We start from the raw sequence: 288,358 nt of genomic DNA on the forward strand, positions 1-288,358 counted from the left end.
CTACTCTAGCCCTCAGCTGCGGTGCAGGATACTATATTGTAAACACCAGTGTTGAAGCAAGATTCAACTGTGAATTCACTCAGCTTCTGAACAGGGAATTGTGGAGTGGGGAGGGAGAGGGAGGGAGGGAGGGAGGGAGGGAGAGAGAGAGAGAGAGAGAGAGAGAGAGAGAGAGAGCACACGATCAGGTATCAAAATGTCTGGGGCTAAGTGAACCTTCAAATTCGTTTCACAATGTGAGGATGAAGACAAGAAGAATCTCTTGTTTGATGATGCCTGAATCTAAATATAGTTCTTCCTACCCACCCACCTTATTTCTTTCTTTATTTTTTAGTTATTTAATGCCAGTATAATCAGTGAGCAACTCAATCACACAGAGCTGTGTGATGGGGATGGCAGCTGCCACTCCTGCCATGCTCAGGGGCATGCAACAGAACTCCAGGGAGGGGCCAGATGAATATTAATTATTGCCATCATGAAGCTAACAGCAAAGTTACGTCCTATAAATTTGCATTCCTGATGATGAATAGGCCAGCCTATTCAGACAGGTAAGAATGCCGGCACGTGTTTTAATTTGGTTTTTAGCATGTTGCTTATTTAATTATTAATTTAATTATTTCTGAATGTTTAAATAGTTGTTTTTAACTAATAATGCCATTGTTTGTTTTTAAAAAAGCAAAACAACCAAGTGATGTATAAATTTTGTGAAATGAATAAATTGATAAATTAACGAGGGACTGCCAATTGAGATGGAGCAGTTTAAATATTAAATGGGCCTTATTATCTTTTTAAGGAATTTTTGAATGCTGGGGGTTGCATAACCCTGCCTGGCTTAACTTTTGGAAGAGGCACCCAAACAGAATGAGAAGGAAGCCTTTTTTACAGATTGTATTCTTCAGCAGCTGCTCTAAACTGTGAAGCTTAATTCAGTAGTACCGTTCCCAGTATAGTTTGCTATATATAATGCTGCATTAATTGATGCCTAACCCAAAAAGAGACAAATAAGAGCGACACATAAATCCTGCCACAAGAAGCTTGAATTCTGTGATAGCCAGATGCCATCAGTTGCTTATTTTTTCCCCTCTTACCACAAAGACCTGGGTGGGGGCAAATTACAGTCTAAAATTTCAGTATGCAAATTAATCATTGCTTCCAACCTTGCAGAGATGGATGCCTGGTCCTGTTGGGTGACAAAGGCAGAGTGAGAAAGACTCTTTAGTTTTACTTGATTTTGTCCTCTCTATGAACAAGTGCACAGAATCTCATGCTAGTAGGTGGAAGCTCATAAGCCAGAAGAAACATCAGTGCAGGCTGGTCCGTTAGGATGAATGGGGCCGAGCACCACCAACCTCAGTGTGCTTCCAGCCTGCATCCCTGCTTACTTACAGCTCAGCAGGGAGGGAGGTGGGGACAGAAAGAGAATTAGTAATCTGGGCCTGACATGAGCTCTAGCTCCACCTACTGTTGGCCTCCCTGCCTTCCATCCTACCAGTCTCAATGGGCATTGGCCACCACTGAAAAACAAGGTAAGAGCAGAGTACAGTGATGGCAAAGCTGTTTACTTTGTCTCTCAGTGGCTTCATGGTTCAGAACCTGGACTAAGAAAAAAAGAATGTCAAGGGAGTTCTGCGCTTGCAAGGAATCAACTGTTCAGTTTGGCAGCTTGATCCCAGAAGCTGCAGGTAGCGCAGAATGCGACAGCAAGATTGTTGACAGGAGTGAGACCTTGCTAACAGACAGCACTTGTGTTCAGAAACCTGTTCCAGTTGCCAATTTGCTAAGGGGGCCTAGTTTAAGGTGTTACTATTAGTATATAGAGCCCTGAACAACGTGGGACCAGTTTACCTGCCATATCGTTTTACCACATGTATATCCTAATTTAGTCCCAATACTTATAATATGGATTTTCCTGGACCAGGCTCAACCTTCTGCTGAGAGAGAAATCTGTCCTCTCTGCCTCCCTCAGATGTTATAATGAACAGGGGAACAAAATATTCCACGCAACCTTTCCTGTTCTTGTCACATGTATGAGCAAGTCAAACCTTTAAATGCAGCCTTTGAATTCTGATTCAAAACTCTGCCTATCTGATCAGTCTTTAAGAGGAAGCTGTTCAACACCTCTGCCCAAATCAGAGCCCCTAGGACCTAGCAACTACGTTAACTAATCAACACAAAATAAAAGCTTAACAAATACATCTCTTCACTATGCAGATATATTCTTTGAAAATAAATGCTAACATATATTCTTCTAGAATAATATAGGTGAGAGAGAGAAGAAATGAAGCTAACCCTTTTAATAGATGCTTCATATCAAAGCCACTATACTAATACAGTACAACAATAACCAATCACAGGGAATGCTTAGCTTATTATGATGTTGTTGTATAAGGTATCATCCCTAAAGTGCACCCGGTTGTCTGCTAGACACATAATGCACAGGGCTAACCTTTGAACACTGTAGTGGTAACTTCCCAACCCCACTGCCCCAACCATTCTATGGAAATTGTTTTCTATTATTACCTATTTATCTCTAAAACGGCTAACAATCCCAAACAGCTTACAAACACAACCAACACCATACCTGACTGGCCCACCACCTTATTTCCCCCACATTTTCTATCCTGATGTCACAGAGGAGGGTCTGCAATTCTATCTACCACCAATTCCATGGTGATTGCTCCACTACTCTTTGGCAAGGGTGAGAAGAGGAGCCCCAACCTCCTCTGCAGCTGAGATTTGGGGAGGGGAGAGCCCTTTGTCTGCAACCCCAAGCTGAAGGGGAAGTATTGAGACGGATGTTTGAGCAATGATTGGAACAGAAGTTACGAGCATCAGAGCCAAGACAAGACTGAGATTTCCCTCTGGTTTCAGAATGGAAAGATGGAGGCACTTGGCAGTGATTCTCAACCAAGAAAAACTGACTTTGGAAAGGTGGATACATTATGCAAAGCAAGCTATTTTACCATTTTGACCTTTCATTTTTGTTTGTTTCTGTTTACCATGCCAAGGGCCAAACAGTGGTGCCACATGCAAACAGCACTTTGTCACAACTTGGGAGCAGTGTTTAAGAAGGAACTGGCCATAAATTCAACTTCAGTTACTCTTCATGTGCAGTGCTTTCTAATTTAAGTTTACCCTGAAGTAAGTCCTGCTATAATCAGTGGGACTGGCTTTCAGAAAAGTGCAGATAGAATTGTAGCTCAAGCCCCAAGCACTAAACCATTAAAAAGCATAACAATAAACACAGTTGGGGTGTTTTTTTAAAAAAGAAACAGTTAAAACAATGAAATCACAGGTTGTATTCAGGGGAATGGTTGCCTAAACAGGTGTTTTAGTGGATCAGAGTTCACTTTGTCACATGCATGATATGATCACTTACATGTTCTTATCCCTTAGTACAGACAGAATAAAGTGGTTGTTGTCTAACATGGTGCACTTACTAGGTTTTGCAATGCCTTATATTTAGTAAAACTGCCTATATCATTAATACCACACAATGACTCTGAATACTGGGAATCACAGGAGGGCAGAGTGCTATTGCCCTCAAGTCCTGCTTTTGGGCTTCCAATAAGCATCTGATTGACCAGTGTGAGATCAGAATGCTGTACCAGATGGGCCATTGGTCTGATCCAGCAGGCTCTTCTTATGTTCTTATAATGACTTATATTCACTCGATTGGCTCTGGTATTGACTGGCAGTCTGCACAGTGAAATACACCCACTGCTATGTTTTAGCCCTACTTTGTAACCAGCAACAACAACATGTTTTAGTTCTCTCTGTACCTTCTTAAGTGACTTCCCATGCATGGGATGAAGTGACCTTTGACACCTGAAAGCTGACATCATGATAAGTTAAAGTGCCACAGAACTCTGTTGCTTTTGTCACAATAGACTAACATGGCTACTTCTCTGGAACTTGCCTCTAAAATGTTAAGCCATAGAGGAAACTTTACAAGTTTGTAAAAGCACATTCCTCTAACCCATGACACCACACGGCAGTACTCTACACAGAAAGAAGGCTTCCCACTCATACCCAGGAGCATAGAAAGTGCATCTGCTTAAATAAGCTTAAAACTTTGTCTCTTGTGTTTGACTGCTCCCTCGATCTGCATGTTATTCTCTGAGACCATAGCTTAAGCTGCAATAGACCACACTGACAACTGAACCAGGAGTGAGTTGTGGTTGTTGTTTTAGCTTTTCCAGGACGTTCAAAGCCTAAAATACCATTTCTCACACCTGGAGGAAAAAAATGGTCAGCTGCTGGTCTACCACCACCAAATGCTTTTTTTCAAAAGACAAAAGTCACTAATGCACACTTGCCCACAAAGAGGCCACCTTAAAAAAATTTCAACAGTGCAACATGGCATGAAAGCAAAGCTCACTGAACATGAGCTGCTGGCAGCAGCTGGAATTTACCCGCAGGGGCACCTGGTCACACACACACACACCTGGCTGTGGAAAGGTGGCAAAAAGAACTTGGGGGAATCCTCCCCAAGGCAGCACTCTGCCCCTTCTCAATCTGACCATTCATTCTCGTCCAGCTCCGAGTCATCATCTGATTCACTGTACTCGACGGCGATTCTGCGGGAGAGGATTGTCGCCACGTCGTTGCCCACTGGCTCTTTCTTTGCCTCTTGCTCCCATTGTTCTTGGACCTTCCGGAGTTGAATCCCTGCATTTGCAAAGGAAGAAATACTTTGGAGGACTGGCTTCTGAGCAGGCGTGTTGCTGGGACCTGACTTCACACTGAGACTCCAAGCCATAAAAGACAATCCCTGTTCCCTTCCCAAGCCCCAACTGGGGTCCCAGCAGCTACACTGAGCTTAGAAACAGATCTGTAGAGCTGGAAGGCACCCAAAGGGTTAGTAAATCCAACACTCTGAAATGCAGGAATCGATCACCTCGAGAAGCCCAGCACAACAGCAGGGGCGATCCCCACCAATCTCTAGTTCCAAATTTGGAGCTGGGGCTTGTTTTGCTGTTATGAAGCTCGAGTGGCCATTATCCACCCATTTTTCCTTGCTAAAGGCGGAGGAAAATCTGGGGCTTGTCTTGGCACCTGGTGCCAAAGGGCCTGATTACCTAGACATCCACCTCTAGCTTCCATTTCCAGCTTGGAGCTACAGAGGTTGGACTGAGATTTCCCCTGCAGTTGCACTGAACCCTCTACAGCTCAGCACAAACAATAGGCAATGCTTCCTCCCCAACTGTAGAGGGAAATGGAACACCACTTCTCCTCCTAGCCATGGAAAGGTGGGAGTAGATGGAATTGTGGGACAGTGATCAATTTGTACAGGCCTGGCCAAAACAGGCCTTCCCAGTCACTATTTGTTTGATACGAATTAATTCTGCATTCGTTAAGGGGCAGCTAACCTTTTGGGGCCATTGGACACCTTTGGAATTCTGAAAATGTGGTGTGGGCACCAGCCACAAAAATAGCTGCCATAGAGCATGGCATAAAAGAAAATGACTACCACAAATAAAACAGCAGAAAAAGAGGCATGACCACAAAATGGAGTGGGCTTGGATGCCCCGCTGCTCCCATTAAGGGGATAAAATACATCTACATCAGTCATCATACATCATGCTCACTCACAAAGACAAGCACTCCTGTTTAAGGAGAACGAGAGGTCAAGCCAATGCAAACAGGAACTGTGGCGGAAGAGCAGCCAGCCTCTCACAAATGGTGGATTTGGATGAGATATTTACTGAGACCTTTCATGGGTGCCATGGAAGGTACTATTGGAAGCACTGATGCCTGTACATGCTGTTTGGATGAGCATTGTTTAATGGCTTCCAATCACTTTATTTTTACCCTTTAGAATTTCAAAAGCAAACAAACAAATAAATAAAAAAATGTGGCCTCTTTGCGGGAGGGAATATTGCTAGACAGAAAAAGCCGGTGCTCACCTCTACGAATTGCAGCAAGCAGGTCGCTCCTGGCATCACTCATTGGTATCAGCGGGAACTGAGGCTTCCGTGGTTCAACCGTCATGGCTGGGGGAGAGGCCAAGTGAGCTGGTGAGGTGGTAATCGTTGGGGGTCCAGGGGGAGGGGGCGGAGGTGCAACGGGGGGCCCCATTGGGCCAGTCTGAGGGGGAGAAGCAGAGTAGGGACAAGGTGGGGCCGGTGGAGGGGAAGGTGCGTAAGAGGAGTGAGCAGCAGTGGCAGCTGCATTGGACGCCATGGTGGGAGGGGCAGAGATAGGGCTGTCAAAGGCAGTTTGAGCGGAGGGTATCACTGGGGGAGGGGGAGGGGGAGCAGGTGGCACAAAGTACTCGGCCATTGGCACTTGCTGGGGGCTGAAACGAGAAAGGAAAGAGACAATTTGAAACAGACTCTGGCCCAATCAAACATGGCACACATACAAAAAATCTACAAGTTAAACTTAATATATAGGTTGGCATCAGACAAATGCTAGATACGTGGATCGAGTAAAGTGAATTACAGACACATCTTTTGGAATTTCTTTCAGATACAAACATTTTGAAAATCTGTTTCAAAAGCCTAATGTTTCTAATATTGCTCACAGTTAGACCTGAAAATATTTCTAATTTGTTATCTGGAAGGTGTTATCTATGGAAATGATCGAAAAATAGTGATCAACCTTATAACTGCTAAGATTATGATAGCTAAAAATGGAGGGGGGAGGTTGTATCTCCTAATATATGTTAAGGGCTTTTTGGGGGGGACACACACCCTGGTCTATAGTAACAGTTGATTGAGTTAACTAATTATAAAATAATACACATAAATCAACCTAATAGGTTTTGGAAGAATTTGTGTTTTTTCGTAATGTTTAGGAACAGCAAATTTAATGATACTGCTCAACCTTTTGTTGTTTTCAACCTGCTGTAATTGTTTGATTATTTCTTTATGGATATTTTATTGCATCTATAATAAAATGGAAACAAAAACAGATGAGCAGCTCAAGTCACAGAATTAGGCTATTTTAAGTTTAGCCCTTCTTAACTGCTGCGCAACTTTGGAGCTAGAGCTATGGTTAAAGACAGCTCCTCCCTCGAAGTAAGCAAACTAGAGCAGATACAGTCCCACATACATGGGAATTTTCACAGTACTCAGACATGGCAGGCACCCAGATACAGAATGGCAACCAGTACTAGTGCAAGAAAGTCCAGTTGCTAACAAACTCCTGTGCTGAGCTTGCCCAACTCATGACCCACCAAGATGTGCAAAAACCTTTTGTTATCCTAGGCAAGCAGTTAAGCAGTAAAGACTGAGGGACCATAGTAAACTAGACTAAAACCTCTAATTTTTGGAGAAGGGGTAAAAAAGAAGTGCTACTGCCAGGGTTTCAGGCAGGGGTCTCTTCTAGTCCCCTCAAAAATGCCAGGGAATGAACCAGGGACCTTCTGCATGCTAAGCAGATGCTGCACCACTAAGCTATGGCCCTTTCCCAATTAATGTAATAATTAGGTTGCATAAAACCATTTCATGTTGGTTATCATTACCCACTATACCTTCTAACAGGAGTATCTAAGGAGATTTTAAAAAATAAAAAATGACACACACACATCAGAAAAGTCCTGCTGAATCAGTCCAAAGGCCCATTTAGTCCACCATATTGATCTCACAGATCTCACAGCAAGCAGGATCTGCGTGCAACAGCACCCTCCCCCACCTGTGATTCCTCACAACTAGCATTCAGATGAGCTTCCCAAATGTACTCACTACTCCGTGTGCACAAATCTCATGCTCAGATTGCATACATGTTTAATACTAATTGTGTCTGTTTGGACAACAATCTGCATGGTGAAAAACTGACTGGCAAGTTCAATAAAATCCCTTTCCAGACAAAAATCTCATAGGAAAAGCAACTGTTCTCTTGCTGTCTGCTGTCCATAGTCCTGAAAAAGACAGTCCGTTGTTTGCACACATAGGGCTCATTCACAGTTAACTTTCCTCCACATTTTCCAGGCACGGACTGCACTTTAAAGCTCCATATCTGAGCACTCCCTGCTTCCCTGCCCCCGGAGATTTCCTGCAAAAACCCACTCTTTACCAGTGAATCAGAGCAAATAGCAATCCACGGAAAACCTGAATTGTTGCACTTCAGCTTTAAAGAACAGGTTTTTGCAGGGGAAAGTCCCGAGAGGAAAAGGACACTTGGACATGGAGCTTTGAAGCAAGGACCTGTTGCTATAAAGTGCTGGGCAAAAGCTAAGTATGGATAAGCCCTTTGTCTAGAAGTGCTATTTCACATTTTACAGATCATCCAACTATAGTTGTCGGCCTATTGCATTTCTATATTTTCTATGCAGCCCCCTTGGTCTCTTTTCAAGCCTGGCTTTTGAAGCTCATTACATATCAGCCCTTAGCCATTGATCCTACAAGGACTTGCACATGGTTTGATTTTTCCAGTGGGGATGCCTCTTCTTCCAAAGGAGGAAAAAAATAATTTGCAAGAATTTACATGCCAACTTACTTAACAATGAGGGAGTAAATTCTGCCCATGGGCCTCCATGCAAAAGGGGGTCAAGAGCAGCATGGGAATGGCAGAATTTGGGTCTTAAGCTCAATTTTCAGCATTCATTTACCGAGTAATGACAAAGACTAGGAACAACTGGGACAGAACTTAATCAAGGGAAAAGGAGCTAGGTGAGTAAAGGATGCAGGGAAATGATAGGGGATTCTTGCTGAGCCTAACGGAGCGAAGTCAGCTTGCCCTTGTGGCCACCAGAGAAAGCCAGCAGCATTCAGTGCTGTTTCAGATGCCAGCACTTTCCCAGGCTGGGCGAAATGGATGCTGGCTGGCATTTACATGAAGGGATGAACAGTGATGAATATACAATCAAGTTCTCTCTTGGGAGTCCTGGTAGGATTTAGATTGTCACTCACATTACTGTACCAATGAGCAGCCTCTGTGCAACCATATTGTTGCCAGCTGGTTTTACAGAATGCAAGCCTGCCCTACCATGGGGAAAACCCATATGATCTTCCAACAAATGTAGTTAAAGAGGAATATTTATATTTTCCTCATGTTTCCCAGGATTGTCGAATACTGCTGTATTCCTTGTAATCATCTAATCTCTGGACCAGCTGCTTTCCAATGTGGAAACCAAAGGGTGGAAACTTGAGCTTGGCCATACCAAAAATAAAAAATAAATCAATGGCAAAGAAAGGGGTTGGGGTCAAGTTTCCCAGCTCCTTGGCTATCCATGGATCTGACTGCATTCTGCTTCTCAACACCTTTCCTACACAAGTTTCCTGCACTATCAATACCCTGGTAGCTTTAGAAAGTGCCAAACTCTCTTTCTGAAAGCAGAAAGCCACACCTAACAGGGGAAGGAAAGCAGGCAGGAATCCATACCCATAATCCTTGACTATCTGAGGCCTCGGTCCATTTAGCATAGTCTCTGACGGCTGCGGTACATGGGGCTGTTGGACCCGGTTGAGACTGTTCTGCCGGCTTCCTGCTGCTGAGGGCCTGTAGACATGTTCCTGGGCCTGGTTAGCCACCAGGATGACCTCTTTGTTGTCTGCTGACAGGTGTGAGGCTGGAGCTAATATCTGCTGGGCAGGATGGTTAGGGCTGGCCGGGTATGAGTGATCAGCTGCATCTGACGCATAAGATCTGTCACACACAAAAACACCAAAAGGTTGTACTCCTGAATGGGGTGGGTGGATGGAAGGAGCCAAACTGAAGGGAAAATTAAGATGACATCTATCAGCTGCTGGGATCAAGGCATGGTGTGTGTGTGTGTGTGTGTGTGTGTGTGTGTGCACGCACACACACACATTTACACATGCACACACACGCACACGCACATAACTCTAAAAGGAACACACACATGCAGCAAGGATGGAGCAGGCATGGATTAGGAAGTTAGCACCACAGTTTAAGAGATTAGCCTTCTATAGGGGTTTAAGTACTCCTAACTTGTGCTCCAAACAGCACACTGACTTCTTATCTCAGCATCATGTGAATGCAGCAGCAAAGCCCATGCAATGATTTAGCAGCCCCAGAGCAACAAACATTGGGTTTTTTTTTATTTGGGGCAGGGGGAGAGTTTGTCAAAAGGCCTCATTTCCCTGAACCTCCAGCTAGTCAGATCAGAACCCTTGCTGTTGTGAGCAATAAAAGCATCCAGAAAAATAATAATAAGTCAAACAATAATCAAGCCCAAAAACAGCAAAAGAAAGAAAAAAGATCGAGCGAAGCGTGTAATACATAAAACCTGCCTATTATCTGGGGACAGTGATCCTTCCGATGAGGCCATGTGATATGGGGATGGTGAGAACCTGTTATCGGGCCGGAATTCCTTATCGTATGCCATCATGTTCCATTCCAGCCGCCGGTTGCGAGCCTTTCGCACTTTCTTCACTTCCCTGGTGGAGTCTTCAACCAGCCGCTGCTCCTGCAGAGAAACAGAGTAAAGTATCTGCTGTGTCAACCACCTTTCTGCTACTGATGTGAATTGTAAGGCTTGGCTGGCCTCCACAATGGAACAGAATCCCCAAGGGGTAAAAACAGAATACACCACCTTCAGGCTGCAGAGTCTGAGGGTTTCTTTTTAATGTGTGTGTGTGTGTGTGTGTGTGTGTGTGTGCGTGTGTGTGCACACGTGTGTGCATATTTGAGTTTCCCATATGTAAATAATTCCTTACAAGAAAAAAACAAACCCCAGCACAACGAAAGGTGAGAATGCTTTCAGCTCAACACACTCCTTATTTACTGAGATCTGTGCTTTGTTTGTTTTTTCATAATGCAGGTGATTCAAAAATGTGGTCACGCACATGTATTCTGAGGTTGTCTAGGTTATTCTATAACAGTGGGGTCACTGCCCCCTTGATTCTGTACACTCATGCCCAGTGCCCCCTACCCTACCCTACAAAAAGCATTATTCACCATCCACTAAGAAAGATAATAACACAATAAAATTCAAAGCAGTAACAATGAATTGCATATTTAATCAAAACCCAATTAAAACTTTTTGTAATCAACCATTTATTTAGCATTTAATCTCCGGTGGGGTGTGAGAATTCTCCTCTTTCAATCATCTCTAGACAGGCAGATTATCTGCTTACGTGCTCTATAGAGACTACCTGAATCCCAACTCCTATATATTCCCCCTTCACAAAAATGTACCTTCTGCCTGCGTTTCTCTTTCCTCTTGTCCTCTGTTGCCTGCAGCATCTTCTCTTTCCACAAGTTGAAGAAATATGAAGGGTCCGTGTAAAACTTCAAACCGTCTTTCTTGTCATCTCTAGAAAGAGCAAGTGGGGGGGTTGAGGGGGGAGGGAGAGGTAGAGAGAGAGAACTATTTTAATTTTTATTTCATAAAATTTATACACCACTTGATTAAAAAAAAAAAACCTCAGAGAATACCGTATTTTTCACTCTATAAGACGCACTTTTCCACTCCTAAAAAGTAAGGGGAAATGTGTGTGCGTCCTATGGAGCGAATGCAGGCTGCGCAGCTTTCACTGAAGCCAGGAGAGCAAGGGCGCACCGATCCCTCTTGCTCTCCTGGCTTCGCTCCGCTGGAGAGGCGCTGTGCAGCTTTCCCTCTCTGTGCAGCACCCTTTCAGCGAAGTGGCAGGAGAAATGGAAGGGGCTCCGTTTCTTCTGCCGCTTCGCTGGAGAGGCGCTGAGCAAAGAGGGAGAGAATTTTTTTTTTCTTGTTCTCCGCCTCTAAAACTAGGTGCGTCTTATGGTCGGGTGCGTCTGATAGAGCGAAAAATACGGTAAATTATCAGTAAGGAAAACATTCACATTGCTATGAAGGAACACCTAAATTGCATAAGCTAACCATCATGGGACAATTTCTTTTAAACTTATTAGACTCCCCAAATGGGTACAGACTTAGTAACAGAGACTCTTTTGCCAAATGCCCTACCTGTAAGGAGTAAGGATGTTGAGCGGTGGGGGCTTATCGCACCGCTGGTACATCTCCATCACAGGGTTTGGGATGGAATTGCGAGACACCACCTGTTGGTTCTGAATGGTGGAGCTCTTGAAAGCTTTCCGCATGTTGATATCCTGCAGCGAGACTGGAAATGCAAGGCAGAAACGTGAAAAGGATGAAACTCAACCCTGCGCACCCGCAATCCCAACACACAATGCGGGTTTTGTTTCCTACAAGTCACGCACTGGTTCTTTGGTGCGATGATTCCCATGCTTATCCTACCATCTCAAGGCAGGTAACGCTTTACACTATACTGCAATTCGTTATAACCAGAATTTTAAATATTTAAATACGGGGGGGGGGGGGGGAGAGAGCGAGCGAGCGCAAGATTAAAGACAGAATCCCACCACCTACTGAAACCTAAAACTCCTGCCTGCCAGATCATAATCTCCCCCATCTCTCAAGAGCTAGGTTTGACAGATAACACAAACACTTTAAAAAATAAAAATAAAAACGCTGTAATTCACTATGACAAATATTATTTGTAATATAAATACAGGGGGAAAACAGTTTAAATACAGAAAAAGCAAGTTAAATATTAATACAATTAAAAGTAATTAACAATGGGTAATCAATATAACCAGTTAATGAACTAACAATCCTATGCAATCTACTCAAAAGGAAGTCTCACTGAGTTCAGTCAGAGACTTACTTCCAGGTAAGTGTGCATACAGTTGAGACTTAAAGATCGTAACCCTAAGATTTAGACAGCTGTTATCTCACATTTACTTACTTATAAGCGGCATCGAGAGTGGAACCATGAAAACTGCAGTGACGATCTCTGCTTTGAGAATTCTTGCAGGTTTTAAGATGTGCTATAAGTATGAGCATACTTTCTACAAAGACCCTGTTACTTCAGGGGTGGGGAACCTTGTGGGCCTCCAGATGTAGCTGGACTTTATCCCCTGACCATTGGCCACATTGCCTGGCGCAATGGAAATTGGGAGTCCAAAAACACCTGGAGGGCCAGAGGTTCCCCACCCCTGATTTACCTCTCAGGATAAATGAGCCCGATGCAAGAAAAAAAAGCTCAGCACCTTCTTGCTGGCTTGGAGAGCAGACCAGGGCAGGGGCTGGAAAGGTGCAAACCAGCCCGCGCCGTCTTCTGTAGGTCTGCTCCCAAGGTGGAAAGTGCGGCAGCGCTTGCTTTTATAGCAAAACAGGACCTTGGCCAACACCCACACCCCAGCTGTATCCAATCAGCCAATGTACCTGCCCTGGGACCTTGGGCAAAAGGGCAGGTGATAAATTGCTATAGCAACCACAACACCCCCCAGGATATTCTATGCCTTCTGCATCACCTACGCTTTCCAAGAAGCAGCAGTTATCCAGCTCCACTACTGAGGGGTGGTAGAACACAAGCAATTACTTCATCAGATTTCTGAAAAAGATTAAGGTTGCTAGGAAAGCAGGGGGCCAGTATGATTTGTGGGGGGGATGGCAATTTTCTGATTAACGGAAATGACAGATGGGGAGATTAGACAGCTGTTCATGTGGCTAAACTGAAGGTTCCTGTTTTCAATTTTTCAACAAGATTGATTTTTAAAAAAACAACAACTGGCAAGAACTTTCCGGGCCTATCATCAAAGTACAGTCATACCTTGGGTTACAGACACTTTGGGTTTCGCGATTTCAGGTTGTGCACCAAACATGGAAGTACTGGAACAGGTTACTTCTGGGTTTCGGCACTTGCACATGCGCAGAAGCGCCGAATTGCAACCCATGTGTGCAGACGCAGCGCTGTGGGTTGCGAACGCTGTGGGTTGTGAATGTGCTTCCTGCATGGATCACCTTCGCAACCCGAGCATCCACTGTACAAGGAAGGGGCAGACCTACAGAGGAAGAAGCAGGGAGAGGATGGATTGCATTGCACATTCCTTGCTCTGCCTGAACTTCTCTCCCAGCCAGCAAGAGTGTGCCGATGTTTTCTGCCTGCCTCATTTTGCTTGTTCTGTGAGATATCTGCTAGTAGGTAACAGTGTTGTGCTGATTACAGGTTGGGGCATTGGAGTCTGATTGATCAGCCAGGGAAAGGCTGAAGGTGGGAGTTGTGTGTGTCAGGCAGCTAGCATAGAAAAGAACTGTGTTAAAGCAAATACTAGAACTATTATCTATTGTTGAGTAAGTGAAACAGCATTATACTCAAGAAATCTAACATCTGCCTTTATTGGTGCATCTGAGCTCACACCTCTTACACTCTTCTGAAAAGGTTAAGTGTGGGTGGCAAATATGGATCTAAAACAGGGAGCAGAGAGGCTGTGTCCCTCCTTATGTTGTTGGACTACAGCTCCCATCATCCCCCCAGCCAGCATGGCCAGATATCAGGGGGGGTGGGAGTTGGAATCCAACAACATCTGGTGGATTACATGTTAGACCACTGTATCCTCCTGTGTCCCTCAGGGCTCAATTCATAGAATCATAGAATCATAGAATCATAGAATCATAGAATCATAGAGTTGGAAGAGACCACAAGAGCCATCGAGTCCAACCCCCTGCCAAGCAGGAAACACCATCAGAGCACTCCTGACATATGGTTGTCAAGCGTCTGCTTAAAGACCTCCAAAGAAGGAGACTCCACCACACTCCTTGGCAGCAAATTCCACTGTCGAACAGCTCTTACTGTCAGGAAGTTCTTCCTAATGTTTAGGTGGAATCTTCTATGCCCCATGTTGTTTAATATCTATATGGAACCACTGAATGGAGTCATCTGGAGTTTTGGCATGCACTGTTGGCAGTATGCTAATGACAGACAGCTCTGTTTCTCCTTTACAGTGGTACCTCGGGTTAAAAACTTAATTCATTCTGGAGGTCTGTTCTTAACCTGAAACTGTTCTTAACCTGAAGCACCACTTTAGCTAATGGGGCCTCCTGCTGCTTCCGCACCGCTGGAGCACGATTTCTGTTCTCATCCTAAAGCAAAGTTCTTAATCTGAGGTACTATTTCTGGGTTAGCGGAGTCTGTAACCTGAAGCGTCTGTAACCCGAGATATCACTGTACATCTGCAGGTGAGGCAGTGGATGTGCAGGACCACTGTTTTGCCTCGGTAATGGACTGGATGAGAGCCAACAAACTGAAGCGCAATCAGAGGCACTGTTAGTGAGTGGTTCCCCAGAACAGTTAGGTGGAAGATTACCTGCTCTTGAGAGGGTTACAGTCCCTCTTATGCAGCAGGTACGTGGCTTGGGTGTGCCCCTGGATCCATTCTGTTGCTTAAGGCCCAGGTGGCCTCGGTGGTGTGGAATGCCTTCTGTCAGCTTTGGCTGTTGGCTCAGCTGTGCCCCTATCTGGACAGGGATAGCCTGATTTCTGTGGCCTCCTCTGGAAACCTCTAGATTGGATTACTGCAATGTGATATACGTGGGGCTGCCTCTGAAGACAGTTCAGAAACTTCAGCTGGTGCAAAATGCAATGGCCAGATTGCGCACCAGAACATGCTGGTTTGAGCATATATCACTATTCCTGGTACAACTGCACTGGCTGCCGATTAGTTTCCGGGCCCAATTCAAAGTGCTGGTGTTGACCTATAACATGGCTCAGGAGCTCAATACTATAAGGCTCACCTCTCCCCATACAAAGTGACCCGACCCTGTGCTTGTCATCTAAGGCCCTTCTATATATCCCTCATTCCAGAGAAGTTCAGAGGGCGACAACAAGAGAACGGGACCTTTCTGTAGTGGCTCCCTGATTGTGGAATGCTCTCCCCAGAGAGACTTGTCTGATGCCATCAATACATGTATTTAGGCTCCAGGCAAAAACATTCCTCTTTACCCAGGCCTATGGCTATTAAATAAGCTATGGCTTGTGAAAATGTGAGGGAGAGGACTGCTATTAGGATGACTATATTATTATTGGGCTGCCTGTCAGTATGTTTTTAATTAAGTTTTTGATTATGTTTTTATCATTTATGTTCTGTAATGTGTTTTTAATGTTGTACACTGCCCTGGGATCTTTTGACAAAGGGCAGTATATAAATTGAATTAATAATGATCAACTGCACATTTATTCAAAATCCAGTTAAAAGTATTTCAATTAATTCAACAAAACTGATGAACTTGATCTATTGATATCAGCTTTTCAAAATCTGATAGTCAAGTACAGTTCCAGTGGCCCTCACACAGGTTACCCCCCCCGCCCCCTGCCCCGGGATGGTACTGCCTATTTTGAGAGCCACTGAATTCTAATATCAGCAAAGAAGGCTAGGGTATAACTCTGCTCTCACCAACTAACCATAGTATTTGGGGGGACATGGGGGGTTGTGTACCTTAGGAGCAGTCACTGATGGGAGTCACCACCTGCAGCTTGAAGTAAAGGTAAAGGGACCCCTGACCGTTGCGGACGACTCTGGGGTTGCGGCGCTCATCTCGCTCTATAGGCCAAGGGAGCCGGCATACAGCTTCCTGGTCATATGGCCAGCATGACTAAGCTGCTTCTGGAAAACCAGAGCAGTGCACAGAAAAACCGTTTACCTTCCCACCAGAGCAGTGCCTATTTATCTACTTGCACTTTGACATGCTCTCAAACTGCTATGTTGGCAGGAGCAGGGACCAAGCAACAGGAGCTCACCCCGTCGTGGGGATTCGAACCGCTGACCTTTTGATCGGCAAGCCCTAGGCTCTGAAGCTTGAAGTAGCACAACCCAAAATGCAGTGAGAAAGACACCAAAGGTTAAGGTTGTTTTGAGGAAAGTTTTCCAGCTGCTGATGGAAAAACAAGTGGGCTTATCCTGTCCTTCAGAGCTCATCTTTCACTCCCCCAGCGGATTAGCAGAGAAAACTAAGTGCTAAAGCTAATCCTGCAAGAGCAAGAATCCTTCCTCACCACCTGTTGAGAACATAAAGAGGTAAAAAAAAAAAAAAAATCAAGGCCAGCAGAAATGAACAACAAAAGTAAATGGTAAGGGCCACCAACTGATCTGTAAGTGGTCAGGTGGTCTGATTTAGTTCAGCGACAATAATGTTTGGGTGTAGGGGACACCCTCCCCAAACCGTAGAAATTAATAAATGGTAGGATTTTGATTATTTGGAGTATTGAAGTGAAGATTGGAAGCCAGTGGAAAAGTACAGGCTAAGTTTCCTTCCAAGTCAGGGCCTCACCTGGGATACAGGCATTAGTATGACAAAAAGTGTTGATGGCCCATCAAAGAGGAATCCTTGGCCCTAGGCAGACAGAGGTTGCCATGGTGATGGGGTATGTGTGTGAGGTGACAGGAAAATAGTCTTTTTAGAAAAGTGTGCTGGGAAAAAGGAGGGAGAAAAAAGAGAGCTATATCTTGGGCAGGCTGGCTGAAGGCGGGCTGGGAGAAATGCCTTGGACTCCAGTGCTGCACTGATGTGGGGGACAATCCCCTCTTGAAATGGCCATGCTGCAAGATCTGGAATCTCTCCATGCAGACTGAAGGTGTAAGTATGTGTATAAATCACATTTCTTAAAGTTATGACAGTCTCGACCGTGCCTTGTGGGGCTGGCACCCAACTTTTGTAACAATAATGTATTTCTCCCTCATGCACAGGAAAGCCTTGCTTCTGTCCATGCCCTGCTAACCTCTATGTTTGATCAATGTAGGCAATGTGTTAAATATGGGGCTGCCTCTGAAACTGCAGTTTGGAAACTGCAGTTAGTGCAAACTTCTGTTGCAAGACTGCTAACTGGGATTCTGCAGAAGGAAAATATATTGTTAGTGCTGAGATATCTGCACTGGCTCTCAGTCCATTTCTGGGACACGGGTGGTGCTGCGGTCTAAAACACTGAGCCTCTTTGGTTGCTGATCGGAAGGTTGGCGGTTTGAATCCCCGCAATGGGGCGAGCTCCCGTTGCTCTGTCCCAGCTCCTGTTAACCTAGCAGTTTGAAAGCATGCCAGTGCAAGTACCGTGTTTTTCGCCCTATAGGACGCAATTTTTCCCCTCCAAAAATGAAGGGGAAATGTGTGTGCGTCCTATGGGGTGAATGCAGGCTTTCGCTGAAGCCTGGAGAGCGAGAGGGGTCGGTGCGCACTGACCCCTCTCCGTCTCCAGGCTTCAGGAAGCTATCCGCAAGCCTTGGGAGCCCGCGGGAGTTCCCACTGGGCTCCCTAGGCTTGCGGAGAGCTGCCTGCATCCCTGCGGATAGCAGCCTGTTCTGCCTGTTTTTTTCCCCTTTATTTCCCCCCCAAACAAACTAGGTGCGCCCTATGGGCTGGTGTGCCCTATGGAGCAAAAAATACGGTGGATAAATAGGTACCACTGCGGTAGGAAGGTAAACGGCGTCTCCGTGCGCTCTGGCACTTGTCATGGTCCTTCGTACACCAGTAGCGGTTTAGTCATGCTGGCCACATGACCTGGAAAACTGTCTGTGGACAAACGCCGGCTCCCTTGGCCTGAAGGTGAGATGAGTGCCACAACCCCATAGTTGCCTTTGACTGGACTTAACCGTCCAGGGATCCTTTACCTTTTACCTTACCATTTTTGGGTCCAATTCAAAGTGTTGCTTACATTTAAAGTTATTCACAGTTTGGGTTCAGGGTACCTGTTATATCATCTTTCCCTATACTAAAAAAACTCACCCCCACCACCCCACTATAATAATTTTAGCATTTAAAAAAACACACATATTGTTTGATGAATTGGGGACACTTTAATTTCCCAAAATACCTACATGTGATAGGTGTTACCTTTTAAAATACATTTCCCTTATCTTACAGGTAGGAGGGAATGCCTATTCAGTGATGGTGCGCATGGCATCTCAAAACAAAAGAAAACATGCTGGTGGGGGGCATTTTTATTATGATGCAAATTTATTTATGGTTCAGTTATAAGTCATATAAATAATGGGCCAATATTTCTTTAAGTGGGTCCATAGAGAAAAGACAAAGCTATGTTTGTTTGTTTTTGTTATTTGTTATATTTTATTGGTTGCTTTTTTACCAAGGTAATTCAAAGTGACTTATGATGTATAACAGGCATGTCCAACAGGTAGATCACTGGACGTCTGCGGTAGATCACTGGTAGATCATTGGCTACCCCCAAAGAAACTGAACAACTGTGGCTCCCCTAAGAAAAGCTCAACATTTTGCCTCCTCCCTGAAAAAACTCAACAACTTTGACCCGAACCTCCCAAAAATGGGCCTTCCTCCTTCCTAAAAAAAAAACTCAACAACTTTGACCGGAAGCCCAAAAAAGGGGGTAGATCACTGCTAGTTTTTAACTCTGTGAGTAAATCGCAGTCTCTTGGGAGTTGGCCACCCCAGATATCCCACTTTATCACTACCCTAAGGAGTCTGGGACGCGGGTGGCTCTGTGGGGTAAACCACAGAGCCTAGAACTTGCTGATCAGAAGATCGGCGGTTCAAATCCCCACAACGGGGTGAGCTCCTGTTGCTCGGTCCCTGCTCCTGCCAACCTAGCAGTTTGAAAGCACCTCAAAGTGGAAGTAGATAAATAGGTACCGCTCTGGCGGGAAGGTAAACGGCGTTTCTGTGCGCTGCTCTGGTTCACCAGAAGCGGCTTAGTCATGCTGGTCACATGACCCGGAAGCTGTACGCCAGCTCCCTCGGCCAGTAAAGCGAGATGAGTGCCGCAATCCCAGAGTCGGTCACAACTGGACGTAATGGTCAGGGGTCCCTTTACCTTTACTTAAGGAGTCTCAAAGCGGCTAACAATCTCCTTTCCCTTCCTCCCCACAACAAACACTCTGTGAGGTGAAGCCAAGAGACTTCAGAGAAGTGTGACTAGCCCAAGGTCACCCAGCAGCTGCATGTGGAGGAGCGGGGAATCGAACTGGGTTCACCAGATTACAAGTCCACCACTCTTAACCACTATACCACAAACGCATACACTAAAGCTAGCATAAAATGGAAAGACAAAGAAAAATCTAAAAGGCCATTGTGTTTTAAAAGGCAGAATTAAAACATCTCACTCACAGGACACAGATAACTAAGGCCCATATAATCATGGAATTGTAAAGTTTGAAGGTGCCCTGAGGGTCATCTAGTCCAACTCCCTGCAATGTGGAATCTCTACTAAATCATCCATGACAGATGGCCATCCAACCTCTGCTTAAAAACCTCCAAGGTTTTTAAGTCCACTGCCTCCCGAGGGCGTCTGCTCCACTGTCGAGCAACTCTTACTATCAGAAAGTTCTTGATGTTTAGTTGGAATCTCATTTCTTGTAACTTGAATCCTTAGGTTCAGGTCCTAGCCTCCAGAGCAGAGAAAACAAGCTTGCTCCATCTTCCATGTGACAGCCCTTTAGATATTTGAAGATGGCTATCACATCTCCTCTTTTCCAGGCTAAACATACCCAACACCCTCAACCATTCCTCATGAGACTTGGTTTCCAGACCCATTATCATTTTGGTTGCCCTCCTTTGCACAGTTCCAGCTTGTCAGTACGGTATTCTTTTTAAAGTGTGGCACTCAGAACTGTACACAGTATTCCAGGTGTGGTCTGACCAAGGCAGAATAGAGCTGGACTATTACTTCCCTTGATCTGGACACTAGACTTCTGTTGATGCAGCCTAGAATACCATTAGCTTTTTTTGCTGCTGCATCACACTGTTAACTCATGTTAAGCTTGTGGCCTACTAAGACCCTGAGATCCTTTTCACATGTACTACTGGCAAGCCAGGTGTCCCCCCATCTTATATTTGTGCAGCTGCTTCTATCTGTCTAAGTGCAGAACCTTACATTTGTTCCTCTTGAAATTCCTTTTTTAAACGTTTTGGCCCAGTTCTGCAATCTGTTAAGATGACATTGAATCCTGATTCTTTCTTCTGTGGCATTAGCTACCCCTCCCATTTTGGTGCTATCTGCAAATTTGATGAGCATCCAAAAGGTCTGGCAGAAAAGAAATGATTTTGCCTGGTGCCTGAACATTGACAGATGATTGACAGATGCTGGGTAAATGCATGCTAATCACTACATGGGACTATCTCATTGATAACTTTAAGCTGCTTTGGAAACCTGGCCTATGATGAAGATGATGATAGTAACTAATGTGAAAAACACCTCATTATCATTGCCTTTTCAGAACGCTTACTGGAAGAAGAAAGCAACCAAGGAAGTAATGGAGATCCTTCCAGGCTGCACACCTTTGTGCATTTACTTGGGAATAAGTCCCCCTGAAATTCTTGGGAGGCATTTCTGAGGAAAAATTATTGGTCAGCTGAGAATATAGCTTCTCAACAAATATGCAATTCTTTTCAGAGACTGAAAATTCAGTGGTGAAACCAGAGGCTTGTTCTTTTCAACATGAGATACTGAAAGACTGACATTTCCCAAGGTCCAGGTTTGTGACTTTGTTAACCCAAACTGCTTGCATTCAACAGGACCGTACATTGTGCTTTAGATAAAAGGTCCCTACTGCAAAATAAGAGGGGGGGAGGGGGAGTGCTTTGTTGTTGTTCAGTCGTTTAGTTGTGTCCGACTCTTCGTGACCCCATGGACCAGAGCACGCCAGGCACTCCTGTCTTCCACTGCCTCCTGCAGTTTGGTCAGACTCATGTTGGTAGCTTCAAAAACACTGTCCAACCATCTCGTCCTTGGTCGTCCCCTTCTCCTTGTGCCCTCAATCTTTCCCAACATCAGGGTCTTTTCTAGGGAGTCTTTTCTTCTCATGAGGGGGCCAAAGTATTGGAGCCTCAGCTTCACGATCTGTCCTTCCAGTGGGCACTCAGGGCTGATTTCCTTAAGAATGGATGGATTTGATCTTCTTGCAGTCCATGGGACTCTCAAGAGTCTCTTCCAGCACCATAATTCAAAAGCATCAATTCTTTGGCGATCAGCCTTCTAGTGCTAGAATCCATAAATCAAGGATGGATAACCTGAGATTGAAAGCCTAAATGTTGCTTTTTGCCTAAATTGAAATCTGTGACAAAGGGGTTAGTTTAATCTCTGGTTTGCTAGTAAAGGTGAATTACTGTGTCATGAAATTGTGCATGGCTAAAATGTATGCCACCAACATGAAAAGTTTGGAAAGCTCTGGGTTAGGGGTTTATTAGGCAGGACAAACCAGTTTAATTTCCTTAGGGAAATGAAGAGATCCTAGAAAAAGGCTAGAGGCATTTTACAGGCAGGGTAAAACAGATATCCATTCTAGGAGAAATTAGGTTTATTAAAAACAGTGTTAGAAAGTTAAAAGAAAGTTATAATTACATCTTTAAAAGAAGTTTTGACTGAAACAAAGTACTGTGCCTTTACTAGTGAAACCACTAAGCTTTATCCCACAGAGTGCTTGTTACTAAAATTCCAATTTTGCTTCCACTGTGCCTCATCTTTAATTTATTCCCAGTGCAAGAAATAAGGGGGCACAGGATCCCTACAATGAGTCCTTGTTGCTGAATTATAGTAAATGCTACCATGCACATAGAATCTCTGAATTAATAGTTGTTTTTGACAGAGTCTCTAAGTTTAAATCACCCAGACCCAATCATGTTACCTTGCTCCCATTTTTACTGAGGGAGTTTGACACACCACCCACGTTTGGCTCTAACCCTATCCACCTTGGCATGCAGCCCCTAACAAATTACTCTCCCAAATGACTGAAGGACTCTCCAACCCTGCCATAAATCATCCTTTTCATAATGTATGGTTCAAAAAGCCCTAATATTCTAAGAAAACAGATTGTTTACTAGAATTTCCTTTTCCCGGGAGTGTTTTGCCTGTTCCACGGCAGGGTTTTGTTGTACTGAGTCACAAAGGGAAGCTTGAAAATGGCAATACTTAATTAGTGCTTAAGGAAGCAAAACATCTAAATGCAGTTCTGTTCTCCTTGACCAGATAAACAAAACCAAAGGTTAATGTGACCCAAGTGGTTGCTACTAACGCTGCTTACCTTCTTCCACAGTGGAGTCCAGTTGGGTGACCTTGATCACCAGAAGATCAACTCGCTCTTGCAGAGAATTCATCCGCATGTAGAAACTATTGGCTTCATTAAAAAGCTCCCCGAATATGTCTTCAGCATGTCTGCCTGAAATACCATGAAACAAAAGAGGTGACCTGTTCCAGGCAAAATAGATTGAGGACCCTTTCAGGTAGTCAAAGGAAAGCAAATTTGTTTACGAACCAGAAGGCAGAAGTAATAGCAACAAAACAAGTGAAGGAGTTTTTTCTACAACACAGCATACCGTTCTTTTAATTTCCTGGAAATGCTTTTATTCCATTTTCCAGTTTAACAGCACAAGAAGCCCCATACAATAAACACAACACAAAGGTTAGCCTGCCCTAACTGGACATGTGTTGCCAGAGGCTGTGTGTCAGAATCAGTCTCTAATACAGATGTTACAAAGGAATACCGCATTTCTACGAAATCATTTTCCGTTGTATATCAGCAAATAGTTCAGAGATGGTAGCACAGCCTTCTCCAACCTGGTGCCTTCCAAAAGTTTGACTTCAACTCCCATCAGCCCCAGCCAGCTGCTGGTAGTCCAAAACATGTGGAGGGCGCCAGGTTGGCAAAGTGTGTGGCAACATATAGTAATTATTTCAAATAACCATTAATAGATTTATTCACCTACATACATTTGACTAATCCTCTTTCTACGGCTATGCTGGTGACCACCATCGTATCTTGTGACTGCAAATTCTAAAAATATTAATTATGTGCTATGCAAATAAATACATCTTCCAGTCTGCCTTGAACCTTCCGCCAACAAGCTTAACTGGGTGACCCATGATCCCAGCATTATGAGAGAGGAAGAAAAATGCATCTGTCTACTTCCTCCATGCCAGGGGTCACCAACATGGTGTGCATGAGCACCAGTGTGCCTACTATGTACCTCCTATGGTGCTTGCAAAAGTTCTAAGTAAATATTCCCTTAAAAATCCAAAATGCATGATAGACTGTTGCTCTTCCTGCTCAGTTCTTGTCTGCAGTGGCTCAGCCTTTCCTACATTGAATATGCTGCATTAGACGTGCTCACATTTCATTAGATACAAAGATTGGACACCCATCCTCTAATGAACAAACAAGAGTGCAAAAGACATCCTCCTTGTTAGCAAGCGCAGCAGTGGCTCCTGCATGTGCCCTTTCTTCCATGGATTTTGTGATTGGGCCAGTGGCACTCACCCAGAATTCCAAATGTGCCCACAAGCCCCAAAAAGTTGCTATATGCCATCATAACTTTTATAATCCTCAATTATGCTTCTTTTGCATATATTTTGAAAATAAACTAACCCCCCAATATATTATAACTTTCACTTGCAGAAAGATGCTCCAGCCCCCTTTTCTGTACCTTCTACAGCTTGACAAAATCTAATGCAAGAGAAATCTGAAATGAGCGAACAAATGCATTCTTAGACTGGAACTACACATTACTTTAAACAAGGGGTTGCAAAAGGAAACAGCAATGGTAAGTTTCATTCCACCATAACATCTTAGATCACTTATAGTGCTTTGACCAGGCCAGTGCAGAGCTTGTCTGAGGTCCAGGGTGGGAGTTTTGTCCATAAGATGGACCACTGCAGTGCAACCGCCTCATCTGATCTGATGCTACACACTAATTTGCATTAACACAGATTCAGATTTTACTATTGAAGTCTTGAAGTGCATATGGACAGGCATGGCCGTTTCACCCATTAAGCTCCAGTTCGGCTGGGAAGGATGGGGGCATTTTTGGATGACTGTGTAAGTCTGGCAGGCCCCTGGCAGGGCCTTCTGGCCAACTTAGCCCTCCAAGGCCTGCAGCAAGTGTACCCAGCTTCCTTCTCCCCGCTTTGGCCTGTCCTTGACGTTATGGGATTGTGTATTTCTGTTCCTATCGCCACCGGCTGTTATCGCTTGCTGTTTTTCAGCCTTGGGTTCTGAATATGCACCTGGATATTTTGTCCCTTTTGTTTGCTTCCTGTGTTTGGTGCGTCCCCCCACCTTTTCTGAAGGCTGCAATTATTATAGTGAGGGGATTTTTTTCAGCTGGAACTCACTGGAGCTCAGTTCCGGCTCTTCTCGGGTGGACACCATTGCCATTATAAGAGAACAAGGGAGGCATTCGTAGTGAATTCCAGCACCTCTTTTTCTAGAAAAATAGCAATGATTATAGTACAGTACATGAAGCTCATTTGTGCGGGGGTTGCGTTCCGGGTCATTGCATGTGCCAACAGTCACACGTAAGCCTGTTCCACCCCAATTCTGGGACTGAAAGCCACACATGTATTGGCAGTTGCACGTCAATAGGACACATGTAAAATGGTCGCCACCTGTACCAACTTTGTGCCACAATTGGGGGCAAGGAAAGCAACACACTGGCATGTCTTTCCATATGCATGCATTTACAAACATGTGCCAAATCCACTCTTATTCCCCTTGGTGGTGTCTTCTCAGAGCCTGTAATTTTATAATGCTGCATTGCGAATGGTGTATAATTGTGTGTGTGTGTGTATAAAACCCTGGTAAATGTGGGATAACTAGTCTCATATAACCAACATTCTTGAGTCTAATTAATGCATGAAGGGGTTCAGACCATAGAAAAAGCTGTCCTGACAGGTTCAGGTTTTCTTTTTCTTTTCTTTTCTTTTTTGCAGCGAGAAGCTGGGAAACAGGGACATCTGGTAACCTTATCCTAGAATCCTCCCTCCTCCTTCCCAAAGCCTAGTTAGTGCTTTCCCAGCTCAACTCCTTCCCAAAGCCCAGTGACCTCCTAAAGCTCAACCACTTTGGGAAAAGCACCATTTGACAAGGCAGTGTGCAGTCTGCAGATTCCTTGTCAAAGTACTATTGCAGCCCTCTTGTATGAAGGTTGGACCTCCCTGAACTACATAATCAAGACTTTGTTCCCCTCCAGTCTACCTGAGAAGCACAAGGTGTGAAGAGGCTACACTCTAACAAGCCTCTATTGAGCACCTATACCAATAATTTAGCAACATTCACCACTTTGCAACTAAGCCAAGTTTTACTGCCTGTGCAACTTTTCTGACTGATGCATAGAAAAATGAACCTCTGAAATGATCTCTGAAAAGTTTGCACCGTATGTTCTGGCATATAATACGACTTTTTAACCCAGCAAAATCTTCTCAAAAGTCAGGGGTCATCTTATATGCTGGGTATGGTTGTGGGGGGTCGCCTGAGTGAAGCGGCGGGGGGCTTCAACTATTTAAACGGCCACAGCGCATTTTTCCCTTGCCTTCCCTTGCCGTTTTGCCTTGCTCCTTCTAGCTGCCTTCATGGCGCAAGCCCCTGGCTCCTTTGTTTCACCCTCGGCTGCTACAGTGTGTGTGTGAAGGGGCGGCAGGAGAGCAGGCAGGAAGAGGAGGCTGCTTATCTCTCCCTGCGTGTCTCTCTGCTGAGCATCTATCTCGTCAAGCAGGGATTTTTTATTTTATTTTTTAAGTCTCTAGATGGAGCCACTCAATGCAGCAGAGCGCACATTTTTATTAAGCATATAGCTCTCTCCTCTCCTCTGAGACAGCTGATCCCAACCACCCGCCCTTTGATGCCGCCTGGCAGGTTGCTCGGATCGCCTGTCTGAAGCCCTGCTGGGGTTGCTGCTGCCGCCGCCCTCTCAGCCTCCTCACGCCGGGTCCAGTGTCTGCGATCCGGGCTGGCTTCACCGCCGCTGGTGCCGGACCTTGTGGAGCGCCCATGCTGCTGCTGCAGAAGCTGCCGGGCTGGCAGCCATCAGCGTTGGTTTGTGGCTGCCGCAGAGGTTCCTACTATTAAATTGCTCTGTCTTTACAAGTGTTTACATGGATTAGAGTTCCCCACTTTGCCTCATAAGCATGTGTTGAAAGGGTGGGAACTGCAGTCTTAAATCCACTTATCTGGGGAGTAAGTAAGCCCCATTAAACTTGGAGGGATGTGTGTAAAGCATATTGTGCTGTAAAGCATATTGTGCTGTAAAGCATATTGGCTGTAAAGTATATAACTTGGAAGAACTTCAGATATGACTTTAACAGGTAATGTGCTGCTGACCTGTGTTGTGTCTGTTGGTCCGCTAATGCCATCATCTTTGAAGTGGGGACACACATGGTTTTTCAACCATGAAGATGTATGCTGAAGCTCTGATCCTTGAAGCTCTGTGCAGTGTGTTTCTGTGATGTATATGATTTAAAACATGTTGAAGACTACAGGTTCTAGAGAGTGTGTGCAGCATGGGGTTGTAATGCATAGCTGTTAAAATTGTGAAGTAGCTTGCAAAAGGCATGTTGAGTGATAAGTAAGCATCTGCATCATATCTTGAGTATTGTGCTTTTCTAATCATCAGCATCATCCCCTTCCTTAGGTTATGCCTTTCACCCCATTGCCTCTTTAGGGTTCTGTTAACTGCCCATTAATACTCCTTTTGTCCACTCACCTTTTCCATGTTCCCAATCCTTCCTTGCATTTAGCATTTTTTGACTGCCTTATTCCTCTCACACACTACCCTTCATTCCCCCCCCCTCATGTTTCCACTTAACCACTCTTTCTCTTTTTCTGACTTACCTTCCATTTTTGCTCTTAATGGCTTTTTCAATTACTCTTTCATGCCTTCTCAATTTGTCTCTTCTTAATGCTCCCTTTTAGCTGCTCCTATGCATGTTTACTCACAAGTAAGCCCCACCACTCTGGGATTTTCTCCCTGTAACCCTGCATAAGAGTGTAGCCTTGCAGTACCAACCCTTATGCATGCTTATTTAGAAATAAGTGCCACAATATTTAATAAAGCTTACATCCCAGTAAGTGTGTTTATCCTTCCTTTCAGCTTTAGAGTGAGTTAGGAAAAGTTTAATCCACTTGCACTGTTTTATGTTTACATGTTTGATGACAAACAGCCTTATGTTTATAAGTGACATGCTAAGTACCTGCATGTCATAAGCATTTGAATTAAAATTACCATATTGAAGTAAAGTCTGATTTTTTTTAAAATTTTTATTTAGTGTGCATTGGAAGAGGGGTAGTCTTATATGGCGAGTATATCCCAAACTCTATATTTTATCTGGAAAAGTCTTATACACCGGAAAATACGGTAAGTACAAATTTTAACTTACCTAATGTTAGGTCTTCTCCTATGCTGGGGGAAGAAGGAAGTCTTGGAACTCACAAGGGTATATTTTAAGGTATGCAGGCTAAAATTTGGCATTACTTTGCTGCATATTTTGTGACTTTAAATCTCTGCTGGGGTGCTCTCACCAAAGAGTACTTCCCCAAACCTGAATCTTGGCATCCAAGGAATTTTCCTTTCTGTATATATATTATACCTTTTTCCCCTTACTGAAAAGGTCTCGGGAACCTAACAATTAGAGCAACTCTTTTTGTTGATTTTATTGTTTACAAAGGCCTACCGACATCAGAGTTATGTGACTTGTGCAAGGCTGGCCAACATTTATTATTATAATAATAATAATTCCATGTGATTTCCAAATATCAAATACATTAGGATGCCATATACCTTTAGAACCTGAAGTATTTTTAACTGGCTATTTGGAAATTATATTGGAGATTATCCTGGAAAATGATCTAGAAGTAGTAAGTAATCCTAAAAAATTCCTACAGAATTTGAATGGATTGGAAACATCTGATTCCTTGCAACTTTGATCAAGTTCAGCTACTTTATGTGTAAATTAGCTCAGTAAGTTATTTGGGGAAATGGGTGGTTTAAAAAAATGTTTTGGAATAATAAGTTTAATGATAATGTTCAACCATATGCTGTCTTTTATTTATTTCAATGTTATTACCGAATTTTTCGCTCCACAAGACGCACTTTTTTCTTCCTTAAAAGTAAGCGGAAATGTCTGTGCGTCTTATGGAGTGAATGTGTGGTCCCTGTAGCCGAATTGCCCAGGGGCAAAAAGCAGAGGAAAGGGGGTGTTGAAACAAAGCCGCTGAGCAGCTGATCAAGCAATAGGGGAGGAAGATAAGGGACTCTAGCGATAAAGGAAGCTGCCTGGGGGGGGGGGGGAGGTAAAGATGGCAAACTTGCAAGGAGAGGAGACAGGAAGACTAAATCAATGAAGAGAGAAAATAGAAGAAAAAAGAGGAGCAAAAAACTGCTCCACCTAAGGAAAAGACACTAAGGTAAACAAGAGGAAAAGGAGTGTTGAAAGGAAGAAGCTGATGGGTGGAATTGGGAGAGAGATAAGGGATGCGATAAAGGAGACTGCCTGGGAGGGGGGACATAAAAGCCAAAGGATCCTCAGGATTTTTGCATTGGGTCACCCCAAATTCACCAGCAGATTACATAGCATGTTGACGGGTACAGCCTGCACCAAAGAAACCACGCACCCACTGTGGTGTGGGGCCACAATGGTGCAAAAACGTGGTTCCAAAGCACGGATCCACATGGATCCTCGGAATTTTTGCATTGGGTCACCGCAAATTCACCATCAGATCACATTGCATGTCCAGGGCTGCAGCCTGCACCCAAAAAACCACGCACTCACTGTTGTGTGGGTCCGCCATGGCGGAAAAACATGGTTACAATGTACAGATCCACATGGATCCTAAGGAGTTTTGCATTGGGTCACCCCAAATTCACCATCAGATTACATAGCATGTTCATGGGTACAACCCGCACCAAAAAAACCACGCAGCCACTGTTGTGTGGGGCCGCAATGGGGCAAAATCGTGTTTAAAAAGCACGGATCCACATGGATCCTCGGGATTTTTGCATTGGGTCACCTCAAATTCACCATCAGATTACATAGCATGTCTAGGGCTACAGCCTGCACCAAAAAAACCACGCACCCACTGTTGTGTGGGGCTGCAATGGGGCAAAAACGTGGTTACAAAGCACGGATCCACATGGATCCTCGGGATTTTTGCATTGGGTCACCTCAAATTCACCATCAGATTACATAGCATGTTCACGGGTACAGCCTGCACCAAAGAAACCACGCACCCACTGTTGTGTGGGGCTGCAATGGGGCAAAAAGGTGGTTACAAAGCACGGAGCCACATGGATCCTCGGGATTTTTGCATTGGATCACCTCAAATTCACCATCAGATCACATAGCATTTCCAAAGCAACAGCCTGCACCAAAAAAACCACGCACCCACTGTGGTGTGGGGCCGCCATGGCGGAAAAACAATGTTACAAAGCACGGATAAACATGGATCCTCAGGATTTTTGCATTGGGTAACCCCAAATTCACCATCAGATTACATAGCATATTCACGGGTACAGCCTGCACCAAAGAAACTACGTACCCACTGTTGTGTGGGTCCGCCATGGCGGAAAAACGTGGTTACAAAGCACGGATCCACATGGATCCCCAGCATTTTTGATCTGGGTAACCCCAAATTCACCATCAGATCAAGTAGCATGTTGACGGCTACAGCCTGCATAAAAAAACACACGCACTCACTGTTGTGTGGGGCCGTCATGGCGCAAAAACATGGTTACAAAGCACAGGTCTACATGGATCCTCAGGATTTTTGCATTGGTTCACCTCAAATACACCATCAGATTACATAGCATGTCCAGGGCTGCAGCCTGCACCAAAAAAACCACGCACCCACTGTTGTGTGGGGCCGCAATGGGGCAAAATCGTGTTTACAAAGCACGGATCCACATGGATCCTCGGGATTTTTGCATTGGGTCACCCCAGATTCACCATCAGATTACATAGCATGTTCACGGGTACAGCCTGCACCAAAGAAACCACTCACCCACTGTTGTGTGGGGCCGCAATAGGGCAAAATCTGTTTACAAAGCATGGATCCACATGGGTCCTTGGGATTTTTGCATTGGGTCACCTCAAATTCACCATCGGATTACATAGCATGTCTAGGGCTACAGCCTGCACCAAATAAACCACGTACCCACTGTTGTGTGTGGCCTCAATGGCGCAAAAAGGTGGTTACAAAGCACGGATCCACATGGATGCTCGGGATTTTTGCATTGGGTCACCCCAAATTCACCATCAGACCACATTGCGTATCCAGGGCTACAGCTTGTACCAAAAAAACCACGCACCCACTGTTGTGTGGGGCCACAATGGCGCAAAAACGTGGTTACAAAGCACGGATCCACATGGATCCTCGGGATGTTTGCACTGGGTCACCCAAATCCACCATCAGATCACAAAGCATGTTCATGGGTACAGCCTGCACCAAATAAACCACGCACCCATTGTTGTTTGGGGCCGCCATGGCGGAAAAACGTGGTTACAAAGCACAGATCTACATGGATCTTCAGGATCTTTGCATTGGGTCACCCCAAATTCATGATCAGATTACAAAGCATGTCTAGGACTACAGCCTGCATCAAAAAAACCACTCACCCTCTGTTGTATGGGGCCCCAATGGTGCAAAAACATGGTTACAAAGCACGGATGAACATGGATCCTCGGGATTTTTGCATTGGGTCACCCCAAATTCACCATCAGATCACATTGCATGTTCAGGGCAATTGCTTGTACCAAAAAAACCACGCACCCACTGTTGTGTGGGGCCTCAATGGTGCAAAAATTTGGTTACAAAGCACGGATAAACATGGATCCTCAGTATTTTTGCATTGGGTCACCTCAAATACACCATCAGATCATATTGCATGTCCAGGGCTACAGCCTGCACCAAAAAACCACGCACCCACTGTTGTTTGGGGCCGCCATGGCGGAAAAACGTGGTTACAAAGCACAGATCCACATGGATCCTAAGGATTTTTGCATTGGGTCACCTCAAATACACCATCAGATTACATAGCATGTCCAGGGCTGCAGCCTGCACCAAAAAAACCACGCACCCACTGTTGTGTGGGGCCGCAATGGGGCAAAATCGTGCTTACAGAGCACGGATCCACATGGATCCTCGGGATTTTTGCATTGGGTCACCCCAGATTCACCATCAGATTACATAGCATGTTCACGGGTACAGCCTGCACCAAAGAAACCACTCACCCACTGTTGTGTGGGGCCGCAATAGGGCAAAATCTGTTTACAAAGCATGGATCCACATGGGTCCTTGGGATTTTTGCATTGGGCCACCTCAAATTCACCATCGGATTACATAGCATGTCTAGGGCTACAGCCTGCACCAAATAAACCACGTACCCACTGTTGTGTGTGGCCTCAATGGCGCAAAAAGGTGGTTACAAAGCACGGATCCACATGGATCCTCGGGATTTTTGCATTGGGTCACCCCAAATTCACCATCAGATAACATTGCGTATCCAGGGCTACAGCTTGTACCAAAAAAACCACGCACCCACTGTTGTGTGGGGCCACAATGGCGCAAAAACGTGGTTACAAAGCACGGATCCACATGGATCCTCGGGATGTTTGCATTGGGTCACCCAAATCCACCATCAGATCACAAAGCATGTTCATGGGTACAGCCTGCACCAAATAAACCACGCACCCATTGTTGTTTGGGGCCGCCATGGCGGAAAAACGTGGTTACAAAGCACAGATCTACATGGATCTTCAGGATTTTTGCATTGGGTCACCCCAAAGTCATGATCAGATTACAAAGCATGTCTAGGACTACAGCCTGCATCAAAAAAACCACGCACCCACTGTTGTGTGGGGCCACAATGGCGCAAAAACGTGGTTACAAAGCACGGACCCACATGGATCCTCGGGATGTTTGCATTGGGTCACCCAAATCCACCATCAGATCACAAAGCATGTCCAGGGCTACAGCCTGCACCAGAAAAACCACGCAGCCACTGTTGTGTGGGGCCGCCATGGCGCAAAAACATGGTTACAATGCACAGATCCACATGGATCCTAAGGATTTTTGCATTGGGTCACCTCAAATACACCATCAGATCATATTGCATGTCCAGGGCTACAGCCTGCACCAAAAAACCACGCACCCACTGTTGTTTGGGGCCGCCATGGCGGAAAAACGTGGTTACAAAGCACAGATCCACATGGATCCTAAGGATTTTTGCATTGGGTCACCTCAAATACACCATCAGATCACATTGCATGTCCAGGGCTACAGCCTGCACCAAAAAAACCATGCACCCATTGTTGTGTGAGGCCGCAATGGCGCAAAAACGTGGTTACAAAGCACGGATCCACATGGATCCTCGGGATTTTTGCATTGGGTCACCTCAAATTCACCGTCAGATCACATTGCATGTCTAGGGCTACAGCCTGCACAAAAAAAACCACACACCCACTGTTGTGTGGTGCCGCCATGGCGCAAAAACGTGGTTACAAAGCACGGAGCCACATGGATCCTCGGGATTCTTGCATTGGATCACCTCAAATTCACCATCAGATCACATAGCATTTCCAAAGCAACAGCCTGCACCAAAAAAACCACGCACCCACTGTGGTGTGGGGCCGCCATGGCGGAAAAACGAGGTTACAAAGCACGGATAAACAGGGATCCTCAGGATTTTTGCATTGGGTAACCCCAAATTCACCATCAGATCAAGTAGCATGTTGACGGCTACAGCCTGCATAAAAAAACACACGCACTCACTGTTGTGTGGGGCCGTCATGGTGCAAAAAGATGGTTACAAAGCACAGGTCTACATGGATCCTCAGGATTTTTGCATTGGTTCACCTCAAATACACCATCAGATTACATAGCATGTCCAGGGCTGCAGCCTGCACCAAAAAAACCACGTACCCACTGTTGTGTGTGGCCTCAATGGCACAAAAAGGTGGTTACAAAGCACGGATCCACATGGATCCTCAGGATTTTTGCATTGGGTCACCCCAAATTCACCATCAGATCACATTGCGTATCCAGGGCTACAGCTTGTACCAAAAAAACCACGCACCCACTGTTGTGTGGGGCCGCAATGGGGCAAAATTGTGTTTACAAAGCACGGATCCACATGGATCCTCGGGATTTTTGCATTGGGTCACCCCAGATTCACCATCAGATTACATAGCATGTTCACGGGTACAGCCTGCACCAAAGAAACCACTCACCCACTGTTGTGTGGGGCCGCAATAGGGCAAAATCTGTTTACAAAGCATGGATCCACATGGGTCCTTGGGATTTTTGCATTGGGTCACCTCAAATTCACCATCAGATTACATAGCATGTCTAGGGCTACAGCCTGCACCAAATAAACCACGTACCCACTGTTGTGTGTGGCCTCAATGGCGCAAAAAGGTGGTTACAAAGCACGGATCCACATGGATCCTCAGGATTTTTGCATTGGGTCACCCCAAATTCACCATCAGATCACATTGCGTATCCAGGGCTACAGCTTGTACCAAAAAAACCACGCACCCACTGTTGTGTGGGGCCACAATGGCGCAAAAACGTGGTTACAAAGCATGGATCCACATGGATCCTCGGGATGTTTGCATTGGGTCACCCAAATCCACCATCAGATCACAAAGCATGTTCATGGGTACAGCCTGCACCAAATAAACCACGCACCCATTGTTGTTTGGGGCCGCCATGGCGGAAAAACGTGGTTACAAAGCAAAGATCCACATGGATCCTAAGGAGTTATGCATTGGGTCATCCAAAATTCACCATCAGATCATATAGCATGTCCATGGCTACAGCCTGCACCAAAAAACCCATGCACCCACTGTTGTGTGGGGCCGCAATGGCGTAAAAACGTGGTTACAAAGCACGGTTCCACATGGATCCTCGGGATTTTTGCATTGGGTCACCGTAAATTCACCATCAGATCACATCGCATGTCCAGGGCTACAGCCTGCACCAAAAAAACCACGCACCCACTGTTGTGCAGGGCCACCATGGCAAAAAAAAATGGTTACAAAGCACAGTTCTACATGATTCTTCAGGATTTTTGCATTGGGTCACCCCAAATTCATGATCAGATTACAAAGCATACCTAGGACTACATCCTGCATGAAAAAAACCACTCACCCTCTGTTGTATGGGGCCTCAATGGTGCAAAAACATGGTTACAAAGCACGGATCCACATGGATCCTCGGGATTTTTGCATTGGGTCACCCCAGATTCACCATCAGATTACATAGCATGTTCACGGGTACAGCCTGCACCAAAGAAACCACTCACCCACTGTTGTGTGGGGCCGCAATAGGGCAAAATCTGTTTACAAAGCATGGATCCACATGGGTCCTTGGGATTTTTGCATTGGGTCACCTCAAATTCACCATCAGATTACATAGCATGTCTAGGGCTACAGCCTGCACCAAATAAACCACACACCCATTGTTGTGTGAGGCCGCAACGGCACAAAAACGTGGTTACAAAGCACGGATCCACATGGATCCTCGGGATTTTTGCATTGGGTCACCTCAAATTCACCGTCAGATCACATTGCATGTCTAGGGCTACAGCCTGCACAAAAAACACCACGCACCCACTGTTGTGTGGTGCCGCCATGGCGCAAAAACGTGGTTACAAAGCACGGATCCACATGGATCCTTGGGATTTTTGCATTGGGTCACCCCAAATTCACCATCAGATCACATTGCATGTCCAGGGCTACAGCCTGCACCAAAAAAACCATGCACCCACTGTTGTTTGGGGCCGCCATTGCGCTAAAACGTGGTTACAAACCACAGATCCACATGGATCCTAAGGAGTTTTGCATTGGGTCATCCAAAATTCACCATCAGATCACATAGCATGTTGATGGGTACAGCCTGCACCAAAAAAACCACGCACCCACTGTTGTGTGGGGCCGCAATAGGGCAAAATCTGTTTACAAAGCACGGATCCACATGGATCCTTGGGATGTTTGCATTGGGTCACCCCAAATTCACCATCAGATCACATTGCATGTCCAGGGCTACAGCCTGCACCAAAAAAACCACGCACCCACTGTTCTGTGTGGCCTCAATGGCGCAAAAACGTGGTTACAAAGCACGGATCCACATGGATCCTCGGGATTTTTGCATTGGGTCACCCCAAATTCACCATCAGATCACATTGCATGTTCAGGGCAATAGCTTGTACCAAAAAAACCACGCACCCACTGTTGTGTGGGGCCACAATGGCGCAAAAATGTAGTTACAAAGCACGGATCCACATGGATCCTCGGGATTTTTGCATTGGGTCACCCCAAATTCACCATCAATCACATAGCATGTTCATGGGTACAGCCTGCACCAAAAAACCCACGCACCCACTGTTCTGTGTGGCCTCAATGGCGCAAAAACGTGGTTACAAACCACGGATCCACATGGATCCCTAGCATTTTTGCATTGGGTCACCCCAAATTCACCATCAGATCTCATAGCATGTTCATGGGTACAACCTGCACCAAAAAAACCACGCACCCATTGTTGTGTGAGGCCGCAATGGCGCATAAACGTGGTTACAAAGCACGGGTCCACATGGATCCTCGGGATTTTTGCATTGGGTCACCCCAAATTCACCATCAGATCACATAGCATGTTCATGGGTACAGCCTGCAATAAAAAAAACCACGCACCCACTGTTGTTTGGGGCCGCCATGGCGGAAAAACGTGATTACAAAGCACAGATCCACATGGATCCTCGGGATTTTTGCATTGGGTCACCCCAAATTCACCATCACATTGCATGTCCAGGGCTACAGCCTGCACCAAAAAAACCACGTACCCACTGTTCTGTGTGGCCTCAATGGCGCAAAAACGTGGTTACAAAGCACGGATCCACATGGATCCTCGGGATTTTTGCATTGCGTCACCCCAAATTCACCATCAGATCACATAGCATGTTCATGGGTACAACCTGCACCAAAAAAACCACGCACCCACTGTTGTGTGGGGCCGCAATGGGGCAAAATCTGTTTACAAAGCACGGATCCACATGGATCCTTGGGATTTTTGCATTGGGTCACCTCAAATTCACCATCAGATTACATAGCATGTCTAAGGCTACAGCCTGCACCAAATAAACCACGTACCCACTGTTCTGTGTGGGGTCAATGGCGCAAAAACATGGTTACAAAGCACGGATCCACATGGATCCTCGGGATTTTTGCATTGGGCCACCCCAAATTCACCATCAGATCACATTGCATGTCCAGGGCTACAGCCAGCACCAAAAAAACCACGCACCCACTGTTGTGTGGGACCATAATGGCGCAAAAACGTGGTTACATACCACGGATCCACATGGATCCCCAGCATTTTTGCATTGGGTCACCCCAAATTAACCATCAGATCACATAGCATTTCCAGGGCAACAGCCTGCACGAAAAAAACCACGCACCCACTGTTGTGTCTGGTCTCAATGGCGCAAAATCGTGGTCACAAAGCACGGATCCACAATGATCCTCCGGACTTTTGATTTGGGTCACCCGAAATTCACCATCAGATCACGTAGCAGGTTAAGGGCTACAGCCTGCATCAAAAAAACCACGCACTCACTGTTGTGTGGGGCCGCCATGGCGCAAAAACATGGTTACAAAGCACAGATCTACATGGATCCTCAGGATTTTTGCATAGGGTCACCCCATATTCACCATCAGATCACATAGCATGTTCATGGGTACAGCCTGCACCAAAAAACCCACACACCCACTGTTGTGTGGGGCCGCCATGGCGCAAAAACGTGGTCACAAAGCACGGATCCACATGGATCCTTAGGATTTTTGCATTGGGTCACCTCAAATACACCATCAGATCACATTGCATGTTCATGGGTACAACCTGCACCAAAAAAACCACACACCCATTGTTGTGTGAGGCCGCAATGGCGCATAAACGTGGTTACAAAGCACAGATCCACATGGATCACCGGGATTTTTGCATTGGGCTAACCCAAACTTATCGTCAAATCACATGTCTGTGGCCACAGCATTAACTACAAAAATCATACATCTACTGTTTCATTCAGAATATTTTTCTTCTTGTTTTCCTCCTCTAAAAACTAGGTGTTTCTTATGGTCAGGTTCTTCTTATGGAGCGAAAAATACGGCGGTTTCCATTATTTTATTTATTTTTATTTTACTTTCATGTTAATAGGTAGAAGTGTTATCTTTTTATTAATGCCTTAGTAAACAATTTATAATTTAAAAAAGAAAAAGAAAGAAAGAAAGATGGCATATAGAGCTATAAAAGGAAATGGGAAATAGATTCACTCTTCCAACTTCCTTCAGCTCTGCGGACCCACCTGGCCTAGGCCTGGCAGGAGAATTTACTCTATGGTCTGAACCCCTTCATGCATTAATTACACTTAAGGATGCTGGTTATATGAGACTGGTTACCCCACTTTTCCAAAGGAGCAGAGGTAACCACCCTCAGCACCATGGCTGCAAGTGGAGCAGCCCAGAGGCTTTGAGGGCACCAGGGGAAGACCTCAAGGGCGCCATTACAATATAAAAGTAATTGTGCCCATTACTGCCACATTGGTGACACTTGCTTTTGCAAGTCCTTTTTTGCCTACTAACATTTACTCAAGCCTTTAGAGAACCATGTGAATCACCATACAACATACTGAGAAACAAAATTGAATAGCCAAAAATATGACTGGAAAAGATGACAAATCCAGTGTAAACACCCTCTGAACCAACTCCACCAGCACAAACTGCCACATGCAGTCTCACTTTGATTTAGTTTTGCTTCAGATCCCTTTGATGGGCCAAACAGAGGGTTTTTCAGAGACAGATGTCTCTCCGGAAAATTACAATGCTAGTCTTGTTCCACAAGACAGCAACACAGGGGCATGCTTTGTCAGTCACATGTGCTTGCCTGAGGAAGCGACTCCAAATAACACACAGTATTGAAAAAAGAATAAAAGAAGCTGCAAAACAGGAGGTAATTGTCACCCTTTGTGGATCTAGCCCGGCTAGCAGTTTGGACAGGCATTATGCAGGCCTGTTATTGGATGCTCACTCAATCAAAGCATAAGAAAATGGTCTTTCTTGTAGTTTACAAGCCTTGTGGAGTAGCCATGCTTTTTTATTCAGACTTGCACTAGGTCAAAACAACTAACAGTTTTGCGCAAACATTTTCAGCAGTGCCATAAAATCTCCCTTACTTTATCAAAATTTTATTTCCAGTACACCTTGTGAAAAGGTTAGGAACAGAAGAAGAGCTGGCTGCTAAATCAGTCCAAAGGCCTATCTAGGCCACATCCACACCATACATTAAAGAACTATGATACCACTTTACATTAATGGCTTCCTTCAAAGAATCCTGGGAGCTGTAGTTTGTTGAGGATGCTGAGAATCGTTAGGAGGCCCCTATTCCCATCAGTGATCTACAATTCACAGAGTTTCCAAGATGGATTGTTAAACCACTCTGCAAATTATAGTTCTGAGGGAATAAGGATCTCCTAGCAACCCTCAGCACCCTTTACAGCTCTTAGAATTCTTTTGGAGAAGCCACGACTGTTTAAAGTGGTATGAAAGTGTTTTAAATGTATGGTGTGCATGTGGCCTTACTCTAGTACTGTCTCTTCCACAGTGGCCAAAGATATGTCTTTTGGGTGGCCCACAAGTTGACCTCCTCACCTGAGGACATGGACACGATGCTTGCCGCAGTTTGGCTCACAACATGCTCATCTTGGCTTACTCATGCTTGCTATGTGTGTATATATATGTGTGTGTGTGTGTGTGTGTGTGTGTGTTATTCCTGCTTGGTTAATGCATCTTTGCAAAAGGAGATAATACCCAATGTCTTGAAGAAAGAGGCAGTGTGGCAGCTCCTAAAAAAAGCCCTTTCTAGATTGTGAGGTATTTGACAACTACTGCCTTGGAGGAAAGATGCATGAGAAAGATGTATGAGAGGGTGGTGGTGGATGGCTTTTGCTGGGAGAGGAATGGGGAGTGTAAGAAAGCCTGTTGCTCTTGGTCTTAGCAACTTTAGATCCCTTTGCCATGGTATCCTCCTGGACCACACCATGAGTTGGGAGTTGGTGGCACAGTCTTGTAGTGGTTCCACTGCTACTTATGGGATTGAGCTCAGAGAATTGTGTTGGGGAATTGTGTGTCCAAATCACTGAGACTCTTGGGCTGTGAATCTGTGCAACAGGGTGAGCTCCCGTTGCTCTGTCCCAGCTTCTTCCGACCTAGCAGTTCGAAAGCACGCCAGAGCGGGTAGATAAATGGTTACCGCTGCAGCAGTAAGGTAAATGGTGTTTCTGTGCGCTCTGGTTTCTGTCACAGTGTTCCGATGTGCTGGAAGCAGTTTAGTCATCCTGGCCACATGACCCGGAAGGCTGTCTGTGGACAAATGTCGGCTCCCTTGGCCTGAAAGCAAGATGAGCGCCGCGACCCGATAGTCGCCTTTGACTGGACTTAACCTTCCAGGGGTCCTTTACCTTTACCCCCTGCTACTTATGGGATTGAGTTCAGAGAATTGTCTTGGGGAATTGTGTGTCTACTCCCTGGAAGTGTTGCTGTGGGATGCTGCAAATGGCTATTTTGTCCCATTCCCACACTGCACACCCAACCCGGTACTGTTTAATATCTATATAAAGCCACTAAGAACTATCACTAGAAGATTTGGGACATGGGCTACATTCACACTATATATTTGAAGCACTATGAAATCACTTTGAACTGTCATGGTTTCTCCCCAATAATTCTTGGAGCTATAGTTTGTTAGGAACTGCCCCTGCTGCCCCCAATATTCCCCTCCCACAGCCTGATTGTAAAACCACTCTGGAACTTGTAGCTCTGGGAGGCGAATATAGAGTCTCCTAACAACTCTCAGCACCTACAACCTCTAAGATTATTTGAAGAAAAGCCATGACTGTTTAAAGTGGTAACATGGTGTTTTAAATGTATGGTGTGAATGTGGTCATGGTGCCATCGGTATACAGTACTGCGAAACTGAGTTCTATTTCACTGTGACATCTGAATCAAGAGACACTGTGACTGTTTTGAACCAGTGCCTGAGCGCCAACAGACTGGATCCTGATAAGATGGAGACTGTGGGTGAGTGGTTCCCAGGTCTGGATGTTGGGGAGTTTATCAATTCTGGTAAACAGGTATGTGTTTTGGGGGTGATGCTGTTCCTCTTACTTCTCACTGTTACCAGCTGCTTGCTTGCCAGGCAGAAAGCAGGTGAGCAATCAAATCAAGCCATCTACAGCTCTTCATTCTCACCACCACTGTCTGGGCCACAGCAAGAAGTAGGAAAACAAGCTAGCAAGTTGCCATAGTGAATAGAAGGAGCAGCTTTAGGTGCTCCTACCAGTGGTCCTCTTTTTATGGTGTGAACCCTCAAGAAGTTGCCTTGATCATGTGGAACTTTGAGTCTAGCCCTGCCTCTCTCACTGTTATTTCTCATAACTGGTAATTAAGCTAGTGTGTCCTAGTGGTTAGAGTGTCAGACAAGGGTCTGGGAGACCAGAGTTCAAATCCCCAGATCACTGGTGAATGTGGCCCACTAGTTGCCTTTCAGACTAACCTACCTCACAGGGGTGTTGTGAGGATAAAATGGGGAGAGGGGACCATATACATCGTCTTGAACCCATTGGAGGAAAGGTGGGATAGAAATTTAATGATGTATAAAATAATTTAGAGGCATATACTGCCTTTGAGGCTGAAGTTTCTACAGAGTCTTTGTGCCTAGCAGCCATTGGCAGGCTAATCTCCCATGAATCTGTCTAGCCCCCTTTTAAAAGTCCATGTTTACTTATTGATGTGCATTGCCCTTCCTTGCTATCAATCTCAGCTAACTTCACTTGCCCTCAGCACTTGCCCATAGCCAGACTGACTGCCCTACATTGTGCTTCGCACCCCATCCACTGTGTGACATCCAAGTGGACACCAAATAATTCATGTGTGGTTTTCCCTGTGCCTCTTTTTATTTTTGTTTTAGATTAAGTTCCCAGTTTTATGTTTTTAGTTATGTTCTTATATTTCTACGGATAAGAACAATTTTAAAAAGATGTGTAAAATAAATAACAACACCACCACCTACCTACCAGCAGAGGCAGCTAAAAACAGAGAAAGCTAAAAACAGAGGAGAGGGGTCAGATAGATCATTTGGCACTGATCATTTGGCAGGTAGATTATTTGGCACTGAAATTATAACAGTGCTGGCGCCTGTCAGGCAGGGGTGAGAACATGTGATTCCATTGTTAAAACATCTACACTGGCTGCCCATCTACTACTGAGCCAAGTTCATGGTCCTTGCATTAACTGATAAAGCCCAGAACAACTTGGGTCCTGACTCCTGGGTACCTCAGGGAGCGCCTGAACCCTTTTTGCCCCAGCTCTGTCACTGAGATCATCTTCAGGAGTGTCCTTGGTCATTCCCCAGGTTGGTGAGTCTCTTCTGACAACAGCAAGAAACTGAGCCTTGAGTGTCATTGGCCCAGTCCTGTCGAATACTCAGCCACTGGAGATTCAGCAGGCGCCTCCTGTGCCAACCTTTAAATGCCTGCTGAAAGCTCTTCTATTCCGTCAGGCTTAAGCAGGCAATAAAACGAATAAACTTTTTTCATTCCATTGACCACATTCCCCTATAGGCAAGCTTCTGAGGGCCACAGAGGCAAAAGTGGGCAGAGAAACAGGTGAGAGGCTACATTGTCAGATACTTCTATGCATGCATGCACACACATGCACACACACACACACACCCTCCATCCAGGCAAGCAAGAAGCATTATCACAGTTCAAGAAGACACAAAAAAACAGAACTGGTGAGAGGTGCAGCCTCATAAATATACATGGCCTGGGTAGAGTCCCAGGGGCCAGTAAGATACATCTGGAGGGCCAAACAAGATTCTCCACCCCTACTATACTATCATTCAAGAAACAGGATGCTGCCACAGAGATGGTTCTATTCAGCACCACTGAACCTAGCTTGGTATTGTTGACACTGACTGGCAGCATCTCTCCAGGGTGATGACTGTTCAGCTGGCATAAACCCAATATAAGTTTGTCATGCGGACACATCATCAGATTTTTAAAATGGAAAAACTCCCATGATCCCTGATCAGTGGAAATGCTGGCTGGGGCTGATGGGACTGGAGTCCAACAACATCTAGAGGGCTGCAATTTTCTCATTCCCAAGTTAAAGAAATTTGCATGTTTTAGTTCTGTCCCACTGTTCTGTCCCACTTGGGGTTTTTGCAGAACCCCAAGATCCACTAACCAGAGTGGTGCAAAAGACTCAAAATTAAAGGATTCTCACACCAGCATTTGTAATGAGTATCAGAACAAAATGAGACTCACAGTCCTTCCATGTAAAACACCACTCATGATACCTTGGTCATGGTATGTTTTTAGTTAAAATAATGCCTGCTTGGAGCACACCATTAGTTAAAAGGTATTCAGAATGACACTTTGTATAAGATAAGGAAGCTTATGCTTATTAAAGGAAGCACAATTTTTATAGGAAAGAGTTATGTAGACCTAACTGACTAGTTGGAGAAACAAAGAAGTCATGCTTGCCCCTTAGTTCTCAGGAGGTAGATCCAAGATGACCTTGTGCCTCGAGATCCAGAGTAAGTGTGCTGAGGAGGAGGAGGTTGTAAACAGAATGCAACCTAAGACATATCAGTCTAAACCTCAAAGGATAGAGAGAAGCCAGCATAGAGGTTAAAGATACAGGGATAGTCTGGGAATCTAGAGTTCCCTTACTCTGTTTAAACCCCATGCAAGCCCTTTTCTGCCAGCTGAACGACACTCAAACTTCTCTAAGATGCAAAACTCATCAGAAACTTACTGAGGCTCCCCAGCTGCTTAATGATGGCGGCTAAAGTGCTGTTGGTCACACATTCCAGCTCACTGGTAACCCCATCTGGAAGGGCTCCGCGGCAGAGGTGACGAGGTTCTATGTTTCTCTTCACCAACGGCATCTTGGAAGGGAATCGTCAGGGCTTCGCCTTGGATAAAGGGTAGAAGAGATTACAGAGACCAATTCAGTTTTCTTGTAAGAATTTTTGTGTCAATGGACATTACACTTCACAAAGTTTTCATAAACAAAATGAAAAAAAACACCATCAGGGTCTCTCCCAGAGGAGGTGACATTCTGAAACTGGTGTTGAGGAGGAGAACAGAAGGAAAGTAAGCCAAGGCAAGGCAAAGAAGGGACAAGAACAGAGAAGCCCAGGAAGTTGCCTTACACCAAATTCTATGATTCCATGATTGAATAAAGTTTTCACTCTTGGGGGCCCTAAATAGCAACTTGCCCCTCTCCAATGATAAAGCAGCAACAACCCACAGTAAAATTTGCAGAACAAAATATATAAACAAAGAGGGATTCTTTTTATTTTATCTATATTATTTATTAAATTTCTACACCACCCTTTATCCAAAGATTACAGGGTGGTTTATAATATAAAAACAAAAAAGTATATAGCATAATAACAAATGAAAACCATACCCCCAAAAGCACTAGCATCAGCATTCCACTCTCTGTGACAACATTTATTTAGCCACAAACACTATGAGGGTGTGTGTGGGGTTTTTTTGGGGGGGGGGGGAGATGCCTAGATGATGTTCCAAAAAAGCTGCTACAAAGTTTCCTGAACGCTTTGTATGCAGGAATTCACTTCTGCTTACCTCCTAGGCCTGTTTCTGCGTCGCCACAGAAGAAATACTTATACAGTGGTACCTCTAGTTAAGAACTTAATTCGTTCCGGAGGTCTGTTCTTAACCTGAGGTACTACTTTAGCTAATGGGGCCTCCCGCTGCTGCTGCACCACGGTCGTGCGATTTCTGTTCTCATCCTGAGGTAAAGTTCTTAACCCAAGGTACTATTTCTGGATTAGCGGAGTCTGTAACCTGAAGCGTCTGTAACCTGAAGTGTCTGTAACCTGAGGTACCACTGTATTACTGAGGAAGAAGTAAACTGAGCATAAACAGCACATTCTGTGTGTACACACAAAAGAATGAATATATGTTATGAATTTACAAAGCAGGTGGGTATAACTCACCTAACAGAACCACCTGGGATATTCAGAACATACAGAGTTATGGGGAAAGGTGAATGACCTGAGCTCTTCAGAGTTGCCATGGCACACATTTATTGAGGTGGCAGAATTTAATTTTTCTTGGCTGACAACTCAAGAGTGCCTGGATTCAGAGTTCTGTTTTATTTTTAGCACACACCACCCCTATTAGACTCACAACAAGAATTTAGTGTGTGCTTTGAGTGGACACAGCTGCATTTTGCTGGATTTGCCTTGATATGCTCATTGTGGCTTTCCCTAGGTACAAAGGAATTGATGCACACTTTTCATTTTGTGAATTGTGCTTCAAAAGGATCTGTTTAGTACATTTGGTGTGCATTCCTTCATCCGGAATGTGTGCTGAATCCCAAAATCTTTGCCACTTTTCTGCTCATTTTGAAGTGAACTATTGTCCATCACTAAACAAGAACCCAGCTGCTTAAACGGATGATGAGTGGCATATAAATTGCACTGTCAATTCTGCAATAGCCTGTGGGCAATGAATGCACTGCATTAGCTGCTATCATCATTACACACATTGGCAAGGAATCTGAGGAACTGCTGAAGAATCAAGTGACATTTAATTTCCTGATGGGCTCAACAAGACACTAGGGACCCTTGTGTTAAACAAGTTTTAATGAACTTATTTCCCAGGCTTCCCCCTGCCTTTATTTTTTTTACCCACAATTCCGTTCCATTTCTCTATTAATCTTTAAAACAAAAAAACAAAAAAAAACAAAAACCCCTCAAAATACTGTTAAACACTACACTTAGGAGTTCCAGACACTTACCCAGATTCTGTTTCCTTGCAATGAAGGTCAGCTGAGACTGTGTTGTCTTTAGGATATATGGGGTTGTTGTTTTTTACACCTATATACAACCTGAGCATAGAATGGAGGGGCTCACAGAATTAACACCCTAACAGATCCTGCTTCTCTGTTAGTTAAAGCTTTGGGTCCAGCACAGAGCAAGCAGGTCCCTGTGTTTCCAGCCTGCTATCAGCTGAGCTCACTCGCACTACTTTGGCTATTGCTCTCCTACCTAGCAGCTAGGTGGGTGGGGTGGAGGAAAGGTCCACCTGTTAGCCTGGAGGGCACCATCATCCAGTTGTAGCTCTTGCAACCTAGCCCATCATTTTGAGATGCTGATGAGGACCCTTAAGTGGCCTGCAAAGGCCACTGCCTTACAGTGGTACCTCGGGTTACAGATGCTTCAGGTTACAGACTCCGCTAACCCAGAGATAGTACCTCAGGTTAAGAACTTTGCTTCAGGATGAGAACAGAAATCGCATGGTGGTGGCGCAACGGCAGTGGGAGGCCCCATTAGCTAAAGTGGTACCTCAGGTTAAGAAGAGTTTCAGGTTAAGAATGGACCTCTGGAACGAATTACCATATTTTTTGCACCATAACACTCACTTTTTTCCTCCTAGAAAGTAAGGGGAAATGTCTGTGCATGTTATGGAGTGAATGCCTACGGATGGCGGGGTATCTGCTGCAGTCGTGAGCAGAGGATCCATGGTTCCCCTTCCTTCCCTCCTCCGTGGCTCGCTTTGAAACAGCAAAGTGGGAGAAGAGCCCCTGCAGAGGTGCAAAAACATGCTTACAAAGCATGGATCCACATGGATCCTCAGGATTTTTGCATTGGGCTACCCCAAACTCACCGTCAGATCACTTGTCTGTGGCCACAGCATGAACCACAAAAATCATACATCCATTCTTTTGTTTAGAATATTTTTTTCTTGTTTTCCTCCTCTAAAAACTATGTGCGTGTTATGGCCGGGTGCGTGTTATAGAGCGAAAAATACGGTAAGTTCTTAACCCGAGGTACCACTGTACAAAGAAAACTGAGTAGTCCAGCAACCCCCCTCTTTTAAATTCTAAACCCCACGGGATACATGACCCCAGTAATTGGAAGTGACTCAGGACATCATGCAGGCTGACATCCCGCATCTACAATACCTATTAAAATGTGTGTTCTCTCCCCCAATATCTATCTAAATCTGTATTTCTCTTTCCCCCCAAAAAATAAAAAGGAAAGTTGGAAGCTGCCTTAGCTTCCAAGTCAGAGCACTAGTCCATCTAGCTCAGTATTCTATACACTGGCTGACAGTAGCTCCCCATGCTCAGAGTAAGGCCATCAGAGTAAGGCCAGGAACGTCTCCATCCAACAGGAAATCTCCCGTTTCTGCGGCTGCTATGGTGGTGGGCAGGCCCTATCCTGCAAAGCCACCCTCTGCTTAAGGTAAGTGGTATTCCAGGCCTACCTGGAGATGCCACTGGGTATTGAGCCTGAGACCTTCTACATGCAAAGTAAATGCTTGACTAGGGAGCTATGGCACAATCATCTGTCAGGAACTTAAAAAGTTGTCTTGTTCTATGTTAGACCAGTGGTCCTTCCAGCTCAGTACTGCCTACACCAGCGCTTTCCAAACTTTTCAAGTTGGTGACACACTTTTTATACATGCATCATTTCACGACGCAGTAATTCAGTATTACTAGCAAACCAGAGGTTAAACTAACCCCTCTCCAGCTCCAGGAGGATTGTGGGGAGTGTTCGTGAGACACACCTACATGCTGCAGCTGACACACTAACACAGTGGTTTTCAACCAGTATGCTGTGGCACCCTGGGGTACCTTGAATGATGGTCAAGGGTGCCATGGGCAACACTGGCCTCTGTCCCTCTTTCCTTCCCTCCCTCCTGTGATGCCCTATTGCATCTCTGTCTCCCAAAGGCTTGCACAGCTGTTTGTTGCAGCAGCCCTGGCTACAAGCTCCCCAGGCAAATGGTGAATCCCAGGTCCCCCTGGGGCAGTTTGAGGAGGCACTTCTCTTTGGGGCAAGGGAGGCAGCTCAGAGATCAGGGGCAGCAGCTGCAGCTGCCCAGATGACTCCCAAGGAGAGGAGAGGAAGATTAGGGAACACTCCACAAGGGAGGGTGTTTGAAAAGGGGTGAGGGGCTGCCAGCTCTGCAGGCAAGGGAGCCCCACAGGGGTGCTGCAGAAAGAATGCAGTTGGTCAAAGGAGCTGTGGACTCAAAAAGGTTGAGGACCTCTGCACTAACATGTCACAACACACAGTTTGGAAAACTCTGGCCTACACTGATTAGCAGTGGCTCTCCAGAGTTTCAGGGAGGCGTCTTTCGTCATTCTACTTGAAGATGACGGCAACTGAGTGATCAGGGGCTATATACCAAAGCTTTCTTATTAGAGATCAAACATGTCTAATTACTGGAGGACAAACTTTTCTAGATCTCTTATCAAGCCTATTTCCATGACCTGGCCATTCCTGCACCCATTTATTTTGAATTTCTGATGGGATGCTGCTCAGATAGTATGGAAAGGATAGGGGGGGGGTAAGGGAGAGCCTGAGAAAGCATTTCACAAGCTACTTGAATTAGTGGCATGATTAAGGGAACTGGAACAGAAGAGCTACTGACTCCACCTGCCAATTAAATGCCAGCATTCTGTTATGAAATGAACTTGCAAACACTGGTCTAGAAAAGAATGAATGCAAGGAAGGAATTTGGTTTAGCAAAACGATGGCCAAGAGGAAAAGGCAGCACTGGGTCTTCATCCAATACCCAGTGAACTTGGAAGAAATAGTACAAGTGCCTTGGGACAAGGCCACTGGGGAAGAATGGAGTTGTTGCAGCAGTTCCTATTCAGTGTGCCACCTCCCCATTAACCATCTCAAGCAATAATATTGAAAGATCATCACGGCTGAAGGCAGAGCTAACCAGGTCCCATTCATCCACTTGCTCATAATTTAACAGCTTTGCCAAAAATATATGGTGGGGCCTCCCACTATAAATTAGGGCAATTTAGAACTGGGTTGGGGAAATTTCACATAGTTTTGCAATTCTAGTCCAGTCTATCTTCCCATCACTTGAACTTTCTTTTAATGTAAATTGATATTTATTTATTTTATTTTTTGTTATGATAAAATTTTAAAAACAGAATAGTGCATATATTTCTTATACATCCTACATTGTGAAGTTTTGTCAATGTATTTTTAAAACTTTTTTTAAAAAAATAGTATTATTTTGTAACAATAATTTTTATTATTTTCAATTACAATCCAATAATAGCCTCATTATAACAGTACCAATTTATAATACAATTATCAATACCAATCATTCAAATAACAAATTATATAATTTAGATAAAGTGGCCCCCGCGTGCTCGATTTGATGGCTTGCTTATTTGCTTTATTTCTGCGTTCCAAAATCTTATTAATTTCCATTACATTCCAGGCATAATAATAATAATCCCTTATACAACAACTGCAATATTAATAACTTCTATTTGTGTTGACACTTTAATGATTTACAAAACTACAAGTGAGGAACTCAAACTATATCCTTGTTCTTCCTGTGAGTGGCAATTATTCTGTCCGTGGTGTTTCTTCCTGTCCTTGTAAGATGTTATGTCTTTCTTTCTCCCGGTTGTTGATGTCATCCATCATGCCTTGGGAAGAGCTATCCCATTGTTGTTCTAGAAATTTCTCTATCGCTCTGTCCCACTTTGTTGTTTTGCAACTTTAACAACAGCTGCAAAAGTCACTCTGTTCCAATAAATAACCTATTTTCACCATTTCCCCTCTCAGTCTGGGAAGAGGAGCGGTCTGTTGAACTGCAGATGACTTAATAAAGAACCTTCTCAGTTCCTTGGCAGTTCACAGACTCCTTTCATTCTTCCTTCCAACTGAAGATATACGAGCAATTATACTTCCAATTAAATTAAATCCTCTTAGCATTATTCAGTTCACTCCATAAATAATAAAAGATAGGGAAAAGTCAGCTCTAAGTTTCAATTGTATACCTTTTGAAAAATAGAGCTACCCTCCCCTTTTCCCCTTTTTACACACATAGTTCTGTTTGATGCTATATTCCATATTTATAATCAAATTTCTTCCATCCTTGCTTGTACAAATATAATTTGAACATTCAGAGGAGGGTTGCCGTATCATAAGTGTAGAGAATAAAACTTTAAATAAAGAAACTGTAGGCTCCCCCCTCCATCTTTTGCACCGAATGAAGTCTTGAGTTCAAACCCTAAAGTCGTTGCAGTTGGTTTTGTTCCGCAGTTTGTTATCTCATCTTTTCTAGCATGCGCCTGTACTTTAGTCCAATTAAACTCTATTTACCAGGAGAACCTCTGCTTCTTAATGGCGGTGTTGGAGGGTTTTTAGCATGCAAAGTGCTTTTGCACTCAGCACCTCCCTGCCCCCCACATTCCATGTAGGAGCGAGAGCCAAGATGAACTGCAAGTGAAGCCCGTTCTCCCTGTCCCTGGGGGGAACTTGCAAGGATAATTACCCTCAATCATCCTTGTTTTTCCTTCACCAACGATCTTCCACTGTCGTGGGGAATACCTCCATTAAGGCAGAGTGGAACCAGAAGCCAATATTAGTATTATTTTAAGAATCATCACATGTACATTCTAGGGGGGGAAGTAGCCCATACCTAGCAAAACCAACAAAATTTCCCTAGAGGATGCTTCAAAGACATATTATCAAAAGCTATTAGTATATAAAGTCCTTAACATCTTGGGGTCAGTTTAGCTTTGAGATTGCCTGACCCTATATATGTCCACTCAACTGCTTTGATTGCTGGCACTGGCACTGTTATGGGTGCCACATAATACCTGTTCCACATTTGTAAGAAAATGCTCTTTTAGTGTTGCAGCACCTACACTTTGGAACTTCCTGCCTACTGACAACTGGCAAGGCACCTTCACTGTACTCTTTTAGGTACCTGCCTAAGAAATTCTTGTTTCGACAAGCCTACCTAGCTGTTTAGAAAGTTGATGCAAGTTTTTATGTTATATAATCTATTGTTACATTTAACTTTTTGAAAGTCTTAAATTATTGTTAATTTTTCTTATTGATATTTTTTGTTGCATCTTTTTTGTTAACTGCTTTGAGGGTGGTTTTTTTTTTTACAATCAAGTGAAGTATCAATTTTATGAAATAAATAAAATAAATATTCCTGTACATACAACTGTATTACAACTGTATACAGCGGTAAACCTAACCCTCTCTCTCTCTCTCTCTCTCTCTCTCTCTCTCTCTCTCCCTCCCTCCCTCCCTCCCTCCCTCTCTCTTCTTTCTTTCTTTCCTTTTTGCAGCTCTCTTCATGCAGAGAATATTCTTTAGACTTTGGGATGATAGAGAAACAGTGAAGGAGCAAAGAGCCAGTATAACAGGATTAAATGAACATGACTCTACAGCTAGAACAAATTGTGATTATTAAGGCTCCATTAGCCTCTGCATCACCTAAAACCACTAAATATTTTAACAATTGAATCACTGATAAATCTTTTAACAAGAGAAGGACTACCAATTTTCTTCTACTCTCTGCTTTACCAAGGACCTGTGAGTACTGGTTAGCAGTAGGAACAGAGTCAGAGTAACTGCTGACTTTCATATTCTTTCAAGGGAGAACAGCTCCTGGCTCTTGTTCCCAATACACTTTACTGCTGCCTTCATCAGCATGGTGGCTTCCAGATGCTCTGGACTACAACTCCCATCAGTCCCAACCAGCACAGCCAGTGGTGAGGGATTATGAAAGTTGTAGGGTAAAATATCTGGCAGGCACCAGGTTGGTGAAGGCTGCGTTATTGAAACAAAAGATATTTGCACACCAGGCAGAGTCTCTTCTATCTTGTTCCAAACTGCAGATTAACCAGAGTTTACACCATTCTCCATGTCATTCTCCCCGCAGAGGTCTACTTTGGGGAGTGTCACCGGTTTGCTTGCACTGGGCACCGAGCCATGAGGATGCTGCAAGGGATGCAGCAACAATGATGAACACGGTCTCTCAGCCTAACCTCTATCATAGGTTTATTGTTTGTTTGTTTGTTTGTGTGTGTGTGTATCCATTATTAAAAAAAGGTAAGGTAAAGGACCCCTGGATGGCTAAGTCCAGTCAAAGATGACTATGGGGTTGCAGCACTCATCTTGCTTCAGGCCAAGGGAGCCAGTGTTTGTCCACAGACAGCTTTCCGGGTCATGTGGCCAGCAAGACTAAACGGCTCGCCCCGTCGAACTGCCGACCTTCCGATTGGCAAGCCTAAGAGGCTCAGTGGTTTAGACCACAGTGCCAGCCACATTTACCTTTATATATCCATTATATAACAACCATTACAAAAAGAAAAATAAACAAAACAAAATTCCAGCTTACCCCACTCCCCTCTCCAGGACAAATTAATCTACAGTGGTACCTCGGGTTACAGACGCTTCAGGTTACAGATGCTTCAGGTTACAAACTCTGCTAACCAGGAAGTGGTTGCTCCAGGTTAAGAACTTTGCCCCAGGATAAGAACGGAAATTGCGCGACAGCGGCACAGCGGCAACAGGAATCCCCATTAGCGAAAGCGCACCTCAGGTTAAGAACCGTTTCAGGTTAAGAACGGACCTCTGGAACGAATTAAGTTCTTAACCCGAGGTACCACTGTATTTAAGTTTGCCAAAGTCTAGTCTGTGGTTTCAGTTGTTGTTATTCCACACAGTTAACAGTAAATTACTTTATAAAAGGACGCCATATTTCCACACAACCTTCTACATCATTTGTATTATTCAATGCTTGTCATCTCTTTGTTAATTTTTCTGATACAGCAATAAACCATGCATTCTGTTTCCAGCAAGCAATAAACAGATGTTCCATCCAATCTTTTCCAATTCTATGCCAGGCATGCTGCTACTAAAAGAAAAGCAATTAGTTCTTTATAAGAAAGGTAAAAAGTGTCCTTCTTTAAAAATGGTTAACAGTCCCAAACTTGGGGTACATTCTACCTGTTAACTTGTGTAACAGCTAATGTAAGTAAATACCCTCTGCCAGAAGGGTTTTATATGCTCACACGTCCACCACATGTGATATGTTGTACCTCTACTATTGCACCCTCTTCAGCACAGTGGTGAGATTGTTTTATTAATATAGCTATAGTGTAATGGTGTCAAATGCCATTGGTGTAATAATTTAAATGTATTTTCTCATATATGAGTTGATACTGATATTAGTGGTTTTTTAGCCCACAAATTATTCCAATCTACCTCGGCAATCTCTTATCTCTAAATCAGATTCCCATTGCTGTTTTACAGAATTACATCCTCCAATTGTTAACTCATTTAATATTTAATAGAGTATGGATTTTTTAAAAAAATGTATATTCATTTGCATGTAAAATCAAATTTTCAAATGATGTTAAAGGTCGTGTGGCTTGCGTTTTAACTTCAGAATTTGATATAAAATACACTACTTGATTAGCATAAAGCCAATTTATACTCTGCACTCCAAATTGTCTCATTATTTGTTCAGGTGATATAGTTGAACCATTTTCAAATAAATCAGTTGGCCTATAAAGATCTTTCTCTCTCCATTTCTGAATAACATGCTATTTTCCTGTCATATAAAAAGTAGATGCAGTACAAAAGGTAACAATGGTGAGATTGAAGGAGCTAATTTAGATGCCTACATGTTCCATTCTTTCAGATCTGCCTGTGCAAATGGATTTACTATGGGATCAAAACTGTTTTTCTTATGTATTAAAAATTGTAAACTTGGTGCTCTATATAACTCTTTCAAAAACAATTTGCAGCCATGTTTTATTATTTGTGTCAACACATTATTCCAAAACGTTTTGAATATGAGTAGCATTGCAATATTTTTTGTAAATAAAGTAAAGCAACACACACGCACATCCTCTGAGACTGCTGGTAAATCACAGCTAATCATAATCTGGGTCTTTTACCCTGGTGTACAAAGTTTACTATCTTTTGCTATTTTTACAATATCTCAATCGAAATACAAATGGGTATAGTCTGAAACAAAAACAAAAACTTTGGTAGAACCATCATTTTCACCAACAACACTCTTCCCATCCATGATAATGTCAGCCTGGACCAGTTTTTGAAATCTGTCTTAATATTTCTTATTAATGTCAGAAAATTAGCTTTATAAAGTTTCTTCCAGATTTTTGTTATATTAATTCCAAGATATTTCATTTATTGTGGGCAGATCTTAAAACCTATCTTCTCTCTTAGTTCATCTTGTAAATCAATTGGCACATTCAAACACAACAATTCTGATTTGGTTTTATTAATTGTCAATCCAGTCACTCTACCAAATGCTTTTATTTCCCCAATGGCCTCCGTCAATGACACCTCTGGATCAGAGACAATCAGGCAATATCATCAGCAAATAAATTGAGCAGATAGGATTGACCATTACATCTAATGTCATTGATTTTATTACTATTTTGAAGAGTGTTTGCAAGTGGTTCTATTGCTAACATGACAAGTAGCAGTGATAGAGGGCAGTTTGCTTAGAACCTCTATGTACATCTAATGTGGAAGAGTCCTGTCCATTAGCCCAAACAACTGCCTTGCTATTAGTATATAAATGTTGAAATGCGAACATAAAACTATCATCAAAGTTAATTTTAGAGAAGAATAGATACAAATAACTTCAACATATTTTATCAAAGGTTTTATGAACATCTAACGAAGCAATCACACGTGGATTCCTTGACAGTTTCCAATAATATACTGTGTTTGACATCTTCTGTACAGGATCTGATATATGTCTATGCTTAACAAAACCTGCTTGGTTTGTATGGATTATACTAGGTAATATATTTGCCAATCTGTTAGCTAAAATACCAGTAAATATTTTAGTATCCTGCCCAATGTGTGAAATGATTCTGGAGTCTCTGAATCTTTACCTGGTTTCAGTATTACCACTATTCCAGACACTTTCTGGTATTTTGGGACCATCGCTCCTGTTACACAATTGTAAGGATAAAATTTGGGAGAGGGAAAACTGTGCATGCCACCTTTAGCTCCTTAGAAGAAAGGTGGAATATAAATGTAATTATTATTAATAATAGAGGATGGGATACCAGTGTGTCATCTAAGACATGCCTATGCATTGTCTAGACCAGCCTTCCCCCATCTTGAGCCCCCAGATGCTTTGTATACTGCTCCTATCAGGTCCAGCAAACACATGGATGGTGACACCTGTGTTTGCTATGAACCCAGCCTCTGGAAATCACAGCCTGAAGAGTTAAAACCATGAAAGTCCAAAACTCTGAAAAGGAAAAATGAGCAGATCCTGAAAGACACACTAAACATGCGGTTTTATTACACAAAATGGTGTTTTAGGGGAATGCAGAACAACTAAACATTCCGCAGGGACTGAACGTTCTCACTGTAAGTTGTATAATTAAGGCAGCCAGGACAATTAAGCATCTCCAGAAGCAATTAAGTAATTCAGTCTCACAATTAATTAAATAAATGCATGAAATCACTGATGGGTTTACTTAATCATGTGTGCAAAAGCATTTTGTTATTAAACTTGGATGGCTTCAGTAGAGGACTGGACAAATTCATGGCCACTAAGACTATCAACGGCTACTAGCCATGATGGCTATGCTCTAGCTTATGAATACCAGCAGATGGACATAAGACATATGAAGGAACCTTCTAGATCAGATCAAAGGACCATCTAGGTTGTGTCCACACTAGGGCATTCATGCATATGTGGGCCACTGTTTCTGTGTATTTGTAGTGGTGGCTAAATCATTTGGGCAAATGGGGCGCTGTCCCCAACCTAAGTTTGCCTTCAGCCAGCCTCCACCTGCCTGCCTTCTTACTTGCAAACTGTCCAAGGAGTAGCACTGGCTGTCAGTCTTCTACCCCTTTGTCTTGTCCTTGCAGAAATCAGTAGGTAGGAGATTGGGAGGCAAAGCTGCAGCTAGTTGGCTCTACCTTTCAATGGCTGTAGCTCCACCTACTGTTGGGCTCTGTGCCTTTCACCCTGCCAGTCCCAATGTTCACCAGCCACCACTGTGCATTTGTGCATCTCTGTCTACACATAAACACTTTCAGTCATATGCATGAGTGTTTCCTATACACACCTATGGGTAGTGCTTGGTGTTATATATTTGCAATGTGTGGTGTTGGTTAGTACTTACTGCCCATTACTACCTCCATAAATGCTGAAAACTGGAGATCAGTTGTGGGCATGTGGGATCTTCTGTATACAATGCACTATAACTGAGCTAGGTTCCCTTCCTCGATAAATCTGACAAACATGACCTAGAGCAGAAGCCCTTGCTTCCAAGTAGTATATGTTGACTTGTTTGGTATCCCTGTATCCAACCACTCCCACAAGCCCTCCATTGTGCCTATGATTCAGAGTAGGTGACTATGCATAAGGCATCCAATGGTTCCTTATGCAGGAGAGAAAACAAGTTGGAAAGACAATGAGTAGAGCAGAACATAAAAAATTGTGTCAGGACAAAATGGTATTCTTGTTCAAGACTTTGGCTACTGCATGAGAGAAAGGGGAGGAAGAGAGAGAAATTCCATTCAGTACATTCCATCATGAGAGCGCAATGAAACAGCTTAGCTAAATTATACTCTCTCGTCTTTTAGCCTAGAGACTAGCAGAGCCTAGGAAAAGCAGCTGAGCAAGGCTATGGAACTACTATGGTTCACATAGAAGCAAAAATGTTTCTGAAAATAGTAAATGTCCTATGGGTGCACTGTTAGAGCTCAGTCATAGAGCACATGATTTGCTTCAACAGCTCCATTTAAAGGGACCTGGGGAACTTAAGAAGTTTCTGGAGAATCAGGAGAATGACCAATGTGGTGTAACATCTTGTCACACAGTGGCCATCCAGATGCCTGTAGGAAACCTGTAAACAGGACCCAATCACAAGAGCCATCTCCTGTTGTGTGCTTTCCAGCAACTGGTATTCAGAAGCATTATTGCCTCCAACTGTGGAGGCAGAGCAAAGACATCATCGCTAGTGACCATCAGTAGCCCTCTCCTCCACAAATCTGTTTAACTGTCTTTTAAGGCTATCCAAGCAAGTGGTCATCACTGCCCCCTGTGGGAGCTACTGCCATAGTTTATCTCTGTGCTATGTGAAGTAGTCCTTTGTTTTACAAATAGTACTAAGCAAGAAAGACCATTGGCCTGAGTTGTCATCAGTTAATGTTGGCTGGTCTTTTTAGTATTTGCATTGTAAGCTGAGCCTGAAAGGATACATGCCTCAGATCTGTGCATGCACACACACAAACATTCTTGATGCCTTGGCATGAATTTGCCACTGATTTACTGAGATGGGGATAGTGCTGTAGTGCAGCACAGGAAGGCAGTAGGAGTGGCCACAGTCCACGACAGAGCCTGCCCTTGTTTGTCCCCTGCTTCTGTCTAGGACAGGAATGACAAGCCAGTGGTCTATCATAGGAACACAGGAAACTGCCTTATACTCAGACTATTACATATATTCAAGTTACATATGTTCACCCTGCATATTTCTGCTGTTTCTAATAACCAAACCTACAGCCTGCATAAACCTGCTTCACTTCAATGATGAAACAAAGTTGGGAAATGCATGCATGCGAATAAAAATAAATACATATTTTTTCCGAGGAGAAAGCTGCTGCAGCATTGTACTTTCCACTTGTGTGGCAATAAATTTTAACTGGCTGAAAACTAAAATGGCTATTGGAATGGCTCTAATTTATTGCCGGCTGTCATGGCAGCTGAGAATCTGGGTGGTACAAAAGACTGAGGAATTCCAGTGCCTCTTTCGTCTTGCACAACGAGCCCACTCAAGGAGCACACACTTGCAGATTTTAAGTGACTGGTGCACTTCACTGTTCAACCAGCTTCCAAACACTGGAAGGTTCTTATTAAGCAGACATTCATTTTTATAGGATTAGACAAATTCATGGTACATCAAGGCTATCAACCACAATGGCTATGCTGTACCTCCACTGCAGGAAGCAGTATGTCTCTGAATACCAGTATCTGTTCTGTTGCCTGTTCACAATCTCCTATCCTTTACTTAGCTGGCCTCTGGAACATCCAAAGGTTCAGGCCATTGAAATGATTGCCCCTGAGCACTCTCTCCCACTTCGTAGAGCCCATTTGGCTCCCTGGTATACTCCAGAGATTAGGGTGAGGAAACAAGCTGGGAACACAATCGAACACTAGTCAAGCCTACCTACTGGCAGTGAAGACAGCAAAGAAGGCATACTTTGCTGCCTCCATTGCATCCTTATTGTGCCGTCCACAGAGCTTCTCCAGGTAGTGTTGGGCCTCTTACAGTCTTACAAAACTTCAAGACATGTTTGGGGATGGATTGGTAAAAAGCATACAGAAAAATCAAAGAATAAATGAGGCATTATCCCTATGTTTCAATATATGCAGATGAAACAAATTTATTAATAGAAATTTGGGGACTATTCAAGAGACCACTGATTTTGTGGAACTGATATCAGGTAATAATAGATCGTAAAGAAATTGGAGCCAAATAGATTTCTTATTGTTTATTTATTTAGCAGAAATTGTATGCTGCTTGATTGTAGTGAAGCCTCTAAGTGGTTTACAAGAAATATTAAAGGGTGTTGCATCATGAGTAGGAGTCCATAGCTCACTCTTTCTAAACACTTGGGATGCAGGCCAGGTCAGTCTCTGCAATTCTCCCATAAAGGCAGAGCATCCCCACTTAGTGCGGAGGGGGAGATGTCTCTTGTCTAGCAGCATATGGTCACTTCCTCCAGTGGCATTTTTCTGTTTCCAAAAATGCATCCGTCAAACCTCTTTGGAATCTCAGCTCTGTCAGATCCACTGACCTCCCCAAGCTGTTTCTGTTCTGGGAGATGAATCTGTTTGCTCAGTCCAACTCAATGCACATGTTAAGTCTGAAGGGTGGGGGGAGAGAGAAAGAGAAAGAGCGAGAGCAAACATGCCTGGCACTGGCATCAGAGCATGCTCCTTTTTGAGATACACTTTCCCCAACACAATACAATGATTCTGAAGAAGTGTGAATGCACACGAAAGCTTATACCCAGAACGAAATTAGTTGGTCTCTAAGGTACTACTGGACAATTTTTAATTTTATTTATTTATTTCACAATACAATGAGCTCCTGCATTTCCATGGGCTGTTAAATGCCTAGAATGACTCCAACCAAGACCTGCATGCTTTTAAAATTGAAGTTGAAATTCTGCAGCAGATATGCATAACCTCTGGTCCTCTGGAAATTGCTGAACCACAACTTCCATCAGCCCCAGCAAGCATGACCAATGGCCAGGGATAATGGGAGCAGCATTTGGAGAGCCAAAGGTTCCCCATACTTTTTTTTTTTCATGATGCCATTTCAACTCACATTCTGTTTCTTTATTTTGTAACTCCCCCCCCCCCCAGCGCTTAAATCTTCCCCTACCACATGTTTTGAATTAATCCCTGTTCTAATAATTCTTGACCATTGGCCATGCTGGCTGGGAATGTGTAGTCCAAAACACCTGGACACCACGTTGGGGAAGGTTTGTGTAAACTTTAAATGCCAAGCAAGACTTCTCAGGAGGATTTAAAGAAAGAGGAAGACTTGATTCCTTTACAGTTTAATATATTTCCTCATCACCAGATCCCATTTTTTATTGAGCCCCCAACAGATACTCCTGGGCATTTCAAAATAATATGGTGGAGGACGCTAGCATAGCTTTTCAGGTTCCAACATGTCTCCATACCCAGGAAGTCTACTGGTTCCTCCGGAGAAGGGATTGTTAAGTCTGTCAGTTTTACTTTCTCTCTACAGAGGTACCTCAGGTTAAGAACTTAATTCATTCCGGAGGTCCGTTCTTAACCTGAAACTGTTCTTAACCTGAAGCACCACTTTAACTAATGGGGCCTCCTGCTGCTGCCGCGCCGCCAGAGCACAATTTCTCTTCTCATCCTGAAGGGTTCTTAACCCTTCTTAACCCGAGGTACTATTTCTGGGTTAGTGGAGTCTGTAACCTGAAGCGTCTGTAACCCGAGATACCATTGTAGTTACCATTTTCCCAATTATAAGTTCAGTTCTCCACAATTCCGCTTCAGTTTGCGGTTGTTGTTTTTAAGTCCTTGTGAAAATTAATCTGCATTTTAGGGCGAATGTATGCTAATATAAGGGACGCGGGTGGCAAGGTGGGTTAAACTACAGAGCCTAGGACTTGCCGTTCAAAAGGTTGGTGGTTTGAATCCCCGCAATGGGGTGAGCTCCCGTTGCTCGGTCCCTGCTTCTGCCAACCTAGCAGTTCGAAAGCACGTCAAAGTGCAAGTAGATAAATAGGTACCGCTCCGGCGGGAAGGTAAACAGTGTTTCCGTGCGCTGCTCTGGTTCACCAGAAGTGGCTTAGTCATGCTGGCCACATGACCCGGAAGCTATACGCCAGCTCCCTCGGCCAATAAAGCGAGATGAGCGCCACAACACCAGAGTCGGTTACGACTGGACCTAATGGTCAGGGGTCCCTTTATGCTAATATACACATTTTTACAAAATTATTTCACCATGTAATTTTCTCTAAATGGTTCAAAATTTACCCTAGTACAGTATATGCATCGGTACACATAACTTGGCTGGAGAACTGCATTGCAAAAGTCAGAGAAGTGTGAATTTGGTGCAAATTTTAATCTGTTTTTTAGTCTATTGTTATTTTGATATTCTGAAAGTTTTAAACTATTGTGGTTAATTTTTCTTATTGCTAATATTATTGCTTTATCTTTTCTGTAAAAAACTTTGAGGAGGTTGTTTTACAATCAAGCAGTGCATGTTTTATTAAATAAATTAATAAATATTATTATTTTTAGGGTTTTTTTTTAAAAAAAATCACATTTTACATAGGCCTCAAGGTGATTTGCAAACATATCATAAAAACAACTGAATTAGTTTTAAAAACAATACAAGTTGAACACCTAAAAGATATTTCACCCAGCAGGAAAAACTTGTTGAAACAAACATGCTTTCAATTGCTTCGAGAAAGTACAGATTGTGGGTGCCTGTCATATCTTAGAATCATAGCACTGTAGAGTTGGAAGGGATTACACAGGTCATCTAGCTCAACCTAACTGTCAGGGGTCCTTTACCTTTTTTAAGGTGACTACATGCATTCAGTTCACCATCTCTCTCCTTCTTTAAGACATATGCAGCCTAGCACTTGGGTGTCAAGGACCCCCAAGACACCCCTGAGTAAAAACACAGTTCACACATCATTTTTGTTTTGGTTTTTGGCATAATTTTGGCCACAACTTTATTGAATTACAGTAGGTGAGTGGTTGCTTAGGCATTGGTTAGCGACTATCTGTTCCCACTTGGAGGTAGGAACAGAACTGACAACCACACCCGTGCAGAAGTCAGTAAGTGCAAACAATTTTGGGGAGAGAATAAAGCTGGGTGCCAGGCTCTCACCTCTCCCCAAATGCTCGCTGGGGCTCTTGCGTGGCCCTAGCCCTTTGTCAGGGATACGGACAAAAGCATGGTGAGGCCCTTGATTCCTTTAACGGAATACCCTTGCAGAAGCAGCAGCATTCGAGGGGCCAACCACATCCCCTCCACCAAACAAAAAATAAACCAATGCCTAACCACAACCTTACAAGTTGTGATGATTTGCTCTGCAGTAGGCAAACCCAAATGGCCGCAGCCAATCAGCCAAATGGTAAAATTCCTACCAGGCCCCTGCTCCAAAGCAGACGACCCCATTACAGGCATAGCAAGGTCAGCGCAAACAAACCCTAATTAAAGGGAGGATGGTCCCATCACCTCCTGGCAAATAGAAGGGGAAGAAATGGAGGCAAGTGAGAGATTTTACTTTCTTGGGCTCCATGATCACTGCAGATGGTGTCAGCAGCCACGAAATTAAGAGACGCCTGCTTCTTGGGAGAAAAGCAATGACAAACCTAGACAGCATCTTAAAAAGCAGAGACATCACCTTGCCAACAAAGGTCCGTATAGTTAAAGCTATGGTTTTCCCAGTAGTGATGTATGGAAGTGAGAGCTGGATTGTAAAGAAGGCTGATTGCCGAAGAATTGATGCTTTTGAATTATGGTGCTGGAGGAGACTCTTGAGAGTCCCATGGACTGCAAGAAGATCAAACCTATCCATTCTTAAGGAAATCAGTCCTGAGTGGTCACTAGAAGGCCAGATCGTGAAGCTGAGGCTCCAGTACTTTGGTCACCTCATGAGAAGAAAAGACTCCCTGGAAAAGACCCCAATGTTGGGAAAGATGGAGGGCACAAGGAGAAGGGGACGACAGAGGACGAGATGGATAGACAGTGTTCTCGAAGCTACAAACATGAGTCTGACCAAACTGCGGGAGGCAGTGGAAGACAGGAGTGCATGGGGTCACAAAGAGTCGGACACGACTAAACGACTAAACAACAACAACAAGGGCAGGTAATCCGATGTGCTCAGCGAAAAGAGGAAGCGCAACGCTGCACACAGGGACCTATATAGCACCCCCATCAATCAAATAAAATTGCAACCATCAATCTTCCCCAGCAACACTGGGGGTGCCCAGTCAAATTCATGGCCATCCAAACTAACCCGCCCAGCAACAGGGGATGTCATGGTTGCTCCCACCGCAACACGTGCTCTCTATGAAGGAGAACCCGCTTTGTAAGATACTCCCCCGGGGCCTAATTTGATCAGTAGAACAGGTATGTCCAACCAGTAGATCATGATCTACCGGTAGATCCCTGGCTGATCCTGGTAGATTGCGGGACCCTTATTGATCATGGTTTACCGAAAATTAACAAATAAAAGCTGAAGAACTCTGGGCAATCCTACCCCAAAAAAGCTCAACAACTCAAAAGCTCTGGGCTCAACAACTGTGGGCAATCCTCCGCAAAAAAAGTTCAATAACTGGGGAATCCACCCACCCCATCCACGCTCCTCCTCCCTCCAATGAGAATAGGTAGATCACTGCCAGGTTTTTAAAACTGGGAGTAGATCACAGTCTTTTGGGAGTTGGACGTGCCTACAGTAGAGTGTGTGGTATGTGGTGGGCGGGGCTTGTGTGTTTTTCTCTGGAATCAGCCCCTCCCTTCAGTCTGTGTTCCGTTAAGAATGTCAGTTAAGAGGGACCAACTGCCTCTTCTTGCTTCTTGCCTCAGACTTGCCTCATATTGTGTTTAACCTCTCTCATCATGCTGTTTTGTTACAGTTTCCTTTAATGTTAAAGCTTAGTTTATATTTACATAAGCCACTTATTTTCCTCAAAGAAAAAGAAACTGCTGAGGAAAGGCATGGAATATCCTAAACTTGGGTGAATGAGGGGATATTTCCAGTCTGACAGGAGGATTGATTTTGTTAATCATCCCCCACCTCCACAACAATTGGGTTATGGGTCCAGTCTGGCAGAGAGAGAGAATAATAATAATATGGCCATGTATATAAAAGCTACAAAAGCCCTAGAGCCTCCTGTGCCTGTCCTCACTTCAAGTAAACTATCTTTTATGGACATAAAATCTGCATCAGCAGAAGAGGCAGAAAAAGTAAAGTGGGAAAAGCAGGACAGAAAGGCAAGGACAGAAATTTCAATTTATGTGAGTGACAGTGACTTACACCACATAAGAAATGTTAAGACTGCCAAAGAGTTGTGGCAAGGTCTGAAAGAGTTGTATGAGAGAAACTCTCTGAATGAGAGACTGTATTTATCAAGAAAGCTGTTTAATTTAAAATAGAAAGAAAATGGAGATTTAGTAAAGCATCTAAGTCAAGTGACAGAGTTCATTTAGATATTATAGGCAAGAAATTTGAAGAAGTGATTTTAATTCTGTCAAGTTTGCCTGAAAGTTACAGTTTCTGATACATGCAGGAGACTAAAGATAAACTTGATATGAAATATGTTGTATCAAGACTTAAAGAGGAGACTGCTAGGAGAGCTGAAAAGGCAGCAGAGTGTGAAACGTAAGTATTTACTGATACGTATATATTTAAAAATAAGGCTGCTTTTCAAGGTGCAGACAAAAGAGACAAATCTATATGCTTTTTGTGTGGGAAATAGAACATTTTGCAAGGAATTGTACACAACAAAGTGTTACTAATAAAGAAAAGTTCCAGGGTAGTGACAGAAAGCAAACCAAAAATGCTTTTACAGTTCATCAGAACTATCGAGCAATCTCAAGTTATAGGAAAATTGATACTATTAACAGTAACTCTTCTGGTTGGTTAATTGATTTGGGAGCTTCATTGCACATAACATGTGATGCTATTTTTTTCAGAGAGTTAAATGAAAACTCATCAGAGACAGTTACAGTTGCAAATGGCCACAAAATTTCTGTGCAAGGAAAAGGAACAGGTTCGCTCAAATGTGTTCAGGCAGAAAAACAGTTTGCAATGAAGTGAGAGGTGTAGTTTACTTGCCAGAATTAACAGTTTGCTGAGTGTGTCAACCCTGACCAAACGTGGTTTTAATGTAAATTTTAATCACAACAGATGTGTAATTACCAAAGATGGACTTTTATACACACAAGGTTTAGAAAATAATGGAGTCTTTGTGCTAGATACAGGTCAAGAAGAATATGGTCAAGAAGAATTCAAGTGCAACCTGTGGCACATAAGGTTTGGGCATAGACTTCAGGATTATTGCAGACCTGCCAAAGAAAGGTTTGGTGAGAGGAATGGAAATTAAACCTTGTAAAGTTGACCTGAACAGTGAAATATGTGAAAGTTGTTTGTTGGGGAACAAGACCTTCTATCCCCAAGCAAAACCAGAAAAGTTCAACAGAACCTTTGCAACTTATTTATACTGATATATGTGGTCCAATTCAACTGATCTCATGGGAAAAGTAAGTATGTATTAATGTTTATTGACGATTATTCGCAAAACTGTACAACTTATCTTTTAAAGGAAAAATCAGAAACTGCAGAGAAATTGAAGATGTTTATTGCAAGTGTTGAAAACCAATTTGGGAGAAAGCCATGAGCAATACTTTCAAACAATGGTGGTGAGGGCATGTCATACCACATCAAATCTTATCTAGATCAAAGTGGTATTAAACATTTGCACATTACCCCATTTACTCCAGAACAAAATGCTGCGGAGGAGAGAAAGAATTGCTCTCTGATGGAGCTGGTCAGATATATGTTTACGGAGTCTAATTTATCATTGAATATTGGGATGAGGCAGTGATGACAGCAACATATTTGCAGAACAGACTGCCAACAAAAGCTACAAATAAAACAGCATTTGAACTTTGATTTGGAAGAGTACCGAACATCAGTCATATTAGAGTCTTTGGATCTAAAGTTTTTGCATATGTGCCAGCACAAAGACATACTAAACTTATCACCAGGACTGAGTTAGGAATATTTGTTGGCTTTGAGAAGGGCACAAAAGTTACAGAATTCTTAATCCAAAGGCAAGAGAAGTGAAAGTGAGAAGCATAGTATATTTCAGAGAAGGAGAGCAATCTTGTGAACGTGTTCCTAATCTGAACAATTTTAAAGAGAAACAGAAGAGAAGATAATAGACGAGCCAGAAGAAATAAGCAAGTGTTTTGTAAGATATTTCAAAAAATTATACAAGGTAGATACAGAAGAAGAAAAGGACATAGCACAAGCTTGGAAGACAGAAGAAATACCAACGAAAGAACAATGGCAAGGGAAACTTATGGAATATGCAGAACTGGCAAAATTAACAGATAAATTACATGAAAAGGATAACAAAGACTTTAAAAGAGAATGGGAACCATTTACAGCATATATGAAGAAGCAACATAAAGAATTGGACTCACTGGCAGGGTTTGAATAAACAAACACAATTGTATATAACAAAAAGTAAGATTATATGTATGGGGGGGAATTGGGAAACAACACTCAGGGTGAGTAATATGGAAATAAAACAAAATAGGAATATGAGGGAAGTCCAGGGGAGGGGGGAAATAAGGAAAATTGTTAGAGAAATCTTGTTAGAAGATGAATACATGGAAAAACCAATAAAAATATTTTTTTTAAAAACAGAAGAAGATCAGGACATAATAAAATATCTCCAGGGAAAGGAAATCCCAAAGGTGGTAAATGACAAAATTGGACAATTCAAATCACCTATATCTATGATGGAACTACACCAAGCTATCTCAAAGGCCAATATTGGAAAATCCCCGGGACCAGATAGTCTGCCAGCAATGCATTATAAAAGACTAGAAGAGGTGTTAGCCTTACCTCTGAAGATACTTATGAACAAGATCTTGGAAGATGGAAGAATACCAGCGACTTGGCAAGCAGCTAACATAGTGTTGATACCTAAGCAAGGAACAACTCAAGAATCTGTTAACAACTATTGACCAATCTCATTGCTTAATAATGATTATAAACTTTATGCAGGAATTCTGGCCAATAGATTAAAAAAAGTACTCAAAGATATTATTAATGAAGATCAGGCCAGATTCTTGCCATATAGACAAATGAAAAATAATATGAGAATATTGATTAATATAATTGAATATCTAGACTTAAACCCAGGAAAGAAAGCAGCCTTTATGCTAGTGGATGCAGGGAAGGTGTTCAACAATGTTTCCTGGAAGTTCTTTAATAGCAATGGGAGACCATTTTACTAGAGGAATAAGGGCAATCTATGAAAAACAGAAAGCCAATCCGATAATTAATAGTGAAATGATGTCTTTCCAAATAGAAAAAGGGACCAGGCAGAGTTGTCCACTTTCCGCCTTACTGTTTATTATAGTCCTAGAAATACTTACACTGGATATAAGAAAAGATCAAGGAATTCAAGGAATAACATTGGGGGGGGGGGAATCCTTTAAACTTAGAAAAAATGATGGAATTTGGTAAGGTCTCAGGGTTCAAACAACCTGCTGCCAGGTTGATGATAGCAAAAAATTGGAAAGGGGGCAATGTCCCCTCAGTAGAGGATTGGTTTAACAAATTATGTGAATTCATAGAGTTGGCTAAAATGACAGCAGCCATTAAACTTCAGTCGAATCAAGAACTTAAGAAGGAATGGAACTGTTTAGAAGAATATTTGACAAGACATCGTTTCAAAACAAATTTATTGATATGCATGGATTAAGTTCATAAAGGAGTGGAAAAATTATTGTAAGATTGTTCTGGGGCCAAGGGTAACTAATATATATAACACAATGACAAGTTCAAGATATATCAATGGTTGTCATGCTGTGGTGGAGGGAAGTCACAATAACAGAATGATATAGATACAGAATGGAAAATGGGAGTTTTATTAATGTAACAATTTACACTGTATATTCTGTATACAGTGGTACCTTGGGTTACATACACTTCAGGTTACATACGCTTCAGGTTACAGAGTCCACTAACCCAGAAATAGTACCTGAGGCCTAATTTGATCAGTAGAATGTTTGGTATGTAGCTTGTGTGTTTTGCTCTGGAATCAGCCCCTCCCTTCAGTCTGTACAGTGGTACCTCAGATTAAGTACTTAATTCGTTCCGGAGGTCCGTACTTAACCTGAAAGTGTTCTTAACCTGAAGCACCACTTTAGCTAATGGGCTTCCTGCTGCTGCCACGCCACCAGAGCCTGATTTCTGTTCTCATCCTGAACTATTTCTGGGTTAGCGGAGTCTGTAACCTGAAACGTATGTAACCTAAGGTACCAGTGTATTCTGTTAAGAATGTCAGTTAAGAGCAGGGGTCGGCAATGTGCGGTCCATGGGCCGGATCCAGCTCACGAAGACAGTTTTACTGGCCCAGGAGCCGCCCCCGAAACAAATCGCCCGCTTGGCGAGTCCCCCACGTGCTGCGCTAAACCGGCGTGGCCTGGGGACTCACCGAGCAGCGCCAGAAATTGTGTCTGCACACGCACAGATACCAGAAATCACTTCTGCACATGCCCAGATGCCAAAAATCGCTTCTGCGCAGGCACGATTTTCGGTGTCTGGGCATGCGCAGAAGCGATTTCCGGCGCCACAGACATGCACAGATGCGATTTCCAGTGTCATGCTGCGCTGGTCTGGCCCATGGACGATCTCCACGGGAGTGATCTGGCCCATGGCCGGTAAGCCTTGCCAACCCCTGGCTAAGAGGGAGCAACTGCCTCTTCTTGCTTCTTGTCTCAGACTTGCCTCAAGTGGTTGTACTATATTTAGTTTCTCTCATTATGCTACAATGGTACCTCAGGTTACAGACACTTCAGGTTACAGATGCTTCAGGTTACAGACTCCGCTAACCCAGAAATAGTACCTCGGGTTAAGAACTTTACCTCAGGATGAGAACAGAAATCACGTGGCAGCGGCACAGCAGCAGCAGGAGGCCCCATTAACTAAAGTGGTACCTCAGGTTAAGAACGGACCTCCGGAACGAATTAAGTTCTTAACCCGAGGTACCACTGTATTTTGTTAGTTTCCTTTACAGTATTATTAAAGCTTAGTTTAGATTTACATGAACCACTTATTTTTCTCAGTGAAAGAGAAACTCTGCTGAAGAATGGTGGAATATCCTAAACTTGGGTGAGTGAGGGCATATTCCCAGTTAGCCAGAAGAATTGAATTTGTTAACCATCCCCACCTCCACAACAGGACCAGCATCATCACAAACACATTTTATGTCTGCTTCTTTTCAAGGGGAGTGCCAAGCACACAAACTGAGGCTTTTCCTGCTCCTCTTTCACCAAAATCAACAAAGTACATTGTTTTGGATGAGCCACCAGGGATGTCAGAAACCTCCTCAAACCTCCCCAAAGGCAAGCTGATGGGGTCATTTAAGATCAGATTTCTACTTGCATTTGGGGTGCTGCGAAGCCACAGCAATGGGGAAACGCACTGAGACAGCAAAGGGATTACATTATTCCTGCATGAGTGCAGTGATGAGCTAATGGAAGCAGCACATTCAGAATGATTACATCTGGCCGAGCGCCAAGGGGCAGAGGCAGGCAGGGAAAGTCCCTTGCATGAGTAAATGGCTAGTAATTTAAGGCTGGCTCTGTATTGTTGCACCTATTTGGGGAGGGGCAGCTTATCAGGCAAGATCTACAATAAATAATGCAATCACAACAATATAAAAGAGGAAAGGAGAAGAGTGCAAAATGATAGAATCTCCTAAAATTATGAATTGTTTAGAGCAGCCTTTACCAACCTGATGGCCCCTGGTTATCTGGACTGCCACTCCCACCAGTTCTAGCCAGCACTGTCATGGTAGCCAAGACTCATGGGAGTTGTAGTCCAAAACAGCTGGAAGGCACCAGTTTGGTGAGGCCTACTTTAGAGCACAGGTAGGGCACCTGCAGTGCTTCTCTTCATTTTGTGCAACTCCTGAAGTTGCCTCATTTCTCCATCCTTTCTTCTTATTTCTTATGTAAACTTCTTATGTAAAAGTGCATAGATTCTTTATACAGCATACTGTACATCATTTCATCTCACTAGATGAGGGCATAGGTGGCAAATACCCAACCCTTACAGATAGCTCCCCTTTCTGGGCTCACAGACCAGCACCCCAATTCTGCAGATAAGGATAACATCAAAGCAAACCAATTAACATATATCGAAACAAATGAGCTCATTGCTGCAACCAATACCAATTAATTGTTGGGTTATCTTGAATATTTATTTATTTATACCCTGCCCATCTGACTAGGTTTCCCCAGCCACTCTGGACACCTCCCAACAGAATATTAAAAACACGATAAAGCATCAAACATTAAAAACTTCCCTAAACAGGGCTGTCTTCAGATGTCTTCCAGAAGTCAGATAGTTGTTTCCTTGACATCTGATGGGAGGGCATTCCACAGGGTGGGTGCCACTACCAAGAAGGCCCTCTGTCTCGTTCACTGTAACCTCACTTTTCGCAGTGAGGGAACTGCCAGAAGGCCCTCAGACCTGGACCTCAGTGTCTGGGCTGAACAATGGGGTTGGAGATGCTCCTTCAGGTATACTGGGCCGAGGTCATTTAGGGCTTTAAAGGTCAGCACCAACACTTTGAATTGTGATGTTAGCAAAGCTTCTGGAACAGCTCACCTTTGGTTCAACACTTTGGTTCAACACAGAAGCAATTCTCCCCACTTGTGATTCCCAGCAACTGGCATATTATCTCCAACACTGGAAGGAGAACATAGCCATCATGGCTGGTAGCCATTGAGAGCCTTGTCCTCATGCATTTGTCTAATCCTCTTTTAAAGCCACTCAAGTTGGTGGCCTTCACTACCACCTTGTTCCATAGTTTAACAAGATTTAAGGCATTCAGTGTCACAAGGTATTATGGCCACCAGCTTACGTTCGTATGACATCCAGGTTCAGAGGCAGCGTACAGGGAAGGGCTATTATTGTGTGGCATCTGGCAGGCCACAGCTGGAAATTGGATGCTGGACTTTATGGACTCTGTATGCACCCAGCAAAGCAATACTCCATCTTCTGGTATTTATAAATGTAGAGGGCTGTCCGGACCAGTAAGTTTGATTAAGATAGCTCCTTCTGATCATAAATTTGGGGCACCAAGTCTTAAACCCACCTGTGAGCCCAACCAGGAGCACAAAGTGAGGTTCTGGGGTCACACTTGTACACCATCAACTAAAATAATGTCAAATTAGCAATGCTTGCCTACTTGGGGTCTTAGTAAAGACAGCAGACCAGAAAGGGAAACAGTCTGCAGCCTGATGGTAGAAAGACGCATCAAGGCCTTTACTATCAAAGACTGACCACAAACATATTTTTGTGCCTTAGCTGAAGAGCAGGATTAGACCAGCTGAGCAGCAGGGACTTGAACAAATTCAGCAGCAGGACCCACAATTATCCTTAACTCGGCTTGGTGCTGCTTCCCAGGGGATGAAAGAGGCCAGAAAATTGGCTGCCAGCCCCAGGGCCTAGAAAACACTACTTGTGGCACTGGCTCCATCCCCATAATCTCATGAAACAACTATGCTATTATGCACAGTATGTTTGCTGTAGCCCTGCTCAGCAGAAGCTCAGCCCAACAGGCAGGATGGGAGGGGCTGCCATTGGTTGAATTCCTGCAGGGGGATCACAGAGTCCTCAACCCCTCTCCCCAACACACACCCCACCCACAGGGTCAGTCCAAATCATCCAGCCAGTGATCTGCACTCTGCAGCCTTTCTGAGTGCCCAGGTTTCCTGACAGCCCTCTGACATCCTCAAAAAGGCTTTTCTTTAAGTGCAGGCATTAGGGGTGCTGCCTACCCTGCTCCTTCATTTTTTTAAAAGAGAAAAAGGACAAACTAAGCATCCCACTCCTCTTCCTCATTACAAACCTGAAGCTCTAAAGAATAGTAGTAAAGTTATAGTAAGCACTGAAGTGGAGAGTCCAAAAGTTGCTGGTGTCAAGGCATTGACACAACCATCTATTACAGAATGCAACAGGTACAGTCTGTCCTGTAAGGACTTTGTTCATGTGCTCTATGAATGGCTACCAGCCCACCACAAAAGTCTTTATCTCTTTTTGCCCTCTAGGCATGGAAAAAATTTGTCAGATTTTGATAAAGTGCTATCTCCCAAATCACGTTATACCATGTTTGTACGATTCAAAATATTTGCTTCTTTCTAGTTTCTGGCCATCATTGTTCTTGCTGTCCTTAATAAGTGACCAATTACATGTTTATTCAACAATCCTTGGTTGTCTCCGTTGAGTACACCTAACAATGCTACATACATTTTTCAAAAGTGGAATTGTTACAGGAATCAGTGCAACGAGATCTTTTCTAAAAGATAAAAGGAAGAATGAGTGCACTGAATTCAGGTGCTCAGTAATCACACATAAAAAACACAGTCTTCCTACACTTCCATTAAAATAAGGGAAGACACAGATTCACAGAATTGTAGACTTGGGAGGGTCCCCAAGGTGAATTTAGTCCAATCCCTGCTAAATAATCCCTGACAGATGGCCATCCAACCTTTGTTTAAAAACATCCAATGAAGAATGTTCACCACATTCTGAGGCAGCCCATTCCACTGTTGACCATTGGAAAGTTCTTCCTAGTGTTTACAGTGGTACCTTGGTTTAAGAACAGCTTAGTTTATGAACAACTAGGATTAAGAATGCTTCAAAACCGGAAGTATGTGTTTTGGTTTGTGAACTTTGCCTTGGAAGCAAAACACATTCCGCTTCCTGTTGAGTCCCCCGCTGCTATGGGAAAGCACACCTTGGTTTAAGAACACTTTGGTTTAAGAATGGACTTCTGGGAAGGATTAAGTTCGTAAACCAAGGTACCACTTTATTTGGAATCTCCTTTCTTGTCATTTGAATCCATTGGTTTTGGGTCCATCCCTCTGGACCAGCAGAGAACAAGCTTATTCCATCTTCTATATGACAGCCCTTCAGATATGTGAAGATGGCTATCATATCTCCTCTCAGTCTTTTCTTCTTCAGGGTAAATATGCCCAGCTCCAACTCATGAGCTAATTTATCCTATGGGGTTTTTGGAGATCAGGAAGCACAGCAGCTAGAGAGGCTGCAAAGAGCTGGAGAAATGTGTGACAGGAAGACATACACACTGCCCACCTGCCATTGCTGCCTCACAGTGATAAACTCCATCTTGCACCCTTTAAAAGCATAAAGAAACTATAAAGCACCTTGAAAAAGAAGCAGAGAAATTGAATCCCCTTTCACAGATGAAGAAAACTTTTTTAAAATCTGGGTTTCTCAAAATTTTGGCACAGTAAGAGCTGATACACTGCTTTACCTTTCCATCAGTTGTGTGGTTTACCTGAAAATAGTCTCTTCGTCTCTTTCCATACAGGTGAATGGAGCATGAGTAACCATTCATTTGTACTGATTAGGGAGAATGATCTTCAATGGGAGAAAACTGAAGCAGGGAGGAGGGCACTGTTTCTGTCCTGCCCCAGACCCTTTGTGAGGACAAAACCACAGTTTTGCAAACTACATGCAACAGTCACATGGAAGATCCTTGCCTGGTGCTTACTGCATATTTGCTTATACTTTGAGGTTGCAATCCTATATACCTGGGAGTAAGTTCTGTTGGACTTAACTGGGGGTCACTTCTGTGTAGCCATGTATGGGAGTTACACTGCAAACAGGAGGTTAGGGTCTCTGAATTAGAGCATGAGGTTGGGAAAGAGGTACTCACCAATTTCTAAAAGCCCATATTCAGGGTCTAAGTACCTACCCTTCAGCTTCCACCACCATCCCGCCCTACAATTTAATAAAAAACAAATATCCCAGCCTTAAAAAAAATTAAAAACCTATTTTTGGGCTTTTCAAATTGCTGTTAGATCCTCAAAGGGAAAAAATACAGGGGCATTTCCTCCTATAGGATTAACTGCTATACGTTTAAAGCTCTCTTACACCAAAGAATCCTGAGAACTGTATTTTGTTAAAGGGAGGGTAATAGTGAGAAGGTCTCTATTACCCTCACTATTTCCAAAGCAGTTTAACAGTCAGTCCTGTTTCCCATGGACAAGGGTGCAGGCTCCTAGGGGCTGTGGCACTTTGGAACCCACCCACCCCCGCCAATCTTTTTTTTGAGGAGGCTAGGCCCCCTCAACGTTCAGAGGGCTCCGCGTGCAATGTCTTGACATCATGCAATGTCATGCGTGTGACATTCTAACGTCAGAACGTCACAGTGTGCCCTCTCAGTCCTCTGGAGAAGGCGGAACCTCTGCCCATGAAAACTTGGAATCATAGCTCTGTGTGGGGAATAGGGATCTCCTAACAACTCACAGCACCATAAACAAACTACACTTCCCATGCTTCTTTGGGGAAAGGAATGATTATTTAAAGTGGTACAACAAAAAAAAATTTTTTCCTTCCAGTAGCACCTTAAAGACCAACTAAGTTAGTTCTTGGTATGAGCTTTCGTGTGCATGCACACTTCTTCAGATACACTTCAGAAGTGTGCATGCACACGAAAGCTCATACCAAGAACTAACTTAGTTGGTCTTTAAGGTGCTACTGGAAGGAAAAAAAAATTTTTTGTTTTGACTATGGCAGACCAACACGGCTACCCATCTGTAACTTAAAGTGGTACAGTACTGCTTTAAATATATAACACAGATTAGGCCTTAAATTGATAAAAAGAAGAAAAAGGCGGGAGAAACAGTATCCTGTTTTCCACAGGAGGCAGTGATGACCACTAACCCCAGTGGCTTTAAAAGAGGATTAGAAAAATTCATGAAGGATAAGGCTATTAGTGGCTATTAGACTTGATGACTATGCTCTGTCTCCACAGTTGGAGGCAATAATGCTTCTGAATACCAGTTGCTACAAACCACAGGAGAGGAGAGGGCTCTTGTGCCCAAATCCTGCTTGTGGGTTTCCCACAGGCATCTGGTTGGCCACCGTGAGAACAGGATGCTGGAGCAGATGGGCCACTGGCCTGATCCAGAAAGCTCTTCTTATGCTTTTCCCAGCTGCACCACCTCAGTCAAATCTAGAGCTCCCTGTGACAGCCTTAAAATACAGACAAAAATATTGTGATATCTGGTCATGGATCCCGCATGTCAAGTTTAAGCCAGGTGCAAGGGCGGGGGAGAATTGCTTTCTCCCAAAGCCAACTAAAGAAGAGAAAACTTGTGTCTTCCATTAAAAGTTTTTATCATATCACTTTTGCTCACTGTATGTTAATGCATATTATCACAAGTACAAGTACAAAAAATTCAAGAAAATGTAAAAGACTGGGGAAGGGGAAGCAAAACTAATTTTCACCTGGAGCAGCAAACTAGCCCATGATAGCCTGCAGTGGTGTAGCATAGGGGGAGCCAGCGGGGGCATGGCCCTGGGCGCACAATTCTGAGGGGACACAACCAGGTGCCCCCACACAGGTGCCAGCTTCCACAGGGATCCCCATCCTGCCCTGGTGAAGGTGGAAGAGCAGCTCAGGCCCATGGTGAGTGGGTGTGAATGGAGGGATGTAGACAAGGGGCCACCCCACCCCAGCCCAGCAGTCTTCTCTACGAGCGTTAGGGGAAGGATTCACTTGCCAAGGGCTGTATTGGCTAGCGGGGCTCCCCCCTGCATGGGCAGGCTATCCAATGCGGCCCACTTGGCTCTGTTGGGGGGGGGGCACTGCGTCATCGTCAGCAGCTTGCCCACCCCTGGTGCTAGCAACCCATGCTACGCCACTGCTGGCTTGCAGGTGCAGAGATGGGCAACAGCCTCAGTATACATTGACACCTGAGACAGGCCTCAAGCTGACTAGAAGACTGTGTTCATGTGCTAAGTTCTCCAATGGGCTGCCCAAGCTAAGTCTTCCCAGCTTCTCAAGATACAGTATACAATATATTTAAATCACCAAGGGACGTAGGATGCCAGGGTAGGAAGGAGCAATAATTTATAGGAGTGAAGACATCCAGTCCAGGTACTGGAATTTGAAGTCAGTTGCTTTCAAATTGCTAAATCAGTTGGAGAATTCCCAGGCAACTCGTCCACAGAATCATGTGTCTAATATTCTCATTCTTTCTTATTATGAACCTCAATGTTATCAGCCATTATTATTATTATTATTATTATTATTATTATTATTATTATTATTATTATTATACTTTCTCCCCCAATGGCATACCCACACAAACCACAGCATCAGACAGCCAGCAAGAAGCAAATCCAAGTCACAGAACTGCAGTCACAAGAATGCCCCCGAGTGCTCAAGCCCAGCTGTATGGCAAGCTCACAGCCACTGGCTAATCGGCTTCTAAAACCTGAGATGCCAGGACTCAAGGCGGTCAAGAAGCCGTAATCTCTGACCTGGAAATTCCATTTGCTCATCCAAGAGATGCATGGAATGCTGACCTTGGTTACGCAGCTGCAGTGAGGCAAAGCACTCTGCACATGCTTCAAGGTACTCTCTCATGTCCTGCAAGCGGAGCTCCCATACAAACCAGTTTTTAGCCTTCGAGGCCTCCCTCCCAACACCCTCACGTGCCCTTCCGTTGTGGAAATTGCCCGAAAGGGAATGCAGTAAGACAACATCGGTGGTTTTCCAAAGTACCCACCCAATATATGCTGAAGCAGGTGCCATAGAATGATGTGCAAAAAGCGATGTCCTTCTCCAGAGAGCTCCCTGAGCTACCCTGTCTTTATGGATCCCTAGATGTAAGGGTCCCGCCCCGCCCCCATATCCTTCGCTCTCCACTTTGGAACATCTACCCCCACCCCACCTCTCTCTAGTTAAGGCTGACAGCTGAATCTATCCCTCTCTCCCCCACGCCCCGCTCTCGCGCGCTCTCTGCCCGCCCCCCTTCTCTGCTAATAATGGCACGCATGCCCTCCTGCCCACATTCTAGCAACCGGGAATGTGCCAAGCGCCGCAGCATGCAGCAGGCAGCAGCCAGCCAGCCACCCACTCGCCTTGCCCTGCCACTTCCCTCGCGCAATGCAATGGAGCCCCCTCCAGCCTCCCCACCACCACGCGCCCCCTCCCCTCCTCTTTCCCGGAAAAAAGAGTGAGCGCGGGGAGGGAGCACTTGCTGCTAGCCCACAAATCCAGGGTGCCCAAAGGCGCTCTCACTCTCGCTGTCTCCCTCCTCGCCTGCCAAGCCCTGGATCCGGGGGTGGGGAGGGAGCCAAAAAGGATAGCATCAGCCGGCCAACCCGCCCTTCCAGCGCATCGCCATGCAAAGTCAGAGCCCTTCACATTTTGCATCACCCTGCAGCGAAACGGAGGGAGGAGGGAGAAAGGGGGGGAGAGAATTCTTTTCAAAAATGCAAAGCAAGAAATCGCATTTCCACATTGTCACCTGCTGGGATGCTGGAAGCGACGGTGATGGGCTCAGCGCCTGCAGCTGCCGCTGCAGCTCCTGTCTCCGCCTGTCATGCTACTTGAGGAGGCTGCAGAACCGAGGATGCACCCGCAGCTTCTGCTCTGACTATCGCAGAGGCTCCTACTGCCTCTCTCGGTGCGTGCAGGAGAGCGCACGCGCGGCGGAGGCTCGGTGCGCGAGCGCTTCCCTGCGAGCTTTGGGCTCCGCAGTACGAGCACAGCGCATGCGCCTCCATCACCACCACCACAACCAGCAGCAGCTTCTCTAGCTGTGGGGAGAAGAAGACAACCCCTCCCCCAATACCCATCGCATCCATCCGTGGGGAGGCTGTCATCAGTGCTGGAGTTGGCAGAGCATTTGCTCTGCACGCAGAAAGCGCCAGGCTCAGTCCCCACCTGCCCAGGTATGGCGGGGAATGAAACCCTGGAAAGAAGCTGCCAATCGGTGCTGGCAATACTAGCTATATCAGTTACTGTATTCCCAAAGTGGGTGGAACTGCCCTTTGGGATGGAATTACCTAGGTGTGGCAATGAAAGGCAAGAGGGTGGGGGGTGCTGGAGCTGTAAATGACTACTGTTTCAAGTTGCCTGAGTGCCACCTTGAAAAAAAGGGGGCAGATAAGCCCCACCCTGCATAATCAGCCACATGATGAGACACACATACAGCATTTGAATGGCAATGCTCACCCCCTAGGAGTTGGCTTCTATGGTGCCTGCTGTGACTAGAGGCTGGTGCAGGAGAGACATGTTTTGTTGCAGCTGGGGTAGATGAAGGCATCCAGTTGTGCTGCTGTAGATGCACCATGGCATTTCTTCTCTCAGCACTCCTCCTAGCAGTCATTCCTCCTCTGATCACTGCTGTGGATGCATGACCTGACTGTCTGTCTCCAGGCCCTGCAGTCGCCTGCAAGGGATTCCCACAGTAGGGTTGATGTTGCCAACCTTCATGTCACATTTGCAGACATCTTTGTAATGTAGAGTTGGTCTGCCAATGGGCCTGGGGTCTGAAGCCAGTTCCCCACAGAGCATGTCCTTGGGGATCCTGCCATCTTCCATTCTGTGGACATGATCAAATCAGTGTAGATGTTGCTGTGCGAACATGCTGGGAATTTGGGCTTGGGAGAGCACATCTTTGTTTGAGGCTCTGTCTTGAGATGTGATGCCCAAAATCTTCATAACACAGTGCATGTGGAAGATGCTGAGGCATTGCTCCTGGCTGGTGTAAGTTGCCCACGACTCACTTCCATAAAGCAGTGTGCTCAACATGTGCTCAAGACTCAAAGCAGTGTGCTCAGTGTGCTCAAGACTTCATCTTGGTATTGGTCATTAGCATCACATTCTCCCATCCCCTTTCGGAAAGGCAAGCCATTGCTGGAATTGCTTTGCCAATACGCTTGTCCAGCTCAGAATCAACTGGATCAAGTTAATCATAAATAGTTATAATTGGACTTTGAACAGATGTGCAGTTAATTGTTACTGTTTTGAATTTTATTGCGTTATTATTTTCCTTAGCAGATTGTCCAAACCACTATTGCTAAAAGGCAAGGGGGTGGCAGGACATGTAAATAACTATCAGACTTCAAAAAGCTGGTATCACTGGATCACGTTTGTCAGGGAACTGCCATCGGAACTGGAGGAGGAGGCGAGGCTCCACAGCGATGCTGGAGAGGGGCCAAGCAGGGAGAGAGGCAGGTCTCTGGTTGGGGAAGAAAATCAGCGCAACACCAGGGATAGAGGGGGGCCGATGGGGGAAGCAGAGAGCAGGCTCCGGGACTCTTCACTGGACACCAGCGGGGAGAGCACAGGTCCTCTGCTACCCACGCCCTCCTTGCGCAGAAGACTTCCGCGCAGGGAGAGTAGGAGGAGACTGGGCGTCAAACAACTTTTATGTTGGAAAAGGTTTAAGAAACGCCCACTGACAGATTCTGCCAGCGACTGAACAGCCACGGAGTGGATGGCTGTCCAGCGAGAAATGGTTTAACCAGCCAACCTAGCCCAGAGCAGCGGCAACTTACGCACAAGCAACCCCTAAAGCCATTACAACGTTCATCAATCTTGTTGAATTAAATTAAACAGTTTAAACTGGACATTTAATAAATGTGCAACTTGACTGTAACTGCTTCTGTTCTCATCCTGAAGCAAAGGGGTAGCCTACCCAGATATGTAGAATGTTGTAATGTGTTTTAACGTGTGCTTTTAGCTTGTTAGTTTAATTACTTTTGGAATGTTTCAAATAGCTGCTTTTTTAAAGCTGTTTTGGGGTTAATTTTATTGCTTTGTTCTTTTTGCAAACTGCTTTGAGATATTTTTTACAATCAAGTGGTATATAAAATTTTGCAGAGAATAAATAATAAAAATATTTCAATGTCTCTTTCACTCCTGACTGGCAGCTCAGTCCAGCTTTTTTATTTATTTATTTGCTTTTTTATTTAAAGGAGAGGTGACAAAACCTCTGTGCACTTTTTTAAAAAAATCTACAGAGATTTGCATCCATTGCTGTCTGAGTGGACTTTGGCTGCATGCACACCATACATTTAAAGCACTTGGCTTATCTCAAAGAATCCTGCAAACTGTTGCTTACACCCCAAACAGCTACAATTCCCAGCACCAAACTTTTTTTTTTTGCAGGGGGGAATAACATGCTTTAAATGTGTTTTAAACGTAGCCTTCCATTTATTCCTCTCCATCCCCCTGCAGTTCCCAAGTGCCCCTAAACTCTGTTCTGAAGGGTCCCACAACCCTCTGGAGCAGATTTTGAGGGTTCATGGGTGGGAACTGCATAGAGGAGAGGAAGGTCAAGTCCTGTTGTGCAAGTGGAAGTCTTTTCTGTTTGTGCAACAGCAGCATTAGATACGGCCCATAGTTGTTGTAAAATACTAGGTGGAATGTAGAGATCTCAAGAAGAGATGGAACCAAACATTGCTGGCCTTAGCCATGATGGTTGTGCTCTGCCTCCGTGGCTGGAGGAAGCAATGTTTCTGAATACCTGTTGCTGGAAACCTCAGGGTGCTCTTTCTATTGGCTCCTGCTTGTGGATTTCCCACAGGCTTCTGGTTGGCCACTGAGAGGACAGGATGCTGAATTGGATGGGTCACTGGCCTGATCCAGCAGGCTCTTCTTATGTTCTTATGGCAGAAAGAGTGGGGAGGCCCTGCAGTCTTCTGATGGAAAGGCTCCTGTGGATGGAAGCTGACAGGGCAACCTGATGGAGCTGGTGTTTGCTCCAGTCCTACAACTTGACAACCTTTTAGGTAAAAACCAGCCATCTTTGCCATCCCACACACTCCCCAGAAACCTCACTTTCATCTTCCCATTTCCTTTATTTTTAACATCGAGAACATTTGTATGTTTGAAGAGAAGAAAATATTCATCATTATCAGCGGGGCAGGGGAAGAAGCGACAAATGTGTTGGCTTACACCTGCTATAAATTCCTAGAACAGACAGGGGGGGTATTTTTATTCATCAATCCATTTTTTCCTTATCTGGAGCAAGCGAGGCTCCCTCCTGCCAAACAGACAGTTAAGAGGGCTAATGCTCCAAAGGGGTCAAACAGGTGGGTGCAAATTCCCAAACTGTGTGGCTGTCAGGACCCAGTGAGCATCAAGTCAAGCAGCACGACCCATCCAAGACAGCAGCCAGTCAGTTTCAGTGGTGGTTGGAGTCCACTTGAACAGGTAGGGCAAAAGGTGGGGAGCGCAACAGTAGGTGGAGCCAAAGTCAATAACAGGTGGGGCCAACAAAGTCTAGTTTTGCCCCCATCCTCCTCCCTGATGAGTTCTACACACCCACGCTCCAGACTGCCTGTAAGAAGTGCAGGTGGGGGCTACCTGGAAGCAGACTGAGGTTGGAGGAGCAATGGCCCTTAAGTCCTAATGGACCAGCCTCCCCTGGGCAGGTTACAGAGCAGGCAGAAAAAGATCTAGTTCAATGCTTCCCAAAGTGGACACTTCCCCCAACATTCTGTGGGAGTGGCCTTACTTAGCTGGGTGCAAAGAGGCAAAGGGCAGCAGGGCATGCTGGAAGTATAAATAACTATCAGACTTCGAAAAGTCCACCAGTTTTGTTGAATTAATTAAATAGTTTTGATTGGATTTTGAATAACTGTGCAATTAATTGTTACTATTTTGAATTTTTTTTTGTGCCATTCTCTTCCTTAGTGGGTCATGGAAACTGCTGTATTTTGAATAATGCTTTATATAGGGCAGGGCAGGGGGCTCTGGGGATGAATTTATGGAACCAAGGGAGGCAGTGGCCCCCAGATGGTGGTGGTGCAGTGTAATATATTTTGTTCCCTTTTTAATATAAATAAGGGATGGGGAACTTTTTCCCAGCCTGAGAGCCGTGTTCCCTTCTGGGGGGGACACATCCCAACAGTGTGCAGGACCAGAAGCAAAAATGGGCAGAGAAATTAATGAACATTTTGCCTTTGTATAGTAAGCTAGTTTCTACTCACATATACCTCTGTATCCTGTACCCAGGTAAGCAAGAGGCCATATCAGAATTCAAGGCACTCTTATGATCAAGCATTAAAATACAAAATGAAAATCTATTAATATATAATTCAGCCAGTAAAAAAAAGATCCAAATTCCAGAGCCATATCAATAGCAACAGGATCAATAAAACACATCAAGTAAAAGCCATTCAGCACAGCTGGGCTTCCAAAGCCTTTTCAAGTCATTCAGCTGCAGGGGCCAAGAGCACATCCCTTGGAAGAGAGTCATGTAATGTGGAGCCCTATCATCAAGTGATTTTAATTGTTGGGTGGTGATCTCAATATGTGCCCCGTCAGTTTCCCTTGTTAAGGACTGGGGAACCCGCAGCTCTCCAGAAGCTGCCAGATTATTTTATTTTCTTCAAAATACTTATATACTACTTTAAAAACAAAATGCTTCCCAATGTAGATTACAAAATTGTACACAAATGAACCAATGCACAGTTTTAACAGCACGTCAGAAACAGACATTTCATTGCATTTGAACCATTTCAAAATATTACTAAAGCCAGAATAAACTAACATGGCTGTACCAAAAAATAATAATTCCCAAGCATTTCGCCTGCTTACTGGGGCTAATGGGAGATAGGGTTTGACAACATATGGAAGACTACAGGTTCCCCATGCCTGAAAAGGATATTTTTTTTCCATGGGACAGTTCACACAGTTGACTGAGAATCAAGAGTCAAGTAATCAGAGCAGTACAGGGAAGCAGTGTGGTGTAGTGATTAGAGTGTTGGACTAGGACAGGGGTAGGCAACCTAAGGCCTGGGGGCCAGTTGCGGCCCAATCGCCTTCTAAATCCAGCCCACGGGTGGTCCGGAAATCAGCGTGTTTTTACATGAGTAGAATGTGTGCTTTATTTAAAATGCATCTCTGGGTTATTTGTGGGGCATAGGAGTTCGTTCATTTTTTTTTTTTCCAAAACATAGTCTGACCCACCACATGGTCTGAGGGATAGTGGACCGGCCCACAGCTGAAAAAGGTTGCTGACCCCTGCACTAGGACTTGGCAGACCAGGGTTTAAATCCCTACTCGGCCCTGAAGCTCACTTGAGTTGGTGACTTTGGGCTGCTGGCAGACAGTATTTCTGCTTAACCTACCTCACAGGGTTGTTGTGAGGATAAAATGAGATGGAGGAGAAAACTGCACACACTGCCTTGAATGCCTTTGAGGAAAGGTGGGATGTAAACATATCGACAAATAAATACATATGAATGTGTGACACTCAGAAGTCTTAAGAATGAAAGTTCAGCAGCAGGGGAGGAAATTTATCCATCCATCCATTTATTTATCTGTTTACAAGGCATGTTTCTCACCAGCTTTTATCTCCCCATCTGCAAAAATATCAGAAGCCTCATGTAAAAGCCCAAAGCCCTTTCTGTGCTCTTGAAAAATTAATCCAGGACAACCTTGCACTGCAGGCCTTTCCATTCCCAAAACTAGAACCAACCTTTACATTATTTATTGGCCTGAGGAAGTGCTATTGCAAAACATGCTGTCACCAAGCACTCAGTGCCGCTTTCTGCCTTACTTGACTCTTCAGTCGCCACTCAGATCATCGCAGTAAAGTGGGTCACCCTCAGAGAAGCAGCTGAGATGAGAAAATACCCATGCACCCCCCCTTAAGAAAAGGAACCTTCGCAACGGGGACAGTTTTGTGATATTTGAGAGCTTGCCTTTGAGACAGACCTGAACCCTCCAGAATAAAGAGATACTGTACTTAGAAAAACACTGTGATGACTTCCTGTCCAGGACAGCTTCACGACACTCACTGTTTTGCCTGCAATATCAGGTGGGGCAGAGATAGACTTTGGGGATATGAGCGAGGACAAAATTTGGCAACCCTTCCAATATAGGTTAATAATAACCAATAAATATAGGTGGTTATTGATATTATTAGCCCCCTTGGCTCGGCATCCTGTGCAGGGGAACTGCCTGTACTGCCCTAAATCCGGTGTTGGGTGGGGGGATTCAGCCACCACCACTGGAGGGGTGATCCAATAGCATGTTGCAGCGTGATTATTGACCAGAGTGAGACCCTACCAGCATACAACACCTCTGCTCAGATATCTGCACTGTGTTGTTGTGGCTAGACTGTGGGACTAAGACCTGCGAGACCAGGGTGTAAATCCTCACTCGGTCTTGAATCTCCCTGGGTATCCTTGGACCAGTCATTGCTTCTCAGCCTTACCTTGTAGGGCTCTTGTAAAGATTAAATGAGATGGGGAATGTTATGTATTGAAGTTCTCACCAAGGGGGGTGGTATTGTGTATATAGTTTTCACTCAGGTCCACGTCAGTTAAATTAGGCGGCAAACCCTGGGCTGTTGTTGTTACAATGTCGACAGCCAGCTGCCTATAAAAGCAGGGCAGCTGAGCTGTGTTCAGTTCAGTTCAGTTCCAGCTTTCTTATAAAGAACTACTTGGAGAAATCTCTGTGTCATCTGCTTTGTCAACCCACTACTAAATACTGGCAATGAAGTTGGGATTGGATGGACATCAGAGCACAGCCAGATTCGGACACTCACTGAGTGGAATCCTTGAACTGAAACACTGCACAAAATCACTGAACAGAACCCAATTCAGAGCTGACGGTATTGGCTAGAGCACTGTGTTCCATCCATCGCCCACCACGTCAGCATCAGAACCATGGCTTCACTTGTGCCTCTACTGCCATTTGCCCCAGCCTCTGAATCATGGGACTCATACTGTACCTAGCTCAGTTCGTTTGCTACCTCCAAGCAAACGAGCTGATGGAAGGGTCAGAGGAGCGTAAGTGGGGCCTATTCCTCAGCCTTTGTGGGCCCGAGTTGTTAGAGACGGCCCCAGTTTTGGTTGTGCCAATAGCAGTCCAAGCAGCACCGTGGGACAAGCTACAGGAGAAGCTTAAAAACCACTATGCCCCAATGCCGTCCAAAATTGCTGTCCGCCATGCGTTCTACTACCGGGACCAGGCAGAGGGGAAGTCGATCAACAGCTACATCGCCGCCCTCCGACAGACTGCACTGCACTGTGAGTTCCGAGACTTAGACGATGCCCTGATGGATTGACTGGTCTGCGGGGTTCGGAACAACCGTCTGCAACAGCGTCTCCTTGCCAAACTAGACCTCACACTGCAGAAGACCATGGAGGAGGCTGTGGTCTCAGAAGCTGCCGAACTCTTCGCCCAGGAGATTCGCAAGGACAGCAGCCCGCATCCTGCTAAGAAGCCAATCCCAGTGCACCACAAGGAGGCCAGCAGTAACGAGGCGTCCCCCAGTGAAGACGATGACATGCACCAGACGAAGCGAGAGCACGGGAAGTTCAAACAGGTACAAGGACAAATCAGAATGTGTTGGGTGTGAAGGCAATCATTCCCTTTTTTTTAATAAATTTTTATTGATTTTCCAACATGAATTAAAACACTTTACAACTAACAATACATAGACAAAGAAACATATAAACACATATAATTTCATAACCTTTTTTTCTTAAGCCTTATTTCAACGACTTCCCCATACCTCCCTTTTCTGCATCCCTGTTTTAAACTTTTTCAGCAACCCCTAATTTCAATTACTTATATTTCAATTTCTTTAATCCTTTTTCTCTTACCCAATCATTTATCGCTGCAATTCTGTTTTACGTTACCCATGACATTTTAGCACTCATTGATTTTACAACAATCCTTAAGATAAACTTTAAATTTCTTCCATTCTTCTTCCACCGTCTCTTTTCCTTGGTCACAGATTCTGCCAGTCATCTCAGCCAGTCCCATATAGTCTGTCACCTTCGTCTGCCACTCTTCCAGCGTGGGTAGTTCTTGTGTCTTCCAATACTTTGCTAAAAGAACTCTTGCTGCTGTTGTAGCATACATAAAGAACGTCCTATCTTTCCTTGACACCAATTGGCCTACCATGCCCAGGAGAAAGGCCTCTGGTTTCTTATGAAAGGTACTTGAGGACCTTCTTAATTTCATGAAGGCAATCATTCCCGTATCAAGTGTCAATTCAGAGATGCCATCTGTCAGCAATGCTTGCTAAGGTCTGCCGATCTGCTCCGTCCAACCCGCCCCCTTCACTGTCTCACAAGTCCAAGTCTTCACCCTGGTCCACCAACAGAAGCTGTTTTGCCCTCACCAACTGCTGCTGCTCGTCTGGATTCACGACTGGCCAAACCAACTTACCTATGCGTCACAAGCTACATGTCACCGTGCTCATTGGAGGAGCTCCGTGTGACATGGAGATTGACACCGGGTCTGCCTTGTCTGTCATATCCTGGAGCACCATCAAAAGACTCACGCCCAAGCTGTCCAAGAGGCAACTCGACCCACACCACATACATATACAGGCACGCCCATCTCCTTTAGCCTTGATCAAGCTAAAGCCACACCGGGTTCCGTTCGTTCTCAAAGCTAAGGTGGACGAACAACTTGACAAGCTGATTGCGCAAGGCATTTTGGAGCCAATTGACCATGCCAAGTGGGAAACCCCCATTGTCATGCCTGTGAAGCCGGACAGGTCAGTGAGAATATGCGCAGACTATAAGTGCACGATCAACAAGGTGCTTCAGCAGCACGCTTATCCGGTTCCTGTCGTCTACCAACTGTTGCATTCCCTGGGTGACGGCAAGGTCTTCGTTAAACTGGACCTTGCCCAAGCCTATCAACAACTGCCTGTCGACGACGCCTCTGCTGAAGCTCAGATGATTGTCACCCACTGAGGGCCATTCCGGTGCCGCCGGCTGCAGTTGGGGGTGAGTGTGGCTCCTGGCATCTTTCAAAGCCTCATGGAGCGTCTCCTGCAGGGGCTTCCGGGTGTGGTGCCGTATTTTTATGACGTGTTGGTATCCACAGACTCAAATCAGCAGCTGTTCGAGTGCATCTGCGCTGTGCTGACCAGGTTCCAGGAGGCCAGGCTCAAAGTGAAAAAAGAAAGTGCCAGATCGCCGTTCCGTAGGTGGAGTTCCTGGGCTACCTTATCGATGCCTCCGGTCTTCACCCGACTGAATCCAAGATCTGGGCCATTCAGCAGGCCCCGATTCCAAAAAGCAAGGCAGAGTTGCAGGCGTTCCTGGGACTGCTGAACTTCTATAACACGTTCCTGCCCCACAAAGCAACGCTAGCCAAGCCTCTACACTGCCTCCTCAGCATGAAGGTACCGTGGTCCTGGGGTCATCGGGAAACTACGGCCTTCAACGCAATCAAAGCCTTCCTTTCATTGGACGGTGTGCTGGCACAGTACAGTGAAGCCAGGCCGCTGGTCCTCGCCTGCGACACCTCGCCCTTTGGCATCGGCGCCGTCCTCAGTCACTGGTTTCCAGATGGTAGGGAAGCACCGCTCGCCTACTTCTCCCGGACGCTGTCTCTAGCTGAACGGAATTATAGCCAGCTTGACAAGGAGGCACTGGCACTTGTGGCTGGAGTAAAGAGGTTCCTCTGTGGGAGAACCTTTGACCTCATCACTGACCACAAGCCGCTCCTGGGCCTTCTTGTCAGTGATCGACCAACTCCACTGGTCCTCTCGCCACGCATGCTGTGATGGACTGTCTTTCTGGCAGCTTATAGCTATCAGCTCGTCCATTGCCCTAGAAAATTGATGGGCCACGCTGATGCTCTCAGTCGTTGCCCTCTTCCAGCGCTTGTGGAGGACCCGGCTCCTGCTTCATCACTCCTCCTAATTGAGGACCTCCCAGCAGCACCAGTATCGGCCACCAGTGTAGCCTCCGCATCTACCCAGGACCACACCACCAACCGTGTACTCAACTGGGTGTGGAGGGGGTGGCCAGAAGGGTCTTTCATACCAGAGTTCCAGCCGTTTGCAACCAGGCAGCACAAGCTCTCGGCTCACCTCGGCTGCCTACTGTGGGGAGACTGAGTCGTGATTTCCCAGAGACTCCGCCAACGTGTCCTCAGGGCTCTGCACATCGGCCACCCGGGGATCGTCAAAATGAAGGCATTGGCTTGGTGTTACGTCTGGTGGCCTAACATGGACGGTGCCATCACTTCTTGGGTTGACTCCTGTCAAGCATGCCAAGAGTCGAGACCTGCACCGTCGGCACCTGGGAGATGCCCAAAGCACCCTGGTCAAGGGTGCACATTGATCTTGCCGGCCGCTTTCACGGCCGGACCTTTATGGTAGTGGTGGACGCCTATTCCAAATGGCTGGAGGTGGCCCTGATGCCCTCCACCACTACTGAAGCCGTCATCCGGGTGCTGTGGGGCCTGTTTGCAACTCATGGGTGTCCTGATGTCCTCATCTTGGACAACGTACCTCTTGGGGCTGGGCATCCGCCATGCCCTAATGGCACCATTTCACCCGGCCAGCAACGGGCAGGCAGAGAGAATGGTGGCTCAGCAAAAGAGGCACTGGTCTCCTGGAACAGAGAGACTGGCATGAGTGGGTCACTGAATATTTGCTTGTGCAGCACATCACCCCTCATGTAGCCACAGGGTGGAGCCCAGCCAAACTGCTTATGGGCCACCTCCTTAAGTCTCCACTTGACCGGCTGCACCCGGACTTTGGTGTGGCCGAGCCCCCAGGCTGTACTAACACGCCAAGGTCCTTTATTCTGGGGAATCAGGTTTTTGCCCAGAACTTTGTGGGGGACATTCCTTGGGTGCCGGCCACGGTAGTGGGAGTCACGGGGCCCTGTTCGTACCAGGTGGCACTCAATGACGGACACTTTTGGCGCCGGCACATAGACCAGCTAAGGCACAGGGTTGGGGATTTGGACACCACCACTATGTCCCCAACTGTGGCCCCAGCTCCAGAGCGGTCACTAATGGAAGGTGAGGTTCCACTTACATCTTCCTTACAACCTGTGGGCATGGAGCCGAGCCAAGCCATTTCAGTGCATCTGCCCAGCTCTCCAGAGACTCAGACAACTGCCGTGCCTGACCGTCCACTGAGTCCACTTATGGTTGTTCCTTCAACAGCAGCGGAGCCAGGGAACTCGGCCTCAATGCCACATTTGGTCACACCACAATCGCAGCCAGAATCGGTACTGGCCCTTGGCGGTCTGGCAGGGTTTCCAAGCGCCCAGCTTATTTAAAAGACTATGTTCACCGGACAAACTGCACATGTAACACTGTATGGTGAATAGGGTCAATTAATATATGATGGTGAGTCTTACGGACAATATAGTTGATAGTGAAACAGTTATGCCTGCGAATTTGTAAAATTGGAATCAATATACTTATGTGCCTTACTGAATGAATAAGGTTATTGCTGTATGTAATGGAGCCACTATGATTGTAATTAATGCCTTATCTCGGTGGGGAGGGGTGTTATGTATTCTCACCCTGGCCACCAGGGGGGTATAGTGTATATACCATAGTCTTCACTCAGGTCCACGTCAGTTAAATTAGGCGGGAAACCCTGGGCTGTTGTTGTTACAATGTTGACAGCCGGCTGCCTATAAAAGCAGGCTGGCTGAGCTGTATTCAGTTCAGTCCACCACGCTGGCCATTTGGAGACACTGGCCACAGGTCTGAGTGAGTCAGGGAATACGAATGGGACATTACTGGATTCCAAGGCTCATCATCTTGGAGGGCCATAGGTTCCCTGCCTGGACATGAAGACCAAAAGGAATCACTGCAGAACTCAAATACACCAAGAAACTTCTTTTCCTATGAGTGGAATATTCCAACCCCCCCTCCCCCATTTTTATTTTATACAACTAAAGGCCTTTACAATGGACGACAGAGAATAAAAGGAAAACTTTCATCCAAAATCATACAATGTAACCTGTAGCAGTTTACAACATAAAAAGAAATTTACAACATTAAATTTTCAGATTGGAGTGCATTCTTAACTACTCAGGCAATTCAAATCCGTCTGTCACCTGGGGCTTGAATCAAGATCACAGTTTATAGGGTTTTTTTATCACACGGCATGTGTTAATGAGCTTACCAGTGCCACAGTGTTGGTGTTCTCACCTATGCTGCCTCATTAATTGGTCAATGTAACTGTTTTACTTTCAGATAATTGTCACCTTCTGTTCTTTATGCATTTCATTTCCCTCTGGTGATTTCATTGCCCCACACCTCACCATGTGTGTACATGCTTTCCAAATCGGTATCGTGCTTCATGTATCTGAGGAGAGTAGGTTGTGGTTCCCAATTAGCTTACAGCATTAAATTTGTTAGTCTTCACCTTGCAACAGGAATCTTCCTTGTTTTTGCTACAGCAAACTGACACAGTTGCTAATCTCTTCTTCCAACCCCAGCTCTATGTGGGGTTACCTTTGAAGGTGACATGGAAGCTACAGCCAGTATGTTTCCGAGCCACAATTAAAAGTGTTGGTACTAACTTTTAAAGACCTAAAAGGCCTCGGCTCAATATACATGAAGGAGCATCTCCACCCGCATTGTTCAGCCTGAACCCTAATCAAATCACAGCCTTGCAAAGTGACTTGGAACTGGTGTTGCTCCAGCAGTGGGGGTGATGAGGGCTTGGCTGGCGTGCTGCAGGCTCCTTTCACCCTCCGAGCCCCATGCCCTGCCCCCTATGGAAAATGGCATGCACATGTGTGCCATGGGTGCCATTAAAGTATCTTCTGTTGCTGAATGGTATCTACACTCACTGGCAGTGGCTCTCCAGGGGTTCTTGCCAGCCCTACCCAAAGATGCCAGGGACTGAACCAGGGACCTGCCTCATACCAAGCATGTGGTCTACCACTGATCTACGGCACTTACTCCCAGGCTGCAAATCTATGCACGCTTACCTGGCAGTAAGTCCCATTGCACTGAACCTGTTTACAAGTATTGGACCTCTTTATTCAGCTTCCAATAATACAGGTTGAAGTTCCTTTGGGTGAACAAGCTTTCTATGTACACTGTAGGTTTTTTAAAATTTAAAATTTAAACATAAATAATTGAACTTTTAATATTTAAATCTATATAAGAAGATTAGTTGCTTCACAGAAAAAGATTCACCTCAGAAGTGTTACAACCAGTGGTGGAGCTTCATGTTCCGGCACCGGGGGGCGGAGAGCAGGCGAGAGCGGGGCTGGCGCATGTCCCGGGGGCGTGGCGCATGGCCCACAGAGGTGGGGTGTGCGTTCTGGGGGTGGGGCACACCGCCTGTAGGGGCATGGTGCCCAGCGCGAGTGGGGGGGAGCCGCAATGGCACCCCACTGGGATCATGCTGCCGGGGGTGGTGCGCTCCCCCTGCACTCCTATTCCTCTGCCAGTGGTTACAACTACAGTTCCTTATGTGTCACAATGAGTTAAACAAAGAATTTGATTCTGGCCAGATGATGTTCTGATCAGGTGAGTGAGTTATTTCTCCCCCCCCAAAAAAAAACCACCCCCACCATTTCTAGGTGATGTGTTTTCTTAAGTCAGCAATTTCTAAACTCTAGGCCAGAGCACACTTGCATGCAGCAGGAGAACTGTCAGCAATAAATTCTCCCATGAACCCAAAGTCTTTGTTGTAGTCCACCTTTTCTCCATGGTCCTCACAGTAGTGCACATGGCTCAGCCTTCCCTAACCTGGTGACCCCACAGACAGTTTGGACTATGGGTCTCATCAGCAACGGCCAGTGCAGCCATTTTAGTTCAAAACATCTGGAGGGCACCAGGTTTGAGAAGTATGCCCTAGTTAATCTTTACAACAACCTTGTGGTCTAGGGTGGAGTATGAGAGGCAGGCAGAAGGAGATTGGCTGGCCCAAAGCCATCCAGTGCCCTTCATGGCTAAGTGGAGATTCTATCCAGGGTCTGCATGACTTTAGTCTGTTTCACCACATTAGCCCACCTATGCAGTCAGTGCAGAGATTGATTCCCAGGGCTTTGGATTGTGGGTTGGTATCTGTGGAAGGCTCCGCGCAATTATCAGAAGTTTCTGTGTACACACTGTACCTTTAAAGCACACTCAAAACCCATTCTTTCAAAGGATTCTCAACACTGTTGAGAGTTTCTGGGAATTGTAACTCCAAGAGGAGCAAACTACAGTGCTCAGATTTTTTTTTAGGAAAATAATGTGCTTCATGTCATGATGCAGGAAGGTGGTAGCAATCCTTTCATGTGCCACTAGGTGTCAGGGCTACAGCATAATAAGAAACCGGAGATGGAAATGTAATTTCCCCCCTACTGAAAGCTGACAGTGGTTTGATTCTGATTCCACATTACGCTGCATAGATGCATTAAAATAACTCTCGTGTCCCATTTGAAAAACCCATCTGCTGCAGTGTGTGTGGCAAAATGTCAGAGCTGGTGGTATCAACTTTACCCTACACTTGTGCTGCAAGAAGAGTGGGGTTCCTCCCACGGACGGAGGAAGGGGGTGCGGTGGGGGCGGACTGACCCGGGTGTCTTCGCTGAGGAGGGTGACATTTGGCAGTCGCGGGCGGGTGGCGCACCGAATGTCCGCCATCGGAGGCTTGCTCTGCCCCCACCTGCAGGGCAGGTGCGCCGCTCTGTGCACCCAAGTGGCTATCCCATGCCTGGGAAGGCACCCTCCATGCCCCGCCCCCCTTGGGAGCACGCCCGCCCTGGGCAGCATGGGCATATGATCTGCCACTGGTTCCTCCTAGTCTCCCCTCCACCTTTCCTCCTGTTCCCCACTTATCTAGCAATTTGTGAAAACTCCTATCAACTTTCTGAGCATGATTAATTTTTGACCCCTAAGTCTTCTTCTACATGTCACTGTTACCATTTTTGGATTCTCAGGGTAGCAGTTATACAGTGGTACCTCAGATTACATATGCTTCAGGTTACAGACTCCACTAACCCAGAAATATTACCTCAGGTTAAGAACTTTGCTTCAGGATGAGAACAGAAATCGCGCAGTGGTGGCATGGCAGCAGCAGGAGGCCCTATTAGCTAAAGTGGTGCTTCAGGTTAAGAACAGTTTCAGGTTAAGAACAGACCTCCAGAATGAATTAAGTTCTTAACCTGAGGTACCACTGTATTACAATTCCCACAGTAGCTTAACACTTTATCCCTCTTTACAGGGAACTCTAAGAACTGTAGCACTGTGAGTAAAATAGGGGTCTCCTGACAACTCTTGGCACCTTTAAGAAACTATTTATCTTAGCCTTCAAGATCTAGCATGTCTGTGTCCTCTAATGTAATCCATTCTTTAAGCCAGACCAGCCCTGCAGCCGTATGATAAAGTTCTAAGTCGGGGAGTGAGAAGCCTCCACTCTCCTTCTTATCAATTAACAATTGATGTTTAATTCGTGGTTTTTCCCCACCACGATAATCGATACGGGTGGCATGCCTATTTGATATATGATAAAGTGAGGGTTCATAAGGGTTTCTTGAATCATGTATAAGATTTGGGAGAAACATAAAAGGTTGTTAGAGCGAAAGATACACTTGTGGACCTCTCCTGCAGAAGCCATAGCAGTCAAAGAAAGGAAAATGAAAAAGGAATGGCCCACCTATCGAGTACTGCTAGAATTTGTGGAAGATAAGCCAATGCTGAAAAAATATGATGAAATTAAAAGCCACTTGACAGATTGGCTCCAATATTTTCAAGTAAACCAAAGATTGAGTTTTGACAAGAGAGATGGTCTGGCAAAAGGAACATCTAAGTTTGAAAAAGAGCTAACTCATTATAAAGGAAAACATATCTCAGGAATATACAAGTGAAAGAAGAGCAAGTTAAAGTTGTAATGGTGAGGTGGGCACAAGCTCTTGGATATAATATCTATCTGGAACAATGGGAAAGATTATGGAGGAAGGACATAAAATTCATGGTGAGCCATAATCTTAGGGAGATCGTAATGAAAATGCTTTATAGATGGCACCACACTCCAGCAAAACTTGCTAAAATGCATAAAGGTAGATCACCAACTTACTGGAGATGCAAAAAAGAGACAGGGACATACTTACACATGTGGTGTAATTGCACAGTCATCCGTGTATTTTGGGATAAATTATATAATGAATTCAAAAAGCTATTTAGATTTACATTCAGAAAAAGACCAGAAGCCTTCCTCCTAGGAATAATGTCAGCGGAAATTAGAAAAGATATAAGACCATTGTTTATGTATGGAACAACAGCAGCCAGAATATTAGTGGAAAGAAAGTGGAAAAATGAAACAACACCCACGATAATAGAATGGCAGACTCTTGTGATTGAATACCTTGAACTGGCAAAGATAACGGGGAAAGTAAGAAGGCTCTCAGACCAGAAAGTAGTATACAAAGAATGGAAAATATTCAAAGATTACCTAAAAACATATTGTTCAAATAACAATCTCTTTGCGGAACTAAACTGATCCTTGTAAAATAAAAGGTTGTTGTTGTTGTTGTTTAGTCGTGTCCGACTCTTCGTGAGCCCACGGACCAGAGCACGCCAGGCACCCCTGTTTTCCACTGGCTCCCGCAGTTTGGTCAAACTCATGTTCGTAGCTTCGAGAACACTATCCAACCATCTCGTCCTCTGTCGTCCCCTTCTCCTTCTGCCCTCCATCTTTCCCAACATCAGGGTCTTTTCCAGGGAGTCTTCTCTTCTCATGAGGTGGCCAAAGTATTGGAGCCTCAGCTTCACGATCTGTCCTTCCAGTGAGCACACAGGGCTGATTTCCTTAAGAATGGATAGGTTTGATCTTCTTGCAGCCCATGGGACTCTCAAGAGTCTCCTTCAGCACCATAATTCAAAAGCATCAATTCTTCGACGATCAGCCTTCTTTATGGTCCAGCTCTCACTTCCATACATCACCACTGGGAAAACCATAGCTTTAACTATACGGACCTTTGTCGGCAAGGTGATGTCTCTGCTCTTTAAGATGCTGTCTAGGTTTGTCATCGCTCTTCTCCCAGGAAGCAGGCGTCTTTTAATTTTGTGACTGCTGTCACCATCTGCAATGATCATGGAGCCCAAGAAAGTAAAATCTCTCACTGCCTCCATTTCTTCCCCTTCTATTTGCCAGGAGGTGATGGGACCAAGTGGCCATGATCTTAGTTTTTTTGATGTTGAGCTTCAAACCATATTTTGCGCTCTCCTCTTTCACCCTCATTAAAAGGTTTTTTAATTCCTTCTCACTTTCTGCCATCAAGGTTGTGTCATCTGCATATCTGAGGTTGTTGATATTTCTTCTGGCAATCTTAATTCTGGCTAGGGATTCATCCAGCCCAGCCTTTCGCATGATGAATTCTGCATATAAGTTAAATAAGCAGGGAGACAATATACAGCCTTGTCGTACTCCTTTCCCAATTTTGAACCAATCAGTTGTTCCATATCCAGTTCTAACTGTAGCTTCTTGTCCCACATAGAGATTTCTCAGGAGACAGATGAGGTGATCAGGCACTCCCATTTCTTTAAGAACTTGCCATAGTTTTCTGTGGTCGACACAGTCAAAGGCTTTTCCATAGTCAATGAAGCAGAAGTAGATGTCTTTCTGGAACTCTCTAGCTTCCTCCATAATCCAGCACATGTTTGCAATTTGATCACTGGTTCCTCTGCCTCTTCTAAATCCGTCTTGCACTTCTGGGAGTTCTCGGTCCACATACTGCTTGAGCCTACATTGTAGAATTTTAAGCATAACCTTGCTAGCGTGTGAAATGAGTGCAATTGTGCAGTAGTTGGAGCATTCTTTGGCACTGCCCTTCTTTGGGATTGGGATGTAGACTGATCTTCTCCAATCCTCTGGCCACTGCTGAGTTTTCCAAACTTGCTGGCATATTGTAAATGTTAATTTACAAGAGTAAAAGGTAAAGGTACCCCTGACCGTTAGGTCCAGTTGCGGACGACTCTGGGGGTGCGCGCTCATCTCGCTCTGTAGGCCAAGGGAGCCAGCATTTGTCTGCAGACAGCTTCCGGGTCATGCGGCCAGCATGACTAAGCCGCTTCTGGCAAACCGGAGCAGCGCACGGAAACTCCGTTTACCTTCCCGCCGAAGCGGTACCTATTTCTCTGTTTGCATTTGACGTGCTTTTGAACTGCTAGGTGGGCAGGAGCTGAGACCGAACAACAGACGCTCACCCTGTCACAGGGATTCGAACTGCTGATCTTCTGGTTGGCAAGCGGCTCTGTGGTTTAGACCACAGCGCCAACGAAAACAAATCAGGGTAATAGAAGGCTGTGTGTTAAACGTAAATAACAATACAAGTACAATGAGAAGAATTGGAAGTCCTTTCTTTAGAAATTCACTGAATGATTGTATAATAATACAATTTTTTTGTATGTTTTCTTTCGTTGTTCCTTTTTCTTTTTTTGTCTTAATCTTTTCTTTTTTATCTCAATGTATCTATATACCGTATATAGGGACGCAGGTGACGCTGTGGGTTAAACCACAGAGCCTAGGACTTGCTGATCAGAAGGTCGGCAGTTCGAATCCCCGCAACGGGGTGAGCTCCCATTGTTCGGTCCCTGCTCCTGCCAACCCAGCAGTTCGAAAGCACAAAGTGCAAGTAGATAAATAGGTACTGCTCCGGCGGAAAGGTAAATGGCGTTTCCATGTGCTGCTCTGGTTTGCCAGAAGCGGCTTAGTCATGCTGGCCACATGACCCGGAAGCTGTATGCCGGCTCCCTCAGCCAATAAAGCGAGATGAGCGCTGCAACCCCAGAGTCGGCCACGACTGGACTTAATGGTCAGGGTTCCCTTTACCTTATGTATATATATATTGGTCACCCAGTCAGTTTCATGGCCAAGTGGGGATTTGAACCCTGGTCTCCCAGGTCCTACTCCATGGGTAAGCAAACTAAGGCCTGGGGGCCGGATTTGGCCCAATCACCTTCTAAATCTGGCCCACGGACAGTCCGGGAATCAGCATGTTTTTACATGAGTAGAATGTGTCTTTTTATTTAAAATGCATCTTTGGGTTATTTGTGGGGCATAGGAATTTGTTCATTTTTCTTCTTCAAAATATAGTCCGGCCCCCCACAAGGTCTGAGGGACAGTGGACTGGCCCCTTGCTGAAAAAGTTTGCTGACCCCTGTCCTAGTCCAGCACGCTAACCACTTCACCACACTGACTTACATTGTTATGAAGGTTGCACACCACCCCCAATTTCTGCCAAGCAGTAGCAAGATTCCAGGGGGTTCCAGGTGCTCACATAATTGTTTTTCCATTGGGTAAATCAAGCCAACAATAACCTGGTTTATTGACACATATTTACACCTGGCTTCGGCAATGGAGAGGTTGCAGAACATTGCACCCCAAGAATGTCTCTCATTACCCTCCTCATATAATCAGCAAGCTTAGGTCCAGAGCATCAGTCAGTCCTGGGTCCCATTCCCTTGGTGCAGCCTCTTCCAGCCAGTGCCAAGGGGGTCCCGCCTGCTTCCTCCTTCTTGTTCCCAGAACACCTTTAGATTTCAAAAAGGACCATTTTTCCTGTGACATCCCCCCTCACTTTGGCAACATGCTAATTCTCTCGTCTCTGTCCACTCCTCAAAGGAATGCTTGGGAGGGTAGTAATTTTGCATTCCCAATGGCCCTTACTGGATCACTCCTTGGTTCCCCATTGCTCCCTAATAGATATGCAATTACCTATTCCTGAGAAATTCCCAGGAATTTCTTGTCCAACACAGTTTTGCAGTTTGCATTTTCCCTTCATATCCCAAGTATTATCTGCATGCTACTGTTTATTTATGCCCACCATTCACAAACAGACTCTGGTACCCTAGTGATGACATTTTCTTCCATCCCTATCCAAAACTCAGGCTGTCGTTTCAGTACCAGCCCAGGGCTCGTCCTGGCTGCCTCCCTACAAGACTGTGGATGGTGTGTGTTCCTTTGTGGCTTGTTTTTAAATCAATAAATGGAATTGCCAGAGTATCAGAAGAGGCATTTCATAACTTAATAAAAACCCAGTAGCACCACACTAGAATGGGCTGCCTTTGAGGGCTGATAAAAATTTACACAATAACCTACTGTCTTTGTGGGGATGCTTTTGGTGGATACAAACCTGGTAAACCTTGGTTTTTTATTTATCTTTAAATCTGGCATTTGGCTTGGGCATGGGGAGGGACATTTATGATCTGGGGCTAGAGGGCCATAGAACCATGGAATTGTAGAGTTGGAAGGGACCCAAAGGGTTACCGAGTCCAATCCCTTGCAATGGATCAGGTCCAGTGGTGAGAGCCAAAGGGTAGAAACAAGGGGATTTGTTATTGTTCTGGTCAGCAACTCTACGTAGCTAGGCGTTGCAGTCTCAACTCAATGGAAAACAGCCCAAAATATTACACTGGATACTTGGTACAGCTCACTCTGGAATATAGCTAGAGTGGATAAAATCACATATCATATGAAATTTTGACAAGGACTAGGACCTCCAGACATTTCTTTTTTATTATTATGTGTCATTCCTTTATGACATATAGAGTGGAACCATCATTTTCAAGGCAACCCTCTTCACAGTCTTGGCAAATCTGGAACTATGCTTGATGATCTAATAATGTTGATTGTCTTTAATTTGGCTTTGTTGTTTTAACTCATGTGTAACTACTCATCCTGCCTATTTTATAGATTTATTTTTCATCTTTTTATTTTTGTCTGTTGTTCTAATTGTTCTCTGTTTTATATACATTATAAAATGAAATAATTTTTTAAAAACCACAAAAGACGGATCTCTTTTTTTTATGACTACCAATTACTGCAGTGCAGAAATGTCACATCTCCTTTTCATTCCCCTTTGCCTTTTTGTAATCAACAGAGTCTTCTTTGCTTGTCTTTGTCCAGCCAGCCAGAACAGCTGAATCCTCAAAGGGAGAAAGCATTTTTCTACGACACAAAGGAAAATATGCAACCACATTCAAGCATATAAATTTCTCTGCTGGAAGCCATTTGCAAACACAATCTATTTCCAAATGCTGACAACTCATACCAATATGACCAACATCTCAATTTGTATTATTTCAAGAAAGCAGATGTGTGTGGCTGGGAACAAGCTCCAGGAACAATCAGCAGAAATCAGTGCTATGTTAAAGATGAATTAACTTTTTTCTTAAAAAAAAAATTCTTTTAGAATTTGTATTCCTTTAACTACAGTATGCCATGATGTTCAGCTTCCTGTGATGTTTGTATGATGATCATGACATTTTGATTTGTTTTGCCCACTTGGCTCTGCAAAATTAGATGTATTTCCAAACCAAACAAACTTTTCAGCTGACGTTACCTTTGACGAAAGCAGATGCAATGAACATAAGAGGAAGAACACCTTTCTCCAGAGGTGAAACACAAAATATTTGCATTGTGACACAATAGCCTTTGAGAGACATCAATGCATTGTTCCGAAGTCAGAGTTACACAAGGCAAGTTAGAGGAATGAAGCAGGTATTAGCAACCTGTTTATTTGGACCAAAGATCCAAATATATTTCATTTGTTGCCTCACCCCACAAATCCCTATAATTTAAAAGTCAACGAGGTTATGAGTTTGGGGCTAACCTTGCTGACACTGATTTGTTCTATCACAATAGCTTTGCTTTGAAGCAGCGGCATAGCATGGGGGTGCACAGGGGCAGTTGCCCTGGCCACAAAATTGTTAGGGGGTGCAAAATTTCAACACCTGGTGCTGCCTCAATACAGTTGTGTGCTTCTGGCACTGGGCTCTGTTGAAAATGGTTTCTCAATGTGAACCAGGAAGTGACCTCTCCAGACAAAGGAGTGTCTCTTCTTTTCTTATCTCTGCAGCTGCAATCTCCAGGGTGACGTGGACGCCATTGGGCGTTTCAATGTGCATGTGTACTCCACCCATTTCTGTCCCTCCCACCCACCCCTCCATGTGACCCCCAGGCACTGGCAACCCACGCTACGCCACTGCTTTAAAGTGCTACCTGAAGGGAATCTAGGACTTGACAGAATAACTTAATTTCAGTGACTATGAGGTTTGTTTATTTGTTTGTTTTACTAAATAGGCAATCAAGTTGCAGGACTGAAAGTCTGAGTGCTGAGCTCCACAGGTGATGTATGTTTTGCACTGGATGAGATGGTGGCAGAACTGCAATCAAACCTCCCAATTTAAAATGGATTAATTAAAAGCAACCTTGGCAGGGGTGAATGAGCCTGCTGCTCCCTACTCTACCACTGCCAATGGTTGTTATGAGGATAAAATGAGGAAGGGTAGAACCCTAGAACATAATGTTATAATAAATTGATTAAGCAAACAAACAAGCATGGAACAGCTCCCAAAGGTAGTGTCAGTTCTCACAAACAGCACTTCTATGTGAGAGTATTGCCAATAACTGCTGTGAGGGTGGGAACCAGCCCAGGCTCTTGGAAAGACAAGCAAGACAGAGCGAGTGTGAGGTGGTGGTTCTGCCTATTGTACCTCTCATGACCTCTTCTTTCAATCTGGACAGCAACAGCCCACATGCTAGGAAGCACACTGAGGCAGGCAAGCTTCAGTTTTGGAACTGGCTATGGGTTAGTACAGTGACTCCCAACCCTTTTCAGGCCAATGCCCCATTGGTTCCATAAGCTCATTCCCAGTGCCCCCTACCCTACCCTACCCTGCCCTGCCCTGCCCTATAAAAAGCATTAATCAGAGTAGTGCAGCAGTTCCTCTTAGAGCGGGCTTCTTCAAGTTGGAAGATAGCTGAAAAATTCAGGACAGGTAAAAGGAAGTTACATAGTTAAATTATGTAATTACTTTCCACAGGGGCAGTGATGGCCACCAACTTAACATAAGAACATAAGAACAACGCATCTAGTCCAGCATCCTGTTCTCACAGTGGCCAGCCAAGATGCCTGTGACCTGAGCGGGACCTGAGCACAAGAGACTTTGCATTCCCGTTGTTTACAACAACTGGCATCTGGAAGCATTTCTGCCTCCAACTGTGGAACTAGAGCATAGCCTTCATGGCTGGTAGGCATTGGTAGGACTCTCCTCCATGAATTTGTTTTTTCAAGCTATTTAGGTTGGTGGTCATCATTGCCTCCTGTGGCAACGAGTGCTGTGGCAGTTGTGCTGCATGAAGTGCTCTCTTTTCTCTGTCCATGCTCCCAGCCTTCAGTTTCATTGGATGTCCATGAGATCTAGTGATATGAGAGAGGGTGGTGGCCCTTTTCTGAACCTTTTCCAAGTCTAAAAAGGTAAAGGACCCCTGACAGTTAAGTCCAGTTGCGAACGACTCTGGGGTTGCGGCGCTCATCTCACTTTACTGGCCAAGTGAGCTGACGTTTGTCTGCAGACAGTTTTTTTTCAGGATCATGTGGCCATCATGACTAAGCTGCTTCTGGTGGAACCAGAGCAGTGCACGGAAACACCATTTACCTTCCCGCCGGAATGGTACCTATTTATCCACTTGCACTTTGATGTGCTTTTGAACTGCTAGGTTGGCAGGAGCAGGGACCGAACAGCAGGAGCTCACCCTGTCGCAGGGATTTGAACTGCCAACCTTCTGACTGGCAAGCCCTAGGCCCAGTGGTTTAGACCACAGCACCACCCACTGTCTACAATATCCATTTTGAGGTGAGTCAACCAGAACCGTAGACAATACTCAAAATATGGTTGCACTATAGATTTGTATAACAACATTATGATATTGGTCATTTTCTTTTCAATTCCTTTCCTAATGATCCCTAAGCATGGAGTTTGCCTTTTCACAGTCACTGCACACTGGGTTGACATCTTCATCAAGCTATCTACTATGACCCCATGAGGGTGTACGCCCCATGAGGGTGTACATAAAATTATTATTATCATTGCATCAACATGCATCACTTTACACTTGTTTACAGTGATTGGCATTTGCCTCTTTACTGCCAATTCACCCAGTTTGGAGAGGTCATTCTGGAGCTCACTGCAATCTCTTTTCATTTAACAACCCTGAACAATTCAGTGTCATCAGCAAACCTGGCCACTTCACTGCTCACTTCTGACTCAAGATCGTATATGAATAAGCTTAAAAGGACCGGTCCCAATATGAATCCACTGTATACATCAGGGTCGTCCCTGATCGATCCTGGACGATTGCATGATCCTGATAGATCGCCTCCCCAACCCCCCAAAGGTCAACAACATTGGGTCTTCCTCCCCCAAAAAAGCTCAACTACCTTGGTCAATACAATGGGTAGATCACTGCCAGTTTTTATTTAGTGGGAGTAGATCACAGTCTCTTGGAAGATGGACATGCCTGACATTTACCTATTTGCTTGTTGAGACGCTGAAAGAATTCCAATAGGTTTGTGAGACAGGCCTTTCCCTTGAAGAAGCCATACTGACTCTACTTCAGTAGTCTTGTTCTTCTGTGTGCTTGGTTATTTTATCTTTAACAATACTTTCCAGAAGGTTTCCGGGGACAGACATTAAGCTAACCAGCCTATAATTTCCAGGATCGCTCCTAGATCCCTGTTTTAAAAACTGGCGTTACATTGGTTACTTTCTAGTCCTCAGGTATGGAGGCTGATCTGACGGACATGGTACATACTTTCGTTAGAAGAGTGGCAAATTCACATTTGAGTTCATTGAGAGCTTTCGGGTAGATGGCATCTGGACCTGACGGTTTGTCAGTTTTTATTTTGTCTGTTAGGCTTAGAATGTCATCTCTTGTCACTGCTACCTGTCTTAGTTCTTCAGACTCAACTCCTGCAAATGTTAGTTCAGATAGATTTTTAAAGAGGATTGGACAAATTCATGAAGGGTATAAGATTATAAATGGCTACTAACCATGATAGCTATGCTTGGCCTCCGTGGCTGGAGGCAGCAATGCTTCTGAATACCAGTTGCTGGAAACTACAAGAGGGCAGAGTGCTCTTGTCCCCAGGACATGCTTGCCAGTTTCCGATGGGCATCTGGTTGACCACTGTGAGAACAGAAAGCTGGCCTAGATGGGCCACTGGCCTGATCCAGCAGGCTCTTCTTATGTTCTTGTATGTTTTTAGCATTTTGTATTTTTTCTGTGTTGTTTTAATCTGTGTAAGCCATCTTGAGTCCTGGTCTGGGGATAAGATGGGATATAAATAAATATTACTACTACTACTACTACTACTACTACTACTATTACTAATTACATTCCTGTTGAGATACAACAGGCGCTCACTGTCTGCACTTCTTGGAAACATTTGAAGACATTTTTTTTTCCTACAGTGAGGTCTAGCCCACCCATGAGAGCAGGTTAGGTGACCGCTTCAGTCAAAAGGATGCATAGGGGCATCAGATCTGGCCTCCAAGAACAGTGTTACCTGCTGCTGCTGCTGCTGCTGCTGCTGCACTCCCCCACCCCCGCCGCCCTTGTTCCTGAGGTAGGTCTTCATTCACCCTTTCGTCCCTGGTGGGTGGGGAGGCCCTGTTCTGTGGTTTGCCTCAGGTGCAAAAATGTCTTTGACCAGCCCTGCCAACAGGCTTCCCCAGCTGGATAAATGGGTCTTTACCACAAGTGTCCATTTGTTTGGTTCCTAGTTTTGCTTTGTGTGCGTTTAATCAGTTTATAATTTTTGGGGTGTGTAAATCAGATGGTAGTTAGAAGGCAATTAATAGAATGATGGTAAAAAAGAACAATATACCCTCCAGCATTCCTCAGATGAAAACAGGGACATTTCTCACTCCCTCTGCAACTGACCCCCCCCCCATTTTTTGTCCCTCCACCTGGCAGAGCATTTCCTATCAGAAAATTGGGGGGGGGGGGAGCCGCCACCACTACAGCAAAGGGACACAGCACACTTGATCCCGATTTTATTTTATTCTCTGAGAGATTTGCAAAAAGAAAAACACACACCAATAAATAAATTTTAGAAAGGGGAAAAATTAGACACAAATGTTCAAAGCATTTAAAAAACAAACAAAAAACCACAAAACCAAGAAACTTTGTGCTCCGCTCCTGCCTTTCTTCCTGCTTGGGGGGCTCTGCCCACTGCCTGTGCCTCAGGGGCTGCACGTCATGCAGGGCCTAGGCAGTGGCAGCCTCTCTTCCGCCTTGCCCATTCTCCAGCAGCTGCTATGAGCTGCCCAAGGAAGGTCAGCATTGGTGGCCACGGAAAGGCAACAGAATGCTTTCTTGCAGCTGCAGCAGCCTCCACCACCATCCCTCAGAACAAGCGGCGGGTCATTCTCCTCTCTGAGCTCAGTAGCAGCAGCACTGGCAGAGGAAATAGGGACATTCCAGCATCAAATCGAAAGCCAGGACGGCTTTGTAATTCTGGGATTGTTCCTGGAAAATCAGGACACATAGAGGGTATGCAATAATCCATTCCCACTATATAAAGCTCCCAGATTTTAATGTAGGACTGCCTTTGAATAATGCTGAAAAGTACCATGTAGTGGCCACTAAAATATAGCTATGAGAATTTTAACCAGAGCAGGTCAGGTGGTGCATATACTGTAACGCCAGTGCATTATTATTCACTGGCTTTCTGTTGGCTTTCAGGCCCAATTCAGTGTTGTTTGGTGTTTGATACCTTAAATCCGGATAAGGAATCCTTTTCAGCCTGGGGGCCAGATTTTCTGGTGGAAGACCTCTGAGAGAGCACGTACCAATGATGGGTGTGGCCAGAGTCAAAAGTGGCCATAGCAACAGATGTGACACCTAGCCTGGGGCCACAGGTTGTATTCTAGCCATGCAAAAGTCAGAGGATTCTACACATACACGCAAACACACTATAGATATCTCTCGCCATCCAGACAAGCAAGAGGCATTATCACAGTGCAGTGATGCCTGGCAAAAGCGCTCAGGGGTGTGTGTATGGGGAAAGGACTAATAAGGGACACAGCTTAGGGAAAGTCCTGAGGGCCAGGTAGATGTTTGTCATCCTGCCCACCAGTTCAGGGTTTGAATGGAGGGACTTGCTCCATGTCCTGTTGATAGCAGAGGCCCCCAGGCTGTGAACCCACTGCTATAGGAGGTATGTCCATCTTCCTGGTGGCATTTAAATGCTGGGTAAAAATGGGTATTTTTCCATTGCATTTTTTGGGGTAGATGTTTGTATTTCAGTTTGTAAACATAACCTGTGAATCCTGTGTTGGGGAAAGCGGTGGGCAAAGGGGGAAAGAGTTACGTACTTCCACAACCCCTCCACTTCAAATACCTTCCTCTCCACAATGCTTTGCATTTAATATTAGACCCCACCCCTTGCTTTTTATTACACATGCCTGTGCTTGCATGCAATGCTTTCTTCAACCCTGGGACAATGGTTCTTTGGCCAGACTGTGCAACCTTTGTATTTGCTAAATAAATGATAGGTTCATCTAGCAAGCAATAGCTAAGTCCAGCCCTACAAATGTGTGTAATCACAAAGCTCTGGAGGTGGAGCAATAGAAGAGCTTGCAGCTTTGGGCGTGGGGTGGGTTCCCTTTCTTGGTAGTGTTTGTGTTGGTTTAATTCCAGGCAGAGTGTTTTAGGAAAACAGCATGGATGTCACATTTCCAAGTCAGATGAATTTAAGAGCAGGAAAGAAAGAAAGAAAGAAAGAAAGAAAGAAAGAAAGAAAGAAAGAAAGAAAGAAAGAAAGAAAGAGTTCTTCTGGATCAGACACAAGTCAAGGCCTTTCATGTCCAGCATTGTGGCCAACCAGATGCCTGTGGGGGGAACCCACAAGTCAGACTTGAGGGTAACAGATTTCCCAGCAACTGGAATTCAGAGATCTACCTGGAGGTAGCATACAGCCACCAAAATTGGTAAAGGTAAAGGTACCCCTGACCATTAGGTTCAGTCGCAGATGACTCTGGGGTTGCATCGCTCATCTCTCTCTATAGGCCGAGGGAGCCAGCGTTTGTCCGCAGACAGCTTCCAGGTCATGTGGCCAGCATAACTAAGCCGCTTCTGGCGAACCAGAGCAGTGCATGGAACTGCCAACCTTCTGATCGGCAAGCCCAAGGCTCTGTGGTTTAGACCACAGCGCCACCCGCATCCCTACCAACACTGGTAGTCATGGATAAACTTATCCCGCATGAATAATCCCGTTTTATGTCATGATGTCTTGTGGGAGGGCATTCCATAGTAACTATGTGCTACATGAAGACATCCTTCCTTTTCTTTGTACTGAATCTTCCTCCATTTCCATTCAGAGGGAGAAAAATGTCTATCCATTTCCCACATGCAATGCAAAACTGGCAGGGAGAGGCAGAGAACCCAGCAGAGCCAATGATGGGTGGAGCCAACTAATTCCAGCCCACCTCCCCACCCACCTCTGCTTACTTCTAGAAGAGACAATATTAAACGGGGGATGCTGACAGTGTCTCCCCTACCTCAACCGGACTGGTTTTAAGAAGGCAGGCAGGTGGCGAGTGACTGAGTGTAGACTCAGGTTTATTTGTAATTTATTCCATAAAATTTGTACACCGCTTGTTTGTAAAAAAGAGAGAGAAAAGCAACATCCCTTAAAGAGGTTTACAAAAAAGATAAAACAATAAAATTATCAGTAATAAAAAAATAACAACAATTAAAGACTTTTGAAAAGTTAAAACAATAGGCTAAAAGCAGATTCAAACCATCTCTAACACCTGGGCAGGCTTGCCTAAGCAATGTTTTTAGCAGGTGCAGAAAAGAGCACAGTGAAGACACCTGCCTGACGTCAATAGGCAGGGAGTTCCAGGGTGTAGGTGCTGCTACACTAAAAGATTTGAGTTCTTACCAATGCAGAATGGGTATTATGTGGCATCTGTAATAGTTCCAAGTCCATCAATCAAAGCAGTCAAGTGGACATATATGGGGTTGGCAAAGCAGCCCTTCATTTGCCTGGATGGATTCAGTCTCTACCGAATCCTCTGCCATGTCTTTCTTATTCATTTCCTTCCCAATCTATATATAAAAAAAGACCAGGAGTTGTAACCTTTCCTTGGGGAGTTTGCTCCAGTCCATTGATAATTCTGGTTGCCTTTTGCTGATGTTCATCAGCTCTACCATATTCTTTTTGAGATATGCATATCAGAGCCATGTATGGTGTTTCAAGTTTGAGTGCTTTGCTGAATCAAAGAAAGGGTCGAAGAAAGGGTCATTTTAATAGTGGCATGAAGTTTAATCCTAGTTTAAATTAAGCACAGATTATTCTGACCTAAGGGTAGCTGAATCCAGCCTGTAAAACTATGTGGTCTATTTCTTCTTCTTGATTTTCATATATTCTCATATATTGTGTTTCTAACACTGTTTTGCTTGTAAGTCTCCCAGGGAATATTTATTGAAGGGAAGATATATACAGTACAGTGATACCTCAGTTTACGAATTTACGGTAATCCGTTCCGAAAGTCCGTTCTTAAACCAAAACTGTTCTTAAACTGAGCTACGCTTTCCCTAATAAAGCCTCCCGCCACCGGTGCCCTTCCACCATTCGGATGTCATAGTGCTGGTTAGGCCTTCTTGTAAACCATAGCAGAAAGGTCAGTTTTGAGTACCTCTCTCTGTGTGTGAGTGAAGAGGTGGAGAATGTTTCAGGCACACAGACGCACTCACACTCAAATCTATCTCTTCTAGGTGAGGTTGGCAGTGAAATGGTTGTTGTGCTTCCATTTTATTTTACCTTTTGCTAAGCTCTCTAGGAGTGCTCTTTGCTTTTTCCTTGGGGGGGGGGTACTACTCCCTGATCCCAAGGGGAGGGGCTGCATGGCCCCTTGGCTTCCTGGAGGGAAGTGAAAGCTGCTTCCAATGGGCTGTCAGGACTTTGGGGTTTTGCAGGGGAAGCAGCAAAAAACAACAAAGGTTCACAGCAGAAATCAAGGGGAGGGGAGCTATTTTCTTCCTGGCATGGTAAGAGGTCTTGCATTTATAGCTCCCCAACCCCTTCCTTAAACCACCAGAGTTCACTGCTGAGACACTTGGCACAGCCATCCCGATTTCCCCTGACCCACTGGGTGGGTGCCCATCCTCTCCCAGTCACAGCACCACCAGCCAGCCTTCTTGGCTCCCACTCCTCAGGGTCTGAGTCTGGCAGACACTTGAGAGTCAAGGAGGCAGCATTCAGATCGCTCTGCCTCCTTATCCAAATGTCATCTGCTGCTGGTGGGAGAGGGGAAAAGGACTCGGGTTGCTGCCCTCACATACAGGGCAGGGAGGTCTGGAGCAGCAGCTGCTGCCCCATGGGATTTCAATCCTTATGGATCTTCTGAAGGCAGACATGTGTGTGTTGCCTGGGCGGAAATGCTGCAGCCATCTCACAAGAGCAACCAGTAACAAAATAAAAGCAGTAAAAATATAACAACAATTTATTATGATGGATCAAAATGAGAGAGCTTCACATAGTCTTCTGTGGAAGTAAATGCGCGTGGGCACATTGCTTGCGAAACACCCCCCCATCTCAAACGCATCAACCTGTTTACTGATGGGGGGGGGGGAGTAGGAAGGAAAGAAGGTAGTAGGAAGGAGCCATTTTGCTGAATCTTTCTCCCCTTACTCTTTTACTGAGCCCACCCAATAGCAGACTTTTTTTTTCTAAAGAAAAGATAAAATAAGCTACCCAGCTCTTGAAAATGTCCCACCTTCTTTGAAATTTATTTTGTTGTATGAGGAGGACCCAATATGTGCCAAGCAGATGCCTGGGCGGAGGTAGTGGGGAATCCTCGCTTGCTCCAAGCCTGCTGGCTTAATGTAGACTGGGTACGTTTATTTGCAAGGCCCGTTGTATTCAATGGGTTTTACTCCCAGGTAAGTAAGTGCTAGTGACCAGCGGGGGGTGAAGCCGAACAGCGCGATCCTCTCCATACCTGCTCAAAAGTAAGCCCTGCTGTGCTCAGTGGGGCTTACTCCCCGGTGTGTCATTGCTGAAGAGTGGCGGCGGCTTGGGGGGCGGGGAATCATGCATCCGCGCAGGCAGGACAGGAATTGCTTTTCTCACCTTCACTTTTGGGGACTTACACTCTTTCCATTCCTCCAAACGTGTCTGATCACGCGCTCAAGACCAGTTTTCTACTACTACGACACTGAGTAGTGGTGGCGAAACATTTTTTTACACGCGCAAGCATTTTTCACCGTACAATAAAGTGACCTATATTTTAGACGCCATTTCACCCATTTAGCAACCTAACCCACTGCTGCCATGGGGGGGGGGCGTGGATTATCCCTGATTCTCCCAATCTCGGGGTTAATCTGTCGCCTCCCGTAGTCGGCCAAGCCTCGGTGAACACACCACGCCGCAACCTTGCGGGCAGGGGGAAACGGGACACCTAGACAAGTGAGGGGGGGCGATTCCAGAGCCCCTGAATCGCCTGCCTTCCCCCAGCCGAGACGCGGCCGCTCGAATTTTTCCTCCTAAATCCATGACTTCAGAGGAGCTGCAAGTGCGCGCAGTTGTTGTTTCTCCTGGTGGGCGAGGGCTGCCATTACTCTCCCCCTCGGTTTCCTTGGGAGGAAAACAAAGGCCCCCAACACCCCCCACCCCTCGGCTGCAGGTGCTGCACTCCTATGTCCTTCGTATTCAGAGGCAAGGCCCACCAATACATTCTGGGGGATTGACAGCTGGGCTAAACCCGGATTGCAACCGCCAGAGCGGTACCTTTGCAGAGCGGGTGGGGGGCAACCCCATCGCTCGCATCCTCCGCGGCCTCCTTCCTTTTGCACAAACAGCCTACCACCCTCCGGTAGGACGGAGACGTGACACCCCAGAGGCAGCTTCCGGTGGAGAATCGGGGCCGTGCAAGGCGGCGGCGGCGGCGGCAGCGGCGGGGACAGCAGTTCCGGACGCGCTGCCTCCCCGCCCGCCCGCCGCGAGCGTCTCCAAGCAGAGCCGCGCGTGTTTTGATCCAGGCGGGAGGCAGCTAGGCAAGGCGGAGGGGCGTGGCGAGGCTTGTCTGGGCTGGACGCGGAGGGGGAGGGTCCCTCTCGCTGCGGCAGCAGGAGGAGGAGGCGGCGGCGGCGGCGGCGGCGGGATGACCACGGGGGAAGCTAGAGGAGGAGACCGAGGAGGAGAGGCAGGCAGCGGAGCAGGAGGAGGCGTGAGGGACCGGCTTGCAAGCGAGCTACAGCGTTAGCAGCCAAAGCACCAGCACCAGCTCCTCCTCCTCTTGCTGATCCGAGGAGCTCGACCGGCGGGCGCGATGGCACTGCGGAGTCAGGAGCAAGCGCTGTCAGAGAAGGGGGCCCTGGAAGACGAAGGGGAGGAGGGCGAAGGAGGGGAAGCCGCGGCTGGCGGCGCTGTGGTGGCCAGAGGGGGCCCTCCGGGGGCCGCGGCGCAGGGCTTCACGCCCCCCGAAGGAGGCTTCGGCTGGGTGGTGGTCCTGGCTGCCACCTGGTGCAACGGCTCCATCTTCGGTATCCACAACTCCTTCGGGATGCTCTACGTCTTGCTGCAGGACGACGGGGCCGCCGAAGACCCCTCGCTGAAGTTTAAGACAGGTGAGCGTCGGTAAGGGGCGGCTGCAAGGGTTAGGGGAGACCCCTGCGCGGCTGGAGGGAACGAACAACGCTGACACTCCGGCCTGCTGGATTTAGGGGAGCCTAGGTAGGCGGGCCAGAAGTAGATGGTAGTAAAAAGGTGTGGGGGTTTTGGAGGGGGTGGGAGGTAGGATGCTTCCTTCAAAAGTTCCGCTGGGGAGCTTGATCGGCGGGCCACCCTCTCAACATCCCTGTTTAGGGTTGCGGTGTGGAGTCCATCGCCTCAGTGCCGGTCATAGCTGTCAACTTTTCCCTTTTTTAAAGGGAAATTCCCTTATTCCGAATAGGATTCCTCGCAAGAAAAGGGGAAAGTTGACAGCTATGGTGCCGGTTTCCTGCCACCGCTCCCCGCTGTTTGAAAACTTCCCACAGTTGCAAAAGCTACTCTGAATCCCCCAAGCAATGATAACAAAAACAACAGCGAAACGTGTACAGCGCCGAGCGTGCTGCCGGCGCCTGATAGTAAATAATAGCGGCAGTGTATACATTCACCCACGAGGAGGAGATGTGCGATTTTGGTCTCTCTGAGCATCAGAGCAGCTTGGAAGTCTTAGAGCCTCCCGGTTCATTAGCAGCAGCCTATTAAGATCAGGAACACACACACGCACACACATTTTGATCCTATTTTGAACATTAAAAAACCTCCCTCTCCCCTCCTCTTTAGTGTGCAGGCCAATTAACCCTGTTGCTTGCAAGTAGTGTATTTTTCGGAATCATAGTAATAATTCTCTAGTCTTGCTACCTAGCTGCAAATCATATTTGTATGCTGTATCTGGAGATGGTACTTTACACACCTCCCTAGGTAAGCTTGGAAGCCAAACTATAGGGAGAAAATGTGGCGACTGTGTAATGCTAGAATGACTCTAGGAGTCCTGGAAGCTCAGCCTGGCACTCACCCCATCTCAGTCTCATTGTACATCTTGTATTGAGAACATTTTAGGTACATTACGTAGACCAGCGTGTGCCAACAGGGTGGCAGGCAATAGCCCAGTGGCGTAGCGTGGGTTGTCAGCACCCGGGGCAAGGCAAGTAATTTGCGCCCCCTAACCTGTGGATTTGCGCCCCCTAACCCATGGATTTGCGCCCCCTAACCCTACCCCCCAGATGTTGCGCCCGGTGCGGCCGGCCCCCCTGCACCCCCCACGCTACGCCACTGCAATAGCCTGCACAGCTGCAAGGTTCCAAAATGTGATGGGAGCTTAGCCATACTGGTCAGGACTGATGGGAATTGTAGTCCAACATTTCAGGGGTGAACCAGGTTGACGAAGGCTGGAATATACTGTTCCTTCCTGGAGAACCTATAATCTCTCTTGGTTGACATGTCAAATGAGAAGTGGGGTGGTGGAAGAATCTGCTGGTAATGGAAGTCCAGGTAAGATGAGGGCCTAGAGCTTGGGATAGTGGTGGAGTCAGTGAACCTGTGGCCCTCCCAGTGTTTTTGAGTATAATTCTCATCACTGCTTACTATTGGCCATGCTGTTGAGGGATAGAGTTCAGCAACATCTGGAATTCCATAGGTTTCCTACCCTGCTTTAAGAGGATCATGTTATACCAGTGATGAATTGTAGGTTCCAGTTACCGTGAATATGGAAGACTAGAAATTATGCACAATGGCTTTGGATCATTGTTGTGTTTTAGTTTTGTTTTGGTTGTGGCGGTGCTGTCAACAGTTTTATTGTTTAGCTCCATCAAAACAGTTCTAAACTTACAATGCTGAAGTTGTTCACCATTTAACATATCTGGTTACATTTGTGCCCTCCAGATGTTGGGGCTTGAACTTCCGTTCGCTCCAGACAGCATTTCCTGAAGAGCACCAAGTTGCCAAAGGCTACAACAGATGTATCTGAGTGTAGGAAACTTTGAAACCGTCATGTTGAAACTACCCCATAAATCCGGATGGTGAAAGACTTTGGAATGGAAGCAAACTGAATTTGTTTAGGGTGTTCCTATACTGGCTCTTGATTCTTGGACAGGAGTTCCGATTTCTTGTAATGTTTCACTTGTAGTTTTGGTGGGTTTTGTGTGTGTAATGGAATTAGCAGCAGGGTGGTTGATAGCTCCACCGCCCCCGCCGCTTAATAGGGAAACATTTAGTTTAACACTGATGTATGTAAACAAAGAACTCTTGTGAACAAGGCCGGGTCAAGCAATATTGCCGCTCCAGGGGAAACTTAATTTTGCTGCCCTAGGCCTGCACTGTGTCGTTTTGAGGCTGGGAGAATTTACCATACTTCTGGAAAGGCTTTTAAAAATGCAGCCCTTTCCCCTGTGAATGGGGAAGGGACAGGGATGACAACTTGGAAAATTTATCCTTGGGACGCACCTATTCCCTTTCTCTTATCTTAGTTGTCTCAAATTTCTCAGACATGTGAGTGTAGCCACCCATGTCCCCTCTAAAGCATTTTGAATGTGGCTCCTCCTGAATGCCAGCTCTCCATAGAAGGCTGTCTCTGCATATGAATTTTTAAATGTATACACACACAGCTTTTGCATCAAAATGGCTATTTTCAGAATTCTGTTTCTACTTGGAAGGGGAAAGTCTGCAAGGGCTGAGGGACTGTGCGGTGCCAGTTGCTCCCAGGATGAGTTCTCCCTAGTGAAATCCTGTTGGGGATCACGTGCAACTGAACCATTTCTTGCAAGGTGCCTCATGCATATGTTATTAATTATGTAACTGGCAGCAATTGCTTATGCAAAAATGCAGCAGTTCCAGGGTTTTCCCATCCCTGACAGGGAATTCTCAGACATTTTTGGCTTGCTCCTTTCAGAGGTTTCAATCTTGAGAAATTCCCTCTTGCTTGATTTTCCACTAATGTACCTTGTGGTGCAGACGAGTCTCAACTTACGCTGGGGTTATGTTTGAGGGATAGCGCGTAAAGCCAACATTGTGCATAATCAAAACACATCAGGTTCAATGGCAGATGAGATTCCCAAAGTCTTTTTCTCCTGAATGTGCCCCCCCTTTAATTTTTAAAAATTATTTTGCCAAGCATGTAAAGCTGAATGTGCACAAGTTAAATGTGTGTAATTTTCAAGTTAACTCTGCTATTTTTGTGCAGAAGGAATTGCTACTAATTCATTTGCTGACATACACACTTAATATTAGTTACCTTATAATGGCCTTGGAAAAGAGGGAGAAAGCCAGTACTTCCAGTTTAAACAAGCTCCTTTACCTGGTCATATGGAGATGATTTTAACTCTCCACAGGTGACATAGTCCCCCCCCCCCCATTACTTGAATGCATTCTGTTCAGAAACTTCCTGCTAAGTTTATGGTTCTGTAGAAGGCCAGGCCCCTGCTACCCAATAGACACCAGTGAGTCTCATGTGATCTTTCAGTGGGTTTTGTGAACAGATACACTGGGGAATCCCAGTCCAGATGAATTTGAGTATCTTATAGGACTCACCATTTCATCAGTGTAAATTTCATTATTTTTAGCTTTTTCTTTTTTCAACAAAAGTGCAGTAGCAGGGTATTACCATTTACCAGGGTATACAGGAAACAAAAGCAATTAATAATAATAATAATAATAATAATAATAATAATAATAATGTTTTAAAAAAGTAAAGGACCCCTGGATGGTTAAGTCCAATCAAAGGTGACTGTGGGGTTGTGGCGCTCATCGTGCTTTTCAGGCCGAGTGCGCTGGCGTTTGTCCACAGACAGCTTTCTGGGTCATGTGGCCAGCATGACTAAGCCACTTCTGGCGCAACTGAACACTGTGACAGAAATCAGAGCGCACGGAAATACTGTTTACCTTCTTGCCGCAATTGTACCTATATATCTACTTGTGCTGGTATGCTTTTGAACTGCTAGGTTGGCAGAACCTGGGACAGAGCAATGGGAGCTCACCCCATTGTGTATATTCAAATTGCCAACCTTCTGATCAGCAAGCCCAAGAGGTTCGGTGACACACCAATACAAATCAAGGCATCCATATTTCCCAAGCTGCTCTGGATGGTGAATGCTAAACATGTAAGTCCAAAGCATAGGAAATATAATCCCACCAAATGACCTAGGGGCGTTCTGGATCCTGCACCCTCCTGAAATCATGCACTTTGTGTGCAATTTTTCGGTAATAGCCCAAATCCAGAAGTTCTTACACTGCAAAGACAAATACAGGTTTTTTAAAAAAGTTTTTCTGTTGCTGCGCTGTTGAAATCATAGCTACAGCTAACATCTATGTCAAAAGCTCTTTTTATTTTATGCATTTAAAGGAGCTGTCCACTTGTAAAAGATTGTAGGGCTGCTGGAAGTGGTAACGGTGTGGAGATGGTTCACATTTTGATTCTGGGCTGCTTCACATGTTGAAAGGCAGCAAATGCATGTTTCTCCTGGAAGTCTTGCTCCACCCAGCCGAAACCCAAATCTTGTTTCCAGATTGTTCAATTTTTGTTTCTCTAATATGAAATGCTTTTAGATATTGATTACTTTTTGGAGAGTGGGGCATGAGAGAACTGGTTGCAATAGGAATATACTGTAATTTTTGCAAGAGTCAAAAGTTCCTTTGGAAGATAGTTTTCCCCACCCCCCAAGCAACAGTCTTCTGTCTTTTCAGACATCATTTTAGTCCAAACTTGCATTTGATTATCCACTTATAATTGTTTATTGTATGCTGGTCATGCTGTACAGTATTGTGACTTGATTAGCTTGGGCTGCAACCACGGATGTTGCAAGTTACTTAATGATTCAGGGACATAGGCCCTTAGGTACAAATTTGCATATGCTGACCTGCATGTATGGAGAAGAATTTAGAATACAAGCCAACTAATTTCCAGTCCGAAACACCCCTACCTGGCCACAGTGATCCATGCGACGGTCATCTCCAGGCTTGACTACTGTAATTTGCTCTAGGCGGGGCTGCCCTTGAAGCTGTCCCAGAAACTCCAGCGGGTACAGAATGCTGCAGCGAGGCTCCTCACGGGGTCTCTGCCATGGGAGCATATTCACCCAGTGCTTTTCAAGCTGCACTGGCTCCCGGTGGAGTACAGGGTCAGATTTAAGGTGCTGCTTTTGACCTTTAAAGCCCTTCACGGCCTAGGACCCTTGTACCTACGGGACCGCCTCTCCCGGTATGCCCCACGGAGAGCCTCAAGCTGCACTGCTTTTCAAGCTGCACTGGCTCCCGGTGGAGTACAGGGTCAGATTTAAGGTGCTGCTTTTGACCTTTAAAGCCCTTCACGGCCTAGGACCCTTGTACCTACGGGACCGCCTCTCCCGGTATGCCCCACGGAGAGCCTCAAGGTCCATAAATAGCAACACCCTAGTGGTCCCGGGCCCTAAGGAAGTTAGATTGGCTTCAACCAGAGCCAGGGCCTTTTCAACTCTGGCTCCAGCCTGGTGGAACGCTCTGCCTCATGAGACCAGGGCCCTGCAGGATCTGATTTCTTTCCGCAGGGCCTGTAAGACAGAGTTGTTCCGCCTTGCCTTTGGCTTGGAGCCAATTTGATTCCCTCCCTCCCTCCCTTTCTTTTTTCTTTTCCTTCTTCTCCTGCGATGAGGCTACATTTTAATATTTTAATGTTCCATTATTTTAATGTTGTATTTTATTTTTGTTTTTAAGTTGTAATCATTCATCATGTTTTTATTATTGCTTGTAAGCCGCTCTGAGCCCGGCCTTGGCTGGGGAGGGCAGGGTATAAATAAAAAATTATTATTATTATTATTATTAATAATTTTTTCAGCTAATTTGTACCTTGAGCCAGAGCATCAGCTCCTGTTCAATTGATTTACTCTAGTTAATTTCCCAATAGATCCTGCTCCTTATCAGTTCCCTTCTCCTCAGTTATAAGTATGTAAGTAAAAGTTAACAGTTCAGTTACTAAACATCATGTAAAATTCATAAATATTTAAATCAAGTTCCTGCTGTAAACATTTGTAATAGCAATAAGAAGTTCAAAGAATTACAGCTCTCTCAGGTCGGCACGCAAGGCCATTAATATGGTGATATTGCAGGGTACCTAGACTTAACCATAGCCCACAAAACCCTTCATGTCAACTCTGCCCTCTCATCATCACAGACTAAAACAGAGGTAGATGAAAGAGGCAGCCTTTTACACTACCCTGACTAATATAGCCCAGCCTATAAAGTGCCTTCACAGGGTACCAATGGTGCATTTTGAGATAGTGGATGAGCTGCTCCTGGCTCCTGGGGAAACGTAGGTCTATGATTCATGTGTTTGCAAATGCATTTGACACATTTCTGCTTTACATTCTTTGATGTACAGTCCCATTGTAGTTGTACAACTAAAATGTAATGAGTAAAGTGGACCAGTGCACCAGGGTTCACCTACCCAAACTGCTTTTACTCCACGTTCAGCAGGGTAAAGGTTATAGGGAATAACGGGAAATTCAGGTCAGATACTGTTGTTCCAAATAAACTTGAACAGAAGTTAATGAGCTTTGCCATTAACTGTCTTTTGGTTCGTTGACTTTTTTTTACAAGAAGGCTGAACTCAATGCTGAAAGATGCAACGCAGGTTCTGGCAAAAAGATGTAGTCCTGTCGGCTTGCCTCTTAATTCTCCTCAAGTGAAAATGGAATTGTTTTTGTTTCAGCCCATCAGGCACCACCAGCAAAGTAACAGTATTGTGTTGTGCTCTCCCTGACAATAAACCTTCAAAGTCAGCTGTGGTTATTCCCATTTTGCACATTGGGTATGGGAGAGACTGAGACTAGGAACAATTAACTTGCTCAAAACTGTGCAGTGCATTTGTAGCAGAGCAAATGCAGGCATATTGGATCCCAGCCACTGCTGCATTTTAATAAAATGAAAATCTGAGTCCACAAACCATTGAGATACTTCTTCAGTATTCATTATCTGTGATGCAGTATTCTTATGTGTGTGAGGCTGAATCCTAAGGATTGCTTTGGCTTGACCATGTGACTGAAAATACTGAATTTAACACAATGGGAGGCAGTGGAAGGGAGAGGGAAGGGAGATGGAGAGAAACAGGAAGAATATGTGATCATTTTAGTTATGCACACTTGGGCTTCATTGCTGCGCAGGATGGCTGTGTTGGCTGGGGCTGATGGGAGTTGTAGTCCAAAATAGCTGGAAGACACCACACTGGGGAAGGCTGCACTAAGGTTCTCAGGGCAAGACCTAAACTTTCTCCCAGCAGTGGTCCTGAGTGCACCTCTGTTCAACCTGGTTAGCAGGCAGCAATACAAGTCATTCCTGCACTTACCTTGATCCCCAGTGCACACACTTACAGTGGTGCCCCGCAAGACGAATGCCTCGCAAGACGGAAAACTCGCTAGACGAAAGGGTTTTCCGTTTTTTGAGCTGCTTCGCAAGACGAATTTCCCTATGGGCTTGCTTCGCAAGACGAAAACGTCTTGCAAGTTTGTTTCCTTTTTCTTAACACCGTTAATACAGTTGCGACTTGACTTCGAGGAGCAACTCATAGAACGCAGTGTACATAGTAGCCTTTTTTGAGGTTTTTAAAGACTTTGGTGATTTTTGAAGCTTTTCCAAAACTTCTTTTGCAGCCATTTGGTAAGTTAAGCTTTTAAAACTTTTTTGGGGGGTTTTGGATTTTGGGTTGGGGTGTTTGGAATTCAAGGACTTGGTGTTGGGGAGGGGTTTGCAAGACTCTGGAAGCTTGTGTGTTTTTTTCTGCATTTTTATGATTTTCTGTGACCATTGGGCCACTCTACTGTTTTTTAAAAAAATTTCTGGGTTTGAATTTTGAAATGCTCTTTACAGTATGTGTGACTTTAAAGAGCACTTAATAAACTCTTGTTGTACCAAATTTGGCTTTGTTTGGACTTTTTTTGACCATAGGAACGCATTAATTGATTTTCAATACATTCCTATGGGATTTCGTGCTTCGCAAGACGAAAAATTCGCTAGACGAAAAAATTCACGGAACGAATTAATTTTGTCTTGCGAGGCACCACTGTACATACATATTATATAGCTGCCTGCCAACTGCTGCAAGTACCTGGCAGGCAGCAAAATAGAGTAGTAAATGGGAGGATCTGGGGACTGGATTATAAGTCAGAAGCAAGAAAAGTTCACAAAATAGGAGGAGTAAATAGCTCTTAAGGACCCCAGGGATTGAAACTCATTTACCAATCACAGCTCTGACCTCACCCATTGGCTTAAAACACTGGCAGGCGAGTTCAGTTCCCATAAAATGACCCCCCTTGCTAGATATTCCATAGGCTCAAGGAGATGGACAGGCCTCTGCTTGAGAGCTTAGTAATGAAGTGGACAAGGTAAAGGGGAGGGGGCAGAGGCCGGCTGTCCTGTCCATGTTTACTTTGCTGGAACGTGGCAGAGCTAGGAATGCAAGTTGGACCCAGGGACTACTTGAATCAGCAGCTAGTATGCCTTCAGTGAAGAAATAGCTTCCTAGGGAGGTCATGTGGTTAGAAAGTTCCAAAATGACTACAGTTTTTTTGTAATTGTGTCATTGAATGAAAACATATTTCAAATGGCTTGTTTGCTTGCTTGTTAGTTTAAAGCAGACCTTTTTATTCTAGCTTTTGAGGGATTTTGTATGCATTTGTTCTTTTTTTGGTTTTGGGGGGGGGGGTAGAAACTATTTTTACCTATTTGAATTTTCACTTTAGAGGTTCACTTTGATAAGAATCCTGCAATTCCTGTCTTGCAAGGCCTCTCTTGCTTAGCCAGTCTCCCACCATTCCTTCCAGCCCCAAAGCTTCATAGACTTCCGTCACTCAGGAAGGTCCTCCCCCCTCAAACCTTCTGTTCTAGTGTGGAACATAATTCACATGCCTGAGCCACCTGGGTAGATTCTTCTTCTTATTATTTTACACATTGGTTTCAAACAAAGTTGTATTTAGTTGTGTGCATTAGTTTTCTGCTTCTGCCAGCTTGTTACTTAGCTGACCTGGTCTGAAATGGGAGTCCTGTTTGGAGGATCGTGCCTTGAGGCTAAGGACTGTTCTCCCCTTTGTCCTAAGCCTTTGTTTGAGCTGTACGTCTTTCGACCGCAGGTGGAGGCTTGCACGTTCGAATGCCTCTCTGTACAAAATAATCCTCTGCTCCCCCCCCCCAAGTTTTGGGGACAGGACTACAGTGGTAGCTCGGGTTAAGAACTTAATTTGTTCCGGAGGTCTGTTCTTAACCTGAAACTGTTCTTAACCTGACGTACCACTCTAGCTAATGGGGCCTCCCGCTGCTGCCGTGCTGCTGCTGCGCGATTTCTGTTCTCATCCTGAAGCAAAGTTCTTAACTCGAGGTACTATTTCTGCATTAGCGGAGTCTGTAACCTGAAGTGTCTGTAACCCGAGGTACCACTGTACTCTAGATCCTTACATGTAGTTTACCTTTGCAGCGTGATTTTTTAAAAATATGACCCAGCAATCTGTTGCATGGGCCTCCCCCGGCAGCCTAAAGTGGTATAGCAAAATGCATGTTGACTACCTTAGGGAAAACAAAGCCTAAAGTCTGGTCTGTTCCATCCTGTGGCCACAGCATTCTGCAAACTTAAAAAAAAATTGCTGGAAAATTTCCATTTTTGTATGCATTTTTGTACATTTTCTGAGCTGAGAACTGTGCAAAATTCAGAGAAGTATAAGAAACAAAGAGATAACAGTGCTCTGTTCTATGCATGGGAAGTACAGACTGGGCCAGTTTGCTTTAAAATGTGGACCTTGAGTATCCTTAAGTAGTACTGGGAGGCTTGGTTCAAATCCTCACTCAGCCATGATGCTTGTTGAGTGTGTCTGTCTTTCAGGAAAGCCGGCCTTGCAGGGTTCTAGATTCGTGCTGGTCTGACGCAGTAGAAATATTTAAAAAAAATATCCAGTAGCACCTTAAGGACCAACTAAGTTTGTTCTTGGTATGAGCTTTCGTGTGCATGCACACTTCCACCTTGCAGGGTGCTTATGCTGATAAAAGGGATGGGAGAGAACTTTGCATGCCTCCTTAAGTGCTTTGGTTTGACATGAATGAAGCAAACCTTGTGTGGCAATATATTTCTCATTTTCCAACTGCCCATTCTTATTTGGTCAAAACAGAACCATATACCCACAAGAAGTAGGTACTGGGAGGCTTGGAGAGTCCCCACAGTTTGCAAAAGTACAACAAAATGAAATCCCAGTCAGAATTGAGCATGCCCAGTAGCTACATAATTCTTGCTGAGGATTGGAAGGGAGTAGAAACGGGATTGAGGGAATGGAATGGAATACCCTGGAATAAGGCATGACTGACTGAGCACTGTACACTGCAGCATTTTATTGCAGCTTCCACGTCTTAATAACATATGTTCTTGAAAGCTGCTTATCCCCCCGGTCTTTACAGGAAAGACATATCCTAACATTGTATTTTTATGGGACCACCTCATTGTGATATTGAAGAGTTGAAAAGGCATATCACTGGGCATGTTAGTGCCTATACTTCCAGTAAACGTTGTATTTTACTTTGAGAATATGCCACAGGCTAAGCATGGGTCAGAAATTTACTACAAGTTCCTTCTCTGGCACTGACTCACTTTATGGCCTTAATCAAGACACTCTGTGTGAGATACCCTTGAGTTTTCCTTGTTCTTTTGGTGTGTTGAGTGTTGCACCTTCAGGCTGAAGTCTGCCTATCTCAGTGGATTGAGTGGCTGGACACTTGGGCCATTCTCTTATGGTCTACGTGCAGCACAGTTTTATGGACACAGTGTATGCCTGTAAAAATAGGACTTATGCTAAAGAACATCAACAGATGCAAGGTGTGGACCCAACCCAAACAATAACAGCACACAGGGCTTTGATTATCCGTGTTTCAGCCACCTCTTGCAATGTCACGTTCTCCAGGTTTTGATCTTATACAAGACAAGGTCCCTTTAGATCAAATTTAGGACTAGGCTATCAAAACAACACCGGCAGTTCGTTTGTTTACATATACTGAACAATATACTCCTTTTAAGTGAAGTAGTGAAGAAGACAAGCAAGTACTGCTGTGACTCCAAACACACCCTTTAGTTGGATTGCTGTCTCTTCCCATCTCTTCAGCTTAGAGAGCTGCCTTGTGTTTGAGTCAGATCATTGGTCCATCAAGCCCAGTATTATCTACACTGACTGGCAGTGCCTCTCCAGAGTTTCAGACAGCCCTACCTGAAGATGCCATGTGGAATTGAGCCTCACGCAGAGCAGATGCCCCGTCACTGAACTGCAGCCCTTCCCTGCAAAACCAGCTGTGCTGTTTTGGAGTACCGTTTTTGCTCCAGAGAAGTGTTCAGAAAATAAATAAATAACTAGCAGCAAAAACTATTGGTGACATCTAGCAAATTCTGATGAGAACACACACAAAACAACCACACATTGCCAGGGAGATGTTGGCCTGAATTCTTGGGTTCTGACTCATGTTGGAACTATAGCTCTACCTCCAAAAGTCCTTAACCTCCAAGGACTCTGTGCTGCTCATGCAAGGAGGTTTTTTTTACTGTTTCTTCAATGCATTCCCATCAAAATGCTGACCTGTATTATTTTCCCCTTTCACAATTTTTGTGGGCAATCCATTAAGTTAAAACACACACACAAACACACACTGGAAATGGCAAACATGGATGAAACCCTGAGAAGAACAATGTTGCGTGCATGCTGCAGAAACAAACAAACAAACAAACAAACAAACAAACAAACAAACAAACAAGCCCTTGCATGCATGAGTAGCATAGAGTCCACAACAAACTCTCTTTGTGAAGTTATCCTAAGACTCCAGGCCAGCGCATCAGTGCTAGCAAAGTCCACCCCCACCAGCTGGGACTTGTATTTTTTTTAAAAAAATAATATTTATTACTTTTCCAACAGTTTAAACACTACAAAACAAAATGAACAATACAATTAAACTAACAAAACAAAATAAAAACAATTTAAAACACACCAAACAATTTCAATATCTTATCTTTCACTCACTTATTTCAGCGACCTCCTCACACCTCCCTTTTTGTATTCCACTTCTGTTAATTGTTTCAGCAATTCCTTTCCATCTTCCTCTGTTTTCTATCCTATAATTATCTTAACATATTCTAACCTTATTTTTTCCTTTAATACTCTAATAATCTATTTATACTTAGTTCCTTATAGCATTTCTACTAAAGCCATATAACTTCATTTCCACCTTTTTCTAACATTCATTAATTTTACAGTATTTCTGTAAATAGTCTTTAAACTTTTTCCAGTCTTCCTCCACCGACTCTTCTCCCTGGTCTCGGATTCTGCCAGTCATTTCCACCAGTTCCATATAGTCCATCAGCTTCATATGCCCAGCTGGGACTTGTAAAAGTGCCATAAGGTTCTCTTCTCTTTGCTCTACCTCTCCTGTAGTTTTATGCCACTTTTTCGTGTCTTGGTATCTAGATAACATTGTACTTTGGGGGAGGGGGGAGAGGTGTCCAGGTGGCATTCTCTAGCTTTCTGCTAAAGCTCCTCCCCTTTTTTCAAAAAAAGACAGCACCATGAAGATGGAGTGGGGTGCATGCTCACCACTTGTGAAATCGGATAAACTGAAGCAACTGCTCAACATTGCCACTTGTTAATCCTGATCCTGTATGGGATTATAACTTTTTCAAGGAGCTGCGGATGTCTTATTATACTCATGCTGCCTCTATTCTTCTCACATGCCAGGGCTGAAGTTCACAGTGGGTCTGGGAAATGATGTGCAGTTAACCTGTGCATTAATGCCCCCCCCCAGCTCAGGGGCCAGAAGAGGGATTTGCAAGGAGACCTGGTGGAACAGAAAGAGGATCTTCTCAGCAGTAGCAAGTCGGAGCTGGTAATGGGATAGTCCTTGGCTGCTGTAAAGGCTTTCCTGTCAATAAGGTGCATCAATAAATGCACCTTAAGAGGCTGTCTTCTCTTCCTGCTCCTTGGCCAGCTTCGCCTTTCTCCCAGGTCTAAGCCAGGTCAGCAAGATGCTTTTCAGATTCTGCCTTCACTAGCTTTGTGAAAACATGTAGCTGAATTATTCCCATTTTGCAGACCTGCACCTGGGAGGGAACACCTTATTCAAGGCCGCAGAATGAGGAAAGGTAGGGCTGAACACTTAAGTGCTCAGAGTGCTTATCCAGGGATGTTTTTGGAGGCCAATCTGTTTTCCCAACAGTGGGCTGCAAAAGTGCTGTGCCATGCAGCAAATCTCATGCAATTCTGATGCAGCCAGTGATGGGGTGCCTAAGCAGATCTGGCAGTGCACTTTAGAACAAAGTTGTCATTAGGCAATTAAGCACCGTGGACTCTTTGTTAGAAGCATACTGTCTGCCTCTCATAGCAGTGTGGAAAACAACTTCCCTCTAGGATATGTTGGCAGAGATTTTTATTACAGCGTCAAGTATAGGGATGCCTCTTTGGAATCAAAGGTGCACATCCAACATTATATTTAATTTCCTATAAGCTTGGAGAAAGTATCAGGCACAGAGCAAAAGTGCACAGGATATTGGAGTTGCTAAATGTGTAGGACACTTGCCAGTGCACTTCGTTAAGTTCAACCCTGTCTTGGCTGGCATAGCATAGAAGATGACCTCAGAGGCCTTTTCTGGACTACATTATCCCTTTTTTAAAAAAAAAGAGAGAAAGAAAGAGAGAAAGAGAAAGAAAAGAAAGCTGAATGAAGAAAGGTGAATGCATGTATGGGCACCTACATTTAGATGAAAGAAATTGTACCTACAAACCTTCCTGTGCATTCCTTCTCATTTTCCTCCTGCCTAACATTAATTTGCTTGGAAAGAACCCTGGGAGAAGGGAGCACATCCCTTTGTGGAGTGGGTGCATCAGTTTTTCAAATAAGTATATGCTCCCTTTTTAAAACAACATTTCCCCCCTTTCTGTGTGCAATTTATTTGCACACACAGACACTAATAATAATAAAAGAAATTTCACACACACAAAAATGGGTTGCGTGTTTCATCCACCCTCTCCTTCTTCAGTTTCCCCCAGTTACCTGAGGGAGGGAGGCAGCAGCCATATACCACTTCAGGCCATTGGCCCAGCTAGCTCACTATTGTCTACATTAGCATTCATCTGCCTTGGGTCCCCAGATATTCTTGGACTACGACCCCCATCATCCTTTACAATTGGCAATGCTGGCAGGGAGTGGTGGTCTTTGTAATCCTAGCAACAACTAGAGGACCCAAAACTGGGGAAGGTTGCCTTTTGCAGGCAGCAGCTCTCCAGTTATTTCAGACAAGGAATCTTTCCCAGCCCTACTCTGTCACCAAGCTACAGACATCCCTGAGCACAGTATTCAGAGCACCAGGGCAGCAGCAACAGAACTACCTTCGCCACCAGACAATTGCGCTATAGAAGAGGCCCAGACTTCAGCTAGGCACCCTTCTCAGTAGAGTCCTTAACCTTGAATGACTTGTAAGCGTACCGCTAGCCTGAAAGCTGCTGGTGACAGATGGAGAATGGAAATTCTTGTAGAAACAGAGACATTATGAGACATTCTGCTGGGAGGGAATGGCTTTCCAGAGGCAGGCCGAAACCCAGCCTGGGGACTTTTCTGTGTGAGGTCCTGCTGGCTTAGAGAGGAAACCCTAATGACACAGTGTGCTTGGGACAGCAGCCATTTTGAAGCCCAGCTGAGTAAAGCCGGCTGTATCCCGCCACAGACTGACCACAGTTCCTCCTTCGGATGGCTTGCTGCGAAGTGCTGTGGAAATGGGTGTGCCCTAAGCTCCCCTTCATCAACTTGGTATCTCCCAGATGCTGTTGGACTACAACTTGCATTAGCTGCTAGTCTTTTCAGGTGGGTAAAGACTGTTCCAAGCAAAAGGGAGATAACTTACTAATATCTTAAATGACTTGCACTGCATTCATGCACCACCACTTCGGCCTGAATCATAATTTTCCTCTAACCCAGCCTTTTTGTCAACCCATTGGAGGTATCACACTCATTTTTCTCTGGGAGGGTGGTGGAACAAAGTATGGCAATTGGTAGCAGTTGAGAATCTTGCAGAGCATAACACACGGCTATGGGTATGTCAACACTTCCACTTGTCCTGCAACTCCCACCCCGCAATCCGGATAAAGCGCTGCTTGCCACTGAATCAGAAAAAAAATCAGTCCTCAGAAACCGATTGATGTTTGTTCTGATTGAGCAGTAAACAGTGGGATTTTTCATGGAAACTGGCAGGACAAGTGGAAAACCTCTTGGACCTATGCTTTCTAGGCACGGGGCAAGCAGAAGTGCGGATGATCCCTTTAGGGGAATCAAATCTTAAGTCATTTGTTTCATTTACTTGGTTTCCGTTTACTGAATTTGTCATGTGTCATCCCCTCTCCTGTCCTGATTCTCGCCTTCCCCAGTGGTCTGGTGTTATTCCCCAAAGACATCTGGCCCTTGGCTTGAGTTTGTCATTTATATGACATCTAAGTCATTACCTGATCACTGGAGGGATATTATTTCTTTTGCTGTATAATTTTTTTATTAGCGTTTTCAAACATTTTCACAATAATCTTAATATCAAATAATTGCATTGTTTCATAGTTGACTTCCCACCCCATCTCCACAGTGCTTTTACTCAAATCTTTTTGACTGCATTATATCATTATTTATTACAAGTTTCTCTGTTACAGTTATTTTATCATTTTTATTCCACTGCCTTTATCTTGAATCCTGCTCACTATTTCATTTGACTATAGCATTTTTTTAAAATAGTCCGTGAAAAGCCTCCATTCTTCTATCAGGGATATTGTTTTTTTACCTTTCGACTGTGTGGTACCTTTTTGCTCCTTTCCCTCCCCTGATTCTCTTTCTTTTTTCACCGTGACTGCCAAAATATACCAGGGTTGGGTTTGTTGATGATTTGTGGTTTATGTCGTGTGTTGCGTTAAAAATTCTCAATAAAAACTAAATTACCGACAACAACAACTGGAGATATCAGGGTTTGAACCTGGGGTGTCTTGTTTCTGCTGGATCACTATGTTGCCATTCCTTCTGAAGCAGGTGTAGAAGGGCTTGATTTGTATGTGAAGGGGGGGGTGCAGAAATAGGGTTCAGGGTACTGCTACCTCTTCAGTGCTGGGCTGGTAGAAAACAGCAAAAAATGAAACAAAAATAAAAACTAATCCTATAAATTGCAAGCTTTCTAGTGATGCAAACATACTTGAGGACTCATTTTATGCACACTTAAGAACTGTGACCCTGGGAAGACCTGAAAGTTATGTAATCAAGGCAGCGGGGTGGGTGGGTGAAATTTGAGAAAAGCAATGCAGGAGTTGGGAGTGCTGTGCCAACTCTTCCTTTCTTTGTTCCTCTAGCTGTCTCCATTAATGTGCATTTGCCATAAATCACCCAGAGGGTGTGTTCATTGCCCGGAGAATCTTCTGCTTAAGACAGGCTTTCTAACCACGTTCTGAACTTTAAATGCCAAGGGGTGTTTGAATTCTTCAAACACCATCTACTTGGCGGAGTTTCCTGCCTTTGCTCTCCTCACCCCCCCCACTTCCCAAACCCACCCAGCCCTGCCTTCCTTTGAAACTGAAAAGAAAATAAGAGAAGTGAGAGAGAAAATGAGAGAAAATCGTATTGTAGCTCTGGGCGAAAAAGGAAGGGAGCAAACGGGGATAAACGAGCAGTTAGCAGCTATTAAACAGCTGTGTTAAAGTGGCATGGAAAAAAGAGCATTTTTATTGCAGACTGGTCCACTAGGATGAATGGCTGTAGGAAGAGTGAAGGTCAAGGAAAAGCTGTAGCTCAGTAGGTAGAGCATCAGTCTTGCGTGTAGAAGACCCCAGGTTCAATTCCCAGTGGCATCTCCACGTAGGGCAGGGAGCAGCTCCCTGTCTAAAATCCTGGAGAGCTGCTGCCAGTCAGTGTAGACAGTACTGAGATAGATGAACCAATGGTCTGACTCAGTAGGAGACAACTTATTATGTTTCTAATGGGGCACAGCTCAGCCAATCTCGGTCTGCCCCATAGCAAGCCTCCACCTGTCCTGTCTTCTTTCTTATATCCTGTCCAGGAGGTGGCATAGGCTGCCACCTTCCTCTTTAGCTCAACATTTCCCTCAGCAAGGAGGAAGAAGATGGGAACAAAGCAAGAACCTGTTGGATCTGGCTTTGACTGTTCCGGGACTCCTGTCCCACTAGTTCTAATGGGCCCCAGACACCACTGGTCAGTAACCTCCCAGCTAATACCCCTTTCTGCAAGGCTAGACAGTTGGTCATTAGGGTCAGATCACACACTGATCCACATTCCTTGTCTTGGAGGAGGGCTTCAGCTCTGATCCACATGGAATAGGGTCCCAGATTCAATCCTGTCTGGCATCTCCAGGCAGGACTGGGCAAGGTCCCCCACCCCCCGGTCAATCTGCTGCCAAACAGAGTAGGCAGTTCTGAGCTAGATGGAGCAATGGGCTGACTCAAGATTAGGCCTGTCATCGTGGTGTTGAGTTCTAGCTTAGCTGCAAATCCATTTACTCCCCGAGCCTTCAAATCCTGCCCACTTAAAAATCAATGTGGGATTTGGCACAGGTTTCTTTGATTGTAGGATTACACACCTGAGCTGCAAAAACTATGCCTGGGTGCAAGCATTGATGGGGAACTTAAGAACCAGTGAGATCTTCTCAGAGCCAGAGACCTGCTTCTTGACCTCCCAAGCAACCCAGTTCTTTTCTCCATAGGAGTGACTGGCATCCATTGCCCTATATGGGAGACAAGGAGGTACTGAAGCAGGGCGGTCCAACTTTTCATACCAAGTGGGCTGCAAGAGTATTTCAATATGGAACCCATGGGCCACACACTGCTTTGTTGCATGGGGATGGAGGTAGGGAAGGGGAAGTGGGCCCAAAATTTGAGACCTCTCCCACAGTCCTTGCACTGTGAGGCACTGGCAGGGCCCTTAAAGCCTTCCTACCTCCTTCCTAAAGCTGGGGTAGTGCTAACTAGACTTTGGGAAGGATGTGGGAGGACTCTAGCATCCTGTCAGAGCCTTAGGCCTTCTTCCCAAAGCCCAGAGCCTCATTTACCCTTGGCCTTCGGAAGGCGGCATGAGGGCTGTGGTGGTGGGGGCATCAAATGTTGCCAAGGTCCTTCAAAAAAGGCCTTGAGGGCCACATCCTTGGGCCACGTGTTGGACCACCCTGTGCTGAAGATTTTCTTAAGGTGGAGACCAAACCTACTTCTTGCCCTAATTGATCATGGACGTTAAGAAAATAACCTTAGATTTGGATAGCCACTTCCTGGGTTCTGTTGCTTGGTCACGCTACAGTGGCAGACCGTAAACAGCTTTAATAAAGTGAATCTTTATATTCATTAAAGATAAGTACAAGAGCCACTTTAAAACTCAACTTTAAAAGCAGTTTAAACTCCTTCAGAATTGTTCTTACTTTCTGTGTTTATACAGCAAAACTCCCTAGTGAGCAAAAGCCTGGCAAAGGATTATCTCGATCTGCCTTATTAGTTTTGGCATGAGGGTTTTTTTTTAAGGGGGGGGGGGGTTGTCCCGTACTTTAAAGTTCCTATAAAATGTTTTAACCATTTCCCTCAAATACTGAAAATTGCAAAGAAAATATCTATATATTAGGGGTGGTCTAAAGGAAGATCAGGATATATAAGTAGGTTTCTGGGTCATTTGTGGTGGATTGGCAAAGATTTCCATCCCCTGATTGTTAAGCAAGAGCTTAGAAAAAGCAAAAAAGGTGTGTTTCTGAAGTTAATGGACCTTGAGGAGAAACCAGAAGTGTTGCAAGATTCAGGACAGAGAAAAGTAAGTCCTTCATGCAGTGAATAGTTAAACTATGTGATGGCCACCAACTTGGATGGCTTTATAAGAAGATAAGATAAATATATGAAGGACAGGGCTATCGATGGCTGCTAGCCTCAATGATTGTGCTCTGCCTCCACAGTTGGAGGCAGCAGTGCCTCTGAAGACCAGTTGCTGGAAACTACTGGAGAGACGAGTTCTCTTGTGGTCAAATCTTGCTTGTGGGCTTTCCATTGGGGCATTTCGTTGGCCACTGTGAGAACAGGATGCTGGACTAGATGGGCCATTGGTGTCATCCAGCTGGCTCCTTTATATTCTTTTGTAGAAAGGGATCGTGAGTTCAGTTCCAGTGTTGAGAACAGAGTCCTGGGTCCCACCACAAAGCTATTATTTCACATCAGCCTGCCTTTCTGAGCCACCGTTTTGCAGCTGGCTCTGGACCAAGGTAGATCCCCCAAATCTGAAGTCTGTTCACCTCCACTATACATCTTCCATCGGCTTTGTGTGCCATGTTTTAAGCATGCATTTCCATGTCACTTTCCAAACTGCAAAGAGCCAATTTTAGCTTAGTTTTCTTAGTTTATTTGTTGCACTGTAAATCTGAAGTTCTGAGATGTGCTTGAATCTCTCCTGCAAAATTCTGAAAGTTGGGAGGCCCCCTGAGTCTAAAAGGCTGACCTCATAGCTATACTACCAGCCATTTTTTAAATAGTTCTTTTGAGTTTTTGTTTCCCTCTCCCTCCTTTGCATAACTTGTCTGCTGAAGGATGCTGAAGCATTCCCCAGGTTTGTGGATTTTGGAGTTAATTTTTATTTACCTGGCTGCCATTGCTTTTTATGTGCCTTGAAATATAATACTTAAATAGCAAGAAAACCTGTTGGTAGAAAGCTTCAGTATTACTGAGGCATGTTCTCAGCAGGATTTAAAGACTAATGCAGGGCAGTGAGGGCACATGGATTTGTATTAAGTACAGTGGGGGACATGTTTGTGTGTGTGTGTGTGTGTGTGTGTGTTTGTAAGATTTGTAGGTGCTTGGATGAGAATGTGAATGTTTTATATGAATTTTTAATAACGTAATGTATTCATGTTTTTAAATGAAAGTTGGAGAACTTTGTAATAAGCAACAAAAAACCCCACAAAACATTAAAAACAGCACAGTGCAGCACACAAGGAACAGCATGCTCCCAAATGGAGGCCACAACTTTGGGATTGTTATGATTATTTACTGAATTTACATACCGCCCTATACCCGGAGGCCTCTGGGCGGTTCACAGAATTTAGAGAGTATGCAAAGGTTATCAGGTGCAGGGAGAGAGAGAGAGAGAGAGAGAGAGAGAGAGAGAGAAGGGTAGATAAGAGGGATCATGGGTATAGAGATGCTTGAAGGTGTTGCAAAGTGATGAAGACTTTAGCTTTGAATCAAGATGCTCCTAGTTTGAATCTTTCATTTGCCATTCAGCCTTAGGCAAATGACTCTCACCGCCTCTATAGTGTTGTTGTTAATATAAGGAAGGAGGTAATATATGTGAAGTACTTAGAAAGTTTGAAACAGAAATACAAATTTTTCAGTGTTACTATCAATGTTTACATGAAATAAAAGTGAAATTGCTTAGAAGTTGGGAACGTTTGTATGAAGTCATTCTCTTCTATCACCTCCCAACCATGCAATTCCCCCCCCCCCCTCTTTATGTTGTAAATTGTTCCTTATCAATTGGCTCTTATTACACAAGCAATTAGCTTAATAGCACTCTCAGAATTCTCATTTGAGACCTGCAGCTCCTTGAACATCTTAATTTAATCAGCAAGCAGCCAAGCCTTGTTAAGATGACACATGGCCAGGAATTGTAGCAAAAGGACAAGAATGGGCTATCTGACAGAACAGGCCTTGTGGTCCAGAATAAATAATTAGAAAATAATGATCCCTGAACATGGAGAGGCCCTGGATGAAGAGGGCTACTGGTTTGGACTTAAGGGAGGAAACCCTGCCCTAGGCTGTGCCTCATAGAGGCATAAATAAAGTAAGGCCCATTAGTTATGTAAGAACATAAAAACAATCCTGATGGGCCAGGCCCATCTAGTTCAGTTTCGTGTTCTCAGAATGGCCAATAACTAGGGGGAAGTGTGCCTTAGCTATCAGAAGTTCGAGAGCAGCTAGTTCTCTTCAGGGGCTCAGAGCTGACATGATGAGGGAGCAAATAGGTCTGTGCTCTCTGGATCCACCCCATCCGGCCTCACAAGAGGTGGGCAGGTCCAAAGCGGGGCTCCTGCTTTGTGCAGAAAAGCTTCTCATGTGATGAATACAGTAGTACCTTGGGTTAAGAACTTAATTCCTTCCGGAGGTCCATTCTTAACCTGAAACTGTTCTTAACCTGAAGCACCACTTTAGCTAATGGGGCCTACTGCTGCGCCGCCACTGCACGATTTTTGTTCTCATCCTGAAGCAAAGTTCTTAACCCAAGGTAATATTTCTGGGTTAGTGGAGTCTGTAACCTGAAGCATATTTAACCTGAAGCGTATGTAACCTGAGGTACCACTGTAATCCCATGTGCTCAGGGATCTGAATGACTGAAAGGTGGAGAGCCCTCACACACACAGGCTGTGAATGCCTGAAGAGGGCTACTGTTGCCTTCACCAAACACAAATTGCTGCTTGTGTGGATCTCCTGATTTGCATCGTTTTCCGCCACACAGCTGGTGGGGGGGAGGAGAGGAGGGAACCTGTGGCCTCCCAGAGGTTGCCTGCTGTGGTGTTTGGGGTTGTCTGGAGTTGGATCCCAGCCACATCTGGAGGGCCATAGCACCCCCCAACCCACCCCATGGTATAGCGATGCTAGCTTTCGAAGTAATCAGACAAACTGGGGTGTGTTGCATGAGTCACACCATTATTTGCGGGGGGGGGGGGGGTGTCTGCACACACCCAGTCTCCACTGGTCTCTGGGCAGAAGAAGCAGATATCTTGTGGATTGAGCCTCAGATTAAGCACAGAAGGCCTCCATTCATCTTTCTGTGCTGCTTGGGGTGTGTTGCAAGCAGGCTATTTGAGGGCTGGAGTCTCGATAGGCCTGTAGTGAGAGGCCTCATCTAAGCTTTCTGTTGCAACTTGCAGTCTGCAGAGCATTGAAAATGGGGCTTTATGGCCCAACTGTCAGTTAGAACCCGAGCAATATTCCGGAGCTAAGAAGGAGCTAATCCTAACAGGAAATACCTGTCGGTAGCCTGTATATCTTGCAGAAATTTGGGCACCGGGTGCAGACGCCACTGCCACTTCCCTCCCCGCCCCCGGCCCCCCAGCTGCCTCTAAAATTAGCGACCTGGGAAGCTTTCCCACCCTCCCCTTCACTTGTACAGCGAGCCTGTTATTCGGTATTGCTTGGCAGAGAGCCAGAGGTCAATGACTAGAATAACAGGGGATTTGTTTGTATCTGGCCTCCTGGTGTCAAAGTTGCAGAACGTATAATGTTATGCTATAAATAATATCGAAACCCATGGCTAGCAAACAGTTCAATCTTGTTGTTCTGAAGAGCCTCCCAGACTTGAGAAGTCTGCTTTTAAGTTGTAAGAGGCCTTTCTCTCTTGTCTCCCTGCCACCCCCATTCCCTTTTTGGAGCAGCGGCCTTAAGAGCAAGGCAGACTCCCCCGAGGCCATTTCTTCCCCTTGCACCATTATTCATTCATTTATTTATTGTATTTATATCCCACCTGTTCCTCCAAAGGAACTCAAGATGATGTACATGGTTCTACTGCTCCTATTTTGAACACCACAACAGCCCTGCGAGGTAGGTTAGGCTGGGAAAGGCAGTGGCTGGCCCAAGGCCACACTTGGTGAGCTTCATGGCTGAGTGGGGATTTGAACCCTGGTCTCATAGAATTAGAATTGTAGAGTTGGAAGGGACTCTGAGGGTCATCTAGTCCAATCCCCTGAAGTGTAGGCCCTGATTTGACACTCTAACCCCTACACCATGCTAGCTCCTACACATAGCAGTAACTGCTTGCTTTTTCCTTAAATACTTTTTGCATGAAAAGGAAAATGAACTTATGATATCTGGGTTTGAGGGCTGAAGATAAAATTGGTTTAACAGGAAGCAGATTTGTTGGGTGTTATCTTGGAGTGGGCTACTAACATGAGTTTGACCAAACTGCGGGAGGCAGTGGAAGACAGGAGTGCCTGGCGTGCTCTGACCCATGGGGTCACGAAGAGTCGGACACAACTATACGACTAAACAACAACAACATCTTGGAGTGAATGTGTTGAATAGATTTGGTTTAGGGTTTTTTTTGCATTTGGCTAACAGATGAAGAATGAGAAGTTCTCTTTTCCCCTTCTTTTTATTTTCTCTTAATCTTTTTTCTGTGTTTTTATTTATATTGTAGATTCGTGTTTACGTCTTGATAAAGATACCTGATAGTAATATTTGTATTCTTGTCCAAATTTCATATCTCTCTCTCTCTCTCTCTCTCTCTCTCTCTCTCTCTCTCTCTCTCTCTCACACACACACACACACACAAAAACTTGCATTTTACCCTGGTCTTTGCTCCCTATCCACAAAAAGCCCACACTAGGATATGGCTTCTGGGTTTAGGCCCACCCACTACCAGAATGTTCTGTTCAACCATTGGTTGATATCACCCTCTTGGCTGCATCCCTCACTGGCTCATTTATCTACACATGATGGAGCTAGGTCTGCAGCAAGGACTTTAAACCCCCAAGGGTTGCATTCCCTTCTGACCTATCATCTGGATGCCACATTCCTGTGGTGGCCAAGACCAGAGGCAAAAACTGGCAGGAGCACTGAATGTGAATACTACCGTTGTACAGTACCCTCACACACCCCATCTCTCTCCTTCATCCAGGCAAGCAAGAGGCATTGTTGAATGACAAATTTAAAGCCAGGCAGAGACATACATGGAGGTTGAGAAGCAGGGGCAGTGAGGGGTGTGGTCGGGGAGAGTCTCAGGGGCCAGATAGGGAGGCCTGAGGTTCCCTGCCCCAGGTCTAAAGTGAAAAGTCTACATGCATATAGCATGCTTCTTACTTTTGACCTTCCCATGCAATGGGTAGGTGAGGATGGCCCAGCTGGGGTGACCTTGGTCTTCCCCTCACATGATTGTTTGGATCCAACCCAATGTATTCATTCATTATTTCTGGCCACCAAAAGCCAGGTTTCATTTAAAACAAAAAGAGAAAAACAAAAGACTTTCTGTGCTTCCCAAGGATTCCTCTCTGTGCGCTTTTTGGGGAGCCCTGACTTGTTACCTGGATACGTACATGCTTGTACTATGTTCAACATCTGGCTGCTGTAGGCGTTTGAGAAATCTTAAATCTGATGGTTGTGTGTGGATTTTTGTAACAGATTTTAGTCTACTGTGCTGCTGCTAAGGAGCTGCGTGCCCATATTCCTGGCATTAGTCAGAGCTGTGAGCAATGGGAGTAATAATGCCTTGCTTGTGCAATTTCCAGAGAGTAGCTGTGTTAGTCTGCTACGGCAAAATCAACTAAGAGTCTTGTGGCCCCTTAAAGAGTAACACATTTTATAGTGGCGTGACCTCTCATAATCTAGAGTCTGCTTCATCATGCATCAGATGTTGTCATTTGATTGCCATAAAACTCTTCCACTAATTTAGTTTGTGCAGTGTAACCACATGTGATGTAATCAGATGGAAACACCAAAACTACTGACAGATTTAACAAGACCCATAAACAGGACATAAGCAATATAATTGATAGAAACAACCATACAATATATTAAAAGGACCAAAGGTAAGGTTCGTAGCTCTATGGGTACACCATCTGCTTTACCTGCAGAAGATCCCAGGCTCAACCCCTGGTAGCTCCAGGTAGGGCCAGGAATGTCTCTTGCCTGAAATCCAGGAAAGTCACTGCCAGCTTCCTGTAGGGGTATGTGATGGACAGCAGAGCCAGATCAGAGTCTGGTGATGTAACACCTCAGAATTCCACCAGAGTTCTGGAGCCTCTCACAGATTGGCTACCAAGACAGACAGATGGGGTGTGGAGTGGGGGGGTGGGAGCCAGCACTTTGGGAGGGAGAATAAAAAGAGCAGTTTTTGAGAAAGTTTTCAGATATAGGGTTTAGTTTGAGAGATAGGGTTTGATCTGAGATGGGAGATAGGGATTAGGATAGGGTTTGTCTGAGACCGTTGGTTCAGATCTGAGCTTGACATCCGCCCTAAGGAGAATTATCTATAGCAAGAGCAGGGGTAGGCAACCTAAGGCCCAGGTGCCAGATGTGGCCCAATTGCCTTCTCAATCCAGCCCGCGGACGGTCTGGGAATCAGCGTGTTTTTACATGAGTAGAATGTGTCCTTTTATTTAAAATGCATCTCTGGGTTATTTGTGGGGCCTGCCTGGTGTTTTTACAGGAGTAGAATGTGTGCTTTTATTTAAAATGCATCTCTGGGTTATTTGTGGGATGTAGGAATACGTTCATTCCCCCCACCCAAATATAGTCCGGCCCACCACATGGTCTGAGGGACGGTGGACCGGCCCATGGTCTAAAAAGGTTGCTGACCCCTGAGCTAGAGGAAGGAGACTTGTAGCTTAGAGAGTCAGGACCGCTTAGATAGTAAGACCATGCTGATTGTCTTGGGAGAGTATGCAATCAGGAGTTAAGTGGAGGGCTGAGTCTGAAGCTGTTTGTAATATAGACTATCTGGGTCTCATTCCAATCAGGGGAGAAGACTTCTTCTGATCTAGGTAAAGAAGACTGCCAAACCAGTAACAAGAGGAGTTGTGATCCTCAGGGTCTGTTATACTATTTGGAAATACCCCTGGAGTAGGATTGTTAAGGGGCTGGGTAACTGACAAAAAGGGCCCCTCACACATGAACCAAAGTATTAAGCTGTGAAGGAAGTTGTGCTGTGTCAAAAGTATTTAACTGTAACACCTGTCATAACTAAGTAAAGGAACAAGAGGGAAGTAACAGAAACTGAGTTAAACATTTTACCACCTAGAAACCTGAACACCTACCTGAAGTGTAACAACTCATTTTTAGCAACTGAAGTTTAAGAGAAGCTGTGCATTTACTACTTTGTTTTAACTCCTGCAACATCTTTAGATTTAGTGTAATTAATAAGTTAATTGTTTCCTGAAGGAACACAACTCCTGACCCACCTTTGTTTTATCAACTTTGTTTTGTAAATAAAACCTTTCTTATTCTTATTCTTACTTCTGACTAAGACTCCAAATCACTTAAGTCTCCCCTCCCACAAGAACCCAAAAAGATTACCTGTGGTAATTTAAAATTTTGATTAATTGGTGTACTGTGTGGTAGGTTTAAGTTAGAGGTGGGATCTGCTACATTTAATTGGAGTTAGTGATAGGTTCGTTACAGGGTGTCACTTCCCTTCCTCCTGGCAGTTTTCATTTCCTGAGTTTCAGTTAGATGGGTCAAAAGAGAGAGGAGGTAGTGGTGGTAGCTGATTTTGCATATTTGGTAATTCTGCTACATGCTTTCATATTTCAAATATCTTGCAGCTGCCTGGTATAACAGGGTCTTTCTCTGTACTATCAGCAAGCAGATGCATCAGCCCTAGAAGCTCAGATTGGACTAGCACATGTGCAGGGAGGAAAGAACCCCCTGGTGGGGGTATCCATATCAGCAACTGTGTGCAGTGCACACATGTGCGTGAAATGCCCCATGGGTCTCTGTCAATGAAACCTGGCCCATTCACGGCCAGGGGTGTGAACAGAACCTCCCACCCCTGTCCTAGATACTTTAGTTTCACATTCACTTCCACAGGTTAAAAATAAGCATGCACTTATTTTGGGAGAAGAGCTATAGTGCAGTGGCAGAGCTTGTGTTTTGCATGCAGAAGGTTCCAGGTTCAATCCCCAGCATCTCCAGATAGGGCTCTTTGTCTGAAAAGCCGAGGAGTTGTTGCCTCATATGCACATTCATTTGCATTCCCATGGCTGTGCTGGGTGAGGGGAGAAGTTTAAATCTCTCAGCCCAGGTGTGCAGTGGGGGCAGTTCTTGCATCATGACACTGAGCGGAGGAGAGGGAGAGATTTGGAGTTGACAGTAAAGCAAGGGACGTAAGTGAGAGGGGGCCCAGCCTCAGTCAAGGTCATGTCCCAATTTCCCTCATTTCGGTGTTGGAGAGTATGGCCACCCAAAACACCTTGACAGGCATCAGGTTGAGGAAAACTGATCTAAATAATACAGATGTACCACTGGCAAGGCAGATGGCATTGTTTTGTTTTCATCTGAAGTGTGTATTTGGCCTCTGCCTGCTTTGGTACTGGAGCGAATATTCTTTAGTGAAGAAGGTAGACATATGGGAAGCTGTCTTATATAAGTCAGCTGCTTGGTTCATCTAGTTTGTTATTGTCCACACTGCTCCCCAGCAGCTCCCCAGTATTTCAGGAAGGAGACTTTCACAGCCCTACTCAGAGGTGCCTGGATTTGAACTTGGGACCTTCAGCATACAAACAGGTGCTCTGCCACTGAGCCACAGCCAATCTTTCTCCCACTATCTCTTGGGCTGGAATGTGTGAATAGTCCCCTTGCTTCTCCTGAAGAATCCATGTCAGAAGGTGGGTTTTGCTCCAGACGAAGATGCTGGTTTTGCTTGCAGAATTCCCATGTCCTCCACTGTGGAGTAACATGCTCCATCTACATTTTTGGCTCTGTCACGACACGCTTTCTTGGTGGCAGGGGGGTTATTTGCTGTAATAGCAATAGCTGTAATAGCTCAATTTTGACTTTTTTTTTCATCATGGGAGCCAAAGTCAGTTAATCAGCCTTGCACTCCATCCTGCTCTGCATCTCACAAACCTGCTTGTACCTCTGGGCCATTGTTAAACCTTGCTTGCTCAATGAGAGCCGGTGTCTTGGACTCCTGCCACTCTCCCCACCCCACCTCACCCAAGTAGGGAAAGCGGAAGAGAATCCTGTTCGTTACCTGCTTAACACAGACAGCTTTGCAAAAAACCATTGCAAAAGTCTGCCTGTGCTACAGGCAGTGTGTGAAAGGAGACGAATGGCGTAGCTGGGTCGTTTAATGGCCTATGTAGGTGTTGTTCTTTAGAACTCTTTCACCAGCTTTGAACAATAGTTTCTGTTTGCAGGGAATGAACTCTGGTTGACTTGCCTTTCTTAGGATAAACTTGCAAAGGAAAGTGACCTATATAATACAAACAAGGGGCCTGGTGGCCTGATAGAGTTGCTATCCTATTCTGCACCCCTTTTTTTAGCAGAAGGTAGACCAGGATATCATAGTAGAGCTCAGGGTCATTTGCAGGAGATCAGCAAGTGCCTTTGACTCAGCTGCTCTCTTTCCTAAATTAGGCTACACTACCTACCAGAAAGCTTCAGTGGGGAGGGGAGAACGACACCACACATGAGCTTATGATATGAGCCTGCTGGTTCAGGCTAGTGGCCCATCTAATTTAGCATTCTAGTGGCCCAGCAAATGTCTGTGAGAAACCAGCAAGCAGGATTCAAGCACAAGAGCAGTCTCTCCCTCCCACCCTGCCCTGCCCATGGATTCCAACTACTGGTATTCAGAGGCATTTCTGCCAATCTCGCAGGCAGAGCATAGACTTCATTATGGCTAGCAGCTGTTGATAGCCTTATACTCCATGAATTCCATCCATGGGCTGACCATGTGCTTGGGGGAACACTGGTCCTTAAGTGCCCCCTGCACCACCAATGCCACTGTTTTGTATTTATTTATTTATAATCCACATTTCCCTCCAAGGAACTCAAGGTGGTGTACATGATTCTTCCCCCTCCTCATTTAATCCTCACAACAGGCCTGTGAGGTAGGTTAGGTTGAGAGGCGGTGGCTGGCCTTGGGGCACCCCATGAGCCTCATTGTTTATATTTACTGAGGGATCTGCCCGCTGCTGTTTCAGAGTACAGTGCAAAGATCCCACAAAAGGCGCTGCAAATGGTGTTCCACGAGAGATAAATTAACTGAGTCACTGAATCCTCCTGTGAACCCAGAGTCCCTGGCATTGATAGGGCAGCAGTATGCTCTCTCACCCCCCCCGTCCCCCTCCACACCCTTCCAGAACTGTTTTTGGGATGCTTTCCAGAATGGCCCTGGGACTTGAGTGCTGATTCTGTGGGAAAACCCCACACAATTGGCCCCACCTTTGGGCTTACATCATTTGCATGTAGCACATCCCATAAAAGTGATTCCAGCATACCTGAGTAATGCATGTAGTTAGGAAAATTAAGCCGTCCCTTTGATATAATGTGTGAGATTTGTGATAGGGTTTTTTATTTTTAAAAGCTTTATAGCAACCACTGGATTTTGTGGTGAGGGTAATCAGCAGTGGGAGAACGCTTATTTAACTTCGGCTTCCTGTTTTCTGCCCTTATCAACCCCCCCACCCCTCTACAACTGCCTGCTAAGTTTTTTGTTTTGTTTTTACTTTAATTTGGGGATAACTCAGATATACATCCAAATGAGCACACCAAGGAAAGTTTAAGGCAGCTTTATTTGGTGGAACAGAACAATGGCTGTTGGAGAGCCTTCCAACATGGATTCCATAGGCCCATAAATTACATAGGCTTTTATAGAGGCATTGTCTCTTCTCAGCTATACACATGCATAGAAATGAAGTCATGTTCACAGATGGAAAGCATGCTTGCATTATCCAAGCTTATGCCTGATTCAGCAAGAAGTACAGGGTGCCTCTTTTTCTATTACACTAGTTCAAGGCTGAGTGTTTCTTACTCAAACATATTTGACACATTATTAATACAGTCTGCGTAAGCATATTCTCCTTAATGCGTTCTAGGGAAGGTGACTCAGTGGATTCCTATTACAGGGACCACTCAGGTGTACATCCAAAAGTTTTGTGAATGTGCTTTGAGTTTTCTCTCTAATGGTATGGTTTGCTTGTAACCTAAACTGTGGTCTGGTTTGCTTATAACCTAAACTCTTATCTTATTAAACCATGGTTTGTTTGATCACCCAAACCTTGTCCAGAAACTTAATTATAGTTTGTTTACTGCAACCCACAACCTCAAACTATGGTTTGCTGTTGGCTTACGCACTTGGTTTGTTTTAACCATGACATGGTGCTACACGCAAACACAGCATCCTTCATTACTTGTCTTTGTCTGTTATCCCAGACACTTGCCAAACTACAAAAGTGTGAGTCAGGAGCAGCTGCAAAACAAGCCAAGATTGGAAGAAAGAAACCATGGTTCCTTTGGTGATATGTGGTACAGCTTGTGGTTAATTCATGGTTTACTTAACCAGCCATGGTTTAGCATTACATGCAAACCAGGTCAGTTTGCCTGTGCCTGTAGCACACCAGCGCTATAGCAACAGGCTCTGCCCAACTGCTCTGATGCCCCCTCTGCCTTCTCCCATTGGGGAATAAAATGACTCACTTCCAGTTCCTTAATATGGGAGGAGGTTGCACCACTTGACTGTGGGGCACTTGCTCCTGCAGTGGCATTTGAGGGAGCAGGGAGGCATGTTCCCTCCATGTTAGGGGAGGCTGAAGCTTGCAAAAACTGGGTTTGCTCAGCTAACCTAGCACTACTGGTGGGAGGAAGAATGCCTTTCAGCTGTTTTTTTCTTTCTCAAAGCAAGCAGTAGAAGGAAGTGGCATCTAGAGCAGCCAGCCAGTGTCTGTAGCAGGATTTATAGCATTATTGACATGACTTGGCCAACCTGGCGCCCTCTGGAAGTTTTGGAATACAACTCCCATCAGCCCCAACCAGTTTTAACAATATTCCCACATCACTTTCAGAATCTTATGGTTGTGCTGACTGGGACTGATGGGAGGTGTCGTCCAAAAAATCTGTAGGGCACCAGGTTGGTGAGGCTGCTGTAGGCAAACACATGAGACCTCCAAGTGACATGCACAGCTCTTTTGGATGTACGATTGTCTTGACTCAGGTGGGAGGAATCAACTGCAATGTTTAAGTGTGTTTGTGTGCGGCATTGGGGCCAAACTGGGTGTCCAGCCTTTGGTTCCTTATTCCTGCCATGACACTGTAATTGGCAATGGATAAGGGTTGGATCACTGCAATGTGTTCTGTGCACTGCATCTTATGCAGAACGTGGTGGCTAGGTTGCTTGTGGGGGCAAACTGCCACCAGCATATAATCCTTTATTGTGGGATTTGCACTGGCTGACAATTTGCTACTGGCCCAAGTTCAATATGTGTTGGTACCAACATATAAGTCCTTATACAGCTTGGGACCAGGTTACTTGAAAGGCAGCCTTATCCTTTATACACCCAGGAAATATGTATGGTTTAAGGGAGAGTCGCTCTTGCAAGTTCCAAAGCCTACTTGGCAGTAACTCAGAGCAGGGCTTTTAGTGAGGCTTCCCCTGTTCTGTGGAATAGCATCTATGTCAAAATATGACAGGCACCCACTATCTGAACTTTCTGGAAACAATTGAAGACATTTTTGTTCCAACAGGTTTTCTCAGCAGGATAAATGAGTCTATACTTGTTAGGGTTTCAGTCTTGTTTTTAAATACATTTGTTGTTTTTGTGTTTTTAAAACCGTTCTTCATTATTTTACATGTAATGTATTTTACATGCCTTGAGAAAATTAAATTAAATTGTAATAATAATAATAATAACAATAATCTGGAGACTTTTTAATGCATTCCCTACAACGTACTGGGTGTGCAGGAATGCAAACAAGCTCTCTTTCTCAAGCGTTGTGCAACACAAGCAATCGAACTCCCACCACTTATTTATTTGGCACACGCTGGAGAAGGATCAGCAACAGTCGCAATGTTCCTGACGGCTGTTTTAGCAAAAGTATATCTTAATTTCCAAAGCCTTGTATAAACAATGGGTGCTGTTATCACCCAGTGGGAGCGAAAGGGAGTGGGAAGAGATTGATGTGGGGAGAAAACATGCCATTATAGTGGGTATGCAGGGAGCGTAATAGAGAACGGAGGAGAAGTGGCTGCTATGTAAACAGAAGCAGGTGCTTTAAGATGGAGTGGTCTTATTCCAGAACCAGAATGTCTCCGTCTTCCTCTTCATGTTGGCCTTAAGAAAACAAAAGTCTGGACTTTGAAATAAAATGAATCAGAGCATAGAAGGAAAGGGAATTTGAGCTAGGCTATCAGTGCCGAATGCTGAAAAACAGTAAGAACATAAGAAGAGTGTGCTGGATCAGGCCAATGGCCCTTGTTGTCCAGCATCCTGAGTGGGCAACCAGATGAGGCATGCACAATTCAAGTGCAAGAGCACTCTTCCCTTGTGCCAGGGGTGCCCACTTGAATAAAATATTGGGGGTCGGGCAGGTAAGCCCTGCCACACTTAATCACATGATGCGGTGAAACCCACACCATTTGAATGGTGATGCCCATCAACTTTGGGGTGCCCAACCCCCTCAAATATTGGCTCCTATGCCTGTTGCAGTTCCCAGATGTATTATTGCCTTTGGACATGGAGGTAGCACATAACCATTGCGGCTAGTAGCCATCAGTAGCCCTCTCCTCCATGGATTTTTCTAATCCGCTTGTGAAGCTATCTAGGTTAGTGGCCATCACTGCCTCCTGGGGCAGCAAGTTCCTCAGTGCAGTGATGTGCTTTATAAAGAAGTCATTCTGTCAGGGAACTGCCATCGGAACTAGAGGAGGAGGCGAGGCTCCACAGCGATGCTGGAGAGGGGCCAAGCAGAGAGAGAGGCAGGTCTCCGGCTGGGGAAGAAAATCAGCGCAACACCAGGGATAGAGGGGGGTCGATGGGGGAAGCAGAGAGGAGGCTCCAGGACTCTTCGCAGGAGACCAGCGAGGAGAGCACAGGTCCTCCGCTGCCCACACCCACCCTGCGCAGAAGACTTCTGCGCAGGGAAAGTAGGCGGCGACTTGGCGTCAAAGAACTTCTTTGCTGGAAGAGGTTCAAGAAACGGCCACTGACGGATTCTGCTAGCGACTGAACAGTCACGGAGTGGATGGCTGTCCAGACAGAAACGGTTTAACCAGGCAACCTAGCCCAGAGCGGCAGTAACTTACGCACGAGCAACCCCTAAAGCCATCACACATTCCTTTTATCCTCCCCAAATCTTCATTGGATGTCCATGGGTTCCAGTGTTATGAGAGAGGGAGAAAAACTTTTCTCTTTCTGTTTTCTTCATGGCATGCACACTTTTCTAAATTTCTGTTATTACTCACCTTTTCTGTAGACTAAAACGTTGGTAGAAATCTCTCTCTCCCCGCAACCCCCCACCCCATGCACTGAGACTGGAAGACCATTAACCTCCCCTCGCCAAAAACCCCACATGTTTCCTTGCCTTCTCTTTCACTTTGAACCTGAAATGATATTTCCCAGATGCCGGGGATGTGCAGATTGCCTTCCTGCTGGGTCCTCCTGGGCCTCTCAGGAAGCACCTGGCTAGTTGTTCTTGAAAAGAAGGCAGTGCGGCTAGTTGACCCTTTGGGCTGATGCAACAGGGGATGGCCTGCCTGCCTGCCGGTGCTTTCCTGTTGCTGCCTCTGAGGGTCCTCTCATCCTTTCTGTGGATATTTTAAGCAAGAGCATAATTTGGTTAGAAAGTCTTGGGTCATGCTGTGTTAGTAAGGACCCTAAAACGAGTTGCTAATTAGCCTGAACAGTGTCAGTTCCCTTTATAGCAGTAATGCCTGCCAGGAGACATCTTAGAACCTTGTGGGAGGCTGCGATAGCTTCAAGGAAGGTTATCTAATAATTCTGGAGATGTGTGTTTTATTTTGGGGTGGGGTGGGGTGGCGGGGAGATGCCAGGGCTCAAGACTTGGGTTAGCTTTGCTTTGGTTGGCAGAAGCACCTCGGAGGAATAGAAAGGGGAAGCATGGGCAATAGCTTAAAAATATGTTTGCATGTACCCATATCTGTATTTACAATGGGTCCATGTAATCTGTTGCTGCATGTACCTCAATCTTCAAGTGGTAAGAGATTCAAAGGGTTCTAGCACTTATCCAGGGTTCAGTTTCCTTGGAATGAAGACCAGTGGATATATATAAATGGTTTTACAGGCAAGAAACATTTTGTTCTTGCCCAACAGATGTGCAACTGCCGACACGCAGGTTCTTTTGGACACTAGAAGAAGGTAGAACATGGTGGAATCGAGGTGGGACGGGGGCATAATGAGGCAGCAAGGGCTTATGCATGCTCCGCTGACTGCGTGGGGGAGCCAGGAACAGAACCCCCGCAGAAAATGATTGCCACCTGTATATACAACCAGAGCATAAGATTGGGGCAGGGGCTTACAGCATTAACACCCCAGTATATTTTGTCTTCCCCTTATGTTTTCAGGGAAACTCCAAGTCACAGTTTTGGGGTTCAGCCCAGAGTGTGGCAAGCCTCTGTGCCTGTAGAATAATAATAATCCTTTAATCTTTTAAACTGGGGGTGGGGTACAGTGTATTGATTTTGTTAGTCACTATGGAATGCATTTTCCCATTTTTATATTGTAAACTGCCCATGATTTTCGGGCATTGATGGCTGCAGCATTTCAGTGTCCTGGGGCACTTCTCCCCAATGAACCCCCATTATAACCCTGATTGCCTGCATTTTCCATGCAGCATTTATTTTGTTCAATTATGGAATGGCGGCAGCAACCGGCAATCTCTGTAGCATTGCAGAACACCTATTCTTCTCGATTCTGTGTGCTTTCATTCACACCTAAGCCTAGCATGGAACTGATAGCAGCAGGGGCAATGCAGGGAGTGAGGGTCAACAGACCTCTCAGACAGCAAGTCACACTGGACTTTTGAAAGATAAACAGCCCACACCAGCGCTTGGTCCTCCATCGCTTTGTAGCTCAGTGGCAGAGCATCTATCTGCTTTGCATTTCAGAAGGTCTCAGGTTCAATCCCCAGCTCCTCCAATTAGGGATGAGAATAGATACCCCACCTGACACCCTACCAGTCAGTGTAGACAGTATTAAGCTTGGTAGGCTAGTGAAGTGACTCAATTTTAGGCAGCTTTCCATGTTTCTAATTAAATCAGAATCAAGAGGCCTGGACTCTTACTTCCATTTTGAAAGAAAGCTGCTTAGTAAGAGCATCTGCTTTGCATGCAGAAGATCCTAGGTCCAATGTCCAGCAGGGTAGGGACATTGAAGAGACTTCTGCCTGAAACCCTGGAGAGCTGCTGCCAGTCTGTGTAGACAGTACTCAGCTAGATGAACTGATGGTATGACTTAGAATAAGGCAACTGCCCCTTTGTGTTTGCATTCTTTTGTAGTTCTAAGTGCTGTGTTCTTAACTTTGCACGAGCGACCTTGAGAGGCTAGCAAAAATCATTTTGAAATATTTATATAGAAGAGCCCTTTAATATGCTCTCCAGCAGCTTTATTTATTTATTCTTTCATTACTCTTTTACCTCACCCTTCTCAAGGGAGCTCAGGGTGGCCTATGCAGTCTTTTTACCCTCTCGTTTATTTTTATCCTTGCAACAACCCTGTGAGGATGCATTGGCTGAGAGTTAGTGACTAGCCCAAGGCCACCCATGCGGTTAGCTGTATGGCTGAGTGGAGACTTGAACCTGGCTCTCGCTAATCATTGCCTGATGCACTGTAACCACTGCACAAGCACTGACTTTGCAACTATAAATCTTTCAGGAGTCACAGAAGCAAAGCAGGAAGCTTCTCCCTTGCAGCTGACCAAAGAAGTCTCATAACCTCACTTTTGGACCTTTTAGTGTAGAGGAAAGGTGAGTAATAGACAACATGATAGAAGTTTATAAAATCATGCACAACATAGAAAAAGTGGATAGAGAAAAGTTTTCCTCCCTCTCTCATAACAATAGAACCTATGCAGCTGCAAAGAAGCCGAACACTGGAAGATTCTGTACAGGTTGAAGAAACTTCTTCCATGCAGCCATGGGTGTAGCTAGGATCTTTGTTAGGGGAGGGGGCCAGGCCTTTTGTTGGCAGAATCTTAGTTTGCTATGTATTTTTATTGATTTGCAGGGGCAGCTGCCCCCTCTGCCCCCCCCCCCGCAATGCTCATGCATGCAGCCCATAGTTAAACTGTGGAACTCATTCTCACAGCAGGCAGTAATGACCACCAACTGTAGATGGCTTTAAAAGAGGATTGGGCAGATTCATGGAACAGAGGCCAATGAATGGCATGGTAGCTATACTGTACTTCTACAACTGGAGGCAGAAAAGCTTCTGAATCCCAGTTGCTGGTAAGCACAAGAGGGGAGAGTGTTCTTGTGATCGAACCCTGTTTGGAGATCTCCTGCAGGCATCTGGCTGGCCACTGTGAGAGCAGGATGCTGGACTAGGTGGTTCATTGGCCTGATCCAGCAGGCTCCTCTTATGTTCTTAAAGGAGCAGCATCTGGCTCCTCGTGCCCCCTTCAACACAGCTTATAAATTTGTTCCTTTATTTGCCCATTGTCTCTTGAGAAGTCTGCCCTTCCCTTTCTTCCCAGACAACAGTCCTGTTTTTGTACATGAGTGCACATGAATTATGTCTGGTGGAGTGTCCCTGGGTCTTCAGAAGGAAGTGCCAGCACCCTGTAGTTGCATCACCTGTGCAAAGGTTTCCAGTGTTTGTTCTGACCCAGGCAACATCACTTCTGGCCTGGAGGTAGCAGAGGCCTCATCAGTGCTCACTTGGTCCTTTTCATCCACTGTGTGTACAAGGAAAATGAGACCAGGCTGGCTTTTGAGTGGGGACGAGGGCAGCTAGAGCCAGGGAACATTCAGGTAGCACGTGCCACATGCAGGGATATCCCAAGTGGCTTAGGCATGATGTTTCTAGCAATTCTGTTAACAAAATTCCTCGCACAGATCTGTGTTTTTCTGGACAGTGCTCTGGGATCCCATGACACTTGTTTTTTTGCTTGGCATTGTGGGGGAGAAGGCGATTCATTGGTCATTGATATCATTCCAGTCCTGAAACACATGACTGGGTGCCATAATAGTTAAACACAACCACCATGTTCAGAAGTTGTATACCCCAGAGTATTGTTATTATTAATTTCCCACCCTCAACATCTGGAGGGCCAGTGTTTTCCCACGCCTCATTTAGGCTGCCTTGTGGGGCAGATTTCCATTGGTGTAGTAAAAGATGGCCTGAAGGAATTCATTCAGTGTGGATTCCAATGCGAACCAAGATGGTCTGCACCACCTGGGCTAATGATATTAACTGGATTTTTATCTTCAGAATTTTTGTGATGCAGTGCTTAGCTGAAAAAAAACATTCCGCAGTGCATTAAAAAGAGTGTATTTTAGCATAAATGGTGTTTAGAAATAAGTACCGTAGAACAGACTATGTTAAGTATATACTTTCAGAGAAAATAATTCGATGGAGTGTTTTAAGATGACATTTAAACATGAATTTTTGTGCAGGATAATGGGGAAGCTGGGAGGAACTAGTTGAATCCAACACTAATCCAACTCAGAGCAGACCCATTGAAATTAATGGATCTCAGTTAGTCATGATTATTAACTTTAGTGGGTCCACTGCTGGATAATGGACCTATAAATGGACATCTGCAAAAGTGGCTTGGAGAAAAAATGGACAGATCCATCCAGATGAAACATTCCTGGCAGAGAGCTAATGCGGCATAATGTTTAGGGTGTTGAGCTAGGACCTGGGAGACCAGGGCTCAAACTCCTACTTGGCCGTGAAGCTCATTGGCTGCCCTTGGGGCAGTCTTTCGCTCTCAACCTAACCTACCTCACAGGGTTGTTGTGAGTGTGAAATGGGGAGAAAGAAAGCTGTGTATGCCACTTGGAGCTCCTTGGAGGAAAGGAGTAGAATAAATGTAAATAATAATACCTATATTTAGGTATAATAATACCTATATTTCCCTATATTTTGTTGCTGCTGATGGTCTGTGATTACTCTGATGAAAATGCTCTGAACAGTTACAATAGCAGGGAAAACGAGTGATGGTGTGATAAATAGACTTTGCTTTTTAAGGAAAGAAGGATCTGTATACAAAAAAATAAAATAAAATAACCTCAGAACAAATTGGTAGCAATGCTTCTTTAAAATGACAAGCAAGATTTCCTCTTTCTGTAGTCAAAAGAAATGATTGCTTGCTGCATGGGTGGTAGAGACAGAGAAGGCTATAGCAATGCATGGTTCTTTGCAAACACTGCTTTTCTTTTGTCTGAGATCCACAGTATACTTATTGAGTTAAAGAAAAGAAATTTGGCTGGTGACAAGAGACCACAGCAGGAGGAGAGATGCCCCCTCTTCACTGACTTCCCCCTAATAATTTCTCTTGCTCAGTGGTGCTGACTGAGGTTGGTTGCTTTCCTTCTTTACTGTGTTTTTGATTATGTACAACATAAGCTGGACACAAATTTTATATACAAAGCACACTGTACATCCACCTGCTATTGTGTTCTTTTCATAAACAGCATTTCAGAAAAGCTGTTTGCTCATTCACGGCATGGAACCACTGGGCCTGTGTTGGTCCCTTGAATTTCCTGTCTCTGTCAGCTTCGTGGCTGTGGCCAGTGCCAGCCTGAATGAGCTCTCTCTCCTACACTTTGCTACACATTCAGTCTTCTTTTTTAAAAGGCTGCAAACATTTTTTTAAAAAATAATCACAATGCTGCTCTAGGGTCTGGGAAGGGGAGGAGACAACACAGGACCTAGCCAAGTGGCACTGCCCCAGACAAGGTTGCTCCACTTTTTGCTGAACCACACTGCAAACTTGTGGAACCATGTTTGAGAGCTTGCCCTGAGAAAAGGCTATGCTTAAGAACATAAGAAGAGACCTGGAATAGGCCAGTGACCCCACCTAGCCCAGCATCCTGTTCTTGCAATGGCCCACCTGTGGGAGGCCTGCAAGTTGCATTCCAGCGCAAAAGCACTCTCCCCTCCTGTGGTTTCCAGCAATTGGTATTCAGAAACACAACTGTGGAGGCAGAGCATAGCCACTAGTAGCCCTCAATAGTCCTATCCTCCATTAATTTGTCCAATCCTCTTTTAAAGACATTCCGGTTGGTGGCCATCGCTGCCTCCTATGGGAGTGAGTTTCATAGTTTAACTATGTGCTTTGGGAAGAAGTCCTGTCTTTTACGTGTCTTGAATCTGTTATCAGTTGTCAAACCAGCATTTCAGTACCAGAAGGCGCTTTCTTCTCAGGACAAAGAACTCCGCCGTTTGCATCAATCAAGGCCGAGTCAGCATATTTGCCTGTGCTATGAGTGTTGTCTTTGGAAGATGATAGCTCAGTGATGATGTTGACCCAGTGCACAGCAGCTGTGAAAAATGCAGGCACTGGGCTGGTCCTTTTTTTCCAAGGAACTGATGTTCCCAAGGTCAAAAACAAGCAAGGGTAAAGTGATGCAAATTGGGGCAAAAATAAATAAGTGTATTTCTAGCTTTTGTTGTAGAACTGGGAAAGGTTCAGAAAAGGACGACAAAAATGATCAAGGGGTTGGAGCAACTCCTGTTAAGAAGAAAGCATGCATTTGGGGCTTTTTAGTTTGGGAGACGTCGATGTGAATAAGGGAGGGCAGGAACAATAGTGGTGAGTAAAGTTTTGCATGGTGAGAAGTCCCCACCCTCCAATAATACTGGGGCCACCAAATGCAGCTGAATGTTGGAACAACAGACATAATTAGGCAGTTCACACACTCTATGGAATTTCCTACCTGAAGAGGTCATGATGACCACCAGCTTGGATAGCTTTAAAAGAGGGGTTAGACAGATTCAAGGAGGATGAGGCTGTCAGTGACTGCCCGTCATGATGTTCTCACTCCCCAGTCGGAAGCAGGATGCCTCTAAATGCCAGTTGCTGGGATTCACAAGTGGGGAGAGTGCCCTTGTGCTTTAGGGCTCCCCACAGACCATTGTGGTGGGCCATTGTGAGATAAGGATGCTGGACTATATCTCCTATAAAACTGCTAGCAAATTTGCAAAGCTAAGGAGGGCCCGGTATGGTTTCAAATTGGATGGGGGACCACGAGTTGAGATTCCTGCATTGCAGGGGGTTAGAGTAGATGACCCTTGGGGTCCCTTCCAACTCTACAGTTCTATGATTCTATGACTAGATGGGTCACAGACCTGATCCAGCACAGTTCTTCTGATGTTATTACATTCTGATCTCTTTGCTCTTTCTATTTACCTTTTCCTTACCCAGAGAAATTGGGGAAGCAAATTCCTGTTAACATTTGCTGCACAAAGCACAGCTATTTTTGAGAAAAAAATAGCCTTAAAACTGCTTATGCATGGAATCTGATGACTGGGCAAGGTTCCTTACAGTTGCTTGAGTAGTATAAAAAGGCATTTGTCTAATATGTGGAGACCACCTTTATTTCCCGCCTTTTGACCCTAAGACCTGATAGTAACACAAATTTTCATCTGAGTTTGTGGGGAAATACAGTATTGCCCTCATCTACAAAGTTTGTTACGTTTTATTGTATGTAAGTAATAAAGGTAAAGGTAAAGGGATCCTTGACTATTTGGTCCAGTCGTGGCCGACTCTGGGGTTGCGGTGCTCATCTCGCTTTATTGGCCAAGGGAGCCACCATACAGCTTCCGGGTAATGTGGCCAGCATGACTAAGCCGCTTCTGGCGAACCAGAGCAGCGCCTGGAAACGCCGTTTACCTTCCCGCCAGAGCGGTACCTATTTATCTGCTTGCACTTTGATGTGCTTTCGAACTGCTAGGTTGGCAGGAGCAGGGACCGAGCAACGGGAGCTCACCTCGTCACGGGGATTCGAACCGCCGACTTTCTGATCGGCAAGTCCTAGGCTCTGTGGTTTAACCCACAGCGCCACCCGCGTCCCTATGTAAGTAATAATATGGGTTAAAAATGTACATATCTATTTTCTTTTATCACTGAATCTGTGAAAATAAATTAGTGGGGAAAAGAATGTTTTTTAGATTCATTTGTGAAAAAGAAGCAAGCTGTTGAAACTTTTGGCATAGCCAGTAAAGTTGCTGAATTTGCATGCCACATTGATTTTTATGGGCGAAAGTGTCAGATCTTCTGAAGTTGTGAATGCTAACAATCTTGCTTTACTTTTATCAGGAACAAATAAGTCTCTGGGTCTTTCCACCCCTTCTTGCCTATATTTACTACTTTAAAATCTTCAGCTCTCGCTCTCTCTTAATCATTAGCATCATACCCAATCAGCTTTAGCACACCAAGCAGATTAGACACAGTACATTCTCTTCTCTACCCTCCCCTCCATTAATATTCAGGAATTTTTGGCTGCAGCCAACGATTATGAGGGGCCTATGGTTGTTTGTGTTGGGTGACTTTCTTTGTTCTACTATTGGGTCCTCCATTGGAGTGCATGGGAGGGGGGAGCTGGCAAGTGTGAGACTGTGAGGAAATTCGCTTACTGTTAAATCATTCTTTCTAAACCTTCTCTAAGCAAATGTTTCCACCAGGGACAAAAGGGGTCATTCTCCCTAAACGACGGCTGGTGTTTGCTAAAACGGGTGAGTGAGCAGATGCATTCTCTAAACTGGCCATCCATATTCTCACTGTCCACAAACCTGGCAGAGCTCCCGGGTTCTGTTTCATGTCCTTGCACACCCCGTTTCTCTCAGAAGTGAAATTCCTCCTGTCAAGCACCTGGAATGAAATGAGGCTGAAAGGAAAGGTGAAGTCTGCGTGGAGCTGAGCCAAAAGGAAAGTACAAATCCTTAAAGCAGGGGACACCCCATTTTTATGTCAAGTAATGATGGAGGGAGGTTGGTAACTTCCCTTTCCCCATTTTGCATCTTTTCCTCTGATCACAATGCTGGGATTGGGCAAAGGGCAGAAGAAGCTAAAAAGGACCAGTAGTTTTTCTTCTTGGCCAGCAGAGGCCATGCCCAAGGCAATTTTCAGTTTTATGAGACCCAAGTCGGCCGAAATATTTTCAGCTTAGGGTCTAAGGCAGCCAGACATACAAAATAAGAGCTAGTGAACCTGCTAAGTAACAGCCCCTTTGCAGGCAAGGGAGGGATAAAGGCAGAGGTGGCTCTTCGTGTTTAACAAGAGCAGGTCTCCAGGCTGGCCCAGACTACCAAACCACGCTGATCCAGAAGTTTTTATAATACGTGTTAAGGTCCATTGCTAGACCCACTATGACCTGAAAGAAAATTCCTTCCACCTCTAAGCGATTCTTATTTGGCTGAGTTGGATTGTGTGGGCTAGATTCATCTAGCCCAGTGGTTCCCAAACTTTTCTGGGCCACTGCTGTCTTGGTTCCATAAACTCATCCACAGTGGCCCTACCGTATAAAAACCATTATTCAGAACAGTGGTTTGCACAACCAACTAAGTAAGATAACAACACAAAAAAGTCTTACCAGTAACAGTTACTTGCACATTTATTCAAAACCCAATTAAAACTATTTTGTTTAATTAATTCAATGAAACTGATGAACTTGATCTAGCGTTGCCAGCTTTTCAAAGCCTGGTGATTATTTTGCAAGAGTCTTAGATATGGCATTTAGTAGTGACTTCACTTTTCTGTAAATTGTTAGTATTAGTGATACCAGTTTATCAAAGTTTGGTTTAAAGTCCCTTAGCAGGTGCCTTAAATTACTACATCCAACATCCCCCTGTTGACCCATGCCTCTTAGCACCCGCACCTAGGGTAATCCTACCATGCCCTTTGGGAACCACTATGCTAGCAGAAGCCTGTGCATGAACTTCCACAGTGCAGTGGGGCTTTCCCCCTTCTCTGCCCACTTTGTGCCCCTGACCCCTCAAAGTAGTTGGGCGAGGGGGCTAGAGAACCTCCAGAACGGTGCACAGGAGGAGAGAGAGAGGAAATATTTCCATTAGACAAGCAGAATGACTTGTACTGGTGGAGCCATCTCCATAGCACTACACTTAATCGCTCTCTGACACATAGGCTGAATCCCCACTTTGAGATCGCCAGTTCATGCCCAGCTGCTGGCTCATGTCCTTATGGTAATAAGAATCAGATCCAATTCATACACATAGACCAGTAGCATGGGAAGCCGCTTGAAATGCAACAAACCAGAGCACCAGATGTTCCATGCATCAGACTGTGACGCCATTGTGGGAACTCTTCCTCATCTCATCAGATTTGCAGTGCTATAGTGAAAGTCACTCTAGGACCATAGAAGATAGACTCCATCCAGCTGAGTTTCAAGGAACAACCGCTGCTAGCAGCTGTGTGTGTTTGGTCTCAAATCCACTAGGAGATTGTTTATTTATGACAATATATATCAGTTTCCCCATGGTGCACCAGGAGCCATTTATGCATGGGAAACCTCAGCGACTGTCCCTTGGGAGTGTGGCTCAGATGAGCTTGCTTTGGGCTGCATTCACATGGCAGTTTATTCAGTTTCACCAGCATTTCCCGTCAATTTGTGCTTGTTTCCATGTTTTGTGATCCTAGAAAAAAAATCCATTTGCAGCCCCCATAACCTGGAAAATCATTGGGTTAAAGTGACACAGAGGATTACCGTATTTTTTGCACCATAACACTCACTTTTTTCCTCTTAGAAAGTAAGGGGAAATGTCTATGCGTGTTATGGAGGGAATTCCTACGGGTGGCGGGGGGGGGATCTGCTGCAGTCGTGAGCAGAGGATCCATGGTTCCCCTTCTTTCCCTCCTCCGTGGCTCGCTTTGAAACAGCAAAGCGGGAGAAGAGCCGCTGAGTGGGGAGGAGAGAGGGACAGAGAGCCTGCTTCTTTAAAGGAGCAAAGCGGGAGAGGAGAGGAGCCGCTTACACGAGTGTAAGTGGCTCCTGTCCGGTTGGTTCCTTTAAAGCAAGCAGGCTCTCTGTCCCTCTCTCCTCCCCACTCAGCTCGCTAAATAGCAGCAAAGTAGCAGCAAAGTTTTTCAGCTCGCTAAGCCAAGCCGGGGATGAGCGGGGAGGAGGGAGAAAAGCAGAGCCTGCTTGCTTTAAAGGAGCAAAGCGGGAGAGGAGAGGAGCCTTCTTCCCCTTATACCCCTCTTCTTCATTATTAGCAGCATCCTTCTCCACCCACCCCACGCATGCTCCTTGTCCCTTGAGTGCTTTTCCTTCCCTCCCCACTTAAAACGTGGTTACAAAGCACAGATCCACATGGATCCTCAGGATTTTTGCACTGGGTCACCCCAAATTCACCATCAGATCACATAGCACGTCCATGGCTACATCTTGCACCAAAAAAATCACGCACCCACTGTTGCCTGGGGCCGCAGTGGTGCAAAAACGTGGTTACAAAGCATGGATCCACATGGATCCTCAGGATTTTTGCATTGGGCTACTCCAAACTCACTGTCAGATCACATGTCTGTGGCCACAGCATGAACCACAAAAATCATACATCCACTGTTTCGTTTAGAATATTTCTTTCCTTGTTTTCCTCCTCTAAAAACTACGTGCGTGTTATGGTCGGGTGCGTGTTATAGAGCGAAAACTCTGACACAGAGTTTTAAAGGGCAGACCTGTGCCTACAAAGCGCAGGGCAAAGGAAAATGTGGATGAGCCTTGACTGCCAGTGGCTCTCCAGGGTTTCATGCAAGGAATCTCTCCCAGCCTTACTGAAGAGGCCACTGTGGATTGAACTTGAAACCTACATGCAAAGCAGATGATCCACCAGTGAGTTGCAGCCCTTCTCCTAAATGTGCAGAAAGGGTAGGGGAGTAACAACATTGTCCAGTGGTGTCTATTCTAAATCTTAGTTGAATACCATCCAATATGTTTATAGTACCTTGGTTCTTGAACACCTTGTGACTCAAACGTTTTGGCTCCCAAACGCTGCAAACCCAGAAGTAAGTGTTCTGGTTTGCGAACTTTTTTTGGAAGCTGAACGTCCGACCTGGCTTCCGATTGAATGAAGGAAGCTCCTGCAACCAATCAGAAGCAGTGCCTTGGTTTTCGAACATTTTTGGAAGTTGAATGGACTTCTGAGAACAGATTATGTTCGAGAACCAAGGTACGACTGTACTTGAGAATGGGGAAGAGTTACTAGGAAGCAGCAAATGTATTTGTACACCTCCCTCCCCCCTTCTCTCCCCCGCCCCCGCCAGCTGGTCCTCTGCTACTGAGTTGTTGGGCCACACCGACTCTCAAAACAATTTCACAATTTGGGCTTCTAGAAGCAAAGGAGTGTCCCTTAGTTGTCAGATACATTTGCACATCTTATAGGGTTGGCAATTTCTGCAGTGGAGAAGAATACTCTGTGGTGATTGGGAATAGAGAAATCCTCACCTCTATGATGTTACGCAACAGTCAGTCTGCTGAAATATTGATGTGACTGATTAGCAGCCAAGCTGGCCTCAGATACCAAGCCAGTCACTGGTATGTGTGCCTAGCTTGCTATTAAGGCTCCTGGTGATTGTTTACGTTCATTTCCGTAAGGTAATGGGAGGTAAAGAGAGTTCAGCTACAAAATTCCAGGTATGATGCTGCAATATGATCTTGAAAGATTCTGACCCTCTAGCCACAGTGTCCCTGAACCACCCTGCAGTGGTCAAATCAACCAACGTGATTTCACTTGCCGGTTGCCTGGTGAGCCATTGTTGTGAATGAGCCTCTTATTTTGTGTGTGTGAATATTTAGCTATTTTTCCTGAAGGGGAAATACTGTGAAAAGGGAACTATGGATTAGGGATGGAGAATGAATTCTGTTCAGTTTTCATTTAAAGGTGAACCTAATTCACCTTTTCCAAAACAATGCATGAATCAAAAATTAAGTTTCATGAGAACCTTTATTTAAAAAATGCAGACTGATCAGGGAGTTTGGAGAAATAAATTTAAGATGCAAAAAACTGAGAGGAAATGAAATAGGCAGATTTGTCCCTCCCTGCTATGGATGGAGGAGTAACGTAAGCTCCCCTGTCCCCAACATCTCTAGAACACACTTGCCTGGTAGTAAGCCCCATTGAACACTGGAACTTACTTTTGAGTAAACATGCCTAGGATTACACAGTACATTGGCAACATTTTGAGACGTGAGGATTTTGCCCAACATCTGATCTCTCTTTGTGTGCTGTCACATTGATAAACCCAATTGCACAAGTGTCTTCACTGATAAGCAATCTCTGGCAATTGAAACCTATTAGGTAAGGCATTTCTCATTAACAGGGAGTGTTCTCTATTGTTATAAGGAGATGCAAACTTTCAGTAGACTCCAGGTATATTTCCCAAGTAGGAAGCAAGCCAGCAAAGAGCTAGATGATGTTGGAGGCTTATGGGCTGCTGCTGAAGACAGCATTTGTGGTTTTATTATGGGCAACAGCACAACCAGACCAGAGGGCTCAGTGGATATGCTACCAGTAACTTCCATTGGAAGGGTTGAAACAAGGAATGGAGACTAAACACATAGGCCTCCACCCCCTGAAATGCCCATAACATTTGTGTTTTAGCAGCCATAAGTAGGCATACGTCCATGCCAGGGAGAAATCTGTCCATGCCAGGGAGGTTGCATCCTCAATAACTTGCCCGGTGGAGAACTTCTATGGTGTGAAGAGGAAGAAGTGACCTTACCAGTGAGTCCCATGAAGGCAGATGCTTCAGGCATTAGACATAGAGGATCATTAGGGATGAGGAAATCCGTGAATTTCAGTTTCTCTGAGCTTTTCCTTTTTCTGGTCTTAGGTTCTGTTCTCCACATTTCCACATTTGTATGTGGAACATCTTTTTAAGTCCTTTCAAAAAATGGTCAGCATTTTTAGTATATGTTCACCATGTTTCTGTGTGCAATTTTACCCAATGTAGCAATTTTTGCAAGAAAGTTTCCCTACCGAAATGAATTTTTTGGCATCCTGCTTTTTTTGCTGGGGATGGGGTGGAGGTTTACACATTTCCAATGGGAGCACTGCACCATGAAATTCTGAGAAGGACAAATTTCAAAGGGTGGCTGCAGGTGATGGTTTATGCATTGTTTCAGGAAATGCGAATTAAGTTTGCATTAAGATGCAAATCAAACTGAACTTTCCCCTTAGCCCTTTGGGCATCATTCAGGCAGCACCGTGGGAGACTGAAAAAACTGATCCGTGGCAGATATGGGGAATACTTTTCCTCAGTTCCCTTTTCCTCAATTCCAACACCTCTGGACAACATCCCAGCGGTGGCGTGCCTGTAGAGAGCATGGCATCATGTGCAATGCACTTCCATTTGTCCTACTGCTTTCCCCCTGGGAAAACCTGCCGTTTAGCACTGAATGGCAATCAGGCGTTCCATGGATTTCCGTTTGTTCCAATTTGTCACTAAAGAGTGGCTTTTCCTGGAGAAAGCAGCAGGGCAAAGGCAATTTGTCACTAAAGTGTGGCTTTTCCAGGAGAAAGCGGCAGGGCAAAGACAAAACCACTCGAACCATAGGACAAGCAGAAAACTATTTGGACTTATGCTTGCTAGGCACAGGACGAGTGGAACACAGGGGACACATGTCAAGGGGTTTTTCACACACAAACAGCAGTCATCTCTCTATCCTGGCATGCAAGAGGCATTTTCAAAAAGTGAAAGACACATCCTAGCCAGGCAAGAGGCCCTGATCTGCACCTCAGCAGTTCCTAAGCATTTCAATCAGTGTTATGAAGGAGAAATTCACAGTGGATTGTGCTCCATGTTAACCAACAGGTAGGGATTTTGTTTGATTCTACTTCCGGGACACCAAAATATACGAGGCCGGGATTGTAATTGCCAGAACGCTACAACTGCAATGTCCTTTTAATATTGTAGATTATATTGGGTTCTCCTGTATTTTCCAAGTGAGTTGTTGCACTCCCCCCCCCCTCTTATCAGAACCAGTCTTTCAAGGAGGAGCCCAGTGTCTTCACATTTTCACTAATGCATTTAAATTTTACGAGGCTGCCTTCTGAAGCTGTGTGCAATGCAGGAGAAGTCTAAAAACTATTTATTAATTAAAACCCTGGGTTAAAATATGGAGCTGCTCCTTTCAAATAAACAAGTGCCCAAGCTGATGTTAGAGCAGTGGCTCCCACGGTGGGCAGTGCCTCCCCCTGGGGGGCAGTGGCATTACTGAGGGGCATGCAAAGAGGCAAGGGGGCAGGAGGAGGAGGAATGCTAGAGGTATAAATGACTATCAGACCTTGAAAAGCTGGTATCTCTGGATCAGGTTCACCAGTTGTTGTTGTTTAATTAGTTAATTAAACTATGCAGTTTTTATTGGATTTTGAGTAGATGTGTCGTTAACTATTACTGCTTTGAATTTTATTGTGTTATTATCTTCCTTAGTGTGTGGTGCAAACCACTATTCTGAATAATGCTTTTTATAGGCTAGGCTGGAGAGACACTGGAGGTGTCTTGATGGAACCAAGTAGGCAACAGCTGAAAAAAGTTTAGGAACCACTGGCGTAGAGTAATATTGCATTAATATAAAAATGTTTGTTGTTTTGTTTTAAATTTGCTCTGCATATTTTTCAAATCCATAGCTTGGAGTTTTAAAGAGGTTGATTCTTATCTATCCCGGCATGCTGCTTAATTTATTTTTTCAGGCACTGATTCTGCCCCCTGTGTGGGGGGAGGAATTGTCTCTCTGATGCATCTCCTCTCTTCCTCAGGGCTTGACATGCAGAATCTCCCTAATTTATCAGGCAACCCAGGAAGACTTATAGTAGCATTATTCTCTCTTTTACAGACTGAGACTCAGGTTAATTCTTTTGGATCCAATTTTTTCACAGATCCCTTGGAAGTGTGTGTGTGTGTGTGTCTGCGCGTGCACGCACACTTTCTACCTCTTGGGACAAGTGGGGTATTTTATCTAGGGGGGAAAGGGGAAAGAAGTGAGCAGAGGGGGTGGTGCCCACAACACACTCCCATAAATGTGGCAAGCTAGCTAGAATCTCAACTACCTAACAATGGGAATGTCTAAGAGACTTACAGATTTCTTTGTGGTGCAAAAACATATGGGGCTTGATTTTAGCAGAGAAGATCATGTCCAAGCTGTGAGTCTTGAAGGGTGGAAAACCCAGAATGTTTCCATGTGGTCTGGTGGGACTTCTTTTTAATATACCCTCTGACTCAGATATACGAAACACTTTGTCGTTTCTCCTCCCCCCCTCCCCTATGTTGGGAAATGTGGCTGTCTCGAAAAACTTGATATACTGTAATGAATGCTTTGCAATCTGGTGATGCCGTGGACCAGCTCTGCTCTTTTTCTCCTACTTTTGATGTTCTTTTTCACTGATTTCTTGGTTTCCCCCTACTTTTTGATAAACTTGACGTTGCAGTAAAACAAAACCAGAATGTGGCCACAGTCTGTAAAACGTTGGCAACCCCTAGTCTTGTCCAATGGTCTCCTTTCTTCCTAGCACTGGGCCCTAACGAGCTCAAGTTCATCCAAGAGCTCCAGCAGTGACGATGTGAACCACGCTGTTGGGTTGGGATGCCAAGCAGAGTCAATTGATACCCCTGGCAGTTTAGGTAGGGCTGCCATATGTCAGGGGGAATTTCCGAAAAGGTGGCGCTTCTTTGTCATGGATCTTAGGCAAAAGAAGCTCAACAACTTTCGGGTTTTCCTTTAAAAAACCTCAACAACTTTCAGGGTGTTCTGGCAACCATTGTTAAGGGACATTGTGGCGTAGTGGTTAGCATGTCGGACTAGGACCTGGGAGACCAGAGTTCAAATTCCCTCTTGGCCATGAAGCCCACTAAGTGAGCTTGGGGGCTAGTCACTCACTCTTAGCCTAACCTACTTCACAGGGTTGTTGTGAGGATAAAATGCAGAAAGGGAGGACCTTGAGCACCTTGGAGGAAAGGTGGGATATGAAACAAACAAACAAAAAACAAAGTTAAGAAGTAGGTCATGCCTAGAAACAGGAAGTCACTTTCTCACATTCTTTTTGGCATTTTAAATGTACTGATTTTGTGTCTGAGCACCGTGATGTGTTGCTGCAGCACCTGCTCTTTACCAAATACATTTTCACTTATTGGAAGACAAGCTCCGAAATGCTATTTTCAAGGTTGCTGCTTCTGTCTGTTCTCTCTCTCTGTGTGTGTGTGTGGTCTGGCCCAAGACATTTTGGCGTCTGATATGAATGACAAATTGATGCCCTTCTCCCCACCAGGGAACAATGGATAGATGAAGATCTATATAAGAAACAAAGAGGAAATAAAGATCCACATTGCAATCTGCTGCCCCTGTGGATCCTGCCACCTGAGGCGGTTGCCTCACCTTGCCTCATGGGTGGGCCGCCCTGGTTTGGGGGTTTTTTGTTTCTTTTAAAGTGTTTTTGTTACTCTCCCTTTGAATTTCTTTTGTGTGTGTGCACACACACGCGTCATCCCTGCAGCTGCACAAACCGACTCTCTGGCAGACACGGCACAGCTGGGAGGCATTTGGTGACATTGGTGGTGATGACTCAGGATTCAGCTCCGGCCCACTCCCCACTGTGGCACCTCACACATGTCTCTGTCTCTCGCCCCCACTCTCCTCATCATTGCCTTTGTGTTTTCTTTGCTCTCCATCCCACATTGCTCAGCTCCCAAGAATGCAGTCATTAAACACTCTTAACCTGTGGGTTCATTCCCCCTGTCACCCCCGCTCCAACCCCCTAGTGTGTCAGACTAGGACCCAGTGACCTTGGGCCAGTCACTGCCTAACACACTTGACAGGGTGGTTGTGGGGATTAATTGAGGAGGGGGAGAACCATGTATATACTACCTTGAGCTGCTTGGAGGAAAAGGTGGGTTATAAATGCAAGGAATAAATAATATGGGGAGGGTAATTCTTCTTTGTATACAAGATTCCTATATTTGATAAGGCTACCTGTTGGGTCACTGCAGGAACCGTTGTTCTGCACTTGCCACCTTCTTACCAGGTACTCTTTCAGAGCCATGGATCTCATAGCAGAGGGAATAGGCTCCTCTGATCATTCCATCTACTTTTCTAGTTTATTGTCAGTCTTAACATAATAAATATGAGTGTTTTACACTGTTAAAAGCACAATTCAAAGAGCCATTTGGCTGAACTCAAGAGCCTCCAATGAGAGTCACTCTTTTGTGGTCAATTTTTTTCATGTGACTTCCATGTTGCCTGGCTCCTTGTATTGCACATCTGTTTATGCTATAAGGCCAACTGTGTTAGTAGCAGCCTTGCTTTCCTGGGAAGTCAGCATCTTAGTAAGTCACTGGGTGTCCTTGGATGTCCTTGGGCGAATAGCCGACTTGCTGTTTCTACAAGGAGAAGGTCATGACTTAAGTCATTGCTCCACAGGAAATCCCACTTTACAAGCTTTCTCTACTTCTCACATGTACAGGTGTTTGTTTGAAAGAGTGTACGCTTGTTGATTCGTATAGTTCAACTATTGTGTACACAAACTACCCATGTTTTACATTATTTGTAATAAGATTTTATTAAAGCCTTTTCATAATAAAATAATATAAAAGAAACTAATCTAAATAAAAACAAAAACTTTAAAAAATAATATTTTATTAAAACTTTTTCATGATACAGTAAGATAGAAGAAACTAATATAAATAAAAACTAAAATACACATGTTGAACATTACATGTGGGTAACTACAAATTGTTGCATACACACATTGTACAGTGGTTGAATGTAATGTGTGAACATGCCTATTCAGACTAAAGGATTGCTTTTAGATTCTCAAAAGACCATGCTGCTTTCAAGAATAGCCATAGAGCTCCTCAGATGTTGTCAGACTACAATTCCCATTGTCTCTGACCACAAGCCACAACTCTGTGGCAAACAGGAGTTGTCCAAAATACCTGAAGGGCACTGTGGTGGCTTCCTTTGGTCATTGTCTGGGGTCTGGAAATGTACCTTAGTGGTCAAAGTTCTCTGGAGACTGGGCTACGTAGTCCAGTCAGCCTCTTCTGGCAAATTTATGTCCCCAGTTCTGGAGCAAATGGTCTTGGATATAGCCTTACTTAACGAATATATAACATGTTACATCTATGAGATGTCACTTTCAAATGTAGAGTATCTCTGTTTCTTAAAACTTGTGTGCATAATTTTCATAATTAACTATATTAATCAATTAAATCTGCATCTTTTTGAATACAACTAAGCAACGTATCTTGCATATGATACAGTGGGCCCCATCTAAGGAACGCAGGAATCTCAGTCTACACTGTTGGCAGAAACTCAGCAGGGTTTCAAACATGAGCCTTTCCCTCTCCCACCTGGATATGCCATTGGGGATTGAACCTGGGACCTTCTGCATGCAAAGCAGATGCACTACCAATGCCCTTCTGCATTTCAGAATAGATGCCCTAGATTGAATTGGTCATTTTTTGGTTTTGAAAAGTTAATTAATCTAACTGATTAAACTTTGTTGTTGTTGCTGCTGCTGCTGTAATAGTAGTATCTGTAGTAGTATTACCAACCTAACTGGTAAATACTGAAGCATAAACCATGAAAGTCTTTGTATTGAACTGTTTGCCCAGGTCACTCACTCAGCGTCTGGTGGAACACGTCAGAAATGCGTGTCATGTCTACCGTCCCTCTGGAATTGAGTGCTTTGAAAAATCAATCGGCTGGCACTCTGGGAGGGGTGTGTGTATACACACATGCTTGTATGAGAAGCAACTGCACACCAACAGCTTCGGTGACTTAGCAGTGCAGAATGTGCATGCAAAGCATTAGTGGAGCGCCCAGCCTGTCGCTCAGCTTGCTCTACTGCTCCACAAGCAGTGCTAGGCAACCAAAACCAGTGACCCACTTTTGTCTGAGGCCTGCTTCTGATGCTACAGTGCACTGTTGTTTTTCTGCTCCTCAGCTGAGAGAGAAGAGCAGCATTTGATCTGCTATGTAAACATGGCGTAGATGGCAGTTGCTACCAACGCAAGGTGTGTGTGTGTGTGTGTGTGTGTGTGTGTGTGGTGTTGTTGTTTGCTGAGCTAGATAACAGCTGTCTGATCTGCAACATCTAGGATTTCCCCTCTCAATCCTAACCTCACAAGCAATCGTACAACTGTACAAAGTTCCAGTCTCCCCCCTCCATCTCTAGCTTAAAAAAAAATAAATTACAATTTTTGTAGAAAACAAAAAGTGGCACAGGAGGAGGTCCATCACTTCCAGACCATAACAATAAAGTAGGGGGAGCACAGTTCTGTACCCATGCATAGCAAAGAGCATAGCATTCTGGATTCAGGACTGCAGACTCTCCGCACCACCATGTGCAAACTGACCCCGTGGAGGAAGTTTACCTGAGCCTGCTGGCCACATTTTCTTAGAATCATAGAGTTTGAAGGAACCTCTGAGGATCATCAACCCCCTGCAATGCAGGAATATGCAGCTGTCCCATATGGGGATCGAACCTGCAAATTTAGCATTCTCAGCACCACACTCTAACCAACTGAGCTATCCATCCTGGAGGACCACAAGTCCTTGTCAATCTGTTTTTCTTTTAATTTACACAGTGTGTGTGTTGCTGCCTACCTGCCATTCCTCTTATGTCATGTGACATCAGGTGATTTAACTTTGAATGAAGAGCGGTTGGAAGCGATGGAGTTCAAGCCACAGCTGTAAAGAACCCTTGCCAGAAGCAGGGATTGCAGTGGCCCAGTTTTAGGAAGGGACAGTTTCAGAAACGTTTGAGAGACATTGCTTTTTAAGATTATAATAGACTTCTCCTAGCCTGCTTGAGCTGATTTTATTTCATTTTTCTATCATAGAGTTTGGAGGGACTTCAGAGGTCATCTTCGCTGTTGCACCACCTCCACTCTCAGAGACAGTAAATGCCTGTCAGTATCATTTTCTGAGAATCGCAAGTGGGGAGAGTGCTGTTGTGCCCAGACCCTGTGTGCAGGCTTCCTTTAGGCACCTGGTACATGAGAACAGCATGCTGGACTACATGGGCCACAGGCCTGATTCAGCAAGGCTCTTATTGTGTTCACAACAGCCACTAGGTCGAATAGCACCTCCAAACTGCAAACCTAGTCCTTCGGGGTGAGGGCTGTTCCACCCAGAACAGGTTGCATGATTAAAATATTAATAATGCTGTTAACTCATATAAATATACTGGCACAACAGATTAATAATACTCCAGTCAAATGCCTGCTCCAATAAAGAAAATAAAGTCTAAGGGCAGATCCACTCCACAAATTTAAAGCACATCCAAAACACATTTGAAATATATGACCTCCTCCAAAGAATCCTGGGAACCTTAGTTTCTTAAGTGTGTTGGGGATTGTAGTTCTGTGAGGGGAAACTACAGTTCCCAGGATTCTCTGGAGGAAGCTGTGTGCTTTAATTGTGTGTTGAATGTGCTTTAAATGTACACCTGCATTTAACCAGGCAACAAACAGTCAAAAGAGCAAGAATCAATCTCTGGGATACCACAGTTTGGGAAACACCAAACTTCTCTGCAGCCACAGAAAAGGCTCTGTCTCACATCCTAAACAGTCATGCCTGGTACATATATAAAGCCCTCCCCTGCCTTGTTCTATACACCAACAATGACTACTGTGCAGAAGGTAATAGAAAAGTCATGATCTCTTCCAAAGCCATGTCAATGTAGTCCAAGATGAAAATGCAACCCCTCTGCCCCTCTGTCTCTGGGCAGATATTGCAGCCAACACAGTTAATGCTGAGGTCTTTCTTTCTCAGTTGCTCCTTCCCTGCCCTGCAAACTCAGATCCTTCTGAGGTAAGTTAAGGACAGAGTCAGTCATCAGTTTTGCAAATGACTCTTGCCTTGTCTTACTCTGGTGTAATGTCACCACGTTTCCCCCGAAGAAAACAAATATTTAACTCTAATCCATGAACAGCAATGGGATAAAATGGAGCTTAGTCATTAAGGGTCAAGCTGCCCTGCATGCATATAAAATTTCAGCACAGCTGTGTTGACTCAGAGATTTTCATTAACGCTTTTGTCATTAACATACCTCTTCACTTATTGATGATCCTGGTGGAGTTGGAAGGCCCTTGCTAATGCCAACAGGGGAAGTGCCCTCAGTTCATAGCCGGTAGTTCTCCAGTATCTTGGGCAAAAGATTTTCCGAAACCTGTTACATGGGATCCTCTCAACTGGAGATACCTGGGATTGAACCTGTCACCTGCATTTTTTTAAAAAAATATTGTAGCATTTATATCCCACTTTTCTTCCAAGGACCTTGAGGTGGTATGCATTGTCCTTTTTTCCTCCCTCTATATAATCCTCACAACAACCCTGTGAGGTAGGTAAGATTGAGAGTTGGTGACTTGCCCAAGATTACTCAGTGAGACTCATGGCCAAATGGGGATTCAAACCCTGGTCTCCTAGGATCTAGCATGACACACTGACAACTACACAACACTGGCTGTCTCAAGTACTTGATGTCCATGGCACAGAGCTATGGTCCCTCTCCAGTGTCTCCCAAATACAGAGGGAAAGGGTGGTGCATGCAGAAGCTCCCAGGTTCAATCCCAGCATCTCAGGTAGGGCTTGGAGAGAAGCCAGCTAGAAACCCTGGAGAGCAGCTTCCAGTCCATGTAGACAACATTGAGCTGGCTGGATGAATGGTGTGACTCTACATAATGCTGCATCCTAAGGAGCTGCCAAGCATCCCCCTTGCCTCTTCAAAAAGCTGCTCCTGAAGGTCAAGAGACCCTCTGCTATGGCTTTCAAAATATGAAGGGTGGGGAAAACTGTTGTCACCATGGCATGGCACAGCACTGCACTTACCTCATCTTTAACTAGGGATGGGGAGGAAAATCAAATCAGACTTCACCATGTAAAGGCGAACCTACCTAATTCGCACCTTCTGAAACTCCTGCTGTACAGGACCTTCCTAATTGCTTGAATTGAGAGCTGAAAAGGCACAAGTACCAGAGCGAAAACCAAACTGCTTCAACCTTAACTCTGTTTATGCCTTCAAAGTCCACAAGCAGGGACTTTGCTGACCCAAATCAGCCAACCTCTCCAGTTGCAAATTGGGCTGAAATTTTCCTTAGTGTTTACAAAGAGGTCCTTGTAGGAGGACCAACCGTGTCTGCTCAGCCTGTGTTCATCGGAGTCTAATGTTTATCCAGGCTGGCATGTTTTATTTAAAACAAAATGTTTTTGAGCAAAGCTCAGAACGGAAACAACTTTTAAGAGGGTGGTGTACACACACAAAGGTCTCCTGGACACCACATTTTGTTATTATGGGAATGTTCTCTCCCCCACTGTCACTGGGCGGACTGTGCAGACTCTTTGTGAAGGCTATGAATGTGGGGCTCATTTAGTATTCCCCCCCCCCAGTAAATAGTTTCCACAACAGTTATTTCCATGCACACTGTATCTTAGTGTGCCTTGTTAAACCTTCTGAACTTCTAATCCTAGCTCTAGCAACTGAGCTTTCTTCCTTGGCCTTCCCTACGCTTAACCTATTTCTCTTTGAAATTCCTTTCTGCGGTGATGTTCAGCCATCTGCTCTGCATTAGCACCTTGTGTCTTTGCCCTCTGAGTAGGAAATATTTGCTAGGCACTCATTAGGCTCTGCGGGGAGCGGAAGCTACAGAATGGGTAAACAGCTCAAGACTCAACCAGATGGCCCTCTCTGTGGGCTGCAACAGGGCTCCTCGACCCTTTTGTCCAAGTGATTCGACAATGTGGCAATATGTCACCCAGGAGACATTGACATCCAGTGACTGACAATAGCTGCTGCGCAGCTAGTTTTCCATGCCTTACAATGGGGCTGTCTCTCCATAGAGGTGGGGCCAGCCAAATGTTCACAATATCTCACAATATGTCAGGGAGTGAAAATGCACCCTAACTTTCTTGACTGAGAGTTTCCCAGCCTTAAGCGTTTTGCTTTTACATTGCGAGCTACTTTACATTTGTGAAGAAAGCAGCAAATATAATCAATAATAACTGGATATAACATGGATTGAACCCAGAACCTTCTGTTTGTGCTCTACTGCCAACCTTTTCTCCTCTCTCCATTCTTTAGCCAAGTTAGGTAAAGGTAAAGGGACCCCTGACAATTAAGTCCAGTTGCAAACGACTCTGGGGTTGCGGCGCTCATCTCGCTTTAAAGGCTGAGGGAGCCGGCATTGGTCCGCTTCCGCAGACATTTTTTCCAGGTCATGTGGCCAGCATGACTAAGCTGCTTCTGGCAAAACTAGAGCAGTGCACGGAAATGCCATTTACCTTCCTGTCAGTGTGGTACCTATTTATCTACTTGCACTTTGTGCTTTCGAACTGCTAGGTGGGCAGGAGCTGGGACCGAACAACAGGAGCTCACCCCATCGCGGGGATTCGAACCGCCGACCATTCGATCGGCAAGCCCAAGCGGCACAGTGGTTTAACCCACAGTGCCAAGTTAGCTGCCTCTAAATACATAAAGGGTCTTGTAATCGTCATTCTCTCTATTTAAAATAAATACCTCAGGCTGTGCCAGGATTGGGAGAGGTGGCTTTATTTTTGATATCTAGCTTTTCCTCCAAAAATGGAACCCGCTGTTACTTAAATAATTATTGTTATTATGCTTTCTAAGAGCATAAGCTTCACATCTTGCATATTGCAGAGCCAGTTATTTCTGGGGTCCTTAATCAAAGCCGATATTACAAATATAGATGTTTGTTTTGTTATCTCCAATATGTTTTGCCCTTTCGTCTCCTTTAGTAGCTTACTTTTTAAAAGAAGGTATGTTATAACAAGAATAAGTTTTCAATGATACTTTGAGAATCTTGGTTATGTTAGTTGAAAAAAACATTAGGATCAAATTTTGGTAAATTTGAGTTTACGTTAAAATAGATAGTGGTGTAAGTAACCTTATTGGACTCTATGGTTCACAGACTTCCTTAAATCTGAATTGTTATAACAAGTTGACTCCTGAACTGGCAGAGCCCAACACAATGTGTGAACTACAAAAATCAGAAGCCAATGTATTTAGTTGTCCCTGAAGAGACGGCAAATTTCAATTCCTCCAAAGTTCTGAAGGCATTAGACATGGTTCTCCATCCCCTTGAATTTTAATCCTCATAACAACCCTTTGAAATAGCTTAGGCTGAGAGATGGTAAGTGACCCAAGATCACCCTTGCCACCTGTGCCACAATATTGAACACCTGCATATCTGAGCTCCCTCAGAAAAGAAGACACCTGCTTGCAAAGCTGTCTTCATCCTCTTGTGTAGGTTGTAGAGCTGAAGGCTCTTCTTTGCTTGCTCTGCACATTTTATCCTGAACATATAGTGTTATGTACTGAGTTGAATAGGATCCAAACTGCAGCAGTCTGATTGGTCCTAGAACAATAGGATTCAGAATGCAGCAGTCAGATTGGTCCTAGAACAATGCAGCAATATGATTGGTTGGCAGGAACCACCCAATCATGCTCCAGATAGAAGTGAATCCACAACCTGATTGGCTTACAGTAGAATTCCGGAATTAGCCAATCATGTGCAGCCCATTGTGTAAATAATGTATATAAAGCAGATACCTTGAGGGGACATTCATTCATTCCTCCTCACCACTATGAGCTGAATAAAGAGCATGAAATCACTTTGCGACTCTGAGTATATTTCACTGGCGACGAAGGTGGGATCCCGCTGAGCTGACTGCCACACACAGCACCGCAGCACCGCCACCTGCCGCACCGCTGCCTCGCACCGTGTATCCAGGCTTCAGCTCCGGGACACAAGGAACTCAGAATGGCAACCGACAGCAGCTTCTCGCCGTTCAACCCAGCATCTGGAGACTGGGAAGCGTATGCCTCCCGTTTCACCTTCCTCCTAGAAGCCAAAGGGGTCACCGATGAAGAAGACGCCAAGAAGAGGGCGATATTCTTCAGCGTCTGCGGAGAGGAGACGTTTGAAATCGCCCGGGCTCTCCTTGCACCCGAAGACGTCGCTACTGTTCCATACAAAACAATAATGGAACAGCTGAAGGGGCACTTTTCGCCACAGCCCTCTGTGGTGGCTCGTCGAAATGCCTTCTATGCAAAGCGGCAAGCCCCTGGGGAAACCATAACTGGGTTTGTGACCTCTCTCCGCCAAGCTGCCCGGTTCTGCAACTTCTCAGAGCTGGAGAACATGCTTCGTGACCGCCTCGTCGGTGGCCTGAAGGATGAGAAGCTGCAACGACGCCTCTACGCTAAGAAGGACCTAACGTTCCAGGTCGCTCTGGAGGAGGCCCTGGCAACGGAAGCTGCCGAGAGGTCGACGCAAGAGGCACGGCCGAGCCAGCCGTCCCAACCGAGGGTCCACCACGAAGACCTCACCGACGACTCAGGATCCAACAGGGAGGAGGTGCACCGAGTACAGCAGCGCACTCAAGCAGCCCACATACCACAGCTGCCTCGACGAGAAGCAGGGAACTGCGCAAGCTGTGGAGACAGTCACGAGAGGAGGACCTGCCGTTTCCGCAACGCAGAGTGCAGGCAGTGCAGAAAATTGGGACACATCGCCCGGGTGTGTCGAGCTCGGCCCACCCGACGCCAGGCATCAGATGACCAATCCAAGAGCCCCAGGTCCCGGGGCCCAACACACCAAGGCAACTCGACGGAGCTCACGGACTTCCAGGTATACCAGTTGCCCCACCCCAACGTAGAGAAAATTTATGTAGAGGTACAGATAGAGGGGGCCCATGCCGCATGGAGCTTGACACGGGTTCAACTCTATCCATAATCTCGGCAAGGACCTTAAGGAAACTGTGTCCTACTGGGGGTCCCAAACTCAGGCCGGCCCCATTCACCCTCCGGGACTTCCAGAAACGTAAGGTCCCCACAATGGGGGTGGGGACCTTCAGGGTGCAATACCGAGGGCGGACGCGGCAACTGGACTTGCTTGTGGTCAAGGGCCCCTACATTAGCTTACTGGGATTGGCATGGTTTGGACCACTGGGGCTAGCCGTCACCGGGGTGAACCACACGAGCTTACAAGTGGACGTGGACGCCATATGCAAGGAATTTCCGGGGGTTTTTGATGGGAAATTGGGACAGTATACGGGCCCCCCCATTGCTCTACAGCTTGACCCCGCAGTACGACCAGTCAGGCTCAAGGCCCGCCGGGTCCCGTTCGCCCTGAAACCCCGTATAGACGAGGAATTGGACCGACTCGTGGAGCAAGGCGTGCTGGAGCCGGTGCCTAATGCCCCCTGGGAAACCCCAATCGTCACACCCGTCAAGCCGAATGGTTCGGTCCGCATCTGCGCAGACTACAAATGTACCATAAACAAGGCCCTCACGGCCCATGCATACCCAGTGCCAGTGGTCAGCCATGTCCTTGCCACCCTGGCTGGGTCGAAAATTTTTGGCAAGCTGGACTTGGCCCAAGCATATCAACAACTGCCAGTAGATGAGGCCACAGCAGAGGCACAGACGATTGTGACGCACAGAGGAGCGTTCAGGGTAAAGCGGCTGCAATTCGGTGTCAGCGTGGCACCAGGCATATTCCAGAATCTAATGGACTCTCTCCTTAAAGGGATTCCTGGCGTCACCCCCTTCTTCGATGATGTGTTGATTGCCGGGCCCACACCAGAGGAGTTTGAGGACCGCCTCCGCACCGTTCTGCACCGTTTCCAGACGGCGGGTCTCAAGGTGAAGCGGGAAAAATGTCTACTAGGAGTGCCTCAGGTGGACTTTCTGGGAATTTATGGTGGACGCAGAAGGGGTCCACCCGACTGGGGACAAGGTACGGGCCATTTGTGATGCCCCAGCGCCCAAGAACAAGACTGAACTTCAGGCCTTCTTGGGACTATTGAACTTTTACCATTCCTTCCTTCCCCACAAGGCGGCGGTAGCGGAGCCCCTACACAGACTCCTGGACAAGCGGGCCCCTTGGGTGTGGGGCCAGCGCCAGGAGGCCGCATTCCAGGCAGTCAAGGACTTGCTTGTCTCAAACTCGGTCTTGGCACACTTCGACGAGAGGCTGCCGGTGGTGCTAGCATGCGACGCCTCACCCTATGGCATTGGCGCTGTCCTGGGACACCAACTCCCGGATGGAAGAGAGGTACCGGTGGCATACTTTTCCCAGACACTCAACGCAACCGAGCGGAACTACTCGCAAATCGACAAGGAGGGTCTGGCAATCGTGAAGGGAGTAAAAAAATTCCATGATTTCTTGTACGGGCGGCCCTTCACCGTGGTGACTGACCACAAGCCCTTGCTTGGCTTGTTTGCCTCCGAAAAGCAGACCCCCCAAGTGCTGTCTCCTCGTGTCCTCAGGTGGTCAATTTTCCTTGCCAGCTACCAGTATGCACTGATTCACCGCCCTGGGAAGGCGATGGGCCATGCGGACGCCCTCAGCAGGCTACCACTACCGGAAACAGGCCCCGACCCAGCACCTGCACAAGAGGTTATGAGCCTGGAGCTGCTTCCCAACCGCCCCATTCAGGCACAAGAAGTTGCACACCATTCCAAGAAAGATAGGGTCATCTCCCGCGTCCTGGACTGGGTGTGGAGGGGATGGCCCAGCAGCAGCCTCGGGCCAGAATTCGCCGGCTACACAACCCGCAAACATGAACTGTCGGCCCACAAGGGGTGCCTGTTATGGGGAAGCAGGGTCGTTGTTCCCCAGCCCCTCCGCAAAAGGGTCCTCACAGCCCTACACGAGACACACCCAGGGGTAGTAAGAATGAAGGCCCTTGCCAGGAGTTATGTGTGGTGGCCGGGGATCGACGGAGAGATAGAGGCCTGGGTCAAACACTGCCAGGCCTGCCAAGAATCCCGCCCAGATCCCCCAAGGGCCCCAGTCCAGTCCTGGGAGTCCGCCCGAGCACCATGGTCACGCCTGCATGTGGACTTCGCTGGCCCCTTTCAGGGGAAAACATTCTTCATAGTGGTGGACTCCTACACCAAATGGCTGGAAGTCGCACTGGTACCGTCCACTTCTACGTCCGCAGCCATCCGGGTACTACGCAGGCTGTTTGCAACCCACGGGCTCCCTGACACTCTCGTCTCAGACAACGGGACTGCATTTACGTCAGGAGAATTCCAAACCTTCACAGCGCAGAACGCCATCCGCCACATCCGTTCGGCGCCATTCCACCCTGCCACCAATGGCCAAGCAGAACGCATGGTGCGGACCACCAAGGACACCCTTCGCCGCATGACGCAAGGGGATTGGGAGTACCGCCTTGCCACATTCCTCCTAGCACAACACAGCACCCCCAGCTCAACGACTGGCCGGAGCCCCGCTGAACTACTAATGGGTCGGCGCCTTGCAATCAGATTGGACCGCCTTCACCCCGATAGAGCTCAGGATGAGGTAGTGGTGGGGGAAGGCAGGAACCCCCGGACCTTCGAGGCCCAGGACCCAGTGTACGCAAAGAATTTTGGGGCAGGCCCAGCATGGGTACCCGCCACAGTCACCAGGGTCACTGGTCCCGTGTCGTACGAGGTGCTAACGGATGGGGGGCAATGCTGGCGCCGCCACTGCGACCAGATACGGCGACGATTCCCGGGAGAAAACCAGGAGGAGGAAAGGTCAGAGGAGTCCCAAGGGAACAGAGGGGCAGTGAGGCCCATAGAGCAGGAGGGGCCAGCAGGAGAGGCAGAATCAGTAAATACAGAGAGGACCCGCGAAGCCAAAAGGACACCGGAACCAGAACCACGACTGAGCGAGCCGGTTGCACCAGACCAGACAGGCCCATCACAGCCAGCATCCTGGGAACATGAGCCAGAACCTGAACCCCGGACCAGGGAACACCCCAGGCCGCAACGCACACGTAGGCCACCGGCGTACCTCGAGGACTATGAATGCGACCTCCCGGGCAGGACTGGAACTTAGAGGGGAGGGGTGTTATGTACTGAGTTGAATAGGATCCAAACTGCAGCAGTCTGATTGGTCCTAGAACAATAGGATTCAGAATGCAGCAGTCAGATTGGTCCTAGAACAATGCAGCAATATGATTGGTTGGCAGGAACCACCCAATCATGCTCCAGATAGAAGTGAATCCACAACCTGATTGGCTTACAGTAGAATTCCGGAATTAGCCAATCATGTGCAGCCCATTGTGTAAATAATGTATATAAAGCAGATACCTTGAGGGGACATTCATTCATTCCTCCTCACCACTATGAGCTGAATAAAGAGCATGAAATCACTTTGCGACTCTGAGTATATTTCATATAGGGTAACTCTTCCTGTGGACTCTGGGTAGAAACCTTTGCAGACAGGAAGCTGTCTTATAACCAGAGCTGGCCCAATACATTTTTGCTTTTGAGGTGAAGGACAATATGGTGCCTCCTGCCCATGCTGTGTGCAGAAACCAACTGGACTTATAGTTGAATCTTACTTATTCCAACATTGGTAATGGGATGGCATGCTCCATGGCAGCATGCTCATTAAGGTTGGCCAGGAGAGACCGTGAAGGATACACAGCTCTGTCCTCCAGCAGGCCAGGGCAGCAGCAAGGAGACTGGCCAGGGCAGCAGCAAGGAGGTTGCCAACACTGCCTTCAGTATCCAGTGGAAGTGGTTGCCTCACTGTGTCTAATGATGGAGCCAGTCCTACATATAAGACCATTGGCACATCCATCTCATTGTTGTCTACACAGTGACTCACCAAGATATCAAAGATGGGGTCTTTCAAAGCCATATCTGGTGGTGCAGTAGGTTGAACCCAGTATCTTTTGCATTAAAAACCCAGGCTTGACAATTACGGTAAATTACCCAAGTCAGCATGGCTTCTCCTTATACTCATTCCCTCCCTAGTCCTATTACTCACCACCCTCCATGCACGCACGCACGCACACGCACAGTTATGAGATTTGCACGCCATAGCAGTGAAATAACAGGACTAGGCAACAGGTCAAGGGAAGGAAGAGTTGGGAGAAACTGGCTTGTCTCACAGTACCTTAGGAGATTTACAGTTCCAGTTGTGGGGAAGGGCTTTGCAGTGGCGTAGCGTGGGGGTGCAGGGGGGGCCAGCCGCACCGGGCGCAACATCTGGGGGTTAGGGTTAGGGGGCGCAAATCCACGGGTTAGGGGGTGCAAATCCACAGGTTAGGGGGCGCAAATTACTTGCCTTGCCCCGGGTGCTGACAACCCACGCTACGCCACTGGGGCTTTGGCTCTGTGGCAGAGCACCCCAGTTCAATCCCCAGCATCTCCAGGCAAGGCTGGGAGAGCTCCTTCACTCTGAAGTCCTGGAGAGTCACTGCCAAGAAGTGTACACAATTGTGAGCTGGTTGGACCAACGGTCTGACTTTGTTTAAGGCAGCTTCCTAGGTTCCTAAATGGTGTGCACCCTAGAAGCAAGAATTACTACACATTACTAAGTATTCTCTGATCCTCTATGAAGCGCAAAACTGGGGCAGTGATTTCCCAGGTGGGGACCATGCATTCTGGTGCTGTGCCTGAGAAAGAGGAAGCACTGGAGCACATTAGAGGTAGAGCTGTGTAAGTCGAGCTTCAGATCTAACAGTTAGGGTGAAGTGGCCAGATACTTTGCTGCAAGTTTCTGTGCTTTGCAAGTTGATCTTTTCAGATAGTGCAGAGCCGGGATTTTTGTTAGGGGGGCAGGGCTTTTGTTGGGCGGGGGGCGGAGGGCAAGACCATCATGATTGGTAAGTTAGTTAAGTATTTCTATTGTTTTACTTGATCTGGGGAAGGGGCAGCTGCCCCTCCCTGCCCCTCCTTGGCTATGCCCAAGGCCTGGCAGATGCTCAGCGGCAGAGCTTTGCGGGCAGAAAAGCCTGCATTCAATCATTGACACCTTCGGTTAAAAATATTTCAGGGAGCTTGGCTAGGAAAGGCCTATCTCCTGAGGAGCGATTACCAATTAGATAGAATGGGCCCAGCAGAACCAATGGCCTAACAACATAAGCCATGTGCTTATGTTAAAAGTGTGAGCAGTTGGTCCATGGAGTGCACATTGCACAGCCCCTTGTTGATAAGAAACTGCCTCAGGTTTACTGTTAGGTCCCTCCCCATTCAAGAGCAGAGAGAAGATCTTAGCCAGTCAGTTAGCCTAGTACAGTCTGCCCTGACTGCCAGTGGCTCACGAAGGCAGACTTCCCCAAGCTGGTGTTCTGAACTCTCAACTCCCTTCAGCTGGTGCTGATGGGAGCTGGGAGTCCATAGCACCTGGAGGGCACCAGGTTGTGGAAAGCTGCCCCAGGGTCTTAAGTGGGGGGTCTTTTCCAGCCAGCTGAATCCTGGAGGTGAGCCAAAGTTTCTTTCTCTCCCACAGCCTCTTCAAGCCTGCCCTCCCCATCAGCCTTTTGTGGCTGGCGCTCCCAGACTCTTCTCAATGCTCTCCTTAATGGACATTTTCCTGTTGGTGTTCTTATCTGGTGTCGGCAGCCCATCCCCTCTTGCCTCCCAGCCCTGGCCCTGCATGGTTCTCAGGGCCTTCCCAGCCTTGTACCCCCGAACGGCTCCAGCTTTTGGCCAGCTTTTCATCCAAGCTCTTGATATTTAACGTCCTGCCTTAATGAGGGGAAGGTGTCCTGTGGGCTTCTATCCTGCTGAAGACAATATGTAAGTGGAATCCCCCTGAGAGGTGCAAGCCCGGAGAGAGTTTTGGAAGTCCAAAACAGGAAGAGTTCTGTTTGGGATTCAAAGTTGACGCTTTGCAGCAGCGGATGTTTGGAGAGAGGCGGATGTCGGCCCCTTGGGGCGGCCCCTGCTGGCCTCAGCAAAGAGTTCCAGAGCAATTCCAAAAGGAATAATAAACCCTTGAGGTTGTTGCCTGTGGGCCCCGGTGTCTTCAGAGAGCCAGCCAGCTGTCAGGGCTGCAGAAGGAACCAAGAAAAAGCAAACAGGTTTTGGAAAAGCAAGTCCCGCTTTGAAAACTTGGTTGCCAAAGAAATGTGGTGGCATCCGGTGCAAGAGGTGGAGTGATCTGCAAGCGGAACACCATGCAAAAATAATGTGTGGGCCTGGTCGGGTGCAAGGCAATGGAAATTGCATTCAGGAAGGTCCTTCCCAAACTGTTGTGCACCTCTCTCCCCACTGCTTTTGCAGGCTTGACCAGGCAGCAGAACTAGGTGCACCAAGATTCTGACTTGGGGTACTTAGGATGCACCCTTATACCGAGTCACATTTAACTCAGTACTGTTTGCACCCACTTATAGCAGCTCTCCAGGGTTTAGGCACTAGACCAGGTGTCCCTAAACTACAGCCCCTGGGCTGGATCTGGCCCACCAGGCTTTAAATCCAGCCCGCCAGCTGAAACGCCTTGCTGGGTTTATCTCAGCATGCAGGGACTGACTGAGCTAATCCCCGTGCACAGTGGCGTAAGCAGGGGCAGGGGGCAGCGCACCCCGGGTGCCATCCCTGAAGAGGGCACTGCAGGAGGCGCGCCCAGCCACCGCGCCCAGTGGATTGCGCTGCCACTGCGACGCATGGTGTGCCCTGCCCCCTGGATGCAGGCATGGCCGCTGCTCTGGCCATACAGCTAACTCCACGACTGGCGGGAGGAGCCATGAGAAGGTAGCCAGATGCGCCCCCTCAGCTCTGGAGCATGTGTGCCGGGTGGAGCGAGGCATGTGGGAATTCTCCTCCTCAGTTTAGCCACAGTCAAAGAAGGCGGGAAGGCGAGTGGCTGAGGAGAGATGGTGCCACTGGGACGAAAGGCTGAGGCAGGAGGAGGTGACGGGAGCGGTGGGAAAGCAAATGCTGAGCGCCCTCCGGCAACGGAGTAGGTGCTTCTGCCCCTCGCAGTCCTTCAGCATTCTAGGCTCACTTCTCAGTCTTCATTATATGTCCTCCCCTTGGGACTTCCCGCACCTGCTAGAGTATTTTTGTAGTTTTGCAAACTTTGGTGCCAAATAACCTTCCCCTTAGTCATGAATGGTGTCACTCTGGATACATGAGGACCCACCTTCGGAGAAGGGGGCGCACTCTGTTGGCACAGGTCTCTCTCTTCCGTGATCACCCTGCAGCCCCTTGAATGCACTGCTTATAAAGCCGGCAAGTTCTGGGGAAGTGTTTGCATTATCCCAGTCTTCTCCAACTGGATGTCTTTCATAGGGTTGGGGACTACGATGCCCCGGGGGCCAATGGGGGCTGTAGTCCAAAACTTACACAGGGGCACCAGGTGGGTGAAAACCGCTGATCATTCTGCCAGACAAGGGCTCCTTAATATTCTCTCCCATTGCCCCACCACCACGCACCTGCTGCCACTCGAGACAGGAGTCTTGCTGATTCTGCTTCTCAACTGCCCAGTAAAATGTACATCACCCCCTTTACCTGCCTGCCTGCCTTCCCTCCTCTTGAACCCTCAAAAGGTTGTTTTAACTATCCTATGCTGGTTACAGAACTAGTAGTTTTATGTGGCTTGGGATTTTCTGAGGGGCATTTGGGGGGGGTGCTGATGGGTTTTTTTGGACTTTGTTATTTCTGGATATAGGAGTTGTCCTAACAATTGGCGAAGGGTCACAACTCTTACTTGGCAAGCAGAGAGTTCCAGGTTCGATTTGGGGTTGGAGGACAGGTGTGCAAGCTGGGGTGGTGGTGGATAGGGGTTAGGGAGACACACGGGCAAGTTGGGTCATAAGGATGGGACTTAAGGAGACACGGGTGTGGGCTAGGTCATGGGGATCTGGGTTAAGGAAGCATTCATAGGCTGGGTCGTGGGGAAGGGTGTTAGGGAGATGTGTATAAGCTAAGGTTACCAGATTTTTTCCAAAGAATCTGGGGACACTTTTTATTAAAAAAGAGAGGAAAAAAACCTATTTAAAAAAATTATTTAAGAAAATAAAGAAGTAATAACTTCTCTTCTGTGGTATCCTCTGTTGCTCGGCCTTCCTCTGGGCCTCAGCCTGCTCTTGGAACGCTAGCTGCCATGGAGTAGGCTTGGGTTGGGCCTGGGCTTGGCCACATGTCCATGCCCTCCTGGTGCTCTCGTACCTCTCCTCCTCAGCGGCAGCAGCACAGCAAGGTCAGGGCTCTCTTTTTTTCTCCTTCCTCTTTCTCTGTCTCCCTTCTCCTTCTTCTCTCCTCCTTCTCACTGCATCAGCTCCGGGGTTTTTACTGGCCCCGGAGCGCCACTGGGCAGTTGGCCGGGTGGCCAGACACTCTCATTCCCAGCTAGATTTTGGTCACACAGGAGGGGGGTGTCAGCGGTTCCCCCAGTTGATGTGCCAGGCATCCCTGGTTCCCCCTCGGCAGCGGCAGTCTCAGCAGCCTGGAGCCAGCCTCGTAGTGCAGTTGGCTCTGGCTGGCTTCAGGAGCTGCCCACTGCCGTGATGCACATTTTGCCTCTCCAGAATTCCCCATATGATGTGTCTTGTGCCATTGAACCAATCACGCAACATTCATTCCCTACTAATAAATCTACAACACTTAAAATATAAATCCAGGGACATTACATGAAATCCAGGGACATTCCGGGGACAGATTTTGTCCGGGGACAGATTTGTAAATCCGGGGGCTGTACCCGGGAAACGGGGACATCTGGTAACCATAGTATAAGCTGGGTTGTGGGGATGGGTGTGTGCAGGCAGACACGTTTATAGGCTGGGTTGTAGGGACAAGCATTAGCCAGATTGACCATCTCATTAGCCAAAAGCAGGTCCATACTTCCCATTGAAATACCTATAAGTTTATGTTTATTAAAATCGTTCTTCATTTTAAATATTGTATTGTTTTTCCTGTTTTTTGTGCACTACAAATAAAATATGTGCAGTGTGCATAGGAATTCATTCATATTTTTAAAAAATTATAGTTCAGCCCCCAACAGTGTCTGAGGGACAGTGAACCGGCCCCTTGTTTAAAAAGTTTGGGGACCCCCACACTAGACAGTCCTACTTAGTGATTCCAGTGACTGAGCCCTGTCCCCAACAGACAAGGCTCAACAGCAGTTTCTTGTAGATTCAGTGCTGCTGAAGCCCTGCACTTCTTTGTGCACTGCCCACATGACGAAATTCCTCATCAAAATGTACCCCACATTAATTTCTCCTTTAATACAGATTTACCATTTCTGTGGGGAATCTAGATAACTGAAAACTAAAAAGCACCATGGAAATCTGAATTAATTTGGGAGCAATAAGGATGGTGTTTTGATGAGGATGACATCATGTGTGGACACTGCAAAAAACTTAAACATGTGCATGCATGACTGTAATGATTCTGGGTCCACAGGCTGACTATAGTTATGAGGAATGGCTCCTCATTACCCTCAAATGCCTGATGACTGCTCCCAGTGGCTTCATGTAGATATTAAATGACACGAAATAGTGTCAGGAAGCCAAATAGTACTCTGCCAGTCCTTCTCTCTGGACTCCATCCTATGGAGTCTCTGGACTCCACTGTAATACCTGCAGTTCCCATTCCACTGAGTTGATCCAGGAAGATACTATGGTCAATGTTATCAGAAAGCTCAGAGCGATCAAGAAGCAGGAGCAAGGTCACACTCCCCATGTCCTGCTCCCCAAAAAGCTCATCCATCAGGCAGACCAAGGCAGACTCAGTCCTGTGGCCAGGTCTGACCCCAGATTGGAATGGATGTAAATATACTCATGTCTCCCAAGAATCCTTGCAGCTGCCTCGCCACAACTCTCTCCACCATCTTCCCCAAGAGGCAGGTATTTGTGACTGGTCAATAGTTGTTCCAGTAGGTGTTCCATTTAGGAGTGGTGACGCCACCTCCTCTTTCAAGGCAGCCTGGACCAGACCCTCTTCTGCTAGATTGAATATGCCAGGAGGGCACATCAACCTCTTCTGCTAGATTGAATATGCCAGGAGGGCACAACGGCTGACTGCGTAAGCTGAGACTGATCCTACAACATACTGCCAACTCTGGCATTGTAATGATAAGCTTGTAATGCAGCTAAGCATGTTTACCAAGAAGAAGCAGTGTGATGTAGTGGAGTCAGCGCTAGGGAGATCTGTGTTCAAATCCCATATCAGTTGTGAAGGTCGCTGGGATCCTTGGATTAGTTACTTTCTCCAATCCTCTTTTAATAAATAATACCTTGTGCTGAAATCAATGGGAGGTGTTGCTAGATAAATATTCCAAGAAATTTCACCATCTTTCTATCACTGCATGGGCTCAGATGGTTCTGAAAGTCTGTCATCTGTTTATTTTGAAAAGTTACAGACAGTTTTCCCTTGAACAAGAGGAGCTGGTTAATTAACACTTCAGAACCCTATTTTTTAAGTTTAAAAGACTGAAAAACCTGGTTTGACCACTGATGGGTAAGTGTGAGGCTGCAAAGTGCCAGTCCAGAGCCACCTTTTAGAGGCCTGTTTTGGAGTAGGTTCAGACCATCAGACCAGCTGTTGGCGCCAGTCTGCTCCATGTTGAACTCCTACTTCAGTAGTGAACCCCTCTGTTAAGGTCCTAGGATCAGAGAGCAGAAACCTTGAACTTTAGTGAATGGTAACTGTTGACTGTACCCATGTCCAATAGACCCACGTCCAGCTCAGCAAAGTTTGTACAGTGATAGCCAGTTAATCATATCCTAAAGACAAGGAAGTCCATTCAGATCACTGCTTTTTCAAGTCTAGAACTTGGAAGAAGCTGGAGTCCTGAGAGCATTTTGCTGACTCAAGCTGTTTTGCAGTAGCAGGGCAATCTGTAAAGTTAATTATTAGGTGCCCATTTGACTTGGAGCCCTGTCCAATTTTGGCAAGGACTGCTGTTCTAAGAAGAGTATGTGCTGTTGATCCAGCTTGATGGACCTTGAATGTAGAAATATTCTTTTAAAGACATTAAGTTATCAACTGTGTGATGGGCACGAACAGATCTGCCTATGTTTCTGCTGTTATCAGTTTTGCAGGCATTAATTTATAACCTTGTTCTGTCCTTTTCCCATATTAATCAGGGGATGGGGATTTATTCAGCTGAAAACTGTATTTAAATACATATTTATGTATAAAATATGTGTTTTATCTCAAGGTATGCATCTCTAGATGGATTTTATACTGTAATACACATTTTAAAACATATTTTATTTTGAGCAAAGAATCGTATCACAACACCCAGAGGTGTGAAACCCAGAGGATAATTATGTTCCAAACCACACCTTAGTTCAGGAGGTGAGTTTGCATAGGAATTCACAGAAATTGAGTTCCTCAAACATCCTTAGATCTGTCAATTTTTTCCTTAAAGAATTAATTCCATTGATTTAACAGGACTGGTCTCATCGGTGGCTCAGGAGGCAGGGGTTTAGCACATGAGGGGCACCATTTCAGGAAGAAGTGTTATCTTTCTCATATGCATATGCACACTTATGTAGCATTGTATGAACCACACATAGAACATGTCAAACCATCACAGGATTATTTTCCAGTTGGTTTCTGCTGATTCTAGGATATATTCAGCTGAGGTATATTTGGTGTTGATTTATTATCCCCTTTTATTTGTTGTATTTATTATTGCATTTCTATCCCACCTTTCCTCCAAGGACCTCTCAGTGACATCATGATTCTTGCCCTTGCCATTTTATCTTCTCATTCACCTTGTGGTGTAGATTAGGTTGAGAGACAGTGGGTGTCCCAAGGTCATCTACCCACTGAGTTTCATGGCTAAGTGGGAGGATTTTATCTCTGATCTTCCGAGCCCTAATCTGGCACTCTAAGCACTACACAACACTGGCCTGTTTAATGATACATCATTTTATGGATTTGTAGTGATTATTAACTGAACTGTCAGTTAATATTTCATATTGTTGCTGTTGTTTTTTATTTTGGATGGTGCGGGCTCTTTTGCACTTCCTTTCGGAGGGAAAAGTGGGGTAGAAATAAAATGAATGGATGATCCTTGAGGAGCACATATAGTTCTGTCCAGGTCACTTGTTCTCAGGTTCCTGTTGCAAACAATCAAATAGGCCTATATATTAGAGGTACGTGGGTGGCGCTGTGGTTTAAACCACTGAGCCTCTTGGGCTTGCTGATCGGAAGGTTGGTGGTTCAAATTTGCATGATGGTGGTGAACTCCCATTGCTCTGTCCCAACTCCTGCCAACCTAGCAATTCGAAAGCACACCAGTGAAAGTAGATAAATAGGTACCGCTGCAGCAGGAAGGTAACAGCATTTTCATGCGCTCTAGCTTCTGTCACGGTTTTCCATTGCACCAGAAGCAGTTTAGTCATGCTGGCCACATGACCCGGAAAGCTGTCTGTGGGAAAACAACGGCTCCCTCAGCCTGAAGTGAGATGAGTGCCACAACACCATAGTCGCCTTTGATTGGATTTAACCATCCAGGGGTCCTTTACCTTTACCTTTACTTTATGCCATAGGTGCAAATAAGAACATAAGAAGTGCCTCTTGGATGAAGCCCATCTGGTTCAGCATCCTGTTCTGACAATGGCCAGTCAGATGCCTGTGGGAAATCTGCAAACAGAACTCAGGCATAACAGCCCTCTCCTCTCTTGTGGTTACTTCACTACCAATCACATGTGTTTTGTTCCGCTACACTGGGAGAGGGAGCAAATTCCATAGTCCAGGGGTCAGCAAACTTTTTCAGCAGGAGGCCGGTCCACTGTCCCTCACACCTTGTGGTAGGCCAGACTATATTTGGGGGGGGGGGGGGAGAAAGAAAAAAGAATGAATTCCTATGCCCCACAGATGCATTTTAAAATGCAGTGATGCATTTTAAATAAAAGGACACATTCTACTCTGTAAAAACATGCTGATTCCCGGACCATCCGCAGGCAGGATTTAGATGGTGATTGAGCCGGATCTGGCCCCTGGGCCTTAGTTTGCTTACCCATGCCATAGTCTAACCACATCTTCTGTGAAATACATACTTTCTTTCTCTGTCCTGAATCTTCAAGATGGTGTGAACATTCCCCCCCCCCCAGCTTCAGGGAAGCGCTGGTGCCTTTGTGACATTAGCCAAGTTTACTTTACTCAACTAACTTTTTATCATTGGCTGGATCTGTTTGAAGCCATTAAGCAAACTCATCTAACAGAATTTCTAACATGCTGTTCAAAGCTTGTTGCTAATACGGTCTTCCTGTTACTTCCTTGTCCTGGGAGATGTTGGAAGCATCCCTTAAGATCTTGCCAAAGAACCAAAACAACTACGTAGTCCTCCCAGTTTCCTACCATGTAGTATTTCATTCATTTCCCTCTCTTTTGGTATTTTCTAAAAGAGTTACAGAGCAATTAGAATCAACAGGCAGCAAGATAATTACCGTAAATGCAGGATTTGATTATTTAGTGGGGTATGTACGTAATTAGTAAAGCGAGACCACTCTGGAAATTCACTTGCCCCAGGTTGTGCAGATGTACCATGTTCTTCCCTGGATTGAACTCAGGGGCCACCAGTTCTGTGCTGGGCAAAGCACTGGTTGGCTGGAACTCAGCGATGTCAAAACTCACCTCCCCAAATAGTTATTCCACATAACTGTTGGGGATAGGGGCAAGAAGAGTAATCAATCAGTCTCAGTGGGCCCAGTGGTTCAGTGGGTAGGGGTTCTTTCCTATTAACACCAAGGCTGTGGCTTCAGTGCCCATGGGAGTACCTTCCTTAAGGATGGCCCACTGGCCAAAAGCAAAGCGCAAGTCATCTGAAATTAAAAATCCAGTTAATTTCAATGGTTTCAAATCAATTGGAATTCAAGTGGGCCATGCCCTAGGCTTTAAACAATCCATAGACCAGTGTTCCCCAACCTAATGCCCTCCAAGTATTTTTGACTACAGCTCCTATCAACCCTGACCATTGACCATGCTTGCTGATGAACTGCGTCCCAAAACTTCTCAAGGGACCAGACTGGGGAAGGCTGCCATAGACTGTACCTACCCCATGTTCAAAAGCAAAGTTCTGTTCCTCAGATGAGTTATGGTCATGGGAATGGTGAGTCGGCCAACTAATAATTGGCTATCCATGGAAGGAACATAGCAATTCTTCCTCAATTAAAGGAAGAAAGTTGCAGTTCTGTGCTAGGTAGAACCAACCACCAGCAAAGTGTTTGAAAATTTCTTTCCCCCTTTTTTTAAGAGCAGGGACAGGAGATGATCCATTGAAATCTTACTTACGCAACTGCTGAGTCTCCAGGGATATTGGCAGAGACATCTGTCAGGAAGACATAGTTCAAAGGGATGAGCATAGAACAGGCAGCTCTTTCTATATACATAGTAACAACAAAGGCTACCTAGGTGTGCAAAGCAAAATATTTGATCAACTGAAGGTCTGACTACAAGGGAGATGCAAAACTGATATCCAGAAGGACAGTTGCATTAGTCCACTGCAGCAAAAGTCAACATAGAGTCTTGCAACACCTCAAAGACTAACAAATTTATTACATCATAAGCTTTTTGTGGAGTGGGATCCTCTTCATCAAATGCTGGGTTCTAATTCATTAAAGTTTGGAAAGTTTGTGCCACAATAAATGTAGTAGGCTGCAATCTGGACCATGTTGACTCAGAAGTAAGTCCTACTGAAAGCACTGGGTTTATTCCCAGGTAAATGGAATTGGATTACAGCCTTAGAATATATATTTGATTTGAATTAATTTTATAATGAAATGATTTTAGAATGTTGTATTATTTTATTGTTGTTAGCTGCCCTGAGCCCGGCTTCGGCTGGGGAGGGTGGGATATAAATAAAATTTATTATTATTATTAATTTATTATAGTTTATAAAGTGCAACTGAACTCCTCGGTTGTTGCTTTTTGCTGCATTTAAATACAAAAAATCTCTGAAAAACAAAGTCTGAGAAATGCAACTGTATTGTTCACCCTAAGCTATTGTATCCAGGTGATGTTGTTCCATACACAATAAGCTGCATTGACATATTCCCTGTGCTGAGAATGAAAGTCATGTTAGCCAAACCCTCGATGTGTGTGGCAGCTTTGATCTGTCGCTCTGCAATTCCAGTGGCTCAAAAGTTCGTACCCTGTGTGGGCCTGCCATGTCTCTCCAAGCCTCAAACTTATCTCCACAACGACCAGATTTTAACTTGGTCAGCCAGCAGTTTTTACCAGAAACCATAATTCAGGTCAGCTTCATACCTAATTTGAGCTCTCTTAGGAAAACATGGTTTCAGACAGATTTGTCTCTTGGGATGGTGGAAATGAAATTCAGGGATTGTTGACCTCACACATTTGCAACTCGCCAGAAAACTCTCGCCAAGAAAACTGCCTGACTTGGCAGGCTGCAGTGAGGGAGGAAAGGGCAATTCTTTCTTCCAGAAGCAACCTATCAAAATGCTTGACATTTGCAGGAGCAACCCCTGGGGTATAGGAAAAGGTGCTTTTTGCACACCCCTGGTGACGGGATGTTGAATTTATGTGTGGGCAACTGAACTGAGCGTCTTCAAGATATGCTTTGGAAATGTGAATTCCCAATGTACCAAGGGACATAGCCACAGGATGGAGGACAGCTTGGAGTCCACCATCACTAAGGCTAAAGAGCCCGAGTGATGCGGTGCTTAGAGTTCTAGAATGGTGGACGTTGTCTTCCATGGAGGGCCATAGCTTCCCTACACCTGGATTACTAGTGTTGAACTAGGACCGGGGAGACCTTGAGGAGGGGTTCAGACTTGGGACTTTCTGCATGCAAAGCATCTGATCTGCCATAGAGCTGTGGCCTTTCCCTATTCAAAGGAAGCAGCCTTATACTAAATCAGGCCACTGGTCCATCTAGCTCAGTATTTACACTGATGGGCAGTGGCTCTCCAGGGTCCTAGGCAGAGGAGTGCCCAAGCCCTATCTGGAGATCCCAGTAACTGAGCCTGGGACCCTCTGCATTCAAACCATATGTTCAATCAATGAGCTCTGGACTTCCCCTGGATCCCTAAGGTATAGGGCCAGTCCTCCCTGACCACACGCATCACCCTTGCCAGTCTAGTCTGACATCCTTCAAACCACAGTGCCTTACCCAACACAGTGCAACCCTTATATAGGCACAGTGCCTTATACAGGCACACACAACAGTGCAGTGAAAACCTTAGTTTATGCCTGCCAATCTCTGCAGCTGGAAGGAGCATCTATGTGCTCCTGTTGCTCGCACATAGGGCAAAAAAGGTGGGTGCAATATTTTAAAGCAGCAGCGCCGGTTTGGGCGAACTCACAATTTTGGGTGCAAGCACACAATCCTCCTTTACATGGAGAATAGGTCTACCAATGGCCACTAGCCAGGATGGCTATGCTCTGCCTCCACAGTTGGGCACAGTCATGCTTCTGAGTACTAGTTGCTGGAAACCACAGGAGGGGAGGATGCTCTTGTACCTGAGTCCTGCTTGCAGGTTTCTCACATGCATCTGGTTGGTCACTGTGAGAACAGGATGCTGGACTAGATGGACCACTGGCCTGATCTAGCTGGGCTTTTCTTAAGTTAGCCTTTTCTCAGGGCAAGCTCTCAAACACAGTTCAACAAGTTTGCAGTGTGGTTCAGCTCAGATTGTGGAGCAACCTCGTCTGGGGCAAAGCCACTTGGCTAGGTCCTGTGCTGTCTCCCCCCCTCCCATTCCCTGGAGTAGCATTGTGACTATTTTTTAAAAAATATGTTTTCAGCTTTTTACTGAGCGTATAGGCAGACATGTGCCCCAAGTCAGACTTGCACCACAGGTGAAGAATCTGCTGAACTTCCAGAAAACACCCAGTCACTGTTCTCTAAGCAGATCCCTGCCTAGATAAGATAAGATGACTGGGATGAAAGCTTAGCATAAGGTTATTTTGCCTGGCAAATCCCCAAGTGAGAGATAGAAAGGGGGGGGGTTGCATCCTCTGAAGATCAAAATTCAGCACATCATGTTTCCCTCTCTTTGCATTTGAAGTCCATGGGCCAGAGAGGCAGTCAGGATGCTTGATAAGCAAAAGTGGTGTTGAGATGCTGTGAAATAGTTTGGCTATTCTTGGTTCCTGCCCCCTCCCAGTGGACAGCTTGATGATGGCAATAAAAGTCTTTAGTGAATAACAACAACCCTCTTTTATTGGTCTTTACATTCCTTCTTAATCTGCTGTAATACGCCTAAGAATGGAACATTGAGTGTGGTTTGCTAGACCTGCTTGGACTCTGGTTGGCTTATGACAGGGGTGCCCCCTCCCTTCTACAAAGTTATATATGAAAATTGAAATCAAAAGCCCAGTGAATGCTCTGTAGCCAACCTGTTTTCTAAACAAATTAGAATTAGTTTCTAGAAACCAGTAATTCCCCCTATAGAATGTGGGACCCACAACAAAACAATGGCTGTGTCCTCACCTTCCTAAGATGAGTGTTTCTGTTCAGAGCTGTATGTATACAGTACAGGGTTTTATGGGGTGTTAGGAGAGGATTAATACCTCTGTCGGAGGACACATCATGTTCCTTCAGGGGTAGTTTGTCCATCTTGGGTCCCCACCCTGCACTCAGCTCTCACCTGTGGCTGCTAGAAGCTGTCAGCAGGCGACAGCGGCCACACCCGGAAACAGCTTCAACTGGCCAGCTAAACCAGGTGAAGGTAGCCAATGGATCTCAAACCCTCAGTGATTTAGGGACTTCCCCTGCATGTGAAGACAGGTTCCTGCAGATTGAGCAGACAAGACCAATAGTGGGTCCACTGTTGAAGAAGTTGGTTTCTGCACATACTGTAGAGGGAAGTGATGGGCAAATGAAACTCATCAACCTGGGGAGGTAGCTCATCTAGGAAAAGGGAAACTGGTCCTAAACCTCTTCTGCCTTGCAGGATATTTTTGGGATAAGAAGAGGCTAAGGAGTAAACCCTACGCAAATCCAGTGTGGAGGCCTTGTACGCCTCCTTGTGGCAACTCCTGCAGGCACATTGGTGCCTAACATATTGCTCTGCTTTTCTTTGGACCACATCAGTGAGGCCGAGAGGGGGTTCTTGTTGCCTTGGCAGCCCAGGACCTCCACACACTGCCCAGGCTTGCGCCCCAGGGAGGTCACTGGTGCTGCTAATGCAGTGGTTTGACTTCACTTCCAGAGGTGCACTCTGATGTCTCTCGAGATAGATGGATGCAAATAAATGTTCAGGATTCCAGCTAGCTAGTTACCCCTGCTCAGGGCATTCCATCTCCAGTCTCCCAATTTTCTTTCCCAAACAAACACAAAACATTCCACGGCTCTGGGAAAAGCTGTTTTCACTGGGCTACTCCTGAAACATCTGGAGAACACCATATTGGCTACCCTGTCTCACTCAAAGCCTTACTTGGTAATGCTGATGATTGAACGCATGTGCAAAACATGTGCTCTACTCATCTTCTCAAATTACTTGCAGAATTACACGTACTCAGAGGAGGCTTCCCCTTGCAACCCTGCTTGAATCACTGCTCTGGTTTTGTCTCCTTCTAATCAGGAGACATCCTTAGAACAGTTACATGGGTCCTGAAATGTAAGAATGAAGTAAGGCTTTCAATGTATACCTTTCGCAGGTGTTAAAGAGAAGGCTGCCTCTGGTTCAGAAGAAAAGCTTCCAGAAGCTTGGTGATGGCACAGGGGAAGTGTTCTAGTCAGTGGTTCCCAAATTTCTTGGGAATGTTTTCCCCCTTAGTTCCATAAACTCATCCCCAGTGGCCCCTACCTTGTATTATTCAAAACAGTGATTTGCTTGACCCCCTACAGAAGATAATAGCCCAATGAAATTCAAAACAGTAACAATTAATTGCACATTTATTTAAAATCTGATTAAAACTATTTAGTTTAATTAATTTATCCACCTCTCCCTTGCCTCTTAGTGCCCCTCTAGATAATCCTGCTGAAGGTGGAATCTCTCCCATTGGGAACCCCTTCTCTAGTTCTTCCTCACTGACATCAGTTGTAATACCCTAAGCAGCTCACAGTTGTTTCATCCTATTTCTGCATCCATCTGATGGAATTGCAAGATGGGAAGTGGTTGGGGAAATTCGTACAATGGATGAGGCCTGCGACAGGATGTCGTGCACTTGCCTGCTGATCCTCCAGTGAGCATGCTCCCTTCTCTGTCCTTAGGGGAAAACCACTAATCCAAGAAACAGATGCCTTCCCACTATTTCTCTAGAGGTCAATTTATGATGAATGAAAAGACTTATTGCAATAAACACAGAGGGCAGTTTTTAATGGTGGTGTTTTTGTAGCAGTGTTGAGCAAAAATGCCCAAGGAGATTTGAGGTTTTGCCTTAAAACAATTCCTTCCTTTTCCTTTTTTGTTCCTGTTCCTGGAAAAACAAGTCAGTAAAAAATTAATTATCCATTGTATAGATGGTTTGTCTCACTTAACAGGGCTGCATTTGCAAATATCCAGCCTTAATATCTATAGCTGCTGGATACAGTTATCTCAGCAAGCAACTAGACTGGCTTGTGCCTTCATCTAGGGCAGCAGATTTGGGGAAACTTTGGGCCCTTGCATGCTGCTGAATGACATCTCCCATCTTCCTTGGCCATTGACCTTGTTTGGTGGGGTTGATGGGAATTGTAGTTCCGTAACCTCTGGACAGTCAAAGGTTCCTCCCACCTTATCCAGGGGCATGGTCTGAAGACATCTGCTGCAGGAATCTTGCAGAATATAAGGAGGTTTGGGTCCGGTCAGTGCCCAGATAAAAGACCTCCTAGAAACTATGCATACCACCCTGAATACTTTTCTGAAAGAAAAGTATGATGATGCTACTACTAATAATAATCAATTTACAATGCTATATATAATTATGAAAGAGTGGGAATAATTTGTTAATGAAAAGGTAGGTGTTTCATGTATAAACATGAGATGGTGAAATTCTATAGGTAAGGACTTCCTTTTATGTATCCTGGATCTCAGTAATAAAGGACTTAAGAGAAGCCTCCTGGATCAGGCCATTGGCCCATCCATCTAGTCCATCATCCTGTTCTCACAGTGACCAACCAGATGCCCGTGAGAAGCCTGCAAACTGGACCCGGGCACAAGAGCCCTCTCCCCTCCCATGGTTTCCAGCAACTAGTATTCAGAAGCATTTCTGCCTCCAAACTGAGGCATCCCCTTCACACTGAGGAAGAAGGGGTGAGGGAAGATCTACTTCAGGAACAAGGAGGGAAGAAAGATTGACGGGAACTGCTGCCCATGTGGACACTGCTGCCTGAGGTGGTTGCCTCACCTTGCTTCGTGGATGGGCCAGCTAGCCCTGGCAAGTAGCCATCAATAGTTCATGAATGCACCCAGTCCTCTTTTAAAGGTTGGTGGCCATCATTGCCTCCTGTCGGAGTGAGTTCTGCAGTTTAGCTATGCACTGCCTGAAGGAGGACTTCCTTTTATGTAGCCTGGATCTTCCAACATTCAGCTTCATTGACTGTCCATGAGCTCTAGCATTATGAGAGAGAGAAACTGTTCTATATCTGCTTACTCCGTGCCATGCATAATTTTATAATCTTCCATCATGCCACCTCTGACTCGTCTTTTCCCTAAATTAGAAAGTACCTCATTCTTCAGCCAAAAAGTCTCTCAAAGTGACATATGTGCAATCAAGTAAAACAAGACAGTTCTGCCTGCAGGCTTATAGTCTAAAAGCATGACATGCAAGGGGGAAGGGGCAGAGAGGGAAGGGAAGGGAAAGCAAATTCAGGTACCAGTTCTTAGATAGTATTATTATACTGACCAGCTGGCACAGAAGCTCACCAAATGCCAACTGTGCCATGTTAAAAGGACCAAACACTTAATCTTGTCATGCTTTGTTCAAAGCATCACAGTTTGCATAGCAACAAATGACTTCTTCTGTGGTGGCTGATCATATGGAAAAACTTCAGTCCCTGTGTGACATGGATTTAACATGGTTATCAGTAAGCATCATTTCTTCTCTGCATTATTCTGAGTATCCTTGCCAAAGTACACATTCGTCACCGAACAACAAATCTGGGCAGAAGACATGGCCTGGTAAATACTGCTATCAGTATTGTAAAGTTGAATGGAGTTTCCCTCCCAATTTTCATCAGTTTCAGCCAGCAAATACAACTTCTACAAATTGGAGGCCATAGACCAGTGGTCTTCAGCAGGTGGGTTGGGATCCATTACCCGGTCACAGACTGATTTTAACAGCAACACTACCACCATACAAATACACAAAATTAAGCAATAGGTTCTGAAATGCTTGTTTGGGTTAAAAGTTAAAGGCCTGAAGAAGCTGAAGACTACTGTTCCAGAACAGCCACCCCATTCTGGTGCCCTACAGTTGTTTTATACTATAACTTCCATCAGCCCCAGCCTGAAACATCTGAAGATCACCAGATTAGGAACAGCTCTTCTACAGCCTTTTTCCCCCTTTAAGGGAAGGGGGAGAAAGCAAAACTTTCTGAACTCCAGGTCAATGGGTTTTGTGTGCATGCTTTTTTGGATCTTCTCCCATGTGACCAAATTTCAGTCCAACTCTTCATGTGTAAATCCTTCTTAATTGCATTCTGAATCTGGTCCATTAAACTTAATATCTCAAGAAGCTTTTGTGTCAGTGTTTCTTGGACTAAATTCCCCCTTAACAACCACATCACAGGATGAATTTCAAACCATACAGAGACCATATAACATTTTACTGCTGCAGTTTCAATAGGCAGGAACATTTTTTGGAAGTATCCAATTTAATAAGTCGGCTCCAGCTTGCTTTTTCCAGCCTCACCCCCACCTACCCCACAACTGCACCTTTTCATATATATCTATTATTTGCAGTATTTTGGAAGTGAGCCACGTAATCCTATTAGAAGTACTTGATTACACTGTGTGCCCTGTTTGTATCCAAAAGAGCCACTTGCAGTAAAGGTTTGCCTCCCGTCTGCTCTTTCTCCGGTTGTATTTTATCCAGCCCAAACAGGAGCCCAGTTGGAGTGAAGTCGATCCCAAGGACCCCCTGCTGTGTCTCAATTATTGTCCTTTTTTAAAGCTTTCAATTTATTACAGGAAAGCCTTTGGCTAAATTGGTTTGGGGAGGGAAAATATAATTAATTTGAAAGATAATCTGCTCTCACAATGGAAGGTTTCTTTGTACTGAGTGTCTGGGAAAAGGTTGGGTTGAAGAAAGGACTCTGGACATCTTAGCTTCCTTCTTAATTGGGCACTTGCTGTTCTCTGAATATCTTGAGGCGTGTTGAGGACTGGCTGTACTGGGAGACCAAGTCATTTGCTGAATTCATGCAGTACAAACGGAAACTCATAACTACAGAACAACAAGACCATCCAGAGGCTGCATGGACAGACCCCTTTTTCAATTGATTTAATAGTACTTTTTTGTTTCAGATGTTAGGTGTGTTGATCTAGTTCAGCCTCTGCCAACCTGTGACCTTCCAGATGTTTTTGGATTCCTCCTCCTGTTAGTCCCAGCCCCAGCCTGGGAGTTGTAGTGCAGCAGCACCTAGAGGGCACCATGATGGAGAGGGTGAGCTACTAGGCAAGGCAGCATATCCAAAGGTAGCACCCCATCAGCCAAGTGATGAAAGTAGAAACCTGTTTCTTTGGACACCTGGAGAAAATATCTCACACAGGAGGCATAATATAGGTTTTAAGGGGAACAAGAAATGCAACATGCAGGCTTTAAAACTGAATTTTACAGGTAGTTCTGGTAGAAAGAAACAGCAACAGAGAGGTGGAGAAGGGAAATTTCATAGAATCATAGAAGGATCCTGAGGGTCATCTGTTGGCATTGTGTAGCAGCTATTGCATGAGCAGCTAAAAGAGATCAGAGCTGAGATGGATAAGATAGTGAATGAAAATAGACCAGAGAAAGATGAGATGGAAAATGAGGTTAAAGAAAACACAGAACTTTTGGAGAATATTATTGATAAAGGACTGCCAGAACAGGGAGAGCAAAATGTTAAATTTGGTGGCAATTGATGATAAAATTGTGAGGATCTTCACACAGGTGCTCTTGTGTGAATAAAGGTGAAGGGTTTATTGTTTCTCAACATGGAGGAATGGTTGTTGAAGTTATCGGAGGTAAAGTTCTTGTGCTGGACTGGAGGGTAATTCTTGTTGATGTAAATTGATAATAACAATTGAGGAACCCATATTTTGTGTGGAAAGGAAAATGAATGGACTTGAGATGTTTGGGTCTGAAGGTTGGAATACTTTGAATAATCTTTTTATATGTATCTGACAAACAGAGAATCAGAAGCCCTTTTTCTTTTTGCTTTTTCTGTTTTTTCTCTCCCCTCCCCCCCCCCCCCGTTTTCATTCTTTTATTACCTTTATCTTTCTTCTCTTTCTTTTGTTCCCCTTGCTGTGTGTGTCCTCTACTCTGGGTCATTGAAAGGATTGTATGCACATGAAGGTGATGGTTGGTTGGTGAAGGACCCTGTGTGAGAGGCAGGGAAGGGAACATCTCCCAGAGTGGGAGGCTGGGAAAAGAAAGGGAAGCTCCCAGGTGAGAGCTAGGAGGGTCATAGGATTATAGAATCATAGAATTGTAGAGCTGGAAGGGACCCTGAGGATCATCGGGTCCAACCTTCTGCAAGGCAGGAATATGTAACTGTCCCATACGGGGATCGAACCTGCAACCTTGGCATTATCAGCATCACACTCTAACCAGTTGGGTCCACCCCCTTCTGTGTGAGACAAGGATTAAGATCTACCTTTCAGAGAGGGCTTTGAATTTTCTTCACTCTTTTTCTTCTTCTTTTTTTAGATTAATATGTTTTTTATTGCATTGTATGATAGAAAAGTTTTCCCCAAAAATTATTTGGAAAAAAAGAATTTTGTTTCTTGTCATTTGAATCTATTGGCCTTTGGAACTCTCCTGACATCACACCTGTCACTGGTCCTTCTTCACACCTTGATTGTTTTTGCATGGCTGAAATGTGTTCTTTAACTCTGTTAATATTGATTTATTTCATAAAATTTATTTGCAGCTTGATTGTAAAAAAAATAAACAGCTCAAAAAACTCAAAGCGATTTATGAAAAGAACAAAACAATATTTTTTCCCATAAAAGCAGTCAAAAACAGCTATTTAAGACATAAAAAAAATTAAAATCAATGATAAGCTAAAACATGAGTGCTGCCACATTAAAATATTGAGTTCTTACAAATACGGAATGGTTAATATGTGGCACTTAGACTAGGGCCAGTTTTATGAGTCAAAGTGGTCAACTGGGCATATATGGGATAAGGCATCTCAGGGAAGCTGGTCCCAAGTTGTGAAGGGCTTTGTATACTTTTAGTTAACGTTTTGAACTTGGCCAGGCAGAAAATTGGCAACCAGCACAAGTCTCTGAGCACAGGTGTTATATGCTGGCAAGGTCTCACTCCTGTCAGCAATCGTGCTGCAGCATTCCGCACTAGCCGCAGCTTCTAGGTCCAAGTGCAAGGGAAGCCCCATGAGGAGCACATTGCAATAATCCAGTCTTGAAGTCCTCAGAACATGAACTACCGCCTGATACTAATGCCTCTTGCTTGTCTGGATGAAGGATAGAGAGGAGTTTGTGTGTAGAAAGCCTCCTGCAGAAAGGTAGCATTTACTGCTTTTCCTGCATTTTTGTGCCTGGCCCCGCCCACTTCTGGGAAGGCTGCCCACAAGGGAAAGTGACCCTTGGGAGGAAAAAAATGTTACCCATCACTGGTCTGGAGTCTAAAAGGACTTAACTGCGCCTTGGCTTCTTTACTGCCATTGATGCCCAACTGGATCTTGCTTTTACCAGGTGCCGTTCTCACCTTCCTCTCCTCCCATCTCTCTTTTCCCATCTGCAGCCTGGGTTGGATCCTTGGGCATGGGGATGATATTCTTCTGCTCTCCTATCGTGAGCATCTTCACCGACCGGATCGGCTGCAGGACGACGGCTGCCTCGGGAGCGGCCATTGCCTTCATAGGGCTCTTCTCCAGCTCCTTCACCAAGTAAGTCTTCAGAACTTTGATCCTGCATCACTGTCCAGCATTAATGTCTGGTGTGAATTGTGCTTTAGGGCTCTTCTTATACTCTGTTACCAAACCAAGGCAATTGGTGTTTTAGCAAAGAAGAAGAAGGAGGAGGAGGAGGACCCAGATCCTGCACTGTGTTTTTCTCTTCCTGATTGTCACTTCAGATCAACTGCAGAGGTCCACTTGCAATGCAGAGGTCCATTTTCATGGAGAATAATGGCAACTAGCCACGAGGGCTATAATAATAAGAATTTATTATTTCTACCTCACCCATCTGGCTTGGTTTCCCCCGCCACTCTGGACAGCTTTCAACAGAACATTAAAAACAGAATAAAACTTCAGATATTAAAAACTTCCCCAAACAGGGCTATGCTCTGCCTTCCATGGTTGGAGGCAGTATCCTTCTGAATACCAGTTTCTGGGAACCACAGGACAGGAAAGTGCCCTTGTGCTTGGGTCCTGCTTGCGGGTTTCCCACAATAATCTGGTTAGCCACTGTGAGTACAGTGTTGGGGCTAGATGAGCCATTGGCCCAATCCAGCAGCTGTTTCTTATGGGATAATGCTAGACAAAGCCAGTTTGTGGCATGCATCTTAGGTGGTCCATCCCATGCATGCAAGCAACCATCTGAAGTGCCTGATTCTGTTGACACCCTTCAGAGGGGCATGCATTTGCAGAACGTTGCACATTCAGGAAACTCAGCCTAAGAAGGGGTGCAAATTGAGGGCCCAGGAGAAGATATTGTCCTGTGTACCTGGCTCTAGCCAGCCTGAAACATGGAGCCTTCTAGTTATTTTAGAGACTTGCAAAGGGCACCTTTCCCCTCTTCTCCACCTCATCCAAACTCCTCCTGCGCCCCATCCACCCTTGGTGCTGTGCGGTATAGTGCAAAATGGCTCAGGATCCAAGCTGTCTGCCTGATATTTGGGTTTATTGTTGCTACTAAGATGCAAGAGGAAAGGATATATTTCAACCTCATCACGTACACATTCCCTTCACAACCCTACTGCTCAACCCCAGGGTATTATTAGGCTCAGCCAGCCTAGTTCTCTCTTCCCCTTCTCCTCATTTACCCGACCCCAGCTGACTCTCAGTGTCCTTCAGCCATAAACGCAATTCTTAGGCTTGCACAGCCCGCCTAACTGTAAACCCTTTGGTTGTTTCAATGAAGTCCTATTCAGAGCAAACCCACTGAAATGGATAAACCTAGTCAGTCATGTCCGTTAACTTTAATTTTATTGGTTTTTCACATAATGCAATAGAAGATTCAAAATGTAGAACAAATAGGAAAAAAGGATAAAATCCTGGAAGTAAATAAAATAGTATATCTAATAGGAGATAAGGTAACAAGAAAGGAGAGGCAATGCACATCAAATAAAGTGGCCCCATTATTTTCAATATAAGTATTATGTGTCCCAACAAGGAAGGTAGCAAAGTTTGTTGCAATAGTTTGCATTGATGTAGGAGATGATTACTTCTACAGGGTCTGGTTCTGCTATTCCATTCTTAGCTCATATGTGAGTCCAGGATTTTAACGAAGCGGTTGGGCAAGTCATATGAATCCCATCTCCCCCAAATCAAAGGCAGCAGCAAGAACAGAACTTCCTGTCATTGACATTCAGTCTGAACCCAGAAGTTCTCTCTTCATGCAGTGAAGAGTTGCCTTTCTTACTTTTATGTTGTGCTGCAGCGTTCTGCACTAACTGCAGCTTCTAGATCAAGCACAAGGGAAGCCCCACTTAAAACACATTGCAGTAATCTTGTCCCCAAGTAATATTCTCTTACTATATAAAATTAAATCTGCATGCCTAGGGTGTACTCTGAGTATGCAGAAACTTTCAGTCAGCCTTGTTTTGCTTTGAAATTTACAAGCATTCAGCCACCTATGTTCAAATGTTTAGTGACATAAAACTTTTCCCATGCCTTTTAGAGCATTTTAACCACTGTGGTGCTGCTCTTAAGATGTCATGGCCTATAACTCTCATTGTCCTTGGCCATTGACCATGCTGGTTGAAGATGTTGACTGTGGTAGTCCAAAACATTTAGAGAGGACCATCACGGTGGTTACCCTGGTCTAAGCTTTTAGTGCCGGTTGAATGCTAGAGGGACTTGGGCCCAACAACAAGTTCGGCTGAAGCAGGATCAGCATCTTCTGAAAGCCTCTTGGGTCCTTTCAGGGATTGTCCACACTTGACTTATCCTCTGCCCAGAAAGCAGGGGTCCAAGTGGTTTCCTCCTTCCCTGCTCCTTTCCTAGGGAAAACCTGCTCTTCAGTGCTCAATCAGAGCAAATGTCAATCTGGAGAAAACCTGAATTGCCAATAATAGCCATCTGCCTACTTGGAAATAGACCATCTTCTCTGAACTATAGCCCAGATGGCCACATCCTTCAGCTTTCAAAAGAAGATTTTTTTTTCTGCCACACTAAAGTCATTAATAACTGCTAAACGCAACATTAACATTAAAAAACAGAGGAGGTTCATGTTTTTATGTAAGCCAGAACACAATGACAAATGGCCCTTGCAAGCTTTGCTTGGCTATGCATACTAAAAGGAAACATCAGGATATTAAATGGGTTTTTAGCGAAGAATGCATTCTTGCCATAAAATACTTATTTTCCCCTCAGCAATGTGCTGTTCCGACCAAAACAGAGTTCTTTTTCTGTTTATTTTTAGGGTTTCAGAATGTCTGAGGCTTTCATGCTTGCTGCAAGTTGCAGGTTAGATTTTCAACAGATTTACAGGCCAGCACAATTGAAACCATTCAGTCTTCCTCTATCTTTGAAGCATCGTTGGGCGGCCAAGAATTCCATTCCATTTGTCCTTTATAACCTGTAACTCCTCCAGCCAAGCTTCAAATTATAGGCTATGACCAGAATCCTCAAGTTTAAAAAACACAACGCCATAAACTGCTGGAAAATAATGGAAATAAATCATGTTGTTATGACTTGAGGTTGGGGGTGGGAATACCACTTTTATGTAACATTGTAAAGTATCTTAAAATCTCTGGATACAATCCAGCCATAATTAGGCACTGTTAAGAGATTATGTAAATGTTGACTTCATTGTATTGGCTTGTATTAAATTCAGATTTCATTTTCAGCTCCACTCACTTCAAGCAAGAGAGCTAAGCACTTATTGTAAACAAGTGGTATTTTTTTAAAAAAGGAGAATAAAAAACTAAAGACATGTTTAAAGTGTCCCACTGAAATCATTAAGATTAAAATGCCACAGCTTTGGCTGGATCCCACCCAGTATTCAGCTCCAGAAGAGAAACCAGGCAAGATATTGTCCAACTAAAGCCTTAAAAGTACAGTCGTACCTTGGTTTTCGAACAGCCTAGTTCTCAAATGTTTTGGCTTCCGAACGATTGAAGCCTGGAAGTGACTGTTCTGGTTTTCAAGCGTTCTTTCGGAAGCCAAACATCCGACGGGACTTCCACAGCTTCCGATTGACTGCAGGAGCTTCCTGCAGCCAATCAGAAGCCATGCTTTGGAAGTCGAATGGATTTACAGATCAGATTCCATTTGACTTCCAAGGTACGACTGCATAGTGACCTTGGAGAGATAATCTAAACCTGAGGGCAAGGCAGAGGACTCCTCCACACTGCTGTCGTTACTGCAGCTGCCTTCTGCAACATGTTCTTGACACAATAGTGCATTAATGGTGGATTTGTTCTGCTTTATTACTTGTTCTGCAATGCTTCCCCAATGCTACCGCATTATTGCTATCAAGAGGGACTGCAGCATGACAAAAGTGGGCCAAAAAACCCCCCTCAGAATTTTTTGTTTATTTATTGAGAAGTTTTAGAATGTATACTGTTTGGCTATGAGGCAGTATGACTGGCCCAAAACATTTGCAGGCCAAACATCCTTGAAAGTGGGGGTTAATTTTTAACACAGAAAGTTGACTTATACCAATTCAGTTCATCTAGTCAAGTACTGTCTGTTCCTGATGGACAGCAGTTCTCCAGTGCCTCTAGAAGGGTCTGTTTCAGCCCTGTCACATGAGTGGTGGTCTTTTTGTAACTAAAGGTGCTAAGAATTGGACCTATTATTTATGTGTATTGCAACTCAGCTATAATACCTGTTACTTGATACTCTTTGAGATGGCATGGAGTTATAAATGGATGACATGGAGTAAGATGACACCTCACCGTGCAGTACCACTTTCTGTACAATACTCCCCCAATTCTTGGTAGTTCCTCCACCCTCAGAAGCTTGAATGTGTTTGCATATCCTCCAACATTTCTCCAATGAAAATAGGGACGTGATGATGATGTTGTTGTTACTATTATTATACCCCACCCATCTGACTGGGTTGCCCCAGCCACTCTGGGCGACTTCCAGCATATATAAAAACATGATAAAAAATTAAACATAAACAAACTGCCCTATGCAGGGTTGCGTTCAGATATCTTCTAAAGGTTGTATAAATTACTTATTTCCTTGGATCAGGGGTTGCATAACTCCAAACCCTCTAACATTTTCCCAGTGAAAATAGGGATGTCCTAAGGGAAAACGGGACATTCCGGGATCAAATCAGAAGCATCTTCTGTAAATCTGGGACTGTCCCTGGAAAACAGGGACACTTGGAGGCTCTGTGTTTTGTGACACAGGAGAATGCATTTTCCATGGCAGCTCTTCAGCTGTGGAACTCCTTTCTCATAAAGGTGCATCTAGCCCCCTCGTTATACAGCTTCCGGACGATGCTGAAGACACATCTCTTTACTCAGACTTTTGACACTTGAGATACATCTTTTTAGGGACCAACTTATTTATGTAATTTTAAGCTGTTTTAAACTGTTTTTAATAATACATAATTTTGTTTTTTAATAGTAGCATTGTACCTTAATTACTGCCACTCAGCCTGGGAAGGGCAGGTAATAAGAAAAAGAAAAAGAACACACATACCCCATGGTCAACAGACTTGTGCTGCTTTGTCAGAGGTTTCAGATCATGTTCTGAGATGGCAAATTAGGCTTAGCTACCATGGGCTGTGGCTTTGTCATCTCAAGAAAACTAAGCAAAATCATTTACTTGAAGACACTTTCCAAAAGGGCCGATAGATCATGGACTGCACCGAATTTTGCCGAGGGTTGCACAGAATATTTGAGAATCTGCCAAGTACCTGCACCCCAGCAGGAGGTCTGCTAAGAACCTGCTGCAATGAGGAGGTAGATTCACTGAAGGAGGAGAGGCATGGAGGGCATCTTTCCCAAGGAACCTAAAATCTGTGCTTTGCTTTATTCTGATGTGGGGCGTTGACTTCATTTCAGCTAGCCTTGAAAACTTTCATTTTTGAAAGCTGAGCTGTGAGGGAAGAAGTGAGTGGAGATCTTAATCTGTTCTGGGATCTGTTCTCCATCTCTGCACATTGGCACAGTACAGTTTGCATTTTTATAGTCCAGAGAAGAGTTTCGCCTTTGAAGTAGCTGAGCACTGAAGCTGTTAGTGGCTGTGATGTTGTGCTTCTCCCAAGGTGTCTCTGATGTGGTTCTGGAAGAACTGAAAATTGGCTTTCAGGACAGCCTTTGAATAGCATCAGGTAGAAATTGTGTGTCTCTTTGTGCTTGAGTAGCCAAGGAGAAAGGCATGTCATGGAATAAATGATACCCTCATAAATGTTTTCTTAATTTCCTCTTGCCTCATTTCTTGTGGGCAGGACCACCTATACCTGCCTTATTAGGAGCAATTTATGAATGTTCTGTTTTTAGAAAAGAATATGTTGTTTTAAGCCAATTTCCTTCCACAGTACATTACAAGGCTCAACAGACAGGGCTTTGTTGAGCTTTCTGCTGAAATGCAGAGTGGATGAAGCTGCATGATTATCCTTCTGAAACGAATGGCATTGCCTTCTGGCAGCCATCTTGTTATTACTTTTTTAAAAAGAAAGAAAGAAAAAGTCTTAGTAGTTGGAAAGTATTGGAGTGGTGCTGGTAGAGATTACTCCCAGAGTGGCTAACCAGAAGCATCTGAGATGCCTGCAAGCAAAGCTGCTGTTGCCCTGCTCCATTCCTGCACTGCAAGCTGATTGAATAGCCATTCCTTCTCCACAGGTAATCTTGGTATCTGTACAGTGGTACCTCGGGTTAAGAACTTAATTCGTTGTGGAGGTCCATTCTTAACCTGCAACTGTTCTTAACCTGAAGAACCACTTCAGCTAATGGGGCCTCCCGCTGCTGCTGCTGCGCTGCCGCCACACGATTTCTGTTCTCATCCTGAAGCAAAGTTCTTAACCCGAGGTACTCTTTCTGGGTTAGCGGAGTCTGTAACCTGAAGCGTCTGTAACCCGAGGTACCACTGTAATTCTGCATCAAGAGCTGGGGGGGGGGGGTGATGATTAGAGATTAGGGATTCTCAACACAGCAGTTTACCAGACTACAACTCCCAGTGTTGTAGTGCAGATATGTCTACATAAAAGAGGAAGGCTCTGTGGACCAGAGCAGGATGAGTCTGATGTCAGATATAAACTCTGTAGTAGTAGTAGTAGTAGTAGTAGTAATTTCTATAGTAGCACCACCACAGCTACCCCAGTCTATAGAATCTTCTCCTAAGGGAGCCCTGCCTGGTGCCAACTTCCTCATCTTTTCAGCAACAGGCAAATAGATTTGCTCCCCTGGGCAATTGAGTAACATCATTGGCTGGATGAGTTGCTCTTCTTTCCTTTAGGGTGTGTGTTCAGCTTAGGTTGGGATAGTATGTTTGAGAAGAGCCCTTTTACGATACTGTATCCTTGAATCTGGTTTTAATGTGATTATCTGATTTTCACTGTGTTACTTTTACTTTGACTTAGTTTACTAAACCTAAGTTGTTAAACTCCCCACATACCTGAGGTGCATCTGAAACCCTCATTGCAGAGCTTTCGACGAATGCTGAAGACACATGTTGCTGTTGTTTTTGTTGTTGTTGTTGTTATTGTTGTTGTTAATATCCCTCGTTTTCCCCAAACTCAAGGCAGCTTACACAAATTCAGACAACACAGATAAATTACAAAAAAGCTGAAAACATATAAAGGATAATCATTGAAAGATAATTGAACCCTAACAGGATTAAAACAATATAAAAATCAAACATATTAGAATACAGATAATAAAAACAGCATAGCACTATTGAAAGCCCTTTCTTTAAAAAATAACAGTCAGTTCCCAAAGGCCTGTCAGAATAAAATAGGCTTCATCAGATGGCATAAGAACATAGACACGACAATGACGATGGTGATGATGGAAAGTAACTGGTGTTTATTTGTTTCCAACAGGTCTCTTGAAGTCCGTTATTTCACTTATGGAGTCCTCTTCGGCTGTGGCAGCTCCTTTGCCTTCCAGCCCTCTCTGGTCATCCTTGGTCACTACTTCAAGCGGCGCCTAGGCTTGGCTAATGGCCTGGTGACGGCTGGCAGTTGCGTCTTCTCCATGGGCCTGCCTTTCCTCTTGAAGATTGTTGGCAGGGCCATTGGGCTGGCCCACACTTTCCAAGTTCTCAGCGCCTTTATGCTCGTCCAGATCTTCTTGTCCCTAACTTTCCGTCCCATGTTCCCTTCGACCTCTGACCCCCACGATGTGGAGCACGTGAAGCTAGACAGCCGGAGCTGGCGGCAGCAATGTGCATCGCAGATGCGGAAGTATTTCAGCCTGAGAGTCTTCAGGAAAAAGACCTACCGGATCTGGGCTTTCGGGATTGCAACTGCCGTTCTGGGGTACTTTGTACCTTACATGCATCTGGTGAGAGGAGGAGAAGACAGTTGGGGGTTGGGAAAGGTTGATATAAGGGAGTGAGGGATGGTGAAGGTGGTTCAGAAACCAGTGTGATTAGTTTTTGATGAAGAAGCTCCACAGGAACACAGCCAATCTGAGCAGGAGGGAATATTATGAGACTAATTCTGATTGGCTGACTTTCCTCCTACCTGGTGAGACTGTAAAATTGGTACATTGCCACTGAGGGAAATTTCATAATAACGATTGCGGGTTACACAGATTCCTTATTGCATGCCAGTGCTTGAGAGACTTCGCTGTTATTACAAGCCACCAAAAATAGTTCATTGAAAGTCAGCCAAGCTGGAAACATAAGAGCTATCCTGAAACTCAGCATCTTGAGAGCATTCTGCTGCCTCATCAATGGATCCAGCACTGTAGTTAAAGTGAAGGAAAACAGTTCTCTTTGCCTAGTGCTGAGTGACATGAGATGCTGTAAGTCGCAAAGCAGATATCATCTTACCCATTTGTTTGCTTGCTAAACTTATACAACGTATTAGGAAAAGAACAAGCAACAACAGCACCAGCGTCCCCCATAACAGTGATAGAATACTTTGGCAGCATGCTAACAGTAAACAAAACAAGACTCCAACCTACTGACTAGCAGATAAAAATAAAAACACAACACCAAAAGCATTGGGCTAGGACCTGGGAGACCAGGGTTTGAATCCCCACACAGCCATGAATCTCACTGGGTGACCTTGGACCAGTCACTGTACCTCAGCCTAACCTACCTCACAGGGTTGTTGTTGAAATGAGGGGGAGAACCATGTAAGCTGCTTTGAACTCCTTGGAAGGAAAGGTGGATATAAATGCAATAAATAGTAACAGCAACAATATCCTCCCTAGCCCCCAAATCACTCACATTAACCCAATTTTTCTTCTTTTAAATCTCCCCACCCCACCCAGAAGTCTGGCATTAAGGCCAGCTGCTGTAAAGTTGTGGTGGGTGAGTCCAGGGTCCTCCAAGTATGGTCCAGCACCTCTCCTCTAATTTCATGGGGAGCAGCAACAAAAGCAGAGCAGGAAAATGGTAAAAGTTTCACCTGCTCTGCACTTGTTTTCGGTGTTGCTGCTCTCCTGCTGCTGGAGGTTAATTTATTCAGTGATATGAGATTTCAGGGCAACTGAAAATACTTCTTCAGTAGGATTGAGCACTATATCCTAGGCATTGTTATCCATTTTTAAAGTGACTTTTTTTTTTTTTGCCATTACAGTGGTTGGTTAGAAACAAGCTTGTCTTTTAAGACAGCCTTTCCAGAGCAGATGCCTTCCAGATGTTTTGGGCTGCAACTCCCATCAGCCCCAACCAGATAGCCATGCAAGGACTTTGCTGCCCTTCCTATCACTCTGTGGTGTGGAATACCAGGATTGTGTGCTGGGCAACTGAGTAGGGCATCAAAAGTCTTTCAGAATCCTTTCAAGATCCCCTTCAGTGTGTAATTGATATATACAGTACTTCATTTTCTCTCTACAGAAACCCAAGGAGATGTTGTGCCTGCATAGTGCACCATGTGGGAACCTTCTAGAACAGGGTAGGGCATTGCACATTCTTCAGAGCCTGTTAGAGATTATGGATTATGGCCAGAGAGTGTGCAAAACTGATATTGCCCAAGTCCTGTTGGGATTATGCATAATGACTGGTGATTGTACAATTTTTTGTTTATGTACAGTATATATATAGACGTTCTCCAAGACATGTTGGCGCTTACATACGTTGACCAGGAAATTACACCCTTCCCTCTTCATGGCTGGATTATGTGCACATACTCCATGAGGCCTGGTTGTTATGCACATTAACCACCCAACTTACCTCTCCCTTAACATGTGATGCTTCTTGTGAAGTGGAGGAACAATATGGTGATATCAGCATCACATTATGACTGTGAGGTTGGTGAGTCACCATGTGGAGCTGCTTTAAGGGTTTCTGGTTCCAAAGGTCCCCTTAGGCTAGACTTCAGCTTCCAGTTCCTGAAGGCCCAGTACAAGACAAGGCTTGCAAGGCCCAGTACAAGACAGCAAGGCTGTCCCAGTCATGGTGACAAACGAGATCTCTCTGGAGAGCCAAAATGCGAGTGGCATGTGCTTTTGTTTCATGGAGCCATTCTCATTATTGACAACTTTTTGGTCCCCAGGGCCCAGACAGTGCTGTGAAGCAGAGGAAGAAAATAAAAATCAGGCATTATGAATGAAATAAAAAGATAGGATCCGCGTCAAAACTTGATCATTGAAGGTGCTATTGTTACAATGCTTAGCAGGGGTGACTGTGGAAAAAAATGAATTCAGAGCAGCAGACAACCTTGCTAGTGAGGCATATCGTTGGAGCTCCTCAACCCATAATTCATTGCTAACCCAAACATTGTCTCTGCTGCTGTGGTCCATTCACACTGCAGGTCCCAAGGGTTGCTTTTGCTTCAAGCTCCTGCAGGTGAAGCCCACTGTAACAAATGCACACCTGATGTCCTTGTTCCCTCTATCTCCTCACTTTCCCAGGTGAAGTACGTGGAAGAGGAGTTCAAGGAAACAGAAAGGGCATGGATTCTGCTGCTTTGCATTGGAGCTACATCAGGGGTCGGGCGTTTGGCTTCAGGGCCAATAAGTGACCTCATCCATGGGCCGAAGAAGATTTACCTACAGGTAGGCAGCGAATCTCTGAGTTGTTAAAGCATTTGTAGTATTGAAGGATCACTTCCAGTCCGCCTCTTCAAATAATCTTTTGGGAAGGCCGTCCATTTCTTCACGGCCCAGTCAGTGACCTCCTGCCTTCAGAGTGCAGGTGCTCTGTGCATTTAAGCCCTTCCTACTGGTGATACTTACTTTTAATATTTAACTGGAGCATCTGTGAGAGGGGTGAGTTGTCTGTCCCCCAGACCACTGATGAGGATAGAGTCACTGGGACCTGAGAATATGCAAATCAGCCATCCTTCCTCTTGGGTGCTGTTCCTAGTTTACAGTCCTTTCAGTCTCTTAACCCCCTTGGGTGTGGTGGAATCGCTCCAAGTTTGTTGCCTGAATGACATCAGTATTTTGTCTCCTCAGGTTGCCTCCTTTATACTCTTGGGTATAATGTGCATGATGATCCCACAGTGCCAAGAGTTTTGGGGGGTCATTATTGTCTGCCTTTTCCTTGGACTTTGTGATGGACTCTTCATAACCATCATGGCTCCCATTGCTTTCGAGCTGGTTGGGCCCATGCAGGCATCTCAAGCCATTGGTTATCTCCTGGGACTTATGGCCATTCCAATGACAGCAGGTCCCCCAATTGCAGGTAAGTGAATTGTCAGGCTGGGTTACCTTGATCAAAGTAAATGGTTTTTGGAACGTCCAACAGGACTTCTCCCTGCAGAGGCATAAGCAATTGATAATGGGTGTGCAGACTCATACTGGGCTCTTGCCTTAAAGCCCAGAAATCTCCATGTAGTCGCAATTGGACCTGCACCAGTAGCAAAATGTGCCTGGCACCTGGGGAATTTGGAACGCTGTCCAAGTGGCACAACCACGAGTGCATTCCAAAACAGGTGGTAGGCACCAGGTTGGCAAAAGCTGATTATAAAACCATTCTCTCCTGTTTTGTAGGGTTTCTCGGTGAACATTTTGGGAATTACCACCTCGCCTTCTATTTTGCTGGTGTTCCTCCCATTGTTGGAGGTCTGGTTCTGTCTCTTGTTCCTCTGATCCATCAAAGACAGCTCAGGAAGAAGCGGCTGGATTCTGGGAAAGACAAGATGCTGGTTTCAGAGACCATTATGAACGGAGAGCTTCTCCCCGGTTCTCCAGCCATGGAGGCCCACATGTAAAGCCATCCTTCAAATCTCCCAGTGCCCTGGTGCACACACTGTCACCACCAGCATTCTCTGGCACTGTACCTGAGCCCAGCCCTTCCCGAAGAGGAATCGAGCTTCTTCGATTGTAGGCAAGGACTGGTCACGTAGGGACAATCCTGATTGGACAGTTTCACCTTTCAAGTTGATTCTGTTTGGCTCTCTCCTACAGAGAGAATTCTTGTAGCGCTATAACTTGTTTGCCCTGCTATGATTGTTGGCACAGCAATGGATTACACATAGGAAGGTGTTAAAAGTTTTTAAAATAGATTCCTCAGTCCAGCCCCCTCCTCTCCACCACCAAAATTCTAAAGCCATGCTTGGATATCTTGCCTTGAAAGTGGAGTTTAATCTCACTGTGAGATCCTTTGGGAGTTAATTTTGTATCAGCCAAATTCTCAAAAGTCTGAAACACTCAAGGAGGCTAAAAAAGGTAAATTCTGAATCATGTTTTTTCTTTTGAATCTGACTCTGAAATTGTAGGAAAGCGTACTTGGTTTTCCTAGCAGCCTTTTTCAGATAACTTTTTTTGCCACCTACTTTTACTAAATACATCCCACTGTCAAAAGGATCCCTCTCTGCTTCCTCCAATTCAACAGTCCCTGTGGCAGATATTGCTTCTCTCAAGGTATGCAGTCCAGTGTTTTCAGAATAGTGTTCTCCAGCCATTGCCTCAGTGGGTTCCATTGCATAGGAAAACAGATTTAATTCTTGAAAGTGTGGGTGGTGATGTCCAACTCACTAATACGTTCAGTTTGGCAAAATGTAGTTTATCTCTCTCCATTAATAAGTCATTATTGTCCAAGTCGCCACCCTTCCGACTTGCAGATTTCATACAGGACCAGATTTAGAATAATTCTTTTACTAGAAAGAATTTACAGAGCAGCGTTTCCGCGTGCTGCTCTGGTTTGCCAGAAGCGGCTTAGTCATGCTGGCCACATGACCCAGAAGCCGTACGCCGGCTCCCTCGGCCAATAAAGCGAGATGAGCGCCGCAACCCCAGAGTCGGTCACGACTGGACCTAATGGTCAGGGGTCCCTTTACCTTTACCTTTACTAGAAATAGTGCATTTGGGCCTCAAGGAAGACTACTCCATAGGAATTGGTATGTGCATTTCTCTCCAGGATTGTTTCGACTAGAATAGTTGAGGTTGATAAAACCTCCCTCCTATTTGCACAAGGACTTGAGACATTCATTCCAATGCAGAATCTGCAACCCATGTGTGGAAACAGATTTTCTGCATGCAGAATTGTGTTGAGTGCCCAAGAACCCTCTGCGAGAGGGTCCGGGTGGGGTGGGGTGGGGAGGACCAGCAACTTGTTACCACATGTGGGTCTTCATAGGAATCTCCATTTGGAAGCATGAAGATTCGTCTCCTAGGAACATACTCTTCTTCCTGTGAGCAGCAGCCGACATGTGCACAGGCTTCTGTTATACTTGGGAGTTCCCGGGATCAGGGTAATCTTTGCGTGGGAAAAGTGGTTCCTTAATCCCCTTGCAAAGGTAGCTAATCATCATATTTCTTATGGTTTGGTCTGGGGTCAGTGTTGTAGAAGCTCCCGAAAGCAGCCAGGCATTTGCCAAAATAAAAACTTTGCTTTAACCCCAGCTGAGATTTTGTGTTGGGTCATGTGCTGATGTCTTTCTGCTTACTCACCTTGGACTTCTCCATCCAGTGTCACCTACCTCTTGGGAAAGGCCTGTTCAGGTGTTCGTATGTGGGGGTTCAGTTCCAAGGGTTCTGTGTATACATGAAAATCAGTATACTCAAACTCTTGGAGGTGCAAATGAGTGGTAGGGAGAGGAAGAACCCCCCCCCCAATACTCCCAGAGCCCACATGCCAAGTGGGCCTTGCCTGGGAAACAAGGTGGAGAGCTTAGAAGCTGCCAGGTAAGGCCCTCTCAGCAGGCAAGCTCTGGAAGGCTAAGGATGCTTGCACGAGATCTTGCAGGAACTCAGATGGCACTGCAAAATCTTATGCAAGGATCCCTGAACCAGCACACTGAGCAGGCCTTAGACCTCAAGCAAAGCAGAGCTTTAAAGTTCTTTATACGCCAGGTAACCCCAAGCAGACCTGGCACAAAGAGTGCCTTTAAACTCTCTGCCTTGCTTGGATTTAACTTGCACGATTTCAGCGCACCTCCCTTCCGCTGCATATGGTTGAAATCACGCCTTTTCACGTCTGCATCTTTATTTTGAGAGTATGGAATAAGATAGAGGGATATTAAGTGGACTAGGATCTGGGAAACCAGTGTTAACATCAGCCATGAAAACTCATTGTATGTGACCTTGAGCCAGCCACTGTCTCTGAGCCTTACCCATCTCACAGGGTTGCTGTGAAGTGCCTCCTTGAGCTCCTTGGAGAAAAGGTAGAATAGATATAATGCAATACTGATAAATAAGGAGTGAACAAAACAAAAAGGTTTCTCTCCAACCTGCTTTTCCCCAATTTTGAACTGGGGAAGGTGAGCTGGGTGTGGAATAACGTGGGGTAAAGCCTATCATAAAAATCATAGGAAAAAACAGATCTGGGACACAATCAGGATATTTAGGGCTACAAACATTGGACTTAATGGGCAGGTCATTCAGTATGTGGCTGTCTGCTAGGACAAGCTTTCTTGGCTGGGCTGTGCAGGCAAGGTGCAATCCATGATCCTATAGTGCATATAGACTCTGCAAGCTGAGCTCCCAACCAAATCATGTTCTGCACCACCTGCTTTTTGGCCTGACATCCTTCTTTGAAGGATTGCCCCCAGTAGTGTTTGTGAACTGACCTCCACGGTAGACTGCAAACAAGGTGGTCAGCCTGTGTGGGGACTGTACCACACTCCAGACCTCAGCAGGTGATCCCATGATTGAATGCCTTTTGACACCAGGGATGGGAAAAATAGAAAAGACAGATAAGTAGGTGCTAAAGGAAGACAAGGCTGGAACTGTATTCCTTGACACTTCTTCTGTTTTTGTCTCAAAGGAATTCTTTGCTATCCATGGGCGTTCAGCCCAAATGAACCTCCTTCCCACCCCACCCCGCCTTCCGAAATGGTGCAGTCTACAATAAATTCCCCCACCACAATGAGAGCTGGGACCCAACCATTATACCTTTTATGAGACCTTGTGCTCTGCACACCCACTGTGATAACAGTCATATTTCAGAGAGGTGGGCTGTACTGAGGGCAGGAAGAGCCTCGATTCCAGGCATCTGGGAAGCCACCTTTCATCCACAGCGCAGAATGGAAACAAGCCCCCAGAAACTCCCAGTGGGCTGGTTGTTATGCCCAGAATGTATGTTGCAGAGACAGTGCAGTAGAATCAACCCTTTCTGAATCTACCAGAACTTGGCAGTGCCTCAGAAGCCTTATCTCCTGGTCAAGGGACATTTGTTTAATGTAGCCACTGAGTGCTGGTGGATTCAGAAAGCTACTGACATATAAAAAGAAAGTCCTTCTTCATGCAGTGCATTGTTAAACTATGGAGTTTTCTCCCACAGGAGGCAGTGATGGCCGCCAACCTAAACAGCTTCAATAGAGGATAGGATAAGGCTATCCATGGCTACTAGCCATGAGGGCTGTGCTCTGCCTTCACGGTGGAGGCAGCTCTGCTTCTGAATACCAGATGCTGGAAACCCTAGGAGAGGAGGGTGCTCTTGTGCTTGGGTGCTGCTTGAAGATTTCCCATCGGAGCATCTGGTCAGCCACTGTGAGAACAGGATGCTGGACTAGATTGGCCCCTGGCCTCATCCAACAGGGCTCTCATTATGTTCTACCGTATTGCCTCTCTTCTTAAGGTAATTTACTCAGAGTATTAACCATCTGTAAGTTGCTTGAGCCTCATCCACTCAACTAACCCATGGAGGTATCAAAATCAATTGGGTCCTTCCCTATAAAGACCATTTAGAGAGTGAGAGAGGAGGGGGAATCATGTGTACGCTTCTCCCACCCACCTAGCTGCCCTTTTGTGTTCCTTTTCCCCCCAATAAATTTTTATTGTTCTCTTTACATATTCTTTCTTACAATACTTTAATCAACACAAAACCATTTTAGCTCTGCTTGTGACTTCCCTCCCTCCCTTCAGTTGGTATCCCATATCACATCCATTCACGTATTTTATCTTTTCACTTTTTTCATCTACATTGTAGGAGTTACTTCAGTCCTGCTAGCGTCCTTAAATTTGTACAGCTATCTTTTAAATATACAATAAATTTACTCCCCGCTTTTGTGTTCCAAGCTGATTGTTATTGAGGAATAGCCATATTCCTGGATATATTATGTATTCACGAGATATACAGGGCTTTTAAAAGAGAGAAAATCTAGTTGTAGTGGTTAGGAGACAGAGTTCAGGACTGGGAAGCCCTCCTTCAGATCTCACCTCAGCCACAAACTCAATAGCTAGATATTAGTCTAAAGCTTACCCCTGCCCCCAGTCAATTTGCAACACCAGGTCTACTGCCCTGCCTTCAGGATTGTTGTATGATTTACAAGAAGATAATGCATGTAAGGCACTATATAAATACTTACAATTACGCTTTCAATTTTTATCATATATTTCAACGAGCAGTCTTTGTACTTTGCTATGAATCTTAACCTCCACTTGCCGAAATAATGCCCATACATACAATATGCTAGTCTGAGATCCAAAACAGTAGCTTTATCCTTGAAGCCAAACCTTCAGTTCCCTGTGTCAGGGCCGTTTTGATGTTGCAAATCTTCAGAGAAAATGCCCCCATTTTCCTGCCTAGATCTTGAAGGCCAGAGTCTGTAAATGGACTGTTTCACTCCTGTTCCTCACCTCTTTTTGCCTGTTTTCTGTGCTTTCTGTTTAATGACTCTCCCTCGTTGGATGGAAACAGCTACTGTCTCTGGTCTTCTGCCAAAGGTAGATCATCACTGTCCATGATATATGAGTACCTGTTAGGATCTGCCATCATTGCCACATCATAACCACATGACAGAGGCAGCATTGTATAATGTTCTCTGCAATCTGTGACTTATGAAATCTTCACCTGTCTCGGAGATAAACTGCTGAAATCAAAGTGAGAGCACAATGATGTGTCATGGGGCAGCTAAGCTGTGAGTGGGGGGGGCCTGCTGGTGAATGTGGTGATCACATTCAGATAAGGCATGTTGGAGCCACACTTTCTTGGTAGTTTTCACTCTTGACTCTGGAGTCTATAGCTCTAACATGTTAAACAGTCATGAAAATGAAAGAGGCGTTTGACTGCCACTGCAGCACTCTGAGATATTTAAATGCCATCCCCTGAGGAAGAGAAGGAAGAGAAGGTGAAGAAGATAAATGGTATACTTTCAGTTTTTGGTTGCAAAATCTTTTGCTGTATCGCTGAGATATGGGGACGGTTGATGGGGTAGAGGGAATAGAAAATTCTAGTTCCAAATGCTGTGGTGGTTTGCCAAATGCCAAAACTGGTGTTAGCAGGCAGTTTTTCCTTCTTTGTGATGCAATTTGTCCTTGCAAGATAATACTGTTTCTGCAAAACACTAGACTGTTGGAGCTGGAGGTGCAGTTTGTGTAATCCTCTGATCAACATCAGTTTGGAAGTCCAATGATCACTTCCATTAGAGTCCCTGGAAGCCTTTTCAGAAGGACCCATTTTTATTAGGATGAAATTTCCACGTGCCTGAGGGGACAGAGGCTCAGGCAGGGCACAGAGTCATCCAATATGGGGAGGAAACAGCCCCACGTGGTGCCCTCCCCCCTGGGTTGATCATGCCATCACAAGTTGTCCCCTCCCTTTCCCCTTGCAGAAGAAAAAGCATCAAGGCTGAATGTGAAATTTCGGTTTTTTCACACAGTGTGATGCTTCCATAAGAGAGCCTGTGGTGGAAACAAATGAAATTTGTCACCTCAGAGAAAACCGTTCAAAACAAAACATCTGTGTTTGATGGGGGCAGGGAGTGGCTGTTGCCTTCACCCCACCCCACCCCCGCTCATGGGTGTCAAGGTGGAATTTGGCAGACCAAATTGTTGGAGGGGAAATGAGCCCTCAGTCTGATCCTGCTCTTGTGGTCATACCTTCTTATCATACAACATAGTTTTCCACACTACGGAATTAGTATGAAGAATGAGCTGCACTAGCAAAGAGTCTCTTCCTAGAGCTAAAAGTCACCCATCAGAAAGAAGTAGTGGGGCCAAGTGGATATGTACGCCAAGGATTATCTACAAAACCAGGCACACTGCCTCCAATTTTTTATTACATCGTGTGTGTGTGTTTTCTGATTACCCCCATCAGGTGGGGTCTTTATATGTACATCATGGTTTGGGGACCAAATTCTACCCTGCCCCTTAATGGCATAGTCCTTACTTAGTGAAGAAAAGTTTTATTAAGTGCCTCAGAGTAGTAATCACAGAGGTAAGGAGAGAGTTGATGGGGAAAGACTCTTAACTTTGATGAGATGGCGTCCACCTGGATCCAAATGGCTCTCACACACCATCTCTACAATGGACCAAAGTGCAGTCCTGGCTTTAACAAATTCAAACTCATTTTTTGCTTTTGCTTCCTGTTTCATCGCTTTCTTAACTGTTTCTGTTGTGGGTGGATTTAATTTTTTTCCAGTCCCAGACTTTAATTCTCCACTGCAGTGCATCTACAGAATTACCGGTGTGCAGATTTGTTGGGAGTTTTGAAAAGCAATGGGAAGGCCTCCCAAGGCTAGCCCTAGACATGTTTCTGCTGGAGGGGAAAAGCAAGATGGCAAGATGGAGCTGAATGTTACTTCAACGCTGGTACTCCACTGCATCTGAAGCAGCATGGTAGTTTGGTGCAGCTAGGACAAACTGTGTAGCTTACACCAACCAATGGGGAATGCCCAGCATGCTTAGGAGGAATAGCCAGGAGCTGTCCCAACATTTGCCATTTGGGGCTTCCATCTCACTTCCTAACAGTAGAGCTGGCCATGCTAAAGGATAGGAGGTCGAAGGAGCCTTGATCTTCTCACTGTTGAATCTGCTTGCCTCCCCGGAAACACTTAATTTCATGTCTCAGTGAAGCCCTAATACAACACATGAGCTTGCCTTCCCCCTAGTCAGTGGGAGTCTCTGAATATACAATGTTATATCAAAACCAGCCTTAAGGACTGTGTAATATCAGAAAGAAAATAGTTGTACAGATTGTTTCTTTATTCCCAACTTGTGTCAATACACAAAAAATTTTTTAGAGGAGTGGGGAATCTTATATGCAAATGCAAACAATCAAAAACACCCAGTATATACCCAGTATATTAATTGAAATTGTTGGCATTATTCATTACAAGTGGTTTTATTCTTTGTTGAGGCTCAGCACTTTAGGGCTCCCTATAAGTGTGGGAATGCTGAGTGTGCATGTTTATATAAAATATTCTGATATTATAATAGGATAAAAATGATATCCTCTGAAAATTAGGTATTTGGAATGCGCTTGAAAAACATATTCAAAAGTTTGCTTCTTTTTTAAAAAAAACATAGAAGAAAATCTTTATATTTTGCTTCTGAAAGACTTGACTCCAACAGGAGAAAAGTCACCACTTACTGCCTTTGCAGTCCCTTCTTTTGGGATGTTCAGCCTTTGCCACCAGTCCACAAAGCTATTGGCCTTTCCCCTTGGCCCCTTCACCTTCCAGAGTTGAAGCTTAAGGCACAAGTAAGCTCCAAAATCTTTCATTTCCCATAAGCTGTTCTCAGAGAGAATCAAGGGAGCAGGCAGGATGTGGCACTGAACTTGCAATCACATCAACTGGTGGGGGCAGGGAGGCATTTTTGTTGGTGCTCTAAAACACAAGGTGGGGAAGATTTACGCTCCACAGTTCCAAAACTCTAGGGGCTGCCACAAGTTGAAGTTGTGCTTTTGATGTTAATGGCATTTTTTAGGGTGGGGGTGGGGGTCTCATTGTGACTGCAGCAGGGAAGGGAAGGGCTCCCCAACGAAAATCCCTCCAGTACACACACATGCGCACACACACATGCCAGTGATGTGTTTAAAATCATGGTCTGTTTTGGCACTGAGACAAACTCAAAATCATCAAATTTCTTTGATGGCGACTTCGCTCCATACTATGTTATGGCCTTGTTTCTCTGGGTACCATATTGCTTTTGCAAGTGTTTTTCTGGGTACCGTGTTGAGTTCTTATAGAGTAAGTCAGTGGAGAATTAGCACCCCCTGCCACTCATTCGGAGACTGCAACTGCAGCTCTCATGCTGTCTTGTGCCTTTTATGTCATTTGTGTGGAAGCAAGAGAACCACACTGTCCTACTGTTTCTATATTGCACCCTGGTTATTTAATTTAGATCCTCATACTCTTGCATTAAATAAAACGTTGGCCAAGGAAAAGGCTGCTACCATCTGTTGCTCCATAGCTTGCCAGCAGTCTGCTTAGCCACGCTTTTGCTTTCCTTATGTTTTTTTAAAAATCCATATCAGCATTTCCACATTATTATTACTGTTATTAGTCTCCTGCTCAACATTCTAGATGAGAGCCTTGCACAATGGAATGAAATGCCAACTCTCAAAGCCATCTGCAGGAAATGTGGGGACCAGCCACTTGCAGATTTAATCTTAGCTTATTTGTCTGCCTTTGATGGTGGTTAGGACTGGTATGAACTAAGAGTGTCCTGTATTCTCATTCAACCTGTGTGACATGCATATTATTATTGTTGTTGTTATTATTAATTATTATTATTATTATTATTAAAAATACCAATAAGATTTCCTAGCTGATTGTTTTCTATGTAGATGTCTAAACCGTATGTATAAAGATTTTAAATTTTTGCTGCTGTTGCGTTTTTTCCAAAGTTTCCCCCCATTTGTCTCCAAATTCTCTGCCTGCCAAGACAATCGTATAAATCAATTTTTAAGTGTATTGTTATTTGCTCTACTGCATTATGCTAAAGGAATGAAATGTTTTTGTACAGGGTTCCCCCCCCCTTTATGTACAGTAGTTGTTGTGTTGATGGGGAAGAGAGTCGTACTAGTCTGAGATCTTTGTTTCTGATCATCACGATTCACAACTGGATTGAAATTGTGTTTCTTTGGTAAGAGTTTGTCCTTTTGTCTGAGTCCATCCACATTCTTCTGACTTTGAAATAACCAACTTTGCCTCAACCCCGGACTTTTGCCTGATGTGCACAGTAAATCAAGTTACTTAAGAAGAAATGCAATGTTTCACCACTTCGCAACTGATCTTCCCAGTGTATCCAAAGTCAGCAAACTTGTTTTTCCTGTAGCGGAATTTGTTAAAGGAGTAAAGAGAGGGGATTCTTGGGAAACATCTTGCTCTGTGTGTGTGTGTGCATTCCTCTACACAGATGGATGAAGGACAGTTGCATCATAACAAATTCCTCCTGAAAGATTAATTTTTGTTTAAATGGATTTGCAGGGTGGCAGAACCTAAGCATGCTCCTCGAAGACTGCCTCAGGTCTCCCCCTACAGTGACTGTGTTGTTTCTTTTAGCTTCAGATAATGAAAGAGAGCCTGTGGTCACATCCACACCACACATTTAAAGCACTCGTATACCACTTTAAGAACCACACCTTCCCCCAAAGAATTCTGGGAAGTACAGATCATTAAGGGTCTCCCAACAACTCTCAGCGTCCTTTAACAAACTTTGGTTCCCAGGAATCTTTGGGGAAACTTTGTCTCTTAAATTGGTACGGGGGGACGCATTTAAGTGGATGGTGTGGATGTTACTTTAGTAAGAATTGAGTTATGTGTATTTAAGAGACAGGATGCTGCTTTTGTGATCCATGAAGCACTATTAGCTTCATGAAGATGGAATAACACAGGTTTGCACATTGATTTCTTCTCTCTGAGCAAGTTTCTACTACATCTCATGGCTGTGAAGATACTCTTCAGACACTGAAGCAACGATCAACTGAAATCTCAGAAGCCAGAGGGTTATCTGAAGAAGACCTCCATGGGATGCAGGAGAGCCTCCAGTGCCTTGCAAGTTCCTCACCTTTCCCTGTAACCAGCAAAATTGGGTTGAATACTCACAATAGTAAAATGATGCAGGATACACAATGCAACATATTTTTATTAGGCAAATCATAAATGGAAATAAATAAATATATAAATGAGAGAAAATATGCAAATCCATTTGTTTGCATCATTTAGGTGGGGGCCACAGAGTGAAGCTTTCCTTAGTGGAGGAGGCACATGAAGAAGGGCCTCAAATGATGATTACAGGGTCTAAGTCAGTTAATATGGAGAGAGGCAGTACTTGAGGTATCGCGGTCCTGAGCCATTTAAGACTTTATAGGTTGAAACCAGCACTTTGAATTGGGCCTGGAAACTAATTGGCAGCCAATGCAGTCGAGCCAGAATCAATGTACTATGCTCAAACCATCTTCAGAGGCAGCTCCACATATAATGTGTTGCAGTAATCTAACCTAGAAGTTACCAGAGCATACATGACAGAAAATAGGCTATCCCTGTCCAGATAGGGGTGCAGCTGGGCCACCATCTGAAGCTGATGGAAGTCACTCCATGCCACCAAGGCCACCTGAGCCTCAAGCAATAACTATGAATCCACTGGTACCCCCAAGCTATGTACCTGCTCCTTCAGCGGAAGTGTAACTCCATCCAAAGCAGGCATTACTGCATCCATCCAGTCTAGGGATGGATTGTCCACTAACAATGCCTCCGTCCTATCTGGATTGAGCTTCAGTTTGTTGGCTCTCATCCATTCCACTACCAAGGCAAGACAGCTGTCCAGCATATCCACTGCCATACCTAATTAATTTGCTAGTAAGTTTATCGTGTAAGAAATAAGTAGCTTCACATGCTGGAAAATGTGCATTTCCAGGAAAATGCACACTGTGAAGGGATTTGGCAACTGGTCTGCCCTCCAGGCACATTAAATCAAATGCCAATACCAGGCATCCCATGTCAGACATTTCCCAAAACTGAAATGAGTTGCTTTCATTACAGATACGCTGGCAAAGGTGGTGATTTTCGCAATTGCTTTGAATAATGTAGGCTTGCACTTCGCACCCAGCAGGAATAAGAGAAAGTTGCACCGTAACCACTACAGTATTACATTGCTTTGCTATAGACTCCTAAAACCAGTAGGGAACAGCTTCCTGCACCAACTTTTATTGCCCTGCTTGATGGTCATATAGGTACTCAGATTACAGTTTATGTTCAGCATCCACAGATGTAAGTAACAATGTGTATTGTATTTTTTTTTTGTAGGGTAGATATTTGCAACAGTTCTATTACTTACTCCAGGGACAGCTAACCAGTGTCCCCGTCAATGCTGTTGAACTCCAGCGAGCTTAGTCAATGGATAAGGATGATTGGACTTCTGGTTAGCTGCCTGCACCATACTCAGTCACAGAATGACATGACATGGAACAGCTGCAGTTCTCTTCCTCTCATACCAATAAGCTTGCTTATGGCAGCAAGCAGCTCTCTTCCAGACCGTGGGGAGAGGTGGGAAGTGCCAGCAAATAATAATACAGATAAACCCCAGCATGCAACAGAAGACTGTAGCTGCCATGACACTAAATGCAATATATTTGTTGACACTCTTAACAGCAGACAAATAACATATCAAATAAAATACCCTGGGGAAGTGGGTGGAGAATGCAAGTGACTTACTGTGATTGCAGAGGTGGGGAACATGCAACCCTTGTTGGACTTCAGCTCTCAGCAGCTAGCTTGGCCAATGGTCAGAGGTGATGGTAGTTGCACCCCAGTAACATCTGAAGGGCCTCCATGGGTTTCACATCCCTGCGATAGAGCTTGTGGATGCCCAAGACCAATCACATTCAGTTATGCTCTCGTCAATATAAACTATTGCCAGGCAACTGCTCAAGGTGATAAGCCATTAAAGCTCATGGAGGCTACACACTGATAATCAAATAAAAGGGAGAGATTCTGCCAGTACTTCTCAAGATCTCCTAATCCACCCTTTCCCCATGTGGTGACCTCCAGATGTTTTGTCCTGTGTCTCTCATCAGCCCCAGCAGGTATGGCTAATTGTCAGGGATAAGGCAAATTTGTATTCCAAGATATCTGGAAGGAACAAGGTTGTGGAAGGCTGACCTAATATTCATGGTATTTTGAACAATGTTGCACCCGGATTCAGAATCTAAATACTTGGTTGAAGAAGATGGTATTTAAACATTTATGCCAGCAGTGAGGAACCAACACTCTTTCATGTGTTGGAACAAAAAAAGTTTTTTTCTTCCAGTAGCACCTTAAAGACCAACTAAGTTAGTTCTTGGTATGAGCTTTCGTGTGCATGCACACTTCTTCACATGCACACGAAAGCTCATACCAAGAACTAACTTAGTTGGTCTTTAAGGTGCTACTGGAAGAAAAAAACTTTTTTTGTTTTGACTATGGCAGACCAACACGGCTACCTATCTGTAACTCATGTGTTGGAGTCCCACTCCCATGAGCCTAGCTGGGGTGATGGGACATATAGTCTAGTGATATCTAGAGAGGGACAGTTTCCCTACTCTTGGCTTACAAACACACATATCCTGAAACTGAGGCTGCGGGCAGTCTTGAAGAGCTGGAAGCAATTTGAGCGAGGCTTTGACTCACACAGATTCCTTTTGTGTATATTCTGCTTTTTTTAATAAAAAAAATTGAAAGAACACAAAATGTTACTTTCCAGGGGCAAATGTTAGATGAGTTTACCCAACACATGCAAATCCAGCCAGCTCTTTGAAGGAGGGGAATCTCCCGCTAAAACCACATGAAAAGCATAAACTTACAAATGTAATTACAGAACCAGTCAGGTTAGTAAGTGGTTCCTCACTTGACAGAAGGTTTTGGTTTGCTCAGAATTATTTCCTCCCTTTGGGTCTGTGCCTCATCAGAACTTTCTATATTCCCCAGAGGAGGGGTGTTGTGTTATGCTTTTTCTTTGCTTTTAAACTTGCTTTTGTATTTATAAGAGATTACCTCCGTGTTTTTGAAATTAGGACCATTCTCTTCAAATTCAAATGTTGATTGTTGACATTAAGCCTGTTTTGTGGGATTGTTCTGAAAACTTTTTGGAAATGTTTATTCTATTTTTGTAGAGAATAAAATGATGGCTTTTGTTTTTTAAAAAAACAAACAAAAAGCAAACCCACAAAACCCTGGGATTTGTACAGCTCTGTGCTTGTTTTTCCTCTTTCCAAACTTGGCACAGTAGACAGAGCATTTTTTTAAAAAAAAGTATATGGCTGGGGTTGCCAACTAATCAGAAAAACTGAAATAAAATTGGCCTGGCCTTCTCCTGTGTCATTAAGGACAACTTGATATGCAGGTGAATCCACCCTTATCAATGGCTAATATCTGCACATCAGGCTGCTCTTAAAAGTGGCAGAGAGCAGGTTGTTGAGGAAGAAAGAACATGATGCTTTTGGAAAGCGGACCATGAAGGGAACAGCTGTCCAATGCTGTTTGACTGCTGCTACTGGCATTCAGAAGCCGTGAAACAACCCAGGCTACAGCCATATTTGGTAAGGCACTCATTGTAGCCCATATCTTCTAAGATGAAGAGCCCTGTGCATATTTCGCAGGGCTCTTCCTCAGATGCCCAGATGCAAAAAGCCTTCCTGCACTTGTAACAGTACACAGAGGGTTGTCGCCATCTCCATTTTATCCTAACAACAAGGAACAGTGCCAGCATGGTGGGGCAATGCCACGCCACTACCTTCCCAACAGCATTGTCACTGCTGTAGGGATGAACCAGCAAAGCAGCCATGGAGGCCTACAAATCCTGCCTCACAAGAAGCCTGCGGGATAGGTTAGGCTAAAAGCCCATGTCTGGCACGATGTTAACACAGAGAGCTTCATGGCTGAGTGGGGACGGTTATATAGCAGAGGAGACTTCAGCAGGTCTATCTTGTCAAGATGCAGCTATTCAAGTTGCAGAAGCCCTTTCTCCTCATTCGGATGTGGCCACCTTGCCTATGACCTTCTCTAACAAGGAATGTTCCCACCAAGCCTTTCCCACCCGTCTTGCTCACTCCCAGGTCATGCAAACCATAAGAAAAGCCAAAAATGTCTCCAACACTCCCCTTTTATCAAAGTAAAGGCACATTTTAAAAGTGCAGATCTTTTCCGTTTTGTATTGCAGCACTTCTTTATTGGTATTGATTTATTAAAATGTTTAGGTCCTGTCTTTCCATTTTTAAAAGAAAGCAAACAGCCAAGGCAGCTCACAACAAATTTTAAAACTGGTGGATTAAATGAATGAATGTAAAAGATTTAAGAAACAGCAGATTTTAATAAAATGCAGTGCCACAAAACTCTCTCAAGTCTCTCAAAATCATCAGCTCAACCAGTGAACTTCCAGACTGAAGATAACAGCATTCAGAAGACAGCCCAAAGACACCAGAGAGACACACACACACAGAGAGAGAGGTTGTGGAGAAGCAAGGCAGAGAGTGGCAGAGCTAAGAGGCAGCCACAGAGAAGATCTTCCTGCAATTCAGCTAAGCACAGCGCAGATGTTGAAGGGATATGGAGAAAAGCCTCTCTGGGAAATCTTCGTGAGCTGACAGGATCATATGGGGCTGGGGGGGGGGGGAGGCAGTCTTAAGCTGCTTGGGACTTTAAAGATAATGACCAGGCCTTTGAATTAGAGTGGCCACTTACACATTGCCAAAAAAAGGAGAGAGAATACAGTACAGCCACACATACACACAGGTGGAGTGGTTAGAGTGCTGAACTAGGGCCTGGGAGACGAGGCTTCAAATCCCTACTCAGCCATGAAGCTCACTGGGTGACCTTGGGGGCCACTCACTGCCTCTCAGCAGATTGTTGTGGGGATTGAGGAGAGGGAGAACCTTGAGCTCCCTGGAGGAAAAGGTGGAAGATGAATGCAATAAATAAATAAAAGGATGCTGATTTGCACATGCTGATTTGTATGTGCATATGTACACAAAGGAAGACTCGCTGTAATAGAAATACAATTCCCCTTGAGGGAGGAAGCCGTGGCCAAGTGATCTGTGTGCCTGACCTGCTTAGTTTGGCACAAGCAAGAAAATAAGCAACTTCAAGGCCCCTTCTGCTAGCCCTGCTGAGGTTTCTTCATGTGAAGGGTGCCTTCAGATAAGAGAGCTGTCCTCTGCAAAGTAGGATATATGACACCCTACTATTAATTGGGCCTGGGATTAATTGGGCTTCCTGGGTTCAGTTGCCGTTCTAAACTGGCTCCAGTCAACACATTGTGGTAGCCTGAGCCTGCATTTCCAGAAGCTTTTCAAAGACAGTCATGATGTTTCAATAACAAGCACATATGTCACCCTGAGCAGATCCATCTCTAGGCATGGGTTTGGCAGGCTATAATGGGCAAAAGCAGCCCTGACCATTCCACAAGAATAGCCAAGTCCAGAAACACCCCAAAGATTGGAAAAACTGAGCTTTTAAAGGGAGAGTGGCTGTTCCACTGACCAGGAGCATCTCTGTGTTACTTGAATGAAGCTTCAACTTGATTTGCCCCAATCCGGACCCTCTCTGGCCTTAGGTACCAATTCAGTATCTCAGTCAAATGGTGTGGGGAAGTCTGATGTTCTTCAATAGGCAATGCTGGAACACAAGTGCCCTTGAAAGACACATGCACAATATGATCAGTGTGCAGCCACCACAAGGGAGGAAAGGTGAAAATGAAAAACAATAGCTGAAAGTTGTGCTACGCAAAACACTGGCTTACTTTACTTGGTGTGCATGCACCCTTTTCCTTTGTCCTATTGTCTCTTGCCAAAGAGGTATTTCAGGTTCTTAAAAATAAAATGCCTGTTTCTCAGGTGAATTTAGGTTGGATGAGTAACAATTTTTTCTTTAAAACAGCTTTCCACACTGACCCTGAGCATGGTCTCATCAGCTTTTGAAGGGAGGGGTGGTAGGGAGGCCTTAACAGGCCAGTGACCATCTCATAAGAACTAACAGTCTCCCCAGAATCCTTTGCTCCTTGCAGTGGTTCCTCATCGGTCAATCTCTGCAAAAATAAAAAATAAAATTACTAATCTAGAAACTGATGATAAATCAATATTTAAAAGAAATACTGGAGGGCTACACAGGAAACAACTGAAATGAAGTTTTGTGTCATTGGCACTACCTTTAAAGTCAGAGGTCACCAGTGTGGTTTTGGATATTAGTTCCCATCCTCCCCAGCCACAGACTGATAGAAATGGTAGTCCAGGACCTCTGGAAGCTACCACACTTAAAACAGTGCTTTGCACTTGTTTGCATGTCTAGCATCACATACAACTCAGCCTTTCATAGAGTGACCATTTAAAAATGGGAACTGACAGAAATAATGCTGTTCTATGAAGACACCTAAGGGAGTTCAGCATTCTCTGCATAAAGTAAGTGGTGTGGGTTTCATGTTTTAAAAGGTACTTTTCTCACTCTCATAGTGGTGTTCTTTCATTGCACACCACATGCAGAATAGGAAGGAAGAAGAGAATTTGAAGTCACACATGTCTAGCAGAGGAACACATTTTGATTGTCTGGCAAAAGAATCGTGCCTTTGTGATTGCATCCTTCCAAGTGGCCAGTGCTTCCTGGGTTGCACTCATTATCATCTCCTCTATGCATCTGTCAGCTTCTAGAGTACACAAGATCACCTCAGAACCTGCCAAGATTATAAAAAAGCAATCATTCTTATACAGAGAGAGACAAACCCGTTCATTTCTGTTTCTCTCACTTCATGGTTTTTCCAACCGTATGTTCAGTTTGCCACATTTCCACATCAGTTTGGACTATTTCTTTTCTTTTCAAAATCCACACAAGGATGACACGCAAATTTGTGAAGCGTTCCATTAAATATATAAAAAAAGCCCACACAAACATTCATTTTCATATGTAAAGCACTTTTGCCTAATCATTTGTAATGCACTTTTCAAGCCATTCCATCCTCAGTAATACAGTAGGTCCAATTTTTGCACACTTTTAGACTGGAGAACTGTGCCACAAAATTTGGATAAGTGTAACTTTTAAAGGATATACCTTTAAAGGTATGTGTTTTACCTCACTTGCTAACTTGAGAAGTGTGGACTGTGTTTACATTAAAATATGAACAAATTTCTTCCCCACCTCTACTCTTAGAAGAGCATTGAAGTTGCACCCTTCCTCTGTTACCTCCTATCTGGATGTGAATCATTGCTGCACACGTGTCCAGAACCAAATCCAGATCTATGGCAAACAGCTACAATTGCTGATGGCAATTTCTATAGTGGGGAAACAACTTGGGAGGGTGTACCAGCCCTGCATGCAACCCTTAATTCAGGTGTGGAGAAGCTTTGGCCCTCCAGATGTTGCAGAGCTACAACTCCCATCAGCCCCAGCATGCATGGCCAATAGGCGTGAGATGATAAGCATCGTAGTCAGGTCAGGGAAAAGGTTGCTGCACTCTATGTGTCAGATGCATATGCAGTCCTTGAACATTGTTAATTTTCTTCTTAAAGGTACAGGTAAAGGTACCCCTGCCCGTACGGGCCAGTCTTGACAGACTCTAGGGTTGTGCGCCCATCTCACTCAAGAGGCCGGGGGCCAGCGCTGTCCGGAGACACTTCCGGGTCACGTGGCCAGCGTGACAAAGCTGCATCTGGCGATCCAGCGCAGCACACGGAAACGCCGTTTACCTTCCCGCCAGTAAGCGGTCCCTATTTATCTACTTGCACCCGGGGGTGCTTTCGAACTGCTAGGTTGGCAGGCGCTGGGACCAAGCAACGGGAGCGCACCCCACCGCGGGGATTCGAACCGCGACCTTTCGATCGGCAAGCCCTAGGCGCTGAGGCTTTTACCCACAGCACCACCCGTGTCCCAATTTTCTTCTTAAAATGGGTTAAAGCAGTGGTTTCCAAAGTGGGTGGTAGTCCCCCCCCCGGGGGGCTGTGGGATTACCTAGGGGGTCACTGGAGGTGTAAATGACTATCAGACTTTGAATAGCTGGTGTCACTGGATCAAGCTACCGTAATCAGTTTTGTTGAACTTATCAAACCAAATAGTTTAAACTGAATTTTGAATGAATGCTTAATTAATTGTTACCATTTTGAATTTTATTGGATTATCTTCCTTAGCGGGTCATGCAAACTGCAGTTCAGAATCATGCATTTTTAAGGGTAGAGTAGGGGCACTGGGGATGAGCTTGTGGAACCAAGGGGAACCACTGGGTTAAATGGTTAATTTGAAAACAAGCAACTATTGGGATATCACACTGCATTTCTAGTTTCTTCCCACCGATATCAGAGAGCTGCCAAAGGGCACATTAGACAGGAGACTGGCTGCAAAAGAGAGAGGGAAGATGACTTTATTTGTCAGAAAACAGTTCCAACAAGCAAGTAGCCCTAAGGGAGAGCTGAGCAATTCAGCTCTCGTCTGGGGGTGATGAAGTTGAATCAGAAACCCTATCAAGGCAATATACACCACTAACTTAGTCTTTGGCATTGCCGTTGTGTGAAGTGCCCTTGATGTACCAACAGTCATCAAAATTTTCACTATTTAAATATCAGGGGGTAGCTGACATTTATTTTGGCATTTGAGATAGCTCAGTTGGTTAGAGCGTGGTGCTGATAATGCCAAGGTTGCATGTTCATTACACATATGGGACAGTGGCATATTCCTGCTTTGCAGGGGGTTGGACTAGATGGTCCTTAGGATCCCTGCCAAACCTATGATTCTATGATTCCATGATTAACAACATCCTCTGGATCATTCACACAAAATTCAAACAATATGATATGAGCATATTTAAAATAGTAAAACCAGTACAGTAAGATTGACATAAGCACCAGCAATAAGTGCATAAAATCTTTTTGGAAACAACATATATAACTCAACTAGAAACAATTTGTTTCGTGGATCAAAAGATAGTTTTAAAAGAGGATTAGACAAAATAATGGAGGAAATGGCTATCGATAGCTATGTTCTGCTTCCATTGTTGAACACAGTGTGCCTCTGAAAATTGCAGGCTCCTGCTAAGCTTAGGTCCTGCTAGCAGGATTCCTAGGGTATCTGGCTGGCCACTATGAGAACAAGATGCTGGGCCAAATAGGTCCCTTAGGCCTGATCCAGCTGCAGGGCAGCTTTTATATGGAAGTTGTTGTTGTTGTTGTTTATTTTCCCCAGACATAGAACTCAAGGCAGCTTACAGATGGTAAAGAATAAGAGTTTATAGTATTTGTAGACTGCTTTGGGGGAAGATCTCACAAAGTGGTTTACACAGTGCTTTCCCCCCAAGAAAAATAGGTGCCAGAACTCACATTAAAGTAGCTCACTTGGTTAGAGTATGGTGCTGATACTGCCAAGGTTGTGGGTTTGATCCCCTTATGGGACAGTCACATATTCCTGCATTGTAGGGAGTTGAGTTGTTACTGCTTCTTCTCGCCCCTGCTCAGACGACCCTGTGGTGGTGGTTAAGGGGGAGGGAGCGGCCCCCATGGAATCTGGAGGGTGATATGTAAGAAAGTGAAGGGATTTGGGGAGATGATATACAATGAAATGAAAAAGATGTTAAAATGTACATTTGCAAAGAAACCAGAGATTTTTCTTTTAGGGATTACAGGAAAGGAAATAAGAAGAAAGGACTATAAACTTTTCCAATATGCAGTTACAGCAGCAAGAATCCTACTGGCCCAGAAATGGAAACAAGAGGAAATACCGACGGTAGAAGAACGGAGACTGAAGCTGACAGACTATGCAGAACTGGACAGACTAACTGGGAAAATCAGATATCTTCGAGACCAAAAGTTCATCGAGGACTGTGGGAAATTTGTTGAATATCTGAAAAGAACATGTGATGTGCAAACAACGCTAGTGGGGTTTCAAGAAGCACTGTGAAAGTTGAGATATATTGTTAGAAAGAAATAGAAGTGGGAGGGAAGGTTAATGGCAATATAAACAGAAGAAATGCGTAACTGAGAGGTAAATATGGATGATTGTCAGAGAAGCTGAAGGAAGTCCATATAGAGCTAAATTTGTGGAAATTTTGATATGATTTTTTATTTGTGTTGGAAAATTAATAAAAATTATTATTAAAAAAAGGAATCTGGAGGGTGATAGTCCCTCAAGCTTCTTCCTTCTCCATTCCGCTCAGGGCAAGATGGTTCTTCATTTCTCCCAGGTGCCACTTTCATTGTTCCTTCAAGATCAGAAAGGAAGGCAAAGAGTAAAGGTAAAGGACCCCTGGACAGTAAAGTCCAGTCAAATTTGACTATGGGGTGTAGTTTTCATCTCCATTTTCAGGCCAAGGGAACTGGTGTTTGTCCACAGACAGCTTTCCAGGTCATGTGGCCAGCATGATTAAGCCGCTTCTGGTGCACAGAACATACTGACAAGTGCCAGAGCACACAGAAACACTGTTTACTCTCCCACCACAGCAGTACCTATTTATCTACTTGCACTGGTATGCTTTTGAACTGCTAGGTTGGCAGGAGTTGGGACAGAGCAATAGGAGCTCACCCCACCATGCGGATTCGAACTGCCAACCTTACAGTCAGTAAGCCCAAGAGGTTTGATGGTTTAGACCACAGCGCCACAGCATCCAGCAGGGTATCAGACTTGATGCAAAAGCCTCTGTTGTTCTCCTCTGTTCTGCAGATGGAATTATGGCTCACCCTGAGTTTGCTCTCAGAGCCTGCCATGGAGAAAGTGCTGCCTTTCTCCACCCTTCAACCTGCTGCCACCAAATTCTTGTTGGGCTTTTGACTGATACAATCAAACACAACAACTCTTTATCATGACTCCATCTTAACCACAAGGCAAGTTCAAACCCCAGTTTCACATCAGTTCTACACGATTGCTGCTCTCACAGCAGGAAAGTTCAAATGCAACACTTTTAAACACCTAGCAGTGGAAAACTACAGCTTTGTATTTTCCCAGAACATGTTTGGCTGGAGCAGTCTTAAGCTCATCTTGGCCAAATATGTGTGTGGTGGGGGGTTCGTTACTGTAATCAACCTCACCCAGGAGACCGATAAACAGAGGTTATACTAGGAAGCCTAATTTTCTTTTCTTTTTTTTAAAGTCACATTCCAACCCCCAACCCCACGTTTCAGCTGGGTTAAGCTATTTTTTAAATTCAATCTGGGCTTCAGCTAAGCTCTTGGAGAATGTGAATTAAGTATGCCAATTGGAATTGGGTTGGAGGAAGAGAAAGATTCAACTGCCGGCTTGGAATCCAGTGTGAGAACTTGCTCCATATGGACAGCTCTGGTTCTCATTCATGGGATGCTAAGGCTGAAATCTTAGAACCACTTACCAGGAAGGGAGCACCATTGAACTCAGCAGGATTTACTTCTGAGTGAACACGACAGCACTGTAAGTCTTAGTGTACTCAACAGGACTCACAATTCAGCAACAGGCTGAGACTCTGCCTGTTTACTCATAGGGAAATCTTACTGAGTTCAGAGAAGTTTGCTCCTAAGTATGCATGCACAGGATTTCAGTTGCTACACCTGACCCTATGCAAGTGAGCAGACCCAATTCTGATGGGAGTTACTGCAGAGTAAGCAAACTAGGTTTACACTTTGCTGGGTAGCAGCAGCTCACTGAATATAGTGGGACTTACTTCTGAGCAAACATAGGAACAGGTGGCAATAAAAACCTTGTTACTATGTTGTTGTTTAGTTGTTTAGTCGTGTCCGACTCTTCGTGACCCCATGGACCAGAGCACGCCAGGCACTCCTGTCTTCCACTGCCTCCCGCAGTTTGGTCAGACTCACGTTTGTAGCTTCAAGAACACTGTCCAACCATCTCGTTCTCTGTCGTCCCCTTCTTCTTGTGCCCTCCATCTTTCCCAACATCAGGGTCTTTTCCAGGGAGACTTCTCTTCTCATGAGGTGGCCAAAGTATTGGAGCCTCAGCTTCAGGATCTGTCCTTCCAGTGAGCACTCAGGGCTGACTTCTTTAAGAATGGATACGTTTGATCTTCTTGCAGTCCATGGGACTCTCAAGAGTCTCCTCCAGCACCATAATTGTTACTATAAGGAGGGGAAAACTAAACTAAAGATCAACAAGAGTTCAACTCTATGGGCAGTAATTATAATTTATTTATATGCCGCCCACATGACTGGGTTGCCCCAGCCACTCTGGGTGACTTCAACAAATGATAAAACCACAGTAAAAGGTCACACATTAAAAACATCCCTACACGAGGCTGCCTACAGATAGCTTCTGAAAGTCAGATAGTTGTGTGAGGCCCATCCCTTGGTCTCCAAGAAAGAACCACACATCATTGTTAAGAAGGAGAGGCCTGATGACCAGGAGATGGACAAGTCTGTTTCTGGTAGTTTAGGTGAGGAAATCTCCTGTTGCCGAGGAGAAATTATTGTGAGACGAGTAAGAATCTAACTAACTGGGTAAGAAGGAGGCAGGTCCTGTTTAAGGAGGACAGGTGGCAATATTTAACTTCTTTCTGACCTTTCTCATTGCTTCATCAACAGGATTACTGAGTCCACCAACTGAGACTCACTCACTTAAGAAATTCAAGAATGAACCACCAACCATGGAAGTTTTCCTGTGGCCGGAAGAGTGGGCAAAAGGTACCACCCCCAACTTCCTCACCGTTTTTGAAGTGAAAGCCTAATTCTGAGAGTTCATATGGTGCAGTAGTTAGGTCAGGGGTGTGAATGTGCCACTCATGGGCACACATGTGAACAGAGAGGTGCCTCTTCTGGGCCCACAGCGTTCCCTCCCCACTTTGTAATTAGGCTTGAAACAAGCATCCTAATGTAGCCTACAGTTCGTGCTTGGTTGTAGTGGGACATGGTACCTTAAGGGCTGCTTCTGAACTTTTCTTTTTCATCCTAACATTCTCATTGTAGATCTGGAAACTGCAGAAAAACACATCTACAGTGGGTGAATGAGCAAAGGAAAGCATGGCTGGAAGATGTCAAGAACAAGGGCAGCATCTGGTCACAGCTTTAAGGGCTGGACCTTGGTGGGTTTGCCCACTGGGGCATCTGCAATGCATCCATAGATGTTCACCAGCCCAAGGTGTACACTTCCATCTATATCTTTACAGTGAGAATGAGATACTGAGCAGCCTGGTTTCTTACCACATGCAGAGCCAAGAAAGAGACTTCCTTGTGCATTGGTATGGCCAGACCACTGGACTTTTGGATAACATTCTAGCATAGCCTTTTGCTACCCTTTCTTCACACAGTCTATCCTTCCCCTCTGAGGAGACGTGTGCTTCCTGAAGGATGACCACATCTGCTTTCAACATTTAAAACTTAAGGAGGGCATGTTGCCTTTCACTAGAAGAATCAAGACCCCCAACATTCCTAGAAGTTTTCAATGCCATCAGGCGAGCTTGGACTCAGGGGGCAAAGGGAGGAGTGGAACATAAGAAGAGCCTGATGGATGAGGTCACTGGCCTATCTAGTCCAGCATCCTGTTCTCCCGTTGGCCAACCAGATGCCTATCCTGCAAGAAACACTCAAGCAAGACCTGAACAGAACAGCATTTTCCCCATTTGTCCACTAGTCTGTGTAGTGCTGCTAAATACTTCAGCCCATGCAGAAAACTGTAGGCAAATGGGATGATAAGTCATTCTATGTTGCAGAATGTTTCTGTTATATAAACTTCCTCTCCTTCTATTGGCAGCAGAAGCAATTCTCTGCCAAACACAAGGACATTCACCTATTGCTCATTAAAGCACACACAGATTTTGGAACTGATCTAACATGCTTCTTTTGACAAGGATCCAAACTGAAACCACACTGTCTAGTTCAAGCCTGCCTGCTCAGCTAACACATCATCTTTGTTCAGACCACAGAAGAAAATAGCTTCCTAGTGTTCCATGCGAGGGTAGCTGTATCCCAGTAGTAGCACCCATGAGAGGTCATTGGACTCCAGCTCCCATACACCCCAGGCAGCAAGGACAATGGCTAGAGATGACAGTTCTAACATCTCGAGAGAACCATGTGAGCTATTACACTCACATTACCCTACTGGCTAGTCCATAGCTCCAAGTTATGCCTTGCTTAGATATTCCCAACATGGATGACCCCAACCCCCAACTTCTAGTATCATGAGTGAGAAAAGCTTCTCTCTATCCACTTTCTCCACACCATGCATAAATTTGTAAACCTTTATCATGTAATAATAATAACAATAATTGTCACCTCTTACTCACACATTCTCTAAAAAGCCCCCAAAGTTCAAATTTTCCTCCAGTTTCTCCTTCCCCTTGAACATTTTGGTTACCATTTTTCATCCAGAACTATAGACAGTATTACAAGTGTGGTTGCACCATTGATTTTTTATAACAATATTATGATATTGCCAGTTTTGTTTTCAGACCTTTTCATGTTCCCCAGATCAATGTTTTCACATCAAGCTACTCAGGACGACTCCACAATCTCATTCCTGGCAGTCAGTCACTGCCAGCCCATACCCCATTAGTGCATGTTGCACATATATAGGGATGGCATATTTCAATAAGTAAAAATCAGGACACTCCAAAAGTTGGCATTTTCAGCACAATTTAACCCATGGTGAAATCAGACATTTGCCTGATTTACAAAAAAATATCCAGGACGCCATTTTCAGAGGTGAATTCCAGAACATGTCCTGGAAAATTAGGACATATTGCAGACCTACTATATACAGTGGTAGCTTGGGTTACAGACACTTCAGTTTACAGGTGCTTCAGGTTACAGACACTTCAGGTTACAGACTCTGCTAACCCAGAAATAGTACTTCGGGTTAAGAACTTTGCTTCAGGATGAGAACAGAAATTGTGCGGCAGCAGCGGGAGGCCCCATTAGCTAAAGTGGTGCTTCAGGTTAAGAACAGTTTCGGGTTAAGAACGGACCTCCAGAACTAATTAAGTTCTTAACCCGAGGTACCACTGTATGTGGTTAAGATTTTTTTGGTCCCAATACTGGGACCAAATACGTCAGCTGACATTTGTAAACTGAGAATTATACAGTATGCTTTGATAGATAGCCTACATGTGAAAAAAGGTAAGAAAGAGTGCCTGAAAGATTATTGTTAGGAGAATCTGCTTACTCAGACTGTGTTAAGAATGAGTCAAGAATGACCAACATGCATGAAAGGGTTAAGACCACAGAGTAAGCTTACCTTGGGAAGGACTAGGTAATCAAGCTTTGTTCCTATTCAGTCTACCTGAGAAGCTCAACAAGTGAGTTGTTTTTGTGCTGGTTGCTGCAGCTCAGATCGCATGGCTCTTACAAGCCATTCTTGTGTTCCTATACCAGTTTTGGAACTTTCACCATTGTAAACTAAGCCAAATTTTGCTGCCTGTGTTTTCTGAATGCTGTAAGAAAAGCACATGAACCTGACCTTTGAAGAATATGTAAGTAAACCAATGGTTTACTTACCAAACTTGTGGCCTTTTTCTATGCTTAGGGGAACTTTGGAAAGAACATAGAAAGGCATATTTTAAAGGTTTAAGCCTATGTTTCTATGCTTTACTTTGCTGCATATTTTGTGATTTTAAATATCTGTTGGGGTTCTCTCACCAAACAGTACTTGCCTCAAACCTGGATCTTGGCATCCAGGGAATTCTCCTTTTATATACTCAATTTTCCTTGCCACCAACAGCATGTGGGTAGTGGAATGGGTAGACTTTGTCCTTATTAACATGTTTCTAGATGTGCATTTTATGTATTTTGTGTTGGCCATTGTTTTAAATTGCTTTTCTTTTTATCAACTCACTTTTAGACCTTTTGTATGGTGCAAAGTGAATAACAACAACAACAACAACAACAACAACAACAACAATAATAATATTGTCAAGAGAGTTGGGAAGTTTTTGTGGTGTTTGTTTCACACATAGCTGCTTTGCAGGAATGCTTTGCTTCTCCAGATGATTGCATAAGGTGTCTGGTTTCAGTCCACCATTCCTGACTACAAGGGCCAAGGGATGAGAGACAGACAGATTTATAAGCAATTAGGGAGAGTGAGCCAGAGAACAGATCAAGCAAAGGCTTTGTTAACCAAGGACCTCACAGCAGCCAAAGCCTTTGGGCTCGAATTGCCAAACACAACACATGCATAAGGATCCAAGCACTCACATCTTGCGTTAATTCAAAACAGAAGCATTTAATGTCAGAATGTTCATTTTCTTCCAAAGGGAAAAAAAAAGTTGCCCGACCCCTCCAACCAAGTAGTAAAACAAGTCAGCAGTGCCTAAACTTCTATTGTCAATAAACCCTCTGCATCTAGCAGTTCTATATCTTAGGCCTGGCTTGTCCCAAACTTGTCACAACAACGAAAAAGCACATGTTAAATACTCCCCCACACACCAAAAAAACTGCTGATTCAAGTAATACACTATTTTTTCTTGCTATACAATATCCCCCTCTTCTGGTCAACTGGGTTTCTACAAGAAGAACGGTGACAGCATCAGCCATTCAGACTGCATTGATGCTCATTCTTTGGGCAGCAAGAAAGAAAACTAAATGTTGACAGGCCCTTGAGAGCCCCAAACACCCACCCACACTGGAAGCTGCCTGCTGCATCCCTGCACAAGTCTCTGCTCTGTTATTACCTCCTACCAATGAGCGTCTGCTAAGGGTAATTCTACTGCATGTCAACAGGAATGATTGAATTATCTACGTCAATCTTGACCAACCTGGTGCCCTGCAGATGTCGTTGGACTACAACTCCCATCAACAGCAGCCACCAGACCATGCTGCCCAAGGCTAATCTAAGTCATTTGTGCAACTTGATTAGTGTAAGTGACTATAAGATTGTAGGATCTACCTTTTTTCTTTTAGTAGGACTCTGTGAACCACCATCCAAAGAGAGATGCAAAATACATACACTTAGAATTAATTAGTTATGAGCCCAATAATTTGTTGGGTTGTTGTTTTATTTGATCAGTGGTTCCCAAACTTTTTTTTTCAGATCACTGCTCTCTTGGTTCCATAAACTCATCCCCAGTGCTCCCTACCATACTGATTTTAAAAGCATTATTCAGAATAGTGGTTTGCACTAAGGAAGATAACAGCACAATTAAATCCCAAATGGCAACCATTAACTGCAATTAAATCCAATTAAAACTATTTAGTTTAATTCAACAAACATGATGATCTTGATCCAGTGATACTAGCTTTTCAAAATATGATAGTCATTTACACCTCCAACTTACCCTGCTCACCATGGGCGTAGCCAGGATTTTTGTTAGAGGGGGCAGGACTTTGGGGGGGCAGGACTTTTGCTAAGGGGGCAGAACCAATGTGAGTGGTCAGTTAATTAAGTATTTCTATTGTTTTGCTTGATCGGGGGGGGGCAGCTGCCCCTCTGCCCCCCTTGGCTACGCCCATGCTGCCCACCCTATTGCTTCTAAGTGCCCCACTGGGGAATCCCACTGCCTTTCCCCCAGGAGATGGCACTGCACCCAACTCTCTTGGGGAGAAAAGGTGTCTCATTTTGTTAAACAACTAGGAGTAACACAGAATTATTGTACCCCCCTGCCCCAACAAAAAAACTTTCTGAAAACTTTCCAGGTACTTTATTTTCCCAGGGAAGATTTTTCCATTTCATAAATTCTCCAGCGCCTATTGCAAATTAAGTATTAGCCAAGCTTCAATGTGTTTTGGTTTGTTATGAGAGCATATGAGAAGCCTTCTGGATCTAGTCAGTGGTCCATCCAGCATTGTGCCCACAGTGGCCCAACTGGATGTTTCAAAGATAAGCTCACAAGCAAAACCCAAATGCAAAGAGCACTACCTTCTCCTGTGATTTCCAGCAACTGGTATCGAGAAGCATACTATCTCCAGTTGTGGAGTCAGAGTATAGTTGTCATGGCTAGAAGCCATTGATATTGTCCATGAATTTGTCTAATCCTCTTTTAAAATTCTCCAATGACAATGGTTTGTTTACTGAACAAAATAAGCACGTTAAATTGGGTTGTTGTAGGGCATGAGGAATTTTTTCAGTGCAAACTGAAATCTTTCCCTAATGCAAATTACCCCAAAGACACAAGATCCTGCCACTCCTGCTTCTGTGCTGGTGGCAGATGCAGTGAAATACGTCTAGAGTCTTCCTCATGAACTTCTGCTGCCTGAGGCAGCTGCCTCAGCCCACCTCCTGTGCAGGCCAGCCCTGGGCTCCATAATGGTGCACCAATGCCTAAGGAGGTTGTTGTGGACATGTCCCCAGTTCTCAAGTCAGAATGCATTCTGGCATTCAGTTTCCACCCCTGTCAAATGAACTAAGAATTTGAATGAAAATCAAGGATTGCCAAATCTGCCGTATTGCTACATCAGGAATAACATAGCACATATGATGAGCCTGATGGCAAAATGGCCTATGCGAGGACGGCACTGCCTAACTTGTCCCTTCTATGACAGAGTATGGCTCAGGTTTTGCAAGCAGGATATAAAAGTGGTGAAGCCCCTGATGAGACACACAATCACTTTTGCTGTGAGTGACACCAAGGGACAAGGATACAGGCCAGCCAACCAATTGTGAATCAAGCGAAGGCATCCTTTTGCAAGGAATTAGAGGGCTTCCTTCTCAGGCAGATGCATGGAAGAATATTGCAATGAAGCATGCTTTCCTCCTGGGTCCATGGTAAGGTGCAAAGGCAATGCTTTCATGCTCATGTTAAAGGAAATGAATCATAATGTCACCACAAAAGTTGTTCCTGGAACTTGGGGTAAACAACAAATGCTTCCAGACCTCGCAAATGGCACAGTTACAAGTTTCTGATGGGATTCCATTGTGGATATATGTGATGGCTCTGTTCTATGGGTATGGTGGTGTTACAGCCAGCAGTGCTTCCAGTGAGACTTCATTGTTAGGCGCATTCAATCACTGGAGGGTACCATGAAGCAAGTTGCAGCAGCACAAATGACATCTGTGATCAATGAGGATGATGGGAAATAAATGGTTCAGAAAAAATGTGAGTGCTCGATGTGCTTCTGAAACAAATGAGGATCTCTGCAGTTTCCCAGAATCCCATGTAATTAATGACAGTGCTCAAGAGAAAAACAAATTTAGTAGCAATACCCAGGTCAGGAATGCAAACAGTGTACTAAGTACAATTTTGGGGAATGATGACAAGGAGGTGATTGACAGATGGCAGAGTATAATTGTACCAGAGTTGACAGTTTGTGTACAGCCAAAGAAGTGCATGGAACCATCCCAGTCAAAGCCCCTCTGATGTTTCTTCTTATCTGGCAATCACTTACAGTGGTACCTCTGGTTACGTACTTAATTCATTCCGGAGGTCCGTTCTTAACTTGAAACTGTTCTTAACCTGAAGAACTTTAGCTAATGGGGCCTCCCGCTGCCAGAGCACAATTTCTCTTCTCATCCTGAAGCAAAGTTCTTAACCCGAGGTACTATTTCTGGGTTAGCAGAGTCTGTAACATGAAGCGTATGTAACCCAAGGTACCACTGTATAGTCAAGTAAGATGACAATGAGAACTGGGGTGGTGGTGGGGTGGTTGAAGGAAACAAGAAAACAAAATAATGGACCTCAGTCAGGCCAAACTTGTACTGTCCAAGAGTCTCCTGACAAGACTAATTGAGATCAGTTCGGGTAAACAAGATATTAACAATAGTAATATATACATGTGCCTTTGATTCAGTCTTACAGATATTCTGTGCCAATCAAATGTAGGAATTTGTGGACAGTGTGAATGAGTTTACTTTGGGCAACAAAGCATCAGGCATAGTGAGAAAGGGTTTGCCTGCTCATACATATAAAAGAAGGGCAAGTTCTTTGTACCTGGCAGATTTATTCCACCATGAACCATTGCCAGGTGGTATTGCTAAAATCAGCTGTGAAACTGCAGAATGCAGCTTGGTTACCAGAATTATTCCAAAATTTTACAAGTGTGAAAGAAGGTAGCAAATGTCCAGAGCAGCAAAGGGCAGAGTACAGCCAAGCCACACTCATTTACCAGGACCAGAACTAGAAGAACTGGAGGTGTTATTGGTGGAGGTCACACAGGAGAAATACTGTTGCTGCCACCATAAGGAAAGGGATACAAGCAGAATGCCAGCAGAATGCAAAGGTGACAGAACCAGAAGAACTGTGAAATCCTTCTCTCTGTAGAGGTTACCCAACCTAATGACAAGAATCTGCTTCAGTGTGTTGTGCAAATTGGAAAGACACCAATCCAGGCAAAACTAGGTGATGTGACATATGTTCTTAAGAGGTGCTGTGGGCTTCTTGAGGAACTGGTAACACTGATCAGTGTGAACACCATGGAGCATTATGTGGCACATTGTCAGAGACATGATGACATGTGGGAGGAATATAATGACCTAAGGAACAATAAGTCATTATGCAGCAAATACAAATAATTTGGCACCTGCTGATTTACAGTGCATAGAAATATACACGTTTGGTAGAGGCTGCTGCAAAAACAACTGCAGAATTATGGCACAGGTTTAGAGTAGATCAGACAGTGTTGGATTTCAAGTGGTGTAAACTAGGAATTCCAGTTTGATATATCAATTACTTCATTTTGAGGGCACTGAAAAATGACTGAAATATTCAGCACAGGTTTGGAATGACTCAGACAAAATTGAATTAATTGCCTTAATTGCATTATGTATCATGCAATTTTGGTGGCGCTGCAAAAATCTGGCATAGGATTGGAGGGGGATTACAAATTTGGGGGGTTCATAGTCAACACAGCTCCATGCCACCAAAAGATTGCGGAAGTTCCTTCAGTTTTTGAAACAGGGGTTGGAGAAATATAGGGAGCTAAAATTAGTATACACAAACACCTCAGACAACCCCTGGCCATTTTAACAGTAAAGTAAGACAGCTGTAAAAGGCAACTGGACAAATGCCAGCCCTCCCCTCCCCTCTGGGGGCAGTCACTCCGCCAGAAAGCCTCAGGAAGGAAAATAAGCTGAGCTCCTTACATTATCTTTGCTGGGGGCTCAGCTCTATTAGGCACCTCCTCTCCCTCAGCTGTGCCAGCTGGACATTATAGGAACTGTTTAGCAATTGGTACCTGAGTTTTTCTTTTACTCTTCCCTTGGCAGTAAGCCTACAGATAGGGTCGGTCTCATTTTGACTATATGTTAGCTGCTCCTGGAGTCCTTTTGGCTGAAAGGCAGGCAAGAAATGCTCTAAATAAATAAATAAGCAAGGAAGCAGAGGCAATAGCTACATCGCTGCTGTTGCTGTGGTAAACTGCCCTTGAAGGTGGAGACCTTCATTCAAGGGCAGTTTACCATAGCAACAGCAGCAACAAGTGAAGGTTGTTCCATTCATGTTTTGTTTTAGGGAACAGGAGCTATACAGGTGTTTAGTATTAATCTAAGAACCAGAGATAAGTCCATCCATCCTTCCTTCCATCCCTCCCCACCCACAGCTGTCTTGCAACATGCAAAGTTCCTAAAAGCAACTTCAGCATTCAAGTTAGTCCACAGGTTGTGCAAAAGCTGTTTTATACTAGGCTTTGCTGCACATACACTTGTGTTAACTATTTGGGGCCTAAAAGGAAAAGAAACCAGCTTGTTTAAAGCTTTCCTGCCTTTCTCCATAAGGAACCTGGCAATTTGCTATTTAGAAACCTGATTTCACTGTACAAGTTACAGGTAGGTAGCCGTGTTGGTCTGCCATGGTCGAAACAAAATTAAAAAATTCCTTCCAGTAGCACCTTAGAGACCAACTAAGTTTGTTCTTGGTATGAGCTTTCGTGTGCATGCAGGTGGCGCTGTGGGTTAAACCAGAGCCTAGGACTTGCCGATCAGAAGGTCGGCGGTTCGAATCCCCACGACGGGGTGAGCGCCCGTTGCTCGGTCCCTGCTCCTGCCAACCTAGCAGTTCAAAAACACATCAAAGTGCAAGTAGATAAATAGGTACCGCTCCGGTGGGAAGGTAAACAGTGTTTCTGTGCACTGGTTCGCCAAAAGCGGCTTAGTCATGTACACCAACTCCCTCGGCCAATAAAGCGAGATGAGCGCCGCAACCCCCAGAGTCGGTCACGACTGGACCTAATGGTCAGGGGTCCCTTTACCTTTTTAAAGCAAAGGTCAAGAGCACATCTGCAACAAAGCTTTTAATGTGGGCTTCACTGCATTTCTGAATGAAAATACAAACAAGTTTTCCTCCATTAATCACTTTTAATGTTTGAAAAAAATGAATGCATGTCCCAACAAGATTAGAAGAGTACCTCTATCTGCATTTTTTATTTGAAAGCTGCTCTAAGCTGAAAGGTATGAATAGTCTGTGGTAGAGGAACAACCTTGCACATAAAATTTTGTACTTATATATAATCTACTTCAGGCAGCAAAGGAGAGGGAGAAGAGGTGCTATGAAATCCTTCTCTAGCTGAAAATGTTTTATTAAAGCAGCAAGACTGTTTGTTTTTGCCTGTATAAAGCCAACTGAAAACTTACCTTTTATATATCCAAGATTATGCAAATATCAAGAGTCTGTAAGCAAAAGCAAAATACAGTGCTGTTTTGCTCAGTAAAACTTGACTCTTAGTATGTATGGGACAGGGACAGGGAATTGTTTGATTTATAAAGGAATTTCTAAATTAACTGCCTTAACAGTTTTATGTATGGATAAATTCACAGGATTCTAAGCTTGATAAAACCACTCACTCTGTAATTTTAAAAATTGAACAGATACACTGTTAGTTTCTCTTCCACCTCAAAGGAAGGAAGAAGTGGTACCATTCAATTTAACTGTTATTTAGAAAAATACACAAGCCACTACTTGAGGGATTTATGCTGAAAGCTGTAGGTTCCCAAAGAACAGGCAGAGCAATAAAAGTACTTTGCCCACAGAAAACACATTGTATACATATGCCTGTAATACACGATCTGGGGGAGAGGCAAACTTATTACAAAGCTGCCAGTAATGTAAAACATTTGGTTCTCCAGTTGTTGCTTGGACCACAATTCCCATCCTCCCCAACTACGGGCCATGAAGATTGGGAATGATGAGAACTAGGCACCCAACAACCTATGGAGGGTTAAAGGTTAGCCACCCCGATGTAATCAATTACTGTTTTGCAGGGTTGGGGCATCAAAGAGATCTGTATTTTAGGAAGAGGTCCCTGTAGCACCAAGTTTTTCAATTTGTGTCTTTTCAGTGGTACCCCTACACCCAAGCAGTGAACTATGAACACCCCATTTCTATCTGTTGGGCTGTTTTGGGTGTTATGCTGTGACTTTAATACTGACGGGGGCAGCTCTTTGCTATCTTGCTCACTCTGCAGGGGAGAGTCACACCAATGCATTATTTCTAACCATAATGGTTTTCATTCCAAAGGCATTAGTACAGCAGTGCAATTAAAACTTTATTGATCTATACAAAAAGCTTTACATTTTTAAAAACAAAAGTGTGTTCATTTATAACAGGCATAAGCAATTAACATATTTCCACAGCAAGATAAATATCCCCATTAAAACTACCAGCTCATTCTATGGCATACCATAGTGTTGGGCTAAAAACAGCTGTACAGTGGGAGAGGGCTAATATTAGTGTTATTTACACTGCCATGTTCAATACCCTATACAAGGAGGGAACTAAATCATATTCAGGGGTGCAATTTTATTGTTCAGTTTTTGTTTTAATCCACAGTGAAACATGAGCTGTATATGTAGCTGAATGATTCCAGTCATATTCTTCACAGGGAAGAGCAGAATGTTGGGATCTTCAGCATTCACCACTCACTGGGATGGGAGAGGAAAGATGTGAACCTTGTTTGTGCTGGAATAAACTGAGGACACAGCAGGCAAGTGTCTTTGGGCAAATGTAGTGGTGTGTTTTTTTTTTTGGGGGGGGGGGGTTGCTCACTTGTTTTAACTGATGACACAAACCCAGTATCATTTTCAGGACCTTAATCAAGAAGGTTCCCACTAGTGAGGGTTGTTTAAAAAAAATAAATCATTTCGGGAGGATTGTTTTACATTTATACCTACCACACAAAAAGTGGCCACAGAAAAGTGGCTTCTTTGCCCACTGCTAGCTCATCTTGTGCACTCAGCTCAAAGTTCACACCTTGCTTAGACAACACTCTCTCGGTTAGCAGAAGCCAAGACTGCTCGGCGGCAAATTGGGCAGGTAGAGTTTTCCGACAGCCAGCGATCTATGCAGTGCACATGGTACTCATGAGAGCATGGGAGCTTCCTCAGTTTGTTCCCCTCTGTGTATTCTGTAATACAGACACTACAGGTTTTCAGAGCATCACTTTCACCAAAATTTCTCATGGCTAGGTTGTCAATTTGCTCCTTGGTGAGGCCTCTGGGTTGGTCATCGTCTTCTTCATTAAGCAGAAAAAACTGAGCCAGGCTCAGGAATGGGAGTGAGCCACTTTCTTCAAAAGTAACAGAACCCCTGGCATTCCGTCCTTCTCGCCTAGCACTAGCTGTGGATGCCCCTTCATTACTGCCTTCATATGCCTCTCCTGGTGCAGAAGGATCAGGACCTTCATGACTTGAACCACTACTATTTCCACTGACACCTCCACCCTGCGGTTCTGCCATTTCTACATTTGGGGTTGGTGCTGGGCCACCAGGCTCTGCATCGCTATCACTGTACATGAAGTAGCTGAGCTCACCAAAGCCAGTCATTATCTGCCTTAACATGGTTTGAATGGCAACAGACGTCGTCTCGCTCAGGCCTGTATTCAAAATTCTCCGGATAGGAATCCTAATGGTACTGACGTAAGTTCTCACTCCTGCCCTTTCTGAGCGTGAAAATGTGCGTCTAAAACCTCCACGCTCACTTTCATATGTCACAGTATTGTTTGGGGTCTGGGATCTTGATCGGGTTCGGTTGGCTATACTGTCTCTCTGCCTGTATTCTCCTGGACGGACTCGTCTCACTTGTAAGTCAAGGACAATAGTTGGAGGCCTCTGTCCAGGGGCTGCAGACTCTGCACTGCCATTTGTTTCTGGAGGAGCTGTTGCTTGAGGAGAGGGTCTTGCTTCAGGAGTTGAAAATAGCACTGTATTTTCACTGGGCATCTCAGATGTAGTTGTATGCTGCCTTATTACCATATGCTGTCTTGTTCTAGAGCTCCCTTCAGCTTCACTTACTGGGGGAAGGTCAGGTGTCTGAGAAGATATATTATGATGCACCCGACGTGCAGATTCATTCACTGGATTAAGGGGTGACCTACTTCTATCAGTCCTAGCTCGTGTCCTCCGCTGTTCTGGACTTCGGCTTCTTGATCTCCTCAGGCCTCTGTGAGGAGCAACTGCTTCATTTATCACTTCAGGGGGACTAATTTCTGGTCCAGGCTGCCCTACAACAGGAGGAGTCTCAAATCTTGGAGTCTCAGCATCACTTTGGTTATTTTCCACTTCTTCTCTGCTGGGCGGTTCCACAGATGGCTCACCCTCAGTTTCAGGATTTGGGTTACCATTATTACGATTGACGTTTATTTCTAAACTGAATCTGAAATCCCCACTGTTTGGGTTAGTCCGGCTCACTGCCCTCCAAGACTGGTTTCCTCTTTGCCCACTTCGTGTTGTATTCCCAGTCTGTCGAACTGAGTTAAGCCAATCTATTATGGAATCGCCATTAGATACATCTTCTGCGGACTCTGCACCTGCAAGACAAGAGCAACTGCCAGAGTTAGGAAACTGGAGAAACTCTGGGCTAAACACTTTCCCAACATTGCTATGAGTTAGGGTTTTGAAAACAAGTCTGAGCCACGATACTTTCACATGCATGCATTTACTGTAGAACCATAATGGTAATTATAAATGCACTCTAAGAGACCCTGTAAGCTCATTGTGTCTCACTAAGTTGATAAGAACAGCAAAGCTGCAGTAAAAATCATTAAGACAGGTTAACTCAATCCAGGGTGCATGCGATTCAAATGTCTATTCAGCAACAGAAACCTTGTCAGGCAGTAGTTAAGGTATCAGTTTTGTAAGGGTTAAGCAATATGAAAAGGTATTGTGGTACTTGAAAGCAGTGGTGGTTAATTTCTTTTGGGCTGAGGGCCACACTGGCCCATTAGTCAACTCTCAGGAGCAGCATGCCAAAATGGACATGGAGAAAGTGTAAGCATTAACAAAATAATAATAATGACACCATTTTGGAGTCTTATGGAAGTCACAAGACATTTAGCGCGCAGACTCATAGGAGGGAACATGCAGGAGTGGTTGGATTTTTTTAAAAAGACAATTAGTTCCCCACCCTCACTCTGCCTCATTCTGGCAGAGTGGACCTGGGCACTGGCAATCGCTCATCAATTGGATGCACCTAAAATGGTCACCACCTGTACTTTTAACTATGGCAGAGGCAGCAGATCCAATCTGTGCACCACCTCTTAAGAAGAAACACCTGCAGCAGGGTCCTACGCACACTTACTTAAAAGCTTTCCCACTAAGGCCTGGTTTCAGTGCAACACCAGGTAAGTTATCATCCATGCATAAGCTAAGAATCTTATTTGAACCAGGCCTGCAGTCACTGTATGTCCAATGTTACGCATGCCAGTGCAGAAGCTAGCTCAGAAAATATATTAGACATGTTCGTTGCCTGGAAAAATCATGTTTGAATCATTACTTCTTTCAACAAGACTTAGCTCCTAGTCAGCATGCTTTGTTCTTTCATTCCATTTATGATTAATTGCTTCTTATAAAACATCTCAGGGATTTAATAATAATGTCATCAACAATAAAACGTTGAGGCTTACAGGCTACTTCCCGGGTATGAAGTCGCATGAGAGGAGAAAGAACAAGTAGCCTCAGTCTGACAGAAGGTAAAGGTCAATAAAATGCTGTTTACAGGGATGTGAACAAACAAACAGATCTATTTTTTAAAAAAACATACCACAATAAAGCAGCCAATGGTGGGACTAAGTGCAATCCCAGGAGTACAATGACAGAATTTGTTTTATTTGACATGTTGCACATCCCTGGCTTCAGAATTTCTATTCCTCCAATTTCTAACACAATTCCTAATGTAAGATGTTTTACCTCAGCTGATGCTGTCAGGTGGCTTGTTTTCTTGAAATCAAACCACATGGACCAATGCACAGTGCTTTGCAAGTGCAAATGATCACTGCACCACTTGCAAACTGCAGGGTTTGGATGACCAGCTGATTGGTGATTTTTGCCAAACCCAAATTCAGTGTCAGGTGGGTGTGGCCTGGCCAGAACTGTCTTATTGGCCAAATGAGAAAGCGGTCTGATGGGCCCACAGGCTAGAGCAGAGGTTTTCAACCTTTTTGGGTCCATGGCTCCCTTGACCAACTACAGTATTTCTGCGGAAACCCTGTGGGGCTCAGGAGTTATGTCATCCCTTGCCTGCAGAGCCAGCAGCCCCTCACCCCTCCCTTGCAGAGTGTTCCCTCATCCTCCTCTCCTCGGGAGTCCTTTGGGCAGCTGCAGCTGCAGTTGCTGCCCCTGACCTCTGAGCTGCCTCCCTTGCCCCAAAGAGAAGTGCCTCCTCACACTGCTCCACAGGGGCCTGGGAAGCACCCGCTGGCCAGCACCAGAGGCACCATTCACCTGGGCAGCTTGAAGCCAGGGCTGCTGCAACAAACATCTGTGCAAGCCTTTGGGAGGCAGAGATGTGATAGGGCATCAGAGGAAGGGAGGGAAGAAAAGAGGGACAGAGGCCAGCGTTGCTTGCAGCACCCCTGACCATCATTCAAGGCAACCCAGGGCTAGAGGTTTCTTTTTGCTGCTCTGAATGAATATTACATACCTCTATTGTCTTCCATGTTCTGCTGGGGTGGGCCTTCCTTAATTTGCTGCAGCCTTCTCAGCAACTCTTCTTCAGTAATTTCACCTGCGGAAATAGTTTTCAAGAGGTGTTCCAGATAAACCATGATTTTTATTTAAAATTCTGATGAATCTGATAAGCACAGGTAACAACTTTCCAAATTATCATTATCCTGGGAGGCTCCCAAGCAAAAGATTAGAGAAAAGAGAAGTGGGGGGTGGTGGAGGGGGGGAATGGCACAGACCAAGAAACAGTAAGCTATCAGAGATGCCACTTGTTTAAAGAGGTATAAGAAGTCAGGTCACATGGAGGAAGTTCTCCAAGATAGGCCTTCTGTTGAAAGAGTGTATTTTCTTTGGCACAAAGGTCAGGTATATTTAAAGAGACCTGTGACTTCCAGGGCTGTGCATCTCACTGGATCCAGATTATTTAGGATCTGGGAAGTGCCCACTAGGCAGGTATGTAGCCTGTATGGTATTTGCTTGACAGTTCAATTCCTAAACTACTGCTAAACAGTTTGTGTGAGGATTGTGCAAGGATTGAAAGATAAGAGGTAGCACATACCACTACAGATCGATTTTCACATCCAAGGATTCCTTATTTGAAAGCACTCTTTGCTCACATGAGTTAATAGTATAGGAATCAGGTATGCCTGCAAAGCCATGAGGAAAGACTTGCTGAGACTGTGGCTTTAAGGACATGGCTGTGCTCAACTAAAAACATGATGAAAATGCTTGTTCCATCACTCCCTCTTAGGAAAGCAAGCACCCCATGTGTAGACAGGCTGGATGCTAAGGGAGAGAAATGTCTGCAAAACTGACCCTCACCCACCCTTGCCAGGTAGCTCAGCTGATTCTGATATATTTCAGCACCAGGTGAAGACCATCATGTACAACTGATGGGTTTTATCTGGCTTTTAGAATGCTCTTCTGACCATCGCCTTCTGTTGTATGTATCTCAATTCTGTTGTATTATTTTAACTACAGTATATCAAAATTTTGTACAACTACTTTGTGAGGTTGTATACCTGAAGAACAGTAAATAAAACATGAATTGAGAGATGTCTGTTTTGTCTCAGAAAAAAAGCAGTGCACCCATAAGCAAATGAGAAGTGAAAAGAGAAATATCCAACTCAATAAAAGTCAGGCATAGTAGTAAGAAAAAAAGCAAGCATTCTATTCTACACTGAATAGCTACCTTCAGATGTAACATTAAACTATGGTTTGGTGCTACATCAAAGAGCTACAGGAAGGCTGAACAAAGCATGAGACTTGTGGGCTCCCCTTCCCACACCACCTGAAGGAGGGCTTCTGCAGAGACTAGTTTCACTTTGCAAAGAATTTTGGCTTGTTGGATCATACAAACAAGGAATTCCAGCTTACAACAAATTCTAGTAAGTTTTGAAACATGACAGCTTCAAAACAAGAGTTATGAAGGTGGCTTGTTACACTGGATTGGTTCTTTACAGGACATATGGCAATATTCTTATAAAGTGAAAAAAATCTCCACAGAAGTTCTACTCCCATCAATACAGGAGGAGGGAAGGCAGCTCACCTGTGCAGTGCTAACCACACTTTAGAATTATAAGCCAATGTGGATGGTATGTAGTAAGATGGCAAGGAGGAAAAGAAAACTACTGGCTCAGATACTGCTAGGTCTGACATAATATAAATCTTAGCATGCCAGAGATTGTTGAAGTGAGACACCACAGCTAAATATATATATATATTTTTTAAAAAGAGACAACAGTAGAAGAAGCATTACAGACTGAACCCAAAATGAAGTTCCAAGACTGAGAAGGAAGCATGATGAATCAAAGACAGGCAATAGTCCATAACAAATAACAGAAAGAGAAAAGGGAAGGAAAAAATTAGAACTTGACAGCAGGGTCTGCACTAAGGGAAAGCAAGAACCAGCAACATAAACTGGGTTTGGCGGGGGGGGGGACTGGAAAAAAAGAGAACGAAGGAGTTTACAAAACACCTCCAAAGGGAACAACATAACAAGAAAAGGGAAATGATATTCAATTTAAGTTCAGCCACCAATCACTAAGACTCACAAAGGTGTGCAAAAGAAGTAGTGAGGAGTGACCTGCAATGCTCTGAAATACCTGTTTGAAAGTATATTGTCTGAACAGACAATTAAATAAATGGAAGCAGGAGGGAGTGTTGTATAATACAGGCCATAATAGGGGCGATAGGAATCAGCAAAGTTGTTTTTATAACCAAGTGGTGAGAACAGGCAATCATAAGAGGGGGGAGACATTTATTCTAATGAATATACCACAAGTAAAACAATAGAAAGGGTGACCAAGTTCAAAAAATACAAATGCTGAGGGCAAAAAAATGTTTCTAAGACAGGACTGGGGGGTGGGGGGACACTAGAACTGTTTTTGCCAAATGCTAAATAGCCACAACAAACCTGAGTGGTGACGTGGATTTGTAAGAAATATAAACAGCTGGAAAAATGTCAATAGTGAAAGAATGGACATGCGTTGCACTTGTGTGCACAAGCTAACAGTCCAAATCAGCACTGATTTTTAAAAGGTCAGCTTATGGAAAAGAAAAAAGCTAAACAATGCATGCTCATCAAGAGAAAAGAAAAGAAAAGTAGAAGGTAGCTGGTAAGGGTCAGGAATTGATGGATCAAAACATTTTTGGTTGACCATCAGTCTGTCAAAAAAAATTGAAGCACCCCAAGCCCACACAAGGATGGGAGACATGGGCAGTTGAAGGCAGTGATTTTTTGCCATAGAAAACTGTCTGGAGAGGACTGCAGTTGTAACAGGTGGTCAGAAGTAGCATCTCTGCTCTGCCACTAACTAGGTTTGCTTCTCATCTGCAGCAGGGCTGGGGGAGTGGGGAGAGGAGCTGCCTTCAATCCTTTAGTAAAGTGAAGCTGATACCTGCACAGTAGTGCTTTTTCGCTTCATTGTGCATTGCTTCTTTGAATGATATCATGGTCAAATGCCACCAAGACAGCTGACCAGCAGGGCCAGCACTAGTTCCTGGAGAACACAATATGCCTTACATGTTGAAAGCAAGAGCCCTTCAGAATACCATGTGTAATCAATTTTGACATAAGCAATTATTTTCAACCCTTGTTTCTGAGTTAAGAGCTAGTAAATTTTGATCACATCTCAGTGGCAGAATTTCCACACCTGAAAAGGATTTTAATTGCATCCAGCACATGAAGTAACATACCAGGGGTGCCTAGCAAATTGTTATCCCTCATTAGCCTGTAGTCTTCTTCACTCAGATTATTCACGAAGTGATAGAAAGCTTCTTCCCGATCCAGGCGGTCCAGCTGACTCCGACGCTGTGCTTCAGACTGAGCGACACTTCCTTTATTATTAGAATCTGAGCTTTCCATGTTGATCAAAGTAGGGAAAATGTCTACAAAAAAGGAAACAGTCAATTTGTTTGGAGAACCATATAATCCTGGCCCTATATACCAGAAGAGTTAAGTTTTAATCTGTGGGTGCAACATAATTTTACAGAAACATTAAAAAATAACAGACTAAAATAATGGTTAAATAATGGTTCTGTTTCTTAAGTATTTCAGGCTCTTTTTAAAAAACCCAATCCTAATTACCGTATTTTTCGCCCTATAGGACGCACTTTTCCCTCTCCAAAAATGAAGGGGAAATGTGTGTGCGTCCTATGCAGGCTTTCGCTGAAGCCTGGAGAGCAAGGGGGGTCGTTGCGCACCGACCCCTCTCGCTCTCCAGGCTTCAGGAAGCTATCCGCTAGCCGTGGGAGACCCAGCTCTCCCAGGGCTAGCGGAGAGCTTGCCTGCACCCAGAAGCTTGGGGCGCGCTGAGCTCTGCACGCCCCAAGCTTCAGGATTAGCGCAGCGCTCCGCTAGCCATGGGAGAGCCGCGCAAAGTTGCGCGGCTTTCCCAAGGCTAGCGGAGACCTTGCCGGCACCCAGAAGCTTGGGGCGCGCTGAGCTCTGCACACCCCAAGCTTCGGGATTAGCGCAGCGCTCCGCTAGCCGTGGGAGAGCCGCGCAAAGTTGCACGGCTTTCCCAAGGCTAGCGGAGACCTTGCCGGCACCCAGAAGCTTGGGGCGCGCTGAGCTCTGCACGCCCCAAGCTTCAGGATTAGCGCAGCGCTCCGATAGCCGTGGGAGAGCCGCGCGAAGTTACACGGCTTTCCCAAGGCTAGCGGAGACCTTGCCGGCACCCAGAAGCTTGGGGCGCGCTGAGCTCTGCACACCCCAAGCTTCGGGATTAGCGCAGCGCTCCGCTAGCCGTGGGAGAGCCGCGCAAAGTTGCGCGGCTTTCCCAAGGCTAGCGGAGACCTTGCCGGCACCCAGAAGCTTGGGGCGCGCTGAGCTCTGCACGCCCCAAGCTTCGGGATTAGCGCAGCGCTCAGCTAGCCGTGGAAGAGCCGCGCGGCTCTCCCACGGCTAGCAGAGACCTTGTAGGCACCCAGAAGCTTGGGGCGCACTGAACTCCGCACGCCCCAAGCTTCGGGATTAGCGCAGAGCACCTGGGGGGGAAATAATTTTTTCCCCTTTATTTTCCCCCCAAAAAACTAGGTGCGTCCTATGGGCCGGTGCGTCCTATGGGGCGAAAAATACGGTATCTAGCCCAGGTCTAGATACCAAATGGGCTCATACCAAGTGGGCTGTAAGCACACTTTGTGACACAGAAACCTGCAGGCCACACACTGTCTTGCTGTGGGGGGAAGCCAAAATTTGACACCCCCCCAATCTCCGCTAGTGAGGGTTTGGGAAAGAGGCAGGAGGACTCTAAGCCCTCAGGCCTCCTTTCCAAAGCCCAGCACTTCACTTACCAGCTTTGGGAAGGCAGTGTAAAAGGGGTGTGTGTGTCAAATGTTGCTGAAGGCTGCCAAAAAAGATCCCAAGGGAAACATTCAGACCATTTTATTCTCCAAGAATTTTAACATGTGGCTACCAATTTTATTGCTCTTTTCTCTTCCTATTTATACAATTTTAGCCTACATTTTGCTGCTAGCTATAATAAATTTTAATTATTATTATTTTTTAAATGGTGTACATTCTTACTTTTTGTTACCTGCTTTGGCATCATAAATAAAAGAGAATACCATGCAGAACAGTGAAAAAATATGCAAAGGAAGATCTGCATGATTTGTAAATATACAAACATATTTAGCTTTTAGTTTTAACTGCAGTAATCTATTCCATTAGTCAGGGGCCATAAGCGGAGGGCTTTCCATTGTCTACTATGACCAGAGGACCATGCTGCCAACCAGAAATCACTTGATATGCCACACAACATTGTCATCCAAGCCTAAGTGAATAACTTTTGAGAGAAGTACCAGAAAACCATCACAATTCTCCACCAGCTAGGTGACTTAGCTCCCATCAATTTATATATTCAAAAACACCCACAACCACAAAATTAGCACTTCATAACTGAAAAGATGTTTGAGGGCTTATATGTGGTTTCTGCAACCAGACTGCTTAGTGGAAAGAGTGTTTTAATATATCCTGCAACCAAATATCCAATCACTTCTTCAAACTACAGCTGCTAGCAGTCTGCTAAATGTGAAACATGCACACACTGGGGGGGAAAATCAGGTTCAAAATAAAGGACACAGAATAATACAAAATAAAATAAGGGCCAAAGTAGACAATTGTTAGCTCCAAATCTGTGCCCTGAAGTGCAGGATGTACATTTGTTTTTTTCTCCATAAATTGGAGCAGGGGTCTAAAGGGGATCATGAGCCTAACATCATAATAATAATAATAATAATAATAATAATAATAATAATAATAATATCTTTATTGTCATTGCCCCCTCTCAGGGACAACGAAATTACTTGACTGCTCCATAAAAACACTAATTAAAACAATACAGTATAGTACAGCAAGGAAGATTAGATGACTTTCAAAGTCCAGGCTTCCCATTCAGGGCCGAGATCGCTCTGGAGAAGAAGCTGTTCTTAAGACGGCTCGTTCTTGTCTTCATCGTCCTGTATCTCCGTCCCGACGGCAGGAGCTCGAAGAGACAGTGACCAGGATGCGATGGATCTTTTACTATGTCCAGTGCCTTCCTATGGCACCTTGTCGCATAAATCTGCTCTAAGGTGGAAAGTGGGCAGCCAACAATGCTCTCTGCTGCCTTAACAACTCTGCACAACCCCATCCTGTCCTGGTTAGTACAGCTTCCGTACCACACACATAAGCCATAAGTGAGCACGCTCTCAATGGCACAGTGATAGAAGGCAAGCAGCAGTTTCTGCGGAAGATGGTTTTTCCTTAGAATTCTCAAAAAGTACAGTCTCTGCTGCGCCTTCTTCACAAGCCCCCTTGTGTTGACACTCCAGGACAGATCCTCTTGTAATTCAATGCCCAAAAATCTGAACGTTGTTACCCTCTCCACACAGACCCCATCAATCAAAAGTGGCTGGATATTGCTCTTCTGTCTCCTGAAGTCCACAACAAGCTCCTTTGTCTTCCTTGTATTTATGAGCAAGTTGTTAGCTCTGCACCACTCTGTCAGCCGCTCCACCTCATCTCTATAGTCCGTTTCACCCTCCCTTTCAGGGATGAGCCCAATCACGGTTGTGTCATCTGCAAATTTGACAACCCTATTACTAACATGGGGGCTGGGGCTTTAATCCTTTGCCCCCTGCTATTGTCCCCACCACCAGAAATTTGATGCAAATGGGAAGTCGCCCCCCCCCCCCCGCTAATGCAAAATGCTCTAGCATGGCCCACCAATCCAAATTGGAGACATAGTTGGGGCAAAGGATTAAAAGCACCCCTAACTGCCCAAAACAAAACAAAAACAAAACCCCAAACTTGAGGACATTACCATCACTACTAGATCAGGTGACCATAAATAAAAGTTCTTTGAAACATGCCATGTAATTTTTCATATGAGATATTTACAACAAAATTATTGCCTCAGCTATGGCCCATCCACCACCTATGACCCTTTCGGGAAAGGAATAACATGGCCACTGTAATCCAGACTGGATTACTGCAATGCTCTGCTGAAGGGGTTGCCCTTGAAGACAGCTTGGAAACTTCCATTGGTCCAAACAAACTGCAGAAGCTAGATTACTGGCTGGGGTTTCATTTAGATCTCAACACAGCCTCAACAGCCGTATTGGTTGCCAGATCATTTTTTGGACCCAATTCAAGGTGTTCATGTTAGTATTTAAAGCCCCAAACAACTCTGGCCCCAAACAGCCCTACACACTTTTTCATGTGTTAAGATTGGTAAGATCTTGGTAGTTCTGCCCTGAGAAGCTTGTATGTCTGTGGCCCAGGAAAGGTCATCATTCTCTGTGTCAAGCCCTTGTTTGTGAAACTCCCCCTATACAGGCTGGAAATCTGGGTCCTGCGAGGCCTACATATGCATCACATCCAGCAGTTATGGTATGTTTTATGCACACTGTAGAGCACTCATGAGGATCAGAATGGATGACACTATGTCACAGCTGAAGAAACTGCTCGAGTCGACTTTTGTGTATATATTTGCTGCTTTCAATAAGGGTCATGAAGACCTTGGCATCGGTTGGAGTGGCTGTAAAAGGAGCCCTGGTGCCAACAAAAAAGTTAAGGTATAACGTGTTTCGGCAAACCAGCACTAGATATGTGTCAAAGTTCCCTGAATGAGGAATAGCTGATACAGCAGCGGCCCTAGTTGCCCATTTTTCTGCCTCCCGGATAGATGGTGGTAATTCATTGTCTACATCTTATGTGGGTCTGCCCACAGGAACAATAAAATTAATGGAAAAACTCAATGGAAAGGTCCAGCCCCCTGGTTCCATTGCTAATTGATATAAAAGGATATAAAATCGCTTTGACTGATTGCTTTGTCAATTATACTTAATTCATATGCAAAACATATCCAATTGCCTTATGCTTTAAATATAATATTTTATCTAATTTTATCCAATTCTATTTTCTAAGTAACATGTGTTTTGTTTCATTTAATTTTTTTAAGCTTTGTATATCAATAAATGGATTAATTTAAAGTTACTCTCCATAGTCTGTGAGGTTTTTTTTAATTACTTTGTATGCATTCCTTCCTGTTCTACTTTATAATGTATTTTAGATTGTTGTAACCTGCCCTTACACCTTAGGGTGAAGGGTGAGTATTAAAATAAAATAAAATAAAATAAAATAAATAAAATAATAAAATAAAATAAAATAACAGCAGCAGCAGCAGCAACAATATATTCTTCCCCTAAAGAGTTCATAGTAATGTACATAGTTCCCTCACAACAACCCTGTGAGGTTGATCAGAGGGAGTGTATTTAACTGGCTAAGTGCTCCTAAAGAGAATAATGGTTGAGTAAAGATTTGAATCTAATCTTCCCTGGTTTTAGTCCAGATGTGAGAAGTCTCTATCTGAAACATCGTATCAGTTGTAAAAATCAATAAGGTATGGGTCTTCTATTTCAGGCAATCAGAAGTGCCACCAAACTCCTTAATTAAAACGTAAGTGCAATATGTGTGCAATATCTATTTTTCAACATTGTGCTATATCATCAGCTAAGCATCGTGATATACAGATATATCACAATGTCTGAAATAAGGATGGAGTTATGTAGAGGCATTGGCTGGCTTCATAGCTTTTCCCACATTGTGATTTTTGTATAGTGCACACACGCACACAAAACAGGGGGTGCATGGCCTGTTACCTGCAGATCCTGGATTTCTGTACCAAGCCAGAAGTAAATACAAAAATGACAAGAAAACAAATGCCTATGAAAGTCATTGGTGGCATAGCAGTGACTGAAAACCATTTTCCTGTTTGTCACCTGGACAACATTCTTATCCCACATAATGAGGGAAGTTGCTCTTTCCAAGCCTGTGGTTTAGAATGAGTAAGTAAGAGATTAAAGGTATCTGAGGAGTGAACTTCTTCATAGAGCCCAAATCTCCTTTCCTACACATACTCACATGGAAGAGTGAGGCACAACTGCCCTACAAACTAATTTATTACAGAATATCTAACATGCATTACTGAGAAGCAGTAAGAGTGCAGTACATATTTTTCCCTTGGAAGGTGGTGGACTCTCTTTATTGGAGGTTGGATGGCCATATTTCATGGATGCTGTAGTTGAGATTCCTGCATTGCAGGGGGTGGGACTAGATGACCCTTGGAGTCCCTTCCAACATTACAGTTCTATGATTCTATTATCATGGTCACAAGAGCTTGAGCCAAAGCTCAAAGTCCACTTGCTTCCAGGGATGCAGTGAAAATCTGAATCATGACACTATAGCTACCAGTCAATACACCTATCAACTTGCTTTTCACCCCAAGGCTCTTCTGGAAGCACACAGAAGCCTAGAAGAACTCTTGCCTACAACAGTGATGAGCAAAGAGCTGTGGATTGTAGCCAACTATGCCCATCTGTGAGAGCAATCAGGCTGGGGTGTGTGTGTACAAGGGAAAGAGCTTTTTCAACAATGGCTCCACATTTGTGGATCCTGATCCAGGTATAAGACAAGCTCTTCATTATCAAGCCTATATGTGGGTCTATGGCTTTTTCTTGATTTTATTTAGGCAGCTGAAATATATGGTGCTACTTTACTGACACTGTATTTAATTTTAAGGTTTGACAGGGCAAGGTTTGTTTTAATGTATTCACAGGCTATTCACTATATTCATATTTATTTTACTGTTACAGTGGTACCTCGGGTTACATACGCTTCAGGTTACATACGTTTCAGGTTACAGACTCGCTAACCCAGAAATATTACCTCGGGTTAAGAACTTTGCTTCAGGATGAGAACAGAAATTGTGCAGTGGCGGCACAGCGGCCCCATTAGCTAAAGTGGTGATTCAGGTTAAGAATGGACCTCCGGAACGAATTAAGTACTTAACCCGAGGTACCACTGTACTCATTTTTACACTTATGTGTTTTAATTACCATTTTTATATACATGTGTGGCCCATGTAACCTGTGTCTGATGCATCTTTTGGGGAAGTTTTTGTTTTTTTTAAGTTGGGTTATAAACCTATGGAAATGAAGAGTCCACCAAAGCTTGTGCTATAATAAGCGTCTTAGTTTTTAAGGTGCCACAGGCTTTTATTTTACCTACCAATGGAACCAACACTAATGGAACAGCATTGCTGGCCAGCAAGAACTTTGGAAGTGATCCCAGAGGAGCAGGGAACACTTCCACTTAATTGGATTCTTGACACTATCCAAGTTCCTGTCACTATCCTCCCTATCTCCCACAATTTATTATCAAATGGTAGAGCTCAGAAGAAAAAAATATATCAAAGCTGTTTACAACACATTAAAACATCAAATAAAACAATCCAGAATAAAACAAATTCAAGCTTCAATGAAAATATTTCAGAGCCTTCTCTAGGTGACATTTTGCTTTCCCTGTATTGATTTACCTACTTAATTTATATCACTGCCCCATAGCAGAAGTGCTCTGGGAAGCCAGTGTGGTGTAGTGTTAGAATGCTGGACTAGGACCTGGGAGACCAGGGTTCAAATGTCCACTCAGTCATGAAGCTCACTGGGTGACCTTAGGCCAGGCACAGCCTTTTAACCTGCCTCACAGGGTGATTGCAGAGATTAACTGAGGAGGGGGTGAACCATGTATTCCACCTTGGAAATAAAGGTGGGATATAAATGCAATAAGTAAGTTCTTCTGCTTACCTGCTTAAGAAAGCTGGAGAGGCTATCCAGATGGAGATGTCAGTTGCCATCCTGGCATCCAGAGATCTCCACATGGTCACAATTGGGCCCACACCAGTAGCAAAATGCACCTAGTACCCGGCTAATTTCTAACACTGCCTCGGGGTCATGGGTTCGAGCCCCACATTGGGTTAAAGATTCCTGCACTGCAGGGGGTTAGCCTAAATGATTCTCATGGTCCCTTCCAATGCTACAATTCTCTGATATTACCATATTTATAAAGCATTTTCTACTATTCAATACGTTGACCATCATGAATTCTAAAAATTATCTGATATCATAGACCTAATTATGTCTACATAAATTGTCAAATTCAACTTATTTGAATTTGAGAAGCAATTTAAAATGCAATACTTTTTTTCGGCAAGAAGGGAAAGTCAAGTGACACTTGACACACGATTCCTGGAAATACAGGTTGCAGTGTCCAGAACAAGCAGTACCAACTTCCACTTTATAATACCTAACTAAGCACAATATTTAAGTCTCTACTAATCACAAGGCCTTCTCTCCAACATAATTATTTAAAAATTCATTTCCTACTTTTCACCACGGTGGACTCAAAATGTCTTAGAACAATTAAAAATACAAAATTTTAAACAAATTAAACTTCCAAAATTTTAAACCTCAAGAATTTAAAATGTCAAAACAATGCATTATGTAAAACAAACGGCAACAGTGTGATAACACGAAGTGCAGAAATAGTTTTGCCATTTATTCTGCTTATATTAAACCAATCAGAGTACAGGATTCTATTAAAGACAGCATTCTCAAAGACTGGCTGAAAAATTCCACCACTATAAATGTTTCAGGAAAGCAGAGGTCTTACAATTCTCACTAGTCCCAAAGGTCTCTGAAGACTAGGTTCAAGTGACAGTGACGCTGACCTGTTGTTTCCCCCTTACCACCCATTTTACTCCCACAATGGTCAAGTACCCTCTGGAAAGGAACAGTGGCAACCATGCCCATCCTAAATGTGTCACCCCCACATGAATGCCAATGAATACTCAGACACTATATCAGAATCAATGCCCAAAGAGCAACATTCCATAAGTAAGATCATGCTAGACTATATGTAGTATCAGACCCTCTTCATACAACCTTGTCAACAACTGAATACAGTGGTACCTCAGGTTACATACACTTCAGGTTACATACGCTTCAGGTTACAGACTCTGCTAACCCAGAAATATTATCTCGGGTTAAGAACTTTACTTCAGGATGAGAACAGAAATCGTGCAGCAGCAGCGCGGCAGCAGCAGGAGGTCCCCATTAGCTAAAGTGGTGCTTCAGGTTAAGAACAGTTTCAGGTTAAGAACGGACCTCCAGAACGAATTAAGTGCGTAACCAGAGGTACGACTGTACACACATTACATTAATCAATGTCTACTGTTATGTTTGTACCTTTGCTAAACATCATTAATGCTAACCAGGGTTTGAAACTAGATTGCGGAAGCCGATTAATGCCACACTGTGGTTAAGAAAAATTGGGGCGGCAGGGAGAGAGATGGCCTGCTTATCTCTTAAGCACAGAGCTACAAGTGATGCAACCCCTCACCCCAGAATTTACAGGAACCACTCAAAGCCTGGAGGAAAAACAGAAAGTGCATATAAAACACTAGAACTACACTGCATTTTTAGTAGAAACCGTAGGAGCAGAAACAAGCTGGACAGGGAAAAGACAGCAAGTAGTAACTGCGAGAAGAACTGACAGCTGTACACTTCACTTGCCTAAAGCAGTTTTAACTCACTCCAGAGCCTCCTTCAGGCACCTCCCCACTTGTACATGTAGGGCCACTTCAAGAGGATCAAGCCATTGTGCTTTTAGGCAACATAATTAGTATTACAATCTCACTGCCTCACTATAACAAATCTACCATTTAGGATTGTTTTTGATCCACTCAGTCTAGTAAAGGTATCCTGATAAACACAAAATTTGCAAGGCCATGTGTAGTTCACTTAAAAAATAATAATACATAAATTGTGAATGTAGAGGCGTCAGTTTCAGTTAAGTATTCCAATATGGGTTCCTAGAAAGGAACAACCCACTTCTGTCAGCCTCCTCCTTTATATAAGCATACTAGTAAAATTTGCCACCAAGGTTAAGTTTTTGAGACTTGCAGTTATTAGATGAAATATTAAGCAGGAAACATTTTAGAAAGACCCTAGCAGCAAAAAAACCCCCATGCATGTCATTTTCTGACCACACAATACACAAAATAAGAGGACAATTCTTCTCTAACCTGGACAGTCAAATCACACAAATATATCCCAGATTTTTTATAACTGCTCCAAATTAAACACTGGCATTCTTGGCGTTAATTTTTTTCTGAGCTTGGCAGGAAGTGAGACACAGCACAGTGGTACCTCTGGATACGAACGCTTCTGGTTGCACATGCGTCGGGTTACAAGCTGTGCTAACCCAGAAGTAGTTGCTCCCGGATGTGAACTTTGCTCCGAGATGCGAGCAGAAATCGCGTTTCGGAGGCGCGTGTGCAGCAGGAGATACGCTTTCGCTAATGGCTCCTCATGTTAAGAACAGTTTCAGGATAAGAACAGACCTCCGGAATGAATTAAGTTTGTAACCAGAGGTACAATGACACCTCTAGAGAGAGAAATAAAGCTTAACAGTTATTAGTCAGTAAACAACTGGTTACTCCCCTATCATGACAAACAAATATGCATAGACACCTTTACAGTATTCTCTTTCATTCCCATTTGTTTTTACCCATACCTGAAAACCTGGACAGCTACTGCCAGTCAGGGTAGATAATACTGAACTAGATGTACCAATGGTCTGATTCAGTATGAGGCAGTTTCCTATGTCCCTGACTTTTAAAATACTGGAAAGTCTCCTCCCCTCCAACAATTTTACCCACTGTCTGCCTGCCCCTTGTCCTTGAAGGTTCCTCCCAAAACAGCTACCTGCAATGTCAATTCTCTCCCTCTTTAAATCCCACCATTCCTGTGAAGGCTTTTAGCTCAAGCCTTTATTCCACATCCCCAAATGGAATAAATGTTATGTTAAGGAGCAAATGTGTGCAAATACAGGTGTTATTCTTGCCTTCCCTGGTTGTTTGTTCCCCCAGTTTAGATTGCAGGATGTTTTGGGCAGGGTCTAAGATCCAACTTTTTTGCCTTCATTTACTTGTGTAAGGTATAATGCACAATGATGCCATCATATAACAGCTTTCTAAAAATTTGGATTGGACTTTAATATTGACTATTAAAGACTGAAGTATTCTACTTTAAAGGTAAAAAAAAAAAGGTAAAGGACCCCTGGATGCTTAAGTCCAGTCAAAGGCAACTATGGGGTTGTGGCGCTCATCTCACTTTCAGGCCAAGGGAGCCAAGTGTTTGTCCACAGACGGCTTTCCAGGTTATGTGGCCAGCGTGACTAAACCACTTCTGGGGCAACGGAACACTGTGACGGAAACCATAGCGCATGGAAACGCTGTTTACCTGCCCGCCACAGCGGTACCTATTTATCTACTCGCATTGGCGTGCTTTCGAACTGCTAGGTTGGCAGGAGCTGGGACAGAGCAACGGGAGCTCACCCCGTCACAGAGATTCGAACCACCAACCTTCTGGTCGGCAAGCCCAAGACGCTCAGTGGTTTAGACCACAGCGCCACCCATATCCCTTGTTTACTTTAATATTGCTCTGATCATCAGTTGAAGCCAGTTGCACTTTCTTCTCCATGCCAACATTTGGAGAAGAACAGCTTCTTTACATTACCTGTACCACGAACATAACTAGCACTGTAGATAAGGCAAATAAAGAAGGCACCTCAGGCTAACAATATAACTCTCATGGACCCACTCTGCACATCATGAAGTAATCTAAACCCTAGTTTTAACTTAGTTCCAGTTAGTATCAGGTAAAGATTGTCCGAAGTTCATCCATATAATTATAAGTGAAAATCCAAATATTCTGATACAATGACTTGAATTTTATGATAAACAAAGCTCAAATTAAAAGTCAAAGGAATTTGTTTTAATTGTTCCTATTTTAAAAGCTGCGTGGTTTCTGTTGATCCACCCCAGCCCCCAGCCCCCACAATATCACCTGCCAAAGGCAGTAAAAGGTACTCCATAATTTAGGTTATAGTATAAAACCTCAAAAAGTGAAAACAAATGTAGTGTTTTGCCCTTCCTGACAGAATCACACAATAAGCATGTTGAGATTTACCCCCGAGAGAGATTATTGAGAAATTAGGACATCTCTAGCACAGAAAAAGGAGGACCAGATTTCTGGGAGTAAGAACATCAATGAAGCACTAATTCTGGGTGGGATTTCCCCATCAGGACTATGAAGTTCAGTGAACAGCAATGACAAGAGGAGGTATAAAGATATAGTAACTAACCTCAGTGATACCCTACTTGAAACTGTCTAAATATTTAAGCTGGGCTACCAGCCTAAGAACTCACTTTCTTTCCCAGGAGCAAAAAAAATCAACGGGTCTTTCACTGTATTCCCCCTTCCCTAAAAAGGAAGATCAGGCTACTGATTATGCCTTTTGTACATGGGGGAGTGTAGCATGTCTAGGTAGGGCTGACAAGGGACTCCTGCCTGGCTGAGACCCCTAGGAGCTGCTGCCAGTCAGCACAGACAATACAGTTCAGTAAACAACTAGTTACTCCCCCATCAAGGCAAGCACATTATGAAATATATCTTCCTCATTTCTAACCAAGGCACCTTCATAGCCATGCTTCTGTCATTCACATTTATTTTTACCCATACCTAAAATCCCGAAGAGCTGCTACCAGCCAGTGCTGCCAGCAATGCGCTACATGGACCGAAGACCGGATCACTAGCTCAAGTCAGTACAGCATGAGACTCTTAATCCGGAGGTCGTGGGTTTGAGCCCCACGTTGGCTGAAAGATTCCTGCATTGCAGGGGACTGAGCTAGATGGCCCTCATGGCCCACTTCGAACTCTACAATTCTAGGAGTCGGTATACGACAACATTCCTATGTTCCTAAAGGAAAACCTCCACCCTGGGCGAGCCAGCAAGGCCCACCGGTGACAGCGGACCTCAGCCAGGGCGATATATTGGGCAGGCCCCTGAAAGAAATCGAGCAGCTCACGCGGGTGGGTGAATAGGCGGCGGCTGAAAGGGCCGGTAGGGGCCCCTGCCCCCCTCTTCACAGCCTACCCGCGACCCAGCCCCAACGAGACGGCTCCGGCTGCCGTGTTCCTCGCCCGCTCCGGCGAGAAGCGGTACGGCTGTGGAAAGACCACCGCCGTCGAGCCAGGCTTGGCCGGCTCTCCGCGGCCAGACCGGTGAGCCCGCCCGGGCGCCCGCTCGGCTCGGTCACTCACCGCCTCCCTCCTCTTCCAGCTCGTCCGCCGCCCTTCCGGGGTCTCCGTCCGGCGATCAGCCCCGCAGCGGCCTGAAGCTCAGGTCCGTCACGTCCCGCTCCCCTTCTTCTTCTTTCTCCTCCTCCTCGTCGTCGCTAAAGCCCCGGCAGCGTCTGGAGCCCGACCCCCGACCCCTCCTCCTTCTTCTTCTCCCTTCCCTCTCCCGTCGCTCACTCAAGCGGCCATCTTACTCTCCATTGTTACTAAGGAACTTGGGGGCCGGAAACGGTGCGCTTCGGCGGGGGAGGGAGGGGGGAGGGAGGAGTAGACTCCGTTGGCTTTCGACGGCGCGCGCAACAGAGGAAGTGACGCACTTTCCCCGCCCTTCACCTCAGCACACCTCAGATCCTCTCCAGCGAGCGCATGCGCCTCTTCAGCGTGATGTGTAAAAGGCCGAAGGGACGGAGCATAGAGTCGGGAAAACTGGAAGGGAGGGAGCGGACTTCTACTCGCTGGTCTTTGGGGCGTCCATTTTTAATAGGAGCCAAACCAATTAAAGAGGAATGGGGGGGGAGAGATTCCGTAATTATAATCTTCTTCTTCATTTTTAAGGAATTGAGAGAGTTGGGGAATTTTTGAGAGAGGGAGTAAACAAAACAGGTCATAGCATACTTTTGAGAATGGCTGTGTTTCTGTATAGAATGGCTCCAGAATGTAGCCCGCGGCAGTGTCAGGTTAAATTCCCTTCTCGAAGGAGATAATCAACCAGTGCTTGGGCTGTACCATGTCAGAGTATAGGTGGCCCCTCACATGTTGGAATGCTCCTCCAGTTAAAAGAATAATAACCCTAGTATTCTCCCACCCCCCACTCCACGTAGAAAAGTAGTATGGCGGGCGGGAAAGGTTGCCTGCCATGCTGATGTCTCAATATACAGTACAGGGCTTTGGGTTGCTTTAAAAAGAGAAATATGCAGAATTCTTCCAAGCTCGCTGTGCGGCTTCCTAGTCAATGCACGTGGGTCTCGCTATCCAAATGCTTGTTATACAAAAATCTATTTATCCAAACACTATGAATTAGTACCCAAACCCATGCTACACACACTGCAGATTCAGATATCCCAACAACCAGATCTGTGTGTAGTACTGTGAATAAGCAGCTTTCAATAAGCCTGCCTTCTTGTGTTTTGCTGGTCCACGGCAGCCGTTTTTCCAGAGGGGGAGGCAAGGGAAGATACAAGACAAATAAGGAGCATTTTTTTCCTTTCTTGTTTGCTTTTTGCAAGGTATTAGAGCAATTCCCAGTGTTTTCTCAGGGCTGGTCCCCCCCCCACTTCATTTTGGAGTAAAGATTCTGTGGTCAGGAACGCGTTAGAAATTTACGCGAAGGAGTCAATGGAAATTTTGTTAGGCGAACGCTCGCCTAACAAAATGATTTCTTGAGAACGCACTGTGTCTGAACACAGCACCTGTAATGTACAAGTAGCACACAGGGTACATCTGTGTTGTGAGGGTATAATACCACAATGCACAATGCCATGGGGGTAGAAATCCTCTGTACTAAATCTCTATAGTTCTGGGTGCCACATTTTAAGTCGAAACAATAAAAGATTGAAAGAGCTGGATACGTTTAACCTGCAGAAGAGAAAATCAGTGGGAGGCATATTTATTTCTCTGTCTCAAGCATAGCAAGTGTGATGTGTTGTGACCCATGTGTTGTGACCCAAATCTCATCAGCCCCAGCTAGACATGGCCAATGGTCAGGTATAATGGGAGATTGCAGAGCTGGAAAGGGTCCAGAAAAGGACAGCCAAAATGATCGAGGGGTTGGAGCGACTCTCTTGTGAGGAAAGGTTGCACTTCTTGGGGCATTTAAGTTTAGGAAAAAGGTGAGTAAGAGGCACTGCTGGGAGTTTATTGAATTATTCCTGGCATAGAGAAAATGGATGGATAGAGAAAAGTTTTCCCGTCTCTCATAACGTAAGAACTTGTGGATATCCAATGAAGCTGGATCGTTAGAAGATTCAGGAAAAATAGAGTACTTCTTTATGCAGCACACAGCTAAAGGGCTCGTCCACACTTCTGCTTGTCCCTTGCATAGAAAGTACAGGTCTGAGCAGTTTTCTGCTTGCCCCATGCTTTCTAATTTTTTAATTGAATTTTTTTCATCATACAATGCAATAAAATAACGACAATGAAACAAAGAAAGATCAAAAAAAGTACAAAGCCCTCTTAAACAGCAGGGGTTGGACCCTCCCAACTCTCACCTGGGAGCTTTCTTATCTTCTCCCAGCCTCCCAATCTGGGAGATCTTCCCTCCTTTTATTCTCACACAGGTTCCTTCACCAGCCATCCATCACTTTATTGAGTGTACAGTTCCCTCAATGGCCCGGAGTAGAGAGGACACAAAACGAAATGAAAACAAAGCAAGGGAAAAAGAGAGGAGATAAAAATAATGAAAGGAGAAAATAAAAAAGGGAAAAGAGAAATAAAAAACAGGTTCCCATTTTCCATCTGTCAGTTACATACAAAACAATTATTCAAAATATCCACTGTTAGCATGACATCCAGCTGTTCTTCTGCTAAGCAATATTTTCCCAATCTTCAGATCCAAATGTCTCAAATTCATTCATTTTCCATTCCTTACAAAAGTCTAAAAGGAGTTATTTATTTGTCTTTGTTCACACAAGAGTCTCTCCACTGTGTTCATATGTTAAAATAACATTCCATAGTTATTCACTTATTGATATTCATCAATTCACACCCAGTTCCATATCTTCTGATCCCATTTCCTGTTCGATTTGCTGTGATTTCCCAAACTTTTAAAATATTTTTTTTTAAAAAAAAAAATCCTTCCATTTCTGCTTCTTCCATTCTTTTTCCAAGAGCTGGGCAGCTTTTTCCTCTGAACTGACTACAAATTATCTCTTGATCTCTCTGTCCATGACTTTCTTCCACTCCTCCAACATCATATCTCTGCCATTTAGCTATTTCATTCCTTTAGACATGTTTGCAAAGGATTTCTCCATTTCATCATCTACTGCCTCCCAACTTCCCTGGGATTCCTTCTCCAGGAGTTTTTGTCCAATGTGTGTCAGTAAGAAGTCTAAGGCTGTGCGGACCTGCGCATGGAAAGAGTGGAAGAAAAATAAGTGCAGATAAGCCTAAAGAGCAGGTTTTCCCCTGGGGGAAAGTGGCGAGACAAGCAACCGTGTGTTTAAGCCCTAAGTTTAAGGCTTTCTTTTGTTACTGCCTCAATGACTGCTATTTCGTCCATTTACTCAGTTAGCTGGAGCAAAGGTACCTATCAATATTTGGGGAGATGCATAAGGTCAGAACTCACTACAGGTGACAAAGTATCCTCTCCCTACTTGTGTTCTAGCCCAGACTTGCTGGAGGTTTAGGTCAAGGGGTGAGGCTACGCACTTGTGTAATGTAATCAGGGCAAGAGTGTAATTTTTCACAATAATTAGTTGGGCTAGTTTTTGTGAATGTGAGTAGTGTAATCTCTGCGTTTGGTATGTCACACTGCGGTTCTCTGATTTTGCGTTCCCTCTATGCGGAGGGGTTGCAAAGTGATTCCCTCAAACCTTCAAGTTATCTGTGTCCGTTCTCTTCTCCATCAGAGACTTAAAAGGAACTTAAGGGGTGAGGAATCTTGATGAGTAATTCAGGATTGTTTCTTTGAAGAGATTAGACACTTCTCAGAACAGAGAGTGATGTGGTCAAGCTGGGCACAGACATGGGAGCAGTGCTCTAGCTGTAGAGTCCCCCCCCCCCCGCCATTTTTCTTCCACCCCACCATGGAGGTGCTAGAATTTCAGAATGAACATGTTTCTCTTTAGAGAGCTGTTTGTCCCTCCCCAAGGCTTGGAGCACCCTCAAAAAGGTGCTGCATTTTTGACTGACTCCCGTTGGGCCCTTCCGCTGCAGCGACAAACTTCCGCAATGTTTGGCATGCCTGATTCAAAACATTGTCTTCTCCCTCCTACTTTCCCTCCTCCTAGGGATAACTTATTTTATTTAATAAAATTTATATAAAGGTAAAGGTAAAGGGACCCCTGACCATTGGGTCCAGTCATGGCCGACTCTGGGGTTGCGGCGCTCATCTCGCTTTATTGGCCGAGGGAGCCAGCGTACAGCTTCAGGGTCCTGTGGCCAGCATGACTAAGCAGCTTCTGGCGAACCAGAGTAGCGCACGGAAACGCCATTTACCTTCCCGCTGGAGCAGTACCTATTTATCTACTTGCACTTTGACATGCTTTCGAACTGCTAGGTTGGCAGGAGCAGGGACTGAGCAACGGGAGCTCACCCCGTCGCGGGGATTTGAACCGCCGACCTTCTGATCAGCAAGTCCTAGGCTCTGTGGTTTAACGCACAGCGCCACCTGCGTCCCAATAAAATTTATATATGCTTCATCATAAGAAAAAAACCTCAAAGCAGTTTACAGAAAAATAGAGGCATGTATAAGAGCAAGTTGGTTCTTCTAAAGAGCTTCAGTTTGAAAGTAATTCATTTTTCCTCATGAGTTCATGAAGAGTTTAGAGGTTCCCCAAGAGGATGGATTGGAATTACCCTCCTACATGAAACTACAGGATGGATTTGCCCTTTTTCTAGTTTCAGGTTAGGCTTCTTTCGCTATTGAAAAGGTATTGTTATGAGTTTGTGGTGTTAAGCTGGGTTCCAGACCGTGTGTGTGTGTGTGTGTGTGTGTGTGTGTGTGTGTGTGAGTTAAGCCGGTTGTCAGACTCCTCTAAGCTCTGGATCCAAAAAGTGATAGAAGCTAATCAAGCCAGGCTAGCTTCCTGCTGAAGTTTAAGAGCAGAGGAAGGGGCTCTGTTGGAGGCAGGCAAATGGGAGGTGCCCCTCGCTGAACTCGCAGGCAGTGGAAGAGACAAAAGCCAGAGTTTTAGAATGGAGTTGGAAGGACTGTGATGTGAACTGGAAGGAAAATAGCAAGAAGAGAGAGAGAAAGAAGGAGAGAGAGAGAGAGAGAGAGAGAGAGAGAGAGAGAGAGAGAGAGAACCCTGCTGGAGCTCTGCTTGAATCCAAGGCTGTGGTTATGAGAGGAATAAGACTCTTTTTGGATGCTGATGCTGTGAGACCCTCCATCACCACATTCTTTGCTGTGCCTTGTTCCCCAAAGGAAATCCGGAGACAGATGAATGCCAACAATGAATCTAGTGAAATGAGAACCATGGAGCTGGCCCCTTCTGCCATATCTTCTCAGTTAAGATCCTCAACCAGACCTCTTCCACCAGACAGCTCTTTCACCTGGAGGTGAAACTAGTTGTTTTATGGCAGGTCCTTTTTTTTTTGTAAATAATTTTTTATTAGTTTTTCACAGTTACATTTTTACAAATAAAAACAAATACCTTATCACAAATTTTCTCTTTTAAGATTCTTTAAATCTCTGGACTTCATTCCATATCCTCTTCTGGTTCCTTATATTAACCAATTTCTTCTGCATATCCATTATTATCCCATTATTATTTCCCTTAATTTTACCTAATTTTCTACTAGTTGCACGTGTTATTTAAAAGCCTGCCAATGTATCAACTTGTTTACTGTATTCTTGTACATAAACAATAAACAATTCCCACTCTTTTTAAAATTTCTCGTTATCGTAGTCTCTGAGCTTTACCATTGATTTTGCCATTTCTACATAGTCCATTAGCTTGATCTGCCATTCTTCTTTTGTCGGTTTCTTTTCTTCCTTCCATCTTTGGGCTAACAGTATTTGGGTAGCTGTTGTAGCATACATAAATATTTTCTTCTGTTCCTTAGGTACTTCAGTTCCTATCAATTCTAATTAAAAAGCTTCTGGTTTTTTAACAAAAGTTGTTCTAAACATTTTCTTCAGTTCATCACAGATCATTTCCCAGAAGCTTTTAATAACCTGACATTCCCACCACCTATGATAGAATGTACCCTCCTTTTCTCTGCATTTCCAACACTTATTAGAACTTGTTCTATACATTTTAGCAAGTTTCACCGGAGTTACCGGTAAGTACCATCAGTACATCATTTTCATATAGTTCTCTTTAAGTGAGAAACATGCAGTAAATTTCAAGTCCATTCTTCAAAGCCTTTTCCAATCACACATTCGTATATTGTGTCCCAAATCCTTTGCCATTTTATCATTACACACTTAACCTCTTCCTCTTTGATTTCCCATTCCAACAACAAATTATACATTTTCGACAGTAATTTTGTACAGTATTATCTTCTACAATTTCTCTTTGAAATCTTGATATTGTGTAGCTAAAACCTTTCTTTTTATCATTTTTAAATTTTTCATTTATTTGAAGATACTGTAACCAATCTGTTACCTTCTCTCTAATTTCCTCAAATTCTTTTAACTTTAATTAGTTGTCCACTTCTGTTAACAGCTCTCTGTATGTTGGCCATTTAGTCCTCATATTTACCTTTTTTAAAGATATTGCTTCTACTGGGGATATCCACCATGGTTTGTTTGTTTGTTTGTTTGTTTGTTATATCTTTTCCGTACCTTAAAAATCACATTTCTTATCATATGATTATGAAATCCTTTGTGGACTTTTGCTTTCTAATACCATAAATACGCATGCCAAAAAGAGGCTCCTCATGAGGCTGGAGGAACATCGCCTGGCTGTGAGTGTGAAGGCAGCTCCCTGTAAGGCCTTTTCCACCTGGCCTAGGAGGGTGGGGCCCACACTCACCAGCCCTACTGAAGAGGCTCCTCATGAGGCCGGAGGAACATCACATGGCTATTGATTTATTGATTTAATGCTGTGCACTGCTTTGAGGGTTTTTATTAAAAATATAAAGCGGTATAGAAATTAAATAAGTAAGTAAGTAAGTAAGTAAGTAAGTAAGTAAAAACCAAATCTATTATCGTGCCCTTCCAAGTCTAACAAGTGTGTATTCTCTAATTTAATCCAATCCAGGAAATGCAGGTTGCCTCAAAGTATAATTTTAAATCTGGTAGAGAGAAACCTCCTCTGTCTTTAATGTCAGTAAGAAGTTTCTATTTTATTCTTGGTTTCTTCCCTTTCTAGATAAATCGTATAATATCTTTTTGCCATTGTCTGAGATGCTTTTATGACAGGTCCTTAATGCCTTGCTGGCTTACAGAAGGGCATCAACCAGTCATAATTACAGCACCACCTGAACAGCTTATCTGCCTTGGTGTTCCCAGTCTGAAGTGGATCTTACCTTACACAGTATTCATTATTTTATTCAGTTTCTTCAGGGAGGGATAAATAAGGGGCCTGGATCTGTTGTCTTGTCATCTGATGTTTAAACATTTCCTTGAGGGGGTTGTGTTGAGAGCGTCAATAACCATATGGATGGGGTAATTCGATACAGGAATGTGCCTTATATCAACTCAGACCAAAAGACTAATTTTTTTTCTAATTGGAAGTATATATAATTATACCTAACTGAAAGTGTAGTGCTCCATAAGTGGACATATTCGAGATTCTGTGCTATTCACTAAAGGGGTTAAGCAAAGTCACATTTTACTTCCTGTTTGTCCAATTTGTTTGGGAATGATACAGTTGAGCTTTTATCATCTCCTACTTGGCATGCTCTCAAATGAGTTATAAAAGCATTTCTGTGTTGTTTTGTGCAGGTGAGGCTGTTCATGCTTCCCAGACAAAAGGGGGCTTGAGCTGATTGTTGGGAGGCATTTTCTGAATATGGTCCAAAATAACTCCTTACGGAGAATATGCCATAGTTTGTTTGCTTGTTTCTACCCAAATCAGTACATTGGTGTAGAGAGAAAGCAGCTGGCTTGTCATGCAACAACCATGCATTTGTGAGTGTCCAAGAGCCTGAACTTTGTGTGTAAAAGTAAAAGATAAAATCATCACCACCTGTGAGCGGGAGAGCCTCAATCTAATAAACTGGCTGCCTGCCTGTGGGAAGACCTTCAGATAATAATTTCATGGCAAGTGCAGCATCTGATATAGTGTTTGAAGGCTAGATTGGATTTAGAATTGCTATTAGGGTAATGATGTAGTTAAAGAAAGAATGGCTGACGAGTTAAAAACAACTAAAATTCATTAAATTTACATAAATGTTCATATAAATAAACAGAATTTAAAAGAAATTTGAAAAGGAGGCTAGGATACTTTCATAACTAAGTAAAAGGCAAGTATTAAGCCTGATCTTTATTGTTGCAACAGGTTTCAACCTCTAAGCATGAAAGAAGAAGCCCTGAACAAAAGAGAGCAACTTCTTTTTAAAAGTTCCATTTCCCCCATCATACTCTCCCCCAAAGGTGTATTACAAATGTCATGCCATGTCACAAAAAACAGTGTTGTGGTAGACTGATATTTGAGTCTCTGACTTGTCACCTGTCAGTCAAGCTAGCATTTATGTTTACGGTACTTTGATATTACAATTGTGTTAGTTTGATTCACTCAGTCTCTTGTCCAAATAGCCCCTTTTTGTAAGTCATCTTTCTTTATTTTGTTAGGTTAGGTTTTGCCCATTGACAGTTTTCAGGGAGAGGTCCAAGTATGAGTATATGCTGTTGCGCTTCAGGGATTATGACTTCCCCTCACTTTACCAGCACTACTGCTTGGGACCACTTTATTTATGTCTTTGAGATTCTTGTTGTACAAATAAAACAATTTATTCAAACATTTGCAGTGCTTTTCTATTGATTTCCATTCACAGAATAGGGTTCATAGGTTTAATTGATGACTTCCACTAGGTGTGTGTCTCCATTTTGCCCCCCACTGTTTGATGGATGAGGTGTTGACAAACTATTCTGAAGTGGGTTTGCAGAGCTGCTACTCTGCAAGGGGATTTAAAAATTTAAGGGCTTCAGTGTTCTGATTGGTTGGCTGTCAAAGGAGGAGGGATTTGATTGGTCAGTTTTCGGGGCTATGTTGATAATGGAGTTGTTAAGCCTTATTTCTGTGTGTTGGTGTGAATGCTCTCATGTGTGTGTATTTTATGAAGAGGTGCATTTATGCACATGCACCTAATTTGTCCATAACAATGTTAGATCCAAATTTTTCTGAGAAGGGTTGAAATATGAAGTACAGTGGTACCTCGGGTTACAGACGCTTCAGGTTACATACTCCGCTAACCCAGAAATAGTACCTCTGGTTAAGAACTTTGCTTCAGGATGAGAACAGAAATTGTGTGGCGGAGGCAGTGGGGGGCCCCATTAGCTAAAGTGGTACCTCAAGTTCAGAACAGTTTCAGGTTAAGAACAGACCTCCGGAATGAATTAAGTTCTTAACCCGAGATACCAGTATATGCAAAAGAGAATAGTTACAGAGAACAAGCAGGCATGCAAACACCCTCAGCACAAAAATTTAAATAGGAAGGTTGTACATTGTAAAACTCTTCATAAAGTGTTTTTATTGTATAAGGAGTAGGAAGAGAAAGACAGTTATAACACCCCTTAGCAGTGGATGTAATGTGTTTTCTTTCCAAGCTGGCATCATGAATCTGTTTTTCTATTCCCAAGGGGTTTTGCAAAACTGTTTATTTAGTATTCAGTAACAGATGGAGAAACTACGTATTTCTCTTCTGTCCAAAAGTGGATCAACATCCTGGGACAGCTCTTGCACTCTGATCCAAAGCAAATGTACTTAACAAGGCCTGTTAAGAAGAGCCCTGTTGGGCCAGAGGAAGAGTCCAACTAGTCTGGCATCCTTTCTCACAGAGGCCAGCCAGATGTTTTAACAAATTGAATTGCCTCAGCTGGTTTCAGTAGAATTTACTGCTGTGGGTTAAACCACAGAGCCTAGGACTTGCCGATCAGAAGGTTGGCGGTTCGAATCCCCGCGACGGGGTGAGCTCCCGTTGCTCTGTCCCAGCTCCTGCCAACCTAGCAGCTCGAAAGCACATCAAAGTGCAAGTAGATAAATAGGTACCGCTCCGGCAGGAAGGTAAACGGCGTTTCCATGCACTGCTCTGGTTCGCCAGAAGCGGCTTAGTCATGCTGGCCACATGACCCGGAAGCTGTACGCTGGCTCCCTCGGCCAGTAAAGCAAGATAAGCGCCACAACACCAGAGTCGGTCACGACTGGACCTAATGATCGGGGTCTCTTTACCTTTAATTGCTTCTAGCACTTCAAGGCAGTTGTCATTTTATCAAAGACATCCTTTTTATTGTGCAGTCAATAATTTGTGCTCATGATAGTATTGGTATCAGTATCAGTTATGCATGATTTATTTGCACCTTCAAAAGTTTCAGGGTGGAAACACTACTTCATTTCTAATCAGTGCATGTGCTGTAACTCCTTGGATGAAATCTTATACAGTCGTACCTTGTTTTGTGACTGGGATCCATTCTGGAGCCCCGGCCGCTAGCTGAAAAAGATGCAGGGCAAAGTGCTGCACCCGCGGAACGGTTTGCACTTCTGCGCATACGCGAGCGGCAAACCTGGAAGTAACCCATTCCAGTACTTCCGGGTTTGCTGCGGATGTTCACCGGAATGGACGCTAGATGAGGCGGACGTTCGTGGAGGTATTACTGTACAGTATAATTTTATGCGATAAATGGGTGAGGAAAGAATGTTGCCCTGTTTTTGTGGTACTATAGTGTAGGAGTGCCACAGCAAATTTGTGGTAACATTGTAGAACTAATAATGGAGAATGATGTATGGATGGTCTGATATAAATCTACCACTAATGTGCTAGTCAATGACTTGTTACTGAATGAATCAGTCTGGAGAGGACCGTGGTGATAATAATTCCTAAAATAAAGGGGAGGAGAAAGGGGATGGACTCAGGCCATACTGGGATAGCTCAGTTGGTAGAGCATGAGATTCTTAATCTCAAGACTGTGGGTTCAAGTCCCAGGTTGGGCAAAATATTCCAAGCATTCCAAGCTGTACAGCACTATGATTCTATGGTTCTCTTGTGAGCCACAGAGGCAATTTTTTTAAAAAAAAAAAACTCTCAAAAAGTCAGAAGCAAGCTACCATACCATAAAAGGAACTTCCAGTGATCCATTTGATGCCTCTCAGAAGCCCTCAAGGAAGGCTGAAAGGCAACAGACCTCTCCTATTTTTTTTATCCTCTTCACCCAACGTGGTATGTATGACTGCTGAAGATAAGTTCCATGAATACAGCTGTGTTAGCTGGGTCTGATGGAAGTTGGAGTCCAAAATCCCTGGAAGACACCAGGCTAGCAAAATCAGCCACAGAAGGAGAAAGTGTTTGAATGGGGAGGTGGTGGGGAGGGACTCATTCAGGGCCTTTTTTCCAGGGCCACACAAATTGTAGTTCAGGCATGACCTCAAGAGTTCATGTACGAGTATAATTGCATGCTCTTGAATGTTTGTTTTTTTAATGCAATTTTGTGACTGTCTGTACCCACCCTGATGTTGCATGAGGTGTGTTTTAATCTGTTTGTACCCACCCACTGTTGCTGCATGAGGTGTGTTTTGATCTGCTAACACCAGGTTGTATCTTTTGCCAAGCTAACAAAAACTACTTAGCTTTAAAACCAATGGAGCACACGTGGAAAGAAGCGTATATTACACTTATACCAAAATCAGAGACTGAGAAGAATCAGATTAAGAACTACCGCCCTATATCATTACTTAATGTGGATTACAAAATTTTTGCAGACATTTTAGCAAAAAGATTGAAAAGAGTTTTGGTGGGAGAGATTCATAAAGACCAGGCGGGCTTTCTTCCAGGAAGACATTTATCTGACAATGTGAGAAACATAACAGATATTATGGAATTATTAGAAGCTAATATTAATACTAAGGCAGTATTAAGATTTGTGGACGCGGAGAAAGCCTTTGACAATATCTCTTGGAGCTTTATGAAAAAGAATCTTGAAGGGATGGGGGTAGGCCAAGGTTTTGAGAATGGTATAGGTGCAATTTATTCTGAACGAAAAGCAAAACTGATTGTAAATAACGTGGTTACTGAAGAATTTGCTATTGAAAAAGGGACACGACAGGGATGCCCAATATCCCCATTACTTTTTATATCTGTCTTGGAGGTTTTATTAAATATGATCAGAGGGGACCAGCTGGTTAAAGGGATTCAGGTCGGAGCTAAACAATACAAATTGAGAGTGTTTGCAGATGATCTAGTATTAACTTTACAAGAGCCAGACACTAGTACGAAAAGAGTTTTAGAGCTAATACAAGTATTTGGTCAAGTAGCAGGTTTTAAGTTGAATAAACAGAAAACGAAAGTACTGGACAAAAATCTAACAGTTGCTGAAAGAGAGAAGTTTCATAGTGAAACTGGTTTAATGGTAGCAAAGAAAGTGAAATACCTGGGAATTAATTTGACATCCAAGAATGTGAACTTATTTAAAGACAATTATGAGAAATGTTGGACAGAGGTTAAGAAAGATTTAGAAATATGGTCAAATTTGAGACTTTCCTTGTTAGGCCGAATTGCTGTTATTAAGGTGAATGTTTTGCCGAGAATGTTGTTTTTGTTTCAAACATTGCAGATTGTGGATAAAATGGATTGTTTCAAGAGGTGGCAGAAAGACATATCTAGATTTGTCTGGCAGGGCAAAAAGCCCAGAATAAAATTTAAGATATTAACTGATGCAAAAGAAAGAGGGGGGTTTGCCCTGCCGGACTTAAAATTGTATTATGAATCAGCGGCTTTTTGCTGGCTGAAAAAACTGGCTGCTTCTTGAAAACACAGACATTTTGGATTTGGAAGGGTTCAATAATAGGTTTGGCTGGCATGCATATATATGGTATGACAAGGTTAAAATTCACCAAGGTTTTAAAAACCATATTGTTAGGAAAGCATTATATAATGTTTGGGTTCGGTATAAAGATTTGTTGGAAAACAAAACCCCTAGGTGGTTGTCACCAATGGAAGTTAAGGAAGTCAAAAAACTTAATATGGAATCTAAATGGCCAAAATACTGGGAAATTATAGAACAAGAGGAGGGAAAAGTGAAATTGCAGAGCTATGAGAAACTGAAGTCAAAAGTAAGAGACTGGCTTCATTATTACCAGATAAATGAAGTTTTCAAACAGGACAGGAAAATTGGTTTCCAGGTGGAGAGATCAAAACTAGAAACAGAATTGTTGGAACCCAATACTAAGAATTTGTCAAGAATGTATAACTTGCTGTTGAAATGGAATACATAGGATGAGATGGTTAAATCAGCTATGATTAAATGGGCACAAGACATTGGTCATGACATTATGTTTGCTGACTGGGAACAGTTATGGACTACCGGTATAAAGTTTACGGCATGTAATGCCCTAAGAGAGAACATTATGAAAATGATTTATAGGTGGTACATGACCCCAGTCAAGCTTGCAAAAATCTATCATACGCCCAATAATAAATGCTGGAAATGTAAGGAAACCGAAGGTACTTTCTACCACCTTTGGTGGACGTGCCCAAGGATCAAGGTCTTCTGGGAAATGATCTATAATGAAATTAAGAAGGTACTTAAGTGTACCTTTCACAAGAAACCAGAGGCCTTTCTCCTGGGCATGGTGGGCCAATTGGTGGCAAGGAAAGATAGGACGTTCTTTATGTATGCTACAACAGCAGCAAGAGTTCTTTTAGCAAAGTATTGGAAGACACAAGAACTACCCACGCTGGAAGAGTGGCAGACGAAGGTGATTGACTATATGGGACTGGCTGAGATGACTGGCAGAATCCGTGACCAAGGGAAAGAGACGGTGGAAGAAGATTGGAAGAAATTTAAAGTTTATCTTAAGAACTGTTGTAAAATTAATGAGTGCTAAAATGTCATGGGTAATGTAAAACAGAATTGCAGTGATAAATAATTGGGTAAGAGGAAAAAGATTAAAGAAATTGAATTATAAGTAATTGAAATTAGGGGTTGCTGGAAAAGTTTAAAACAGGGATGCAGAAAAGGGAGGTATGGGGAAGTCGTTGAAATAAGGTCTAAGAAAAAGAGGTTAAGAAATTATACGTGTTTATATCTTTGTTCGTTTATGTCTTGTTAGTTGTTAGTTGTATTGTGTTTTAATATATGTTGGAAAATCAATAAAAAATTATTAAAAAAAAAAACAATGGAGCACAGACTCCTACAGTAGTGGAGAAGAGTCTTTGACCATGTGGGGAGGTAGGCACCAATCCTTGGGGTAGCCAGCATGCCTTTATTTCTAGCTGTAAAATGCTGGGTGAGTCTGACAGGGTGGCCAGTTGTCTCTCACAAAAAACCCCCCAAAAACCCCAAAAACATAGAGGCCAAGAGGTCATATAACTGGCACATTAATTAATTAATAAGATTTGCATGAAATTGGTTTGTGCTAATTTTATAGGTATATAGATAATTAATCCCCTTCATGGATCACTGCCTTGCCGTGGCGAAGGGGCTTGAAGAACTCAGAGAAGCTATGAACTATGCTGAGCAGGGCACCCAAGATGAACAGGTCATAGTGGAGAGTTTTGACCAAACGTGATCCACCTGGAGGAGGAACCGGCAAGCCACTCCAGTATCCCTGCCAAGAAAACTCCATGGACAAAGACAACAGGCATATAAAAGTTATGACGCTGGAAGATGAGCCCCTCAGGTCGGAAGGCGTCCAACATGCTACTGGGGAAGAGCGGAGGACAAGTACAAGTAGATCCAGAGCTGATGAAGCGGCTGGGCTAAAGCCGAAAGGACGTTCAGTTGCGGATATGCCTGGAAGCGAAAGGAAAGTCCAATGCTGTAAAGAAAAATATTGCATAGGAACCTGGAATGTAAGAACCATGAACCTGGGTAAGTTGGATGTGGTCAAAAATGAGATGGCAAGAATAAATATTGACATCCTGGGCATCAGTGAACTAAAATGGACAGGAATGGGCGAATTCAGTTCGGATGACCATCATATCTACTACTGTGGGCAAGAAACCCGGAAAAGAAATGGAGTGGCCCTCATAGTCAACAAAAGAGTGGCGAAAGCTGTACTGGGATGCAATCTCAAAAATGATAGAATGATCTCGATACGAATCCAAGGCAGACCTTTTAACATAACAGTAATCCAAGTTTATGCACCAACTACTGGTGCTGAAGAAACTGAAATTGACCAATTCTATGAAGACTTACAACACCTTATAGAAGCGACACCAAAGAAGGATGTTCTTCTCATTATAGGGGATTGGAATGCTAAAGTAGGGAATCAAGAGATAAAAGGAACAACGGGCAAGTTTGGCCTTGGAGAGCAAAATGAAGCAGGGCAAAGGCTAATAGAGTTCTGTCAAGAGAACAAGCTGGTCATCACAAACACACTTTTCCAACAACACAAGAGACGACTCTACACGTGGACATCACCAGATGGGCAGCATCGAAATCAGATTGATTATATTCTCTGCAGCCAAAGATGGAGAAGCTCAATACAGTCAGCAAAAACAAGACCTGGAGCTGACTGTGGCTCGGATCATCAGCTTCTTATAGCAAAATTCAAGCTTAAACTGAAGAAAGTAGGAAAAACCACTGGGCCGGTAAGATACAATCTAAATCAAATCCCTTATGAATACACAGTGGAAGTGAGGAACAGGTTTAAGGATTTAGATTTGCTAGACAGAGTGCCTGAAGAACTATGGATGGAGGCTCGCAACATTATACAGGAGGCAGCAACGAAAACCATCCCAATGAAAAGGAAATGCAAGAAAGCAAAGTGGCTGTCCAATGAGGCCTTACAAATAGCGGGGGAGAGAAGGCAAGCAAAATGCGAGGGAGATAGAGAAAGATACAGGAAATTGAATGCAGATTTCCAAAAAATAGCAAGGAGAGACAAGAAGGCCTTCTTAAACGAGCAATGCAAAGAAATAGAGGAAAACAACAGAATGGGAAGAACCAGAGATCTGTTCAAGAAAATTGGAGATATGAAAGGAACATTTCGTTCAAAGATTGCCATAATAAAGGACAAAAGTGGTAAGGACCTAACAGAAGCAGAAGACATCAAGAAGAGGTGGCAAGAATACACAGAGGAATTATACCAGAAAGAAATGGATGCCTTGTACACCCCAGGTAGTGGGGTTGCTGACCTTGAGCCAGACATCCTGGAGAGTGAAGTCAAATGGGCCTTAGAAAGCACTGCAAATAACAAGGCCAGTGGAAGTGATGGTATTCCAGCTGAACTATTTAAAATTTTAAAAGATGATGCTGTTAAGGTGCTACACTCAATATGCCAGCAAGTTTGGAAAACTCAGCAGTGGCCAGAGGATTGGAGAAGATCAGTATACATCCCAATCCCAAAGAAGGGCAGTGCTAAAGAATGCTCCAACTACCGCACAATTGCACTCATTTCACACGCTAGCAAGGTTATGCTTAAAATTCTACAAGGAAGGCTCAAGCAGTATGTGGACCGAGAACTCCCAGAAGTGCAAGCTGGATTTAGAAGAGGCAGAGGAACCAGAGACCAAATTGCAAACATGTGCTGGATTATGGAGAAAGCCAGAGAGTTCCAGAAAGACATCTACTTCTGCTTCATTGACTATGCAAAAGCCTTTGACTGTGTTGACCACAGCAAACTATGGCAAGTTCTTAAAGAAATGGGAGTGCCTGATCACCTCATCTGTCTCCTGAGAAATCTCTATGTGGGACAAGAAGCTACAGTTAGAACTGGATATGGAACAACTGATTGGTTCAAAATTGGGAAAGGAGTACGACAAGGCTGTATATTGTCTCCCTGGTTATTTAACTTATATGCAGAATTCATCATGCGAAAGGCTGGGCTGGATGAATCCCTAGCCAGAATTAAGATTGCCAGAAGAAATATCAACAACCTCAGATATGCAGATGACACAACCTTGATGGCAGAAAGTGAGGAGGAATTAAAGAACCTTTTAATGAGGGTGAAAGAGGAGAGCGCAAAATATGGTCTGAAGCTCAACATCAAAAAAAACGAAGATCATGGCCACTGGTCCCATCACCTCCTGGCAAATAGAAGGAGAAGAAATGGAGGCAGTGAGAGATTTTACTTTCTTGGGTTCCATGATCACTGCAGATGGTGACAGCAGCCACGAAATTAAGAGATGCCTGCTTCTTGGGAGGAAAGCAATGACCAACCTAGACAGCATCTTAAAAAGTAGAGACATCACCTTGCCAACAAAGGTCCGTATAGTAAAAGCTATGGTTTTCCCAGTAGTGATGTATGGAAGTGAGAGCTGGACCATAAAGAAGGCTGATCGTCGAAGAATTGATGCTTTTGAATTATGGTGCTGGAGGAGACTCTTGAGAGTCCCATGGACTGCAAGAAGATCAAACCTATCCATTCTTAAGGAAATCAGCCCTGAGTGCTCACTGGAAGGACAGATCGTGAAGCTGAGGCTCTAATACTTTGGCCACCTCATGAGAAGAGAAGACTCCCTGGAAAAGACCCTGATGTTGGGAAAGATGGAGGGCACAAGGAGAAGGGGACGACAGAGGACGAGATGGTTGGATAGTGTCTTCGAAGCTACAAACATGAGTCTGACTAAACTGTGGGAGGCAGTGGAAGACAGAAGTGCCTGGCGTGCTCTGGTCCATGGGGTCACGAAGAGTCGGACACGACTAAACGACTAAACAACAACAACAAGATAATTAATTGGAAACAATGGCTCTAATTCAAGTAGAAATACTGTACATCTCACCCTAGAGGGGAAGACACTGACAAGGTGACTCATGTGTCTGATCAGTCTGTTCTCCAATTGCTGCTAACTGTTGATGGGCAACTTTAAAGCCCACTGCCCCCCACCCTCCTCCATTCTTGGACTGTGCATCTCTTCCGCTACAGAGCTGCCCTTTGCAAATTAAGGTGCATATTGGCCACCTTTGGGCATGGTTATATCGTTCTAACTTTCTACTGTATTTTTATTGGTCTTCTGCTACTCTAAGAGCCTTGAATTGAAGTGTATCCTAGGGCAGCCCTCCCCATTGTGGTACTTTCCAGATGTTTTGGGGCTCCAACTCCTGTCAGCCCCAGCATGTATAAGCATTAACTGGGCATTTGGAGAGCACCAGTCTAGGGAAGGCTGGCCTAAATATTTACAACATAAAAGCAATGGCTACTTCTTTTTTAAAAACACACATACACTTCCAGGACTGAGAATTCCCTATGCATTCCCCTTGTCTCAAGGATGCTATTATACACGACTCATTTTTAGTGCAGGGTTTGGTGCTTCTGCAAAAATCAGGACTGGATTTTTAGATGGGAGCATTATGGTGGTTATTATATTAATATACATTATGAGCAATAACACTGAAAGATGTGCTGCTATTACAAGTGTGATTCACAAACAACCTGTTAAGCCTGTGATCTTAGCCATAAAGTGATTTAGCCTCAGGCACATAACAACTCTGGCTCAGCTGGTTCAGCTTTAATGCTCTCTAGCAATTCTGCTCAAACCAACAGTCCAAAGCTTTTCAGGCAGTGTCATATTTTGAGCTGGCAGCTTTGGGGGGAGAGAGGGGGGCTGAGGGTGGTCTGTAGAGGAACAGATTATAATTGAAATGTGACTAGATATCTGGGTAAGTACACTAGTACCAGGCTGCAAAGTGCTGAGAAGAGAGCCTGCCTCTGCTGTCCTCTGCAGCTGTTCCATCAGAAGCTAATGATCTCTCTCTCCATTTTGTTCTTCCTGGGAGCATAAAAATAAGCAGCCTAATGAAGCAGCACCAAGTGTCTAAAGACATAGGAGTGAGATGCTTCTACTCAGCATGCATAGGCATTTTGGGTTGGGTGGCAGCTATCCAAATTAATGCCGAAAGGCATAGCAGCCCAAAAGGAATGGATGCTTAAGGGCTCATGGTTGCTGGAGGAAGCACAAGAACGAGCTCTATTAATTAACTTTGATATTAATGAGTCCCTGTTAAGGAAAACACTCAGCAAACAATCTGTTAATATGTTTAACTGCACCCCCCCCTTGTGATTTCTTTAATACATGGAAAGGGTAACTGGATCATCTAGGTCCTTGCAGATTGTCCACTTTTTCACAAACTCTATAGGAATACAAGATACTGTTAATCCCTACCAATGACATGCTCTCACTGAAGCTGAAAGTTTGACCAAACGATGGCTCCAAGGATGGAAGTGTGAGTACAGGTCATGCAAGTCTTTCTGGAACACATTGAGTTTCAATATCGTGACAAACTGTGCTTTCTCAGTATAGAAACTTACTTCCTTTTTTGTGGATGCAGACAGGAGATTAGAAGCTTCTGCTTCCTATTTCGGTTAACCGCAATGTAGCATTATGCCCAAATCCTATGCTGTAGTTAATTATGCATTGTTGAAACTAACCAGCTTCATAAACCATTGGCTTCCTTCATGATTCAAACAAACGCAGGATTGCCACCATGAGCTGGGCATCAGCTGAGGACGCTCCAGCAAGGAACCCACTGACAGAAGCCACATAGATCTGCACCTCTTTACCATTGCTGCCTGGTTGCTTCTTCACCCGTCTCTTCTTACTCTGGTGCCACTATCTGATTGCCCACTGGCTCTCTGCCAGGCAAGCAAGCAGGTGAGGAAGAGGAGCATTGACAGCTGGTGATCATGGCAGGGAGGAAGCAGACTCAGGCCACATTCTCACCACACATTTAAAGCACAGTGATACTATTTTAAACAGTCACGGCTTCCCCCAAAGAATTTTGGGAGCTGTGGTTTGTTAGGGGAGCTGTGAGTTGTCAGGAGGCTTCTGTTCCCCTCCCAGAGCTATAACTTCTAGAGCAGGGGTGGCCAACTCCCAAGAGACTGTGATCTACTCATAGAGTTAAAAACTGACAGTGATCTACCCCCTTTTGGGGGGTAAGTTGTTAAACTTTGTTAAGGGAGGCGGAAGGCCCCCTTTTTTAGGGATTCACCAGGGCAAAGTTGTTGAGCTTCTTTGGGGTGAGCCAGTGATCTACCGGTGATCTACCACAGACGTCCAGTGATCTACCAGTAGATCATGATCTATCTGTTGGACATGCCTGTTCTAGAGTGTCTGGGAAGATGGAATGATTGTCAAACCACTGTGAGAACTGTAGCTCTTTGGGGGAAATAATACAGGGCTCATAACAACTCACAGCACCATTAACAAAACACAGCTACAAGAATTATGGGGGAAGCCATGATTTTTATAAAACTCTGAAGCAATTTAACAATAAAATATCAATACTAAAAATATATATTTTAAAAACAATGCCAAGTCCAATAAAAAATATAGATTTGTTTTCACTATGGAGCAGGATAGCAAGTCAGGCATAGTATAGTTTTCAATTATGAGTGTACTAAATCCAGCTAAGCAAACACACACCCTCACCTGGGAGATTAGTCAAACAGCTGCCTATGAATTTCATATAAATTCCTACATTTTATCTGTTCATTCTTCTAAATAGCCAATATCTAAAATACAAGATTGTACAGATATTACAAGCTTAATACACAATGAATAAAATATATAGTAAATAGGATATAAAAATATATACAAGAACATTTAATATCCTTTTAAAATATTTGCTTGTGTTATAACAGCATCATGTCCACTAGAATCCCTCTTTTTATATATAGCACAGCTGGACTCCAATCACCCAACCTTTCTTTAAAATTTCGGTGTTCCTTTAGCACCATTATCAGTTTAACTATGCCCATCTGCTCCCATAAACATCAAACCAGTTCCATTCATCTCTGCATGTCTCTCCAAATAGAATCCTATCTAATGTTAGTATGTATAGGACCTGAATGCAAAAAGTATTTAGTATCATTTGGTCATTTACATGATTCAGTGAACTTGTAGCAGGTTAGTAATCAAACACAGCTGAAATATTTCATTAATAACTGAAAATACAACCACTTTCAGCATTTCCACCAGATGTGTATAAACATTGGGAAACCAGTGTTTTCAGTTACTATTGTCCCCCTGCCATTTTGCTTTTCCATGGTGAGCAGTGCCACTCTAATGCCGTCTTAATATAATTTTCTCAGTCATTTGTGGCTGTTGTAAAATTTGAGCAGAAAATGAAAGCAGAAAAAGAAACTCCATACTTCTTTTGGGATTTCCATTTGTAAGCCATTTTCCCACATACCTATATTTTTGTGTTCTTGGGTCACATAAGATATAATTTAGAGACCCATTCAACTTGCTTATACCTATGCTACTTACAGCAAAGCTTTCCAAACTGTTTTGTAACACATTAGTGCGTCAGCTGCAGTGTGTAGATGTGTCACGCGAACACTCTCTGCGCTCCTTCCGGGGCTGGAAAGGGGTTAGGTTAACCTCTGGTTTGCTAGTAAAACTGAATTACTGTTTCATGAAATGATGCATGTCCAGAAAGTGTATCACCAACATGAAAAGTTTAGAAAGCTCTGACTTACAGGGTCTGGTTTAAGCCACAGATGATCGATGCCAACTCCACCCAGTAGAGGGCAGTGTGTGAATGCATAGTAGCAAATATATTACCCCATATATTGATTGCCTAATTGCATGGGTCTTTAAAATAGAACACCTCCTTGTGTTGGCCACCACATTAACAGTTCATTTGATTCCATTTTTCAGAGCATCTAGCAAGACAATTGGGACTCGTTTTCCATCCAGTTAGGATGGCATTGGATTAGCAATGCCAAATCTTGCACCAGGATAAAGAGCTGGAAATTAACAGCATTTATTTGTGCTGGGCTGATTTGCCCTTTCTTGGGTGCCGTTAAAAATGCTGTCCTCAAGGAATCTGCCATTAATGGTTCAGAAATGGAGGAGATCAAGGAGTTGGTTTTCAATACTTGGCAACTCCAGGTAGGTCTGGAATAGAACCCTCCCTGAAACCCTGTTGCTGCCCGCCAGTGTAGAGAATATTGAGCTAGGTGGACCAATGGTCTGACTTAGTATAAGGCAGTTTTTTATGTCCCTGTGTGTGCCCCTATTGTGCCTAAAACAACATTTCAAAAACAGCTGGCAACATTGTTGAGGGGGAGATGAGACAAGAATGAACTAGCAGCTAGTTTAAAGCAGGGTTGGGTCAATCTGTGGTCCTGCAGACATTGTTGAACTCCCAGCTCCCTGTCAAACAACATTAATAGGGCCACAGCTCAGTGGTAAAGCATCTGCTTCGCATACAGAACGTCCCGTGTTCAGCATCTCCAGGTAGAGCTGAGGATGTCTTCTGTCTGAAACTGGGGTTTCTGCCAATTATTGTAGGCAACAGTGAGCTAGCTGGACCAATGCTCTGACTCCGTTTAAGGCAGCTTCTCCTGTTCTCATGGCTTTGGAAGGACTGACACCCTGTGGATAAAAGCTGGAACTACATTAAGCATTGGTAAAAACGTGCTGCTTAGACACTCCTGCCTGTGATGTTGTTCCTCCAGTGCCACCCCTCCCCTGTCCTCCTCTCTCATATGATTTCATCCTTTCTCCTTTGCTGCTCTGTGCACTTGGAGCTGTGCCTAAGCCTTAAGATGTGTAGCTGAAACAAATGCATATCCTACAGCCTTTTAAATGTGTCTGTGGGAAGAGGGGCTTATCGTTTTGTTGTTTTGGTTTAATTATTTACTTGCATTTACTTTATTCTGTATTTTATTCTGTGAACCACCCTGAGATCTTTTGATGAAGGGTGGTGTATATTATTATTATTATTATTATTATTATTATTATTATTATTATTACTTTCCAAATTGTCTATGCATCTATTCTCTTTTTGCCTTTGCTGTATCAAAGTTTATATTCTAAGCCCCCTTGATGCATGGACCTGCCCTCTTGTACACTTTATAAAGCATCTTGCACATTCATGGCATTATCTAAATAAACAATATCCCCCCTAATTAAGCAAATGGAAAAAAGTCAGCCTGGGGTAGGAATATCCAATGTGTTGCCTTCCAGGTGTTGCTGGAGTTCCAGCTCCCAGAAGTGTGACTGCAGACTGCAGGCTGGGGGAACTTCTAAAGCTATTCTTATAATTCTCACACTATCAAAATTCACTGTGTCTTGCAGAATACAGAAGGATGGGCCTCCTGCCCAAAGGCACTCCCAGGCCAACGTTTGACACAGGGGAACACAGCAGAGGGAAAGGCAAGGAGACCGAGACCTCCTCACTCTGGCTTCACAACACATCTCCCCTTCAGAGCTGCTGCAAGTCATCACTTTGATGGCTGAAAGCATGTGAGTGGGGAACCTCCAGTCTATGGATGAATCCACTCTGCAAGACACCCCTCTCTCACCAGGCCCTGCCCTTCACCAGCCCCCCTCTGCACCCTCACTGAGTGCTTTTGCCTTAGTGGAGTGTGTGCTCTTGAACTGAGATGCTTCTTGCCAGTAGGATGGGAAAATGTGGGAGGGTATGTATGTGTTGTAGGAACCCAAAGTGTGTGGTACTGCCCCGGGGGTGGGGGTTAATCTAGGGAGTACTAAGAAGCAAGGGGGCGCTGGATGTATAAATGTATATCAGCCCTTGAATAGCTGGCATCACTGCATCAATGCCATCTGCTTTGTTGAATTAATTAAATTAAATAGAGCTAATTCGATTTTGAATAAATATGCAGTTGTTGCTCTTTTGAACTCCATTGTGTTATTATCTTCCTTAGTGGGTCATGCTGACAGCTATTCTGAATACAGTGGTACCTCGGGTTAAGAACTTAATTCGTTCTGGAGGTCCGTTCTTAACCTGAAACTGTTCTTAACCTGAGGTACCACTTTAGCTAATGGGGCCTCCTGCTGCTGCCGTGCCGCTGCCACACGATTTCTGTTCTCATCCTGAAACAAAGTTCTTAACCCGAGGGAATATTTCTGGGTTAGTGGAGTCTGTAACCCGAAGCGTCTGTAACCTGAGGTACCACTGTAATGTTTTTTATAAGGTAGAGTAGGGGGCCCTTATGGAACCAAGGGGCAGTGGCCTGAAAAAGTTTGGGAGCCACTGCTCCAGCATTGGCGTGGCTGCAATGTAGTGCCCTTTATGAAAGAGTTGCAGCTAGTGCTCTGTCCAGTTTTTCTCCTGGCTCTACCCATTCGAGGCCCGGCCCTGGCCCTGTTGGGATGTTCCATTCCACTGTAAGGAACAGACGTGGGACTGTTGCGTGTCACATGTCTGTAACACATACCAGCATTGCACGCTGGGAACTTCCATATGTGTATAGCTTTCTGTTTTGCTTTGGACACGACGGAGATCAGACATGTTTCCTTTTGTCATGGTCTACGCTGAATAAAACCTGCTTGTCAATATGCTCACACAGCCTCTTGTCCCACTTCTGTTTGCGCAGCGTTTACTCCGCTGAGTAGCGTGCTCAGTCTTCTAAAGCCTGGGTTGCAGATTTATGCTGCACCAAGGACCGGAGTTTGCCTAGCACACCGGCCGGTGGGCTGGAGCCAGCTGGGGACCTGCCAATTGCCCCTGTTTCCTTGGGTGCAGTCTGTCCCCATAAGGTTCCTCAGCCTTGCTTCATTGGATGGTGTATTTTTTTTTTAATCAGTTCATTCTGTAAGCAGCCATGAAATGTCATCAGCAGCATTTCCATAAAACAAAGAAGCCTTATTCTCCTGCTAACACTGCCAGCGTGAATGCCCACTGAGGTGTAGTCATGCCCTCTTGCTCAACACCCTTCTTCCTCATATCAAGGTCTGCCGAGCTCTAGCTAGAAACCTGCCTCTCCTCTCCTCTACTGGCTCACATTTTTGCATCTTGCAGATCTGTTCACTTGAGTCCCCACCCCCCCTCAAGCAACTAATACATTACATTACATTACATTAAACCAGTGAGTGAAATAAGTGGTGGTGGGAATCTGTCCTTTCCGTAGACAGCTCACAACACAGAACTCCTCAAGGGCGATGACATGGCATGTTAGATTCATTAAAATATGTGGAGAAAGAGGCAGGCACTGATGCACTCACAGGAACCTCAGCTTACTTATTAAGAATGGCATGTGATTTATTGCAACATCTTTTCCAAGCCCACGGCTTAAAGTCTCTGCTCATAAACCCCCAAGGGAAGAATGCAGTGCAAGGAAAGGAAACACATTATGGGCCTTGCTCAGAGGTGCTGCAGCAGACTTCTCCAACCTGGTGCCCTTCATCATCATCATCATCATCATTTATTTATTTATTTATTTATTTATTTATTTATTTGTACCCTGCCCATCTGGCTGGGTTTCCCCAGCCACTCTAGGCAGCTTCCAACTGAATATTAAAAACAATACAGCATCAGTCATTAAAAACTTCCCTAAACAGGGCCACCTTCAGTTGTCTTTTAAAGGTAAAATAGTTGTTTATTGCCTTGACATCTGCTGGGAGGGCGTTCCACAGGGCAGGCTCCACTACTGAGAAGGCCCTCTGCCTGGTTCCCTGTAACCTCACTTATTGCAGCAAGCTAACTGCCAGAATGCCCTTGGCGCTGGACTTCAGTGTACGGGCTAGATGGTGGGGGTGGAGATGCTCCTTCAGGTATACAGAGGCCGTTTAGGGCTTTAAAGGTCAGCACCAACACTTGGAATTGTGTTCGGAAACGTACTAGGAGCCAAAGAAGATCTTTCAGGACCGGTGTTATATGGTCTCAGCGGCCACTCCCAGTCACCAGTCTAGCTGCTGCATTCTGGGTTAATTGCAGTTTCTGAGTCACCTTCAAAGGTAGCCCCATGTAAAGCTCATTGCAGTAGTCCAAGCGGGAGATAACTAGAGCATGCACCACTCTGGGAAGACAGTCTGCGGGCAGGTAGGGTCTTAGCCTGCGTACCAGGTGGAGCTGGTAGACAGCCGCCCTGGACACAGAATTAACCTGCGCCTCCATGGACAGCTGTGAGTCCAAAATGACTCCCAGGCTGCGCACCTGGTCCTTCAGGGGCAGCTACCCCATTCAGGATCAGGGAGTCCTCCACACTGGCCTTTCCCCTGTCCCCCAAGAACAGTACTTCTGTCTTGTCAGGATTCAACTTCAATCCATTAGCTGCCATCCGTCCTCCAACCGTCTCCAGACACTTCAGCTCCTTTGGACTGCAGCTCTCATCGTTCTCAGTTCAAAACATCTGGAGGGTGCTAGGCTGGGGAAGGCTGTGCTGGAGAGGCACTGTCCCCACTCTAGGTTTTTGAACCCACGGAATGTGCATGCAGCAAAGAGGATCACACAGAATCACAGAATTTTAGAGTTGGAAGGGACCTCAAGGATCATCTAGTCCAACCCCCTGCGGTACATGAATCACAGTTAAAATTTTGAAAAAACACTGGCTGTCACTATTTAATTACAGTCGTACCTTGGATCTCAAACGTCTTGGCTCCCGAACAAATCGGCTCTCGAACGATTGAAACCTGGAAGTGAGTGTTCTGGTTTTCGAATGATTTTCAGAAGCTGAACATCTGGCGTGGCTTCCACGGCTTCTCATTGGCTGCCGGACATTCCTCCAGCCAATCAGAAGCCACACCTTGGTTTTCAAACAGTTCCTGGAGTCGAAATGACTCCTAGAACACATTCTGTTTGAGAACCAAGGTATGACTGTACCAGACATATAGCCATGATTTTATGACACTTGTTCTTCTATTCTGACTTTTGTGGACTTATGTTTTAAAAACATAGATGTGGACACACCCAAAATCTTCTGGCATATTTGTTATCCTTCTGTCCTGAATCACTAAATCTTAGAATATCTCACTTCTAATGTGCATTCTTGTAAATGAATAATAAAATGTCCCCCAACCATCCAGAAGGCAATGTTGCTAATGGATCAAGCCTATTATGATGGTGGTGAGAAGGGTCTGTGGCAGAGCTGCCATAGTTCCCTAAGCTTGGTGGGACTGCTTTCTCTTACATCCTCGATTTTTCTTCTCAGTGGGAGAAGTCAATGGGAGGGAAATGGGGAAATGGTTTCAAAGGAACAATGGGGTTTAGAAACCCACTTGTCCTCTGCTATCCCCGAATGTCCTGTTACCTTGACCAACTATATCACAGGGTGCGTACAAACAATGATCACAGCCACAGATAAGGTGACTAGAGGGCATGGTGGCCTGGAGGGAGCAGGCTATGCAGGGCCACCTCAGTCTGGTTTCAGACCTAGTTTTAGTTCAAAAATAGTCTTGGTCCTCCTGCTTAATGACCTTTATTCGGGAGGAGACATGGGGCACAATCTTATTAGTTCTATTTGTTCTCTCAACGGTTTTCAACAAAATTTAGCACGATGTCCTTCTGGAATGACTCAGTGCGCTGGGAGTTGACGAGTCATTTGGTCCCTCCCAGAAGCCACTAATGGACCATTAGACTGCCTGAATATCCTTGGAATATATTAAGAGTTGCACCTTCTAGGAAGCAGTTTCTTCAGAATACAAGACTGAAGTTGGTTACTAGTCCCCAGTTACTCATTTGGAGGAACCTTTAAACACATTCAGTAAATCAGAGACAGCGTGGTGTAGTGGTTAGAGTGTTGTACTAGGAACTGGAAGAGACCAGGGTTTGAATCCCCACTCAACCATGAAGCTCACGGGGTGTGACCTTCGGGGCCAGTCACTGCCTTTCATTCCAAACTACCACACAAGGGGGATTGTTGTGGGGATTAAATGAGGACGCGGGGAGAACCAGGAGTGCCACCTTGAAGAAAAGGTGGAATATAAATGCAAATAATCATAATAACAACTTTATAACAAGTTCATTTCATGTATCTTAATGTCTGGGGAACTAGCCTCTTCAGGACGGAGAGCAATTCTCTCTAGTCAAAGCTGTCATTTTTGTGCAATGCTCATTAATGTGCCATACGTACCCTTGAGAACCCCCGGGAAAAAGCACTGTATATAGTACATATAAAAGAATCAAGACCCATTCAGTGCTATATTTCTGCAGCACAATTTTTAAAGCATAAATACAAAAGTATTTTTATACAGTTTTATGCATTGCTGTATTTATTTGTTCATGTGCTGGTTTCTTTAGGGAACTTGGAGTGTATTATATTGTATGCACAGTAATTTGTGTGAGTGGCTCTTTTTTTGTATAACTGGTAAAAAAGTAAGTTGCTTCTCATTGAGATCACAGAATGAGATGGGAATGGGGGGGGGGATCTGTGCGAATAAGCTCATAATTGAGATTTTCAGAAAATTCAATCCCTAGTATGAGTGTATGAATTTTTTTTATTAAAGGTTTTCTTGGTTTACAAAAGTATGTGCAATGTCTCTCTCTCTTTTTTCAAGTAACATTTTTTACAGATCGGTAAGAAAAGGGGGAAAGAGGTGGAGGGGGGAAAGGTGAGTGGGGGTGGGGTCGTGTGGCAATATTTCTATTATACTTAATATATGTGGGGTTTTGTGTCAGCGTTGCTTGTGCAGGTTCTCTGCTATTCACTTGTGTTTCTTTGGTGGTGAGAGAGGTTGAGGTTGGCCTAGGGTATGGTTGTTTGTTTGTGGTCTTTGTTTTCATATGTGACTGGGGTGTGTGTGTGTTTTGAATCAGGTTAGCCATATTGATTTGTATGTTGTTGGTGGATTTTTGTCATTGTCATGTTGGGCTGTGTATGTGATAAAGGGGAGCCATACCGGGGTGAAGACGTCTTCTTCTATTTGTCCCTGTGTCAGTTTCAGTTTATTGGTAAATTTTTCTAGTAAGGTTGTTTCCCATACTATTTGGTACCATTGGTCCATGCTTACTCCTGACAGGTCTCTCCAGTGTCTGGTTATGATGTTTCTGGCTGCTGAAAGTAGGTGGGTTATGAGTTCTTTGTGGTGTAAATGGGCATTATTGTCTTGGAAGATGTTTAGTAGAGCCAATTCTGGGGCGATTTCTAATACTTGCTTAGTTATTTTACATATTTCTTGTATGGCTGTTGTCCAGAATAGTTGGATTTTGGGACACTCCCACCACATGTGGGACACTCCCACCGCATGTATGTGCTTGTGGAGGTGCACCCTCTCCAGCATTTTGGTGAAGTTCCTGGGCGTATTAGCGCTAGTTTTCTTGGTGTTAGGTACCACTTGTAGGTGAGTTTCAGAGTGAGTTATTTTCTTTTTGTTGATATGGATTTAAAGGGGGGTTTAGACCACATTCTGGTCCATTGAGTGGGGTTAATCTCATAGCCTATGTCATCCTCCCATTGTTTTTTGATTGCGTCTAGGGGGTTCGTGGGATTTTGGAGTAGTATTTTGTATATTGCGGATACCATCCCTTTACTGTGTCCTTTTGTTGTTAGGAGGATGTTTCTGAAGGTGGTCAGGGGCCTAGTTGCTGCTTTTACTGCTGGATTGTTTAAGAGGGCATGTAATTGGTGTTGTGCTAACCAGGGCATTTGGGTATCTTTTAGTTTGTCCTGTATTTCTTGTGTTGACAAAGGTTTGTTATTTTTATAGAAGTCTATTAGGTGATATAAGCCTTTGGTTTGCCAGGTTTTTATCTGGAGGTTTTGTGCTGCATGGTGGAATAATGGGTGGTACGCCAGGGGAGTTAGTGGGGATGGTGTTGGGGATAGTTTGCCTATTTCTGTTTTCCATGCTTTGAGCTTGGTCTGTGTGTACCTGTTAAGTGTTGTGGGAATTTTCCTTTGTTTGTTTGGGAGGAGTGGGTATGCTGTGGTGCAGGTATTTTCAATTGTATCCCTCTCTAGGTGTATCCATTGTTTTGCCTCATCTTCTAGTATATATGGCATATTTGGTTGGCAATGTATTATGCTTCTATGTTGGGGATTCCCCATCCTCCCTCTGAGGTGGGGAGGTGCAGGTATTTGGGGCTTATTCTTGTTTTTTTCTGTGAGAAGATAAAAGAGTGTAGTTTTCTCTGCTATCTGCGGAGTTGGGTTGGGGAATCCAGATTGGGAGGGTTTGGAATAGGTAGGTTAGTTTTGGGAGGGTGATCATTTTGATCATGGCTATTTTGTCTGAGAGAGTGAAATTCATGTTGTTCCATCTCTTTAGGTCTTTGTTAATTTGTCACCACAGGGACTTGTAGTTTTGGAGGTACAATTTCTTGAGGTTTCTGGTTATTTGTACCCCTAGGTATCTGAACTTGGTGTGGCAAAGTTTTATCTTGGTGACATTAGTGAGTTCTTTTTGGGTGTGAGGAGGGGTGTTGAAGCACATAGCTTCTGACTTTGCAAAATTTAGCTGTAGGCCCAACACCATTGCAAATGCGTTGAGTTCTCTGATTAGGGAGGTTGCTGTGCTTATGGGGTCTGGTGTTGTGACCATTAGGTCATTTGCAAAGAGCCCTGATTTATAGCTTCTGCCTTTTATTTCCACTCCCTTGATGTCTGTGGCTGCTTGGATTCGGATTGCTAGGGGTTCCAGAGCCAAGATAAATAAGAAGGGAGACAGTGGGCATCCTTGTTTCATGCCTCTTTGGATTGCTATAGTATTAGAGTCCATATTGTTAGTTCTGCATTTTGCTGAGGCTTGGGAGTATATTTGTTTGAGGATTTGTAGGAAGGTGAGTGTATGATTTTGAGTGGCCCAAAGCTTAGTTTGGGGACCATACCTCCAGCTCCTTATTTGTAATTTTCACTTGGAGCCATGTGTTAAAAGAGTTTTGTACAGAAACAAGCCTTTCATAAAACTGGAGATAGCAAGGATTGAGTCAGGGGTCTTCTGCATGCAAGGCAGGAAACTTACTTTCTGGGGACATGCTGTG

The 288,358-nt window shown here is 44.6% G+C and overlaps 3 protein-coding genes and 1 long non-coding RNA gene across 6 annotated transcripts; 2 read left to right on the forward strand and 2 right to left on the reverse strand.

Moving 5' to 3' along the window:
- Positions 1-214: 214 nt before the first annotated feature.
- LOC310754486 (actin-binding protein WASF3-like) lies at positions 215-76,245 on the reverse strand. Of its 3 annotated transcripts, none has more exons than XM_083596452.1 (10): positions 76,044-76,243; positions 43,350-43,509; positions 22,738-22,872; positions 11,861-12,014; positions 11,110-11,227; positions 10,263-10,378; positions 9,331-9,594; positions 5,910-6,301; positions 3,722-4,671; positions 215-3,691 (listed from the first exon to the last, which is right to left on the reverse strand). In XM_083596452.1, the coding sequence occupies exons 2-9, from the start codon at positions 43,480-43,482 to the stop codon at positions 4,514-4,516; spliced, it is 1,470 nt and encodes a 489-aa protein (XP_083452578.1). In that variant the 5' UTR covers positions 43,483-43,509; positions 76,044-76,243; the 3' UTR covers positions 215-3,691; positions 3,722-4,513. The 3 variants fall into 3 exon arrangements, with proteins under 3 accessions (XP_083452578.1, XP_083452577.1, XP_083452579.1); XM_083596451.1 differs by having other exon boundaries at positions 10,203-10,378; positions 76,044-76,240; XM_083596453.1 differs by lacking the exon at positions 9,331-9,594 and having other exon boundaries at positions 10,203-10,378; positions 76,044-76,245.
- On the forward strand, positions 61,804-65,434 carry LOC310754587. The gene is made up of 2 exons (XR_014543896.1): positions 61,804-63,321; positions 63,636-65,434. It is a non-coding gene; the product is annotated as an uncharacterized lncRNA (long non-coding RNA).
- Positions 76,246-102,115: 25,870 nt separating the features above from the next.
- Positions 102,116-213,383, forward strand: SLC16A2 (solute carrier family 16 member 2). Its single transcript, XM_083596454.1, has 6 exons — positions 102,116-108,695; positions 192,623-192,767; positions 200,047-200,509; positions 203,033-203,176; positions 203,579-203,807; positions 204,116-213,383. The coding sequence occupies exons 1-6, from the start codon at positions 108,398-108,400 to the stop codon at positions 204,334-204,336; spliced, it is 1,500 nt and encodes a 499-aa protein (XP_083452580.1). The 5' UTR covers positions 102,116-108,397; the 3' UTR covers positions 204,337-213,383.
- A 24,164-nt stretch (positions 213,384-237,547) lies between these two features.
- RLIM (ring finger protein, LIM domain interacting) lies at positions 237,548-258,239 on the reverse strand. Its single transcript, XM_083596412.1, has 4 exons — positions 257,944-258,239; positions 245,152-245,343; positions 241,931-242,014; positions 237,548-239,819 (listed from the first exon to the last, which is right to left on the reverse strand). The coding sequence occupies exons 2-4, from the start codon at positions 245,318-245,320 to the stop codon at positions 238,270-238,272; spliced, it is 1,803 nt and encodes a 600-aa protein (XP_083452538.1). The 5' UTR covers positions 245,321-245,343; positions 257,944-258,239; the 3' UTR covers positions 237,548-238,269.
- Between the last annotated feature and the right edge of the window lie 30,119 nt (positions 258,240-288,358).

This window comes from Podarcis filfolensis (genome assembly GCF_964270895.1).
Source record: "Podarcis filfolensis genome assembly, chromosome: Z".
Lineage (NCBI taxonomy): Eukaryota > Metazoa > Chordata > Lepidosauria > Squamata > Lacertidae > Podarcis > Podarcis filfolensis.

What these genes read in the sequence shown, in the direction of transcription:
- SLC16A2 (XM_083596454.1), top strand. Translation starts at nt 108,398, where the DNA reads ATGGCACTGCGGAGTCAGGAGCAAGCGCTGTCAGAGAAGGGGGCCCTG. An exon ending in TTCTCCAGCTCCTTCACCAA is followed by an intron (nt 192,768 to 200,046) that starts GTAAGTCTTCAG and finishes TGTTTCCAACAG; the next exon opens with GTCTCTTGAAGTCCGTTATT. An exon ending in TTGTACCTTACATGCATCTG is followed by an intron (nt 200,510 to 203,032) that starts GTGAGAGGAGGA and finishes TCACTTTCCCAG; the next exon opens with GTGAAGTACGTGGAAGAGGA.
- LOC310754486 (XM_083596451.1), bottom strand. Translation starts at nt 43,482, where the DNA reads ATGCCGTTGGTGAAGAGAAACATAGAACCTCGTCACCTCTGCCGCGGA. An exon ending in GGACTCCACTGTGGAAGAAG is followed by an intron (nt 12,015 to 22,737) that starts GTAAGCAGCGTT and finishes TTGCATTTCCAG; the next exon opens with TCTCGCTGCAGGATATCAAC. An exon ending in AACATCCTTACTCCTTACAG is followed by an intron (nt 11,228 to 11,860) that starts GTAGGGCATTTG and finishes TGCTCTTTCTAG; the next exon opens with AGATGACAAGAAAGACGGTT.
- RLIM (XM_083596412.1), bottom strand. Translation starts at nt 245,320, where the DNA reads ATGGAAAGCTCAGATTCTAATAATAAAGGAAGTGTCGCTCAGTCTGAA. An exon ending in CAATTTGCTAGGCACCCCTG is followed by an intron (nt 242,015 to 245,151) that starts GTATGTTACTTC and finishes CTATTTCCGCAG; the next exon opens with GTGAAATTACTGAAGAAGAG. An exon ending in GAACATGGAAGACAATAGAG is followed by an intron (nt 239,820 to 241,930) that starts GTATGTAATATT and finishes CTTGTCTTGCAG; the next exon opens with GTGCAGAGTCCGCAGAAGAT.